The sequence below is a fragment of the Lytechinus variegatus genome, chromosome 7, assembly GCF_018143015.1.
Source record: "Lytechinus variegatus isolate NC3 chromosome 7, Lvar_3.0, whole genome shotgun sequence".
Classification (NCBI taxonomy): Eukaryota; Metazoa; Echinodermata; class Echinoidea; order Temnopleuroida; family Toxopneustidae; genus Lytechinus; species Lytechinus variegatus.
The window spans coordinates 21,087,271-21,375,628 of NC_054746.1; the positions used below are offsets into that span (position 1 = coordinate 21,087,271).

The 288,358-nt window shown below is 35.8% G+C and overlaps 10 protein-coding genes, 1 long non-coding RNA gene, 1 other non-coding gene and 1 pseudogene across 18 annotated transcripts in view; 4 read left to right on the forward strand and 9 right to left on the reverse strand.

Annotated features, from left to right (window-relative positions):
- Nucleotides 1-9,015: 9,015 nt before the first annotated feature.
- Nucleotides 9,016-19,993, reverse strand: LOC121417982 (calpain small subunit 1-like). The gene is made up of 10 exons (XM_041611688.1): nucleotides 19,906-19,993; nucleotides 19,671-19,696; nucleotides 18,994-19,068; nucleotides 17,541-17,598; nucleotides 16,737-16,795; nucleotides 15,825-15,893; nucleotides 15,032-15,110; nucleotides 12,792-12,908; nucleotides 11,549-11,601; nucleotides 9,016-9,249 (listed from the first exon to the last, which is right to left on the reverse strand). The coding sequence occupies exons 2-10, from the start codon at nucleotides 19,683-19,685 to the stop codon at nucleotides 9,223-9,225; spliced, it is 552 nt and encodes a 183-aa protein (XP_041467622.1). The 5' UTR covers nucleotides 19,686-19,696; nucleotides 19,906-19,993; the 3' UTR covers nucleotides 9,016-9,222.
- Nucleotides 19,994-24,013: 4,020 nt separating this feature from the next.
- On the reverse strand, nucleotides 24,014-30,396 carry LOC121418718. The gene is made up of 2 exons (XR_005970507.1): nucleotides 29,019-30,396; nucleotides 24,014-25,291 (listed from the first exon to the last, which is right to left on the reverse strand). It is a non-coding gene; the product is annotated as an uncharacterized LOC121418718 (long non-coding RNA).
- An 84-nt stretch (nucleotides 30,397-30,480) lies between these two features.
- Nucleotides 30,481-44,415, reverse strand: LOC121418719 (mdm2-binding protein-like). 2 transcript variants are annotated; one of them, XM_041612788.1, is made up of 17 exons: nucleotides 44,252-44,415; nucleotides 42,407-42,764; nucleotides 41,964-42,025; nucleotides 41,262-41,569; nucleotides 40,485-40,661; nucleotides 39,773-39,867; nucleotides 38,779-38,990; nucleotides 37,896-38,066; nucleotides 37,602-37,721; nucleotides 36,951-37,247; nucleotides 36,414-36,551; nucleotides 35,487-35,700; nucleotides 33,845-34,010; nucleotides 33,459-33,655; nucleotides 32,561-32,828; nucleotides 32,041-32,154; nucleotides 30,481-31,273 (listed from the first exon to the last, which is right to left on the reverse strand). In XM_041612788.1, exons 1-17 carry the CDS (start codon nucleotides 44,322-44,324, stop codon nucleotides 31,166-31,168), a joined length of 3,078 nt encoding a protein of 1,025 aa, XP_041468722.1. In that variant the 5' UTR covers nucleotides 44,325-44,415; the 3' UTR covers nucleotides 30,481-31,165. The 2 variants fall into 2 exon arrangements, with proteins under 2 accessions (XP_041468722.1, XP_041468723.1); XM_041612789.1 differs by having other exon boundaries at nucleotides 30,482-31,273; nucleotides 37,602-37,718.
- A 9,009-nt stretch (nucleotides 44,416-53,424) lies between these two features.
- LOC121418721 (phosphofurin acidic cluster sorting protein 2-like) lies at nucleotides 53,425-149,054 on the reverse strand. Of its 3 annotated transcripts, none has more exons than XM_041612792.1 (20): nucleotides 148,769-149,054; nucleotides 146,657-146,744; nucleotides 142,245-142,334; nucleotides 141,677-141,802; nucleotides 132,403-132,529; nucleotides 101,790-101,929; nucleotides 80,017-80,088; nucleotides 76,980-77,200; nucleotides 74,772-74,886; nucleotides 74,016-74,354; nucleotides 73,280-73,384; nucleotides 66,700-66,806; nucleotides 64,693-64,847; nucleotides 63,915-64,025; nucleotides 59,099-59,247; nucleotides 58,522-58,573; nucleotides 56,946-57,072; nucleotides 56,293-56,525; nucleotides 55,922-56,032; nucleotides 53,425-55,076 (listed from the first exon to the last, which is right to left on the reverse strand). In XM_041612792.1, the coding sequence occupies exons 1-20, from the start codon at nucleotides 148,873-148,875 to the stop codon at nucleotides 54,958-54,960; spliced, it is 2,694 nt and encodes an 897-aa protein (XP_041468726.1). In that variant the 5' UTR covers nucleotides 148,876-149,054; the 3' UTR covers nucleotides 53,425-54,957. The 3 variants fall into 3 exon arrangements, with proteins under 3 accessions (XP_041468726.1, XP_041468725.1, XP_041468724.1); XM_041612791.1 differs by having other exon boundaries at nucleotides 55,922-56,029; nucleotides 56,293-56,528; XM_041612790.1 differs by having other exon boundaries at nucleotides 56,293-56,528.
- An 8,866-nt stretch (nucleotides 149,055-157,920) lies between these two features.
- Nucleotides 157,921-175,108, forward strand: LOC121418723 (lactase-phlorizin hydrolase-like). Its single transcript, XM_041612795.1, has 10 exons — nucleotides 157,921-158,619; nucleotides 159,785-160,074; nucleotides 160,502-160,730; nucleotides 162,784-163,006; nucleotides 163,705-163,894; nucleotides 169,573-170,068; nucleotides 171,431-171,717; nucleotides 172,500-172,731; nucleotides 173,069-173,297; nucleotides 174,132-175,108. The coding sequence occupies exons 1-10, from the start codon at nucleotides 158,026-158,028 to the stop codon at nucleotides 174,392-174,394; spliced, it is 3,033 nt and encodes a 1,010-aa protein (XP_041468729.1). The 5' UTR covers nucleotides 157,921-158,025; the 3' UTR covers nucleotides 174,395-175,108.
- A 1,883-nt stretch (nucleotides 175,109-176,991) lies between these two features.
- LOC121418722 (exosome complex component RRP46-like) lies at nucleotides 176,992-191,257 on the reverse strand. Its single transcript, XM_041612794.1, has 6 exons — nucleotides 191,118-191,257; nucleotides 181,714-181,827; nucleotides 180,906-181,027; nucleotides 179,251-179,391; nucleotides 178,166-178,255; nucleotides 176,992-177,337 (listed from the first exon to the last, which is right to left on the reverse strand). Exons 1-6 carry the CDS (start codon nucleotides 191,218-191,220, stop codon nucleotides 177,245-177,247), a joined length of 663 nt encoding a protein of 220 aa, XP_041468728.1. The 5' UTR covers nucleotides 191,221-191,257; the 3' UTR covers nucleotides 176,992-177,244.
- Nucleotides 191,258-202,245: 10,988 nt separating this feature from the next.
- LOC121418724 (tip elongation aberrant protein 1-like) lies at nucleotides 202,246-216,980 on the reverse strand. 3 transcript variants are annotated; one of them, XM_041612798.1, is made up of 14 exons: nucleotides 216,820-216,980; nucleotides 213,080-213,193; nucleotides 211,639-211,763; nucleotides 210,863-211,021; nucleotides 210,245-210,551; nucleotides 209,551-209,794; nucleotides 209,006-209,125; nucleotides 207,876-208,063; nucleotides 207,128-207,266; nucleotides 206,483-206,540; nucleotides 205,724-205,815; nucleotides 204,882-204,936; nucleotides 204,230-204,327; nucleotides 202,246-203,739 (listed from the first exon to the last, which is right to left on the reverse strand). In XM_041612798.1, the coding sequence occupies exons 3-14, from the start codon at nucleotides 211,725-211,727 to the stop codon at nucleotides 203,507-203,509; spliced, it is 1,782 nt and encodes a 593-aa protein (XP_041468732.1). In that variant the 5' UTR covers nucleotides 211,728-211,763; nucleotides 213,080-213,193; nucleotides 216,820-216,980; the 3' UTR covers nucleotides 202,246-203,506. The 3 variants fall into 3 exon arrangements, with proteins under 3 accessions (XP_041468732.1, XP_041468730.1, XP_041468731.1); XM_041612796.1 differs by lacking the exon at nucleotides 213,080-213,193; XM_041612797.1 differs by lacking the exon at nucleotides 213,080-213,193 and having other exon boundaries at nucleotides 211,639-211,766; nucleotides 216,863-216,978.
- Nucleotides 216,981-217,354: 374 nt separating this feature from the next.
- On the forward strand, nucleotides 217,355-246,434 carry LOC121418725 (putative ATP-dependent RNA helicase DHX57). Of its 2 annotated transcripts, none has more exons than XM_041612800.1 (26): nucleotides 217,355-217,565; nucleotides 219,543-219,986; nucleotides 220,442-220,633; nucleotides 221,799-221,987; nucleotides 222,231-222,352; nucleotides 222,683-223,539; nucleotides 224,089-224,210; nucleotides 224,672-224,867; nucleotides 225,239-225,363; nucleotides 225,922-226,055; nucleotides 226,367-226,421; nucleotides 227,163-227,377; nucleotides 228,289-228,395; nucleotides 229,922-230,028; nucleotides 230,532-230,705; nucleotides 231,277-231,440; nucleotides 231,661-231,737; nucleotides 232,281-232,376; nucleotides 234,313-234,453; nucleotides 234,923-235,018; nucleotides 240,949-241,032; nucleotides 241,507-241,644; nucleotides 242,210-242,386; nucleotides 242,883-242,972; nucleotides 243,531-243,674; nucleotides 243,941-246,434. In XM_041612800.1, exons 2-26 carry the CDS (start codon nucleotides 219,613-219,615, stop codon nucleotides 244,082-244,084), a joined length of 4,320 nt encoding a protein of 1,439 aa, XP_041468734.1. In that variant the 5' UTR covers nucleotides 217,355-217,565; nucleotides 219,543-219,612; the 3' UTR covers nucleotides 244,085-246,434. The 2 variants fall into 2 exon arrangements, with proteins under 2 accessions (XP_041468734.1, XP_041468733.1); XM_041612799.1 differs by lacking the exon at nucleotides 217,355-217,565 and adding an exon at nucleotides 217,572-217,740.
- On the reverse strand, nucleotides 220,825-220,978 carry LOC121419465. Its single transcript, XR_005970604.1, has one exon. It is a non-coding gene; the product is annotated as a U12 minor spliceosomal RNA (small nuclear RNA).
- A 3,327-nt stretch (nucleotides 246,435-249,761) lies between the features above and the next one.
- LOC121418077 lies at nucleotides 249,762-255,597 on the forward strand (annotated as a pseudogene).
- Nucleotides 255,598-255,660: 63 nt separating this feature from the next.
- On the forward strand, nucleotides 255,661-258,595 carry LOC121417983 (UDP-glucuronosyltransferase 1A7-like). The gene has a single exon (XM_041611689.1). The coding sequence runs from the start codon at nucleotides 256,249-256,251 to the stop codon at nucleotides 257,854-257,856; it is 1,608 nt and encodes a 535-aa protein (XP_041467623.1). The 5' UTR covers nucleotides 255,661-256,248; the 3' UTR covers nucleotides 257,857-258,595.
- Nucleotides 258,596-260,528: 1,933 nt separating this feature from the next.
- On the reverse strand, nucleotides 260,529-267,608 carry LOC121418726 (gem-associated protein 6-like). The gene is made up of 2 exons (XM_041612802.1): nucleotides 267,433-267,608; nucleotides 260,529-263,219 (listed from the first exon to the last, which is right to left on the reverse strand). Exons 1-2 carry the CDS (start codon nucleotides 267,597-267,599, stop codon nucleotides 262,835-262,837), a joined length of 552 nt encoding a protein of 183 aa, XP_041468736.1. The 5' UTR covers nucleotides 267,600-267,608; the 3' UTR covers nucleotides 260,529-262,834.
- Nucleotides 267,609-271,807: 4,199 nt separating this feature from the next.
- LOC121418727 overlaps nucleotides 271,808-288,358 on the reverse strand; it is a 19,269-nt gene continuing 2,718 nt past the window's right edge. The window contains exons 4-17 of the mRNA XM_041612803.1: nucleotides 283,929-284,171; nucleotides 283,143-283,358; nucleotides 282,419-282,628; nucleotides 281,512-281,748; nucleotides 281,145-281,320; nucleotides 279,459-279,648; nucleotides 278,909-279,118; nucleotides 277,858-278,067; nucleotides 277,370-277,583; nucleotides 276,289-276,437; nucleotides 275,622-275,758; nucleotides 273,759-273,939; nucleotides 273,232-273,443; nucleotides 271,808-272,643 (exon numbers count right to left, since the gene is read on the reverse strand). Of these exons, the coding sequence (XP_041468737.1) occupies nucleotides 272,557-272,643; nucleotides 273,232-273,443; nucleotides 273,759-273,939; nucleotides 275,622-275,758; nucleotides 276,289-276,437; nucleotides 277,370-277,583; nucleotides 277,858-278,067; nucleotides 278,909-279,118; nucleotides 279,459-279,648; nucleotides 281,145-281,320; nucleotides 281,512-281,748; nucleotides 282,419-282,628; nucleotides 283,143-283,358; nucleotides 283,929-284,171 (2,672 nt within the window). The 3' untranslated portion in view covers nucleotides 271,808-272,556. The remainder of the gene's footprint in view (nucleotides 272,644-273,231; nucleotides 273,444-273,758; nucleotides 273,940-275,621; nucleotides 275,759-276,288; nucleotides 276,438-277,369; nucleotides 277,584-277,857; nucleotides 278,068-278,908; nucleotides 279,119-279,458; nucleotides 279,649-281,144; nucleotides 281,321-281,511; nucleotides 281,749-282,418; nucleotides 282,629-283,142; nucleotides 283,359-283,928; nucleotides 284,172-288,358) is intronic.

Genomic DNA, 288,358 nt, shown 5'->3' on the forward strand with positions numbered 1-288,358 from the left:
CTTCCAATTTTAAGAGAAAATAAGTCATACAAAATCTGAATTATTAGGGGTGGGGGATAAATGCATTGATGACATTTTATAAATGCATATGACTGGTATATTTCAGGGCAATGAGAGGCAAGCGTCCATATCGTGGGTGAAGAACTATAGAAAACAAGATGGCGGCGTAAACATCGGGCAAGTCTCTTCCTTCTTTTCATGATATTTTTCTCATTTTTTTAATGAATTCTTGTCTGAAAATAAAATCCATAGCATAGAAATGTCAGAAATGAAGTTGTATCCCATGTACATGATTTAGGGCTAGATCTTTTAGAAAGTAGAAATCTCGGGGGCGAAAGTTTCACGTTTTTTGGTGGTACACACACATGTATAAAAAAGAAGCCCTGGCTTCGTATGAGAGTAACCTTACGTTAGTAAACGATTTTTACCCTCTAGAAGCCTCCTGGCTACACACGCAGGCAACCCGTTCCATTCCAAATCCAAGCCCCCGCTTTTACAAACATTTAAGTGATTTGTAGTTCCAAGGACCCTCCTTTTTACAATAAACCCGCTCCAAAGCCCGTTTTTTGTCTCGCCCGCAGGCTGCAGCACATACTTACTACTTTTGTGGTCGACTACCCCTATTCATGTGCCTGTATTAACAGTGTAAGCTCAGTAGGATGGGGGGTCGGGTGTCCGGACAGTTTATCTCTTTTAATTGAACTTAGCCTTCTTTTTTGTCTGGATACACTAAAAATATGAATTCAATACTTCTAATCATCTTCTATTTTGTTCTTTATAATCGCGCAATTTGCGTGCTGTCACCAAGCAGAAGACAAAGAAATCAAGATGGCGACGTAAACACGGCTGTAAGCTCTTCCCATCTTTTCATAACAAATTTCTCGTTTTTTTTCATGAATTCTTCTTTAAAAATAAGATTAATATCGCAGAAATGTTGGAAATGAAGTTGGACCCCATGTACATGTTTTAGGGCTAGATCTTTTAGAGGGAAAGTAGAATTCTCGGGGGCGAAAGTTTCTGGTTTTGTACCCGTATGTGGGGAAATATAGGTAGGGATCCCAGGCGTCAGGGGGGAGTTACCATACGTATAGTATAGTCACGTATTGTATTACTGGACACCATCATATTTCCGGACGCGCATATTACTGCGTACAAAATCAATTTCGTACCGTTAGACTTTCCCAGTTCAATTTCACAGATCCATTCAAGGAACAAGATTGCAAAAACAAGGCGAAAAAATCCAACTTTTACCTTACTTTTCTCTAAAATGACAGAAAATGCTTAAAATATCATATAACACAGTTTTGCATTAATTAACAATTGATCCCAATTGATCTATTTTCTGATGGAAATACGGATGTGATTTCTGGGCCTGATTTGCCGAATTTCAATCTTGTCCGCTCCATCGATCAAATCGTCGACGGCCGGCTAGTTCTCAAGGTACCCGGCGCGGCACCCCGGCCATGCACGAGGATTACCGTGAGAGAGCTGTCGACGATCGACAGCGCATCGATAGAACTTGATGACTGAGGGTTACGATATGAACGAGCATTGATACTTGAAAGTGCCATATCGAACACGCAATTAAAACAAAAAATGAAATTAGTTAGCAAAAACACATTTACAAAGATCTGCTCAGAATCGATATACGAAAGCAAACAAAAACTTAGAACTTACTCATGATATGATATTTCATGAAAAAATTACACCAATTCTTTTTTTACATCACTAAAATCAAGAATATTTTTACCAGTCCGACACGCGTCCCGAATTATGCAGAGCTACCAAGTCTCACGCATTATGCGTGAGACTCAAGCATTTGGACTCTTGTTCATCCCCTCAAATCTCTGTCTCACGCAACTATCACAGCCTATCCCCATTGTACACAATGTCTGTGATCTCACTCAGATTCACAGAAAATCTCACACATAGCTGGTCTTTGAACTTGGCATCTCTGAATTATGATGTAATTTGTCACGCACGAAATTGTTTTTCGCGGAGGGGAATGCAGCAAGTGCGGTGCAAATAAAACGATTGGAAAATATCTAGTGAAAATAGTTTCATCATATTCATAATTTTCAGAATATTTGGAATAGGGCCAAATCGTGTTCTTGGGAACCACTCGTAGATTAGTGTACGCGCTCTAGTGTACGAAGTGAATGGAGGTGGAAATGGGGAACCGTGCATGTGACTGAATAAAGCACTGCTGTATCTGTATGAAGTGAACGGTGGTTCCCAATATCACAATAATGCCTGGAATAGCATGTGATAATTTTTCGGCCAAATCTTGGTTTTGGGAACCACTCGTAGATTTGTGTACGCGCACTTGTGTATGGCAGTGAGTCCAAACTTTGCGCGTGTCCATACTTCGCGGATGGTCATTATCTCAAAAACTAGCCAATGTCCTTAAAATCTGATATCATTAACGTGAAAAGCGACCTAAAATTACCCTTTGGTGAAAGTTTCTTTAGGATGAGTTCAGTATTCATGAAAATATTGGCAAAAGATCGGCAAATTTGTCACTACTGGCGCCCGTTTTGAAGAAATCAACAAGCATCACGATATCACCATTTTGCAAGCAGAAATCATCAAAAATGTAAGTTAAATGTGGCACTAACCGATTCCATAGCATTTTTCATCATTCTGATATAAATATTTCACTTTTTGAACTTGAGTTTTTGTTTAAATCTCCATAAAAGCTTTGGTGCGCGAAGTTAGGTCACACTTTTTCTGAACGGTTTTCCAGCACAGCCTTTACATTTTCGTCCATGATTTTATAGTTGATGATCTTGCCGCCAATGTGGTAACTGTTTCTTGAATTGGTTTTGTATAAATTATGAACATTTTGTGAACAAAATTAAGCCTGATGAATATTTTTGAAAAGTGCACGAAGTTTGGACACCCCATCATACCAAGAAAGTGAATGGAGGTGGAAATACGGAACCGTGCGTGTGACTGAATAAAGCGCTGCTGTATGAAGTGAACGGTGGTTCCCAATATCACGATAATGCCAATTTTTCTTGATTGTATTTCCTCTAGTTGTCATTAAAGCACTGAAATAAAGGTGTCCGGCAATAGGATACACTGCCATATATGACTTTCACTGCCCAGACGCCTCCAGGCTAGTGTCACCCGACCCGAGTGCGCTAGGCGGCTTGGCCTGGCCCTGGGGCATCGGCCGGCGATGGGCGTGGGAAAACTGCGACTCACCTTCTTCTGCGCGGAAGGGATGACCCAGACTTCTACTTTTCAGGCGAATAAAGGAGACAGGGTAGGAGATATTTGAACTCATCAGAGAAGAGAAAGATAGAAAACTTGAAGATATCTCAGATTACATAACACAGCTCTAACATATGATAGACTCTAACGTTAGTTTCAATCTCCTTTCAGATTTTGAGACTGCCGCCGTCGACCATTATCGAGCTTATCTTTCCCAATTTGAAAGGGCTCCCTCAGAAAAATCCATTAAACACAGGAAAATTCCATCAAAATCGGATGTAAACTATATAAAGAGCATTGATATCTTAATATCATTAGACAGTTATGCACATCCTGGTCTGTGTGCAATGCACTTTTAAATAAAAAAATATTACCGAAAGTGAAATGAAAATAAGATATAAAAAGGGTCACCGTATTGAATATACATATAAATATAAATATCAAATTCAAACATGATTGGAGATAGGCCTGTATATACATGTATAACATGATTACATCGAATTCTTACAAAATTAATAAAAGTTAATCTTAAATTGAAATAAATCAAATATTGGCTGCAGTCCGGGTGGGGGCAGAAGGGAGGAAGAATTACAGGTTACATGCAAGAGATCAGTAAACGGCAAACAAAATTTTCCTGCATAAAAACCTAAACCTTGATAAGGTTGATCTATTCTTTTTGTCATTTGGATTTGGATTAGATCAGATTAGATCTTGGAATTTTACTACAGATTCGATTAAGATGTTATTTCCAAGAAAACAATTACTTCGTATTATCTAAATAGAAGGGGGAAATGCTAATTGTTGTAAACAAAGCAATTGCTCCAATTTACTCAATTCGTTGTTTGCTTATATAGGACAAATATAATTTAAACAATAAGAAAATTAGTGAGCTACATATCATTGACTGTTTAATTTGCATTTCGCTGAGTTGTGCACATAAAATTTCTGTGAAAAAAAGGAAAGTTTAAAAAGGGAAACTTTAAAACGTCGTAGTGACTCATTCTGAATATTGTATACATGTATTTGACAGTAACTTTGATGCTATATTTTTGCTTTTTGTGTTACTTTGTAGCATGATAGTTATTGTCAAGTTCGTCTATTGTTTATTTTCTGATATGGTAACATTTACGTTTTTACAATATATTATACAATTCCACCTCCTCAGGCTTTACTATATATCTGATAATTGTTTGTTTAAATAAATACACGAACATTCCATATTGACTGGATATTATAATTACACATGAAAACAAACACTCCTTATTGTTAGGTTTTTGTTTTAATAAGTAATGTTTCTAAACATACATGTATATTGTCATTTTATACCGATTTTATTTTTGTATATTTAATTTTGTAAACCCCGATTAGTGAGGAGAGCTTCATAACAGAAACTAGTTTTTCTTTTAGTCATCCTCAGGCACTAGTCGGTGGTTTCTCCTTCTTGTACTTATTCTTGATGTCTTTTGCCTGGAAATAAAATAAATAAAAAAAAAATTCTACATCCGATTTGATGAATTTTCAGCGTTATGCTTGTTTGATTTTCTATTTTATTGATTCAAATCAACATTTTTCTGGGATGGAATTGACCTTGAATAAATATGTTTTAAACGATATTTATAAATCAATTTCTATATCTCATGAAATCATATCCAAGTTTTAATCAGCAAATATGCTAAGGTCTATCATGCTTCACCATGATAATCGAGGGGTAATTTCTAATAAAAATGTGGCCACTTTTAACCACGCAATATAGCCAGCTTTAGAGTAGACATTTAAAATTAAAATCAATTCAAGAGAAAAACCCCTTGGGCTTTTGGCAGAAAAGTGGTTATTTACAAACGTTCATAAAGTGCGTCCAAATGGCTTATGTCGAAAGGGTGGGTGCTGTCGCGTTAGGGTGCGTCAACGCGAACGCGAAGATTCGTCCAAAGCCCCCCCCCCCCCCGTTTGGCCGAAAGGGTGCGTTGGGAGCGCCACGTCGCGTCGCGTTCACTGAAACGCGCCCATTCGTCCAAGGCCCCCCCCCCCCCCGGTTTGGACGGAAGGGTGTGTTTAATAATAATGAATAAATAAATACAAATATTTATAAGAAAGCTGAATATAAGGTATTTTGTCAAACATTGCCAATTTGCACGTAAAATAGTGGATTTTCAATCATTTAAAGCATTGACAATTTGAGGAAAAGAAAGAAAAGTTCAACTAAGAATAATAATGATAATAATAATAATGATAATAATAATAATAATGATAATAAAATCAGATACCCACCCTTGCAATAAGCCACTTGGCGCCAATTTTTCACTCCAAATTCATTTCCATAAATTCACTCTTTGGGGTGAAAATTATTATAAGTATTATTATTATTGTTATTATTTTTATTATTATAAGTATTATTATTATTATTATTATACAAACAACACGCACATATTATTATCATTATTATTATACACACAACATGCACACATACACAACAGATACATCTCACAAAATATACTGAGGCAGGGTCTCAAGTGTAAAATATAGTAAGGTAGGGTCTGAAGAGTTAAACGTTGTGAATGCTGACCCGACATCAATTTTGGCCTTGCCCTTCCAGGACACATCTGCCGTAAGTTTTATAATTTGGGGGACACCAAATATCTCCAGGTATACGAATGTTTTCCTTTGTAATAAATACACACCTGCAAAGTACAAAATTGAAGGTAAGTTACTTTTATTTATTTGAAAGAACCTTGAAATCAGTCATAATTTTTACATTTTTACAATATTATACCATAAAACATTTCCACCGAAAAATCCTCATGCAGCATGCCGTCATTGTTTTTTTTTACCTTAAAAAGAATGTTTGTGCCATATGATGATTTATGTTCCTATGCAAATTTCACATATCACTCGTCTTTTTTGTTTGTTCAGCTTTCTTATAAATATTTGTATTTATTTATTCATTATTATTAAACACACCCTTTCGTCCAAACCGGGGGGGGGGGGCTTTGGACGAAAGGGCGCGTTCCAGTGAACGTGACGCGACGTGGCGCTCCCAACGCACCCTTTCGGCCAAACCGGGGGGGGGGGCTTTGGACGAATCTTCTCGTTGACGCACCCTAACGCGACAGCACCCACCCTTTCGAAATAAGCCCGTCCAAATGGCCTTCAAATCTATATATAGGATTGATAATGGATCCTTATATAAACAGGGCATTTAACCCAGGGATTTAACCATAAAAACCTGAGACTTATTCTACTTCCAAATTTCTTTCTTTCTTTTTTTCTCACTCTCTTCTCTTCCTCTGCAATATTCCCTCACATCCATATATATTTTTGTACATTTTTCTTTAGTACGCCAAGTGAAAAACAGCAACAAAGGAATATGACGATATACGATCTTGTTTTAGATGTTAAATATTAGAAAACACTTTAATTCAAAACTATTATTTCAGCAGGTCTGGAGAGAATATACTTTAACATCATTTTTGTTTGAAAAGGCAAAGCGTAAATGAAGTAAAGATTATTCAACATTTCATTTCCTATTTCTCATAATTCTAATAGTGACTCAATGTGTCAAACACACTCGTGCTATAACATGCACAAATGACATTTTCAGTGCATTTATCAAGAAACTGACACAGTATATAGGCCTACCTTGTTTTCACCGGATGACAATATTGACAATTTGAGAAACATAATGATTCCTGATCATGATTGATATGAAGATTAAACATGACTATTTGGTGCACAAACAAGGGTAAATTTGGTTTAAAAATGTTCTCAAATCAAGAAATCTTTAAGCATTTTTTTGAGAGAGAGCTCGATTAATAAGCTAGGGGACCAGTTTATGAAACAATAATAAGTCCATGATTTCACCGACTATACAGTGCGTATTAAAAAAAAAGTTTACACTTAGAAAAAATCCTGTAAAATTATACATTTGTAATATCCTGAATATTTTTCCACATTTTAACGTTGGTACAGATCCATTTAAGCAAATGACCAAAAAACTGTCGAAAATATTTCCGCTTCAGTGAGCACCACTTACTTTTGAAAAGTTAGTGAAAAATGATTTGCGCAGAACTTTGAAATAGTTATGCGAATAAAAGTAGACCTTAATCATGAAGAACACATTGAATTTAGCTAGTAAAATTGGTGTGAAGATATCTTTAACCTTTTTAACTCGTTTCCTTGCCCAAAACACTTTGAAGAGTGCATTTCGCCCCACCCAACTACCCCAGCACACACCGAGGCCATCGTGACGACATTTGCTTCTTTACATTGAGCTGTGATTTACATGAAATTGCTTAGGCTTGATTTTCAATTTGTTAATCATTGGCAAGCTTGGAAAAGGTGTGGAGAAACAAGTATTAAATAAAAAATGAAATGTAAACCCACTTTAAATGATGAAAACTTAGTGAAAAAGTGCTAAAGAAGTCTGATAAAAACTTTTGTTCAGATTTAGTTATGTCCTCAGATTCAGCTGGCACAAAAGGTAAAGGTTGTGCTTACTAAATGTTGAAATTTCAACAAAATTGTTACAAAATGCTGTTTTATTTAAATTGACTAAAATTGCAGGGGAAATGTATGAGAAATGTTTCGCAGGGTATATTTGATTTCGCCCTTTCCCCTTGACACAGCGTGAAAACTAGCATTTCTGCGCAAATAGATTTCTGCAAGCTTTGCAAATATGGACAATGCTCACTCAAGTGTAATATTCTCTCAAAACTTTTACATTCATTGGATAGATGAGACCCAAACCTAAGATTTTATGTGGAAAAATTACCCACGTGTTGTATATTTTTTAATTCCCAGGGCTTTTTCAAAGTGTAAACTTTTTTTTGATACGCACTGTATATTGTTGTCACCTGTACTGATACCATTGAATCTAATTGAATAGGTATAAATGAATAAGTGAAAATCACTGACAAAACGTTTCATGAAACGCCAGTCAGGATACAAAACCACAATTCGCGTTTTTGTGAAATATGGATAATCTCATCTTTTCGATTGAGACTTTTGGGGAAACTCAAAACCTCTAAGGTTGATGGGTTTATCGCAACATTACATAACAAAGTTTAAGAGCACTGTTTTTTTTTTACAGGTATTTAAATATTCTAGAAAAATCAACATGTATACTAGGTTGGAAAAAAGGCCCGTAGCAAAATGCTTAGCAATCCAGTAGAACATTTTTAACGACTGACTGCATTTACTAAAATGTAATATTGATATCCGATTAATCGCGCTAACCTTTTGTGTTAGGGGACCCATAGGTTACCCTACTTAATCAATATTAATTAGGTCATTAGATTACATGAATAGTACTCACATTGCTCACGTGATCTTTTATGACATAAAAACTGTTTAAAAAAGAACGTCCATTCACTACCATGTTCATATCTACTTCTGATATAATAAGGGATTAGATTGATCGTATTCAGAGGCGGTGCCAAGGGCGAAGTGACCATTTTTTACTCACATTACATTATGGCCCTTTTTTTGGAATGCCAAATTATACTTTTCTTTATATATATCTTGGGGTGTTCCAAAATGAATTTATGAAATTTTGAATTCAACCTGGATCAAAACAACCACTTTTGAATAATAGGTCGCATTGTATAAAACAGTACTATTATGGTAATCGCGACGATGAAAATGCTCAGTAGCCAATCAGAATTAGGGTTTCTATGGAAGTTAGCATGAATACCATTTTTTTTGCATCGAGAAGGAGATTATGAAGAATTATAAAAAGATGAAGACAGACAATAAAACAGATCAAACTAACGCTTACTGCATTTTGAAACTCTCCTCTTCCTTTATAAGCAGTTAAGAAAATACTTAATATACTTAATAAATATATATACGCATTTTATCATGAAAAGATGCAAGTCAGTTTTCATGGAACTATTTGCCCTGTTTAATACCAATATTTACAATGATATATATACCATTCTACAGTAATGTCTATTTTAGTATGAAATCACCGAGCAACGTCTAACAATCCACTGACATCGGGGGAATTTAAGAGTAGATCTCCGCAACGAGGAACTGAAATAAAGAATATTACAAACATATAAACCCTGTGTCAGCAAATCTAAACTAAAACGTTAATTTGATTAATCAGATCTAATTAAACATACTAAAGTAAATGTTTCAATGCCTTGCACTTTCCACAGTGGCGTACCGTGGGTCACGGCATTGGGGGCACCAGCAAAAATTTTGAGTCACTTCGTGAGCGCGCGAAGCGCGCCCAGTTGCCAGGTATACTGACCTAACAGAGACATTTTAAGGACAGTGCCATTAAACGGATATTCAGACCTAAATAGGGACATTATAATCAGTCTTTTGTAACCATAATACGTACCTGTCTCGCTAAATGATGCGAGCGCGAAGCGCGAGCTGAAATTTTTTTAAATATTGACTCTCTAAACAGGAAGATTTTAAGGACTATATTTTAGGAATCCATTAAGAGTATACACATCTCACCATAGTCATCTAATGCGATTGCCCATAAGCGCTTGCTTATTTTGTTAGAATTACATCTAAACATGCACATAAAGCACTTGTAATCATGATTAACATACCCATCTCACTAATCAAATCTTGCGAGCGCGAAGCGCGAGCTGAAAATTTAGGAAATTCAGACCTGAAGGGGGGCATTTTAAGGCTTATTTGTAGGAATTCACGAAGACCATACGTAGTTCACTAACCAAATGATGCGAGTGCGAAGCGCGAGCTGAAAGTTTTTGATATTCAGGTCAGAAAAAGGGACATTTTAAGGACTGATTCTACGAATTCATGGAGAGCAGACATATTACACAAAGCCACTACTGCGAACGTAAGCACGGACAGGAAATGATTTATATTAAGACCTTAAATGGGGCCATCACTTTTAAGTAGTCATGAAAAAGAAGCACACTATTGTACATAAAACAATAATAACTCGAAGTGCGAGGAAATACATTTGGCAGTTTGTTGTATATTGACTTGAAAACGGGAGGTTTTATAGTATAACAGGATTATATATCTCGGTAAACAGACAATGCGAGCACCAGGAACAATGAAGACATAGGCCCTATGCAAATTATGTTTCATAAAGTTATGAAAAGAAATGTTTCTTATGTAATATAACATAATTATGATATAATATAACATTATAATGAACAATAATGTCTTCTTTTCCACTACGTTTCCCTCCCTTTCTTCCTCTTTTTCTCCTTTTCCCCGTTTTTTTTTTGGTCAGCCGATTGGGGGGGCACGTGCCCCCCCATGCCCCCCCCGTAGTTACGCCACTGACTTTCCATGTAAAAATGAATTATGACAATTATCTTCAAAAATAAATTAATATAAATTGCTCGAAAACGAAACCTTGAAATAAATCTTGGTTGTTTCGAGTCTCGACTGTAACAGGGGCCGCAGAACGGATTAAAGAAGTAGGAGGGGTTGACCGTGCAAAAATACCAATCGAATGTTCATATACGTTTTAAACACGTTTATGGGGAAAAAAGGGTTGGGGTGCATGGAAGCTCCCCCAACCCCCCGTATTCACGTTCCCAGTGTGCTACCTAAGTTTTCCACATGAACTAACATTTGCTAACGGTAGTAAAGGTAAGCGTATTGAAATTTAAGGGGATTGCACTGTCATGTTATACAAAAACAACTTCAGACATTCGTATCAAAGTCAGTTCTATCTGACCAATTTGACATTCAGTAAGCAGAATGGGTAAATTGTCACAAATGGTGAAATGAAATAGGTGATTAAGAAAAGAAATAACAAAGTTGATAAAGGAGTGCGGTGGGGGAGGCTTCTTCCAGGGGGAAGAAAATAATCGTTGCAACAAGCCAAATCGTTAGATTTAAATTTTGTCTACATATTTAGGCTATTACAAAAAAGCCCAAACATATATGCTTATGATAAACAAATAAAAAATTGATTTAAGTGTAATATAATTTTTATTTTAAACCAAATTCAATTCCATTTTCTTAGACATACTATAGGCAACATTTTCCTTTATTTTTGTCACGTTATTTCCCCACAGTATTATTTTTGTCAGGCAGAGTACACTCTGAATTACAGGGATTTAAAATAAGTCCACATGGACTGTAGTTAGAGACCAATTGAATTACGGATTTAGTTTGAATCCTCAAGATTCATTTTTAAGTCTCGAAAGATTTAAATTTAAATCGTTTGAGATTTAGATTTAAGTCTTTAGGATTAAAACTAAATCCAGAAATTGATTGCTCCCTATAACTACAGTCCATCTGGACTTATTTTAAATCCCTGTAATTTAGAGTGTACCCAAGACTCCCTAGATAAAGAACAATGTTGTTGAACGTATACACCTACTTCTTCTGGGCTGAATCTAGCCTTATCACCGCGACACTTAGATTCGAAGGCATCTAGAAACAAACAAAAGAAGAAACAAACCATTTTTAATTGAAATTGAAAGCTCATTCCGTAGATTTTGAGAAATTAAACAATTAGGCCTACCTAATAACTTACCCTCATAATAATAATAATAATAATGATGATGATAATAACAATAATAACAATAATAATAATAATAGCAATAATGATAATAATAACTATAATAATAATAATAATAATAATAACAGTAATGATGTGACTTGGCGCCAAATCCACTATGTATAGTGTTCATTGCGCATAAAGAGCTAAGAGTTAAATAAAAGAGTTTTCAGAAGATTTTTAAAAGTCTCGATAGTGGTGCACTTTTTAATGTCTTCAGGATGGCTATTCTACAAAGTGGGGCACGCATTAGCAAATGATCTTTTCCTCAAGTTTTTGAAACCTTTGAAATAACAAGGTAGCCAGAAGTGGGTGAGCGCAAAGACCTGCTTGGTCTGTAGTAGGAAAGACTGTACTGTGGTGCTGATCCGTGAATGGTATGAAAACCAAACAACAAAATCTTATAGATAATCCGACTTTTGATCGGGAGCCAATGCAGCGAATTCAAGATGTGAGTGACATGAGAGCGTTTATTTGACAAATTGACGATGTGAGCAGGCTGCATTCTGAAACTTAATAACAGAACCTGGGTTAGATTGAATAAAATGATTTTACAGAAATCAGGGCGGGAAGAAATCAAGGCATGGACTATCTTTTCGGTGGCAGATCACGGAGATTTGTGTCTTTGTTATAATATGTGTCTTACATTTTGTTACACCTTGTAGTAATCTTCATGGGAAGATGGGGGTAATGAAGCACCCAAAGATTTCCTTGGGGTGCTTCTTGTATCATTCTCCATATTCTGGAAGATGTGGAAAAATGACCTTAATTTTAGTAAAACCCTTTTTTTTTTGCTTTTGAAATTTCTCTGGATCACTCAGACCTCCATTTTTGTAGTAAAACCCCCTTTTTTTTCAATTTTACATCAGCACCCCCTGTAAAAAGTTGTTCTCAGGACTCTGGTAATTATTTACATTTTGTTAATAAAATAGGATCTGCACATTAAAAATTGTCACTACTGTTTGCGGACTCAGACTTAAATTAAAAGAAGAGTTTAAAAGAAATGTAAAAACATGAGCAATTCATGGTGATAAACGAAGGAATTGTTAAATGGTCAACTTACTGTGAATATATTTGACTCTAATGACCACGTGGATAAAATTAGCCAATGAGAGGTTACCATCCTTATCTCCATATGTCAAACCTAATCCTTTGATGACGTTACTTTTTAGCTTGAAGCCTGAGGGGGGGGGGAATATAAATACAAGAACATAATCAATGATTGTTCTAAACAAAGAATCACCAGTACAAAGAAAAATTAACGTGCAGTTATCATTGACATTTTTCAAAATGATATATTTTCATTGTAAAAACACGAGACAAATACAAAACATTTGCACTTTACTTGGAAATTCTTTAGGTTTTTGCAATTGAAATTGGTACATCAATGAAGACTTGTGCGATGAGTTTTCAATTAAATATATTCCCTCACAAAATAAAATCATGAAATTTACATTATTTACTTGTTGTGAAAAAAAAAATGGGCCAGAAACGTAATTATCACATGACGTTTGAATGGATATTTGATTTTCTCACGGAAATAACTTAAAAACATCACAAATTGAATCTTATACAATTATTCATCGCAGCAAAATACATGTCATCATTAAATATTTTCCCTTAACTTTGTTCAATTCATAAATTTGATTTTTTATATAATAGTTTTTAGATCGCATAACAAAAAAATATAACTTTGTATTATAGACATTTTTGACAACTCGTTGAACATTGGTTAAAACCTGCATATTCTGTTTTACTTTGAAAGATATATAGCGAAATAAAATTCTATGAGAATAACGATACAATAGAGTTATTTCGTCTGACCAGGCTTCATGGTCGGGACGGATGCCTCACCCCCTCCCTCTGCTACTCGTACGTACGCCACTTTAATCCCAAATACGTGCTTCTGATTGGTTCTAAATCAAGTCGCATTTGATTTTAACAGTTGGGTGTGATTGCAACCAGCAGCGTAACAGGGGTCTGTTGAGAGAGAGAGAGAGAGAGAGAGGGGGGGGGGGGGGAAGAGCCAAAATTTTCTCGCTCATATCATAGTATGAACAGGCGTAGTGGCATAATAAATCGACGATTTTGAGAGGGCCAGATACTGCGTATCGGGCGGAATTTATCTTTTAAAAAAAAGTTGCGAGCAAGCGAAGCGAGCGAGCAAAAATTTTGACATTTCTAAAACAAAAATCCAATTTAGTGATAGAGTTTGACAGGATATCCATAGAATAATATATTTCACTCTTCTCTCTTTCCATTCATTTTTTGTGGGTTGTACGCCACTGTGAACATGATTATTTGCGGCAGTAGCGTGATAGAGTTAAAAAATGGGGGCGCAGTATGGTGCATGTGTTAAAAAGCTGCTTAATATAAGTCTCGAGCGAGCGAGAATTTCATGAGAATCTAACTTTGAGAAATTTTTGACGTTATATTCAGTACAAAAAAATAATATCCTACACTTTTCATTTGCTTTTCTTTCCTTTTTTTTCTTGGTTGTAGAACTTTTGGGGACCATGTCCCAACCTTCCATATTCATATACGGCAGTGCTATGCGGCTGGGATCCTGGGCGGAGCCCCTGGAACTTCTTGATATTACAGCCATTTAAACCTCGCAGATTGCCACTATTTTCAATCAAATCGCGGGTATATACAGAATATAGCTATTATACAACACATTTATTCAACCCAGTTGAACCAGATATTTTGAGGGGGCAAAACATAGCAATGTGGAAAAATTGGTAAAAAGTCGCCAACGAGCAAAGCGAGCTGGAAAAAAATTGCCTAATGAAATTAAATTCTGTGATAGATTTTTCCATTATATTAAGCAAATAACACATTTCATGGTTTCCATTCATTTCATTATACTTTGTCTCCTATAATTTCTTTTAGTTTTTCTTGGATGTGGAACCAAGTCCCCCCTTAAGCTTAATGTATGAAGGGTCACTATGGGGGCGTTATAGAGCCATTGAAAGTTATAGATGAAGAACCCCTACTGCGTGGGGTCTGAGGCAAAGCCCCGGTAGCTTATTATCTTTTAATTTATGTTCTTCTTTCGTTGCTTTACCCCGCTTTCCTTCCTTTTCCATTAAAGACAAATATTTTTTTCGCTTTGTTTTTTTTTTCACTTTTCCCTTCCTTTCCCCCTTTCCTTCCACTTTCCCTTTCTTTCTCCCTCCCTTTTCTTTTTTCCCCGTTTTTTAATTTTCCCGGTGAAATCCGCCAGGGGGGGGGCAGCTTGCCCCCCTGCATGTTACGCCACTGATTGCAACTCTTTATGTATCAACGGGTCTATGATCTTACCAAGGGATGCTAAAGCCACTCTCATCTCGTTCGTGTTAATCATCCCAGAATTATCCGAATCTGCCTTCTGGAATAAGTCCTGCATCCAACAATAAACAAATTAAAAACAATGAATACACGAAGGTAGAAAACGAATCAAATTTTCAAATCAGTTATATTTTTTACAATTAAAATCAATCTTGAATGTCATCAAGAGGACGGATCATTTATAGATTAAAAAAAGTTTTAGTAATCTACATTAGAACGATACAGTATATTAGATGAGATTCATTATTTCGATCTAATTTCTATTTGAATCCCAACCACAATTCAATGAATTTAGAGTGCTCCTTGATGATAACAGGGGTATTGCAACATTGCAAAACAAATGTTCGCATTTCATCGAAAGAAAATTCAAAGAGGGAAAAAATTGAATAAATCAATTTTAGTTTGACAAAAAAGGTATTTTGTGAGTTTGAAGAATAAATGCTAAAATAACGATTAACAATTGTCACGACAATTTATGGAATTTTTTATCGCATACACGTTTTGACACCTAAAATTAGAGATATAAAAGTATATATTTAGATTATATTCTCAAATAACTGAACAGAGTAAACTTAGTTTTGATGCCAATTATATTAGAATCATTTTGCATTGAAGACTCTACATTAATTTTTAGTGAAGATTTGTCATCAGTTCAAAATGACAGCTCTTAAATATGACTGCATATAAAAAATGATGGTGGCGCTATACAGGGGGAAAAATCCTTAAACATTGCTAAGCATCAATTTTGTCATTAGGTTGTCAGTACCTTGAATTCGCATATTTTGTCCCAAAGCTCTCTGAACTCATCAAAGCTAAGTTTACCAGTGCGATCATCCTGGATGAATAAGTTCAGGAAATTATTAATGAAAAAAAGAGACTTCTTCATTCGGCAAAAACAGGGGGATGCATGGTGGTGGTGGTGGTGGTAATGATGATGATGATGATGATGGTGATGATGATAATGATGATGATGGTGATGATGATGATAATGATGATGATGATAATGATGATGGTGATGATGATGATGAGGATGATGATGATGGTGATGATGATGATGACAATGATGATGATGATGGTGATGATGATGATAATGATGATGATGGTGATGATGATGATGATGATGAAGATGATAATGGTGATGACGATAATGGTGATGGTAATGATGACGACGATGATGATAATGATGATGAAGATGGAACATAGGTGTAATTATTGAGCTGATGTTTTTGAAGCAGGAAGAAAAACATTCATGAAAATAATTATGATAATAACGCATATACGCTATGGGTGAGGAGTTACTGAATCGTTTGATTTTTATTTCTGAAATTAATAGGGAGTACCGGGGCCGTTTAAAGGGGATGTCAGGTAATTACGGTTTCCTCCTCCCGATACATTCAAGATGCACAACAAAATAGGAAATAACATCAAATCCAAAACTACACCAATCTAACGTCTACTCCATTCTTTTTCTCATTCCCAATCCATTTTCAGTCTAATAGTCAACTTGTGATGGGCAATACAATCGAACCAGGACATTCCTTTTAAATACGTTTTATTGAAAAAAATATTTATTGAATACGAAGTTATTCCACCCACACACCACTTTTATTCCACCGCTATCATAAACACTTGCTATGTTTATTTATCATTTTCTTTTTACAAAATAAAAAAAGGATACATCGCTGAGAGCCACCATACTCTTGCAGGATTCAAGGCTAAAACGTTCACGACGTAGATCTGAAAATTAAAAAAAAAGAAAAGAAAGAAGATTTTTTGACAATGTTTTCTGTGATTCTAAGATTTGGGAAAGAATGCATTTATAGCATTCATAAGTATTATCAACAAAATACAAGAAAATCATATATATAATACATAGTACAAAGTTATAAACAATAATTTTTTAATATAAATATTTCCACATGAATGATTTGAACAATAATTCCAACTATAAGATGTAAAAAATAGTCTTATAAGCAAGCTGAGCGGTCGAGGAAAATTAAGGAGTTTTGTCTTTTTATACATTATAAATGATATAAAGCATCAAACGGAAATGATTTTTTTGGATACAGAACTAAATCAAAGTTTATAACCAAGGGCCTGTTGCATAATTTTTTTTTTACCTGTGAAAACTCTGGTATAAACTGAAAACTAAGGTTAGTCTGATTTCTGCCACTGACTTTATAACACAGGGCAAAAACTCCGGTAAAAACAACCTGAGTTTTCTCAGATAAAAAGTTTTATGCAACGGGCCCCAGTATTGCAAATATCAGGTCGAAAATGAAATTTTGTTAATGATGCAACGAAAAATAAATACATATATTTTGACACCATATCACGCAGACCATTCAGTCTAATTTATCAGATTGCTGTTTCATAAAACTTGTTCCTAAAGAGACAGTATTTAAAAATGTAGCATATAACAATAAACTCGTATGTGCTTGATTGACAGATTTGACGAAAGATTCCAAAACACACTTTTTACCTTGCCGTAGTGCTGAATTTAGAATGTCCCGAAGTTCCCAGGCATCAACCTCCATATCCTATATATAAAAGATATTACTAGTAAATCAACTACCATACATTTTTCAAAAAAGAAAAGAAAAACGTGCTTGTATGAGTCGTTTGGAAAGTGAGATGAAAAAAAAAAACGCTTTCGCAATAATGCTATTGTAGTTCATGTGAAAAATTATAATATCATTTACTTATAATGTTCATAAAAAATGATCTACTTTGGGAAATATACCCAATCATCTTTAAAAAAGAAGGAATGTTTGCATTGCATGGTTTAACCCTCGAACATAATATAAATCGTTGCAATTCAACCAATAGTTATATACGTGTACTGGAAATTTGTTAAATTTCTAAGCCCTACCTTAGAGCATGGAGGAGCAGAGCAGTGTGGGAATTGTTTTCATTTTCCTTTGTTACAACCCTTATCAAAAGTAACTGGCCAATCTTTTGAAGTTGGGCACAAAAGTGTGAACCCTCTCTGGCTTGTGTGAATATAATGTATTCTGTAGATTTCTGATTGTTTTCATAACGCTTCGCATAAAATTGTTTTGTCTGAAAGGCCTTCGAAAGGTCCACGCATCTTGCCTGTAGTGTCACATAATTGTCAGAACAGTCTTTTTTTATTTAAAAAGTCATTGTATATACTATCAAAATAATATATTGTATATATAGAACGAACTTGAAAATATATTTTATTTTACTTTCAATAGAATATCCAATATACCTGATCGTTACTGTATACAATATTATAGTTTATTAACAAAGGCTCCAAAATATAGATTTTTATGTGAAATGTTAATATAATAATAATAATGACTTTTTTTACCCAAGGTAGCCACTTCAGTTAGGAATCTGCTTTACCAGCTGGCCCTGCATAACATCATATGTTATTATCATATTTAATCAGAAATCAGTATAATTGCTATATCTAATTTGTTTGGGCTATACGTGGGCAGAGACGATGGCGGTGGATTGGCCACACCCTACGGAAACCAATGCCTAATATTACTAGACAGGCATTGACATGGAATCCTCAAGGAAAAAGGAAGAGGGGAAGGCCTCGTAACTCATGGCGCAGAGACATGGAGGCAGATGTTAAGAGGATGGGCCGCACATGGAAAGAACTGGAGACGCTGGCTCAGGACCGCTCTGCCTGGAGGAACTTTGTTGACGGCCTATGTCCCAGGAGGGGCGATAGGCGTAAGTAAGTAAGTAATACGTGGGCAAAAACTCTCTTTCAGAACTTAATTTCAAGTTACAATTTGGCGTGTTTTCACCCCCCTCTAACTCTCATTTTCCTCTTCCCTTCTCCTTTTTCATATTCCCCTCTAATATACAATCGTCATCTTACATTCTCTTTGCATTCTCACATACAATATCTTCCCTACTCTGTCTTTTATAATAAGCAATTAATATTTTCTTACCGGACCCGAAACTTCCTTGAAAATTTTTCTGAACCGGATTGTCTCCCGATCCTCCTCTCCTTCATTCTCTCTTTGCTATCAAATAAACCAAATTAAAATCATATCGTAAATACATAAAATATGATAATTCTATGTATGTGATCTTTACTTCAATAAAAATATAGGTTAAGCCATTAAAAATCTACTCAACAAATGTTCCATTTTTAACAAACACAGTTTTTATTTATAGTACAACTTAGTCATAACTTTCGAAATATTATTAATGTTCCAAACCAAGCAAGTTTTAAACTATACTACTACTACTACTACTACTACTACTACTACTACTACTACTACTACTACTACTACTACTACTACTACTACTACTACTACTACTACTACTACTACTACTACTACTACTACTACTACTTCTACTTCTACTTCTACTAGTACTACTACTACTACTACTACTACTACTACTACTACTACTACTACTACTACTACTACTACTACTACTACTACTACTACTACTACTACTACTACTACTACTACTACTACTACTACTACTACTTCTACTACTACTACTACTACTACTACTACTACTACTACTATTACTACTGCTGCTGCTGCTGCTGCTGCTGCTACTACTACTACTACTATTACTACTACTACTACTACAAAATTTGGACATCCCTTACCTGTCTGTAAGACATGCTTGATTTTCCTTTTATGAATATAAATAAAGATGTGAGAAATTTTGTTTAAACAATAATTTTGTGACATTCGAAATTATTGCAGAAAATTAAGAAAGTGAAAACAGTAAGAGGGATGTCGGAGCAAATTTTATCACAGAAATTTGTCATTAGAACTGATGATTAATACTGTATACGAATTATTAGTGAAAGCACCAGAAAAAATAATATTTTTACTTACTTTTCTACAATAGATGAATAAGTTGCTCGTTTGCCGACTTAGAAGAAACGCCACAAGAATATTACGCCGCAGTATAAACCCGTGGTATGCTGAAAGCCCGTCGCCTGTACATCGGTAAATGATAAAAAATGGGCGTGGCATCCTGGAAATACTTGACAGGCACTTAAATTACAGAGCCAAGCTTCTTTGTCCAAAGTTCAAGTGGTTTTTCCAGACATATATGTAAATTAAAAGTGGGAAGTTATTAATTTGTTCAGGCCAAATGTATTGAAAAAATGGGGGAAAGGGAATATATCCGACTCGAAATGTATGGATTGTAAATCACGGCGATGCTTATCAAATGGTTCATAATAATTTTCTGGTTATTTTTTTCTGATATCCTTGCAATAATACTTGCAAAGTGATGACCCGTGACGTCTTTGCCATCTCTCTCGCGCAATGTTTTTGGTTTATAAATTAGATTCATTGGAAATTGCAAATTATGAATTATAATTAAGGCGTAATAATTCGATTAGCATATATTTGTGATATGTTACAAAAATTATCTTGGCAATAGGGCGGTGGGGGAATGATATTTGGAAGATGATTTTGATGGTTTTAAGCAGAACGCATTCTGTTATTTAGTTCCATGTATCACTTCTTTATTATAACATTGTTCACATTCCGATTCTTAGATCGAACAGTTTGTATTTTCTATCACTTGGAATCAACATTTGGAGATGTATTGCATTGGACGCATATTCAATCATCAAACCCTGGGTTTTTGGTAGGCCGCTGCCGTACATCGGGCAAGCTTCTCCTGTTGCCATTAACTCACCAATTGTTAATTCACTGGATGCAAATTAACACTATCCTATTAACATGATCGACAAACACAAAGTAAAAAATTGGCCTATTGTAATTCTCCTAGAAATTAAAGCAAAAGCTCTCTTAACCGTAACCCCTCCCCACAAAAACCCACTCAGCACAATAAACAACTCAACAAATATATACAAATGCTTAAACGCTGAAAAAATAATTTTTCTCCATATCACTTTGATTACTATTTTCCTACGCCATCATCATAATTTGTATGTTTATTTTATCTTTTGGGCAAATTTTATTTTTTGCAAAAATAATATAGAAATAAAGAAAATATTGAGAATACTAAATAACAATTACATGTATAATAATAACCATTTCATCATCATCTTTTTTGTCTTCTGTTTGCCTATTCCCCTCCTCCTCCCCCTCTCTCTAGCTCTTGTCAATTTCTCTCCTTTCTCTCTGTCTTTTGCTCTCTGCAATCTATCTCTCATATTGGATTCTTCTACAAATACTTTTCAAATGAATTATTTTTCTCAGTAGACGCTTGCAAGTTTCATTAATTAAATGTAAATATAACAACCATTGTCCATATTTATCAAGATTCTTAACACTCCCATGATCAGAAATTGATGCTCTGTTGGTCTTCGAGGATCCAACTGTTTTCCTCTAGTCTTCCCACCCTGCCCCACTCAGGCCTAGCCCCTCGAGCCAATCGGAGTTCAACAAATAAAACAAATTATATCTTAAATACACTTAAATTGCTTGATAAAGTATAAAACTGAATAATAGTAGAAACAAGTGGAATGCCTCTGGCCGTCTCACCTGCATCACGTGGTTCAATATAGCAGCAGTGCTGACTTTGAATACTACTCTAACTCACACAAGATGTTCAGTGATACATGGTTACTCTTATGTCCACTTTTTATGAACTAGACCAATAAACTTACAGAGATATGATGGTTATTCAACAAAAAACCCCAACATGGCCAAGTTCATTGACCTTTACATGACCTTTGACCTTGATCATGTGACCTGAAACTCGAACAGGATGTTCAGTGATACTTGATTACTCTTATGTACAAGTTTCATGAATCAGATCCATAAACTTTCAAAGTTATGATGGTAATTCAACAGATACACCCAATTCGGCCAAAGTTCACTGACCTTTGACCTTGGTCATGTGACCTGAAACGCGCACAGGATGTTCAGTGATACTTGATTACTCTAATGTCCAAGTTTAATGAACTAGACCAATAAACTTTCAAAGTTATGATGGTAATTCAACAGATACCCCCGATTCGGCCAAAGTTCATTGACCCTAAATGACCTTTGACCTTAATCATGAGACCTGAAACTTGCAAAAAAATTTCAGTGATGCTTGATTACTATTATGTCCAAGTTTCATGAATCAGATCCATAAACTTTCAAAGTTATGATGGGAATTCAACAGATATCCCCAATTCGGCCAAAGTTCATTGACCCTAAATGACCTTTGACCTTGGTCATGTGACATGAAACTCATGCAGGATGTTCAGTGATACTAGATTAAACTTATGTCCAAGTTTCATGAACTAGGTCCATACATTTTCTAAGTTATGATGACATTTCAAAAACTTAACCTCAGGTTAAGATTTCGATGTTGATTCCTCCAACATGGTCTAAGTTCATTGACCCTAAATGACCTTTGACCTTGGTCATGTGACATGAAACTCATGCAGGATGTTCAGTAATACTAGATTAAACTTATGTCCAAGTTTCATGAACTAGGTCCATATATTTTCTAAGTTATGATGACATTTCAAAAACTTAACCTCAGGTTAAGATTTCGATGTTGATTCCTCCAACATGGTCTAAGTTCATTGACCCTAAATGACCTTTGACCTTGGTCATGTGACATGAAACTCTGATAGGATGTTCAGTAATACTTGATTAAACTTATGGCCAAGTTTTATTAACTAGGTCCATATACTTTCAAAGTTATGACGTCATTTCAAAAACTTAACCTCAGGTTAAGATTTGATGTTGACGCCGCCGCCGCCGCCGTCGGAAAAGCGGCGCCTATAGTCTCACTTTGCTTCGCAGGTGAGACAAAAACCTTTCATCATTGTAACTTAAAATTTCTTCAATGAAGGATTTGGAATGATAACAATTTTAATCAATTGAATTAATCTTCATTTCCTGTATATTTTCACCCCAGAATAAGTCTTAGAGATCCAGTAATATAATAATGACAATTATTGGATTTATATGGGGCTTTTTTCAGAGGATTCTTATACAAGAGGGCGTTCTGAATAACTATTGCAAATACAAAACCTCTCTGACCAAATCAAAATGGGCGAGTATCATAACTAACAAATCATTTTGAGCTTGATATATTCAATATGATGGTCTCATCAGAAAACTTGAAAATGAGTGTTACATAAATAAAATATAAGCTTCAATAGATACAATGTCAAACAATTTGAATGTCTGAATCGATAAGATAGAACATGAGTGATGGAAAGAGATGAATATTTGAATTATTAGATACCAATATTTTTCAATATCTATAGACAGCATAGCGTTTCTCATTTGTTATATAATTTCATATTGAATTCTAATATCGTGACAGAGCCTGACATAAAAGCATGGAGTTGAATTTGGAGCTGGTAGTTAACTCTTTGAGCTTCTGGACGAGATCATTAATGAAGCCTAACAGCAAAGAAGAGGGCTCGCGCCATCAATCAAAGGAACATTGACTCGGACATGAACATCCAAGTCCTGGAGGATACTGCTATCCAACAACTCCTCGTAAAAATTATGGTTTGTGTCAATTTAACGTCAACTTCATTGGGTACTTGAATCGTGATACGATTTCTCAACAGAAAAGACAGTTATTTCTATTAATTCCTTTCAGAAAGAACATCACACACACACACATATGTATATAAAGTGGTACCACTCATTAGCTTGCTGGACAACATCTGGGCTCCATCTTACAAAGATTTACGATTGATCCAATCAATCTAAACTGTATGGAAATCCATCTATACCATAGTTTTTTTCTACAAGAAATTTGCAAAATCTTAGTAAACAGTGAGAATCACACTGATTCTTCAAGAGAATGATGAATGTATGAATATACATCATACCCAGAGAATATTTTCAACAAATTTGCATTTTAGATGTTGACATTGCTAGCCATCCATACTTGTGATTGATTGGATCAATCGCAACTCTTTGTAAAACGGGGCCCTGATTTGGAGTCTATCATTCAATCATGAAAGATAAAACCACATAAATAAAAACACAAGCATTTGCATCTTTTCATAAAATTCATGCTTTTTAATAATATTTTTCTCAAAACAAATTCTAATCTAATGACCTCTTTGTAGTTCATTATTTACAGCTTTATAACAGAAGTAATTAACTTTGAAAGGTTTCTTTCTTTTTCTTCCAAAATATTTCTTATAACAGACACAGTAGAATTTTGTACCTTTAATCTTCAGAGGCACCCACATGATTTTTAGAAAGTCTTCTTGGGCCTGTTGCAGGAAGAGCTGCAATCAGACTTCATTCCTAAAATCAAACACAACTTGATTTTCAACCAATAAGAAACATGCAATAGGGACTTGATTCTTTGAGCTGTGTTTAAATGAATCTCTTCCTAACACAGGTGGGTATTTCATATAGCTGTCCGTAAGTTACGAGAAACTTAACAAATGGCTGGTGATCCTTTCCCAGGAACTACATGAACACCAATGAAAATCTGGTTTGTATCATTCACCACAAGAAAGATTCACCAATCGTTTGTAACGTAGCTCAAAACTTAAGAACAGCTTTATGAAACACCCAGCTGGTCCATTATCTGAATGGATGAATCTAACAACTGTTTACACATCCCATAAATGATTAACTATGGATACAAACATTTGTGTTTCAGGCTCCTTAACTTTGCAAAAGGTGAATTGTCTGGTAACATTAACAATCATAATCTGGTTAATATATCTAGGGTGCTCAGTGAAATAATATCCAAATACTTGGTTTGGCTTACAGACTTTTATTACCCCGGCATGGACTTAGTCAGTCTTAGTTGCTTACAGTGGGTGATTTCAAGTAGTGCATTGGTGCTGGTGTTGAGAGAACGTAAAAAGGCTGCTGAATCGTGTTGCAACATGGGACTGATTATGTTAAATACATCATTGATAGCTCTATACTGAGTGATGATATCACAGCTCTGTGCAATCATCTCAACTTCACACAAAAAGTCTTGACAACGAAAGCAACAATGAGGAGAAATTGCACTTAAATCTCATCATATGGAATGCAAAAACCCATTAAGAAATCAAAAGAGTTATATTCTTACAATAAAACTATGATAATTTGCACTCATCTTTGCTGTAAAAGCTAATTTCAGTGTTGTTTTCATTCTGTTAATGAGCTTGAAATTGCCAACACCAACATCAAACCCTGAACCAATCCTTAGGGTCAAGTATTAGTCAATTGTAAAATGCATGTAGATCTTCAACGCCAACTATGACACTTGGTTCAAAAGATCACATCAAACAGTGTTATTGCTAGTGATGGTGCTGAGCAACACCTACTATAACTCACACAAGATGTTCAGTGATACATGGTTACTCTTATGTCCACTTTTTATGAACTAGACCAATAAACTTACAGAGATATGATGGTTATTCAACAAAAAACCCCAACATGGCCAAGTTCATTGACCTTACATGACCTTTGACCTTGATCATGTGACCTGAAACTCGAACAGGATGTTCAGTGATACTTGATTACTCTTATGTACAAGTTTCATGAATCAGATCCATAAACTTTCAAAGTTATGATGGTAATTCAACAGATACACCCAATTCGGCCAAAGTTCATTGACCTTTGACCTTGGTCATGTGACCTGAAACGCGCACAGGATGTTCAGTGATACTTGATTACTCTAATGTCCAAGTTTAATGAACTAGACCAATAAACTTTCAAAGTTATGATGGTAATTCAACAGATACCCCCGATTCGGCCAAAGTTCATTGACCCTAAATGACCTTTGACCTTAATCATGAGACCTGAAACTTGCAAAAAAAATTCAGTGATGCTTGATTACTATTATGTCCAAGTTTCATGAATCAGATCCATAAACTTTCAAAGTTATGATGGGAATTCAACAGATATCCCCAATTCGGCCAAAGTTCATTGACCCTAAATGACCTTTGACCTTGTGACATGAAACTCATGCAAGATGTTCAGTGATACTAGATTAACCTTATGTCCAAGTTTCATGAACTAGGTCCATATATTTTCTAAGTTATGATGACATTTCAAAAACTTAACCTCAGGTTAAGATTTCGATGTTGATTCCTCCAACATGGTCTAAGTTCATTGACCCTAAATGACCTTTGACCTTGGTCATGTGACATGAAACTCATGCAGGATGTTCAGTAATACTAGATTAACCTTATGTCCAAGTTTCATGAACTAGGTCCATATATTTTCTAAGTTATGATGACATTTCAAAAACTTAACCTCAGGTTAAGATTTCGATGTTGATTCCTCCAACATGGTCTAAGTTCATTGACCCTAAATGACCTTTGACCTTGGTCATGTGACATGAAACTCTGATAGGATGTTCAGTAATACTTGATTAACCTTATGGCCAAGTTTTATTAACTAGGTCCATATACTTTCAAAGTTATGACGTCATTTCAAAAACTTAACCTCAGGTTAAGATTTGATGTTGACGCCGCCGCCGTCGGAAAAGCGGCGCCTATAGTCTCACTTTGCTTCGCAGGTGAGACAAAAACCTTTCATCCTTGTAACAAAATTTCTTCAATGAAGGCTTTGGAATGATAACAATTTTAATCAATTGAATTAATCTTCATTTCCTGTATATTTTCACCCCAGAATAAGTCTTAGAGATCCAGTAATATAATAATGACAATTATTGGATTTATATGGGGCTTTTTTTCAGAGGATTCTTATACAAGAGGGCGTTCTGAATAAACATTGCAAATACAAAACCTCTCGGACCAAATCAAAATGGGCGAGTATCATAACTAACAAATCATTTTGAGCTTGATATATTCAATATGATGGTCTCATCAGAAAACTTGAAAATGAGTGTTACATAAATAAAATATAAGCTTCAATAGATACAATGTCAAACAATTTGAATGTCTGAATCGATAAGATAGAACATGAGTGATGGAAAGAGATGAATGAATATTTGAATTATTAGATACCAATATTTTTCAATATCTATAGACAGCATAGCTTTTCTCATTTGTTATATAATTTCATATTGAATTCTAATATCGTGACAGAGCCTGACATAAAAGCATGGAGTTGAATTTGGAGCTGGTAGTTAACTCTTTGAGCTTCTGGACGAGATCATTAATGAAGTCTAACAGCAAAGAAGAGGGCTCGCGCCATCAATCAAAGGAACATTGACTCGGACATGAACATCCAAGTCCTGGAGGGAGAGCTGGCTAAAGCCAGAGGGATACTGCTATCCAACAACTCCTCGTAAAAATTATGGTTTGTGTCAATTTAACGTCAACTTCATTGGGTACTTGAATCGTGATACGATTTCTCAACAGAAAAGACAGTTATTTCTATTAATTCCTTTCAGAAAGAACATCACACACACACACACATATGTATATAAAGTGGTACCACTCATTAGCTTGCTGGACAACATCTGGGCTCCATCTTACAAAGATTTACGATTGATCCAATCAATCTAAACTGTATGGAAATCCATCTATACCATAGTTTTTTTCTACAAGAAATTTGCAAAATCTTAGTAAACAGTGAGAATCACACTGATTCTTCAAGAGAATGATGAATGTATGAATATACATCATACCCAGAGAATATTTTCAACAAATTTGCATTTTAGATGTTGACATTGCTAGCCATCCATACTTGTGATTGATTGGATCAATCGCAACTCTTTGTAAAACGGGGCCCTGATTTGGAGTCTATTATTCAATCATGAAAGATAAAACCACATAAATAAAAACACAAGCATTTGCATCTTTTCATAAAATTCATGCTTTTTAATAATATTTTTCTCAAAACAAATTCTAATCTAATGACCTCTTTGTAGTTCATTATTTACAGCTTTATAACAGAAATAATTAACTTTGAAAGGTTTCTTTCTTTTTCTTCCAAAATATTTCTTATAACAGACACAGTAGAATTTTGTACCTTTAATCTTCAGAGGCACCCACATGATTTTTAGAAAGTCTTCTTGGGCCTGTTGCAGGAAGAGCTGCAATCAGACTTCATTCCTAAAATCAAACACAACTTGATTTTCAACCAATAAGAAACATGCAATAGGGACTTGATTCTTTGAGCTGTGTTTAAATGAATCTCTTCCTAACACAGGTGGGTATTTCATATAGCTGTCCGTAAGTTACGAGAAACTTAACAAATGGCTGGTGATCCTTTCCCAGGAACTACATGAACACCAATGAAAATCTGGTTTGTATCATTCACCACAAGAAAGATTCACCAATCGTTTGTAACGTAGCTCAAAACTTAAGAACAGCTTTATGAAACACCCAGCTGGTCCATTATCTGAATGGATGAATCTAAAGCTGTGTACACATCCCACAAATGATTAACTATGGATACAAACATTTGTGTTTCAGGCTCCTTAACTTTGCAAAAGGTGAATTGTCTGGTAACATTAACAATCATAATCTGGTTAATATATCTAGGGTGCTCAGTGAAATAATATCCAAATACTTGGTTTGGCTTACAGACTTTTATTACCCCGGCATGGACTTAGTCAGTCTTAGTTGCTTACAGTGGGTGATTTCAAGTAGTGCATTGGTGCTGGTGTTGAGAGAACGTAAAAAGGCTGCTGAATCGTGTTGCAACATGGGACTGATTATGTTAAATACATCATTGATAGCTCTATACTGAGTGATGATATCACAGCTCTGTGCAATCATCTCAACTTCACACAAAAAGTCTTGACAATGAAAGCAACAATGGGGAGAAATTGCACTTAAATCTCATCATATGGAATGCAAAAACCCATTAAGAAATCAAAAGAGTTATATTCTTACAATAAAACTATGATAATTTGCACTCATCTTTGCTGTAAAAGCTAATTTCAGTGTTGTTTTCATTCTGTTAATGAGCTTGAAATTGCCAACACCAACATCAAACCCTGAACCAATCCTTAGGGTCAAGTATTAGTCAATTGTAAAATGCATGTAGATCTTCAACGCCAACTATGACACTTGGTTCAAAAGATCACATCAAACAGTGTTATTGCTAGTGATGGTGCTGAGCAACACCAACACCTGCTTTCAACACTATACTTAACACCACCCAATGTAGGGGTGAATCAAGTTGTGTAGAAATCGAAAAACAGTAAAGGATGTTTCTAGTACCCTGAAAACAAACACAAAAATATGTTCCCAAACATATTTTCAGCAACTGTCAAAAACTAATCTTGCAAGGAGTGAAACATTAGATAGAGATTCAACACTTTTTTTGGACTAAAATGGGAATATAATGTTAACAATGAATATTTTCTTACACATTTGAGACAGGATTTGCTGCCTATGGTACAGTTATAAATAAAACATGGATTATGGTCTTTGAAATTATTCTTTATGAATCATCCAAATGTTTTTATAAAAGGTATGTCATTTGTAATCAATAGTCTTTAACTAGCACATACCAGTTAAGGCTACTGATACACTATGACTGGTCTGCAACCCCACTTTTAGGATAAACATGTATTATGCTGACCATGGAACATTCTACTATCCAAAGATAGATATTTTGATAATATTGTAAATCAATTCATGACAACTGCATTCCTTTTTATAAGTATAAAAGCAAATTCAATGTGTAACTGTAATTAAGTCATAGCAATCATACAATCTGCTCTTCATGTACAGGTAACCATAATTCTGAGTAAATTCATATCTGAGTCAACTGTACAGAGATATACATGTATCAAGGAAGGGGAAGTGGGAAAAATCTTCCAAATGAAAATGAAAGATAAAAAGGAATGCATCATTGCATAGAGGTAATATGTTTTATATTGGTATTAATTATCCTGTGTACATTGTCTAGAAAACAAGTTTTCATCCTCCTTTAAGCAGCAGGTATTCAAGATTAGGGCTGCAAGATTGCCACCTATAAAATCCATGATATGGAGATATATAATCCCAAATGAATTAATTGTTAAAGTGTAACCACCCTTTTCCAGCAAAGGTTTAGAGTATAATATATATGAGTAGGGAATAAACATTGCTTTAATAGGGATGATATTTTTATGGCTCTTTTTCCCAGGGACCCTAGTGAGTTTAATTGGGTAATGTCTGGGTAAATTTTTTTTGTACGAAACAAATTGAAACCTCAATTGTTTACAATATGTAAGGTGATACATCATGGTCCCAATCTGATCTATACATTGAATTTTCAATTACACAATACAATCGTCATATCGTATTGTGCAACACTACCTCAGATTATCTGCATGTCCAGAGTGACATACAAGGCGATGTTCTAGACTCAATGAATAGGACATTCAGGGTAGCTGTCAACAAAGTATTTTGTCAGGGACTTACATTAAGTGTTAGAAGCTATTGAAACCCTCACTTCTGATTGATTGAGAATGGTGAAACCACTGACAGATGTGTCATTACATGCTCTTCAGGTACACAGTGAAATATGTCTTGACCAATGTAGAGAAAAAAAAAGCATTGTCACTGTAATGAGAGGTGGGGTAGGGGGGAGGGGATCTTAAAAGATTAACAAAGCATCCAATAATTGATTAGGGTATACAGGTAGTTTGCTAAAATCTAAATTTCAACAAAAATATGGACACTGGTTGAAGTGGCTCTCTTTCACCAAAAGACTGTCCATTTTAATAATGATAGTTGATAGGAATGTGATTAGCACTGTCAGTATCACTATTTTCTTCACAGAAATACTGTCTGCCAGTCAGATATCAGAGTTTCGGTAGCTTAAACCATGCAGGAATAAAGATTTTCCAAATTTAGAAGGTTAATATATAAGAATATTATTGAAGAATATTATTGGTCCATGGTCAAATACAATACTCGGCTGAAGCAAGCCTCAGTGAAAGTTTTATTGTAGTCTTACTTGTCAAAACTTGGAATAAAATGGAGCTTGTACAATTTGTCTTCAACGCCTAATTGGAGGAGTCATGCATTATGATAGAGGTGCAGGAAATATGACAGTGAAGAGTTAATGAGATGTTCTATCAATCTTTGATTGACTTTAATTCAAATCTGGATTACAACCTTCTCTATATACACCCTCTGAAATATCTACCGAATACCATCGTGAAATGCTCACCTAAAAGATTTTGAACACACAAAGGAACCTATTTCTTGTTGCATCTTTCTCTCTCAAAGAAAAAAACTATAACAATGTACTACTTGATCTGTGTAAAGGACAATGATCATGATTTTGTGGCTACTCTATTCTGTTCAAAGGTGATTACAAAGTCAGCATTGGCTTCAGCAACCTTCCTCATCTCATCATACAGACCCTTTGATGACTTCAGATCCTGGATAAAACAATAAAATGGAGATCCAATTAACACATCAATTACTGAATAACTTTTATACAATGCAGAGGAAGTCATCATGAACATTAGTAACTCCATATGAAGCAAATCATTTAGAAAAAAAATCTTTGGGTCTCTTTCTTAGTTGTGCACTGGTTGCCTGCCCCTCCTTGAAATTAGCAAAATCCTAGCGTTTATATTGTCATGTTTATTTCTGTTACTTTTCTTTTCTAACGCTTCTATCACTTCATATTCACCCCTTCAGTTATTATCAATTTCATATTTATGTGTCAATTATCCTAATATTGTTCCTTATAAAACTGAATAAAATACAGATTTCTTACTCCTTTTGAAAATATCAATCAGACAACACATATTGATTTTTTCTGGTGTTATAAATTTGTATCTATTTTTAAATGATGAACATTGAAAAATAATCTTAAAAGCATAACTGTTCTCTCATCTTTTAATAAATGAATATCAGAAGCACCCAATCCCTTTGAAAATTTAAGGTTTGGTGTAGGTATTGGTGTTGAGAATGAAAAACAAGGCTTATGATTCTGACTCCAGCATTGAACATAGGAAAAATGAAGTTATACCAATCACTTTACTGACAGCTCAACACCATGTGACATTGATTTTAGAATTAGATGAATTTCAGGTTTGGTGTAGAGGCTGGTGCAAAATTGCCGTAACACCAACACTGCTTCCAATGCCAAGATTAGCTTTTAACACTGAACATGTAATTATTCAATGTCCTATCTTACCTTTACAAACATCTTAGTTTGTGTATATAGTCTTGTAACACAAGGTTTATAGCACACATGACTAGAATCAATCCCCTTGGCTGCTAGAGTCTGCTCAACAATGGAACGTAATTTCTGTAATAATGGTTTAAAGAAATGAAAGACAAAAATTACAATGAATGCAATGAACATATAAAGCAATTGAGTGTGTGTGTGATAAATGTTTAATAATGATATGCCACTCTTTAATGGTCAATAATGGTTAAGTCCACTCAACCAACTAGTTGAATTGAACCAATATTCAAAATTTAGATAAGAATAGCACTGAAACTTTAATTCAAATCTGATGTTAAATAAAAAAGTTATGGCTTATTCTAACCCCAAAACCCCAGTTATTTGCACATCCCAGTCAATACACAAGTGATAGAGCCAATGACGGCACACACTCATCATTTCTTTTGTATTTAGATTTGGACGATAAACATCCAAACATTTTTACATTGCGAAAGACAGGGAAAAGATTCCGTGCAGAATTTCTTACCATTTTATGCTTCTCTGATCTCGACACAGAAGACGTCCTTGCTTTCTTGGACTCCGCGCTCTTGACAGTATCTTTGGCATGCTTCTGAGTTCTCTTAGATGGTGTTGATGATGATGATGAGGGTTGATGGGTGGTGGAGGTAGATGGAGAGGTGAAGGAGGTGGTGATGGTGGCAGGATGGTGATCCTTCGCAAGCTTCCTGGCTGACCGCCGAGGAGAGGTCATCTCCTCAGGTTTGGTCGATTTGACAGGGGTGGACCGCCTAAGTCTGGGAAAAATTACATCAAATGAAATACACAGCAAGTGACAATCCCCTATAAGGCCTCTAAGCTCTTAAAGTATGATATAAGCATGTATAGCAAGAATTCAGAAGTGCATTGAATGCGCAATATTGTATCATTATCATGGAAATAGAATATTTCTTACTTGTCCTTTCGTATTTTCATTTTTCCTTTTACATTTCTACTTTTCTACTCTACATATTTACATTGATAGAATGGAATAACATTATTTCAAAATGAAATCTCTTTAAGCAAAAAAAAAAATCAAAACAAAAGGGAACTTTAAAAAATACAGTTTACAAATCTCATTATTAACAACATATTTCTTATGATGATTAATGACTTACCTCTGATTCCTTATTCTCCATGAAAAAAGTAAACCATTTAGATCTAATATCTGAATAAATCAGCATTGCACATTTCCCAAACCAGGGAAGACAGAGACACAAAGAAAGCTGAAAGGGCAACAAATTTGGAAACTGTTACTGTTGGTTCATCATGAAACTAATGCATGAACCTGACGAAAGAGCTCAATATTCATCACCCACACCTCTCAATCATTCTGACAGTTCTGATTGATATACCATGGATGTCAATACATTACAATATTTACTTACCTCTTTGGAGTAAGCCCCCCTGAGGTTGATATCCTAGCCCTTTTCTTTCTTGACCTGGGTGTGGATGCGCCCTTCTTAGGTGTTGAACCCACAACCTTCTGAGGTGTTTTAGCTGTCCTACCAGGCATGATTCTTTTCTTAGGAGTGCTTTGGGAGGACTTCTTTTTGGCAGATGGAGAGAGCTTTCTTGTCTTTGACTGTTTAGCATGACAATATGGATAAGTAGTTATCAAGATTTATATATAATTGCAATTCTTTAAAGTGGTAGAAATTATGATGTTAAGCTCTCTGTTGCACTAAACTTCAAATAAGCCCATTAATTTCATGTACTACCCGTTTCACTTGTCAGCGACTCAACCTTATAAATCTGCAGAAGTCAGACCTACCTGTTGTGTGCTTGGTGAGTCTGAGTGTTTCCTCTTGGTCTTGATAGCCAGAGTAGAATGATGATGAGAGGTGAACGTACAAGACATCTCTTGACGGATACATCGCTGCTGAAGACGCATCATCTTCTGGTCTATGCTCTGAGAATCAGGTTTCTCTTTGCAGTAACTATGAAATAAAGGGATAGACATGATTATTTGTCAGTGTGAATATTTGATTTGATTTATTTTTCTTCTGAATTCATATATATAACATTCGTATACAATACAATTTTCATTACGTAACAAACATAATACGTCGGTAATTGATTTAGGTATGAATCATAAAGAAAACAAAAATACAAAATAGAACAGTCATTTAAATGATCTACAACCAACAAAGAAAATTATAACATTTGCAGTTTGCAGGAGAAAGATTGTCATTATAAGCAGATTGCTTGAAAATAATGACAACCTTGGAAAAAATTATTACATACATTTATAAAGCAGAATGGAAATGTTATTTTGTTTATAATTTTATAATGATGGAGATGGAGATGATGGTCATGAGAGAGTATTTGGTGATGATTAAATTAAGTCATTTAATGATTAATTGAAATACTGACACAGAAAATTTATTTTAAATATTCTGATAATAACATGGATTTAACATTTGCCTTGAATGAGTAAAGAGGTGAACATTTTTTTTATAGACTCTGGTAGAGAGTTCCATAAATCGAGACCTTGGTGTCTTATGGATCTCTGTGCAATGAGCAATTTGAGGTTGATTAAGTGAAAATTTGAAGAGTTCCGTGTAGGGTATGAATGAATAGATGTGTTCATTGTATAAAAATTGTGGAATGAAGATGGAAGCATGTTATTTATGTACTTGAACATCAGCAGTAAACTTTGAAGTGAATTTATGTCAAATATTGTTAGAGTCTTTAGTTTATGGAATAATGGGTTTGTGTGTGCTAAATACTGAGAATCAGTACAAATTCGAATAGCTTTTTTTCTGTAATAAATATATTTTATTAATTTTAGTTTTTGCACAGGTTGCCCAAAATATTGCACTGAAAACATGTCATTGTAAATACAACATAGTGTGAATAAATCTAAGTTTGACAGTTTGTAGCTGGAGATGTATCATCTTCTGATCTATGCTTTGAGAACCAGGTTTCTCTTTGCAGTAACTATCAGATACATGAGTACACCATTATGTTAGTGTGAATATATTCAAATCACTGACTAAATATCATTCAAAGCACATCTTAATGTGAATAAATCTAAGTTGGACTGAGTGCTTTTATGTGTTGGATGCACACAGCTATAATAAATTTTGAATGATACTCAAATCTTTCAATAATCAATTTTAGTAAGTTGGTATGGGCATGTGCTAGGGAGGGATGAAAGGCATGCCCTAATAAGGGCTTTTTAGTTTGATGCAAGTGGTTCAAGGAGGGTACAGCCAAGAAGACATAGGTGAAGCAAGAGGAGGCGAGTAGCAAGGATACACTGCATTGTGCAAAGGAGATGGAGGGGGTAAGGGTGACTTCAGCAAATATGAGGTGAATCTTGTGCCCCAAGTTTGACTGGGGCACATCCAGATTTAAAACTTTGTACTACTGAATGACTAATTACAAATAACCCCAATTTTTACACTCACTTGATACCATGGTACTTGAGTTTAAGTGAATCTGAGAACTCTGTCTGCATCAGTTCCTGGACTGTTGGTCCGTTGTTATGATGACCAGCTACCGATGACCTCGTCCTTGGACTATGCCTGACACCAGAGGGTGGGACAATGACCAGGTCATCCCGCTTGGGCTGACCGTTGGGTTTGAAATGACTACGGAACTCTTTGGCACTCAAGGTGATTGCTGGTGAGAGGTAGAAAAAGAATAAAATTGACATATGATGTTTCAATGTGTGAATGCTTTCAATATCTCTTATGCTAAAAGACCCTAAAACATAAATTGGCACATTTCTTCTGATTTACCTTGGTTCCACAACTATCGAGATAAATATCACATCAAACTGATACTGATACAATTTGGATTCATCCAAGGATAGAGTCAACTACAATGTAATAATTCAATCTTGTCAACTGTACTTATGATTTATGGATGAGAAACCATTCTCGGTTAAATCGGAAGTCAAGTTGAAAAGATTTGATTTCTGCTTTTTAAAAAGGCTACCAGGCAATTAGACAAAATATTTATCAGACAAACAAACTGTAAATTTAAATGGGTTACAACCATAACAGATGAGACCAAATAGACAATATATGATATTAAGATCAGAGAGAAATTTAATCATTCTTGAGAGGTGAATCAACATCAATAAATATTTTGGGATCTACCATTTACTCCAAGATAGTTTCACCAGTCATGTGTAAAGTCATACTGCATAACTTACAAACAATTTCATGAAACAACCCTGGGTTGAGTGCAACACAATATGGATAAATCTCTTGCTACAAGAAATAAACGCCTGGTGGAGGATTTGAATCCAAAACCCTTGAATTAAGAGATGGGAGCCTGAACCAATACGCCATGATATGACGTATCCATACTACCAATAAGATACTTACTGTTGCTGTCTGTGGATGGTACAGCAAATCCTGCTAAGGTTAGATCCTCTGATCGGATTCTTCTTAAGCGATTGGCAATCGATTCCCGGTTCTGCAAGGCCTGTCTCTCAACCCATTGGGAGGGGCTCTGTGTTAATTCTACAGAAGGATTTGAAGGAAGGAAGAAAGAAAATAAATGAAGAATGTACAATCCTGTTAAAGACAAGGGTATATAAGAAAATGAGTGAGTTGTTTCAGATGCATCGCGCAAAAAGTCATTTGAATAGGAATTGCTTCATAATAGTCAGTACCACTGGAATCCTCTCATGAAGTAGAGAGAGTGTATACACTGAAGGGGCATGCCAGGATCTGATGACCAGGGTAATAATATACATGAACCTGTAAATTGTTTTGAGGTGTACTGACCAATGTATAAAGTGATATACATGTATATATATATATATATATATATGCATATCATTATCATCATTCTTATATGGCTTCGTTATCTTTTATGGCTGATGTTTGATACCTCCAATCTGATATAATCAAACCTACCTGTTGGTAAGGTCCTCAGGTCTATCCTAGCTGGTCTAGGCTCACTTGCATTCTCAGCTTCTGCCACACCACTCTCATCTCTCCTCTCAACATCCATTGCTTCCTGTTCATTTCTACTTTCTGCCTCAGGGGGCGGTCTTTGTTCTGGAGTGTCCGTTGATGGTCTTTGACTTGCTGGGCTGGATCTGTTCTCATCAATACTGTAACCTTCATAGAACACCTTCCTCATGTAGTTGAAGAGGAAGATGAGGAGAGATGGTGTCACGTTGATCTCAAGACCTTCAGAGCGGATTTTCTCTGCATACAAAAAATGTAGATAAGCAATCTTACATCATTGACACTGATTATAAAGACACTTGAAGCTTTATGCAAGCCAAGTGAGTATCTCTTTCACCATTAATCACTCTAGCTTAAATTATCATACACTCATGCTTATTATAATATATAATATTCCAGTGTAAGTTCAAAAATTAATATCACATCTTCAAAAGATCATTAGAAAACTTGCCGACCTTATTAAACAGTGAAATGAAACCATGGTCTTAAATTCAAGCACTTCATATTCCAGTCGTTTGTCAAGTAAATATTAACTTTATGAAAAGCATGATGAAACAACCCAACAGTCAGATAGTATCGATACACACTCCTTACCAATAACCATTGCCAGGGCTTTGATTTGCATCTTGGCCAGTTCTTCCTCCTCCTCACGAAGCCGACGACCACTGACGGTTGGAAGGGAATCAAGTACCTCCCTGGCTGATTGATCTTCTTCTATAAAAGATAAAGATTTAACAGAGAAATAAGACAGAGAGCTAACTCATGCCTACCTGATATAGGAAAACACCCGTAACTTAACAAATTTATTATTCAGGACAAATAATACCCAAGTTACAAGAGACTTACCCTCAATATCCAAAAGACAAATGTGTAATTCAATTGACATACCTTCAGCGTCACTGGAACGTTCCTCTTCTTCATGACAAGCTAATAAAGCATGGGCTGCTCCATTCAACATAAATGGGGAGACAAGAGGCAAAGCAATACACCTTCCCCTCCTATCCCCGTGGACCAGAAAGAAGAATGTATGCCGAGTACCTTTCAATTGCACATTGGGAACTGTGAAAAGAGAGATAGACAACAAGCACATATTAAAAAAGGTAAATACTAATTTATTAGATGGGAAAGGTCAAGATCACAGGAGGATGAATACGAACAAGATGATATAACATTGTAAAGGTTGAAATATGCTGAAATGTTTAAGCTAAGGGAAGTCGCAGCGAATAATACTTTCAGGTGGAAAACTTTTTTTTACATCAGGATGAAGTGTTCTCATATCATTACAGATCTAGATATAATAAGGTCTGACATAATGCAAGCAAATCAGAGCTGAATAAGAGGGATGTTGAAAATGTCCAACACAAATATTGTGCTTGTGCATTTTAGAGCTGTCTACTGACAAGATCCCATGCTTATGTTGCCAAATACTGGACAATCTTTCACTTTCTAACTGCATTCGTTTGGCACTAATACTCCTTTATAATACATTCAGATACTTGGCTGGTCATTTTGTTGGATTTTGTTCATCACTTTGCAATCATCATCACAACTGCAATTCAGTGGACGGTTTCGTGAAAGTTGTCTTTACTGATATGTTGTCTTTCTCTGTTTTACCATTGATAGGAACAGTATTTCTCAGCTGATCAATACCAAGAATTTCCCTGCTAATTTAGTCAGCGCTGAAAACTTCATGAATTATACCCCCCCAAGCTTGAACACTTTGCTATGACACAAAACATGGCCAAGAATGATTGTAAGTTGAATGCATTACCAGTAGGATTTAGAGGGTTGTTTGTGATGCCATTGGTCCAAATCTGGGTACTTAGTCCAGCATTCTGAGCCTCTGGAACAGGACCTTCTACTTCAAGACAGCTTAACTGACATATAGCACCTTGACCATCACCAGGCAATCGATGGGTCAGGTACTGCATCCAGAACTTAGACCGGGAGAAGCGCTGCCGTTTTTCTTTATCTTTCAGGCGTCTGGGTGAGTGACAGTCAAAGATCTTTGTTGCATGTGTAGTATGGAGTGATCAGTTTCACATAAGTTATGAAAGAGAGTTTAAACTGCTGAACATTAATTGCATAAATAACATTAGACATAAATCAAGTTAGTTTTCATATGGAATTTTTTTTGGGTCATCTACTCTCTGAGGAGGCGTGACAGCTCAGTCAGTAGAGCGGGGTTTTGGATTCTGGTGACCTAGGTTCAATCCCCACTTGGTGCTCTAGCGCCCTTTGGTAAGGCATTTAAATCACAATCACAAATCCCTCAGACAGGACCGTAAGCCATTGGTCCTCTGGTTGCTTGCTTACAAGAATTCATGCTTTCTCAGCAATCAGGTAAAAAAAATCACCACCCTACCTTACCTTAAAATTCAAACCTAATTGACATGATCAAGAATGTGGAAAAATGTAATTAATGTTGCAACAGCTGTTCTCACTTAACTGAATAAGTTCTCAATGACCACGGATTTATAGCTAACATTTCTACAGAAATTAACAAAATAAAAACAGAGAAATAAAAACTTAGGATCCATTCAAGTTTGTCATCAAAATATTAAGTTAAGTAATTATGTAATGCCTTTTAAAGGGAACTTCACCCTGATAAATCAATTATAAAAGCAGAAAAAATATAGAAAAGTATATTGAAGTTTTGATGAAAACCAATCAAATCCATTAAGGTATCTTCCAGTCTTAAAAGGGATAAAAAAGATGCTGAAGTTGGACTGTATTCTAATGAATACTCAGCATAAAAAGGATACAGTTCAAACTTTCCAGGTAGGATAAACCAGGATGGGATCTCATGTAGATTGGCAAGATGGATGAACTCAAGTGTTTCATTCACAACATACTTAGACTGTTAAAAAGAAAATAGAAAGGGCAAAGTTTGGAATTACAAAATGGCAGCATTTCAATCATAAAATAAAAATTGAGTCATGGTCATTTGATATAGATATTCAAGCTTTACTGGTAATACTAATAGCAATATAGTAAAGAGGAGTAATCAGACAAGAGGTCAAAGATGATGAAAGATCAATGAAATAGAAGGGAGAAAGAATGTTGGTAATTAACCAATTTGTGACAGACTGATCATGTTTTGATGCACAGCCTGTTAAATCATACAAATAAACATTATGCCCATGTTTATGGCATCACTTATTCAATGATCAGCACAAAATTAAGATGCAAAAATCTACTACTTTCCACAAAATGTGACAAGTTTCTATATTCTATTGACATTCTTTATCAATAATTGCTCATTTATTTCTGATACATAGACTCTAAAATGGAAAATGCAACCAGGAAAGAAAAATACTTTGAAATATATAACACAAAATATACATGTTCATCAAATGTAATCTAAACGCATTTTAGGATCAGGCAGCAATGCAGCCACAGAATTCCTGTGATACATATATAGCTGAACTAATCATAAAATGCAAAGTACAAGTAATCATAATATATCAAGCTCACCTTTAACTCATGATTTGATAATGAGACAAAAGAATCATCCATCGATGGCTGGCTTCCAGTGACGTCTTGCTGAGGATTAGCACTAGGATTAAGAATCTCAATGAAAGGCTCTGATCTATGGCTGTCATCAGCAAGACGATGTAGACTGAACCCTGGCCATGGAGGAAAGGCTGTACCCTAAAAACAAATACATTAAAATATTCATAAAACGAAATTCAACAGACTCATTGAAGTACATACTTGTATACATGTACGTCATGAGTAGAATAATTTTCATTTCATTTATTCATTCATTTATTTATTTACTATTATTATTATTTTTCTGTGGGGGGTATATCTTTGTGTGTGATATGCAATATATTACAGCACAATAAACATTTTGTAAGTGGGATGTTGAGGGACCACATACAGTAAGTCTATTATTCAACTTGTTAAAGTTGTAGAGGTGAATATTTTATTGGATAAAATAGTCTTTATAATTGCTTCATAACATGGATGAGTTGACTTATACAAGATTCATTATGTAAGTGGGACGTTCTTTGTAACTATCTGAAGGCCCTCTAATCAGGGGTGTGAGTGGTCACAAATAAAAAGATCTGAAGAAAAGCTGAAGAGTGTTGAAAAAGTCTTAAATAGAAGGAGCTCCAATACTTTTTGTACAGAGGAAAAACAAAAATAAGCTGAAATTAAGCTGAAAAAAATCTGAAATCAGCCAAAAATCTGAACTCTCACACACCTGTCTAATACAATTTTGCTCTCGGAATCAACACAACTTACTCGACTTGATATGTATTTGACCTGGCCTTGCCAAGCCAGAGAGCCCGATTCTGACAAGATGTCATCCACGTTGGCATCCTTGCCATCTGACGACCTCAACTCCACCACCTTGCTCTCTATGAATGTCTTCCAATGGGTCAGGGAAGGGTGCTCTTGCCCCTCCATACCCTTCCCTAGCATGATGTTGATGCGGGCGTGGTGCCACACCTCAAGGCGTCGCAGCACAGAGAAGAGAAAGGCGTCTGGACGTTCCAGGATGGGAAAGTCAGTACTGGTGGGCATGAGCCAAACAACATCAAGGAGATAACCTAGAATAAATAAAAATTATTGTGGTAATTGTAGATATCAATTACAGCCTTTTCTGCTCGTATCCTAAATATGTGGGAACTCAGGTCTACTGGTAAACTCAGACCCTCTACAAGAATAAGCGACTGCATAACATGTTATCTTTTCCTATAAGACAGGACAGCACGCCAGCACCAAACAGATATGTGATGAGTTACATTTATACAGATGGCTTAATTTTCTTATAGATTTGATGCTACTTCTACCATTATTACAGCAATTACAAATGTGGTAGAAGCAACAATGATATTGTGATGACATTGGTACTTTAAACAATAACAATAATAAAATTAGTGACAATCATACTCAACTGACTGGTACAAAGTAATAAAAGTGCTTGCAAACATAGATACATACCTCCAACAGGGAGTTCATCTGCAATCTTGTCCAGTTTAGATGCCACAATTCCTGTGTACTCTCTTTTGCAAAGAAGACAATGAGAGAAAAAAATATGACAAAGTGGTTTTCATACTACAAATGTTATTGAATGAGTGAGATTCTCTTGATCATTAAAAAAGATAAAAGAAATTTGCTTTAGTCTCAACACTGTATGAAAAATAATATTGAAAAAATATGAATGCATATTTAAATATTTACATTGATGAATTCATATAAACTAGATAAAAGAACTTATGAAGACAAACGGTTTAAATGAATAGTGGTTTATAAAAACAACTACTTAAGAAGGAAAACCAGTTAACAGAAAATAGCTTTATATCTATTTTTCTTACTTGTAATTCCTTGAGAGTTCTGTAATATTCTTTCCATTTAAATTCAATTCAAACATGATGTAGCCTCACCTCATTTTAGTCACTGAAAGACTTTCCATGTCACTTCTCGCCTTCCCAAACTTCTCTCTCATGTCAGCAAAAACAACCTGCTGGCCGTCATCATCGACCTCAACATCCTGTTCATGCACCCTACTCCATCCTGAATGAAAGACGGTGTCTGTAGCGCCTGGTTCTGATGACTCCCCGTATTCAGGAACGACAATGTTAATCCACACGTTATCGATTGGTGTCTGTTTGACTGATTCAGGTCCAGAGGAAGATTCATTGGTATTCCTCCCAGAATGCTCAGGTGTAGGTGAGTGATTGCTTCTTTCCTCATTGGTATATAAGGACTTGGCCAGGTGCTGGAATAATTGTACATCTTCAGCTAGAAATTTGAGGGAAAAAAAATCAATCTTATTCAGCTGTTCCAGCATTAGTGAATCACACCATGCAGTGATGACGAAAGCAGAAGTGAAGAGAGACATTTTTTTTGCCAGAAAAGCAAGGGAAAAAAGTTATATTTTTATCACAACCAAAAATTCAGACAGTTTTTATTGAAGAAATCATATTTTCTTAAATAAATGAAATGAAGTAAAGTTCTGTGAATTAATCTTTAATTGCCAATGCATATATTTTAAATGGCCAAATTTACATTCTAAATATGAACATTTTTTTCTCTGCTCCCTCACTTTTTTTTCCTTTCCTTAAATTAATTATTTCGTTCTCAGTTTGTGTCTTTGTGAACATTCTAGCAAATTTAGAAAAAATTAGAATCATATCTTCAAAATGACCAATGAAAAAAAGAAAAAAGCTGAAAAACTCTACCGCATTGAATTTGCTAGAAAATCAAGTTGATGGCATGCTAGCGGTAAGCCTCCATTTGACAAGGGGTCCGATTGAATGTAGGAAAGAATGGCCACTGCAAATTCAGCAGCTCTTGTACGCATCGCCTTTTACCCATTGATTATGCGCAATCCTGTTGAATGGCTGCGTAAAACATGGCGATACTTTTCAAGATTTTTGAGATAGGAGGAAATAAACATTGCAATAAAAAATATATATTCAATATAGGTATATTTTAATTTTAAAAAAATGGATCTAGGCCTAGTTCGACTTTAGATTAAAAGCTTCGGTCTCTGTTATGTTGGTTGTTCAGCTGAACTCCGTTGGCTTCACTCACCAAATACAGAGACCGAAGTTCTGGCGCGATCTGTACAGGGGACTCAAGATCAATGGCCATATGTTTATGTACTTTAAGATCGGATAAAACGGAAAAGTGAATTTGCGCGACAGCCGAGGTAAGTCACCTTTTTTGTTCCTTTTAACTTGATTTTTCTCCGTTTTGTGGCAATTAATGCCAAGAGGGAATATTAATTTGCATTTTGGTCGGTAGAGTTTTATTCATTAAAGACAAAAATTGAAGAGCCCCGACGGGGGATTTTGGGTGCCGATTTTGCACTGCAAGTCCCCTCATGGTAGCTGCATGATAGTGAGCCGTCTGTGTACGAGGAGAAATCAGAAAAAAAATGTTAAAAAACTCCTCGAAACAGACGGCTGCCAGCTGTCTAGTTCGACTTCTGCCAGCCAGTGCGCGCGCTTGGGCAGCGTCTCTAGTCAGATCAAGTCTAAATTATTTTGTCATACCTATCATGGAACAGCTCAGCTTTACAAAGCAAGACTGTATCAATGACTACCATTCAGATTTTACCTGCTTACTTTAATTAGTGACTGGAATTTTTAGTGATAAATTTTTTGTTCGCATCAAACTGGAAAGTGAGCGTGTGGGACTGAGGCTGAAAAACTGCATTTGTTTTGTGGATCGCTTTTTATTTTGGAAAATAATATCTAACATTTAAAAAAGGAAAGACTTACCAGCTAGCCATTCAGAGCTTAAAGCGATAATGTATCTTGGGATCTCCAAGCTAAATTTGTAGTAGGAATCCATCGAAGAAATGAAAGTTTTACTATCTTTGAAGAAAACACAATTTTCTTTAGTCTCAATCCGCCGCCTACCGTACGGTACCGATATCTCATCTCGATCGCGACAATTCGCAAAACATGAACACGGAAAAAGTTGTTAAAGTAAGAGAATAAGAAGGCAAAGTAGAAGAAGAAATTAAAGTAGGACAATAGAAGAAAGAGTAAAAAGTAGAAGAAGAAGAGAAAAAGAAAGGAAAATAAATGTTTAATTTTGATTTTGATTGTTTTTCTGAAGAGGAGAAGGGGAAGGAGAAGGAAGAAGAAGAAAGAAAAATAAATCATCATCATCGTTGTACGGAAGAAGTAGGTGGTTCTGTAGTGCGTCCAATCATTCTTTCAAGATTACAGTGTTTGTCCAGTCAAGGATGAGAAGACAAAGAAGAAGAAAGGAAAAAAGTGTTTAATTTGGATTTTGTCCAACGAGAAGGAGAAGAAATGAAAATAGAATGAAAAATAAATGTTTTATTTTTCTTTCAAGAAGGGAAAGAAGGAGGAAAATGAGCTGAAGAAGAAATAAAAATAAATGTTTATTTGGATTTTTAAATATTTTTTTTTGTCAAGGAGGAGAAGATTTTGAACCAATTTAGTTTCATCTCCCCTGCTTTCTTACTCTGTCCCTCTGTCACAAATACACTCTCTCCAGAGCTACCAAGTCTCATGCATTATGCGCGAGACTCATACATTTTGGACTCTTGTTCATCCCCTCAAATCTCTGTCTCATGCAACTATCACAGCCTATCCCCATATACATTGTACACAATGTCTGTGATCTCACTCAGATTCACAGAAAATCTCACGCATAGCTGGTCTTTGAACTTGGCATCTCTGTCTCTCCCTTCCTCCCCACTCTCTTTCTCTTCTTCCTTTACCCTCCCCCTCTCTCTTTTTGAAATCAAATAAAAGGAACTGCTATTTGCCTGATTAAGACACTCATCTATCATTCAAGTATTAAAAAAAAAAACGATTATACTCTGAAATAAAAATGATGATTAAGCAAGCAACACAGGAGTCGGGCACAGGAGCAGGTTGCAATTTCATATTGATTTATTTATTTTTTCACTTTGTTATAAATGCAATTTTGATGAATAAATCAAACCATATGCACTGTATGTTATTCGCTGGATAACAGTATGATATGCCTCTTAAAAACAAACTTTTGGCCATTTAATATCACATACTATCAGCCTCAAGATTCACAATAACATATTTCGTACTCCATAAGATAAAGTGACTCCTATCTTAGAACAACTTACAATATAATTTACCCTGAATATTAATTTTTACTAAGATTTACTGTCTGTGTAGAAAGTTCATCTTTTATACTGCCACCAGAGTCATATGATAGGAGATAAACTATGAAACATAACGTTGGAAATTAAATATTGATTGTGATGTATTAAAATGTCTTTTCATAGATATTAAAACAGTAGCCCTCTGCTAGATGACAAAGGGGAGTCCATCCTATATCATGAAAAATAAGAAAAATATCCAAAATATTCAATCTATTTTGAAAGTATATCTGTGATTGAATTCAATATTATTGAAGACATGAAAGTTTATTTTCTAATCATATGTTATAAGGAAAGGGAATGTGATATTTGTTTGACTGATAACAGCATAACACTTCACATTTTTCACATTTTGATTAGATTTTTATTCTATTCTTACTGATCTGTGCCCAATAATATGAAGAGAGGCAATCAAATTGTCTTCTTATTGAAATCTTTTTATAGTACATAGTTTGCCACTAATCTAAGCTTGATAATAATTGAAAGATTGGGTGTGTTTTCATACTGCAGGGCAAGTAAATGGTCTCTTGTAATCTAGGATGGACTTCCCTTTAACCCCAAACATTCAAAAGTTGGCAACTGGCACCACATGATGCACAAAGAGCTATCATTTCTCAAGTATGTTAGGAGAAAAATCATTTTCTGATTCCTCGTGGCTGCAATTACATTCAATTTTATCAAAAGTGAAATACCAATACAATCAAATATTTTACTCATGACAAATAGAGGTACTAACTGAGCTACTGTTCTTATCTTAATAGACTTGGGCCATGTAGCACAATACTTAGTGATTGATTGTAGGTTTGATCTTTACTGTTAATTACATTGATTACATTGATCATTATGTGTAATCAATCATACATTTTATCCATATGATAAAGTGCTAATCTCTGTGTTACAGGGCCCTGCTCCAATCAATCTCAACTACGGAAAGCCAACCGCATCATCATCTAGAAGGCATGCATCCATTTAATATGTTCTCTAAAATGAAAATTGCTAGTGCATGTGTCATCGTTTAGACCAATCGGTGCACTCATTTACACATACAAAGTTGAAGTGCTAATGCCTCTTTCATTAATTATCATTATTATATCAATGGCTTTCTGTGGTTGAGAATGATTGGATCAATTGCAATTATTTGTAAGACAGGGCCAAGTATGAGTAATGTTTATTAAAAAAAAACACCCATCCCAATAAGTTTGATCTAGCACCATCCATAACACTGGCAATCTGTAAAAGTTTAACAACATTGCAATTAAACAGTTCAAATTGTGATTAAATCCATTAAATCCTCACATTAATTCATAAATCTATTTGAAAGATTATCATAAGAGAACAAGGAAAGTTTATCAATTACTGTTAAACAATAATTGGAATATTATGACAATCTTAATAGAAAAAAAATGAGATTAAGTCAGTAAACCAACTGACTTTAAAAAAAAAGAAAAAGAAAAATATCCGCAAGCCATTTCCCACGCCATATCCATTGTTTAATAAGACTTTCAAATGATATGATTGGTACAGGTAATAGACTATAGGTTCTCCATACTTTATTTCATTTTTGAGATCATGGAATATTTTTTTCTTCTCTAAAGCTAGGTCCTATTTCATAAAACTTGTGACAATAACATTTTTGCAATAAAAGTTTCAAGCTATGAAAATCAGTCAGATTGATTGGCTGATCATAAACTTGTTATAGAAACTATGCATTTGTTATCATTACAAGTCTTCATGGAATGGATCTCTGGCCTGGGATGATAAAGGACATTTGTACAAAAAAAAATCAATTAGTTATTTTTACAAAAGGAAACTTAAGTTCTATTACTGATACTTTATATGTACTCAAAGTCTCCAGAAATAAGAAAATTTTCAAGCTTACAAAGGGGCATTTTTGATTGGCTCTCACTGTCATACCCATTAAATCCTATGAGTTTCTTCCAAAATGTGAATAAATATACAAAACTTTCCTTGTGAGAAACATATATTTTCTTCCCATTATAGGCATGTGGCAGTATGATGATGATATAATGGGTAATGAAACTTTACAATGGGGGATCACATACTAAAATCAGAAATAGCTGGATAATTGCAAGATAATCTGAAAACTTGACAGGTGGGAGTGTAGGCAAGTGCTTCCTCCCGATGCCTTTTAAACTTTCAATAATTTTTATCAAAACTGATGAACTCTAAACCAGCTGATTGTAATAAAACATTATCTTCCTGGATTAAGAATGGCATGGGAAATAGCTTGCAAGTTTTGCATAATGGGGCCATGCTTTTTGGAGCCTTCAAATAATGTAGGTGGGGAACACAAATATGGTATAAATTTGATGGCCAGCATCGTCATTTCATAAATCAGTTCCCCTTCCTCAAGCATAAAAACACAGAAAAAATATCCTTAGATACATTCACAAACAAGCTCCAAGTATTGTTCAGTATCGAGAAAAAAGAGCTTAATACAATAAATTCAATTTCAAAATAACATTACCACTTCCATATAGAAATTTAGACACACGGTAGAATACATGATACAAAAAAATACATAGATACAGCAAAATTTTCATATTTGAAATCAATCAAGATTGAAAATGACATGGCATGACATGAAATAGTTTTCTGATGATTTAATAGAGCAGAGTATCTAGATGTTTGAGTTGTTTTGCATGTAGAACTTTGACACAGTTCATTTCACATAAATGAAAACTCATTGTACAAGACAAATTGTGATATTTCTTCTTTACAGACTTTTCATATGTAATTTAATTCAAACAGTATCTGTAAAGCATAGCCATATGAACAACCTAGAGAGTAGAAAAGCGTCCATTTCAAATTGTTTGCCAATTACTCTACAACTAAAAATTTGTAACAAAGATCAAAGATAGAAATTTGTCATGTTTTTGTCTTAATGGGTTCCAAATCATTTGGATATCAAATTCCACATTGATTTACGATCTGAGTTGGTCCTCTCGAAAATTGAAACACAAAGAGAAAGAATGACATCCATCAGATATATATACATGGCAAGCTATAGAACAATGTGGGAAGACAAATAAATCTCTTGGTCACTTTCGACAAGGAGAGCTTACTGCTAAAAACCTGTGCATACCTATATCGAGCTTGTGGAGTGTAGTTGCTTTGTAAGTGAAAACCATTGCCTCTATAATGGTTCCATTGCTACTTATGAGTGCCTTATGCTTACTACCATTGTTTGTATGGGGAAATTATGTTTACCTTTTTTGGTTCCATTGTTATTGGGTCCTAAACCTACTACCATTGCCTGTATAAGGATTTCTGTCTACTTTAATATTGAGTCTCTTGTGCTTGCTACGACTTTAAATCGTATAAGGGTTTTGGGTTACTTTTACCTGGTTACAATGCTACTGTGGGTCTTTTGCCTGCTACCATTACTTGTATGGGGATTTTTTATTTACTAATATAATAGTTCTATTGTTACTATGAGGAGATTTGTTAACTGCTTTCATGGAGACTGTATGCTTAATTATCTACCATGGGAGCCTTATGCATGCCATGGTTGCTTTTATGGGGATTGCATATACATTAGTCCCACTGTCAGTACTTATGAATGAAATGAGTACATATGTGATTGTTGCTACTGTGAAGGTCTTATTAAATGTATATTTGTCCAATGTTACTATGAACACCTTACATCCCTGTATGGACTGAGACTGGAGGAATTCAGTTTCTTGAATGCTTCGGTGGAACAATTATCACTTCTGGTATAATTCAAAACATATTTTCCTCCATTGCTATATTAGGTCCTCATGCAATCATCCATTACTGTCAATGGCATTTTATACTACTACTTCTATTTTTTTTTCACTGCGATATTATAGGGAATCATATATTTGCCTTTTGCTATTACAGGAATTGTTTTCATTTATTGCTATTGCTGCTTTGAGAATCTAAACCTTTTCCCCTTGCTGTAACAGGGCCTAGATTGCTTCTCAGTGCCATATGATTCTGTTTTCTCGTAATATATAAACAAACTTTCTTGTAAAAGAATAGATAATTCCACAAGCTCTGATACAATGTATGCACTACCATTCCGTGATAATAATTCTCAGAACCGATCCAACAACCACCAACTCCATTCTATTGCCATAAACCTATAGATAAGAATTCATCTTTATATTTTCCCATTGGAAGTCATTCTCCAGCTTAGCTAAATCTTTCAAATTGGAATTAATATTAAACCAATCAATACAAATCTGAAAATATTATTAAAGGAGGACAAAAAAAATGTGGATGGCAAAAATACAAAACATCAGCCACTTTCAACATAGTTATCAAAATGATGATAAATAACAATAACGAAAAAAATATATATGTTTGCTATTTACACTTTGATCATTATATATACTATCACTTAGACTTGCATGATGCACAGAATATATACAGTGACAACTCCAATAAACACGCTGCATTGATAATATATGGCAAATACTCTATTCAATCTTACAAGCACATCATATTCTAAAATGCATTTGATCAAAATGTAAAGACAATAGAATATACATACACAGATTAGACTCTTCAGCAGAATTGATTATTTACACACATTTCTATCATTTGCCTCAAAGATAATGATCATACGATCCAGTGTATCATAAAGCAATTGGCTGAAAATACAGACTGGTGCATCTCTCACAAACATTTACATTGTAATTAAAAAAAGAGCATGTAAACATTACCAAAGAAATGAATAAATATAAGCATTGTATGCATTAAAAATGGGTACAAATCAAATTGCATAGCATTCAAAATAATAGACACGATTTAAATCAGTTCAACACAATATAGAACGGTGCAACAGACACTCCATTCATTATTTTAAGTAGGAAGAGCTAAATCATCTATGAAGATATCATTACAGACCAAACTGAACAGAAATATAAGAGACCTCTTTTCATGAGTTGTGAAGTTGAACTAGATAACAGTATAGATGCATGTCTCTACGAATTATAAATGAGATGTATGGGACACAACATCTGTTAGATAATATCAACAAGCATTACAGAAATCATAGCACCAATGAATTTCATTCTTCTCTCTGCTTTTTTATTTTAAATATAGAATTTCCATGCCATTGAAAGGTTGATATTAAAATCACAAGGCATTTCTGTTTACTGTCATTTATTGAGATTTTGAGCCATCTTTTCTGGCCGAATCGTTTAGAGTGTGTTCACATATCACACAATATCAATGGAGCACACCACTATGGGGACTGTTCAGTCTTCATGTGATCTGTACTCATATATTAACGAAACTAGGGGCCCTGTTGCATAAACCTTGTGATGAATGGAAAAAAGTGTTAAAGGAAGTGAACAAGAGCCATTTGATTGGCCGAGGGCAACCATTCTCCTTACGAACTTCATAATTACTTGAAGGAACCTGCAGACATTACAAGCTCTGCTTTTCATGCAGGTTCCTTCATATTTCACTTTATTTACTGCCATTATCTTTGTATTTTCTATGTAATCAAATGTATTTCTTGTATTATGTTATCATTTTGTTATCTTGTGAAGTATGAAAATAAATTCAATTCAATTCAATTCATACATTTCAAATATTTACCATTGATACCTAGTCTTCTGAAAAAATGATGGCACCCATTGCAACGTTATAGGTATGTCATATGTGAACACAATACACACTGGCACAGTTGATAACACAAAATCATTAAAGCACACATTGCTCTACTGTTCATTCTTGTCAAATCTTACGAAAACTAAAATAAAAATCATGACCCCCATTACTCAAAGCTTAGCAACTGGTCGTAATGACAGATTTTTTATGATTGATTCCATTAATCACCATGTGCGAACTATCATATAAATCAAAGCGTACGATCAATAGCTAAGTTTGTATAGTGGGGCTAATGGGATGATTGTCATACTTCTAGCATCAGCCTCATGAAGCCCGCATTTCCAGAAATGGGGTAAAGACGGAAATCACTGCAAAACAGCATGGACAATGTCTGCTACATCTATATGAATACTATCGCTGTCTACTAAACATATTGAAAAAAAAAAGTTTATGAACACCTATTCACCTGGAAAAATGGTTACGTGAATGTATGTGCAGAGAAATTTTAAAGGAATATGAAGAATTTATGTGTTACTCTGTAGTGGTGGCAATGGATACACACATATTGATCTGATAAATTGTGATCAATGTTTCATAGTAAACTGAAAAGATTTGAAATGTTTGGTATTTCATCCTTATATTATGAGAGCATAGTATGCAGCCAGGCATGCCTGCCAGAAGAATTTTGTAACAATATAGAGTACTTTTAGCAAAATGTTGAACTTTTGATTACAACACACACAGAAACCTCAAAGAGTTACCTCAAAATATTCTCTCAACAAGGATAGACGGTGATATCAATCACTGTGTCACTATTAAAGGTCAAAATGGGTCACATCACTAAGGATGCAGTCAGTAGCTAAACATTTGAGGTACATGTAACTCTTTGAGATTTCTTTGCATGTTGTGATCAAAAGTGTAACATATTGTTTCTTTCAAACCAACACGGGAGTTTCTATGATCGTAGAGTACTCTAAACCCTCATCGTAACATCATGGACAGCTTGATGAAAAAACTGACCACTCAGCTTAAAAAGCTCTGGTCAGTCCTGTCTGACCTGAAGGATCACAATTATGATTGGAAATGCTGTTGAATCAATGAATCTTATTTGGAATCCTGAACAATGTTACTAATCACCTTTACAAAGGTTACATTATGTGTTTTGAATTGCAAAGGGGGGTTGGAAGAACACCAAATTATTTCCATGAAATTAAAGAATAATGAAATAAAATCAATATTCACATTCTTCTTTTGGCATTCAAATTTGCAGCCCATTTTACATATCAATTACTACAATATAAAATCATGATAATGTCACAAAGACATAATTAGAGACAATTGTATATCAATAAATGTATATTTCTACTGTTTTTATTACTGTGGACATCAACAATAAACTTTACAGCCATTTTCTGCTTTGGCAAGGAGAGAAAAGATATTTACTGTAATCTTGTATAATTTACTTACACATCCCATTGATAATGTAAACTGATATTACACATGGAATATTACTATCAATCATTACTGTTTAGAATGAAGCATAAACTTTTGGCTCTTTAGGAAAACAAATTATATGGACTCTGAAATATACAAAATCAACCAATCAGAAATGGGGACAAAATGGGACAGATTATTTCTTCAATGTTTGGCGTTAGTCAAGTTCATCTTCATCATTATATATTGCACAAATGAATGCCTTTGGCAGTCACAGAAATCAATGCTCCTCGAATTGATAAAGCTTCATACCAGATGATAGATTTCACAAAAAGGATGAGGAGATTGACATGACGATGAAAAGGAACAAGACATCCAAGGTATGGATTTGTATGAAACAGAAATTTGACAGCTTTAATTTGTTGCTAAAATCTTAATTTCAATTAGGCAAAGAGATAGAATAATTTTAAATTTAGAAAAGTTCCTCAGTAAATTGATGATTTATGTCACAATTTTTTGTGATCATTATTTGATTGTCATTTTTACATTCTTGCAAAATATTTAAGTTCTTTTTTTTACAACATTGAATGTGTCCTCAAAAAATCACAATGAGAAAAGAAAAACATGCAGTAAAGAAATAGGCACAGTTCCTCTATGGACCATCTCTGATTCGAAACAAATTCAAATTTACCAGACAATTAACCATTACTGATGGCGATATTAAGGTAATGAAAATTGAAATTAAAAACTTTTCATTGTCTTCCCATTTGTTTTTTTGGTGGGGGGATGAACGCATGTAACAAATCATATAAAACTGGCTTGAAAGGGGCAATCATTTTTTTACAAATTAAAAAAAGAAAAAGAATTGAAAAAAATGTTTAAGGGTGAAAATCTGCTTAAGCAGAAGCATTCCTTTTATTTTCCAAATGATTTTCTTTAAATTTAAATGAAGTGAATGTGTGTATCACATTTTTTTTTACCATTTCATATGCTTATTAAACCAATGGATCCTCTCATAATCTTTTGGCCAGACAAATCCCTTGGAAAGACTATTAAAATGTTTGCCAGCCCCTTAAAAAATACTTGAAAAAAAAAGACAGATACACTCTTCATAGGAAGCCATCATTAGACCTAATTTTCATATATTATCAAATGACTCTTTCACCTTATGTCCATCCAGCCTCTTTATATTCATCTGCATATATCAACTTTGGATTTAGTGGGGAAAAGACCAAATCAATACAGACTGAAAAATGCATCTTGAGCAACTTTACTGAGCATATAAACAATGAAGTAAAAGTCTTCAAAGCATTCCTGGACATCAATAAAGAAAAACTTTTCAGTACTTCAAAATGTCCCAGGAAATGTTTTGAATATCATTTATCATCAAGGACTGGTTCAATGACAAATAAAGCCAAACTTAGCACCAAATTTCAAACAAATCATTGATATATGCACCACTTATAAAAGAACAAAGTTTAATGTAACAAACATTTTTTTTGCTAATAAGAAAATGAGCAGAAGAGATCATGATTTGAGGGGACTGACTGCATGGATTGATGGAAAATAATACTGATGGTGTCGGACAGAAACCTGCAAAGGTTGTGAGTGGCAGAAGCAGCAACTTTACGAGGGTAAGAAACTAAAAATAACATGGAGAACTGGTTGCTTAACATGAAATATACCATCTCTCTTGGGAACAAGTTGCTTTCATAGTCTTTGCCCCATTGCAGCATCAAATGCATAAGATATGATGGAAATTTCCTATCTATGCTACAAGGTTGAGAGAAGATTCTGAACTACTAACCACCCTTTCTGCAGACTGTCCTAAGTTGACTGTAAGTCATGATTAGTGAACAAAACATACAAATAAAACAAAAATGTTAATGACTACTCTCTTCAGAGGGAAAGATCATATTCGTAGAGTAAACTCTTTCAAAGATCATATAAAAAGTGATCTGCTGGAATTCAGGGACACATTGTTCAGTAACTATAGAGACATGAGATTGGCAAAGCATGAAACATTAATAGCTTTAACAAAAAATTCAGCGGCAACATTTTGTCTGTCTCAGACCTTGCGTAGCCTTATACACAAACTTCACCGACATCCTGATGAGATGATTGATCATCAAAAAGGTTGAATGATCATCACAATAAATAGCTATCCTGATTGTGCGCAGGGTCCATCTTACGTGTGACCTATAAAGCAGCATACATTGATTGTCTCAGTCGAGCCATCCTGTGGCTGTCTTTCTGGTGCCAATCTACCTAGCAGGGCGCTTCCACGTGGCCGAAGAGTGCGACAGGGAAGAGCTTCACGTGCGTCTGCCACTGTGCAGACAGCTGGAAAAACTTCACCCGCGATAACTCGTTGCCGTCAATAGTTACTGTTGGGAAGATAGAATCACATTGAGAGAAATATCCAATTACACGCTCATACACAATGAAATTATAGTAAGTATTCATACGGTGATCATTCAATAAATTGGCAAGTGGTTGAATCGCAATCCTAATTAACACAGATACTATTTGGAAAAATATAAATGATTTTCTTAAGTGTGTAATGTGGAACAATACAGAATATCATTTCAAAGAAATTTAATTTTGGATGAACTCTTTTTTAGATTTACCCTTTTTTCTGCATATTGATTAGGGATGTCTCTACATTATACCATAGACAAGAAGCAAAAATTAAAGATAAGCCTATCATTATTGATCATTTCTCATATCAATACTCCCGTGCAATCAGATATTTAAGCAAATATTCAAAATAAATTTCAAGAAGTACAGATTAAGTCATAAAAAGCATCTCTTGGATAAATGGGAATAGGTAATAGTGCTCATTTACTAGATTACAGACAACTGTCCAGCTGATAATGATTCAGTGTTTGTATGGCACCACGCATATGTTTACTGTTCTGTTCAATATACACCTTATTTTTACCCAAGAAACACTGTTTTTAAAAGACATTCCAGTTCAGACCACAATTGCATTCAATCAAATTTTCAAAGTGCTAAAAATAAACATGTAATAGGGCAAATATGAAATGCTGAAAAGGTGCATCTTTTTAATGTGATTCTGTAAAATCACAGTTAAATGAATGAATCAGAGATCTCAATCATGAGAGGGGAAAAGTGTGATTCACATGGCTTTTAGAAACATTGGAAAATGTTTAACACTGAGAAAGATAGGTGGAATTTGTGAGGGGTAAGGTTAATAACCAACACCAACCTGTAAGGGAGTAGTCCTGTGTTCTTGATGTACAGACTAGCCTGTAGATACCATCAACTGTTTGACTCTTGAGCTCGGGAACTGCAGTTTTCTTCCCTATCCTCATCACTGCTGATAATAGAAAATAAACAAAAGTGAACTTTAGTTACACCTACAATCAACTAAAACACATCCTACTGGTTTACTCTTAAGGAACTGCATTTTTTTCCCCTCTATCCTATTACCGCTGATGATAGAAAAAAAAACAGAAAATGAAACAAGTTTTATCTGTATTCAAGCTAATCCAATCCTCATTAAATTCAACAAGACACAAAGTTTGCCATACTACTCTGATTAATCAACGTACCTATAACCGAAAGGTATAAACTTACTTTTCTTGTTCTTTTCCTTGGTGACGACAACCATGGAGAGGGCAGCGGTCGCGGCTGGAGCCTCACTGGTGGACGGTAAACGGTAGACTGTGAGGGAGCGGAACGCGGTCTTGAGGGATGATTTATCCTTCTTGCTCCCCGACATGGGCCAGTACTCAACCTGGAGGTCCAGGAGTTCACTGTTGCCGCTGGGCGTGGGAGGACTGGTAGGGGTGACAGAGGTACTGCTGCTGCTGCTAGGATGGACAGAGAAGGGAATAATAAAATATTTAAGGATTGCAGTTGTGAATTAGGAAAAAAAGGGAAAAATTAGAGGGAAAAATTAGAAAAAAAGGAATAAGTGTATATAATACTTATATTAATAATATAATTAAAAAAAAAAAGCAGTTGAAATAAAGTGCAGGACAAGGGTCCTCAGTATTCCTTGGACAGAATAATAAAAAAGACAATACATCCTATCCTTAGCACGAAACCGAGCTACTTTAAGGTTGAACTTGAGGGAGAGCATTTAGGGTTCTAATAGTTTATCAATGGTCACTGAAAGTGTTAAAACGGAAAAAGGTAAACTAAAATTTTTGGTTCCCTCGAACAGCTCTAAGAAAGGTAAAATCTAAAAGTGCAAGGTTTGAGGGAGGGGCACTTGCCATACATACCTCTGTGGGACGGTGGTAGTACTGACAGCTGGGCTTGGGGGTGGGGTACTCCCATCCACCTTGTCCTTGGCTGATGAGGGTGGACTTGACGAGAGCAGACTACCTCCCATTGCAGACTCTTCACTCTCTGTAAAAGAATCAATCAAAAACATGAAAGATAATTTGATCAGATTGACCTTCATTTTCATTAATTTCCGATACAATTGGGTATAGCTAGTATTCAATATCAAATTCATTATAAACAATTTAAATAAGTAATATATTTATACAAATTGACATAATTATAATGGTAGAAATCATATTATATCAAATATTCTTATTAAAATAATAAGATTCAACATGAACATCTAATCTGGGGCCATTGAAGAAAGATTTGTGATCAAATGCAACTCCCCAAAACAAAACAGAAAAAAAAGATTTTCTACTAACAGAGCTAGGAAATATTTTTTTTTGCAAGGCTCTTGGCCCCATAACACAAAGGTTAGTTCTCAATCGTAGGGCGGGTTTTTATTATTGATTACATAACTATTTTGTGCAATTAATCATACCAATCAATTGCACAATCGAATGCTAAGCTTTGTGTTAACAGCCCCCTTATTATAACAGTAGGAAATGAGTGCCAGACCTTTTATTGTTGACTAATCAATAGGATTAAGTTTACAAGTGACAGCTGCTAATTAAACGTAACAGTTCCGGAAGGCCCTGGGACAATGCCAATAGGATAGGAAGAACATCCTGCCTTCTCTCTAAGTCTTTCAAGCTCAGTGTATTCACAACTAACTCCCCCTCAATTTATTTTCTTCTAAGAACTGATATTGCTTTGAAAATGCTTGACTGCAGAAATGATGAATTCTACCAATGAGTAATCTGGTAACGTGAGTTTGCACATAGACAAGCTTTCATATGGTTTGCATTGTTCATTTTTGTACATTGCACCCACTAAAAAGAGTCACAACAATTTTACAGGGTGTAGATGGTCAACTGAACTGATCACAGTGGTGGTTGTATGTGATTTGTCTGTTTTATAGTTCATATATGAAGTTGTAGTGCTCTCAAATTATCAGTGCATAAAAAGTATATGAAGTGCTGTAAGAATTGAGTAAAATGGGGACCGGAGTATAAGAAGGTTGATGATTTTTTTAATTTGCCCCTCTACCCCTTTTTTTGGGAGGGGGGGGGGGTAGAAAAAAACAAGTGTATTTTTTCATTCATCTGAGAAAAGTGAAAGTGTTGGCTGTTTTCCAAACTAGGAAGTGTGATAGCTTAAACACTTTGTATTGGTATGTCATGAAATGTAAGGCACCACATGTGGCTGGGACAACTGTTCATTGTGGTGGGGGACTTCAATAATATTCACCCCTGTGGTTTATAGTGTGATCAGGGACCTACATTCTAGTAACCCTTTTAACTCAATTTGATTACAGTACATTTCCCATACGATAACCCAAGATATCCCTGGATTAGGGCCCAAGTGGTTAAGTATATTGGGTGCAATGTTATAACTAAAAGTGTCCATGGGAGAAAAATGGCAATATTATTTATTTCTTTTTTGTATTGGATGATTTTTAGCTCTTACCTGCAATGGCCACTGCTCCTAATGCTGAACTTGGAGGGCCGATTAATACATTCTGAAAACAGAAATACAAAACAATTAAGTTAAAAGAATGTAGCTGCAGGTACACCAACATTGACCTAACTTTGTATACTCCTGAAATCTTAGCTGAAAAATGGTCACACTGAAGATCCCCCAAACACACAAAGGCACATGCGGGAACAGTGTAATAAAAATGAATATTTAGAGGTGCTAAAAACAAAAAGTACCATAGCGCGTACAACGTATGAATAATAATTTAACATTTGCAATAATTACCAAAATATTCAGGATAAAAAGGGAAGTTAATTATTGAGGAAAGAGGTATGTCTATTATTATTACTTGGAAAAAGACGTGACATCTGACTGAGATGCCATTCTTATTTTGCTCTTTTATCGGCAATTCTATATATCTTATGTATATAATAGGCAATACAGGTCATACATTTATTACAGGTAATACCAGTGCTTTTCAGAGTCTGGCATCATCTACTCCCCATTAAATCGCAAGATAGATTGCCTTTAATGCTTTTCCTGTTCAACAAGAGCATTTTCTACTCACACTAATAAATGGAACAAATTTCTGGCAAGATTCGTCATCAGATCCCCTCTGCTTGCATGTGAGCATCACCTCTCCTATGGGCAGACCAAGACTCGTGGTGGCACCAGACAGATATTTCTCAACACGATTTGCTATTTCTCGCTTATCAGCTGCCATAAAACACAATTAAATAAAGAATTTGTTGGAATAGACATTCTAAAAGTAGGGAATCTAGAAATCAGATTTTTAGTGACCATTTATGTACCTCCATTTCATAAAAAAATTATAATTGTCCTCTGAAAATTTTCTACCTCTTTTATCGCAACTGAATATTCAATAGCTGACTGTTTGCATTTTCAAACAAATATAGATTTGAATAATCAATATAAAAAGAACTTGAAAAAAATAATGGTTATATAATTTAGTAACTTAAGATCTAAATAAGGCTAAATGTAAATTATACTGGAGTATATCTGGGGCCCGCTGCAGAAAGAGTTGCAATCAATCGCAACTGTAAAATCAAGTGCATCTTGATTTTCAACCAATCAACAGCGCGCGTTTGGGACTTGCGATTGATTGTTATTAAATAAAGAATTTGTTGGAATAGACATTCTAAAAGTAGGGAATCTAGAAATCAGATTTTTAGTGACCATTTATGTACCTCCATTTCATAAAAAAATTATAATTGTCCTCTGAAAATTTTCTACCTATTTTATCGCAACTGAATATTCAATAGCTGACTGTTTGCATTTTCAAACAAATATAGATTTGAATAATCAATATAAAAAGAACTTGAAAAAAATAATGGTTATATAATTTAGTAACTTAAGATCTAAATAAGGCTAAATGTAAATTATACTGGAGTATATCTGGGGCCCGCTGCAGAAAGAGTTGCAATCAATTGCAACTGTAAAATCAAGTGCATCTTGATTTTCAACCAATCAACAGCGCGCGTTTGGGACTTGCGATTGATTGTTTGGTTTGCATTTAAACGCAACTCTTTCTGCAACGGGTCCCAGTACTGACATCAAATATTACATAATCAGAATCTGTTGATTCTTTGTGAAAATGTAATCCTCTTATTTCTAGTTTCTAATAGTGAGTTTGGAATAACTTAAAACATCATCTATATGCCTATTTCATCTTTAATTTATTTTCTAAATTGTATGCTAACATTCTTTGAAGTCATATGAGAGAGTACTTTAAAGGCAACAGGTGCTGAGAAAAGAGGCAATGATTACATAATGATTATGTAATCCTCCATGATTCATTGACAGTTACTTCTATACAATGAGTCATTAGCATCTATTCTATGAAATTTTCTTTCTCAGAAGAATGGCAAGATATGATACATGTATAGAAATAGTAATCGGTTGTGAGAAGCAAAAAGAAAGTAGTCAAAAAGAAAAGGTAAGAAAACAAGAAAAAAAACAAGTGGAATGCCTCTGGCCGTCTCACCTGCATCACGCGGTTCAATATAGCAGCAGTGCTGACTTTGAAAACTACTCTAACTCGCACAAGATGTTCAGTGATACATGGTTACTCCTATGTCCACTTTTTATGAACTAGACCAATAAACTTACAGAGATATGATGGTTATTCAACAAAAAACCGCAACATGGCCAAGGTTCATTGACCTTAAATGACCTTTGACCTTGATCATGTGACCTGAAACTTGCACAAGATGTTCAGTGATACTTGAGTACTCTTATGTACAAGTTTCATGAATCAGATCCATAAACTATCAAAGTTATGATGGTAATTCAACAGATACACCCAATCGGCCAAAGTTCATTGACCTTTGACCTTGGTCATGTGACCTGAAATGCGCACAGGATGTTCAGTGATACTTGATTACTCTAATGTCCAAGTTTAACGAACTAGACCAATAAACTTTCAAAGTTATGATGGTAATTCAACAGATACCCCCGATTCAGCCAAAGTTCATTGACCCTAAATGACCTTTGACCTTAATCATGAGACCTGGAACTTGCACAAAATGTTCAGTGATGCTTGAATACTATTATATCCAAGTTTCATGAATCAGATCCATAAACTTTCAAAATTATGATGGGAATTCAACAGATACCCCAAATTCTGCCAAAGTTCATTGACCCTAAATGACCTTTGACCTTGGTCATGTGACATGAAACTCATGCAGGATGTTCAGTGATACTTGACTAACCTTATGTCCAAGTTTCATGAACTAGGTCCATATATTTTCTAAGTTATGATGACATTTCAAAAACTTAACCTCAGGTTAAGATTTTGATGTTGATTCCTCCAACATGGTCTAAGTTCATTGACCCTAAATGACCTTTGACCTTGGTCATGTGACATGAAACTAAGCCTGAGTCATATCGATTATTTTGAAAACCGGTGTTCGACAGCTCTAATTCGATCGAACATCGATGCATCGAATATTGAAGGCGGGGAAAATTTAGTCTTTTGTTCTTGCGTGGATGCGCTTTGCATATGTACTACGCACTGGCGGTATGCGCTGGCATTAGCCGGGTGAGCGTTGCACAAGCAGATGACAGAGCAAAGTTCGTTTGTATTTTCCATGATCACAAAACACACAAAAAAGGCCGGGGACCAAAGCAGAATTCTTCCCAAAATATCTCAACAATGATATTTGCAGATGACAACATATAAGTTTAAAATGAAACAATAATAAAGACATGAATCACGCAGAGTCGATCCGAATGATTTTCGGTCAACTAGCATTCGCAGTCCATTCACCAGCCCGGCCCCGTCCGCAGCTCCGTACACTCACTCTCCCGAAACGACAGGCGTGCTTGACGTCAGCGCCAGCAAACAAGTGCAATCAATGGAGAGCGCTGTAACTTGCCTGAGATTGTGTAGTTGGATCCAAAATGAGCTCCAAATAAATTTATGGGAATAAATACGTAATTTTCTCTGGATGGTCATTTGAATTGCTATTCAATGCTGATATAACGATTGTGAGGAAAGATTGTGGAATATGAGTTATGACGATGTTCGAGAATTAATCCTGATAATGACAATCCCGTTTTTAGACGCGATTGAGCATGTGATCAAAATATATACGAATGTTTCGAATCGAATCGAGCCCTGAATTCATCTCAATTATTACGATTTAACAAGATTTTATGGTCATACTAAGAATATTGACGATGTCAGCAAAGTATGTTATGTTCATATGGAAGAATTAATACTGGCATTATTTCTGTTGTTATTCCATCTCTGGACGTCTCCTCCAAGCTCCGAGAAAATAAGCACAATGCGCATGCGTGTTCGATGACGTATGACATATTTTCCCATTCATGAAATCAGAGCCCAAAGTTGGGCTCAAACTAGCTTCAAATTGATGGGGAAAAAATCAAATCCAATTTTCTCTGTTTTGTCATGTAAAATGTTATTATATGGTGATATTACGAACTTGAACAGAGTTTTTGCATGTAGACAATGTTCGACAATCAATCCTGACGTGATGATTATTTTTTTTAGACAAGTGCACTAGCTCGACTCAAGAAGTCAAGTCGATCGTCATGAGATGTCCGCCATTGAAAATTGAAACGAAATACAAACGTTTCACATCAAGCTCTAAATTCATATTAATGATTATCGTATGCAAATTATTGTTAAATATTACGATTAAATAATGTTCTATGGTCATGATATTAATATTGTTCATGAAAGCAAGATTTATTTTACGTTGATCGCGTCAATTTCCGGCCATTTTCTGGTTTGATTAAAGAACAGTACTGCGCATGCACGATCGATGGCCATGACTTCCATTCATGAATTCATCGTGCATAAATTATCTCCGCACGAGCAGACGAGTAAGACTCGAACTATGATCGAAATAAACTTCAAATTAATGGTGAATAGCATCATAAAAAGGCATCATAATTACTCAATCGGTTTCATTTTGGGGGCAATAGAAATCAAGTAAGTAGTAGTAAAGTTGGACATTACTGATATTTTGATGATTGATTGTGTAAACCAAACGAATCGGCCGGCCGACGTATTTTTTTTTTTTTCGATGCACCGATTTTGCAAAATCTGCACCGGTGTTCGATGACATCGATCGAACACCGATTTTAAAATCGATTCTACTCAGGCTTACATGAAACTCTATTAGGATGTTCAGTAATACTTGATTAACCTTATGGCCAAGTTTCATGAACTAAGTCCATATACTTTTTAAGTTATGATGTCATTTTAAAAACTTAACCTCAGGTTAAGATTTGATGTTGACGGCGCTGCCGTCGGAAAAGCGGCGCCTATAGTCTCACTCTGCTATGCAGGTGAGACAAAAAAGGAGAGAGAGGAGTAAAGGTAGGGAATCATCAAGAAACATTATTTGACAGAGAGAAAATGAAAGAAATCTGAGAAAGAGTGTCTTCTAATTAGGAATTAAGATAAGTACTGGTATAGAAAACTATTATTGAAGAGACACTCAAACATTTGTTTATAACTTAAAAAAAAAACCAGCATTAACTCAATTGCCAGTATTCTGAAGTCTGGTTTAACTAAGGCCATGGTCTAACCCTGTGTTCAAATTATGGAAAGCCAAAAATTCCAAAAATGTCAAAATTGCACACTACTTGGCTCTTTCCCCATGTTGTAATGATGACGAGGACTACTTCAGTATTTATTCCCAGTCACTTACCAATGATTCAAGTGGCAAATGAACTGAGAAAAAATGAACTTGTCATATTAGACACACCTGTCACACTTGGCTATCCATAGTTAAACCACAACTATAGATCAAAGTTTAATTCAAACCCACATTAAGAACACAGACCAATGACCCTTTCCTCATCGGTCTTGAATACTTTGATAGTCTTACCTGCAGCCTCTTTGTCTGATTTTTCCCAGACTTCCTTCCAGAGAGAATCTTGGAATAATGAGCTGTACCTCGTGTCAACAGAACTCAAATATTTGGCCACAGAGTTGTTACCTACAAAGATAACAGTTAGAAATCATACTATTTCAAATTATCCAATATGAAATGGGATATTTAGATAAAGGAAACTGAAATATTAACGTGTGTTATGTTATTTAATTGGGGAAATTGGACTCCAGTTATAATGAATCAGAAGGTGAAACAATGTGACATTTGACATTGTTGTATCTGTCATTATTATACAAGAATGAACTTGCATTAGAAATGTTAACAACTAAACAAAATATACTTCTAGACAAACACACATTTGCACTACTGAACGTGATCAGTGAAGCATTGTTTACTTCTTTGGTGGATAACATTTTTCCATGTTACAACATGGAAACACATTTGCATATACATAATGAAATTCAGCCTTGATCTCTGATTTTTTAACTTGACCTGTGTTTTAGTGTGATGTATCTAAACACAATAAATGAATATCTGCCCAACATTATTCATGTTGTCGTGTGACTTTTGACCAAATGAACATTGATGACAAATCTATCCAATATGTTTCACAATATCAAATGGGATAAACAAACAGAATAATTGATATACGGAAGATCGCATGAATGGAAGGACAGTTAGAAAGGTACAACACTACATGCCTCCTCTAAACCCATTCTACCGTTAGCATACAAGCTGACTATGTTTCGTCTTTTTGATTACAATGACCAACCTGTTGGGACGATGTAGAATTTGACATAGTTGAGCCATTCTGATGATTTGGCTGAGAACGTCTCAACGTAGGGTTTGAGGACAGAGCCGATGAAGCCATCACTTCCACAGACCCCGATCTTGATGGGTGACAAGACTCTGGCATTCTGATTACAACTAAAGATAATAAGGACAAAAGAGGGTCCAATGGTTACTTCCATTGAATCTTCAATTGTGAATGGCGCTGCTAAGCATGGTTACCATGGTAACTGGGATTGCATAACAAAGATTAAATGATTGGGAAAAATTAACATGTATCCCTTTTCATATTTGCTTAAATTTTCAAAGCACAAATGATAAGTACTTTATCAAACTAACATAAAAAATCATGGATTTTGATTTAGAAAAAACATTATTTTCCAAAATAGGGATCAGCGATTCAATTTCATGAAATATTTTTCTTACAAGTGTAAGGATATATCATCATAATTCTCCCTCAACTTGGAATATGTAAGATTTACTGATGAAACAGAGGAAGTATGAGACATGTGAAACAATAGAATTTCAGTATGAGTTCGATCTTAAAAGGACTTCTATGTTCTCCATAAAAGTACATATCATCATAATCACACAACTTTTCTAGATTTTTGTCTAACATATATTCATAAAACAGAAATAGTATGAGACATCTGAAACCATAGAGTTTCAGCTTAACTTTGAAAGAAAATTATATAAATGGGTCAATTCGACTCATTTTTTATATGACTTCTGACATTTATTAAATCTTGCATATGTGAATGAAATCAACCTTGGAATATGAGCAAGAAATTATAAAATCAAGAAATATAATTGGAAAAATTGTCAACAGAGGTCATCCTATATTTTCAAAGTATGAATAATAAATTCATTATAGATTCAATGGCAAGCAAATTAATGTTCAAGTACAAAGTTTGCTTCATAACTCTGGGAATGTTTAATCAATCAATAATGAATATGTGCATAGCGAGCAACATTGAACTGGTTCATCGTTCAATCTATTACTTTTTCATTACAAGTATACAGTGACGCATTCCCTGTAACAAATATTACCATGAATTAATAGACCTAATCATACATGTCACTACTGCATTATTACAATAATATTATCAATATATAGCAGTATACACATCGGTAAGCACTTTCAAAAACCCCCATTAATACATGCTTCAAAATACCACAATATTGCAGTTTTTTTACTTGAGACATAGTAAATCAGTTAGTAAGCCTGCCATGTTCATCAGCAGAACACCATTCAAGTGAGAGGTAATAATTTCATAACAATAAAATGAATGCACTCATAAAGTTAGTGCGCAATTTCATCCTAGCTACACAAATAAGTGCTGAAAAAGAAGCAAAATTCTAGTAATATTACTGACCCCGTTAATATTCCATTGAAAGGTAAAAAAACAACACAGCAACAGCATTTATAGCTAGTGGGGGAGGAGGAGGAGGGCTATTACTTTACGTTCTGCCAATCACCACATTCCATGGTCAGTTCTTCTCTTGATGGGTAATAATAAGGAGCAATAAGTAAAGACCATCAAAGAGATTATGACTAGTCAATGATCCCAAATTGGAACAAACCACATTATTTTGTGAAAATCTAACGTAAACAAATATATCTATTTTGAGGTTGGAATGGTAATATTAAACTTGGGGTGATTGGAAGTCTTTGTTTGCTTTATTGGCTTTGAATCTCAGCCAAACATACAATTGCCATGATGTCATTTTGATCAGATTCAATTGCATTTACTGATAAGGATGATTGCAATAGTCATGAATTTGAATTTGCGTATTTATATGGTGATTCAGACTTATGACAATAGAATATATTTCATGTTCCAATATTTAAATCAAATGTATGAATAATTTATTCAAAATTTGGGTCACAGACCAATCATTATCAAGGTGTGCGATGGCCTTAAAGCGCTTAGAGCTGTCTTGGTGTCTTAACCACTACTTAAAACAAAAGTTTAAATATTTAACTTACAATTTTTGTATTTTGTGTACAATGAATTGGATGGTAGCCTCCACATCAGCTGCACCAGTTGTTTTGACAATGCTTATCCTTGTTCCTTGTAAGCACTGGGCAATAAACTGAAAAATTATACAAATAAAAAAAAGAAACATCTTAGTATGTCACGTTTATAGAATTGCATGAATAAAATGACAGGCCATGATATTAAAAGAGTAATATTCATGGATTTTTTTTCTTTCCAAAATATTGCAATAATGTATGCAATTCACACAGTATTCATATACTTGAAACAATTATATGCTTTTCATACTGCACTTTCTTTCCTTAACCCCGGGAAACTGGTGGAGCTAAGGGGGGGGGGGTCTTAGCCCCACCAATTTCCCGGGGTTAAGCTCAGCCCACTTCGTTTTCACACTACGTTTTTGCAAAGTGGGCTAGCACGGTAAATAGTACGGTACTATCTGGCCCTCCAAAAAAGCAGGGTTAGCCGGCTTATTGCGGTGCTAGCACCACAATTGCGGTGCTACAAGATGCAGTGTGAAAACGAAACAGGGCTAAGGAAAGTGGGGCTAAGCATTAGCCAATCACAGAAATCGAATTGCACGTTAATCACGCTCTGTATGGCAAATTCATCAATATTCATGAGCTGAAGGACAGTCCGGGGTTAAGGCATTAACCCCGGTTGAGCAGATAGCATGGGGTTAAAGAAATGCAGTGTGAAAAGCATATTAAGTATCTATACATGTCAGTTCTATGCCTCTGGCAATGTAGGTTTACCAGAAACAATCCTCTGTTCACAAAGTATGCATATCATTCAAATATGCTGCAAAAGAATCAATTTTGTCCTTTGATACATTGGTCTAATGAACAGAATTGAATTTCAGCAAAAGTCATTAATCAACATTACTGAAAATTACATGATGGCCAAAGATTTGATACTTGCAGTATCATGCTAATGGTACCCACTTATGTCCTGGGTTGAGAATGGTTATGTTTTCTACAGGATAAAATGACTTGTTTCCGCTACATTGTGAATTTCAATGTGAGCTGATATAGCTCATGATACGTGATGTGTATGGCATGTACACTATGCTTTTGCTCATTAAACATATCATTCAACATTGTAATGTCATGTGATCATGAATAATTCCCTGGATGGTTGCATAATCCCTCTCTCTAATCACATCATATCCTCGACCAGCTTCAGTTTACGCACCAACAGCGCTGACAGTCATTCCCATATGCAATTCATGCAATTATAATGAGAGGTAATTTTAGACCATGCATGGAAAAAAAATGCTTCCTGTCCGTTCGGAATACATGAATTTTCAATTATACTTGTTTTTTAAAGGTTTGTCTTCATTTGCTTTCAGAGCAGAACATTTCAATTACTTGACTACTATAGTTTCCGAGATTAATGCATACGTATTGATTTTGCGTTATTAGTACAAGGGCAAGGGAATAATAATCAGTATTTTAACTGTGGCTGCACGTAGGAAGGTGCATTAGTGAGAGTAAAGCAGAGAGTGGGAGGAAGACAGCTTTGAATACAGGATCAGAGAAAAAGACAAGTAATAGATATGAAAAATACAGGAAAAGAGGAAGATATGAAAAGGGAGGAGAAAAGAGGAAAGGCGAGAGGTATTGAGAGAAAGAGAGAGATGTAGATAAAAAGGAGAGAAGAGGGACAGAGAACAAGATAGAAAAATAGATGGGTGAAGAAGAATGAGAGTATAACTTGGCATACCATAAGTAATTCCAGACAGACGAAATCAATAAAGAGAAGAAAATGTAATTAGGCTTAAAAATTACGTACAAATGAGGCAGCAAACAGAAATAATCATGCAAAAAACACAATTTAGCTGAAAATAAGAAATAAATGGACAAGAAACAAATAAAAATAGAGAGATTGTGAATCAATGAGCCAAGAAAAAGGGGAATAAATGCAGCTGGTGAGTGAGAGAAAGAAAGGAAAACAGACGAAGAAAAAGAAAGGGAGAGGAAAAGAAAAATGAACAGGAGAAACAGGGAGAGAGGGTGAAAAGGAAGAGCGAGGAGGGGGGAAATAAGAAAATAAATGAGGGAGAGGGGCTGTTTGAAAGAACTAATGGTTGATCATGATGATTGTCCTTGAATAAAAAAAGATGTTTTCTCTTCTTTCTCTTATCTTGTAATAGATACAGCAGCTTCTGGTCTTCCCATGCAACAGTGAGACAGACAGAATGCATAAGGTGAACTGCTCTATGAAGATCGTGCCCAAGCTTGAAATATTAGATGGAGCAGCATCTTTTTTTACTAAAAAAAATATTGGCTGGAAGATTCCTGTCTCCATTATATTAAAGTTTAAGAAAAACAAAACAAAATGAGACAATAACTGGTGCTTCAAACCATTTGAGACCGTCTAATAGCATCTTCACTTGAAAATGACATATAAGTACTGACAGATAAAATGAAAAATCTGATAATTTCAATCCCTTACTTTGTAATTTCATAACAGAATTATATTCTGAATCTATATAGGCCAGCATTTATCAACATCAATCCAAAATTACGATTTAATGACAACTATGAACATGTACTAGCTGTTGCTTCAAACCATTGAGACTGTCTGATAGCATCTTCACTTGAAAGTGACATAAGTACTAACAAATAAAAGGTAATGAAAACCCTTTAATTTCTATCCTTTTCTTTGCAATTTCATAACAGAATTCTTTTCTAGATCTGTATTGGCAAACATTGATCAACATCAATCCAACAATACAAATTGATGAAAACTATGAACATGTAAACTAAAATCATATATGATTATAAATTATAAAAATGCTGAATATGTAATAAAAATAGAATAAATGAAGATCGAAATTTTTGCCAATTGAATTAAACTAGTAGTAGGGACGCATTCATCCTTGAGATCAAATTTAACAAATGCAATCCAATTCATAATTCATTCATGTCATATAAAATCAATGAATTGTCATTTGTTACACTTGCCAATTCTAATTACGGTTTTAACTGGGAAAATTATGATCTTGGAATCATAACATATGACAAATTAAGCAATGTATACAATAAATGTCACAGAGATTGGCCTTGTCATCTACATTATGCAAAAAAATATTTAAAAGACTATACAGCTGTTTGATGGCCTGCTATTAAATGGCAGAATGTTAACACACCTGTTATTTGTTTATGAGGTAATGAGGCAACATTGCAGGTGTATAGATAATAGTGTTCATACACCAACTCAAGGTAAGTTATATAAACAGCACTTGGAATAAATTTATGTTGACCTAAAAAGTTGCTGGTAAAAAATAATGGTGGAGATGATGATGATTATGATCATTAGCTATTTTTGGTATTCAATTCCAGGTTTCCACACAACCTAAACGTTCAGAGTAAAGCAATCATTTTGCTTTAAGATCAAGATCCTTCTTTCTTGATTAAATGATCTCCAAGTATATTATATAATTATTATCATCAATTCAAATAACTTCTGTCACAAACATTTTTTTAATAATTGAGATTTGTGAAACTGCTGTGTCTGCAACTGGCGATATTCCTATTACAGGGACAGCATATATAATTCCTGAAATGGAACCTCATTGTAAGAACTAAGAAGCAAACAGAAAAACCATCATAAAGGAAATTGTTTTAGACATCTCTGAAGGTCTAGGTACAATCGAGTACATTGTTCTATCCATTCATACTGAATAATACAAAGCTTTACATGATTGACTCAATCTAATGAACCAGCACTCTTGAAATATACATTTAATGTGAGCTGTTGTTTGATCATACCAGCATATCAAAGGCTGCATGCAACTGACATACTTTCATCCTTGAAACATGCTTTTTAAGATCGATGCGTTCATGCAATCTTTTAATGGTAGTAAAAATCTTTCAAAAAGCAGTCACGAAACACTGAATAAGGGGCATTTTGAAATTGATTTCGGCATTACACAGAACCAAGGATTTGAATGAACTCAACATAATTCTCGATCAGGTACTTCCTGGGTCAAACTGTGAGTATGAAGAATGGTGGGTGGGCTTGAAATTGGGGGAGGATTTATCTTTGATTGGAAAAATTAAACTCTACCCTTTGGTAAACATGCATTGTGTTACACAATTTGTGTAATACTAATCTAGCCTATGAAAATTGATTGAACATACTAAAAGTTTTAAATTGAGTTTCTGAAAATAAAACCCCCACAATTTGTATGTAAGCTTTCTCCACAAATTGAAAAAGAACTGATCACAACAAAGGAACAAATGAAAAATCTAGGCTGATAATAACTGCCTAAGTAAAATCATTTTACTCAGGTGTTTTCCATGAAAACTATAACTTGGTACCAATGTACCAAAGAAAACAGACTTTGAATACAGCTTTCATTGAATATTCACTTCTAAACTACAGACATAGCAGTCACTCTCCAATTAATACTATTCAACATGAGGGTATGGTGGGCAAGACTAGGCTTAGTAATACGAGTATCTGTTGGACAAGACTAGGAGGCTTTTGGACATGTGTTTAGTAGAATTGGCTGTAGGTCAAAAAGAAATTAGCTTTCATTCCAGGAAGGACGACTGGCATTGTCTGTCAAAAACACAGGACAATGCTCATCACAGCACATTCAATGCAGAAAAAGGGCAAAATTAAGTCAACACTAATCAGGCTTGTTATGGATGGATGTTCTGCAGTAATGATCAGTTTAAAGGGGGAAGTTCATCCCGATGATAGGTTTTAAAAAAGCAGAATGACAAGAGCGAAAAATTGGTAAAGTCATATTTCAGTTTCTGTTAGCCACATGCGAGCAACTGCTACATATGAATGTAATCAATATTCAATAAATAAAAAAAATGTTCATGACTGAAAAACAGCATTTTTTAAATAGAAAAACAGATATATGCATTTGAGCATGATCATACAGATTACAAAGATAAAACCTTTCTCAATTTTCTGAAAAAATAGGATATTTTTATGGAATTTATGGCACATGACATAAGGAGGTGCTGCTCACAATGTCAATAAAAACCTCAAGATTTACAACTCTGCTGGTCTGCTACCATTTGACAGATTTTCACCAATTGTTCACTAATATGTTTCTCATGTTTTTCTGCTTTTATGAAAAAACCAACTTTACATCATGGTGAACTTCCCCTTCAATATTAGGCATCATGGCTCCTGTACTATGTCACTGTAATGGTGAAGGTTCCTGATAAGTGCTACATAATGAAAATGATCCTACTGGCCTGTATTCTGAAGTCGGGTTTAACTTAAACTCAAGTTTAAAGTTGTGGTTTAAGTATGGATAGCCAATTGTTACATAAATCACTAACAATAGAAATATCATATTTCAGCTCATTTGGCTCTCAAATCATTCGTAATTATCTAGGAAGTATGAATAGATGACTGTCTTCACCATCCATGAATCAGGAAAGAGCACAGTAAACATAAGAAACATACAACTTAATAAAAACTTTGACACTTTTGGCTTCCTATAATTTTAGCACAGAGTTAGACCATGGTCTTAGTTAAACCCTGACTTCAGAATACAGGCTACTATCTTTAGACTTGAACAGTATCCACAACTCTGTGCCATGGACAGCTATCTGTTCCATACAAGCCAGCCTTCTGAGACGGTTGTTGGCAATTAACGCATATTGGAGTTTTGATTGCATATTAGTGAAAAATTACCACACTATAATTTTGAGCTAGTATCCAAACAGTGACAGCCTTCTATTGAGGACGTCATCTTTATTGGAAAACAAATATAAATAGTCAGCCCATCATCCACATTTCTTTGTATGGTCTACTACAATAAAGTGACCTCATTGTATTTAGATTCAATTACACAAGGAAATTAAATACTGTATAAACATATAGGGAGAGTTTCAAGCTTATGAACCAACAGTAACAACAATGTCCTATTTTTTTCCTTCTTATTTTGTCTAGTATTGTTCAATAAGAATGACCCAGTTTTTATCTGAATAGTATATGGTAATATAGATGAACTGATGAACCCAACTCTTAACTCTCACATATGAATATTTTTTTTGTGACAAAACCAGTATATCCTGAAATGCAGTTTTATCGTGTCCTTTTTACTCAATGTTGCAAATATGATGTTGCTCTATTTCAATCACCAACTATTAAAAAAAATCACCCAAGATTATTTGGAAACTAATGATGGTCTTTCATAAAAAGACTTTGTTATCAAACTCATGACATAAAATAAGTCAATAAGTCATAAATAACTTTTAATATTGTACTGAATACAGCAACAAGCAGTAAACCTTTGGATTTTTTGAAAACTTTTTGTAAGCTCTGAAAAAAATTGTTTGCTGGACTGTCCAACATCCAGTTTGAGTAACACCATTTTGTCTTTCAATCTTGGGCCCATTTTCAGTTCAGATAGGGTACAATGTTAATGAGACAACAAAAAAGGTACCATCATCAAACTCCCCTTTAAGCCAAACATGCATGGATTGCCCAGACGGGTAATCACACATTTTACAGAAAATTTAGTTTACAAGAATAAGAAATGATGAACATAAAAGGATTTGCCAGACCTTTGAATAAATGAGAACTTACCTGTCCATGTTTTTCTGAGATGTTAACTAATAAGATCTTCTCTGGAGTTGTTTCATCTGTGAGCCATAACTCTGAGAGCTGTTCCGTGATTGGCAATTTAGGTTTCTGTAAGTTCAAGCAGACAAAGATTACAGAATAAATAGGCAGGGAAAAAAAGTCTAGCATTTGTTAAGTAAAAACATAAACTAGCATATATCAAGCAGATGTATCACAGTTATTGAAGTAAATAAAAACATATAATTACTTTATAAAATATCATAAAAATTCAATCTTTTGTAATCTGAAATGTTGAGAAATTCAATGATTTTCCATAGTTTCTTTTTCCACAATCTTATAATCTTATGAACACTGCAGATGTTTCTCTCCCTAACCATCATATTTTATATCTCACTTTATCCTCAACATTTTAGAAACAGTTTATCCTCAATATCAAGTCTAAATTCCACTTCATGATTAATCTTTGAAATACATAACTACACAAGAGTGATCTATGTAAATTTACAATGTATCATGTGACATGTTTGTATGATTAAAAACACAGTCAGAGTTGCATTTCTCATCTCTGAAATTATCTTTTCATTATGTTCTTTTCCACCACCCTGGTGAGAATATTGTCCAGAGTGACCTATCAAGCCAAGAGTGATTTTGATCACCCACACGTCACTAATAAGCAGCATACAAATCATGCTACTCTCTTTGGAGATTACTCTAAGACTTTGTTGTATCTTACACTTACCCTCTTATCTCCCGTCCCAAGACTGTTGGACCTCTCAGCCGACTTATTCCTCCGGTGCTCCCCATCCTTCCCACCTCCTCCAACTCTCATCTCTCTCCCTGCGCTGCTGCTCCGCTTGTACCCCACCTCCCTAGCCCCAATCGCCCCCGCTTGGGACCCAACCATGGGTATGGTGCGGTCTCCGTTGGCTGCAGGGACAGGGTTCTTGTTGGCGTCGGTGGCGCTGTGCGAGCTGCCGTTGCTACCCTGTCTCCGGTGATCGCCCACGATGTGGGTGTTGTCGGCGTTGCCATCGGGGATGGTCAACTCTTCCATGCTTGCATCCTTGGAGTAGAAATCCTGCAAATAATGGAATGATCACAAGTTCAGAAGATGAAAATTTGAAATTGAAATTTCAGTCCCTATCTTACAAAGGGTTGCCTTAGATTCAAATCAAACTCACATTTAGAAGCACTACATACATGTATATCATTTATAAATTCCTAACTTTACAAGGTTACATATTGATGTCAAGATAGTCATACTCTGCATGTATGATACAAATGAACTAAGAAAGTTGTTTTCCAAAGATACAGATGCATGTACAGATAGATAAAATGCATGATGATAGCTCAGTCTAAGGCTCTGTAGCATAAAAATACTCCAATGGTAACTTTTCCAGCCAATGGAAAATAAAATGGTAACCATGCCCACAGCAAACAAAGGATTTAATGGAATGTTAATATATGCAATGGGGCCCAGCATTCTGATACCTACCTGTGTGTGTTTGACCGTGTCCTGGCTATTGTCCGGTGAGGGCTCAGACTGACCAACATGTTCCATGTCCTCAGCCATAGAGCTTGATGTGGGGATGCCTTGCGAGAAGAATGGTCTGCAAAATCAGGAGAAATGAGATATTATCAATCAAGATATTCTACAAAGGAGGGTTTTCATATCGTCACAGGTCATTGAAACTTACTTGAACCACTAATAAATTTTTTTAAACCTCAAAAGATGTAACAATTATAAAGCCAGACAAATTTTTCATGAACCATTTGAGAGGATATGGACAATTTTGAGACAAAACAAATTTAAAAGCTATTTTGGAGTGATAATTCATGTGACTTAATTTTGAAACCAGCATAGTACAATATCTAACAAATTGAAACAGACTGTTAAAGACTGAAATTGTATGAGACTACAAACATTTCTGAATTTAAGTAGCATTATCTTTTCCTTTTCTCTTTTTTTTCCATCAGATTTCTTGTCTCATGGGAAATGTTGTCACAATGTGATGAAATGAACCCCTCAGCATTTACATTACAGAGTACATCATAATACATTACAGAGTACATCATAATACATATACATTCTACAGCAACATCAAACCATACAACCATACACTGATTTGTGATTAATGAAAGAGAATGATGATAATGGTAATGATAATGATAGTGATAATATTGTATCTCTGCACTAAATAACCTAAGAGTGACCTTTGTCTAAAGGAAGTTGTGTGTCACTTCAAAACTTGAAAGATCAGTTCTTGATCTCAGGTAGAAGACCCATCGTAGTCCAGAGAGGAAGGAAGTCCTTGATCTAGTCAAAATGATCTACTGCACTTCACAGTCAATTGACTGTGCTACTATTTGGGCTTTCGTACTCACTTGATCACAGAAAATATGTGGTATTTTGAAGCCTAAATGCCATAATTTACATAAAAATTGCCTAATGTTTATTGATTGATATTTGTTTAACCAGATCATAAAATATCAATTATTTCTGCAGTGTGAAAGTACTAGAAATATTTAAAAAAAATACCTGCATGCTTATTATATGCACGTGCACAGAACTTTTGAATGAATTTCTCCAAGGGCAAAGGGATTTTGACAGTGTGAAAGAAAATGATGAGAACTTTGTATACGAGGCAAGAAGAATGCATATATCCTTTGTATAGATATGCAGGAGTTTGTTGCAGGCTTATAACTAAAGGAACTTTATCACACTATATAAAAAATTATTAGGCACTTTGAGGCCTGAATGATTTTTCTTAATTTATGGGTATTCTTGTCACGATTAAGTGGGTATGAAATCTCCTAATGATGAATAAATTTAAGAGTACACTCAAATAAAGCTGTAGTGCATTGTTCTGAGGATTACATTGACCTTGAAAATTAAGTTCCTTTAGAAGAAAGAAACAATCATCATTTTGAAAATTCCTTGTCCCTCAAAGAATTTTATAGAATATGACTAATTTCTTTGTTTCTAGTTTTGACCAGCTTTGTTTATTCTCCTTTCAAATTCTAGCTAGAGATGCCCATTGTTCTGTAATCATTAGAATGAATACTGCAGTAAAGAAGCTTAAATTAAAATGAAAATACCACAAATGAATTCCCCCATCCATTTCAATAATTAATGTCTTCCATTTTTTTTAATAATGATGGCACTCGAAGGATATGTAGAGGTTTTGAATAAGTCTGTGGACCTTGAACAACTAGGTCTGGGGTTCAAACCTCATCACTATCATTCTCTGCAATACACTTGTCTACTCTCCACCATTGTGTTAATGGCTACCCAATATGCTTGAGAGCATTGACCGTTACTTTAGTGGTTTGAATCTCGGCTATGAATGGGGTAATGGTGTCTAAATGCTGTGAGGGTCATGAGATGGATACAAGCGCTACAATAGAAATCATTGTTTTTAATCATAATTATATTGAAAATCCTGGCTGTAGTACTCTTCATTGTGGTGACCTGAAGCATTGCATGAATATCAGGTTAACATACAACTATTTTATGCAACCTCTTATTAAACCTCGTAATGACTAATCATTGATGACTGCAACTCGGGCTTAAAATGCAACTTAAAGTAAAAAAATTATCAATTTGTGAATCAGGCCTTGCTCAAAACCAGATATCAAGTACATGTACATGTATATTATGACCTTTACAACTTTCTGTGACTTGACACTACCATGAACTCACCTCAGGACGGGTTTCGGCGTTGATTCTATGCTCATCTCATCAGGATCCATATCCGGTCCGCTGTCACTGTAATTGATGAGACTTAGATCATCGTAGAGGAAGTCCTCATCAATTGGTGTCTGATCCTGGTCCTCAAAGGGGAACGGTTCCGTGTCGCTCTCATCACTTGCGACTTTGAACTTCCGTAGGAGGGCGATGAACTTTTGCTTGAAGTTTCTTTGCTGTAAAATCATGAACATTTAGGAAAATCAATCATTTGGTTCTTAATTCTCTAAATCAGCAGCATTGGTATTTTTCTTTCATTGCTACACTTTTCCTTTAAAGTTTTTGTATCACAAATAAATATGAACACCCCCCCCCAAAAAAAAAGTTTATAGAAGTTAGATATTTGCAAATTGCATTGATAGCAGTGATTCAAAACTTACCAAAGCATTTCCAAGAAGCGATATGGATTTTAATGATCATTTTTCTAAATGTTTAGCATTCAGCAAACGATACTGAAGTACTAAAATTGGTATAATGTCTGGATAATTTTCTCTCTTTCTTCTGATGCATTTTGAATAATTATACAGCACAGCATCAAAATTTACTGGGCAAAACTACAACATAAATTCAGTTTAGTCTTTGTCACAAAAAGGTTTTCATTTACTATTGTCTCTTGTTGATCATTGTCCAGTTTTGCCTGAATATGACATACAGTGGGGCCCTGTATCACGAAGTGTAATTGGTAAAATTCAAATTTGCCAATGGAAACCAGCCTTATCATTTTATGAAAATGGAATCACAATTTTGTATCAAAAAACAGAATAAATTTGCATATGTTGTATAAAGTCTGTCAGATGTAAAAAGCTGAATAAGTCTTGACTTTTGATTTTTACAAACTGTTTTCTGCATTCCCTAAATTCAAAACATGAAACATATTCATAGCAACACATTGTGTCATAGTAACACATAATCAGATAATATATCTCCTTCCTTCCTTCAAAACAATATAAATTACTATTTCATGTCATGTAAAGACATTAATATACACAAATGCTTAAAGAAACATAACTAAGAATAGCAGACAAAATATATACAGGGAATAAGTAATTAAATCGTCCTGATGAGAAGATTCTTGAAAAAATAAGGCGTCAAAATCCCCTGAAATCCCCCCCCCCCTCATATTTTACGACAACTTGGATTATTTTATACTTTCTCCTGAAAGCATTAAGTAAGAATGGCAAATGATGGACTTTTTTCTATAATGGACATTTCATGTAACACTAATGATGATTTAGTAAATCAACAAAAACAAAAATTCAATATAGGTGTGATTGTAATGCGATATGTTTTTCTTACGCACAACGGCTTTTGAAGATGGAAGGAAAACAAAGAATTGAAGTGACGTGGAAAATAAATTGCTTTCTACCAAACAACCTTTTTCATATAAGAAACTGGATTTAAATTTCTGCTTCTTTTGTTTCAACACAATTCCCCTCACTCTATAAGAAGAAAAACAAACAAAAATAACTTGATTGAAAATAAAGGATTTCAGATAACAAAAAAAATAAACTCATATTACAGAGAGAGGGATGGAGTGAAATTATTCCTCCCAGTGATAATTATTCCTCCCAGCTACATCATCCAAGGATGCCCTACATGTTCAGACAGATTTATATGCAAAGAAAGTAGAAACACGAACCATTTTTCATAATTATGTTTCTTCAACAAGCTTTCTGGAATAAACTGGTTATGAACATTAGCTGTCAACACTGACCTTTGCCAAATTCTACATTTCTATTCTACCCTGTACAGTGCAATGTTACCTCATGACAATTAAAGTCAACTTTGACTGCATGCCCTTAAATAGCAGAAATGCAAGACATCATCAATTATTAAGATTTCCATTGTGCTCTAGCAACTCTTGAAAAGATTATTCTGGCAGAATCAATCATATCCTCTCTGAATTTGGAGGATGTTTTTTTCTGATCATGATTTACAAAACTTTGCATGAGTGAAACCATTTCTCCATCTTTACACATTCCAAAAACATGATTTGTGGGGAGAGAAATGTTGCTTAAACGCAACCTACATCGCTTTCAGCATTTTCTTTTAAATTGGAGTGGGAGTTAAGAGCAGACAGAAGATTATATGATAAAATAAGCCTTAATTCCTGCATAAATGGGGGTGATATGCAATGCATGGGGGAGAGACATGCAGCTGCTACAAGTCTATAATCTAATCCTTTTTTTTTCAATTCTAGAACTTTTGTCTTTTGTCATGTAATTACCGAACCACAATTTCAAGAAGAAATTTGAGGTTTTGGTAATTTTGTGGTTAATGATAGCTTTCAGGGATCTTCAATTTAGTTTGGATGTTGAGCAACAACAAGTTACCATGAATGCAAGTATTATGATCCCAGGGGACTATTTCTTAAATGCAGAACCCACAGACAATTGCAACATGGCAAGTCAAATGTATGTCTCAATCGCATCAAACAAAATAGATATTTTTTTTGCAGTCATTATTTAGAATATTTTATAAAATACTTTGGGATCTCATTTCAGCATTTCCTATTTCAGATAGTCTTTAAATTCACATATAACTTTACAAACAGCTTTATGAAACACCCACAAAATCAATATTTTCATGTTAACAACAGCTTTGATAAGACAGACGATGCCATGACAGACCCCAAATTTTTATATTTTTAGGGCAAGGCAACTTTTTCCTGAAGGCACATTTCCATATTTACAAACAGGGAAAAATATAAAGGGCACCTAAATCTCCAAGACCAATGAGAGGGGTATCACAGCCATTCAACAGAGCATCCAGGCCATGGGGCCCATTTCATAAAGGACTTGCAACTGTTGTAACTTTGCCATAATGGCGACTAACATGGAAACTTTGATTCTGATTGGATGCTGAGCCCTGTTACCATGGTAGTTGCTATTATGGCAAAGTTACAACAGTTGAAAGTCCTTTATGAAATGTGCCCCTGGTCTTTTATGGTCTTGGATTCATTTAAGCCCTGTAATGTATTCTGCATCCTTACCCTAGTAACATTGTGAATCTTGTTCCCTTTCCTCCCTGGCTCATGCTCCTCTTCACCTTCACCAAGAAGATCCTACAGAAAAGAAAAAAATATTGAAATGCATTCTCAGTCAAAATAATTTAATTTTAGGTTAAGAGTAAAATGCATGTACAATTGGGTAAAACTTCATATTTTCTGCATAAAAATGATTATTATAATCATAGTCATACTTGCTTACACTGCACTTAACATTTACTCTATCACAAGTCCTTGAACACTATAAAATGCAGCACAATTACTTTTGCTGTAAAAGAGCAGCTTGTAAGGAATAAATAAATTCCTGCCAGGTACCCATTAACCTCAACTGGGTATAGAGTGCAGCACAATATGGATGAATAAGTTGCAGAAGGAAATGAATGCCTGGAGTAGGATGTGAGCCAAGGACCTTCTGAATGAACAGCAGGACCATGACACCATGATGCATCCACACGGATTATATTGGTGGTATATATACTGTATATTACAAATGTTGGTCCTCGACCTTTCAATAATTCATATCAAGACAAAAGTTTGCCTATAATCCAGAGTCATGAACAGGACATGGCAGAAATTCATAGCCCTTCCACACTCCAAGACTGCTTTTAAGGGTAAGTACACCCAAGTACATCCCAGCAAAAATCTAAAGAAAAATCAAACAAGCATAATGCTGAAAATTACATCAAAATTAGATGTAAAATAAGAAAATAAGTTTCACTTATTCTCACAAAACATATCTAAATTACAGTGATATGAGAGAGTTAATGATGTTACATACTATTTTTTAAATAATTTTATTACATGAAATATAGAATATATTATTTTTGGAGATATTACAAAAAGCATCATTCAAACAGAATAGGTTATGAAAACAATGGCAATACCACATACATGTTTTAAATGAGGAATCAAACCTTGCTTCACATTATAACAAGAAAAACGAAAGACATTTCATATTTCACAAAGGAAATAGTGAGTCAATGACATCATCTATTCCCTCATTTGAATACCGACCATGATAATCATATAACTGTGATGTGAAATTAAGTGAAATTTTGATATTGTCAATAAACTTTCTTACTTCACATCTGATTTTGATGAAATTTTCAGTGGACTTGTTCTTTAAACATAGATCTATAGTTACATGATGAACAATGCGAAGCATTGTACTGCAAAATAGCAATCAACAAGAAAATATCTAAGCATTATATATCAAACATGAGATCGATCATGAACGAAGGTTAACATTCCTTGATGTCACTGCATTATAACCATGATCATGAGAGAGTACTGCCTCAGAGTGTATTGTATGCTCAATTTATTTTTAAACCAACCTTTGTCTATTAGCTACGTATGCATTCATAATTCATCTCAACTATGATGATTGTTAACTGTGAAATGGTCCTTTGTGTTGAAATAAATGAAAACTCTCGGATGACATTTTGGAGTGTTTTTAATCAAGTAGAAGAGGCAATTTATGTTTTCAACTGTTCTTAATTGGTATTATTGAATCCAAATGCATTATATTACTTCCTCGATATTGGACATTTATTTGGAGCTGTAGCCTTGATGACTACTTAGTTGAATCAAGCGAAAGAATAAATTCCTAATTTGGTTAGACTTTGAAATAAAACTGAACTACTAAAGGTGGAGAGATGTTTATTTTCTCATCACAAATTGCAATGTGATGAAAATTTTACAAATTTCTTTAATAATCAAGTTTCAGTATATGTCTCTGAAATTTAGTATTTTTTATGAGGAATAAATGAAAAAAAAAGGAAATGGGCAACATATTATTCAATCTTTTCATTGTCAATTCAACTTAAAGCCCTTTTAAATAATATATAAGTACACCCTCTCAATATTTGTTTATTCAGACAGGGACACCGAAATTTATAAAATAGGCCAAAGCAATCTTCTGACTCTCTTTATCTCTTGGCCCGCTGCTCTCCAAATTACAATATTATTCTGCTCATTGACTGTCCAAGTAAATAGAAGATGACATGGGTTTGACAGTCCGTATTCATTACATTAACTTGAGATGATGAAGGGTTTGGATAGGAGGTGATGAAAGACGATGATGGCCATGACACAATTCTTGACATAAAACCCTCATCTGATGAGATCAAGAAACCAGTTTACAAAATACACACTTCACCTTAGTCTCTTTCAGACCAACTTGAAAAAAAAACTGAGAATATTTGGTATTTTGATTTAGGGGTACATTTCCCAATCAGAGAAAACCAGGGATTTTTGCCATTGTGAAAGGAACTTACTCATAATAGCCTGGAAAAAATCCTACTAATTATAGTAGGTACTTTTCAAAATTAGGAGGCTTAATCAACAGGCTTTAATACATACATCACACAAAACTAAATAACATTCAAGAATATTTGACCCCCTCTTTCATTAAAAGCCATTTTTAAAGCCAATAGAACATTTATTTGACAAATTTACTGACTTTATGAGAAAGCTATATGCCTAAACAAAAATTTTATCCTCCAATTTTTAACCCATTTTGTAGTTTATAAAAATTTCAAACCAAAACTAAATAAAAAATGCAGTTATTTTTATTACAGTTGGGATCCAAACCAAAATAGATTCTAATGTGAAATTGCAAAATACATCTACTAAAATACACTAGGCCTATACCATATCACTGACACCATAACTGAAATAGTGACCCACATATTTGGGGATTTACTAAAATATACACACTTGTGCACCATGTTTTAGATGCAAGTTTTTATCTCAGTATTAAGCATCACGTAATTTACTTCTGACATTCAAATTCATCGATCATAAACTAAAAATTAAGTCATTCAATGCTTAATAAAAATTATTGCATTATTAATTTAAGTGTAATATATCTTGCACATATTGTGCTAATGAGCTATCGTGTTATAAATTATTCTAGTTCTCTCTGGCATAGCATCTTTGAAATTTGGATGGGATTATTTATAAATGCCTGAAAAGTCTGCAGATCCAACTCTACAACATGAATGTCTCCTCTTGTAAAACACAATCAGGGGGGGTGTTTCATGAAAGTTGTCAGCACTGACTAAATTGTCAGTGCTGACAATTTCAGTGAAATCCTTGGTTTTGATTGGCTGTGAGCATGGACTGTTACTATGGTAACTGTCTGTCGCAGAAAGCCAACTTGTCAGTGCTGACAACTTTCATGAAACGCTCCCCTGGGTCTAGCAATGTTGTTGACCAAGAAAAAAAATACATTAAACATTGAGATACAATATTGTAAAGTTACAAGTACAATTTAAAAAAAAGATAAAATACATGTAGCATTTCAGAATACCTATCAGTCACTTTCAAGATAATATCTTAGTTTAGTGCATAGGCTATATTAATTATGCACTATGATGCAACTTACATGTACGTAGCTCTGACATCGTGCACACTCAGTGTGCGAAAGATTCAAGAAATGATAAAGAGAAAAGTTTACATAATCTTCAGAATAGAGATTTATGCAGAAGATTACTATCATATTCAGAATACAGCCTCGGGGAAAATACATGCTAAAATCTTCTCCCAACAGACTATTCTATTCTGAGATGCTTTCAAGATGGTGACTTATGCAATTAGTGGAATGGTCAGAGGGAAGTCATGTAGAAAGCACTAATTGACAGAATATCCCGCATGGATTTCAAACCATCCTGACCTCGGGATGGTTTAGGGGTTCGGTCAAGAAAGTGATTTTCAAACATCAATCTGGCTTATAAAGCTGCATTAGTGGTGCTCTGCAAGGGGTTTGTTGTATTGCACTAGTACATGCATAATGTAGTTGCCTACATGGTATGGTGGCTTTGGCCTTAAGAAGAATTTCTGTTCTGCTTTTGTTTTGTCTATAATATAGAGCAATTAGTTTTATGATATTCACACTATAGATATCACAACTTAAGCTTCTATTCTTTCCAAAATCTCCATATTAATTATTATGGAGATTTTGGAAAGATTAGAATAGTGTGACATATCATAAAACTAAGTGCTCATTGTACATTACAAAAGAAGGGAAGCAGGACCACATCATGTACACTTAATTTTTCCAGACAACTGTGCATTGGCCTATCATGAATGAATTAAGCACAGCCCAAAATTTTCACCTTTGAGTTGATTAGTTGGAGGATTTCCCAATTAGGGCATCACTTCACATAAGATTTCTAATATTGATGCAAAAACTGAACAAATCACCAACTACATGCAAATTATATTGAACTTGTTCTGGTTTGGATAGTTTGTCCTATCTGACATGGAAGGTCAATTTGAGACCTTGGGCTTACGAAGCAATAGTTTTTATGGTGGTTTTGAGAAACGAGATCCAGGGTACCTTCACAATTCAAAACAGTAATGCGGTCAAGTGCATGTATCCCTGAAATACAAAATTTATGGGGCATGTCCATCTCATATAAAAATTCCCAAAATAGAAGATATCCATTAGAATCCCTTCACCTAGCTTCGTATACATACAGGACATTACTAAACTCATCATCATACTCAAATACAAGTAGATTCTGTAAAGAAAAAGTTCAATATATCTATTGTTATATTGCTTGTAGGTTTTTGTTTCACATTAAGTTGTCATTTGTCATGGTCATCTACTTACTAGCAAGCTCATTTGGTTAATTGAATTGATATTGCACTTCAAAGCACAGACCATTTATTTGTCATTTTTTTATTGATCAAATACATTAATTTGTAACTGTTAAAATGCATCTTTAATATTCCATGTTTATACATGTACAACCAGAAATTATTTAATCAATCATTAGATTTATGATATCTCTCATTTCCGTGTAAGCCAGGTGAAATACACTTATCTCATTGACAGAATCCCTTTAAGCAGTTTTACCAACCTTATCGACATCTTTTTCATTTTCCCCCTTATTCCGGCAGTTATATTTCATCTTCAATTCTTTAAAGAAATACCATTTGTTTATAATTTCTGTTTCTTATTTTCATTCATGCAAGCTTAAGAATTACTAGGGCCGTCTGCACCATCCCGACTTTTCAAATTAGCGCGCTATTTCTGATCCGGCAAATTATCCCGATCTGAAAAATTTTGACATTGCAATCCCAAGTCAACTCGGGTTTATTTGCAAAATAGCATGCTATTTTACGAATTATCCCGCTAATTCGTAGGTGCAGACGCACTCGAGATTGGATTCAGGGTAATTTATTCATGACGTCAGTCCATAATGCAATTCGTGTTCCATTTCCGCCTTGGTCAAAACATAAACACATCGCGATCATGCCGAACGCATGCGAAAGTCAACTTTATAAACGCGAATATACATTATTGCAAATAGCGTTCATCAATTCCCCAATCAGCAACGATGGTGTCCCACCAGTGAATGGATTTTGGGAGAGACCAGACCGATGGGGGAGGCGCTCATTATCGACAATGGTCATAGTCAATAACACTGACAGCAGTGTCGTCTTATTCCTTCGCAAAATGTGAGCAAATAGCATTTTTTTCCCTCCTCTCTCTCTGTCGTTGCCTCCTTCTCCGCCATCATATTTAACAAAGAATACATCACTTTTTCACTCGCTCAGCGCGGCTGAGCTGAGAGGATTGTTGCATAACACCGGTCCAATTCAGTGAAGTTATTCAAAAGCGCGGGCCGTTGAAACTCCAAGATCGAAAGTGCGCATGCTCAGATAACGGGCTTGTTGCCTCACTCGAGCAGGAATCGCTCTTCTTGCGATGGTGGAGACAGGGTTTCTTGAATCTCGAGATTAATCGCGAAGAGGGCCTATCGGGCTAAAATCTCGAGATTGAGCAAACTCGGGATGGTGCAGCACCGCCTACTGACTTTATCCCCACAGAATCATACTGTGGTTACAACTATCCAAGATTACTGTTATCCCATGTATAAAATTATTGTACTCTTCTCCTTTCTTAAATTTCAGCATATAACATTTTTTTATTACTTTTACATGTCATTTTGTTATAGCAATTTTTATTGTATATATTTTGTATTTTACCTTGTACAGAATTTCGCAATTCAGCCGAACGATGAAGTTTTCTTAATAAACCATTTAAATTTCAATCTTTAAAAGTGTCTATATAAAAAATGAACGATTTGAAACTAGAGGTTGAAATTTATAACAAGAAAAGCTGAATACAGTAGGTCCTGGGGCCAAGAGATACTATTCATATATTTTTTGTTGTAGCAGTTATGAGTAATTGTTCATTTGTCTGTAACTGTTTGCCCCCTTCAAATATTTCCTTGAATTCAGATCAAAGATCACACATCATCGCCTATCCGTCATTTCTACTTCAATGAATATTGAAAATAACCATTTCTCCCCCTCAACTTTTAGATAAAGTGCTTGTTTCATTATAGGTACAGACAATAAGACTGTGACTCCTTCATAACATAATGCTGAAAATGAATTTAAAATTACTTAAAGGCCAAGTCTACCTCATGAAACAGTTTATTTGGATATAAGAAAAATAATACTGAAAATTTTGTCTTGGGATTCATATTTCAAATAGGAAAATTGTTACATTTTAATAAATTTCCCTTTATGAATAAAAAAAAAACAATTATATGCGCACAGCCCAAAGGCCAAAGGCATGCCCAAAGGCAAGGGAACCAATGTTGCCACAGGCTCACCATTTTGTTTTTGCATTTCATTAGTTATACCTTACAAGTGTCACTCTTACCACTGTAAACAAAAGTTTGACTCCATCTTGAACATGTGGAGTCACAATTATTGTTAACGTAATATAAATCCATCAAGTGTTCCCAAATCTAAAAAAAAATATGAAATTTAATTTCATAGTTCAATAGAATACTAAATAAAGGTGTTTGTGTGACATCATCAGCTCTGTCATTTACATTAATTTTTCATCTTTGCTGTAGTTACAACTGTTTTTAAATCTGTTTGTGACTTTAATTGAAAATTCAAAATGTCTGAATTTTCCTATTTTACATCAAATATTTATGAAATTTTCAGTGATACACATGTTTGTATATTTATATTATCAACTTTACTGTTATGGTTGTCTTGACCTTTAAAGTATAAGGTCAACTGCCAACAGCTAAAACGGTTTCCAATCAACCATACTTCAATGTTTATCTCATTTCTAGAGCAATATCACAACTGGCAAAGGAATTGGTAATATCATACCTTCATGCCTGAAATGTCATGCCTTGTGAGAATATTCTGCATTTCTAATTTCCCTTTTGTTTTCAAAGCATAACTCCATTTTTATTTGATTTTTTTTTAACATACAATTTCAACAATGTGATAGCATAAGTTGACCAATATATAATTCAAGAGTTTCAATAAACAATTATCTCAAGAAGAATCTCCATTTGTCCCTCAGCACTTGTTCATGATTTATATTCTTATTTAAAAAAATTGTGTCGTGTTGTACGTGTGTCTCCATCTATTCAACACCTCAAGCCGTCCTGGCCTCCTTACTTTTTCATGAGGAGCATGGCTGCGATGCTGACTCACAATCACATTCCTACATGTACATTTCTCCCTTTTATTATTGACTCAATTGTGAATCATCGGTCAATCCCAGTCACATATAACACGGGCTCCTACACCTTTGCAATCAATCTCATTTTCTAGCAGGTAGAGAGTAGCTCCATGGTTTAATGCATCTAAATGGGATTTAGCGTTCCAGTGTTTTTTCAGTGATGTGACCATGAGGTCCATTAATTCTCATTTGTGTGTAATGGGAAGGGGGGGGGGTGAGAGTGCGAAGAGTGATGGTGCCGATGTTGGAAAGTGATATAAGGGGAGGGGGTAGGCCTATATGCAATGTGAAGCTGTACATATTTTCACTGATTTGCCAATAGGGTCCGTTAATAATGGATCAAATTAATATAGGGGTGGGTGGGGTGAAGAGAGATTATGGTGTTAGGGATCGATACAATCTTTAGGCCTATTATTATTTTTGTGTGTGAGATGTGCAGTTGTGTTTATTATTCCTTTTCTCTATATTTACTTCTTTCAGTGAACTGGAAAATGAATGGATCAATTTTTAAATTTTTGTATATGTTTACAAATTACTTATTTTACTGGTACCTTGATGTATTATTTATGAAGTCATTATGATGCATCATTTAGGAAGTTATGAAAAATATGAAGCTACTTTATGTTTGTATCAATTGGAAGAAGCAATAAAAAATACTTGAAAAAAGGGTGAGCAAACATTGTAACAAAATCAGGGTTCACTTGTTGTCACCTTGATGGGGCAGTAAGGGTAAATATCAGTACTGTTGGTGTGTTGGAGGGGTAGAGGTATGAACTAAATCCCTTCAATACTAATACTATTAAGGGTTATTTTCAGTAATGAACTGTAATTCAATAAATTTTCATATGCAATGGGGGGGGGGGGGTGGGGAGTGAGAAGCAGTAGTATATTCAACTAAATATTTTAACAGTGCCAGTCCCCCCCCACCCTCCGCGTACCATGATTTAAACATAGGTCCATTAATTCTCATTTGTGAGTAATAGGGGGAGGGGTACAGAGAAGATGGTAAATCACCAGCTGAATATATCATAAGCACAACATAGCCCTACTTTCAAATGAAAAGGGTAGGTTGTTTGTGGTGGAGGGAGTCTTTTTTTATCCTTTTGTGTCCTCTCCATTTTTACGCATGGGGAGAACTAATAACAGATTTTGCATTAAAATAATCAATAAAAGCCATCCCTGCACTGCATATTAAAGAAATTTTGTTAATAAAAAAAATGTATTCAATGTTCAAATATTTATATATAACCATGAACTTTACATTACCCTGGCTTGAAATTCCCAATTCATTAGTTACCTTTCTTTCTAATAATAAAATACAGTAGCATTAAGCAATCATGAGCAGTTCACCAAACATTAATCATTCATACATGAATGCATACTACTGTATAATGTGAATGCTATTTCAAATATTTAGTCAATAAACATTCGTTGTTGTACAAAGATTTCCTAAATTTTACCTTTTTTTTTTGGGGGGTGTAGTTTATCAGATGATAGGAAAATAAAGACATTTTCTGTACGGGGGGGGGGGAATTTGCTATTTTACTGATTCTGTCTATTCCCATGCATTTTTATTAAATCCAATAGCAATCTACTCAAATTTTTTTTTTTTTTTTTGCAAATTGCAGGTGCCATTTTGTACATTTCAGGGTCTATATGACCCTTAATTAGCCCCACATATACATTTCACTGTCACATCTGTCACAGACTTTCATGCAAATTATTGCGTAGAAAGAGAATGTAAAATCCTATCTGTATGATATTGCTTCTGTTGGGGTTATGAAGGTAGGGATTTGAAATGAAGATATCACACACTGCTTGAAGGTTCATAGGTTCATTTCAAACTGGTTCATCATGTGACATATTGGGGCTTGTTTACATGAGCTGTTTTAAACCGATGCGAAAAAAAAACCCCAAACCCATCCAGCCCCCAAAGTCCAAAGACTTTGTGAATGAGATCATATAAACTTCTGATCATATTTACTTTATCACAAATGATTAGGAGATTTATTAATATAAATCCCAATGGGTATGTTGAAATAAGTAAATGATAGTCTACAACCTGCAGTATTAATATAAATAAAACATATCAATATGACGGGTAATTCCCTTAGTCACCTTTAACTCTTGTTGGGATTTTTAGCTTGTTTTTTTTATCATATTCAATAATCTTGTCAAAACGTTATTCTTATGACTTGATTTCAGACTAGATTTCACACATAAGAAAAAAAATGCCTAGTAGAGTACACACATGTAAATTTCTACTGTTTTTTCCAACAAAAATATACATACATTTTTTAAAAATTGTATTTCAATGTTATTTGTTGTTCACTCTTTATGTATGTATTATATTAATTTGTATTTAATTGTACCATGGTGGTGCCCCACCCACAAGTTTTTTTAAATGATAATATCCAGGGGCTCCCAATCCCATGTTTTTATCTAATTTGTATATACCTGTATTTTTATGATTGACTGATTGATTGAAAAATACATTTTGAAACAAACCTAATAATATTAAAATTTCATTGATACATAAATATTGACTGAATACTATAAAGCTATTTAGGAAAGTTATATTTTTAATATTAGATACCTGTTGAGTTTTTTTTTGTCTTATAAATTTCAACAGTTGCAGATTTAGGTTGGAAGACACTTTAGCCTGAATTTTCCGAGATTTAAGTATCCCCTTGATTAAAAAAAATCATGAATCTTCCAGCATAACTTTCCTATCAAAAGAAAACAAAATCAATGTTAGACAAAATAATGTCTTCAAATGTTGCATCCAGCCTGTGTTGATATATTGGAGAATCAGCAATATATCAGATATCCAATATCAGTTATAAACATCAATTAATATGCTAAGCCACGTGCCACTGGATGTCAAATGACAATGAAAGGGGTGATAATTGCACGGAATGAATCTCAACAGAATCAGAAAATGAGTTGGGATGTACATGTAGACGTGACTGAAAGCAAAAAAGCCATACGATTGTGACCATAAAATATTGAATATGTTGCAGTGTAGTGGCAAGGGGATACAAATCATATTTTTCATTTTGCCTTTCAGCTGAATGTATTAGCTTGAACACAGAAATCACTTTGCTGGCCTAATTTTCAGCATGACTGGGAATTTTGTCATCTAATTTCATAAATGGAATCAGAAAGAAAAATGGATTTTTTAGAGTAATGTTTGACTAGATGAGAAAATATTAAAAGCCCTATTATTTTTTACTATAAAAAAAATGTAAATGGCTGTCAACAACAAAAACCATATTCTTATCACCCAAACAATGACAGAAGTACATCAGAGACTAGCATTAATTTAAATCAACCACACATACCATCAAAATGTGCTACCAAAAGCACTTTTGATCTGAAAATGAAAAAGAACTTAAAAACAAATACAAGGAATAGCAACATACACTTAAAATAAAATGCTAGTAGCTGAAATTGATTGAAAATAGTCTACTTGATACTAATTGTAAATAAAATCCATGAACTGATCCGGTGTAGGATAGGATTGTGACAAATGGAATTTAAAGAAAAATCACATGAAATAAAACTGTTTCTCTTCACTTAATAACAATTACCTACTTCATTAAAAAAATTACATAATTTCTGGGAGAATGAAGTGAGAGAAATATAAAGGGATGTAGCATGGGGACACCAGAATATCAAAAGGTGTCAAAATATTACAAGGATACAAATGTGTTAATGCCTTGACCTGGACAGCCTCATGTCCACTATCACTGACCACCATCCATTACTGATCAATGTCCAGCCTGTCAAAACAGGAAGGAACGGGTCAGTTAAAAGTCACGTAACGGTGCACAGCAAAACAACGAATATACAATACAGAGAGGGTGGCGAGGCTCTGTAATGCGATTACTTTCAGAATAATTTGCACGACCCTCGGGGAAAAATATTGGCAATATTCACTTTGGCTCACAATGCACCAGTTTCTTATGACATGCTTTTTAGGAATAAATTCCCAAATACACGTCAGAGGAAAGACGTTTATTCAATTTAAATCTGGATGGATTTATGGAGCAAGAGAAAGAGCGTATCAGGATAAACATGCATAGAAAAGTGGTTTTGTAATACATGTTGTTTACATGAAAATATTGAAAGCACTCAATTCCTGTCTGATTTATTTTCTCAAAGGCATTGGTATGGGCAGAAAGGATATAAAAGTTGAATAAAGAGAATAAAGCAAACATGCCATTATTTTTGTCAAAGAAACCTTCATCTGCAGATCCACATTTTCATGTCAAAATGCCACCAAAATGGAAATTTCATTAAAAAGGGAAAAAATAGAGTGAGTGGTAGATTCGCTCCAGATAAATTTACTCAGGTGCCCTCTAATCTAATTTGAAATTTCCTGGTAGTGATCAATAAACTAGATTACATTATTACATGTCTGAATTCAGTATAAGTGCAGAAGCGTACATGTTACTCAATATGCATGTTATGACAAAATGATGCCAAGCCATAAATAGCCTCTACCATTTAAAGGGTAAGCTGGTTATGATTTTAAAATAAATATAATAATAATCAACCCATAATATATATAAACAAGTGGAATGCCTCTGGCCGTCTCACCTGCATCACGCGATTCAACATAGCAGCAGTGCTGACTTTGAAAACTACTATAACTTGCACAAGATGTTCAGTGATACTTGGTTACTCTTATTTCCACGTTTTATGAACTAGACCAATACACTTTACAGAGATAGGATGGTAATTCAACAAATATCCCCAATGTGGCCAAAGTTCATTGACCTCACATGACCTTTGACCTTGATCATGTGACCTGAAACTTGCACAGGATATTCAGTGATACTTGATTACTCTTATGTCCAAGTTTCAAAAGTCAGATCAATAAACTTGCGAAGTTATGATGGTAATTCAACAGATACCCCCATTGTGGCCAAAGTTCATTGACCTTTGACCTTGGTCATGTGACCTAAAATGCGCACAGGATGTTCAGTGATACTTGATTACTCTTATGTCCAAGTTTTATGAACTAGACCAACATACTTTTAAAGTTATGATGGTAATTCAACAAATACCCCCAATTTGGCCAAAGTTCATTGACCCTAAATGACCTTTGACCTTGATCATGTGACCTGAAACTTGCACAGGATGTTCAGTGATACTTGATTACTATTATGTCCAAGTTTCATGAATCAGATCCAAAAACTTTTAAAGTTTTGATTGTAATTCAACAAATACCCCCCAATTCGGCCAAAGTTCATTGACCCTAAATGACCTTTGACCTTGATCATGTGACCTGAAACTTGCACAGGATGTTCAGTGATACTTGATTACTATTATGTCCAAGTTTCATGAATCAGATCCAAAAACTTTTAAAGTTTTGATTGTAATTCAACAGATACCCCCAATCGGCCAAAGTTCATTGACCCTAAATGACCTTTGACCTTGGTCATGTGACATGAAACTCTTGCAGGATGTTTGGTGATACTTGATTAATCTTATGTCCAAGTTTAATGAACTAGGTCCATATATTTTCTAAGTTATGATGACATTTCAAAAACTTAACCTCAGGTTAAGATTTCGATGTTGATTCCTCCAACATGGTCTAAGTTCATTGACCCTAAATGACCTTTGACCTTGGTCATGTGACATGAAACTCTATAAAAAGGATGTTTAGTAATACTTGATTAACCGTATGGCCAATTTCATGAACTAGGTCCATAAACTTTCTAAGTTATGATGTCATTTCAAAAACTTAACCTCAGGTTAAGATTTGATGTTGACGCCGCCGCCGTCGGAAAAGCGGCGCCTATGGTCTCACTCTGCTATGCAGGTGAGACAAAAAAAAATAGTTTTGTAATTAAGGTTATTGTCTGTAGGAGAAAAAATTAATATGCCCAATATTCAAACTAAAGAAAGTCATGTGAATGTTTGAATTTGGAAACAAAATATCTCTGTTTGATTATTTCAATCTTATCACAATTCCAATGAATTTTTTTGTTAGTTATATTGTCTATTTCCAAGCAATGAAATGTGCCTATAAAAGCTGTCTTTGTTGCTTTTTTCAACCTAGTTTTAATACTTTCACAACTTTTTTTGTTTAATACTTAAAGCAAACCCTGTTAAATCTTACTAGATTTAGATAAAATGTATTTGACGACAATACTTGATTTTCAAGTCCTTCTGACTAAACTATTATTCACTCTGAATATAAAGAGTTTAGTTTAAAAATAAGAAAAATATCTGACATAGAATCAAAGTCCGAAGAGAAGGAAGGATAGAAAGGCAACTAACTCAGAGATATATCAAGATTGGTTTCAACCACAGAGCACTCCAATCATAAAATTAGTATTCATGAGCATGGTATGAGGTGTACTAAAATGGAAAAGACACTAGAACATTCGAGATCCAACTGAATTCAGTATTTATAGAATGATGTAAAGATAAGAAACGTATGTGGTAGATTTGCCATTTCTTTTTCTTTTTTTTCTTTTGGTTGTTGCTTTTTTTTTAAACAAGAGATCAAGCAGATGACAGCAGGTAGAATTCAAACTGGGGTCCGAAACTATGACAATCTTCACACCAACTTTTCAGGAACGAACACTGGAAACAAGTGGAATGCCTCTGGCCGTCTCACCTGCATCACGCGGTTCAATATAGCAGCAGTGCTGACTTTGCATACTACTCTGACTCGCACAAGATGTTCAGTGATACATGGTTACTCTTATGTCCTCTTTTTATGAACTAGACCAATAAACTTACAGAGATATGATGGTTATTCAACAAAAAACCCCAACATGGCCAAAGTTCATTGACCTTACATGACCTTTGACCTTGATCATGTGACCTGAAACTGGAACAGGATGTTCAGTGATACTTGATTACTCTTATGTACAAGTTTCATGAATCAGATCCATAAACTTTCAAAGTTATGATGGTAATTCAACAGATACACCCAATTCGGCTAAAGTTCATTGACCTTTGACCTTGGACATGTGACCTGAAACACGCACAGGATGTTCAGTGATACTTGATTACTCTAATGTCCAAGTTTAACGAACTAGACCAATAAACTTTCAAAGTTATGATGGTAATTCAACAGATATCCCCGATTCGGCCAAAGTTCATTGACCCTAAATGACCTTTGACCTTAATCATGAGACCTGAAACTTGCACAAAATGTTCAGTGATGCTTGATTACTATTATGTCCAAGTTTCATGAATCAGATCCATAAACTTTCAAAGTTATGATGGGAATTCAACAGATATCCCCAATTCGGCCAAAGTTCATTGACCCTAAATGACCTTTGACCTTGATCATGTGACCTGAAACTTGCACAAAATGTTCAGTGATGCTTGATTACTATTATGTCCAAGTTTCATGAATCAGATCCATAAACTTTCAAAGTTATGATGGGAATTCAACAGATATCCCCAATTCGTCCAAAGTTCATTGACCCTAAATGACCTTTGACCTTGGTCATGTGACGTGAAACTCATGCAGGATGTTCAGTGATACTTGATTAACCTTATGTCCAAGTTTCATGAACTAGGTCCATATATTTTCTAAGTTATGATGACATTTCAAAAACTTAACCTCAGGTTAAGATTGCGATGTTGATTCCTCCAACATGGTCTAAGTTCATTGACCCTAAATGACCTTTGACCTTGGTCATGTGACATGAAACTCTAATAGGATGTTTAGTAATACTTGATTAACCTTATGGCCAAGTTTTATTAACTAGGTCCATATACTTTCTAAGTTATGATGTCATTTCAAAAACTTAACCTCAGGTTAAGATTTGATGTTGACGCCGCCGCCGCCGCCGTCGCCGTTGGAAAAGTGGCGCCTATAGTCTCACTTGCTTCGCAGGTGAGACAAAAACCCAGTGGGGACTCATCCCACATCAATGTGAATATTGGAAATGAACCAAAGCATTAAAGTCTTAACTTCAGGGTCAACATTGCATGAAGGCGCAAGCAGCGCACAGGTAGTGTCCTGTAATATGACTGAGATGCTTAGAAAATGAAAAACGTATGGCAAAAGTGGAAGAATGAACCGCAAACGGTCTAAATTTCACAAAGAAATATGCGGCAAATGTCTCTCCCACCTCCTGGACCCCGGTAAACAGGATAATTTTATGCAAGCAAGCTAAACCGTGTCAGCCAGTGCAGCATATTGCATGCATACACAGCGCGCTCAACAAACAGATGTCAACTAATTTCGGTCTGTCCGCTGCAACCGATACATGGCGCACCCTGTATTGTGAATCCACCAAATTCTCTGTAATGAATGATCCATGAGGATAAATTGAAATATATTCTTCTTGATAAATTTCCATGTTAGACCACTCTGTGATCATAGACAGAAACCATTCAAGGATGCCATCTTCACATAGATGTACTCAAACATATCGTCGACAGTCATCCGAACCATCGTATCAGTCAATTTTCGTCCCCCCCCCAAAAAAAAAAAAGATTTTGAGATTTTTGCAGAAAATGAAAGTACAAGTCCTACTCTATTCATAACTAAATTTATAGCCAGAAATATGAGAGGATTTCCACGACGATGCAATACAAATTTTTAATCAAATACGCAAATCCCGGCCATTGGAAACGTGTACTGTAACAGAGCGTTACAACGTTTTGACTAACCGCGATTTCAATGCGCGCAGTCAACAACCAAACAGTCGTATTGGCACTGGGCACTGCATTGACTTTGCACGTGAAAAGTGACACATTTTGACTGATCGCGGGAATTGAAACCACGGTCAGTCAAAACGTTGTATCGCTTTTTCCCTATGGTGTTTTTGTACAGGGAAAATCTAAGTCGCTCAAACCAAAATTACAAGCATTTAGCTCTTTTGCCATATTTTCTTGGATCCTTAATTTTGTGTAAAAATAAAGATACCAATGTCAAGCAATTTTCTTGGTCTTTCTAACCATGTATTTCAGGCTGATGAACTAAGTGTGAAAATTATAGTAAACTTTGAAGTCGATTTTCTATGAAATGGGTTTGCACCGATATATATACGTATGTGATACGAAGGTTCGGATGACCGACGATACATAGGCCTACATATTTAAAGGACAAGTCCACCCCAACAAAAACTTTATTTGAATAAAAAGAGGAAAATTCAACAAGCATAACACTGAAAATTTCATCAAAATCGGATGTAAAATAAGAAAGTTATGGCATTTTAAAGTTTCGCTTCATTTCACAAAACAGTTATATGCACATCTCGGTCGGTATGCAAATGAGGAACTGATGACATCACTCACTCACTATTTCTTTTGTATTTGTTTAAATGAAATATTTTTATTTTCTCGTCATTGTCGTGTAAAATGAAGATTCATTCCTCCCTGAACACGTGGAATTCCATTATTTCCACATTTTGTGCTTCAGGCAAGGAGGTCCTAATCGTCAAATTCGTAAAAATTGAAATATTGTATAATTCAAACAATAAAAAACAAAAGAAATAGTGAGTGAGTGACATCATCGACTCTCTCATTTGGATGTAACTGGCTCGTTCATATAACTATTTTGTTAAAAATAAGTGAAACTTTGAAATGTCATAACTTTCTTATTTTACATCCGATTTTGATGAAATTTTCAGCATAGTGCTTGTCAGATTTTTCTCTATTGATTCAAATCAACATTTTTCTGAGGTGGACTTGACCTTTAATATTTTGTATTTTGGTTTTGAACAGAATATTGGCAAATGCCAATGTTCCAATAAATTCTATTTAATTCATATTCGAATACACAGAAAACTTTGAAACCAGTACAAATTTTTTTTTGCATATGAGCAAAAGTGATTAAGCTTGCTGCCAGTGTACCCAAGTGTTCAGTTGACATTCCTAATAGTAACATGATTTTTAAAGATGCTTAGTTCAGAATCATGGTTGCATTTATTTTTTATTTGTAGTCAGTCATGTCTTTCAAAATGCAACTATGAAATGGTGATTAAGGAAAGTTTAGAAAGGTGATAATGCAGAACAAAGGTTTCAAAGATGGATTTGATTTGAAGAAAGATCTCAATCAGGATTCTTCTGCATGTACATGTATGTATGGGCTGTCTTCCACTGATGAGACATGCAGTGGGTGGGCTTGAAAGAGAAAAAGTGTTGATTATGAACTGATTCAAATTCATGACAAGAAAAAAATGTTTTTCCTCATCAAAGATGACCTGCATGACAACGTACAGAAATATTAGATTAGGGAGAGTACAAGCATAAACCAACGATTGTATACCAATGCAGTATTTTTTCAATTTGTTGGATGCGGGTTGCTATGTTACTCTCAAGTTGATAAGGCTGTCTGATATAATAACAACATCAATTTCAAATGTCACGATGCAACATGGGACAGCCCTCGATCCTGAAAGGTTCACTAGTTGCACGAACACAGATGGAAAACAAAATTGGGGATTGGTTCTTTTTTCTTTCCAGGGGTGGCACAAAATTCAGAATGCAAATACATCAAAAGCTCCACACAATCAGTTTGACACAGAAGACTCAGGAATATTACACCGGTCATATCAAATCACAGATTGGGGAGATATACTAAGCACCGATTGTCACATTTAGGGAGTTAATATTTGACTACCCGATAACAAGCTGCCATGATATAAATCTTGGTTGAAATCAATGGAATACTGACATGAATTTCTAAAGACTTATTTGTAACAGAAATAAAACACAAGGGGAATACTTGATGTTAAACACCAATATAAAGATGTAACAATGCCACAACAATCCATTAATAAACAATACAAGGCAAATAAAATTATATAAATCAAACCCATAAATGCCCATAATGAAGCCATATGAAGAAATTTATATTGTAATAAATAATGAGAATAATAACTAAAAAATATATAGTTTTTTAAATTTGTTCACTAGATACATTAAATAATCATTCACAAATGGAAAAAATCAAATCACTACTTGAAGTATTTTTTGATAGATTAGAATGATTTCAAGAAGGAAATGCCAATAACATTAATTACATGTAACAGTAAGTGCTTGAATGAAAACAACTTAAACTGCATGTCTTGTTTCTTCTTTTTAACATTTTGTCAGTGAATTAATTATGCTGCAGTCACATTTCCCCTATGGCGGCCGCACGGCAAGTCGAAAACAGCCGTTTCATTCATTTTTTTTTTGCAAACTACCTATATGTAGCTGGTATAAAAATGTTAACTTTCGACTGGCAGTACGACCACCATAAGGGAAATGGGACTGCGCCATTAGGAATTTTGCTCCAATGTCTTTGGGTAAATCACATTTTTAACTTTTCTCAGTCTATTCATCCTTATTCTTCTATCACAGAAATTTTCATGCATCAAAACACCTTTGTTTCAAGGGTTTATATCAAACACTCTGAAAACAAACAGAAATATATATACTGTAGAAGAGAGTATACAGCCACACATTTTTACCTCTTGACAAGCACATCAAACACAATAACAGCAAAACAAGGGATTACATACACTATACATACTTGCTTTTGATTTGGGAGTTTAAAAGGAATGAATTTCTATTTCTACTTCTTTCCCCCTTTCTTTAACAATAGTATTCATTGAGCACACGTGTTCAAGCTTCATAATGGGCTCTTACGGGTTATGTAGTTAAGGTTCTTGCAGTTGCTGAAAAAGGGGAAAAAAAATCACTAAAATTTTCAAAATGCATGCATTGATGCAATGGTATCAGAATGTCATGTTTAATATAGAGATCTGTACATCTTACGAGACAGTCTCAATGTTAATAGTTTACACAAGCTTTTAGTTTTTAGCAATGTTTATACTTTACCAAGTACATAGTCATGTTATCATAAACATGCAGAAAAATGAACAGGGTAAAGACAAATTTTAATGTTGAAGAAAAAAACAAAGTTGTAAAACAGTTTATCCTTTACTTTGTCTGAAAAGGTACCTGTTATCATCCATGCTCCTCCTTTTATTTATGTTTTTTTTTTGGGGGGGGTAGGGGGTGAATTTGAGAGGTAAATTTTGTCTTTTTCTTTTACTGCAAGAACCTTTAAGCAGGGATGGGCACCAAAAAATAATGGCTCAGTGCAAAACCGTGTTTCTGCCACTCACAAAAGTGGTTACAGAGCCTGTCGCAAATTAAGATACAAATGAATTTAATTAAAAAATCAAAACAAAACTTGATTGAAAAAAAAAAGAATTGGAACTTGAGTTGCAATTATATTGCCACCCTTTTTGCAATGGGGTCCCTGTTGCCAAAAATATAATTATAATGATAATTTACAATTGATACTTCCATGGAAACTTTGCTTAGATTGGCTGTAAGAAATGTTGGTAGTTACCATTCAGGAGTTACCTTTGATAGTAAATTTCTTGTAATGGGTCCATGTGGTTTATTGCACATTAAACTGTATTTGAATTATTACTCTGTAATAACAAGTCATTTTTACACTGAGCCAAATAAAACTATAAGGGAATAAGATGAAGCTCTTGCGACAATTGCTCTATTATCCTGTATTCTACATTATGACGCTTTTGAACTTATTATGAGGAAAGTAATTTGAAATTCAGGGAAGTTAATCAGATGTGATACAAGGGATTGATAATAAACTATAATGAGCTATTCTGCACAATAGATGCCTAGAAAATAACGCACAACAGCTTGAATTCATATTTTTTTTCCCGGAAGATTTCCATTTGCATGTGAAATTGAACCTAACGCTATTAAACCAGGGAACTGTAAACTGCATCTCAAATTGAGAAACAAAGGCAACTGTCAACCTGAACCCTACCTACTTTTACGGAGCGGAGGGGGCACCAAGAGGTGTTTCATTAAATTGATTTAAAATAATTTGATGACTTATCAAAGATGAATTGGTGTGTATATTTGTCTTACAACTTAAAGGGGATCCAACCCAAATAAAAACTTGCATTTAAAAGGAAAAGAAAAATCAGACAAGTTGATAGGTGAAAGTTTGAACAATATTGGACAAACAACAAGAAAGTTATGAATTTTTAAAAGTTGTAAATATTGGTAATCACTATACCCATGGAGACTTCAAATTTGCCACATATGGGATGTCACAGTGATGTAAGGCAAGGACTACTCTTCCATGTACTCCAATACATATCATAGCTAAAATGTCATTTTTTCCAAAAGTATTATTTCAAATGATATTTTTCTTTTATGAGGACATCAAACAATATATTATCAGGGTTATATTTAGATTACTGCCCCAGGGGAATGGGTACTTAGGAGAAAACCACAAATCCCTGATAATAAAGTACATGGCCTATGGGAAAGTAGTCCTTGCCCCTAGTCATAATTTACTTACCCAGTTGCCAATTTGAAATCTACATGGTATTAGTGATCTCAATTTTAAAGCAGCTATAACTTTCTTATTGCTTGTCTGATTTATTTCAAACTTTCACCATTCTGTTTAATTTTTTTTCTCCTTCCCAACACAACATTTTTTGGCCAAGGCTGGATTCCCCTTTAAATGAGCTAATTTGAAATAAAATCATACAGGGATTAATTAATCCAATGCCATAAGATCATGGATGTCCTGTTGACTGGCCTTGATGCCCAATCCAAGGGCCTCGTAGATTAATTGTGCCCTTGTTTGATTTTTTTTCATTTGTGTTGTAATATAGAACAGTGCCCAATGGAAATGGAGACTTGCCCCAAAAATAATGAAATGTAAGGCCTAATCAGACTCAATGAAGCATCAGACAAAACTTCATAATTAAGGAATTATTAGATTCGCTTTAAAGATTCCAGGTCTCAATGAAAGGTAACAAGGCATCATGAAATCTGCATAGAAGACGACAAGCCTTGGTCTGCCACGAATACATAGTCTTATGGGGTACTAAACTTGATAGGTTATATGTGTTTGGAACCACTGTCCAACTACATGTTGATTTGTTCGCAAACTTAACTGACCCCACACCAGCTTCTTACAGCGTGGTGAACCACCCTTGGTTCCAATTGGCACTTGATAACCAAGTCATGTGTTAAATCATGCAAAAAATTCAGAAACTGCTCCCCGCACCCGTTGCAGCACTTCATACATAACTAATCATGTTACTCCTTAGAAGTAATTCATATCTTTCCAAACCTGTTCAGGACTACCCAACCCCACCCCTCTTCTACCTGAGCAATTGTCGCTAAAGCTTCAATGCCAACAAAGGAATAGAGTTAAAGCAATCACACTGCAGTGAGGGCAGGGTGTTTTTTTTTTTACAAGACTCACGTTCCAGGGGAGCTGGTGGGCATGCAGCTGAGATCTCACCTGGCCTCCCACCATGTTCTCACCGCTGTCGCTATTCTCCTGGTCCGAGGAATATGAATCGTCATCGTCGTCGCTCTCATTGTCCATGTCCACTGACCGATCTGTGGGGGAAAAACAATAGAATGGTGTTTACTATATTAAGATGTTTCATGATCAGAAAAATATACAACTGTTCATCATATCTGCCTCAAAAACACATGTGAATTAAACGAAAATCATGAATAAATTGCCATGCAAATAACCATACATACGTAAACTCATAAGATATCACAAGGTACTTGATATTATGGAATTATATTGTGGAAGAGCCGTGGTGTAGTGGTTCTGACTCTCGCCTTGTAAACAGAGGGTCGTGTGTTCGAATCCCACCGCGGTCTAGCGTCCTTTGGCAAGGCGTTAATCCACACTTTGCCACTCTCGACCCAGGTGCTAAATGGGTACCCGGTAGGATGCGAAAGATATTGTATGTTTGATTTTGCCAGCGCCATAATGTGGCTGCTACGAATGCAGGGAATGGAAATTGTGTACTTTTCGTGCTTGATTGAAATGAATCCAATGACCGGGGTAATAATATGCTGCAACGCACTTTGGGCCATTCTGGGAAAAGCGCTTTATAAAAATTAGCTATTATTATTATTATTATACATTTCCTTTGGGGCTGCAAAGCACTATCCTCACTGCTCCAGTTAAAAGCGACATGAAATAAAACTTTCTCTTACATGATTGATCTATGAAAGATATGAAGTTTTACTCTCTAGTAATAATCTATAATCGTTTTTTTTTTACAGGAAAAAAAAAACATGAATGGTAGAAAACATGGTTGATTGTTGTATTCACAGGATTCTTGCGTCCTCTACTCGAATACGCTTGCCCGGTTTGGCACGGTTTTGCTGACCTCAGCCCAAAGCCAGAACATTGAAGCTGTGCAGAAGAGAGCCCTCAGGATCATCCTTGGCTCTCAATATCATTCATATGAGAATGCTCTCGAATCAGCTCAGCTGCCTACCTTGAGAAGTAGATGTGATCAACTTTGCCTACAGTTTGCTTGGAAAGCTTTTGAATCTGGGTGCCCATGGTTTGAGAGGAACACAAATACAAGGACAATGAGAACAAGAAGAATATGTATCGAACCTAGAAGTAGAACTGATCGCTACAGGAACAGCCCATTCCCCTTCTTTACGAGACTTTTAAACTCAGATGGACTGCGAAGAACTATGTTTTTATACCTTTGTTGATTTATTTGTATCTTTAAACTGTAACTGACTTTTGAAATATATTTGTAATTGTTAATTTCTGCAGTAATCATTGAACTTTCTTATTGGCTCATAATGTTATAACCCACTTTACATTTATATTTTTTGTACAGATCATATTACTTCAACGTCCTCTTTTATTTTATATTTTGATTCCTTTTGAGATAATTCTTTATTATTATCATTCATGACTCCGATTCCTACAACTATTACTATTACCATCAACATGTTTCTTTATAATCATTATCAAGCATATCGAGAACAATCCCAACCCAGATTACTGTTTCATTTATAAATCCTTTTTATGGAACACATGTTTTCCTCATTCAATTTTACCCTAATTAATAGCTTTCGTTTGTTTCTTTCCTAATAAAAGCAAGTATTATTTCATACAATTCGCTCATTAATCTACATGTATTGTTATTCATTCAACATTTTTTTGGTTAAATATATATTTATGTTAAAATGATCATTACGTTAAAGGTATATACATCTAGTCTACTCCTAACCTTTCCCCATTCCTGCTTTTGACATTACTTCTCCCTCTGTATACTTTTCTTTTTGTATCCCCTTTCCAATATTATACATTAGTATACTTTATTTTTTTTTTACTGTTTTGCTTGTTTGTTTACTGAAATCTTAATCTGCACAAGTTCATGTAATTCAGCCTTTGGCTGCTAATTGAAATTTTATCACAATAAATACCATTTATCTATCTTTAAAAAAATATGGGTGAAAGCAAACCAGTTTTATACAATGTTGCATTTTATCATGTTCATTCTTTTAAAATGTCAAGGGAAAGTAAAGGGAAAATCCCTCATTCATATTGAAAAGCATCTCCCATTCACAAAGAAATATATACTTCAGGAAAAAAGATAGGTTGATGGCATCGCAGACAATCAATTGCATCCAAATTAGAACTAGCAGGTGTGGAATAGTCAAATTCTCTTCGCAAACCTCAGAAAATTCATTCAAACTGTTCTCCCCGCTCACATGCGGCCCATCAGCATGTAAGGTGTCCTTGAAGGGAAAATCGTATTTTCTAGCTGGTTGCATTCATGAATTCCTGAGTGTCTTGGCAAATATAGAGAAACCGCTTGGGCCTCTTGTAGTGTAATGTGTCTTGTTTGTTTCTTCAGAGTCTAGGAGCACATGACATGCACAAGTCAGATCTTGTCTGTAAACCAACATGTTGGTATAAATACTTCAAGACAAAATAAAAAGAACACAAAATCAGAGGGGCCTACTTTTCTTTCTCCATACTATAGCCAAACAAGCTAGTATTACAAGAAAATGTATATCTTCTTTAGCGGGAGTTTAGTCTACAGCTAATAAACAATGCTGATCTAGAATAAATAAATGTGTAAACCCACACTAGAGGGAAAATTTAAGAAAAGCAGCATTGAAACAGCATTGTTTTTTTGTGGTTATTAGATCTAGTTTTATAGATTTACATGTAAGATTGATCATTAAAATTCAAAATACATAAAAACAAGAAAGCTCATTCTACTTTAGTTTAGACTAAAAGAAGACTAATTGTATATATTTGCATATTGAAATTAATGTTTCAATATCCAAATTTAAACAAAAAATAGATACACATACATTTTCCCCAAAACTAACCCCATCAATGCAGTTTGTTTTCATCCTACCATGTGTAATAATTCATTACACACACTCACTTGAGACTAAAAGGATACTTTGTACTAATTTGTCATGGGGTTATCAAATATCCAACTTACATGTATTCCAGAATTAACCTCTCTCTGACACAGACTCATTGATTATGTTTCACATGTTTCAAAGTTATCTTTTAAAAGTCACCTTATTTGGTAAATCATTTTTGAGATCATTATTACCTGAAAATTTGATAGTAAGCTGTATATTTCCTTGAATTTTTGCCAATGAATAAAGGTGATAACTTTGTTATTTTTCATCTGATCATGATGAATTATTTAGCTTTCTACTTATTTGATTTTATCCCATTTCTGCCATTCATATTAATTTCATGGTGGAGTATCGCTTTATCATTGTTATCTCTATAGGCAAATGATACAAAATGGTGAGATTGCTACACACATAAATCATTTTTGGTCATAAACACAACTGTGTGGATGGATGAGAGTTCATATCCTAATAGCATGAAACCCCTAATGTCTTTTATCAGCACATAATAAGATCAGACGAAACAGTTAGGATCAATGTCTAATTGATGTTAATAACCCCGGACATGGACTATCTACTTACACCAAGGCTTCAATTGATCAGTTCCTCTTCAACCCACAATCGTTACATGACATGAATTATTATGATTTAGCAAATATTGCAATATATCCTTTCCCCGATATGGATGATAAGTGTCTGCTACTTCTGGTTCACATGCACTGTACATTAATGAGTCAGTGTCATGGTTTTGTTCTTCAAAAGGCTTGCTCTTTGTTGTCATATTTCCAGTCATATTTTGAAAATAAATAAAAATGGTACAGGAATATCCTTTTCTTCATATAATCCACAAAAAATAAAGTTCTTAAATCAAAGCAATATTGATAATACGCTCCTGTTTGTTTGTATCTCTCTCTTCAAATTTTGTTCTTTTTCTAAATCCAAAGAATTAACCCTTATTCCTACCCCCTGAAAAGAAACCCAGCAAAAACCTTCATATTACGACAAAACAGAATGCTGGGGGGGGGCAGATTTTTTTGCAGTAAAAGTCTATGAAGCAGCAGAATTTGAAAAAAAAAACTATAAAAAAAACTATAATCTCATTACATTGATAATTAAAGATGTAAATGAATGAATAAATGAATAAATACAATGAAATAAATACAATCTATAGATAAAGAAACAAACAAAAAATAAATACCAAAATCATTAATAACTAACTAAATAAAAAGGCCTAAACAAATAAATGAATTAAACTAAAAGAATCATGCTGTAATAATATCCTCTGCCTCAATCCCTGTATACATGTAGATCTACTTGCCAAAGTCTATGCAAGTAGACTACAATGACAATCATTACTAACCAACATTGACCTTGATGGGGAAAAAAATCCCTACAACATAGCCATGACTCACAGTGGCCATGCATGGGGAAATTCAACTTCTCATATTTCACAAACAATTAAAATGGTAGTGATAATTCATATGAAAAAAAATTGCTTTACCTCAAAATACGGTACGTGAGTGTATGAATAGTCTGATCACACATGCACTGGATGATTCATCTCATCCATCCATGATGTATTAACATAATATTTTGTGACTAATTTGCAGAGGTGTCTCATTTAAATTCATGATACCAGTGTGATATATCTGATAAAAATGCAAATGATATTGAGCATATCAGATAGTCACCATCATCTGTATGGCTCTTTAGGCTACTGCACGTCCATTTCTCTGTAATTATGCATTTTCAGTTTTAACTTCGTTTTCATGCACACAATGGCCATACAAACATTTTCAGTTGAAAACTGACAATGATTTGAGGAGATGTAATTAAAATTTGTTTATTTCCACTATATTTTCTTTCAGTGAAAAGGGTGATAAAATATCTTAGAATTTTAGTAAGATACCTGTATTACATGTACACGTATGAAAAATATTGTAATGTCACATGTTGATAGTTACCCCTTTCAGTATGGGGGTGTATCAGTGGTATGAATATTAGAATTTTTATCATGTAAATTACAGAATTCAGTCCATGCATCAAAGTATCACATTTTTACCATGGCGAGGATCTAAAATTTTACAAACAAAAAAATATCCATTATCTTCAAAGGTAAGAAAATGCATTCTCTATTGCTCAAAGTCTCACAGTCTCATTTTGATAACAACTTGACTGAAAAGGGTCACTGTGTGCTCTGATATCTCTAACCAAGAGAATTGGCAGGGAATATATTGCACCCCTTTGGCTGCTTTATGCCGCTTTTCTTATCTCACTTCAATCGATATGACTCCATGTGACAGCGCATTAACACCACGTCCACTTTCCTGACACCCATCAAAATATTCATTGCCCAGTCATAAATGAGATAGAAAGAGAGCATCCACTTAGCAAGACCCATTAACTTTCTTCTTCTGTAATGATAAAAGATCGGTCGCAGCATAAATATAGCAAAACTGTCAAGGCATGTTGACATAAATAAAGAATGGTTGCAAAAGGAAACAGGCTGGCCATGATTGTATAAATAAATCATATTCCAAAGAGCATGTTGTCTTAATCAATAAATGTGTCAGAAACTCCAGATCTCATATCATCAATCAAATCTTTCTTATAAAGCTCTATAATAAACAATGATCTTTTTGACACCTAAATTATTTCAACTTTGATACAATATCATATTGAATTTATGTCATGCACATTAAATGCAATTTCACTGATTCCAAACTGGTTGGCAAAGCTTGGCATGTATCCAAAATTAAAGGAAAATGAGATGAGACGAGGGAGGAAAGGCATGGGGAGAGGGAACACTGGGGGAGGCACAGGTGTACGCATATATAGTATAGTAGTATATTATTCATATTCCGTATAAAAACAGAAAAATACAAAACGGATGGATAGCCCATATCCAGTTTTGTCAACACGACAATACCGTTCTTCCATGGTGTCCATATGTGGCACCATGTTATTTAGGGGGGGGGGGGGTTGACACAATATATAGACCTCCTCCCCCTCCCAACAATGGGTCAACTTCTTGACTTAAACCCAGTGAGGAAAAAGCAATGCTGTGGTGTATAAGGGGCAAGGGCATATGGACAGTATCAGTAATTTGTGATTAGGGGAAAAATACAGAGGCTTGGGGTAATTAACCTACTAATGTGCCCAGAAAATTCCCATTGATTGCAATGTTAAAGCGCCCAGAAAATTCCCATTAACTGCAGTGTTAAAGCTTATCCAATGTTGCACATTTAGGCAGTAAGTTGTGAAAAGTAGCCCCCAAAAGTAAAAAAAAATTATTTTCTGCTTATTTGTGATCAACCAAAGTATTTATTGCGGTGAGATACAATAATATATAGGGTATCAAATGACATCTTGAATGCATCTTCATACAAAGTGAATACAATCAAAGCTGCTATTAATAAATGAATCTTATCATCTAACGAATAGCCTATCTCTCTATTCATTCGATATTGAAGGTTATAGAAGGCTGTGGCCATTATCTATAATGCAGCTGTTATCATACAGACTCTAATAATAACTTCTATTGGATGCCATCCCTTTCTCCTCTTTCATTTTAGAACAACAGACTTCCACACTTCGTTATCAACTTGTGTCGCTGGGCCCACACTTCAAGTGTTCGTGAGAAAGACGGCACTTTGGGGATGGCGAAGTGCCGCAGATTTGGAGGAGAGAGAAGAAGAAACTGAAGCCTTGACATTAAAGGAAGAAGGAAACAGAAAGCTTTGCCAACAGGCGGAGGGGACAGCTGGTGCCCTCAATTCTATGCAACCGGTATCGTTTCATACCCAAGAGGGCTTTTAATAAGAAGACGGAGCACAATGCACATTCATGTGCCACATTAGTGTTGTGATTTGAAGATGACAGAGCATATCATATGAAACCATCATTCTCATACATTCCAGAACAGTCTTACGCTGTGTTCAACCAAGGATCCATGGTTCATCACAAAAAATTAATCTTACAAGTGCGGATGTCAAGCGATTTTTGTTGGTTGTAAAGCTAAATGTATATTAAAATGCAAACATAAAATACTGACAACGAAGCATTTCAAGTATCGCTGCAAAACCATGGGCGTTAGAATAGATTCAGTGCAATCAATACCATGATTCTGCTAGACATTTTTAATTGTATATAAATCACACACACTCTAAATGAACCTTTACTTCTTGAGTCAAAATGCGTAGTACGATCCCCAGTGGATAGTGTTGAATGTTCAATTGAATACCATCTCACTGTAACTGCATTTTGTGTTTGCATTCTGAACTGTGAATCATGTTTGTGATCCTAGCTCAGGAAAGTCAATTGAATGTATGCATTCAAAGTGAGTTTTGTGATTCTAGGATGACAGCACGCATCATAAGAAACCATCATTCTCTCGTGAACCAAACGGTCGAGGAGATTGACTTTGACATTTTAGAAGCTATTCCATTATTCAGCGTTATCAGTAATACCTATGTATTGTTCGCATATTATCTTGCTGGCGTGATGGAATTAAGTTCATAAATTGTGTATACTTCACCGCATGGAGGGTGCTTCAATGTTGTTTATATTATGATGACAGGTTCATGATGATGAATGACTCCATCTAATTTGCTTCCATTTTCTCTCACTCTTCTTTTTCAAATAACTTTTCCCTCTTCATCTTCTTCTTTATTGTTTTTTCTTTTACTATTTTACTATTATTTATAATTTTAAATTTACCATTGCTTTAATTTAATGTTTGATGCTTATCATTCTAATGCTTGTAGGTACATAATGTGATTGGGGGAGGTATTGTGGGGGTTGGCTTGAAGTGACCAAGTCACATGTATGACCATTGTATTTTGCCGATTCTAAATATCTTCATTTTATTTTTATTTTCACCATTAGTGTTATGACCTGGATGGGGTTGGGAGGTTTGGGGAGGAAGAACTGTGGGTTTTCCATACCCAGGCAGCCTCTCCAACTCTCAGCCAGGTCTTACTTTCTCTATCATGTACAAGTTTGATTGTTCTTGTCTCTGATCTGTTTGTATTCTTTGTTTTTTGAATGCCAAATAAAATAATAATAATCTTTCCTTTAATAATCTTAACATCTCTCTCCGTCTCTCTCTTCCATCCACTCTCTCTCTTCACCCCCCCTCCCTTTCTCTCCCCTCTTACCACCTCTCCCCCTCTGTTTTCCTCCCTTCTCTCCCATACAATGCTCTCTCTCTCATCCATCTGGCATCCATGTCTCTGATGGGGGTAAGATGATAGTTTGTTTCTCTTTCCTACATTCTGAGATGAAAGCAAAGTCCACCAACTGTTTCTTGTTTGGTCATGGTGTACATCACTAGCATAGCTCACATTGCTTTACCCTAAAAGCAACAGAGAGGCACTAAACAAAGATTTAACCCTCTTACTACCAACAAACTATTCAAAACGTGTTAAAAGCAGGGGAAAAGCTAAGGACTGGGTGATATTTTGTTGCTGTAATTTCTGAAATAGACCCCCTTATACTATAACTTTGGATTAATGTCATTTGGCATTAATAGAAATGTGAAATAGCTCTTAAAGAAAATATCATCCCCCCGTTATTTTTTTTTTGTGTGTGTTCTGCCTAAGCTGAGAATGATTTAAGATGATTGAACCTCAATGTAATACTTTATCATGAAAGTAGTATATGGGGGATGTTGGGCAAGAATGCTTTATCCAAAAATATTTATAAAAAATAACCCTTATAAGTTTCAAAAAGGGCTCCATTAACAGTATTATTTTTCAATGCAAAATATAGTTTGGAATGATATGATGCAGGTAATATGTAGCTCTCAATTGTTACCCCATGCTGCAGACAATACAAGAGAGAATGTGGCGGGAAGAATCGGAAACTAAGACTACGCAGTGAAAAAAGGGGAAGGATGTGCAGATGCAAAGATTCATAGAGTGAATGATTCAACATCTTCAGTAGATGAATACCAGTCTAACCCAACTGGTATGGAAGAAGATAATATCCCCTAGTGGATGAATACAAAAATATGTAGAGATGGAGTGGAAGGGAGGTTGGGAGTGAGGGTGGGAGGAGGTGGGAAGTGTAAGGTGATGGAGGGAGGAAGAGACAGAAAGAAACAGGGGCAAGGATGTGGGTGAAGATGGTGGAGTGGAAATAGGAGAGATCAAGAGACAAGGATTGAAAATGAATGAGAGAATGTAAATGAAAAGAATGGAGAGAAGAGGGTGAGAGATGGCGAGGGTGGATATGTGAAGAAATGGGGATGGGGAGTGATCATAGGCGGTGGAAGCGGGGGGGACGTGTCCCCCCTAAATTTGAGGAGGGGGGACGGTCCCCCCCTAAATTTGTTGTCGATGACCTTCTTTTTTTTTTTTTTTTTTTTTGCTTGTCAATATATTTTCCCACGTCCCCCCTAAAATTTTTGGTTGATAACTTTTTTTTTTTGCTTGTCAACAAAATTTTGGTTGTCCCCTCCTGAAATTTTGGGCTTCCGCCGCCAATGGGAGTGATTGAGATACACTAAGAAGTGAAAGATAGGGGAGTGCCTTTTTAAAGCTTTTGAGGTGAGAAAAAGCTGAAGAGACAAGTTGGATTATATACAAGAGCGTGACAAGTAAGCCATTGTTAAAGAGAGTGAACAAGATGAACATAGGCTGACAGATCAATAGATAATGATAGGACAAAACAGCAACAGCAGGGAGGAATGGAAAGATTGAAATAATGTTTCTTAAATCGAAAGATAAGAGAGACGAAAGAATGAGATAATGTAATTAGTGAGTTAAGTCACTAATTTTGTGGGATACAAATGCAACTGGTGAGAGATATATACAACGCGCAATCTTATTGATCAATACGCAGAAGTGCGCCTTTTGTACCCCATGCAAATAGACATTTTTGTGCGACTCTATAAAGTCATACTCAAATCTTTGTGAAACACCCCCCATGACATAATGTAAAGTAGGTAAAATGAATTTTAAAAGAGAATCAGGATGAATTGAGGATGGGTGGAAGACCAGAAGGGTGAGTGAATAGGGTACATGAAAGGAGAGAAAGAAAGATGAATGATAAAGGAGAGAAGATGATCTTGTGTCATGAGAACAACATCATATCCCAGACGAGATAGAATGAATGGTTCTACATCTCAAGTAGACGATCGTCGGTCTCACTTGGACGGCATCGGATGGAGGAATCATTATCCTCTAGAGGATCAACATAGTCATGCATAATGTAGAGTGTTTCACCGTATCCAAGCTCAATTAGCTTACAAAAACAGACCCAGCAATATTTCATGATCAAAAGATAATTCAATAACATATTTCAAAGTAGTCATTGCTACTTTAGATGAAAATATCTGGTTGTGTAGTAGTTGGCAACATCTCCAAAATACGCTGCTGTTTGTTGTGATCTCTGGGATAACAAAAATTCCTCAATGAATTTTTATCAACAACCCGACCTACTTTCAGCAAAATTGCAGTGCATCCAACTAAAATATTCACTTGCACCAGAAGCAAGAGCGTCCATTTTACATGCATAATCTATGTACACTAAAGCACTTACAAACTCGGGTGCCTGTTTATTTTGGACTGCAGTCAGCCACCATTATAAAGCTACAGTTTTTTTTTAGTTGAGTGTTATGCTCTTTTAAGTTGACTATGATGATAAAAACATGTGTGCCTTGTTTCATCGTAGCATGTCTCATCAATTGCTATCAATTCATCACTGTGCAATGTTTCTCTCCACCATTAAATATCCAGTTTAAAATGAGAACAAGCACAAGTGACCGATATTTAACCGTGAGGTTGATGGGTGTGTGTGTGTGTGAGGGTATGGGTGTCTGCTTGTAATGTATGTACGCATGGGTGGGTATTTGGGTGTAATTAGATGTGGGACATTCTTTGGTTCAAATAAAATAGAGTCGTAAATGAAATTATTCACATTGCAGTTTTATGTAGTGAATTATTTTGCATAAATCTCTTACAAAATATGTGAAAAATACATGTGTGTGGGTATTTCGGAAGTAAAAAGTAATACCGGTACATCTAAATATCCTGAAAATACTGCAACTGCATTGTAAATGTAAAAAAGTAACAATTTAAATGATAGCAAGACAAGAGCAATCATTACATTCTTAAAAATATTCCTTATGAAAATAAAAACTCCCCACGATATTCCCGATGTATAAAAAATTCATGAAACCTCTCAATGTACGTTATTTAAATTCCTCATGAATGAGCAAATAATGTTGGGCTTTGGCCGAGAAACATTGACTGTCCAGTGACCAACATTCCAAACACACCAATACTTTTTAATAATTACTTGAAGACATACGGCATGAAGTGTTGGCCAAGCATTGTCGCTGACCTCCTCTTCACCGCAACGCTTACATTGGTCCATAGAACTAGAGGCTGATGACGATCCCATGAGGATGGATGTTTATATTGCTTTTCACATCCTGTCAATCCATTATCAATCTGGAGATATTGGACGAGGTGTTATTGTCACTAGATATCTCATGGATTGATCTGGATTATTATTAGAAATCCAAAGGACACAAGGGGTGTAAAATAATGATGGAAACTCGTTCACGCTCAAAATATAGTTGACAAGACATGCATTAAGAATGAAAATACAAGATCTGCATACTTGTGCCCTGTTATATCAATGATACCATTCAATTAAGTGTAACTGTAATTCAATGGCAAATTGTGCATAAAAAGTTTCCCGATATTGTAGATACTAAGAGTCAGGGGCAGATCCAGGATTTTCCAAAGGGGGGGGGGGAAATATTTCAGAGGAAAATTCTGACAAGCCCCCCCCCCAAAAAAAAAAAAAGGTTTTCAACCACACATTAAGGATATTTCGTACCAATAAAAATTGACAACGAAAAAAAAGAGGTCTTCAATGTCAACAGTGGGGGAACACCTCTGTTTTAATGCCATTGTTACAATACAAATTTTAATTTTGCTTCTCAAGGGGGGGGGGGCATGTGCTCCCCCCCTGGATCCGCGCCTGCTAAGAGTATCTCTTTTTATTACAGCCCCTGGTGGGTGTTCCATAAAGCTGTTCGTAAGATAAGAATGACTTAATGCACAACTGGTGACCCTTCTTAGTGCCAAGTAATACATCCCTACACACTAAGAAATCCCGGTGCAATGGGGTGTGCGATTCATGGGTACACCTCGTAATACCATTGAGGTGCTCGCAGCCTCTTGCTAGCATGCCCGATTTGCTCGTTTGCGAGAGTCCATATCTGTTGAACACCAATATACTCATTGCGTACACCCACTAGTCTTGCTGAGAGCCGTATGGTATAGATAAAGTTGATTTGTGATCGAAGATTACCCGAAATAACAATGCAGTAACGCCAAACTTTAATGAAGTGAAATAATATTCTAAATATTTAATATTTATGTGATAATTGTTTCGCAAACACATTTGATTACGTATACTGTTTGAGAGACATTTAATAGAGCTACTTGAATCACAACTTTCAGCAAAATTCAACAACTGTATCAGCACAAATCACTAGAAAACCAGTTTGGTCACAACGCTTCCCGCTGGCATGGCGGGAAGAATCTTGACTACAGTTCCAATGAGGTGAGTGCGTAAAATTGAAACTGAATTTCTTAGTGTGTATGTAACTGATTTAGGACCTAAGAACATGTTCCACTCGTGCATAACTTTACAGTAAACTTTATTAAACACCCATCCGGTCAAACAGGTATATAGTGTACATATTTCATCAAAAGCAGCAGTCACCTTCTATTAAAAATCTGAATTGTATGACTCTTCATGACATGTACACATTTTCCATTTACCTACAAATTCCCTCAGTTAAGAAATTGAATAAGGTATGCTTGAAGCATTGTGATTCACATTTTAGATTAAAATAATGGAAAAGCGATATCTGACGGTGATTAAAAGGGATTTACCTTGAGGGAAGCTATGAAGTTTCTTGATAACTCAATGAAATCGTCAATATTAATAGCACTGCAGAATGTGAGGTTTCTGAAAGGTCAACTGTAATGACACTACAAAATTTAAGATGAATGGGTTTCCTTTTCATACTTTGACCTTTTCAACACTCCCCTATGGAAATCATGGATTCACTTTGAATTATGATATTGATATGGAAAGAAAAAAGAAATTTAGATTTACGCAGTAATTTCTCAAATCCAGCAAATATGCATGGTCCCATTGCTGCAAAAATCAATTTCAGATCAAAAGGGTGGTAGCATAGTAGTTCCCCCATGGACACTGCACATTGAGGATGGAGCTTACAAACTTTAGTTCCCAATCGAGGGTTTCCCCATCTAGGTCAGCTATAGAAATAAGATCAGCCACGAGGAGTGTTTGTTTTACAGTTCACGCTTCTCATTTCACTCCTGTTTACTTCCTCAGGCCCCGCAGAGCTCTCATGTCTCTTGGAGCACTTAGACTTGGGTCCCAGTAGCCAGCCGTCAAACTCCACGTTTCTTATCTACTAATAACTTTTCTACACCAATAATAACAGGTACTGTCTGAAAGTGTTTTATTGTAACAATGTAACCTCCAAAAGTACTTGGATAACAAAAATATTTGTTATTTTGGCAGATCTTAAATGATTTTTGTGTTATTCAGGTACATGCACTTTTAATTGAAAGCAAAGTTATGAATTGTATTACAAAAATCAATTAATAAGAGGCTTATATAAGAAAATAGCAGTAAATGAACATTCATTTTTTTCTCATTTTAGATACTGACAACTACTATATTTGTTAAATCTTTCAATAGTTAAAATTCATTGACCTATTTCTTTTATAGATGATAACGGTTGTGTTTTTTTAATAATTAAATGTATTTTTACGTATAGATTTATGCTCAGAAATGAAGGAAGCTCTGAAGTAGATAAATAAAAAAAATAACAATGACGACTAAAACAAAAACAGATTTGAGATTAATACAGAAATTGGGACAATGTAATTCCTTATCAAATTATTCAACTGATCCAGGACTGTTTAAATATCTAATTAAATCAATTGTGTGTTCCAATTTACTTGCTGTTCCTATTTTCTTTCTTTGGTAAATCGAAAAAAAAAAACTCCTGGATGAACTAAAATCCACAGAGAATATATTAACAAGTGGAATGCCTCTGGCCGTCTCACCTGCATCACGCGGTTCAATATAGCAGCAGTGCTGACTTTGAATACTACTCTAACTCGCACAAGATGTTCAGTGATACATAGTTACTCTTATGTCCACTTTTTATGAACTAGACCAATAAACTTACAGAGATATGATGGTTATTCAACAAAAAACCCAACATGGCCAAAGTTCATTGACCTTACATGACCTTTGACCTTGATCATGTGACCTGAAACTCGCACAGGATGTTCAGTGATACTTGATTACTCTTATGTACAAGTTTCATGAATCAGATCCATAAACTTTTAAAGTTATGATGGTAATTCAACAGATACACCCAATTCGGCCAAAGTTCATTGACCTTTGACCTTGGTCATGTGACCTGAAACGCACACAGGATGTTCAGTGATACTTAATTACTCTAATGTCCAAGTTTAATGAACTAGACCAATAAACTTTCAAAGTTATGATGGTAATTCAACAGATACCCCCGATTCGGCCAAAGTTCATTGACCCTAAATGACCTTTGACCTTAATCATGAGACCTGAAACTTGCACAAAATGTTCAGCGATGCTTGATTACTATTATGTCCAAGTTTCATGAATCAGATCCATAAACTTTCAAAGTTATGATGGGAATTCAACAGATATCCCCAATTCGGCCAAAGTTCATTGACCCTAAATGACCTTTGACCTTGGTCATGTGACGTGAAACTCATGCAGGATGTTCAGTGATACTTTATTAACCTTATGTCCAAGTTTCATGAACTAGGTCCATATATTTTCTAAGTTATGATGACATTTCAAAAACTTAACCTCAGGTTAAGATTTCGATGTTGATTCCTCCAACATGGTCTAAGTTCATTGACCCTAAATGACCTTTGACCTTGGTCATGTGACATGAAACTCTAATAGGATGTTCAGTAATACTTGATTAACCTTATGGCCAAGTTTTATTAACTAGGTCCATATACTTTCTAAGTTATGACGTCATTTCAAAAACTTAACCTCAGGTTAAGATTTGATGTTGACGCCGCCGCCGTCGCCGCCGCCGCCGCCGTCGGAAAAGCGGCGCCTATAGTCTCACTTTGCTTCGCAGGTGAGACAAATGCCATGACACAGACCCTCAAATTTGGGCTGACATTTTGTTTATTAATCTAACTTTGTATTCATTGCATAGTTTTTGCTTGATCAAACTCTTGCCCACATTATTTGATTACTTCTGCGTGGTTGACTACCGTGCATGTATACTAATTTGATAACATGAGCAATAGAGTTTCAAAAATATCTCTATTGCATGTAATCTAAAATTTGAGGTATATTTCATGAAAACATTTAAAGTGCAGATCTTATTTAATAACAGAGTAGAATTGGATGCAGCATACACTGTTTTTTATCCAATAATGGTGGAATTTCTTCAAATAGTGTATACAGCACTGAAAAACCTGCAAAGAATGTTTAATAGCATTTAGAACAACATAAAGTGTCTTAAAGAATAAATGCTTTTATAAGGAAAATTTGTAGAGCTTTATAGAAAGGAGCACTCTGCCACCCCATGTAACTGTATGTTATTGAAAATTTGCTTTTGAATGTACTTTTCATTGACAAATGTTTCAAAAGAAATTGCCCCCATAAATAAAATCATTTGAACTACTGCATAAAAAAATCTTATATCTATTTACTTGTTAAGTCATTAACTAAAAATATAATTCCTCTATTGCTCATCATGCTTAAAACAGCTAGTAAAGTAACTAAAGTTTAAACTGATCAATAAAAAATTCTTCTTTGTTATTGCAAGAACAGAGGTAGAACTGATGGAGAACATGATTTATAATGCAGACATAATGCCTTCGTCAAGAAACTTTGGTGGACGAAGCTAAAAGCTCACTACCTGCCATGAAATGACATGACGACAAGAAACTACTGACGTCATAGTAATCGGTATCATGAACACCCAAAATTTATTTGCAACCACTGGCATGTTTTAGTTATGAGAAAACCTACTACTGCATCAATCAGTTTTATGGCACTAACTAAAAATTTAAGGAGCAGCCATATATTATTAATTCTGATTGAAGAGTATAAATCCAAGTTTGAGTTATGACTGAAAAAGTTTTCAAATAAGTGTGACAGACATGATTCTTGTGGTGGTATTAGAAAGCAAATTTGAATTTCAAGCGAATCCCTTGAACAGTGTGATATGAATCACATGTAGGTATTTTCCACAAAGAATTTCCAGAAATTGAAGAAAAACAACGTTGAAATGAAAAGGTTTTTAATGTATCTTGTAACACATATTCTCCTTCTATAATATCATTTCACAACAGACATTAACCCATTGACCCTTACAAACTTATGTAATTGCTAAAGATTTGTTCAGAGACCAACCAGTTAAAAAAACATGTCAATAAGGTACAACAATGATAATAATAGGCATTTATATAGGTACAATTAGATGAGACCTTTCGAAGGTCAAGTCTATAACATGCATTTTAGCTTAAATTAATGTAGCTTTTCTCATTCATAATTCCATTAATTAAATCAGTGCGTATCATATTATGATGTCTCTACAAATTTTAATGTGGTAAAACACCCCTTCAAGGGGCTGAGGAGTAATAGCAGTTTTTAAAAGGATGGAAAATGATTTCACTCCTTAACCCTTTTCCAGCCTGTTCCACTCTCTCCACCCTTTGAGTTTTGAGAGTGTGCGCTATTCAAAAAGTCTTACAAATAAACACCCAACAATAATGCCTATGGGTGGGGATAGAGTAACTTAGTCTAGAGTTCTACAGCAACAGATTATTTGTATTCTGAAGGAAACGTGTTAAGTACTTCCTGATTAAGACAGACGGTAGCAAAGCATTCTGATATGCCTTACCCTAACAAGCCAGAGAAAGCTTGATAGTTTTGTTTATTCACCTAAATCTAATACAATGTAACAAGTCTTTTGAAACCCCTTGAATGTTGAATTTTTACCACATTCCGGCTCTGATAAGCAGAACTTGAAAGCAAACATTGCCGCAATATGTTTCAATTATAATAAATGCTTGTTATTTGTGTTAAGGCCGGGAGGATATTGGGAACATTAAATATGAGCTTTGCTGCAGCAGAAAAGAGAGAAGTGTATTGAAGTGTGGTATAAAATCCATTTGTATTGGACATTCAAGAAAAGTGAAGAGGAAAAAGTAGCATAATCAGGTATGTTGGATGAAAGGATTTTTTTTTGGGGGGGGGTATGATTGGAGAAAGAAAAAAAATATTCCTATATGAATCAAAACATCAATGAAAGTTGTTCATAATGTCATTACATTTCATAAGAGTAAAAGGGCATTAAACACAAGACAATAAGTAAAATAACAGCCTGTTTTTGGTGTTGTTATCAAGGGGCACCCAGGATGGATTCAATGTTTGTATATGATATTGTTTAGATGCTTATATCATTTAGAAGAGAGGCCAAGTTCCGAGTAACATTACAACGGAAATGAGGCAAGCTTAATTGCAAAACAGTATTAGAAAAATGGTGCATTAAACCGAGATCTTAACATAGATAGAACTTCCTCTTCCTGCAGCCCAATTGATGTTTATATTTTGTCTAACGGATATGAGTTATTGTCAATCAGTGCATCCCAAACTTTTCAAAGGGGGGTGAATTCCCCCTAAAAGAGATACTAAATTATAGGTAACTATCAGGGGCCCCCAGCGTAGGGGTTAGCAATTAATCCCTAAATGAAATGGCCTATCAAGATCATCAACTTTACATGCGCATTTGCTCTGTAGACGGACTGGGAACGAATCAAAATTGTTCTTTCAAATTAGCGATTATTCACTAATCTTTGTGCTACGGAGCCCAGAACAAGTTTAAACATTTCAAAAAGCTATGTCAGGCAAGGGGTAGGGTTGACAGAAGAGTTCACACAAGTTCCCAACAGGCTGGGATGCAGATTCTTTGGTATTATTTGGGTAAAGGTTTCCCACCTTGTATACTAACATGACATGACATCCCCCTGCCTCATCTCTATCACTAGCAGGGCCCTATCTTACAAAGAATTGCAATAGAATTCAAATCAAGCTTCAATTGCAATGTTAAGAGATAGAATTTCTCAATATTGCAATTTGAGGTTGATTTGAATCTAGCAACTCTTTGTAAGATGGGGCCTAGGAGAATAAGGGGGAGAAGATGAAGATGGTAATTATAGTTTTCTGTAATCAATGTTATAAAGTGGTCAACATGACACACTGTAACACAAAGTTTAGAAATTAATCAAACACGGACAGTTGATTTCTAAGATTGCACATAATGGTCCATACAATCACTTGTAATTATCAGCCCAACGATCAATCGCTAAGTTTGTGCTTCAAGGGCCTTGTTGAAGCAAGTGAAGCTGGAGGCCATTTCCCTGCTTCTCTGTTGACGCTTTATCAACTCCAATCAACATCGTGAAAGGTGATTACTAACATGATGGCATTAAGTACACATGTACCGGCATGGTAATATTATTTCTACCCATCTCTTCTAATGCGTAGGAGGAGTATACATGTCCTCACAAATGTGAATAATTGGGGAGTATCACTGAATTATACATGCAGGACTTGATGGAATATAAATACTGAGTCCGGTAGGTGAAATTGTATCAAATTTAAGCTTTGAAGAATTTTTTTTATCCTTTTCAGGAATTATTGTAGCAGATGGTGGGAATTAAACTTGTTCAGACTATTTGGAATTTTAAATAACATATAATTGCTATTTGCTACGAATTGTATAAAAAAAAAACTCTTCAGGATAAGTTAGAAATAATAAATTTGGTGTATATGTATCCCATCAATAAACAACATGTCAAGGTGTTTCATCTATTATTTACATTTAGGATTTATTTCATTTTGTGCTATTGTCATTAAGTTTAAACTTGGTGTTTTAAAGATTTAAAATTTAACATTTTTTCCAGTTTCACGTAATATCTCTGTCCCCACCCCTTCCCTCTCCCTTTCCAACAGACTGTTTTCAATGGCAAGTTGAATTATTATTTTTCATACACTTGTGTTTGATCAGAAAACCAAGTTATCTCTACTTAACAGGCTTTCACAACTTCTAGGGTACATGTCAGCTCAAAGATTGATGTAAATGTAATTCTGCAATGCAGCGCATGATTACACGAAGAAGGGCGTGAAATGTGCACCGATGTGGAATCGTAGCATTCCCCCAACCCTACTCCCCAGTCCAGTACCATGGTACATGTAAACAGCTTCGACCCCTGCAGGTCAGTCAGGATCGCAGCTTTATTTATTATGAAGCTCCCAATTGGATAGCTTGGACTGCGGGCTATGTGAGAGAAAATCAATGTGATACCTTCATATTCATGCCGAGCCATGGAGAGGGAAGGGGGACATGGACGATATTGACCCATAGGTAAATTACACAGCTTCAGGGAGTGAGGCCTCCCCTTGCGTCTGGCCAGGAGCTCCCGTAAGTCAATACCAGAGACTAATGAGAATGTCAAGCTATTTACAACAAAGGTGTTCATTGCCCCGTGGAGATTGGGAAGTCTTAGAAATCTTTATGACTGAATTAAACTGGATTTTACAGCTGCTGATGATTATGAAATAATTGTGAGATGGGGAAATTATTTTCTGAGAAGGAATATGTCAGATTTAGACTCTATTTTGAACCTAATTTCAATATATGAGGGTCCTTGTGCAGCTTACGCAAACTATTTTGGAAAATTGCCATTCCTGCCCCCTTAGTCCCTTTTATTTGATATTTATATTCATATTCCACTCATAATTTCGAGAGTAATCTCTTGTGTATCTTTTAATCAGCACAACAGGAATTGGTCACTTTTGACCTACAGTGGCGATTGACCCCCCCCCCCCCCCCCGCAGAGCCATAAGTACAAGTGTGCAAGCTGAGATAGACCCAAATATGACACTTTAACAAATGAATTATATCCAAGGTATTAAAGGGATCAGGCTTCCATTTAGTGTATACTTTGTACTATTTTTAGATGTATGCATTATCAGCATAAGATATGAACCTGTTATTGATGAAGTTTTTTTTCTTATATCTATACTAACAGTTTTAATAAGCAACCACTAATATTTCAATGCATCCTTTAGAATCTATAGAATTACAAATCCTTTCCAACTTCCATTTTGATAAGCAGATCAAATGAGCCAAGAGGATGTATTTTTGTTCTCAATTACCAGATTATCATAATTATAATTATCAGAGATTAATTTAAGTAAAATAGCTTGAACGTGGAGCATCATGGCCCAGTGGATTAGCTTCCGGACTTTAAAACAGAGGATCGTGGGTTCAAATCCCAGCCATGGCGTAGTTTCCTTCAGTAAGGAATTCATCCATAGTGTGCTGCACTCGACCCAGTTGAGGTAAATGAGTACTGGCAGGAAGTTATTCCTAAAAAAAAAACAGTTTTCAGAACTGAAGTGGCTACCCTATACCGCTATTATTATTATCATTATTATAAACAGAAAATATAGCGACTCTCCTCCCCAGTATTGTACAGCTTTATTAATGGTATGAAATCTTGAATTACTGATCAAACAACTGTTCACGAGAAGAAATTATCGGTCTATTAGGGACAAAAACAGACATACGGGTGAGTGGGGTTACATGTAAGTTGGAAAGATAGCTTCCAGGTAAATAAATCCATAAAACTCATGAGTTTTATGACTTTCCTTAACCAGATGAGAAAATCTGTAATGGGATTTCGAAAAGTTCATTTTTGTATAGACGATGAAGTGTGACATTCACTTCAACCTTACAATGCAGACATTCAGGATTTCTTGCAGATCAGATGGAAGAGTAAAAACTGACATTTCAAACTTAATTATCTGCCTACGCAGAGTCACTTTCATGAAAACGTGCCCACTGATATCAAATTTAAATGCCAGTTCCAGTTTTGATCATACCTCACAAACAATTTTCTTACATTTTTCTGTTTTAGCTCATCAGCCCCAAGACAGAGAAAATTGAAGATTCTGAGACTTTTTTCATTATCAAAATGAAAAACAAATAAATGAAAGGCAAAATTAGCTTTGTAATACTAGTCCTTTGGCCAAGACCTAAATCCCACTTGTGAATTTGCATATGTAACTAATCAAACATCCCTTTGCCCAACAAGATAGTATAAAAGCAGAGCACTCTCTCAAATGTTTGGGGCTGAGTTTGGTTTCAACAAAGTACCATGAACATGAAGGTAACCATTCTGATCATTTAATGAATAATTTAATAATTTACTTGCTGGATATGATGAGTGGAATGATCTCAGACATGTACACTGTAAAAGCTATAGAATTGAAAGAAACAAAGTCAGTGTTGTGAGTAGATGGCAGTGTCAGGAGTTACAACACACCATGGTGTTTGAATGCAACACCAAAACAGTATTGATATATCAAACAGAAAGTGTTAAGAATAACACAAATGGATGTAACGAACTAATGTCATCCATTTACATGATTTAACACTGACCAGTTCAGTGTAAACTGCTTGGTGCAGTCCTCTCACAGTACCAACCGATGAAGTTTAACACCATCGTTATTCAAGGATGTATACCTTTACAAGATGGATGATTTGACATCATTCAATCAAGTTTTAAAAAGCTATCGCCTTTTTAGAATTGTACTATAGGTATATTATCTGCCTTCACAATATGGCAAAGGATCGGAGGGTTTCAGGGGCTGAAATGGAATCTCTGCCTTTAAAGGTTAATCAACAAGAAAAACAAAATGGCCAAGAAAAAAAAATGTTCACAATTTGTCCTTGTTATTTTGGAGTCTCGGCAAACCAGGATGTACATTATGAGGGGATACTGGGTGACGTACTCATCTCTCAAATAGCTTGATTACTCTAACCTCCCCCTAGAAATTCCCTCTCTACATTGGAGTAAACAGGAGCTTCCTCAGATCTAATTTGGTGGCAGTAATATAATAACATTGTCACTTCCACTAACTAATTTACCTCATTATGCATAATTATGGAACTTTGGAGCTTCATTTTAAAATGTTGTTTTCCAAAGGTATGTGCGTCAGACAGACAAGAGTGGATGTTGTAGTGAAAATGGTAGGTAAGATGCTAGACCTTTTTTTAAATGTAATTCTGAGATTTACCTACATAATTTTAAAATATTCTGTGAGAAGTCATGTAACTGTGATGCAGTTTAAATGGCTAATTTTTTTCAAGAGAGGTAGCTTGTGGCTTTGTAAATAAATGAACAAATTCTGGATGCCTGAATTCAATTTTAATAAGAAAAATATCAATAAGTAAAATAGTGTATCCTATTTGAATGGCCTCCCCCCCCCCCCCCCCCCCCCCCGTAAATCCGAAATCATGTTCTCATTGCAACATGGCTAGGGTTTTAAACATACAAACTGGAGCAGCACATTGTGGAATGTTCATTACATTATGCAAGGGAATTGGATTCATGAATCTTTGCTCCTGAATTAATGCCCCCATGCCGCATTCATGAATGCGCAACTACTTCTTCGTCTGCCTCGCTCACAAACACCATTTGGAATTCACCAGGGGCCCCGTTTCATATAGAATTGCAATTGTTGTAACTTAGTCATCATGGCAACTACCATGGTAACCTTGATTTTGATTGGCTGCTGAGCTCTGTTGCCATGGTATTTGCCTTACAGGACATTGCACGCCCTGCAGAACTACAGTGAAACTTATATATGATGGCTCATTCAGACTCTTTTGTAAAACGGAATTACATGTTTATTGTAAAAAAAGGCTGCATATTGAATCATTTTCTTGTCAAGTGCAAGGAAGGGAATATAAGTAATGAGCAATGCACAATAAGACAGAATGGAAGGCATTATAATGAGTTAATACCTCACTAATATGTATTTTCATAACAAGTTGATTTGGTTGCCAGATAACATGACCCTTGCTCTTCCGATTCCACCTCCTTTTATGATCAATGATATTTGGTCCTGGTGTGTTCTGTAGGTGACATGACGTTTGTTCCTGCGACAACTCCTTCAGGCTTTATTCCGTCTAAGATGTAGGGTTAGGGGTTCAAATAGGGTTTTACGTCAGGTTAGGGTTTGGGTAGGGAATAGTGTTAAACCCAGGGTTGAAGTTGGTCATTTGATGAGTGTGTGAAATTTAGAGCGGAGTAATTGTGGCCGGAGCTAATGTCATGGAACCGCTCTTAAGTTGTAAACAATTTCTTTTTCATAAATATTGATGGCAAATGAATCTTTGCTCCTATGCACCATTACATCTAAAATTAAACCAGACAATCGAAAAAGGGGGCTACATATTGTTAAAATGCAGAGGTTATTCTAGTAGTGAGAATGCAGACTGACTTTCCATCACCCATACTTCTTCTTTAAGATAGAGAATAGAGGAATGCTATTCAAGGGATCTCTTAGAGGGCTTTGCAAACAAATCTGCATGCAAGTTATAAAACCTTATAACTATGCCGAGAAACAAATACTTCCATATTTGCTCACAGATCTACATGGAATCCTTATCCATCTGATTGCGGTGAAAACAATTGACGTCAATTAGCACAGAGAGGTCTCTGTCAATGGAGATCTAATGGCCACGGTCGATTCTCCCAGCAATCAATCCTACCGTCTATAGTAATTAGGATCTCGAGCTGACTGCATCCCCGTGCATGGCTATGGATGCATTGTAGCATGCTCTAACATTAATTTGAGGAAATTGGTCGGACTAATTCACTTGGAGGACCTGTGTAATTTGATGGATCAGGAAGCAAGGAGAATGGACAGGGATGACCTCCGATGGTTATTAGAATAAGAAGGTGGCATAGATCTGGATCAATATTTATTAAGTAGTTTTTGCTAATGAATATGATCTAGGCAAGCTTGTTGTCCAGTGTTTACCCACATATTCAGTGTAATGTGAAGTTGATTTAGAGGGCTGAATGACAGAACACTATTGAAGAGTTGAATGATTATGATTTTATTTGTTTACATGAACATGAACGTTCATGGAGCTAAAGATTGCTCGAGATTTATTAAAATTCTGTTGAACATAGTGTTCACACAAATTGCTGTAATGTAAGTAATGAGTTTTGGAGAGTGTCCACACTTTTTTCTTAAAAAATCAATTTATTATCCCTTTGCTAATATATTTTTTTCTTTCCAGATTCCTGATGAAGAAACAGTTTACCCTTGCAACACTTGATCAGTACAGGTATATATTCACAAATAGAACGTTTGTGAAACTTTTCAAGAAGGCATAACAATGAGGTCTGTGCATATTAAGATATTCTTGAAAGGTAGTGTAGAAATGTGGGACAATGATAAAATACAAACCCTTGAGGCATATTCACACCTGCCAAGTTTAGAAACGTACCATGATCGGAAAACCAAGGCCCTGTTTCATAAAAACTTCAGTAACTTGGTCATTATTGAATCTACCATGGAAATCTTGATTGTGACAGGCTGCTGAGTCCTGTAACCAAGGTAGTTTCCATAACGGCAAAGTTACTATAAATAGTTGTAACTGAAATGGACCCCAATTACTTTCCAAGAGTGAAAGTGAAGACTTATAATATCTCCATGAGAAATACATGTTAGTACTTGGTAAACAGGTACCTTTTCAAGTAGAACTTTCTCAGGGAATTCACCAAGGATGCGGAGACATTTGCAACGTGACAGCAAATTACGAAATCTGTTAAATACCGAATGGGAGGTAGGGCAAAGATATTGTGCATCCTTGATATGTTTTAGATTGGTATGTATGTCTGAAAATATCAGGGCCTGAATGAATTCTTGTTATTGATGGTTATTTTTCCTTACTGCACAGATGTGTATATACTCCCCCCCCCCCTCTCCCAGGAAGAGAATGTCTGCATGATACATGGCACACTGAAGAAATGTCAGCTGGATATGTAAACAGTGATCATTTGGAGAAACCTTTAGCTAAACAGGAACAGGTCATAACGGCCGCTCAGGGTCATATATCATCTTCAGAATAAGCTGTACGATGTATTGCTAGAATGCTAGAACAGGACATCAATTCAGGTTTCAACTCTGCCATTTAGAGAGACTAAGAAGAGTTCATTATAAGTGTCTGTGAGGTGGCTTGCAGGACTGTCCTGTAGTTAAGAATGAAGATGGGCTGACATTTGTTTTATAGTAATTCTCACAATTTTTTTTTAAATATCAAAATAAGAGAGGGACAAGAATGTAGAAAGAAAAAGACAGAACCTCTTCTTTTTCTTTGAGTATCGGTACATAAATAGGGAACTGTTTAAACACTTTAAAAAACTAGTTAAGGAAATGCATTCTTTCTCTCAAACAAATGTATCGAATTTAGATATGGTATTGCATTGCATCACATGTATGTCTGAAGTCACAATATGAAATCAACTAAATTTTTTCAAAATACTAGATAAGTAGGAACAGGAAATACAATAAAAATAAGCACTAATAAGGAATGCAAATTTTGTTAGAGCAGGTTCCTTGTTCTTCTGCTCAACTAATTTGCAAAATGCAATGAGTTTAAATCGCTAAATTACAAGAACCTTTTAATAAGGTAGAGGATGGGATATGCATTACTGCAATTACAGTATATTTAATGAAGATAATTGAATTCAAAACCCAGCTCAAATTTACTCAAAATGATTTCCTTGCTGATAAAGCAATAGTCCTTAGATACCATTTTGTATTGTGTTTGTCCAAATAATTCCCGACTACTCTTGCTCTCTTGAGCAAACGTTTGTAAATAAGTAACTCATCCATCAGTGTTTAATAAGGCAGTGAATAAATATCTCTGCATGCAAAAAAATAATCCAGAATTAATCACCCCTCTATATCTACACAGATTTGATTAAGTATGCTCTCATCTCAAATGAAAAGAAACATTAATAACTGCACCAGATCCATTTTCAACTTTGCAAAGAGCCCTCAGAAGGTAATATAAATCTCTCGGCAAACGCTTCCGCATATGTTGAGCCCTATGGCAGAAGTAATCAGCGCAGAAAAGGAGCGTGTGAATTCTTTTTTGGGACACATCTTGTTAGGTTGCAGCACTGTCTCAAAATAAAAAAACTGGTGAGCTGGATAACAGCTCCTGGCTCTGAGTTTGGTCTCATTTTACTGTAATTTAATTTTGGGAGACCATACACATGTATATTCACTGTTGAAGGTATATACATGTATGTTCAGGGCTCCATTACAAAAAGATTAGCGATCAATTGCTAAATGAACTGACCTATCAAGATCGATTTTACATGCAAATTTGTCGCAAAATACTGACCAAGAACCAATCAGAAGTGTTCCTTCATATTTGCTACTCATTGCTAAGCTTTGTGTTATGGGAGGCCCTGATTATGGAAATTGAATTGTAGAAGACATTGTTTCAAAGTGATTGGAAAATGTTTATTATACAATGGAGTCAATGTACTGAATAATCAATGAACACTGTGTTAATGATTATTGTCACCAAATACATCAGAAATGAACTACATGTATGTTTGTTATTTTGTGAGTCAGCGTTAAAATTAGACGGGAGCGAAAAGCGATTCTGCTCTCGTGTGCTTCTGGATCGCTCTCGCAACTGTCTAAAACTGCCAAGTACCGAGCAACCAGTGCAACTGCAGTTTTTACTTACAGTATTTTTTTGATAGTTTCATTTGCGAGAAGTGAAAATTAATGTTTCAAATATTTATGACGGACATTCTACAGCAAACATAGCACTTACTGTATGTGAAGAGTTTATGTCTTGTTGCTGTTTAAAGGGGAAGTTTCCTTTGAGAAATAAGATCAATAAATGCAAGCAGAAGGAGCAGATGAAATTGAAAGGGATGAGCATAGCCAATACATGTACATTGATCTATACAGCTTGTTTCAAAATTAGGATTTGCACTATGGAGGTTTATTTTCCTGATATGCTAGAATACCATGTTAATGCCTATTATATTTTACATGTAGCTTCAATTCAGGCAGGAGTTCCTCTTACAAATAATCTAACTCCAATGCTATTCATGTGTAACTGTAATAACAATTTTCTATTTTAGTTTTCCCCCAAATACTAGTTCGTACCAGCTAGCTATTGTCATTTTTATAATCCAGTTCCTAGAATAAAAGGAAATAAAAAGTTTATGTGGGCCACTACACTATACCATGGTATCCTGGAAAAGAATTGATGTGTAACTAAATTAGATCCAATTGTCTATATTTAGGCTCCTTCTGACATCAAATACATGTATTGATCCACTTTTAAATATATCATACTTGCTTATAAACAAATAGAGTATTTTACTAATTTCTAGGTGTTTTTCAAAAAACTAGACCAGACTTACGCATTACACAATATAATACCCCTTTCATAAACCCAATTACTATGAATTAGGCGGCTAATAGCAGCATAATTTGGTCGTAAAATTGGAGGAGGACAAGAGTTATCCGCATTACTCTGATGCTGCTATTATCCGCATAATAGCGGCATCGGGATAAGATTTTGAGTTTATGAACGCATTTCCAAATAATGCGGATAATTGCCATGATGCGGTCACAAGGTCACCCTTTTCCAACACAACCGCATCAGAGGGGGCGTGTCCAGTTGTCATGGCGATTATCCGCCTTTTTCAGGACGGGCGCTCGTAAAAATAATGCGGCTTATTTTCGGAGTTTATGAACGCAATTTTTATTGAATTATCCGCATTACTCTTAGGCGGCTAATTGGAGGATAGGTTTATGAAAAGGGTATTAGATTGATATGCAGAAGTTGGTGAAAGAGCCATACAGAAATGGGAAATAGCAACAGAAGTGTTGGACAAAAATTAAAATCTTTGATGAGATGGCTGAGAAGATTTTGGTTATATACAGTTGTGTATGAACTCATCCAAAGATTCTTAATGCAGAGGGAAATCAACCCATTACTAATTTTAGTCTAAACTTGACCTTTCATGGAATTTATATCACATACAGTCACAAAACGGGAGCTGCTCACATATGACATCACAAAATTAAACTTTCAAAAATGAATGTGTTCTCTGCTATTCTACAATAGATTTTCGCCAAATCCGTCACTTATGTTTCTAGTATTTTTGAAAATAAATGTTCATAGTAAAATGAACTTGATGTCATGGTGAACTATCCCATTAAATTATTTACTGACTATTTCACTAGGTGTAATCTGATCACCCATCCATGCATGTTATATGCTGGTACGTAGTCTTCACTGATATCAAGTGATGATAATGTACTATAAATGGAAAATAATATTCATACCCCAAGGATAGGTTTGCACTCATAAATTATAAGTATCATTAAAAATAAATGCATGCATACAAAATCAGAAGCAACAGCCCTGCATGTAAATGTAAACCTCGGCTCAAGTGAGTACATGAAAGTACAGATTTTCCATTTTAAAGGCTAATACAATTAAACACTCTCGTTCAAGTTCATGAGAGTGACTTCATCTTGAATACAATAATAAGTGAATCTTGTTTGTCAGGAAAAAGTGACATTTGGAAGTGCGAAGAGCTTATATCAAAATGTGATGTGATCTTACATCATCATGTGATGTGATCTTATTATATCATAATGTGATGTGATCTCATATCATAATATGACCACTGTGTTATTTTATCTTTGTATGTTTACTTGTACTGTAAGGGGCCATTTCAAATGAGCTATCATTTGTGCTTTTTATGATCCCTAACTATACTAATATTGAGATGCATTGAACCGAGGAGGCGCGACAGAGCGGGGGATTCGTATTCCGGTGACCCAGGTTCGATTCCCACTTGGTGCGCTAGTGCCCTTTGGTATTAAAAAAGGCATTAATCCTTAGTACCAGGTCCTTCGAAGAGGACCTCAAGCCGTCGGTCCTCTGGTTGCTTGCTTACAAGCATTCATGCTTTCTTAGCAATCAGGTAAAAAAAAATCACCACCACCATTGTATTGATCTGTATATATTGTTGCTTTTTAAATTGGAAATAAATTGAATTATTTGAGATTGTTCAAATTTTCTTTATTTTAAGAATCTCTTCCATATGCTAGAGTTTACGAGATGTTAAATGAATACTTATCTGCTCCACTCATCTTATTTAAAAGAAATACAAAGGCATTTCCTTCTTTTTTACAAAGTGATCCACATCTACACATATCTACTTCCATTATGAAATATTTCACAGGGGCTTTGAGCAAATTGCCCCCCCCCAAAAAAAAAAAAAAAAAAAACACAGTATAATTGCAAGACTTTTAACAAAACACTTTTAAAGGGAAGTACTCTCCATTTTTTTTCAGCAAGACACCGCAACCATATCTTTTAACCTTGAATAGCGCAGGTGTCCATTACCTGAGCCATCCATACCAACTAAATCTGTGAAATGAAACCGAGATGGCATTTCAAGTAGCTTGTACTTTGGTATCAAGTTCACTGCATCATCAAGCACACCTGCAACTACAAATTTCATCTTAATTGATCCAGGGGGAAACCTCCTTTTCCAATTACTAGTACTATCTCCAGCACAAGAAAGAGCACTTATGAGAGTCCTTTTGGGACAAAATTTTGCAGCTTTGCCCCCCCCAAAAAAAAGTAATAAATAAAAATACACGAGGAACAAACATTCAAAACATCTTTATATATTGTGGCCATCTTTATTGCATCAATTTATTTTTTTCAATGGTAAAAATATGTTTAGACTAAAACATTCATTTAAAATTCCTAGAATGATAAAAAAAAATTATTGAAAACTAAAAACAAACCTTATAAAAGACATTTTTTTTACATCAAGTTTAAAATTTAGGGGAAAATGTAGCGATGGAAAAAAACCAAAACTGCCAAAAAAAAATCAATGACTATGTTTTTATTTTCCCCAATTTTTTTAGAAATAAAAAGGAAATAAGTGGGACTAATTCAAAGGAAAATACCGAAAAGCATAAACTGGATTTTAATTTGATGGCCATTGTCTGCCAGAAGGACAATATTCACATCGAGAAAGTGTACTCATAGTCATACCAAGTGTCAGCACCCATAGGTTTAATTGGTCAGTTTTTAACCAGTAAAAATTTTAAAAATAAAATGTCACTTAATGTGGTTTGGAAATTGCATTCAATCACAGCATGGTTCGTTCAATCAGTGATGACCCATATCTTGGATGGACAGGAATATATATTGCCTGCTTAGGATTGCCCTAACAGAGGCAGTTGCACAGAATCTCTTGGCCAAGGATAACAAGTAGCCATAAATAATAAGGAATGCAGACCTATATTGAGATCGCATGCCTGCACTGCATCTTGACAGTCCCATGCCGAATTTGAAATTGCACGGGATTGTTATGCTTTGGTCATACATGTATATATGAATGCAAATGTTGTACAATAACTTGATCAATGATTTCTTGGGTGCTGTAGACAGCTATGGTCTATTACATACGTCTTCACATGTCTAGGTGCATGATCGTGTGATTTCTTTTATGTCCATAAGACATTTTAGAGAATTCATGAGAGAACCATGAAGTTAAGAATTATCATGGTTTTGTGAAACAGACCCCGATGGTACTGTGTGGAAGAATGGTTCAATTTTATCCTACCTCTCTTGACCTGGTCCACTGGTTGACTGGACAGTCCCAGGACAGTGACCTGGGCCACCTTATCCCTGGCCATTCCATGTTCCTTCCCATACAGACTCAGCTCATTGTCCTTTGATTGTTGTAGCACCTAGAAATGAAAAGAAAGAAACAGGTCATGTGGTTATTGGTAGTTTTAAAATCAGAACTTTGTTGCATGCTACATGTACATCAAGGATAATCCTAGGCTCCGTCAATAACAAAAAAGGGTTTGGAATCAAATCAAATCAATCAAACAATCAATTATTTATGGTCATTATCTATCAAGATCATTGCTGCATGCTTTATACCATGGTCACATTTGCTCTACGGCGGCCGTACGGCGAGTCGAAAACAGCCGTTTTATTCATTTTTATTCAAACCACCTATATTTAGCTGGTACAAAAATGTTAAAACGGCTGTTTTTGACTCGCCGTACGGCCGCCGGAGAACAAATGTGACCATGGTAATTACTGTTGAAAAGACAGACCAGAAACCACTCAAACATTTTCTGTGATATTTGCAAGCCTTTCCAAACCCTTGTTTTATGGGCACTGGCCCTGTATTAACAGTTCAATAAAAAAATTCAGTTATCACTATTATTTTCAGGGGAAATCCTTGGTTTTGATTGGTTAGAATCTAAGAAGTCTCAGACCATTTTGAAAATATCTGCCACCACATGACCTGTCAGGGATGACTACTTTCATAAAATGAAGCCTTGTATTGGCCCAAACTCAGCTAAAAGTGCCCCATTTTTTAATAGCACCACAAAATTTATTACATTCTACCCTTTTAAAACCCTTTTAATATGTAATTCCCCCCAAATGAGGTCTTTTTGTTGGTGCAATTGCTTCACCAAATCTGGTTTCCTTTCCTATAAATTTGCCGGTTAGCATACAAATAGGCCCTAATTGAAATCTATCTCAAGTATTTACTCTTCAGGCATGATAAATGTGCTTATTTATAACAAGCACTGGTGTCAATTACTGCAGGATTACAATTATTTCATTTATGAGAGTTCATTAATGGGGCAGCACTAGCCTAAGGCTTGAGTAAATGTGACTTATTTACCGTGTTTACACAGTGACACGGCTCGGGGGTTCTACACGCGAGCCGTGCTCAACACGGCAATTTTATGCTGTGTAAACACGATCAGAGTGATCCGCGAGCCGTGTCGAACACGTCTTTTTTGATCCGCCAAAATCGTAGGTTTCAACCCGCGAGCCGAGTCAGACTCGGCAATTTTTTCGTGTGTAAACAGAAAGCCGTGTCGAACTCTCTTGACCAGGTCACTGCGCGCGCTTTCACTTTTGGCATTGTTGTTGTTCGCACGGACAAGATTCGATTCCGGCGGTGAATTTCCCGCGTTTAATTTGCGACGTCATAATTCTTCTTCCGTTCGAGATCCGCGAGCCGTGTTGAACTCGCCTTTTTATATGTACGTATAAACGCAATCTCTGATCCCTTCTTCGCAGTGTTCAACCCGGCTCGCAGATTCAACACCCGAGCCGAGTCAATGTGTAAACACGGTAATTGTGTATTTCAAGTCACAATGCAGAATAAAATGCATGTAGATTTTATGAAATTTACTTCTCAAAATGCCATTGGGTTTCTCTGTTTTTTTTTCTCTCTCTCTTTCAAGAAATCTCGACCTCTCATGAAAACCTTTTTCATTTGAGCTACACAAATAATGTAACTTGTATTAAAAAGCATGCTCCCTTAATATACAAGCAGGAAATAAATTGGTCCAGCTCGTGAGAGTTGAAAAGTTCAATCTAACATAATGTTGTGAACAATCTACAGGGGATGGATAAACATTCCTTTTTTGTAAATGTCAAACTCGGGTTGACTGCTTAGTATAGTGAACTCAGCGGAAGTTCAATTTAAATGTGTTTTGTCTAAAAATTAAATAATATTGCAATTCTACCGTTTCAAATAAACCAGTAAACCTGTGGACAATGCATTCTTAAGAAAATCAGACAGTGAAAATATTCACTGAACTGTGGTGATGAATAACAATGTCTGAAAACAAAAGTAATTTATTTTCATGAGTGTCTCTTCTGTTGGCATAATAGCTCGCTGATATGCACAAAGCCCAAGTCAAATTAATGCAAGAATATTAATGAGTGGATTTCCAATCGTGATCGACTGACTGGTTTCGGGTTAATCAATAATGACATTAGCAAAAAAATATAAATGGGGTGGGGGGCTATTTTGCCCTCAAAATGCTCAAAAAAGCCCTAACAAACAAAAAAAAGGGAGCCCTGGAAAATCCCTATTCATTGCAATGTTAAAGCTTATTCAATGTTGCCAATTTAGGCAGTAGGTTGTGAACAGAAGCCCTCGAAAAAACACAAATCTTTCTAATAACTGGCTAAATAGCAGGAGACACACATATTATGCATGTGAGATTAATAGCAGGAATGTCTGGTAGTGTGAACCATGCATTATGAAACAAAAAGTGTGAACATGCCAATATGGCATTATGGGAAAATAGGAAAAAAGCGTTTCCTGTGAAGTTGTTTGTCAGAAGCTTGTAGTAAGCAAACTGTCAAAATCACAACCAGAACTAAACTCTATCTTTAGTTCAACAGAATACAATTGCACAAACATGAACAGCCAGAGAATGAAACAAAGCGAAATAAAATGGATACTTGTATAGTAGGTCAATTTACAATGTACGGGGGGGTATCTATGGTCCATATGACTGCATTTCATAACAATTTTGATTTACAGTGCTCATCATATAATTATCATTTATTTCTTACATTCTGGCAGGATTACTCATGCAAAATACATTTATCAAAATAATACCCTGATAATACAATGTACATACAATGTATAAGAACATTGCATGGTCAACAAAATAAGTAAAATAAACAAGGTGATTTTATACATGAAGTATGTTCACATACTTCATACATTGTTAACTGTTGTTTTTCACAGAAATGTTGGAAATCAAATACAAACATGTGGGTTGGCTTGTGAGAGGAAAAAAAATATGTGGTTACTCAGTGTTTGCAGAAGTCTATACATTATTATGTCGTCTTCATTGTCTGTGTTTACAAGGCAAATTGGCAACGGAACATTCTTCTGATTTCCTCACAGTAGGTGTTACCATGCAGTCCTGCTTGCCCAGCATGCATCAACACACGAAGTCTTGCTCCACAGTACAAGAAACACAATGGTTTCTATTTGCTAATAACATTTCAAATTTGTAAACATTACTGTACATGTACATGTACATACAAGTATGATAAGGATGTAGGCCTACAAGCAATATGTGACATACATGAGCCTACAGTTTCCGGTTTCATCAGCTTCATCATTGGTATCAATCAGCTGATATGCTTTTGCCATTTTACTTTTAAGCTGTTAAGCATGTGTTTTGCATTTTTTTAAATATCATTTCAATGCTGATTATCAGTAGCAAAATATCACTCACTCATAACACAATTTAATAGCAAGTCTGAAAATTCTTTTTAGATTTACATGTAGGCCAACTGTACGTCCATAATGAGCTGTGAATCCTGCAATTCCGTAAAAGCAGAGAGTGTGAAAGTAAGGCTTTCATCAGTGCACATCCATGAAAAGGGGCATTTTGGTATTACTTACAAAGTTCTCAGTTAGTTTAAAGCAATACAGAGCAGCACTTCTAAAGTCAATAAATAGTAATTAACTTTTCATAATGAACAATATTTGGTTGTATTGTGCTACCCAATAAATCATAAAACAATATTTTTTCATTTAATGCATGATTTTGATAATATTGAAATATTGCTCATCACTACCAGACATGACATATGGGGCAAAATTTCTGAAATGCTGCAAGTGAGCAAACCAAATGAAAATCAGACCTTTTTACAGTAATAAAAGAATCAAACTTTGTGACAGATTTGGAAACAATATTTAGAAAAAAATTATATTTTAACCCTTTTCCTTTCTTTCTTTCTCTCTCTTTTTCTTGGTTGTGAAAAGTTTGAGGGGTTCATGCCCCCCTATCCCCCTTAATCTTGGTACACCAGTGAATGTACAATTTTTTTTAATGGAAAAAATAATTTAAAAAAGGCCTTGATATCAATCACTTTACACATAAGCTACAATTACTGAATTATACTGACATGAAAGACAATGGTACAGGAAGGAAAGTACATCACTTGTGACAGTTTAAACAAGATTATTAGACGATGTCTAGATTTTCTTCAAATAGTAACCAAATTGTAGCTCACAGGTGGCAGTTCTCATTCTATTTATTTGTAAAGTATTGCATTTTAACTTTAAAAAGTCTATATGAAATATCCCCTCTTAACATGTACAATGTAAATTGAGTACTTAGCGAATTTTGATCATACAAAAGGATATACATGTAATTAGTGACTTGGTGTACATGTACATGCACGATGTATTAAATAAAATACCTTGGAAAGATTAAGTTCAATACAGATTCTTATTGAGAGTGCAAAAGAAAATGAATAAATTAAAGGGGGAGTATCTGTTCCCAATTATTCATTCAACCTTTGATTGAATATTGGGTGCCCAGGTGACAATAATTCAAAGTTAGAATTTAATTGACTGTAGCTATTTTTTTTTTCAAAAGCCTTGAGCCCATCCATTTTCTTTCATGGTCTTCATCTGTTAATCTTCTTTCAAACCCTTTATTATATTGCATCCACTCAAGTTTTGTCAATATATAGTACTTGTCTACCTCTTCCCCTTTCTTTCATATATTTTACCAGGGTTTCCACTTTCTTTCAGAGGAAACAAAAGCAGGTCTGGAGCTCTCCAAAACCAAGCCTTTGTCTGCATGAATGGACAAAGCATGTCAGAGATTATGTACCTCCCCACCTCCCTGCTATTACCATATAACTGTTTTCCATCTATGTAGGCCAAGAGCCAAGACCATACATGTACTGATGTAGCATGAGCCTTGGAATATAATTTACATCTGTAAAATATCTGCTTGTATATAAAGAGAAAGGAGGATACAGGTATATATAGGCCTACAATGTAATGTACATGTATGTTTGTTAGCAGCTTTATTACACTAAGAGTGCAAACTTACATGTATCAATTAATTTGTTGATGGCTCTGCAGCTTGGAATACACAATGGATTTGTTCATGTTATTCATGTGTACAAATATACACTGTATGCTTTTCACACTGCTCATATTTTCCTTAACCCCAGGAAATTGGTGGGGGTAAGGGGGGGTCTTAGTCCCATAAATTTTCCGGAGTTAAGCTACATGTAAGCCCACTTCGTATTCACACTTCGTTTTAGCAACATGGGCTAGCAAGGTAAATCGTACGGTACTATCTGGCCCTGCAAAAAAGCAGGGTTAGCCGGCTTGCGGTGCTAAGAGATGCAGTGTGAAATTAATCTGGGATATTAAAGGAAAAGTGGGGCTAAGCATGAGCCAATCACAGAAGTCGAAAATGCACGTTAATCACGCTCTGTGTGGCAAAACCATCAATATTCATGAACTGTGCGATAGTCAGGGGTTAATGGGTATAACCACGGCTAAGCAAATAGTATGGAATTAAGACAGACAGTGTGAAACCCAAAAAGATAGTATGGGGTTAATGATAGTCAACGGGTAAGGATAGTATGGGGTGAGGAAATGCAGTGTGAAAAGCATATAATAAATAGCCTATAAATAAAACTACATGTAGGAGTTAGAGGCCTTTCAAGAAAAAGAGAATATTATTGATCTACTTGGTCAAAATAGATCAATGCCCAAGGCCCCTAAATATGAATACCCCACTGAGTAGGGGCATTCATTTTAGAGATGGCCAGCCTACTTGTTTACCTGTAGGCTAATGTCGTGGATTCTCTATTGTGGATTCCAAGCAACACATTATGGAGTAGTACATGTACATGTAGCTCCATGAGCATTGTACATAGATGTACATGTAGGCCTATCTACTAAAGAATAAAGCAATGGTCATTATGTACATGCCCTATATGCAGAATACAGGTGTTATAACATAAACCTTACATGTACAGATGCATTGTGTTTACTAGTACAAACAAGGTAACTCCTTGGTACAAAACATGGTGCAGTACAATTTGTACCATGAAACCCAAAGCCAAAGGGGTTTTTTTAGGCTTCAGGCAGAGAGACTTGTAAAGGTCACATACCAGACAGGGGTCATGTCTTCACCTACAGTTCACCTGAGGTCAGTATGGTGTAAACCATCAGTGTTTGTAAATATATTATGACCCCTTGCTCTACATACCATACAGCTTAAGATTGTGTATAAAGAAGTCTCATATCCCTGCATGTGAAATACCCAAGAGGCTTTTATTGGCTAAACTTTCACTGCTGTTTTAGTGCCATTTACAGTTTGAGTGTAAACTGACCCAATGACCCAAATACATGTACATACCTTCTAATTGTTCATAGACCTAAAAATTACAAATCTTTGCAAATCAAACGGATAAATTATTGGAAAAGTCAAGTGAATTCTAATAAATCATGTAACATAATAAGGCACGATAACCACATGTCATGACTCATGAGTAAATATTTCTACCGGTATTCACTTTTAGAAATCACTTTTGAAAACAACAAGCTACAAATGAACAATCTATGAAAGAACAAAAATATTAATTGGAAACTACATGTACATGTACACGAACATACACAGTACAGATACATGCATAAATGTAGGCCTACATGTATGTATGCAAGATCATCTAATATTTCACTCAGAGCTTATGATTACACTACAGTACTTCTGATACATACATGTACAGTATTAGTCTACATGTACATGAATTTCTGAAACATTGATGTAGGGGCCTACACAGAGAGTCAATCATTTATTAAACACACAGGTTGCATAAAGCATATTGCCAACTTTTTATGCCAAGCCATTCAAATCTGTGGCAAACTATTAATCACTGAAATATTTGAGTGGGTTGCCACCATGGCATTGTTCAATCATGCCTTATTTTTGGTAATTGTTCATAAAGTTTTAAGTACATGTAGTTCAATAACTCAAAAAATAACACATAGAATAGATACATGTAATGTGTACACTTGTACTTTACATATTTTTGCGTTTGTTGTGCACTTAATGCGCAAACCTTTCTATTATGTGAAACAATTAAACAGATTCTCATCGTGTTTAACTTTACATACAGCATGCTCAGTGAATTTACATAGGCCTATATATATATATTTTTTTTTGGGGGGGGGGTTATAGTAGATATAAAAGACGAATTCTGGAATTGGACAAAGAGTTGAACACCACCAGCCTGCCAAGTAAACAAACAACAGTGTTACAGGAGGTGACCAAACTTTACTGAGAAAACAGATCACCTCAGATCAAATCAGCCAATGTAAATATTTGATTTAATCTTCAAAAGACTGCGGTTGTATTGTTCTTCTGGAAGTTCAGAGGAGGATTAATCACCAAGAGCTTCTACTTGAAGTATGAAGATGTACAGCCTAAGTGCTTGTTTACATACTGATGGCAAAAATAAGTTTGTAAGGTACATGTAAAGACTGTTTCTTTACCTATTACGCAGACAATCAGAAAACTTTGGAATAGGATACATTTGGACAGTTTACTCATTTTCCCCCACTATTCTACAGACAATTCTTATGGTCACAATGATGATCATGTATTACAGTTATCTTTTCTAAAATATAAAGTTGAGTGCATCTACTCTCGTGCTTTTGCTAGAAGTAACTGTTTTCTGTACGTATTTTTTTGCTTGGAAACGTAAAAATTACACTTTATAATCTAAAGATGTTCATTTTTTACACTATATTTTTGTCACCTTTGATTCTTGTTCAACACTGTCCTCGTGAATTAACTTTGGAATATATGTTCAATGAAAGTCTTATGCAATTTGGCACTAAATAAAAAATGATTGAGATCTATATAAAGTTGTGCTGAAGCAACTTCTGCAACAATGAATCTGGGAGAATCACAATGCATTTTCATGTATTATGCGTGTTTTTCAGGACTTATCAAAGTTGCATGAATATAGAGAAAAGACAACTACATGTATGTGTTAAACCAAACATTTAAATCAATTATTCTGGGTAAAAAACTATTGCTTGAAGTCACAATACTACATAAAACAAACTTTCCATTTAAAAATGTCCAAATCCTTCATGGACATTCCTGACATGATACCAACAGGTAAATACAAATATACAAATACATGTATCAAAAACCAAATCCCTGTGAAATATTAAGTGAACATAACTGAAATAAGTTTCCATTAAAGTTTTAATGAACATTATCAATCTTCAGTGACATCTGTTACAACTTACAAAGTGGTCTATTTTGTTTATTTGTTGTTGTTTTTTAAACTGTCAACTTGTTCCCTCCTTTCATTTACCTTGCACTTCTCAAAAGACATGTAGCTGCTTTTCATCATACATGTATGCTTTTATGATTTATGATTAGTTTTATAGAGCAAAGTAGGCCTACAATCAGTACAATCTACATGAACCATGTATTACATTCAATTTGAAGCTGTTAGAACAGTCATTAAAAGTACTTGGAAATTTCTGTAGGCCTACATATTAAACATGAGGTACCAGCTTCTTGCATTCTGTACACACTCCAATGAAATGTGGATAAATTAAGTATTCAAACAACTCAGTGTACAATGTACATTTATATAACTGCAATAATCATTGTGGCACATGATTTATATTACATACACATGTAAACATCTGTGCCAATAAAACACTTTCAAGGTTCCCTGAATACCTCTAGTCAATGTCAACAGGTGAGGTTAGACAAAAAAAATGTCTCTCAAAATATTGACCATATGCTCTATTTCTTTACCTGCAACCACAACCTACATACATGTATACATACTGACATACATGCATCTTCACATCTAGGTTTCATGTTTAACTATTCATACAAATATGTACATTAGGTTACGCTTTACATATATGAATTGTGATCTATTTTTTTTACTTGATCCAAAGAGACATCCCAAATTTGGTTTTACAATTTTCAGTCAAAGTAAATTTTTACAAGTATCATGGCAAAATTATCACAAATGATAAACATGTTTGTAAACAACGATCTAATGGGGATTGTTTTCATCACTATAATATTTGATATGTCACTATGCTATTAAACTCAACCAAATTTATGATAACACTGCTCTTCTACAAGTATATACATTACACTTTGTTTTTAAGACTTCACTTTTACAAAAACATGTACATGTCATGTCCATTATCTTTATTGACACTTTTTTTATGTGAAAAATCTTACCTCTGACATATTGATGAGTCCAACTGCTAGCGTCTTGTAGCCTAGTATCGTCCTGTTCTTGTAACGCTTCCGCCTCTGAAGCATGATTCTTAGCTTGTTTCCATCACGCTTCAGAAAATGTGGATACTGCAAAAGAAGAAGAGAAAAAACAATTGGAGATGAGGATGACCATACAAATGTACACAAAAGTGTTTACAGGACAGGGAGCACAGAATTATAAGATATTTAAAAAAATTCTGAGCCATTTTAAAGTGGTTGCTTAATACGGGCCCCTCTTCCTGTCTTTAAACCAGAAAGCACAATTTACATTCCTTTCCTACACATAAGACATAGCTCCAAAAACTTATGAGTTTTCAAAAAATTATCCAAGTCATACCTGTAGGTAACATGTACTATTGATAGTCCAAAACCTAATAAGAATCATTCCAGAACCAGCTTGATTTAAAATGGATATGACTTTTGTTAAAGGTATCTCTAAATATGCAAACTTCAATTATGTGAATCTGTTGGTAATCAAAATAAAAATGAAGTCAATTGCAAAACATGCTTTAAAAAAAATTAAAGTTACCTGTAATGAAAATGACAAGTCAAGGACCGTGTCCAGAATTTTGCCTTGCTGCAAGAAAATTTCATTTGACCGCAATGTTCTCTTGGAACTCTGATGGAGAAAAGAGAAAAGAACAGATTTACATATATACATATATGGAAAACTGGTGGTGCATCAGTGGGTCAGAAAGAGAACTCACTAACCTCCAGGAGAGAATATCATTCATATAGGCCTTGAGTTTTGATATTTTTTAGAGGAAGACTACTTTAACTGGTTAGCCTTGCTGTGACTATGTCAAGCAGTGAATGACTAAATATATGATTCATGACCAAAATACATTATGCACAACATGATGGTACTTTTAATGCCTGTGGTAACTGAAACTTTTTATGCAGGATACGTGTACAGTGTATTTGTGTTTGGCTGATGTTATTGTGTACTATACACATACACACTAATAATATAGTACCTCTAAATCTTCAAATGAACATTTGAACTTATTAGTCATCAACCTTTTTTCATCAGGCTCTTGTTGTCCTAATAAGAAATAAAGAAGATTTTTTTTTAAACATACAAACTACATGTTCTGTTAAAGCCCATACATGCACATGTAGGTGCTACATGAAACATATATGTATAATGCAAATGTTCTCAAAGTAACTCCTCCAGGAATCCACAATGATAATAATGCATAATATTTATATAACGCAAGGCTCGACATTAGCGGTGGCCCGGTGGCCCACCAAAAATTCATCTCGGGCAACCATTATTGAAAAAATGTTAAGTTTTGGTGGCCCGAATCGGGCAACCAATAATTTTCAAAGTAGCGCAATTTTTCTCCCGATTTTGCATGCATTTATCAACTTTCTACAGTTCAAATTGCAAGTCAATTCGTCATGCGCCTTTTTTGTTAATCTACACACAAATACACACACACAAAGATTGCACAGTCATGACAGTATGTAGGCCTACCGCTAGCATACAGTAACTATTATGGCCGTGCCGGCTGTCTGGCTGAGCTTTGCATGCATGAAACCACTGCAGCTGGCTGTGCGCTAGCAGACTATTCAGACTCAGGGAGCTGCGATGCGAAATGTTACTGCTAAGAAATCTTCCCCAGAACTTTGAAAATCTACGTCAAAGTCACATTTTACACCAATGAAATGCCCTTCTACAGTCCATATTACTGAAACCTGATAATTTGCAAGCATTAAAAGGAGGAATTATGACCTCTCTTTTGACTCAAAAAGACCGATTTCCAAATGCATTAATACACATAAAACACATAGGTGAGTACATCACAGTCCCACATGTGCATTTGTATGTATGTTGATATTTGGTTTATTTTCGAAGCTGTCTTGAATAGACAGCTTCTTTCTTTCTTGTTTATAAATGACTTCTTAAACCACTCTTAAGGAAGTAAATACTTTGGGAAGGCATTTTATTGATATGAAATGTGAATTTTTTCCATCATTTTGTCAAATATAGGGAAGGAATTTTCTCACTGTTTTTTCCAGATAACTTGCCGTTTTATTTTTTTCTGTCATTTTTTTTTTACAGTGATAAAACCATTTATACCCCTTCCCATTGAATATGCCTGATTAAAGAACATGTTTCTACTGAATAATAATAATAATTAATTTCCCCCATTTTTTCTGATAATTTTGTCTTATTCATTTTTCTTACATTTTCTTTTGTTTTTTTCTCAATTTTTTTTCCTGTTCTTTGTTTTTTCTTACTTCATTTTTTATTTGTATATTTCACTTATTCATTTTTACAATTTTTTTTTCAATATACTATTCTAAAAATTATTTTTGTTTATTTCCCCCTTTTATACATTGTTCTAATTCTGCAGCATATTTTCTGTGATTTTCTCCTGCTATAATATGCTGGAAAAGAGAAAATAAACTGGATTTGGGGCCTGCATAATCTAGGTTTTACGATCAAAAAGGAAGGAAAAATCATTGTTTTGTAAATCAATCTGAGTTTGCTTTATGCACTATTTATTTACTTTACCATTATGAGTGTGTGTCTATACGGAGATTAAAAGTCCACACAACCTGGGAGCAATACAATTCTTTTATTCTCTTTCAATCATTTCATATTCACAATGATAGAACAATTTATATATTACCACAAAATAAGCAAAGTAAAATAACAGCAAGCACGATTTACATACAAGATGTACAAATAATAGTGGTACGTGGTAGTGACTGCAGAATATTTCAGTTTGTTTTATTCATCTTTAATTAATGTTTTTCTTTATATTTTTCGGGCCACCAAACTTTACTAATGGGCCACCAAAAAAATTATTTGAATGTGGAGCCTTGTATAACGTCTTTTCTATTTTGATTAAATGCTCAAGATGCTATGAAAGAAGAGAGCAAAACATAGAAGTAAAGAGAACTTACAGAAGTACAAGAAAATGTAGGCCTACACTATAAATGAGATATCTGCAGTACATTACAAGTAGCAATGTAAGCCAAATTTATAGCTGCATCTTTCACAAAGGAATTCCGAAGGCATCTAGTCACTCCTACCCTACCATGGATCCTACTAGTTCTAGTACATGTTGGATTCAGCTATTTCTTACATTCATAAAAAAACAAAATAAAAGAGAATCCAAAATGTCAATTTATACACATAGGATTCCCTGCAACTTGCAAATTGACATTTGTGCACACATGTGTAAATGAGGCTAGAGAGATGGGTGACCTGATGGTGACCCTCTTTGCCTATCACTCATCCTTCACAATAACAATGAATCCATATCAGTGATTCACTCCACACAAAGCCCTTGCTACTTGAGCATTGTACTTTAGACAGAGCAAGAAGCTGTCTAGAGCATGTCTACATTTATACAGGGTAATTGAAGGGAAGTCGGGGCAATGATAGAATACAGCCCTTGATCTTGGACGACACAGCAATGGAATTGCTTTTTTTCTCTCTGAAGACTTGTAAAGTGAGTGTGTCGAGTACTCACAATATTTTGATGCTTAACACATACATTAATACCCAATTGCCAGTTAATATTACCTTCAACAGAGAATGAAGAAGGTATATCATCAAAAGTCTGAGAAGCTTATTCTAGACTGATCTGTGGTAGAAAATCCATTATTTATATGTTCCTCATGAGCATAATAAAGTACAGACACAAATCTGTTGTGAGTAGTGCATTTGGAAGACCAAAAATATAAAAAGCCTGAAAATTATGTCAGGTAAATACTGACACTACTCTCTAGCATCACAATATAAATGCTCAAAATACCAACACAATTGTGCAGAAGGTAACCTTGAAACCAATCAATAAAAAGTATCCTCGAAGTGCCCTTCATCAATCAAATCAAATCTGAAGGCTCTATAACTAATAGGCACAAAAGAGATACCTGAAACAATAGCCAAGTGCCTCATTCTACTGGCATTATATACATGTATGTACATGTAGGCCCTATGTACTTTTTTGTTATCAATACATAATACTGTGCAGGCCTACATGTACTTTTAATGGACGGACTACAACATACAATTCTGCTACATGTAGTTAGCTAGTACCCTATTACTACTACATGTACATGTAGTACTACAGTGTATGTAATGCTCGTTTGACACTTGCATGCATCGTGGTTCCCGCATAGTTTGCTCATGGGCACACGCTTCTGCAGGCCAATGCGCGACTATGAGTGCAGAGAGGTGCGTAGCAGTGTGTGCCAAAATTTTCAACATGTTGGAATTTTAGCAAGCATTACAAATTTGTGAACTATGAGCAACCTACATGTATGTGCAACCTAGTCGTGCCACTGCAGGGCATCGAAATATAAATCTTGCGTGCAAAAAAAAGTAGGCACACCCCGGTGTAGTGGCACGTAGTTCATGACAGGGTCGCGCATATTTCACGCACAGGCTAAGCATATTTCATGCGTAGTTAGCGAATGATGCGCGCAAAATTGTTAGTGCAGACCACATGATCAGTTTAAGTTGTCCTAATCAACGAAAGTAGAGGGTGTCAACACCAGAACATTGGAATATTTGAATTTATGCTAGATACTTTACAGAATAGGGTGTCGAGAATAAGTTTGCTGTAAGCACATCGGGACAGTGTGTGAACACTACATGAACTATGCGCGAAAACTGTGTGAACTATGAGTAAGCAATGCAGAAACATGTCATGAACGTGTTGGGACAATGCGTGAACTGATACAGCAAAGTCGTGCCATAGTGTCCCGCACTGGCACACATCAATGCGGGGCAATGCGGGTACCACAATGCATGCAAGTGTGAAATGGGCATAAATCTTCTGCTGCTGCTACTATACTAGTTTACTTCTTCTACTAGCAGACTGATCCAGATGCACAGCCCCCCCCCCTCCTGTATTAATGTACAAGAATATGAACTTTTACAGTTATACTAAAAAAAGATCAGTCCATAATACTTACTTGCATTCTGACAGCTATTATTATTGAATTGAGATCACTCTCTAAAGCTTTGTGAACCACTAGTCGTGTCAGCCGCAAGCTACACAATCTGAAACAAATAACGAACAAATAAATATGTGAAAAAGAAGTTGTCTGGCAAAAATGAGTAATTTTAAGTAATACTATGTATTCAGAAGTTGACTGTAAGCATATTCAACGGCCAGTGTGTGTGAGATTGATTGACTTTTTGCAGATACATAAATATGATACATAAATCACCAAAGCATTTTTGTCTGAGTCTCTAAAACTGACCTTTTAACACCATCCAAGACGTGACAACAGCTCGTACATTAACCTCTAATCTCTGCATCAGTTTGTAATTTCCCCAATGATGCTTGGTTACAGGACTAGAGCATGCCATAATTCCCAGTTTAATTTATACCAAAATTAGCAGAAGTTTATGAATTACTAGGTAGGTTCAACTGGCCATGAATTTGATTTCATATTCAATTCTTTTCAATCATTAGTAACATTTTTTCTTCATTTTTATAGAAGTAACATTGGCATAATTTAAATAATTGACTTAATTTCAAACTGTTGGCCTCAAAGTACAGTGTACTCTCCTTATTTTTGAACAATTATTTATCTACTGATGATTCCTCAATTTTTTTTTTCAAAATTAAAGATCTATAATCACATCTAAGAAAATGACCCAACATATTAAAAAGATTCATCAATTAATTGCACCTCAAGTGTCAATTCTATTAAAACCCCATAATAAGTTCATTAGCCGATCTCAACACATTGCAGAAGACTGTATAGAAAAGTTAAATGATAATATTTATCATAGTTGATCTATCAAACACAGCAACAGAAACAAAAACTCATTGCTAGACATCAAGAAAAATTAATAATTATGGTACTAAGCAGATAACATTGATTGGTTACATAATTGGGGACCATTGTTTTACAAAAAGTCTGATGTTATTGTTGGGAATTATTTCTTGTATAACAAGTATACATTTCGCAAAAGGGCATATTTCATTTATGAGGTCTAATACTACAGTAAACAATTTAGAAAGTGAGTATTAAATTTACATATTCTCACTCAGTCTCAGCTCACTCAGACAGTCTCAATCTATCTAGTCAATTATCCCCCCCCCCTCCGGGGGGAGGGGGGGGCACTCAATATATACATGTAATGTGTGGTGGGTACTAGTCTGCTGGGCAAACCCTTCGTGACTCAGAGTTAAGGGTCTGAATAGCCTATTCATGCCTTGTGTATGGAAGGCCCTCGTGTAATGGAACAGCAAGCTTTGTATGTGCACAAGTCTTTGAGTGGAGGCACACTTGTTGATCAAAGTTCCAATCAGGGTCTGTGCCTCCAGATTAGGTGGGTACAGTATGTGCTGCTGAGAGGATCCCCATTTTTACACTAAAATTTCTATTCCAAGGCATACATGTACATATCATTTTTATCTTATTGAAAAAAATAACAAAGAAAGCTGCTCCAAAGCATAGTGTTTTCTTCTTATCAAGAAAAAAAAAGAAAGAAATCCGTTCCAAAGCTTCGCATTATTTTCGTTACGCCGTTCCAGCCGCAATGATCCACTACAATCACAATGAGCTGCATTTTTGGTGAAAAGCGGCCGCAGAGCGCTTTCCGACCATCGCCTCCACGTAAGGACCCCCCATTTTCACAAACATTTGTAGTTCCTAAGCCTGTTCCGAGGACCCTCCTTTTACAATAAGCTGGTTCCAAAGCCCCTGTTTTTGGTCTCGCCCATGGCACATGCCTACCACGTTTTTGGTCAAGTAGTACCCCCCCCTGTTTACTGTACTTAAACATAAACAAGCATCGATTATGATTCTACAATATATTCACAACAGCAAAATCTGTGTTAAAGTTAAAGAAAATTCATTCCCTCACAACACCAAAAGATCTAGAGAGATCTACTTCATCATGTATCCTGCTACTGTGTCTGCCCACTCTGCCCTCGTAGTCGTACTATAGTATTACTAATACTATTTAATACTAAGAAGACAGTAGGCCTACGGTATACATGGACATGTGTATAGCATAGTCATAGAGTCGTTAACTTCACACAGGTCAGCGTAATTCGGTTAGCCTACCTCGGGATACAGTTGGGCGAGGTCCTTTCGACTTCCCATGTCGCGAACAGCTTCATGGGCACAGGTTTGCCCGCAGCATTCCCAACTTTAATCACTTTCTCCGCCATTTTAAATCCAACTCGTCAATTGTAAAATATTCCAGCTAACTTCTCAGGGCTTCATGGTAGTATAAAGTCCTCAGGAAAATAATAAAGTCGCAAAAACGGGTGAAACGTCCCAAAATCAGGAACGTCCCGCTTCGGAGAACTATGCGAGGCTGTAGTTCATCAGGGCATGCAGCGCGGACGCGTACGTACCGTAAAACGATTATGCGTAGAGAAATGAACGTGAGGAGTCACTTGGAAAAAACAGCTGGGTCGACGAGCGCGTACGCGTACGTTTAGCTTTCCCAGAGCTAGAGCAGACTTCTTCTTTTTTTCCTAAGGGGGGGGGGGGGGGGGGGGGTCTCTAGCTCCAAATTTCAATTTTGGTTTACTTTCAATTTTACATCAGTCATACTTGTGATTTTCATGATTTATCCATACTTCCTTCCAACTGAACTGGAAACTCCAACATTTACACTCAATTATCAGTTATTAGGTTAATTCCCGGGGTTAATTCTTTCCGCACACCGTAGGCCCTATACCTTCATTATCTGACAACGGACTCAAACTTTGATGATAAATATTCTGAGAATAGGTAAAACCATATAGATATACACTTATCTCCTTGGGTAAACCTATATAGATACAGCTTTTTTTTTATTTTTTTAGTTTGTATTCCCAAAAAGCGTTCATCAATATTGAAAAATAGTTCCTTTACAGTGCATGCGGAGTGCATGGGGAAACTCTGGTATCCCACTGCTCTGATTCATGCATCTCCACCAGTGGCATACAGATATGGGGGGGGGGGCTAGGGTGCTCTCTTGCACCCCCCAAAAAAATCACGACCAAATAAACAAAAAGAAAAATGAAAGAAAAAAGGATGAAATTAGTATCTTCTGAATATCGTGTTAAAAATCTATCACAAAATTTGATTCTTGTATGTGAATGTAAAAAATTTTGCTCGCTCGCTTCACTCGCTCCAAACGTTTTATAAGTTTTATGCAATATACACCAAATCTAGCCAGTAAAATTTTGCTCATTACACTACTGATCTCCATAATCATATTTTATCCAGACAGATTCAGGGGCCAGCGCCAAGCGGCTGCCCCCTTCTTTCGCGGCACAAATGAAATGAGAAAGATGAGAGAGATGAAGATGAAGGAGGGCGAAAGTGCAGGGCGGGGGAAGCATGGTCAAATACAATAATTTCTGAGTTACCATATCAGGATTAAAAAAAAAAAACACTCGTGCTTTATTGCACTCTCATTGCCTGTTTAGATCCTACTGAGGAACATTCCGAGATTTAAACAGATTTAAAAGTGCTTAAAATATCTCATTTTCAAGTCAATATAGTTCTGCTAGTGCCTCTCCCCCACAAAAATTATTTTTTGCTTTCCCCAAATTTTTTTTTTATTCAGTTCATGTAATTCCACTATTTGTTATTTCTAATATATAATAAATATCACTATTTTGTTATTTACCGCAATTCAGTTAAATTTCGTTCCTTATTTCATGTCCATTAAAACAAAATACATAGTAATTTAAAACAATTAATGAAATCAACTTCATAGCAGGGCGACAAAACTCAGAATCACACAAGTTTTCTGAATGAAAATTTTAAAGTCCACAAAACATATTATTATGAGAATATCTGAACATTTTTGTTTGTTTGGAATAATATTTTATTTTCTTCTTCTTTTCAAATCAATAACAATTCATATAAATAAAGTTTCTTTACATGTATACAACAAATACACAAATAAATATAGGCCTATATATATCAATGTCAATGAGATTAACATAATATGGATCTAAATGCAATGTCGCCATCTCACGTTACAAACAGGCAAATAGGCCGGCGTTCCGATTGATAATCTCCGTCACCACATTTTGGAAATTTGGGGATTTTTTTATAGAAAATATAAGATGGCATCCAGTAACACATATAGCGAAGGAATGGTAATATTAAGACATAGGTGGATTCAGTGGGGCGAAGCGCCCCTGTCAAAATGGGGGAAAAAGAGAGAGATAAGGAGGAAAGAAGAAAAAGGAAAGTGCGAAATACAGGAGAAGAGGAAGAAAACTGAACAAAATGAGAAAAGAGGATTGGCAATATTTTAAACAAAAGTCTGATAATACATGTACCGTCCGAAGTTCTGCTCCCAAACATTAAAAATCCATGTCATTTTCATCATAATCTCCAAATTTGTAGAATATATTTTAAGACGTTAAAATATAAAACAAATGGGGTCCAGCATATGGTCATTTTTAAATTATTAGTGTCCAAATATTGCGAGTTGGCTTGAAACAGTCTAAAATGCGCAAAAAACGGGCAAAAGTCTCATTCTGTCCAAAATGTCTAAAATACAAATGGTTCCGTAGTCTTGCTCCCAAACATTGAAAATCCATGTCATTTTCATTCTACTTTGCATATAAATAATTTCACACCTGAATATTCTCAATATGCAAAAATTCGCATGGGTCCATGTGCTCGATTTTGTTTTGCTATAGAGCTTCAAACTTCACCTAAATGGATTTTGTTAACAGAATTGCGCATTCAAAAGAAATTGGCATTTTAGACCTTACGAGATCACAACAATAATAGTTTAAAGCTCTGGTATACTCAGTCAAAATCCATGAAAATTCATCAAATTCCGCAATGTAATTAATAATTGTATCTTTAAGATGAATAATCTATTTATGTTGCTATTAATTGTTTGCTTTTCAAATCTAACAGCACTCTCAGTTCTTAGAAATTGGGCGAAAGATAACAAAAACATAACCTCAACATTGTGAAATTTCAATAGCAAACTTATAAGTACAAGAAATGCTGCACTTTATTCAAAACCCATGTAATTTTCACCAAACTTCGCAAAGTTGTAGAGGAAAACCACTCTACCATTTATTTAAACTCGGGGCCACGTTCGTCATACTTTGCAGCACTACAGAGCAGTATTTTGATATTGTAGAGGTAATAAAAAAATTGTCCAAGGAATAATTCCAATTTATTAGCTTCATAAGATGACACGTCGGATCTGCAGTAAGATAATAAAATCAAATCATACCTACAGCTGATTCTGTTCACCCATTGTGACGTCAACTGACAAACATAACTATTTTAAAGGTGGATTTGAAAGACACTGACCGATTGTTTTGCTCAAACTGTTAAAATCTTTGATATCAATATTATTTAACTAGCTTTAATGTTCAAATATTTTAATAATCAACTTCCTCCGTCCTGTATATGTTATGTTTAGGAGGTCTGTTCATTCTATACCCAACCCGCACATCCGGAAACCTCCGTCTCACCATGGACCTACATGGTCTCACGGTCTCACCATGGACCTACTAAAATGTCTCACCAACCCCATAAATCAATTCAACGTAATGGTCCTGACATTTGGAACAGTTTTCCAGACAGTATATTCTCACTGAAAGCTACTATTAAAAGAAATATCATAGCATCGTGCATCCCCCTTTTCAAGGTTCACTGCACTTTATACTGCACCTGCACCTGCAAATCTGCAATGCACCCACTTGATCAATGGAGAAAAAACATTTATGTACTATTTTCACGAGGCAACCATCATCCGATCTCCTGCATTCTTTTAAACTATATTTTCTGTCAAGTGTCAAGTGAATAATGCATCTTGTTAATTTTATGTTTCATTTGCTTATATTATGACAATTATATATATTATTGTTTTGAAAAATACGTATCACCTGTATGTGTTATGCTGCATATTCATCATGAATGCAGAAATCAAATAGAAATAGTATAACTGATTTTCATTGTTTCACTCGATTTTCTATAATGCCATAATTATTTCCTTGCTAACATTTCAGTGTTTTTTAATCAGTGAATAAACTATACAATTAGTAGTTAGTTACTGTTCCCTTTTGATAACTTTTATATTTCAGTTTGATTCATATTATCATTTGAATAAAAATCTTTGTTTATTTATGTTACTAAGCATTGTTATCTTTGACTTGGATTTTGACTTTTGATTTTGATTTTCATGTAAGATGTTGTTCTTTATGTTTGCATCAGGTCATTGATGAAAAAACAGTTTTATGGTGATCTTAAATATGTTCTAATAAATAAATGAATAAATAAATAAAATAAAATTCTGACTATATTGAACAGATAATCATTCCACCCAGCCGCGACTGATGAGTGTAACCATGGTGGTGACTTTTTTTTACCTGATTGCTAATAAAGCATGGAATATTGCGGGAAAAACCTGTGCCCATGAAGCTTTTTGCGACATGGAAAGTCGAAAGGACCTCGCCCAACCACATAATTTTGTTTTTAGAGTATTACCCTCACCAAAAAAAGGCACATCATCCTGTAATAATAGATTTTCGATAAAAAAGGTAAACACTCCACTCTCTAAAAAGTTCAATATTGGAAGAGAGAAGGTCTCGATTATTTTGTTTCATCAGTGCGCAAGTGGACTTTGGCATTAATGGCATTTACCCTAGCTCAACTTGTTCTATTGGAGAAGGCATTGGCGGCGGAAGCCCAAAAAATTTTAGGAGGGGACACCCCCCCCCCCGCTTTCGCCGCCTATGGGAGAAGGCATTAAGTCATCGGACCTCTTACATGAATGTTCACGAAAATGCGTTCATTCTGTCTTAGCCATCAGGAAAAACAAGTACTACTTATCACAATTTGACGGGTTAAAGTCTACCGATTTCCATGATATAATTCGAGCAATGAACGTTGCGGGGCAACAAAATCACAAGGAACAACGTTTCCCGAAAACTGACATACACAATCGGTGGGGGAGGGGTCTTGGGGGTAGTTGCCCCTAAAATAATCTACGACCGATAAACGACAGGAAAGGGGGGATATGAATTATGTGGACCTCGATCGTAATTTTCCATTTTTATGTAAATTTTACTTTTTAAACGAAATATTTCCGTAAACCATGGAGGGAAAGAAAGATTGTTACATAATAAAGTCTTACTAATTTAACAAATTAAGTGTATTTGATATTGTTTGATAATTGAAGTATAATATTCATTTTATGACTTGCTTCAATTCAGTTATTTTGATTAAGTTAAGATATTATACTAGAGTAAGTAATTATCCTAATTGTTGAATGGAGTTGGAATATTCTTCAAATAAAGTCGAAGGTACATTACATCGTGAATATTTCTTAAGAACAAATAAAAACGTTAAAATAAAATGAAAAGTATGTCATATCTTTCAATTCGATTTTTTTTATCATCAGGGTGTATAAAAATATATATATTTTATAAACAAATAGAGAGAAAAATTGAACAGTAACTAAACGGAAAAATATTTTTAAAAACCGATCAAGTACTTTTACATTGTGAATTATGTAAGTGTCAAAGTGAAGTATATTGGTTTAAACATTAAAATTATGTAAATAAAAGTCCGACGAGCAGTGTCAGGACTCTCGTGATTATACAAGCCCACTCCCCTAATCTTATAGTTTACAAAACATTACATATTTAAATTCACTAAATTTAATTACGTGAAAGTTAACAGAGTAAAGGGGCCGTAAAAAATAATGAATGCACCCATTCGTCATACTCTGACCCGTCAATATTTTACTCATAACGCCAATGCTCTTCTGTGTACATATCAATGTTTCCAATATCAGTTTCCATTCTCCTTATAGACCAGTTCTTTCCAGTTCTTGGTTTGTTTGGTACCGGCTGTATACGTTATGGCGGAGTGTGTGTTTGTTGGGGGGGGGGGGGGTGTCACAAATTGGACGCCCACTGGCTTTCAAAATCGTGCAGCCTCTGTTTTACACCATCTTCTGAGATTAGGGCCCCGAATTGCATTTAGGACGGTCACAGAACCGCAAACATTCGTAATTCCGAAGCTTCGTAATTCCGAAGGTTCGGTTATTCCGACGGTTCGTATTTCCGAAAACAAAATAAGGTTCGTAATTCCGAAGGTTCGTTAATTCGAAAACGAAATAAGGTTCGTAATTCCGAAGGTTCGTTAATCCGAAAACGAAATAAGGTTCGTAATTCCAAAGGTTCGTTAATCCGAAAACGAAATAAGGTTCGTAATTCCGAAGGTTCGTTAATCCGAAAACGAAATGAGGTTCGTAATTCCGAAGGTTCGTCAATCCGAAAACGAAATAATGTTCGTTAATCCGAAAAATAAATAAGGCTCGTATTTCCGAAAATGAAAATAATTCATTTTGGTAACAAAAACGATGTTGTCATTACAAGATTACACGATATTATGCAATGATATAGTAATAACGATCGATGATACATGCGTGTGTTGTGGCCAAAAGCATGTATTTCATTAAGAATATGGGCGCCCTGATCAAGCCTATAGGCTGATTTCGATTTTATCTGAGCAATTGCTGCCTAAGCAAATGGTTTAAAGATGCAGGGGATCAAGTGTGTTGGTCGCGTGCGAGTAACCTCTAGATAATAGGATTTGTATTGGAGGGGATGTCATTTTAATAATAGCTTCTGCTGGTTATAAAAAATGAAAATAATACTAATAATGATCCTTGTGAGATGTTGAAAGCGCGAATCGCAAGCTCAAACTAGTAGACATTTCAATTACTACAAAACACACAACCTCTTTACACAGATAATCTCATGGTGAAAATATCCGTTTGCACCAAATTGCCCCTATTGGCCCCCCCCCGAAAAAAAGAAAATACGTTCCGCCGCCATTGGTTGAAACACGCATCGTCTTCATGGCTAACTACAAAAAGTTCTTAAAATGTCCCCTTTAGATCAGGTCAGAGCTTATATATTTAAAATTTCTGTTCGCGCTTCTTGCTCGCAGTTATTATCTAAATCTAGTTACATAGGCATCTCGTTTTGAAGATCACAAACATATTGCCCTTAACATTAAAAAAATATATAACGCTCGCATTATTTAAGAAGGGTTTATCATGTTATTACATATTTACTTTATTTTATAAGTATAAAGCTAATTATTGACTGTTAGGACTATCCTTTCAAAGAAACAAACAAAAATCAACTTAAAGCTGCCGATCGAGGAAAATATGACTGAAAAAAAATTGCCCCCCCCCCCATTTGACGAAAGTTGGATTCGCCGGGAGGGAGGCAGGGGGCATTTGCACCCCCAAAATGAAATTAAAAAAAAAACAGGGAAATTAATATTTTCCAAAATGGGAAGTTCCTTTTTCAAAAATAAATATGCCGTTTTTCATGTTTTTTTCGAAATCAAATTCTTTTTTTAAAATATACAAGTTAAATTAAATTTTCAGGCTGGAATATTGCAAATTTTCAGCTTGCGCTTCGCACTCTCATTCGATTGGTGAAATATGCATCCTAAAGAGATCACTAAATGCTTTCTTTAACAGGTTCCTTTTCTGGTCAGTATGTTTAAACTCGCGTTTTGCGTTCGTGATAATTCTTTAGTTAGATGCACATCTTTTTAATGACAGCAGAAATCTGCTCGGATTTTTAAAAACTTATTTTCATTTTTTATTGAAATATCCTAAAGTTTTAGCTTGTGATTCACGCTCGCAACACCTCGCAATAATGCCATTTTAAGAAAAATTGACCACCAAAAATGTTTTACAACTTCACCTTTAAATTTGTTTTACCAAGCCGCTCGCTCATTATACTCTCTCTAGAAAAATAAAACCTAAATATACATTTTGCCATAATAAGAAGTCACTTAAAAAAGTGTTTCTCTACTTAATCACTATCAAACACACAATGACTTCAAGCAGATGATAATCTTAAGGTGAAAATATCACCAAAGTGCCCATTTTGACGTATGAGTTTCATTTTTGGCTTTACACCCAACGAAAATTCGTTCGGCCGCCCTTGCCTTCCCATCCTCATAATAATTGAACGGCAACAGTGTCCCCCGCCCCCCTCCCCTTGCCTCTGCTTTCCCGGTTTTCATTTTTCGGATTAACGAACCTTATTTTGTTTTCGGATTAACGAACCTTCGGAAAAACGAACCTTATTTCGTTTTCGGATCAACGAACCTTATTTCGTTTTCGGATCAACGAACCTTATTTCGTATTAACGAACCTTCGGAACAACGAACCTTATTTCGTTTTCGGATTATCGAACCTTCGGAATAACGAACCGTCGGAATTACGCCACAAATGTTCGGATTAACGAACCCTTTTTCGTTTTCGGATTAACGAACATCGAGGTATAGGCAATTTACGTGTTTCGGAATTACGAAGCTTCGGAATTACGAAGTGTAACCCACAGAACCATCTTTACGCCATCAGGGATTGACTCTGACCAATAACAAACCAACCATAATATAAACTCCTCATAGGTTTTACGAAAGACTGAAAGACAAACTTTATTAATATTGAATTTAGGGCATTACATAGATGTTGTGAACCTTAGCGCTTACATCAAATAGCTATTATTCATCATCTATATGTATTTTTCAAAGAAAAAACATACTATTTGGATTTAATAGTGATGACTGAAATGGGAGTGATCCCCAAAGAGTCAGGATTTCAATATTATTGTACTTATTTCAACTTTATTTTTCTTTAGGATAACCCTTGATTATCTTGCCGACCAGACAACTTTTTCACTTTGCTAGTTTTAGGTTTCTGTTCTATGATATTAAATCACCATATGAAATATAGTTCATTCTCTTTCCTAGATGACACATTTGAGAGGACTTAGAACAGACAGATGGGTCTAATAGGATTCTTTAAGTTTAATAAGTTTACTTTGTCCCTTCATAACGAGAAATCTACCCCTTTTACTCCTTCGTTACAAGAAAAACACCTCAGAGTGCAGGATAGAAAATAAAGAGTAGATGCATTTCTCTATCATTCGTTATTTGCTTTTCATACAGCGGTCCATTTATTTCATCTTGAGTTCATTTGTTTAACAGGATATTTTCAAAGACGTATTCACTCCCCCTTCAAGTTCAGAAATACCGAGTCTATACAAAGTAGATACTCACTTAGAATAGATTTTGTTTGATAAGCATACAACGAGTTGATGGATTATGTTTATTCGGGATACTCCCCCTCCTCAAAGTCAATACTATTTTATCTCATGATTTGCAACCCCAAGAGTTACGAAAGTCCAAAGATCTCAGAAAGACATCCATATCCAATACTAAGTCTACTCGGGACATATTTCACCAAATGGCAATATGCTTTAACACATTTGTGATTAATTTCGTTGTAATTAATCATGGCTACCCACAACAAAGAAATCAATAGCGTTTTCATCATATTGACAGTATACCTGCATCTAACCAGCGGGGAGTTCTCGTACCCTGATGTCTTCGACGATCCTGAACGCGACACTTTAATCTCCGGGCAGTTTCCAGATGGCTTTGCCTGGGGCTCGGCCACCTCCGCCTACCAGGTCGAAGGAGGGTGGAACGAGGACGGCAAGGGCGAGAGCATCTGGGATACCTTTTCTCACGAAGGCCGGATCTATAATAACCAAACCGGCGACGTCGCCTGCGACAGTTACCACAAGTACACCGAAGACGTCCAGCTAGTTAAAGCCATAGGACTGACCCATTACCGCTTCTCCATCTCGTGGCCAAGGATCTTGCCCCAGGGCACAATTGCTGGCGGCATTAATCAGGCTGGCTTAGATTACTATACCAATCTGATCGACGAGCTCATTGCCAACGGCATCGAACCCGTGGTCACCCTCTACCACTGGGACCTTCCTCAGGTACTCCAGGATGATTACGGTGGATGGGAGAATGACACTCTGGCCGACTTGTTCAACGACTACGCTGATGTGTGCTTCACAGAATATGCTTCTAAGGTAAGAATATCATGACTTCATTATTATATATTATATAAAATACCAAGAAGCTTCAGTAGATTCATAATTGATTATAACGTATCATGTTCTTTCAAATTTGCTTTAATATCTGTTTTTTTATATGACAGATATAAATTCTTAATAATGTCGCACTATAAAGAGAGCTCTACCTCCAAACGCAAGTACGCCACAAAAGAAAACAATGTCCCCAGAGATAAAATAGTGATTTCCCAAAGTAAAATACCAAAACCTAACAAAACATTTATAAGAAACAGGGCAGCACTCCAGCCATTACATCAGAAATGGAACATTGTGGGCATCCGGCCCATGGATTTGTACAAGTGATAAAAAATAAAAAAGTAAAAGTTACTAAGTGGAAGGAATAGGGAGTGTAATTAAATTATATAATGAGGAGAGAAATGCTAGCCAAAGTATATCCTTGAAAAAAAAACTCTTGGCTTGATAAGGAGAAATGGGGTCTTTCTCTGAAAATGCATTTGTGCCAATGCGCCACATATTTTAGGCCTATAAAGTTCATGTCGAGATTTGTCAGGCTCTGAATTTATAGGCCTCATAAAATTGGTAAAACACTGACTGAAGATATAAGCTATATCCCGACTATAACAGTCGGTTCAACTTAACTATATTGCTAGCCACATTTCTCCTCAGTGAAAAATATAATAATGATAATAATAATAACGTTTTATATACCCAGGGTAGCCACTTCAGTTAGGAAACTGCTCTACCAGCGGGCCCTGCATAACATTATATGTTATTATTACCCTTCTCCAATCTAAATGCTGAGCGCCTAGCAAGAAGGCAGAAGGTCCCATTTTTATAAGTCTTTGGTATGACTCGGCCGAGGATCGAACCCACGACCTCCCGTTCATGAGGCGAACGCTCTACCACTGAGCCACCATGTTAAAACCCTTCTCTACTATTTTTCACTTACCCCTAGCTCGATACTCTTCATCTGTCATTTATTATTGCAATCAAACAAAAAATCCTTCTCCAGATAGCCCTCTCCATGTTTGCCGATATCAAAGGGTTCTCCTCTTTCCAACACCTTCCTCGGTTCATTATATTCCTCCCTTCGGAGGGAATTGTACGTTTTAGCTCACCATACTCTTAATAATTAATCCAACTAATTGTCTCTTTTTATAAGGTTAAAATCTGGATTACGTTCAACGAACCCTATGTGGTGACATGGCTCGGTTATGGGATAGGCATCTTCGCCCCTGGTATAGTCAGCCCTGGATACGCTCCCTACCGTGCTGCCCATACTATCATCAAAGCCCATGCAAAAGCATACCACACCTACAGAAATAACTACTATTCTCAATATGGTGGCAAGGTATCCATCACCCTCAGTACCGACTTTGGACAACCAAAAGACCCTGAGAATGAAGAGGACATCGCAGCTGCTGTAAGATACATGCAGTTCACAGCAGGATGGTATGTATTCCAGTCACACTCAACAATTTTGCCTGTTTGAACTATCAGGTGGAGTTTATCCTCACACCCGTATACACATTCCTTTATTTGGATCACATGGCGCTATAGCCTTCATGAATTAGTATTCACGGTGGTAATTATGAGATTCAATATCTTGAGGCGTAAATTGCCCGATGAAACACATCCAATCAGTGTTTGTTAGAATGTGGAAACGGTTGTTTCATTAATCTTACGATTTTTTTTATTTTCTCCATCTTCCGCTTTCCTCTCCTAATTAAAGCTTACCTTACAGTTTTAGCATTAGCTTATGTTACATCGATATTATTCATAAGAGTTAAGTAAATCATTCATAAACCATTCTAAATATTCCATTTCAAAATTTTGTCTGCTTGAAACTTAATGACACCACTTTATTGTCATTTTGAAGGTTCGCACACCCAATATTGAAGAATGGTGACTATCCAGATGTCATGAAGTGGCAGGTCGGTAACAAGAGTCTGGAGCAGGGTCTTTCCGAGTCACGTCTTCCAGAGTTCACTGAGGAGGAGAAGCAGTACATCAAGGGTACAGGAGACTTCTTTGGGCTGAACAGCTACACTACGACCGTGTGCGAACATAAAATTATATCAGGAGATCCCAATTATGAGGGTGACCAGGTGAGATTCGGATGTCAAGTCTTTGCAGATTCTATCCTCTATCTACAGATCCATGTCAGAAGGGACCTTTACCACATAATTCAGAAAAACTAGCCTAAAAATGAAATTCACTAATTCATTAATTCCTTCATGACTGACTTTGTGTTTGATTTCAGAGGCCTAAGTATAAGGTATTACCGTGGAGGTTGTGAAGTTATGCTTTAGTCTTTAGATTTATTCAACCTATTTAAATTTTCTCTTTTTTCACACCGTAAGATATGATTTGTCATCATTGTAAAGTACAGTCTATGAATCATGAATAGACAAAAAAAAATATGTTCATTTCAAAAGTTTAGGTAGTGGTGACGTAACATCAAGCAACAATAATTCTGTAACATATCTGTATGAATTAAAATTTAAGATGTTCAAGGTCATATTTTTACAGTTCCGAGACTTTCCAACAGTATAGATGTGTTTCCTCCCTCAATCTTTCGCTTTAAAACACGGTCAATTTTGATGTTTCGTGAAATTTGAACACAAAGCTCAAGCACATTCGAAATACAGTTTAAGAACTAACTGCATTCACAGAGGTCTAGTAAATGGCGACAATTAAATGCAAAAAAAAAATGCATGCACATGAGGCCTGAGAGGTTCACATCAAAGTTAGATCGAAACCATCACCTGTATGTATATGGAAACATGCATTGCATGATCAAACCGTGCCCCTGCTTTGTTTGACACACAAAGACCCATCAGACATAACATTTTCGGACATGAAATAGTACATTAGGCGGTTTCAAACCGCCTCGATCACAAGAATCCCCGTTAAATTACGAGAACTTTTTAAGGCTAAAAAATACCCGTTAATTATTCCTGCATTCACACCGCCCCGAAACACATCCTTCGGGATAAGTTCCCGAAGTTACGAGCATGCGCAGTATGGTCTGATAAGCAGGCAAGGCGCGAGATTCAAAATCACTAGCCCAGCAGCCACCCACGCCGCCGCGCCCAACGACACGCTGGGCTAAATGTTCCCGTAATTTGCTTTCACATCGCCAAAATACCTACGACCTTGGAAAAATCCCCACGAAAGTTCTCGTAATTTCGCCAAGTACCCACTATTTAGCGGGTATTTTCTATCGGGGAAATTACGCGTAGTTTGCTTTCACATTACCAAAATACCTGGTATTTTCTGATCGGGGTAAATTTCCCGATCAGAGAATACCTGGAACTGGCGAACTTCGAGGCGGTCTGAAACCACCTAGAGTGAAACAATTTTTTTGCCCTATTTTTTTATTATAGACAATTATAGGGGGATCACATTTATTTAGTTGCATTGGGAAGCTATTCACAGCGGTGTTAAATGATTGAATAACCCTTTTAATTGATTCTCAAAGCTTGCTCGGTGAAGAACAAACTGGTTTTAAGAGTAGTTATTCCACCATGGATAACATTTTTTCATTACACACCATTATTGACTGGTATATTTGAAGAGAAGGAAAAGAGTGTACACAGCTTTTGTTGATTATAAAAAAATTGATTTGATGATAGATCATCATTATGGTTGAAATTAATAAATGGAAATTGCTGCGTCTAATTAAAGATATTATGGAAGGTCGGAATCCTACGTTTCATGTGACAATCTAAATCAGATTTTTTTTTTCAAAACCAACATAAGTGTAAAATAGGGTGAAAATTTGTCGCCTATATTGTTTTCGTTGTTTTTAAATGGCTTTTCTTCTTCTTTTTTTTCATCTAAGAGATACCCAGGCCTTGATTCTCTTTCTTCAGCTGAAACTTGTTTTACTGAGGAAGAGAATATGTTTAGACTTATTTTCACTTATTTTCACTTATTTATGCAGCTGATACGATTGTATTATACAGGAATTAAGCATAAACCATGGGTTCAACCGATGGTTTTTAAAAACCACCTTTGTTGTTAATTCGGGCCAAAGTGTGACGCAAGGAGCATTTAAACATAAATTATAGGCCTATACTACGTTCTGAATTTAGCTCAAAATCCAGCGCATATCACTTCGTCGTGAAAGTCAGTTCATTCATATTACCTCTGCAGGATGTGGAGCGAGGCCAACCGGATAATTGGCCAACGTCTGCTTCTGAATGGCTCCGACCAGTTCCTTGGGGTTTGAGAGGTCTCCTAAACTGGGTCAAGGATGAGTATGATGGTATCGACATCTACATCACTGAGAATGGTGTTTCTACCCCCGATGAGTTCAACCTTGATGATGATGCCAGGGTCACATTCTACCAAGCTTACCTCAACGAAGCCCTTAAAGGTAGGCATATTGATATAGTCTTCAACACCTGTATCTTGTGATTCATCAGTGGCCATTCGATGATATCGATTTCATAATGAGATCACATAGATAGATTTATGAACATCAAATGTAGAGCTTAAGAAAGTAAAATGACTCATTTCAATTATGTTCTCAGTGGTCCTGTCTTGTGGTGATTGCGACAGATTGCAGTTTCAACTATAATTGATAGAAGTTGGCGAAATCAACCATCTATATCCAGACCCATGTATGAGTAAATAGCTCCCGATGAGATGTTCCAAATTTGTGCGCTTACCAATCAATAGGTCTATGCATGCTGGCATTCCCCTACTCTCAAAATTCCCAAGTGTAAATAAGGGACCAAACTGAAAGTAATCCAATCGGATTAGAAATCAAGCGTTTCTCCAATCTCATTTTTTAGATTGACCCTCAATCATAATTGACACTCAATCATAATTCAAATCCATTGTCTAGAGAAAGGAAGTACTACATCAATATGGGGCATCGGGATTGTTGCCATTTATTTTAGGATCTGATATGATCTACAGGTATGTTGATTTGGAGAAGTAGATCGTGTCAACTGATCTTTTCTTTAGCATAAAAACGATATCTGTAGTATCATAAATATTCTTTTTTTTATAGTCACCACACTCATTTTCTTGATCATTTTGCTATATATCATTTTCTGCCTTTTAAAGCTCAAATGTATGACGGTGTGAACCTCGTTGGCTATTTTGCTTGGTCACTCATGGACAACTTTGAATGGACTTCCGGTTACAGTCAGCGCTTCGGACTTCATTACGTTGATTTTGAAGATACTGATCGACCCCGAACGCAGAAAAAATCTGCAGAGTGGCTGACAGAAATCGTAGCGTACAATGGATTTTCATCAGCGCAACACCTGAAAGCTACACCTCTCGTCATCTGTCTTTCTGCCTTGATTTATAAATTGTTTTTGTGATGTTTTTAATAGAGATTCTCTGTATCATTTCCACTATTTCCACTTTTATTCATAAAAGGAGGGAAAGGAACCAACGAACTAAGACAATAGGTAGATAACTATAGGTATATGGGTATAAATAGAACTGGCATGGTGGATTAAGTCTATATGTAATTTGTAGTGTGACGACATTTTCTTGCTGTCCGATAGGAATCGATCGTTTAGTCTATTTGTGGTCATGAAATCATGATATTCATCATTTAGAAGATAGATCACACTTTATTCCACTTATTGTCAGGCAGTAGCAAATGATATCATATACGAAACAGGGCAACAACGGTCCGGTGTTCCTGTCACCGGGGAGCTTTCAAGAAACAAATAGTCGCTGATTTTCATGACAACTCTTGTAATCTACTGAAATCTACATCTGATTGGCGCAGATTATGTATAGTCAGTGAAAATAACTGAGTTTTTGCTTCATCACATGAAACTCTACTCGGGTCTTTGAAAATGGAATTCATGAATTCATTCGTGCCACATCACCCACTATACGTGATTCCATGACATTTGCTCCGGCGACCATTGCTCTGCTGTAAATTCCTCCCACTAATCAAACGACCAACTTCAACCCTGGGTTTAACAATATACCCTATTCTAAACCTAACATAAAACCATATTGCAACCCTAACCCTGCATCTCAGACAAAATTTGTAACAGGAGCAAATGACGTCGTGTCACACCACTGGGTAACTGCATAGGCCAGATACATTTAGATTAAATCGCCAACTTCTGTTCATAACATTTATGAAATATCAAGAATCTAAGAGTTTCTTCCTCGTCGGCATAATGCACATCATAATAATGCACAATGGATTTATTGTCATGCAGCTATATCATTAGATCTCTGTGTAGATTTAAAGTACATTCAAAGCGGGATTCAAATGTAAACTCGAGGACGGACATTTTGTTGTTGAAAATGCTGATTAAAACCGAGTTATGATTAGTACTCGATATAATTGGTTGAAACGGGTTTGAAAGATTTTCGGATTCACAACTAGTATAGTACAGTTCCCCAGTTTAGGGGATTGTATAATGTTAACATATGGTCTCACCGATTTAATTGATTTTCTTTTTTAGGATAGGGTGAGCCCTCAAATACCAAGTACACCAGTCATGCTGTTTGTCAATGAGAATGCCTCTTAAACTGGACTTGTTGTTTACGAAGCTATGAGGTGTGCGTTTACGTTTAATTTGTCAATTATTCTTTCGATTGATAACATTAATCTGAAAATGGGGAGGGGTTTTTCATATCACACTGACAATAAGCATGGTAAATGATATAATACGCTACAAGTATATTTGGTAAGTCTGGAAATGATGCAAGTAAAGTACAATTTGCCATAGCAAGATAAGTATCATGACAAAATACAATGATCACTTGGTATCTATCATCAATTTCATAAGAAAATACATGAAAATGTCAATACAAATATATACTATACGTTTGTCTGGTCATGTTCCATACCGTTCCGTTGGTCAAATAAAAGAGAATTTTTGATTTTTTTGAGGCGAAACTAACCCAATATTGTAGGAGATGGAGACAGAGCGAGAGAGGGGGAGGGTGGATAAAGAAATAGATGAAGATTGAGCGCAACATGTAAAGAATGCAAATCGTGGATATAGTGTCATTTGAATCAACAGAGTTGACAATATAGCGGGCTCACTCACATGAATTTATTGTTTGAAGAATACAAGTGCTAATTGAGCTATTCGAAGCGCCCGTCTTAAACGAATATAGGTATTATAAACCATCATTTACGGAAGCGTATCAGTGTCAATCAGATGAGGAGGTAAGAATAAAAGCTAGGCGAATTGTTGGAATTCGGCACGTCGACTTGTCACTAGTTTGGGACAAGGAGGCAAGATGGCGACACTTTGGAACTGGGCGAGTGATTTTGTTTGTGAGATGAAGACAAATCGACTCAATGCCATATCATGTCAGCGCTTTTGTTCGAAACAACTTTGTCAGTTTCAACAAATCTTCATCTTGTCCCAAACAAGTCGATCTGCCGAGTACCAACAACTAGACTTTTTTGTCTTTTAACCAATCTTCTTGTCTAATAACCCGTCTTTTATTCTCATATCAACATCTGTTTGTACGGAAGATTATAACTGCCAGCCAGATGACGAGATAAGAAAACTGGAAAACGAGTTCAATGACGATACGACGAGCTGTTGGAAATCGCCAAGTCAACTTGTTTTTGGAAAAGAAGACAAAATGACGAGTTATTGAAACTTGAAAAGTCGATTGTTTGGAAAAGAAGACTAGGTGACGAGCTAAACCTAGGCAAGTCGACTTCATCAACTTGTATATTTGTCATCTTTCCTCAAACAAGTCGAGTGCTAAGTTTCAACAACTCATGCCTAGCTTGTCTTCTAGCCCAAACAAGTCGACCTGTCGAGTTCCAACAATCCGTCTTCTCGTCCGGGGGGGGGGGGCACTTCCATTCACGAGTGGATACCATGCGCGACCATGGGGTCTCGAAAAGCACCCTAAACACGTAATTTCCATATTCTGAAAATGCACCCCTTAACAAGTATTGGCGTGTGAAACCCTACCCTTAACAAGTATTGGAAACAAAACGATACTCTTGGCAAATATTCCCTGAAATGAACCCCTAAACAAGTACAGGAATGTTTTATTGTTACGGTCCTTCGGTCGTCGGCTTCACCTTATTTGGTTTAGTACGACCCTACCTTCTAAGTTCTACACCTCGCGCAAATCGGACTCTAAACACGAAGTTTGTGGGCAGAAAGGAGATCCTTTATAAAACATTTTAATTTTGTTTTATCATCCCCGCAAATTCGACCCTAAACACGTAATTTTCCTAGCGAAATAGATACCCTTTTTTCATTATTTTTGTGTTTTTGACACCCTTATCACGTTACGTACGTAACGTGCCCTATCGTGAAATCGCGCATGGTGTCCACTCGCCAATGTAAGTCTCGTGATGTGGTTGGCACTTAAAGGCTTCTGTAGTTTCGCACTTCAAGCTTCCATAAGGATAAAAAAAAAAGTTCAACGCTGTTAATCCGCAAGAATTGGTACCAAGAATATTTGAACATCACTTCAATATTGATAACCCTTCACTATCTTTCAATCAAAATAATCACCACAGATAAACTTTTACTTATTTTAAAATGATCCCGTTAAAGACATTTATATATTTTGTATAAGAAAAATTGTCGTTATTTGCGCGATGAAAGATTGCCACTTAGAATAAGCGGAATTTGAACACACCTCTCTGTAACGAAAAATACAGAGATGAATATTCATGAATAATCACCAAATGAAAATGCTGTGTGTACAAACGTGGAGGGGAAAATGGGGTGCCCGAAAAGAGGGGTCAGGGTGTGTCAGAATATAAGGAAAGGTGGCGTCATGTTTAGGATAAAAAATAGGGCCCTTAATTTTAAAGCAATAATGTATACCTATTCTCACTCGTTAGTTTGAATGTCCCAAATTCAAGGTGCATATTGCGCCACTAATAAAAGTGCGGGTTGGTCATGTGCCCCCGGTAATTTAAGGCAATTTTGGCGCCCCCTCCGAGTTTAAGGACGAATTGGCGTCCCTATATCTTAAGGTAAATTTGGCAACCCAGATTTGAGGTTATTTGGTGCCCCTTACTTTAGTTTAATTTGGCGCACACGACTTAATTTCAATTTCCCCCTAATTTCAAGATCATTTTGACACCCTGAGCTTAATTTTGGATTGGCGTCCCCTAACTTAAGTTCAATTTGACGCCCCTCATTTGGGCTCCCCTTTAATATATTAAAACAATTTGGTGCCTCCTTACTTTGGGATCAGTTTGGCCCCATCTAGCTAAAAATCAACATGGCGATGGTTTGATACAAATTTGGCGCCCAGTAATTTTAAGACCATGGTGCCACCGAGTTTAAAAACAAATTTGTTCCTCTATTAAGTTTATTTGGCGCCACTAATTTCAAAACCATGAAATCCATCGTTCCTTTATTTTCGAATGAGTATGGCGCCCCTAATGAAAAAACCGCATTTTGTGTCCCTCCCGATTTCTGCCTTTTCTTCTCACCCCACTCTCCTTTCTTCATTTTTATCTTTCTCATATTCTTTCTTTCCCAATTTTCCCTCCCTTTCTTCTTCCTTTTCTCCATTCCTTTTAATTTGTTTCTATACCCCCTCCCTTCCCCATATTCCCTCCCCTTTTTGGCACCCCTTTCCCCTACCCAGGAGCCATGGCTCGGAAAAGCACCTGAAGAATACGTATATGGGCGTTTTTTTACAAAAAATTCGGACAGTTCATGAATGTATAGGTATAACCTCAACATACTGTAGTAAATTGATCGATTTCCACGTTATTGCAATACATTGGTGTAAATAACAAAGCATTGATCAACTCTATGGGTTTTTACTCTGGTCAGCAAACAAACAAGCGCGTTGAATCCTCACGGCTTGTTGAGAAAAGAAAGACAAACTTTATTATCATTGGATTTATGTAATGTAGGAAGATCTCACGTGTTTTCACATGCTGTGATTACTTCTGAATTATTTTACTGTATAAAATCATATACCAATCTATTATCCCCGTCCCTGTGAGAAAATCGAACTATGGCATTTGTGAAACTATCACGCACCCAGGAGCAGGTCTCTTGTGGTTTTTTTTTTTTTTTTTTTTTTGGGGGGTATATATGACAAGTTTAGGTTAAGTCCTCATAAACTTACGAGAACGAGGGGGGGGGGGGGGTCGATAGACCTAAATAAATCATGGTAGATTTTATTATATTTTTGAGGAAAATCTATTTTGCCGGTTGTTTACATGGATTTCTTCTTGGGGAGGCGAATTAATGAAATGTTACAGGTCTATAAGAGAGTGAGCGAGGCAATAGAGCTGATCGCGAGAGTAGTTTCTTATTAAATCTTATGAAATTAAAGGATATGATGGTCACTTTAGTTTGAAGTTTGCATTTGGATTAAGCTTATTCCAGTCCAGTTTTGTTTTGGTATTTTTAATTTTTGGTCTATACTATGGAAAAAATGTCGAACACAAACGTATGTCGATAAGCGCATGGAAGAATGAAAGCTCGATAGAGAGGATATAGAAGCCCCCAATCATCCATGATGTCTATAACATGAAAGCGCATCAACTTTTTTGTGTGACAAGACTTACGTTCAACTAAATTTCAACAACAAAAACAATTGTCGTTTTCAAGATTATGTCACAAATACTGCTTGCATATTATACAAGTTGTTGCTATATGACGGCATTCTAGAATGGCTGTTTGTTTTTGAAGATGTCGGCTAGGTATGATCAAGGTAGTTGAGATGTTTGCTCGGGATACTCCCCTCCACAATGTCAACACTGTTTATCATTATGTAACCTAATGAGCTATAAAAGGCTGACGATCCCTGAAACATATGCCATAATATCAAGTCCATTCTATGCCTATTCCCGGATTTATATTTGATTTATTAAATGTGGTGATGATTTAACATGGCTGCTCATAACAAAGAAATAAAGAGCATTTTCATCATACTGACAGTGTGTCTGCATCTAACCAGCGGGAAGTTCTCATATCCCGATTACTTCACAGATCCTGAACGCGACACTTTAATCACAGGGAAATTTCCCGATGGCTTTGCATGGGGATCGGCCACCTCCGCCTACCAGGTCGAAGGCGGGTGGGACGAGGACGGCAAGGGCGAGAGCATCTGGGATAAATTTGCCCACGACGGCCGGATCTATGCCTATCAGAACGGCGATGTCGCCTGTGACAGTTACCATAAATACGCCGAAGACGTTCAGATGGTCAAGGCCATTGGCTTGACCCATTACCGCTTCTCCATCTCGTGGCCAAGGGTTTTGCCCCAAGGCACGCTTGCAGGCGGCATTAACCAGGCTGGCTTGGATTACTATACCAATCTCATTGACGAACTTGTTGCCAACGACATCGTACCGGTGGTGACACTCTACCACTGGGACCTTCCCCAAGCACTCCAGGATGTTTATGGTGGATGGGAAAACGAAACTCTGGCTGATTTGTTCAACGACTACGCCAATCTGTGCTTCTCCAATTATGCTTCTAAGGTAAGTAGACACAGAAAGACATTCCATTGTTGTTTGAAAGGACCGGTGGTCGGTTCGGAATTTGGGCTCCGCAGGGAGTACGAATTGAAATGTCAAAGTTAATTGTAATCCCAAATCAGGAGAACGATGGGTGGGCTTCTGTTTCATCATGCCATTGTGGGTGCAGAGGAAAGGGGAACAAAATTAAAGCAGAGGAAAAGGGAGAGGAAGACTGGGAGAGGGAAAGAGGTATAAATCACGAATGGACATAAACTTAAAAGGAGGAACGAAAGCTACAGTATGAATGCAATTTGTAACAATACAAGTTTGGAAGTAAAACATTAACCTTATAATTATAGAGACTTTACTATACTTAAATGTCTACTTCCTGATTAGCAAATTATCTCTTATCTTACCATTAAAGGGGTACTTAGGCCAAAATAACATTTGAATAAAAATTGATAATTAAAAAACATGTGAGGCGGAAAGTCAAGACTAAGTGATATTCCCAAGGTCAAAATGGATATTTTGATTGTGATTCTAATCCTCGTAGTACTGTCAGAGTATATATTCTGCTTATAGCAATAACCCATGTGCTCACCATGACAGCCTTGCTCTGTATAACAAGTACACATCTACTGTAGATTACTTTAACTGTACCTAGATATATCAAAACGATATAAATTTACTTAAAGGTTATTATGCTGTTCAGCAAATCAAATACGATTTCTCTATGTACAGCGCCTTGGTATTTCATACCCTCTTCCAATTTCCACACACTGTTATTTTACTCATCTTCACCTATTCTATTAATTCCAGCTCTTTTTTGAACTTTTATTACTCCCGGGGTATTTTCCTCATCCCCAAAACATTCCTCTGTGTTTTGTAACCATTTTGGATGCTTCCTTGAATAAGATAATACAGTTCACATGTTTGGACTTTCGTACAATTTCTGGCTTCTCTACAATCTCCAGTGATTACTTCTCTGGAGTTTTCAAATTATCTTGTATGGATCTTGAATGATCGTTTAGTGTTCTTTTCAAAGAATTGTGCAGTTTGTCTAGTAAGACCTTAACAAGACAATACTGGCACAAGACTGATTAACAAGAAAAAAATACCATGATCACCATGAAGATTGCTGAGGGATCATTTTTGGATCATGCAGGGAATTGTGAAAGTCCCCAGAGATCACTGGAAGATCAAGAGAATATAAGACGTAGTTCAGAGTTTTTAAGAAATCTTTTTAGCAGTCTTGCCCTCTTTGGAATGAGGGTTTCATTAAAAACTAGCAAGAAAACTTGTAAATCGACTGATCAAATTCTTCTCACTCAAGCAGTTTAACGCCCCTCTCAGATCATCTAATTTCTCATGATCTCTTTCTAGGTTAAGATCTGGATTACATTCAACGAACCATACGTGGTGTCATGGCTCGGTTATGGAATAGGCGTCTTTGCTCCCGGTCTTTACAATCCTGGCTACGGTGCTTACCGAGCCACCCACACTATCATCAAAGCCCATGCCAAAGCTTACCACACCTACAAAGATAGCTATTCCCAGTACGGTGGCCAGATCTCCATCACCCTCAGTACCGACTATGGATACCCCGAGTTTCCAGATAAAGCAGTGGATGTAGCAGCAGCTGACAGATACATGCAATTCACTGCAGGATGGTATGTATACAGAGATAAAACCCCACCTTGGATACTTTTTGCTACCAGTCTTTATAATCCTGGATAAGGCACTTATACTCCCATTTCAAAATTTAAGAACAGTGACCAATCATATGATCCCCTCAGTACCGACTATGGATACCCCGAGTGACCAACAGTGACCAATCTTATGATCCTGATAGATTTTACTTTAACAACAAGACCAATGTTTGGTAGAATGAAGAAATCATCTCACCATTACTTGTCCAGATTTCTACCTCTTCCCTAAACCTAAAAAGAATGGGGATTGATTCATCACCCCCTACATATTTTGTGAAAAATTTGTAACCCTAAGTATTACTGTGATGTTTCATCATTTTCTCTCTTTTGAGACAAAATATTTGCAATGCCAGAGTACTTAGTTCTGAAATCAAGCATGACCATGTACCTATACGAAAGCTCTCTTCATCCCCAAAGTGTTCCATTATGAACACCATTCATATACAACACTGCACTTTTTAAAAAGAATGTATCTTATTCTTGGAAAATATAGGTCTAGGAAATTTTTCATCAACATTAGACATTTGACAAATTGTTAGGTCTTACAACTTTTCTTGATTTTATTGGCTGAGAAGCACACTATGGTAACTGTCAGCTGAAATCAAACATTGTCATTTGTCGGATAAAACCTCCAACAAGTTCTTTCATAAAACAGTCCTCTGTGGTTCATTTTTGGAAGATCTTGACTGCATAATTGAATCATTGAAATCATATTCAACTCCTTATCATTATTTTTTTTAAAGGTTCGCGCACCCGATTTTGATAAATGGTGACTATCCAGATGTGATGAAGTGGCAGGTCGGTAACAAGAGTATGGAGCAGGGTCTCTCCAAGTCTCGTCTTCCAGAGTTCACCGAGGAGGAGAAACAGTACATCAAGGGTACAGGAGACTTCTTTGGGCTGAACAGCTACACCACACAAATATGCAGAAATCGACCTGAACCTGCAGGAGATCCCAATTATGAGGGAGACCAGGTGAGATTCTGAAGTCAGGTCTTTGTAGGTTTTTGGCATAGAAAGTGTCATTTGCCTTGATAAGAGGAATAGGGCAGAAAGAGTTGGAAACTAATTAATAAGTTCAAGAATTTGGGACATGGCTTGATTATTCTTTAGTTGCATTAAAACACTTTCTGAAACAGGCCCAAAATTACCAAAAGCCCTAGTCATCATACCAGAATTATATGTGTAGAATTTCGATATGTTAAAGTGATCATCATATTCGAGGACCAACTAAATTTACCAAAAAGTCCCAACATAATTTAGTCAGTAACAATTTAATAAAAGGTATCTTCCTATTCTCTTGCCCCTGCAGGATGTATATCGCTACCAACTGGACAATTGGCCAACGTCTGGTTCTGACTGGCTCAAACCGGTTCCATGGGGTTTGAGAGGTCTTCTAAACTGGATCAAGAATGAGTACAACAACGTCCCCATCTACATAACTGAAAATGGTGTCAGTGACGACAACCCGGATGAATTCAACCTTGACGATGACACAAGGATAAAGTTCTACAATGCTTATATCAATGAAGCTTTAAAAGGTATACCCTATGAGAAGATTCTATCCCAAAATTGAAATGTATCTATATCAAATCAGTCTTTATGGAAAAACAAGGAAACAATTCATCATTTAAAATTTGTAAATGCATGTCAGAGCAAAGAGCTCTGAAGAGGGCAGTGCAGACTTATAGATGACAATTTATGTTCTAGCTGGCTTTCCATAGTGGTATAACTTTGAATCTGTACCATCTCTCTGGAAGATATCATTTGGAACTTCAGCTTTTCAACATATCCGTTAATGTAGATGTAGATTAATCTGATGAGACATTTGAGGTTTTCTCAGGAACATTCAATAGTTTAACATGATGATAATAATAAAGTTCTTTTATAGTGCATGATTTAATGTCTTTATGTACTTCTAAAGGACTTGGATGTTGTAAACTAAATCAAAATTTCAAGAGAATCTGAAATCGTCACATCAAGCACTATTAATATTTAACTGAGAGCACAGATTCTGTCTCATTTTGTGTGTGTGGGGATAAAAAAAAAATTAGCCATTAATTGAATCCATTAATGTGGCATCCGACCTTGGTAGTATTGATTGCATCATTTTCCCAACTTCTCTATCAATTGTTGCAAACCTTTAAAATGAAAATATTTTTAAGAATATTCAAATTGTACTGATAATACTCTGAACAAAATCATGTTCCATTATGCTTCAGTCTTGCTGTCTAATAGAAGATTTCATAGATATATACAAGAAGAATGTGCCGACAGCCATGCTTCTTTGCATTTGAATTATTTAGTTGCCTGCCCTCTACAATTCAAAAAGTCTTTGTCATTACACTATCCTCATTGTTATTTGTGTATAATAGCTCAAAAGTTGGATGGCGTTAATCTTGCTGGGTATTTCGCTTGGTCACTCATGGACAACTTTGAATGGACTTCAGGTTACAGCCAGCGCTTTGGACTTCATCATGTAGATTTTGACGATCCAGAAAGGACCAGAACGCAGAAAAAGTCTGCCGAGTGGCTGACAGGAATCGTAGCGTACAATGGATTTTCATCAGCGCCACATCTTCAAGCCACAACATTTGTCCTATGTCTTTCTGCCTTAATTTATAAATTGTTTGTATGATATAAATTTCATTTTAATGTATTTATGTAGTTTTCTGCTTCAATTTATATTCAAATTCAATGATTTCAAACAACCATAAACACAACACAAATGTGTTGCTTTATCATTACCCAAGCAAGAAACTATTGTATATGTAGATGCAAGACAGAGCAACAGTGAGAATGTGCTAATTCAGTTGATGCACTGGAAGAAGACTGTGGACTTTTCATATATATGCCAATATATATATGGCAGGCGATTGCAATGGTGTACAATAGTGAGTGGTGAGGATAGGGCTGAGGATGACTAAAACTAAAGTTTTGAGATCATATTGGGTAGCTAGCCATTAAGTGCTAGCAAAAGATGACTTGAAAGAAGTAGAGAGTAAAGAGGGTGGGTTTAGGTTGAAGAATTCCCTAGAATGGGCAAAGGTGATATGGGGTGTGATTCAGTTTAACTTTCACATGTGCTTTGCTCATCAGTGAATTAAATGACAAGACTTGCCCATGGTCCTCCATGAGCCCTTTGACACAAAGGATTGCTTTGGATTTCATATGTGAAAGAATAATACTGATTGGTTCCTAGTCAGTGTTTAGAACAAAGTACATATGAGTCTTTCCATGAAGTTGAGGCACAAATTGTGACATTTCAGCATAACTCAATACTAAATATAGTATATGTTTGTAGGCTTTACATTTGTATTAAGACCATACATTTTACTGGAAATTTGGGGCCATTTAGACTAATTTTCCATGAAGTTATTAAGCAAAAGAGTGTATAATTCTGTGTAATGGACACAGAGTCCATGTAGCATCAGGATATTTACATTTGGTCCTAAAAGTTAAATTAATGCAATTATACTAACTAAAACTTGAAACAATACGTACCTTTACTTGTTAAGTCAGTTAGCTAAATACCTCTGATTTCCTATGCGTACAGTGTAGTTTCAAAAGGACATTTTAAAATTGTCATGGTGTCCATGTAGCATTAGGAAATGTCACACCGAGTAGCATAATGACAATTTTGAAATTTTCTTTCGAAAATAGAATTATATGCAAAGGAAAATCGGTAGTATTTAGCTCCCTGACTTACTGTAACAAGTAAATGTGCATATTATATCAAGTGTTGGTCAACCTAATTGCCAAAATTTGACTTTCAGGACCAAAAGCAAATATCCCGATGCTACATGGACACAGTGTGCCTGTTAATAGCATCATTCTATGTTTTGTTTTGGAAAATTGGTCTAAATGGCACCAAATTTACAGTAACTGTATGCCTTTAATACAAATGTAAAGCCTACAAACTAAACATATAGTACAATCAGTCTTGAGTTATGATGAAATGACAAAATTCATGGCCCAACTGCAACAATGACCTTGATTGGCCATGTTGCCATGAACAGTGGTGCCTTATAAAGCTATTTGTAATGTTACACAGAATGAATGGTGACCCTTTCTTAAGTGCTAAATCAGATCCTCAATCATTTTGATTTCTCTGAAGTTGCAATCATTCTTTGGTTGATTGAAATTGCCAATTCTAACAAACATCTAAATGGAAAATTCTACATTTTTCAAAATTTAATATGGATTTGGAAACTCCAATCAGGAAACTTTTGGTATACCAAGGGATTATCTCATTTAGCAAAAGGAATGGTCACCAAAAGGGGACATATCATTGGTAAAACTACTGATTTAATTATATGAAAATGTTGTTTCCTCCAAAGGCAGAATTCCACAACTAAAACAGGTACATCTTGTCATTTAGGATTCCCAATTAAAGCATGGAGAAATAAACATAGTTTTCACTCTCATGGTAGCATTCTATCATGCAGCTACATATTGCGATGTGGTGTAGAGAAACAATACAAATGGCAATATTGATTTAGATTTATGAATGTATTTATCACTGATTCCTTGAGAAATTCATTGGAACTGATGTTCATCGGATAATAAATGTAAATACTTCAACATACACATTGGTCTCAAACTAATCTGTTTTCATTCTTGTTTGGACAGCTACAAGACCCTTCCAAACTGTATGAAGAAGTCAGGAGAGAGAGAGACGGGGGGGGGGGGGGGAGTATGAGATTAAAAAAAATAAGAGAAAAAATGTAGATGGCTGTGAGTGTGATGTACAATTAGAGGGACTATAAAATGTACAATATACAATCCAATTTAACCATGAGAAATTGTATTAAAAGAACAAAAATGTGTAGGAATCGGCAGAGCAGAAAACATTTTGAAATTATTATTGTTTTCATATGTAAGGATGTAACTATTAAAATAGTAATTGACTTCATACATGAAGACCAAGGTACAATACCATTTCATAACCACCAAATCTTGCTTTATTAAAAAAGAAACATATACATTACAAAGATACTTGCCTAGATGACTTATTGTGGACTTAAGCTTAACCTGAGGAACTGCTCAGATTTAGATTTTGATTTAAAAACACACTTTTGCATAAAAATGATTCCCAAAACTATTTTGAGAAATGATATGATAAAGACTGACAAGACTGTGAGAAGATTGTGACCTCAAGAACAGCCTTGATGAATCTCTGATACTCTCCAATGAATCCGTCTTGATCAATCCAATAGAAAATGATAATCTGGATATTACCAATCTTTAACCTGTACACAGGAGACAAATACTGTACAATAGGAAGAACTCACATTGTCTTGGAACAATCATGCTCTTTAGCAAAGTCAAGATACACGATACAAGCTAGGTTAGAAGTTTTCCGGATGCAGAAACTGGTCACATAAAAGCTTTCTTATCCAAATCTTGTAGATCCACAAATCCTTGACTCTTGTCAGAAAATGTCTTTGGAATGGCAATGAACTATTTCAGTTATCCTGTGCATTCATCAAGGTTTGGATAATGTCCTTGTCATCGCTTCTCGGTAGAAATCAAATACCTTGTCACATGCTTTCTTGCTCACTGACATCAGCTTGTGATACTACCACAGATGGGAAGTGACAAAGAATAAAAGAAAAAATATTGAACCAATTTTAAATTCTAAATCAGGTCATTTTCTTTAAGACATTAAAAAACACAAAAGAAAACTGAATTGCCTTCAAATTTGGATCATTGAATGTGAAAATAAGTATCATTCATAAAATATGGTGCAAAAATTTTGCACAATGTTTTTTTTATGGAATGAAGGTCTTGATTGCTGTGCTTGCATCACATAAAATGGAAATTTCACAAAGTAATAGAATCTATCAATGAAAATTTGAAAGAAAAATATGTGAATGTTCAGAAAACAAATAGCATGCTTCTTATGTCAAATTGATGATGCATCCACAAGCAATCATCCTCTATTAAGAGCACTAGGTTCCAACATACATGATGAAAAGATGTAAGTAAAATAAACTGTTTAAATTTATATCTAAATCAATTGTAATTTTTAGTACATCCTTTGCAGATGCAAGGACTTAGAAGTATAATCAATTGTACAGTAGTATTATTTTCATTTGGTTTACTGGGCATAAATGTTTATAAAGCTGTTTATAAAAAAATGCAAGAATTTACAAATATCTGGAGTTTGTGAAGTTCCATAGTGTAAGCTTTTAAGTTATTCAGTGTATACATGTATCAAAATACATGTACTATAAAAGTTATTAAAAAATAAACTTCATTTTAAAAAATTCAAGTGAAAAACATCTGCAAATTTCAACTTTAGCTGTGCATATGGAGACACACTTGGCTTACCATACTCCTATCTTTTGTAAGGTTATGCATAATTTTATAAACAGCTTTACAAATCAACCTTCAGAACACTCACTTGTTCCACAGTGCAGCTGCCTTGCATACTAGATGTGATGAGGTTATGTGATGAACTGTCAATGGCCGCTGTTAATATGCAATCAGCATCCTACAGGAATAAGAAGAAAATACTAACAAAATTAGAAAGAATCTAGAAATAATAAAAAATAAACCCCAGAGCCCTTTCCCTAAGTTAAGTTGGAGTAGACACAGTCAGCAAACAATTTCAAGGGGATGAAACGTCTTTGAAAATAAACAAGGTGAATTATTTTATCATCATAACATAGCTCTTAATCTACTAAAAGTAAGTTTTGGTATAGTTTGAGGAAGCAATATTTTGCGAAATAATTTTAACTAGCTGAACACCTAGCATGTTGAAAATAAGGTACACGTACACTGAATTGTCATTTTCCTTGCTTCTACCTTGGAATCTACCTTTAAAATGCAAATAAGATATTTTCACACAATGAAAACATCACATTGTTTATTCCCTGATTTATTTACAAATAGGATTAATGGGGCAAAGTTTATTTCTTTTTTACATCTCAATGTTACCGATAATGCCAAACTTGCATAACACAGAATTCTACTACAAATAATGAAACAGTTTTTTGAAACTGCATAATCAAGAAACAAATATGAGCAGACATCTCGTGATACAATCTTTTGTAATGTTCCATCTTTTGTAAAATTGACTTGTGAAAGGTTGTTTGAAGATATGTTTAGATATGGCACAAGGCTCAGAAACAAGATTCGGCAAACATTTGGGTCAGAGGTCAACAGGTTTGGACGAATCGAATAGATGATGAAGATATAGAGGAAAATTTATATTATTGTCACAAGTTACGAATAGAATTAAATTATATTGTATGGATTTAGTATAATAATAACTTGATTCATGATAAAATTATGCTGTTACAAGTTAATCTTAGCAACGTTGGACTTTCTGTGCTATTTGAACTAATTAATGTGCATCACGAAAGTGAATAAAAAATACTATTGGTACATTCCATTGAGCCTCACAACTAAAATAATTCATGCTAGAATCTACTGAAAATGTGTATTTTAATATCAAATCAAATCAAATGAAATAATTGGACATACCTTTGCCTGTTCCTTGGTTGGATCAACCACAAGGTCTTCATCTTTACCCATCATGCAACAGGAAGCTGCGACAGTACATTTCATGGGGATGCCTGCGTTGATCATGGCCAAGCAAGCTGCGTTGATACAACATGCTAACAGCTAAATATTATTCAAAGTCAAGAAAACACAATATTCAAATTTTGGTTGATAAATTGTCAAAATCTCCTGTCTTTCCAGAATAGAAAAGTGTTACTTTCCATGGCTAATCAATTTGAGTAATTCAAATATCCAAACCCTTCATTCCCAAACCAAAATTTAGTGAACAATTTGATGATTTTATAATTGTAAATTAAATCAAAGTAGATATCTTGCTTGTGAAGGTGAAATCAACAGTACACCCCCCCCAAAAAAAAAAGTTGTAAAAACAGGAAATTTGAGGGGGGGGAATACCTATGCTACCAATTTGAAGAAAAGAAAAAAACACCAATAAATAAGGTTTACAATAATCCATTATCCCATAAGTGTTGATCATAGTATCTGGTGGTCTCTGTGAACCTGCAGAATAAATGGAAAGCAGTTAACCAAACTTTCATGTTAGCAATATTAGCAACAACACAAGTAGCCATGCCCACAGCATTTCAAAATGATGCACTATCTTTGAAATACAATGGGGAATATGTTGAGGTCCAGTTCAACTTAGACCATAGTCAAACACTGTGCTAAAATTATTGGAAGCTGAAAATTCCATAATTTTGATTACTTTGAACATTTCTTTTGTTTATTGTGCTATTTTCACATTCTTTGATGGTAAATGAAATTATTTTAGTTGTTATTCCAAGACAATAATCAATTACTCAAGTGAGAAATCAGCTGGTGAATTTAACCAGGTGGGTGTTTCATAAAGCTGTTCTTAAGTTAAGAGCGACTTTAAGAACGACTGGTAATCCTTTCTTGTGGTAAATGGTATATTCATTGGTGATGGTTCAGCGCATAAGAAAGGTTTACCAGTCGTTCTTAAAGTCGCTCTTAAAGTCGCCCTTACGAACAGCTTAATGAAACGGTCCCCTGTAGTGTTAGAGATTTGTGTCAAAACTGGCTATCCATATTTAAAGGGGAAGTTCACCCTGACAAAAAGTTTATTGTAAAAATAGCAGAAAAAATAATAAAAAATATTGCAGAAGGTTTGAGAAAAATTCATCAAATAATTAAAAAGTTATTAGAATTTCAATTATTTGATTTGTGACATCATATGCGAGCAGCATCCCTACATAGCGAATGGTAAAAAATCAATGAAATGTCATTTTCTCAGAAAATTGAAAATGGTTTTCACTGTAACTTTTGTATATCAATAGACAAATCGTTTCACACCCGATCATGAAAAGAAAACAAAATTAAGTCGTCAGAAACCATACCAAATTTGAAATTCATACATTTTATATTACATAACACATGGGGCAGCTGCTCGTTTATGACGTCACAAATCCAAAATTTTGAACTCTAATAACTTTCTTACTCTTTAACGGATTTTCCTCAAACCTTCACCAATATTTTTTACTATTTTTTCTGCTATTTTTACGACAAAGTTTTCTTCAGGGTGAGCTTCCCCGTTAAACCACAACTTTAGAACAGGGTTTGAATAAAACCGGAGTTTTAGAATTTCAGATTAAGGATACAGCCCCTGCATCTTGGATCTCCTGGACAATGATATCAACAGAAGAGCGTGGGAAGAGTGTGGTCAAAAGGACTGTCTCACAGGTATTCCTGATCATCCTTTCCAAGGCTTTCTCTCTTACACCTGATGATGAAGAAAACACATCATATGAGCATTGAGCAATAATATATTGGAGATTATAAATAAGATGGCTGCGGTCTGTTGAATGTATATATTGAGCACCTTGTCAAAAGGTTATACTGCATCTTTTAGCCAGAATCTAGCTATAATCCAGCTATACATCTTTTCATACATTGTAGCTCTCTGGTATTCCTCAGTTTTGTTTTTGATGAAATGTGATGATTGGCAATGAAAATCCACTTGTGGGTTTCTTGCAAGTAAGGCCTCTTTCACAGGTTACTCCTTCCTACTGCATATGCACCATAAGGTAAGTAAAATCCATAGGGACAGGTCGTAGGACTACTGCATGATCTCCATATAGCCTTAAATTTCCCCAAAAATGTTATGATCTCTTAACAATAATGTATGATTGAAGTGTAGATGATGAGGAAACCACTGATCAGTAAATAGCACAATTATCTACTACATTCCTCCTAGGATGTGTAAAATAAATACATGTATAGTAAACAAAGATACAGTGTAAATGAAGACATGTCCTGAACACTGTATTAATTTACAATGCAAGCAAAATTGAATGAAATATTGTAAAAAATATTGCAAAAAATATTATACAGCATTGACAATCAAATATGACCGAAACATTAGTTGGAAAAAAAAGAAAGAAGAAAATGATTGAGAATTTTCTTTACCTGCCATTCCTACTTTCGGTTTGTATATAACTGTTACTGTTGCCTTGTCCATGAGAGCCTTATTTGGTTTGATATCCCCAGGCCCATAAACTGCAGCCATTACTGATGTATCACCTGCAGCACAAAGACATCAAAGGAAAAGAATATCTTGCTCAATGACACTTAAAATGACAACTAATCACACAAGAGAGACACATTAACCATTGGTAATTATATGTGGATTATGGCTAGAAAACAAACAATGTTCTTGATAATGTTGTAAGTTAGAGCAATTACGGGATCGGAGTTCGGTTCGGAAGTTTTGCTCCTAAAATCGGAATCGGTTCGGATATCGGATCGGAAGATATTCAAAAACAAAAAAATACATTTAAAATTTGTATGTGGCCGGCGCGTGGACAAATGCGGCACGCTACACTGATGGCAGAATTTGTTTTGATCTCCGACAAAAGCGGAGGAAGAAGATGATGAGTTGTTTTGATCTCCGACATAATCGGAGGAAGGAAAATAAGATAATGACGTTCCAGCGCGCGACACTACCGCCGATCAACGATAGGCCTCTTCTCTACAACATCGTGGTGATGGCGGAGGTAATCGTAAACTCTTAAAGGTCGCATGACCTCCTGAAAAAGACGCATTATTATCCAGAGTTGTTTACCATGATATTCACCTTCTCTACAACATCATAGTGATGGCGGAGGTAATCGTAATCTCATAAAGGTCGCAGCCTCGCAGGACCTCCCGAAAAAGACGCATTATTATCAAGATTTGTTTACCGTGATATTCACCTTCTCTACAACATCGTAGTGATGGCGGAGGTAATCGTAAACTCTTAAAGGTCGCATGACCTCCCGAAAAAGACGCATTATTATCCAGAGTTGTTTACCATGATATTCACCTTCTCTATATCACTTCGATGTTGTAGAGAAGGTGAATATCACGGTAAACAACTCTTTGATAATAATGCGTCTTTTTCGGGAGGTCATGCGACCTTTTTGAGATTACGATTACCTCCGCCATCACTACGATGTTGTAGAGAAGGTGAATATCATGGTAAACAACTCTGGATAATAATGCGTCTTTTTGGGAGGTCATGCGACCTTTAAGAGTTTACGATTACCTCCGCCATCACTACGATGTTGTAGAGAAGGTGAATATCATGGTAAACAACTCTGGATAATAATGCGTCTTTTTCGGGAGGTCATGCGACCTTTAAGAGTTTACGATCGTAATCTCTTAAAGGTCGCATGACCTCCCAAAAAAGACGCATTATTATCTAGAGTTGTTTACCGTGATATTCACCTTCTCTACAACATCGTAGTGATGGCGGAGGTAATCGTAATCTCATAAAGGTCGCATGACCTCCCGAAAAAGACGCATTATTATCAAAAGTTGTTTACCGTGATATTCACCTTCTCTACAACATCGTAGTGATGGCGGAGGTAATCGTAATCTCATAAAGGTCGCATGACCTCCCAAAAAAGACGCATTATTATCTAGAGTTGTTTACCGTGATATTCACCTTCTCTACAACATCGTAGTGATGGCGGAGGTAATCGTAAACTCTTAAAGGTCGCATGACCTCCCGAAAAAGACGCATTATTATCCAGAGTTGTTTACCATGATATTCACCTTCTCTATATCACTTCGATGTTGTAGAGAAGGTGAATATCACGGTAAACAACTCTTTGATAATAATGCGTCTTTTTCGGGAGGTCATGCGATCTTTTTGAGATTATGATTACCTCCGCCATCACTACGATGTTGTAGAGAAGGTGAATATCATGGTAAACAACTCTGGATAATAATGCGTCTTTTTGGGAGGTCATGCGACCTTTAAGAGTTTACGATTACCTCCGCCATCACTACGATGTTGTAGAGAAGGTGAATATCATGGTAAACAACTCTGGATAATAATGCGTCTTTTTCGGGAGGTCATGCGACCTTTAAGAGTTTACGATCGTAATCTCTTAAAGGTCGCATGACCTCCCAAAAAAGACGCATTATTATCTAGAGTTGTTTACCGTGATATTCACCTTCTCTACAACATCGTAGTGATGGCGGAGGTAATCGTAATCTCATAAAGGTCGCATGACCTCCCGAAAAAGACGCATTATTATCAAAAGTTGTTTACCGTGATATTCACCTTCTCTACAACATCGTAGTGATGGCGGAGGTAATCGTAATCTCATAAAGGTCGCATGACCTCCCAAAAAAGACGCATTATTATCTAGAGTTGTTTACCGTGATATTCACCTTCTCTACAACATCGTAGTGATGGCGGAGGTAATCGTAATCTCATAAAGGTCGCATGACCTCCCGAAAAAGACGCATTATTATCCAGAGTTGTTCACCATGATATTTACCTTCTCTACAACATCGTAGTGATAGCGGAGGTAATCGTAAACTCTTAGAGGACGTATAGTCAGATAGTCGTAAATATTACCGCGCATGTCAGCGTGTTCAACTAAATCTTATTTGCCTCCGCTTAAGATCAAAACATATCGTCTTTTCGTTGTTTTTCTTCCTCCTTTTTTGTCGGAGATCAAAACAAATCATAATCTTCTTCTCCACCTGCCTTTCCGCTAATATCACAGATAAAAACAAATCATAATTTTCTTCCCCTTTATCTTCTTTTCCTTCCACCGCTTTTGTCTGAGATCTAAACAAATCACCAGCGCATTTTGACGGCAAACATGTCGCCACGTGTTTTTTTTTTGTCTTGTTATGTTTTGGTTTTTCCGATCCGATTTTTCCCCCACTGGTCAAAAATCGGAGTTCGGAAAAATGTAGAAAAAAGGGGAAAATCGGATCGGATCGGGAATTGGAATAAAAATCGGTTACAGCATTAGTTCTTGATACCATTAAAATCAAGTGGCCATTGTAACTCTGGCAGCTCTGCTACTGGAAGCAGATCTCTGAATTTCTTGACTCAAGAGCTTTGCTGTATCAACCCAAACGATCAACCGAAAGTGCACTTAGTGTTTTTCCCAGTCTCTATGTGTGACTGATCATTATCAAACCAGCTTATAAATAAGCTTTTGCAAACCTCAGTCAGTAAAAGATCTGCTGCTCAACCTCCCCAAATACTTGAATTATAAACAAAGATGACATTCCAGAATTAAAATATGTTTCCGATGAGATCATGTGTGCTGTATTTGAGTCAAAGTGTTCAACCTTTACCGCAGACATTGCCAGAACACCTAAGATCAAGGATCTCAAACCTATTGTAGATCCTTCAAAATAGCATTTCAAGTCCAGCATAATAAGATCCATAACCGGGACACACATTTAAAAGTATTCTATTATTGTACATTGTATGTTGTAATCGTTTTTTGTTGTAATCAGTGTATTATGTGTCGTATGTTCTGTGTAACCAATTTGTTTTATGTTGTTTCGTTTTTTGTTTAAAAGGCAGCACCTTGCTTGACATGTGCAAGCTTCTTAATGCACTACCCATTTTATCTTTGTATATTAATATTGGAATATCTACCGTAAATATAGATGAATAGAAGTACAAGGAGCCAGCATCTAGCCCTGAGTTGATCAACCAAAGATTAACCTCAACAACAGCAGCCAAGGAGAAGATTCAGAAAAAAGCTCATCAATCCCAAACATGGACCACCAAATAGTCCAAAAGAACAAATCGATAGTGCAAAACACAAAGATCAGGCCTTTCCACCTGCTGTCAATATATAAGAATTTCTGATGGTCTCTCTCACTATAAAGGCATTTTGAGTATCCTCCTACTTATTGTTCCCGAGAAGTTGGATTATACCATCAGCATGTAATGTTTAAATTGAAAATATGAAGTGATCTAATTTTTTTTCAGGACTTGACCACTTGGAAGATTCCTCTGTGGATGCCATCATGGACAGCTATCTTCATCAGCATTTTCACCATCCTACAAAAAGTAGGATAGGTCAGGATCCTAATATACTGGCTCTAGTATCTACTTGTCATGATTAAGTTATGGTGACTGATATCAAATATGAAGGTAACCTTGGCAAAAGGGACTTTTGTGCTCTGATTTATAATCTTTGTTGTTATTCTCAACCTGCTGTGTCACACAATGAGGAAAAGCTCGCACCTGCTGTAGGTTGATATAAAACAATGATGAAATTTGATGTTAATCTTAATTCTGAATTTTATTCATTTTCAGGATGATGTATGTAAACAGTGGAACAAACTTGCAAGTGTTTTAAAATGTTTCCATGTAAGTTCTTGGCATTGTTTTTTTTAGGAATAGAATTCCTCATGAGCACCTCAATTCTTTCTAAAGAAGAAACACAAAAGATCTAGGTGCTGGTAAAGATTTTTAAAATCAAGGTTTGTTGATGACTGTGATGCTACATGTAAATAGCACACATAATTGTAAAATAACAATGTGTCACTGACTAGGAATATCAAAATATTAGAAAGACAAAAGTATGAGGCTAGGATTAAAAAAAAAGTTCTAGAACTAAGTTGGATCTAAGATGAAATGAAGCCTGTGATTCCCAAGCATCTCACCAACCCTGAGTTGGGGCAGACTGTCACAATGAATGAAGGCTGAGTGTTTTGACACATGAACCTGTAGGGAGGTTCCCACATCCGGTAATAAGACTCATCTCTTACAGAGATAGTCAAATACTTGTACTAGGACTCTGCACAGTGGCCCTGTTCATGAGCCATCAAACAGATCACCACCAGACCACCATTCAAAGATTCTTACTTGCAGATCAAGGACACTGATGAATCCAAATATGATACAGAGGTGCCTGAACAGAGGTAATTAAAGTTAGGGTCATCTGAGTACAATCAGCCAATAATTAATACCGGCAGACCATGGCAAATTGACAATTCAAGAACAGATAAGGCAGCTGTCAAGAGTCTATGTGATTACAACAGAAGCACTTCTAAAGTTAGGCTCGTTAAAGTATGACCAGCCAATGACTCTTACTGGCAGATCAAGGACACTGATGAATCCCAGTATGATAAAGAGGTGCCTGAGAGCAAATGCAATATTAAGCAGACTCTTACTTATAGATCAAGTCGATTGGCGATTCAAGATCAGCTACAAACTTGCTGAGAGTCTAAGTGAGTGAGGCTCATTAACGTACGACCAGCTAATGACTTTTTCTTGCAGATCAAGAACACTGATGAATGCCAATTGATACAGCCTGAGAGCAAATGCCAGGACAACAGAGGTACATAAGTTTGGGTCATCCAAGTTACAAAAAAAAAAGTTTTTTTAGGACATGGACCTCCCACTTGTCCAAATGAAAAGGTCAATGGAGCAAAATCAAGACTGGCCCTTTTTACCTGCTGCTAATGGATCTGCTGCTCAACTCCCCTAGATACCTGGAGTAACAAGTTATGTTTTGCTGGTTTGGGTTTTTCTTCTGCAGTGTAAATAGAAGTGAAAAAGAGCCAGAGACAGCATTAGTCTGCTAATGAATGAAATATGAAACTATGAATAGGCACAGTTTGAAATCAACAGTTTGAAAAATGTCTGGTTTTCTCTTTTAAACCATGTTAGTCATTGATACAGACATGGAATGAACCATCAAAGAGAAGATTTCCAAAGTCCACCAACCTTGGAATGAATCTGGATGCAACTAGGGTCCTCAACTTCATTAGAAGAAATAAAGCTTGTGTACTCTGTTCATTAAAGAACTGTATTTGTCTATTGTAAGTCACCATGGAACCCTTATACTCAAAATAAGGTTGACACTAGACTGCTTTTTGTCTTCATCTTTTTAGCATAAAAAAAATCTTATTATTACTGCTATTAATTCTATGTCTGAGACAATTTTGTGAATATTTGCATTTATAGTGAAATTGAAATAAACAAACTTGACGGCGCAGAAAGTTTACAAAAGACAGATTCGCATCCTTTTGACCTTGAACATTTCGATAATCATTTTGTCAAAATGAAAACGTGGTATTTATCAATCATATTTTCACATGTTACTTGTTAGATCTAACATCGGCAGGAAATGGTGTTCGAAACTTCAACCAACTTAGTTTGCATGCAGTCATTCCTAGGACCTTGCTCTGTGCGATTGATACAAACTGTTGTGAATTGGTCTCATCTCTTTGATATCCATCCTCTTTGGGCTGACAGGTTTCACTTACGTGTGCGTATGCACACGTTTGCACACGCATGTATTGCGTGCGACCCCTGCAGCCCGTATACGGTGTATCAGCAAAAATCTGCCATTCTCGGATCTAGGCAGCAACAAATTGGGATCACCGTCCCTACGCTGCTCCGGATTCTGGGATTTTCCTTACCGCATCCAACACAATACCTGTTCAAGTACTCAACCGAACATCACTGCTTAATTCGACACTGTAAATTGACTGTACTTTCTCTTGGATGTCAACCAGCGCCTATGGCTCGAGTGTCATCAGCCTTCTTGTGAGTATAGCTAGTTTTCCTTCTTTTCCTGTCTTGTTTCTCACTCTGTCTCTGATTCCGTTTCTCGTTTCTGCTTTTTGTGCGTTTAAGTTTCTTCGATAGACTTCAAAGCAACCGTTTTGCACTCTCTCATTTCATGAAGAGCTCACAAACTCTTCTGTTGTGAATTTGTGTTGTCTCTTCGGTATCCATCCTCTTTGGGCTGACAGGTCTCACTTACGTGTGCGTGTGCACACGCGCGTATTACGTGCGTCCCCTGCAGCCGTAAGGTGTATCGGCCAAGATCCGCCATTCTCGGATCTGGGCAGTATCAGTGGAGACCACCATCAACACTCGCTGCTCCGGATTTGGGGATTTTCCAACCACGCTTCATCCGCGTTCACCTAACTCAACCTGCAACTCCTCTGCGACTTATTGACTGTATATACCGACTGTTTTCTGTGATGTTCGCCGGCAATGTCCCGTGTGTCATCGACATATTCGTAAGTGTACCTAAGTTTCCTCCTTTTCCTGTCCTGACTCTTGCTTTCACTTTCTCATAGTATCTCTAGACTCTTGTGTGTGTAACTTTCTTGAGACTCGAATTCTTCTTCAGAAAGTCTACATTTTGCACTCTTCCCCTTTCATGAAGAGCCCCCAAACTCTTCATTATTTTTTGTGGATATAAAATATTGATAGTAAAATTAAAATTGACTTTGCAAAAAGCTGTTTTTTCATCACAAAGATGACAATAACTCGACTTCTAGATATCGGAATTTGAAAATTCAAACAGTTTTGTGAATCGTAGATATTGGGCCTCATTTAACCCAGGGAGCGCTGCGGGCCGGCGCCCAGCTCACCGTGTATTTACCCATACTCACGGGACAAGGGTAGATTATGGTCAAAATATCTAGCAAGATAAATTATGAAAACAGAAATTATGCACTTACCACAATTATATGGATGATGGTCTAACGAGTGGTAGTATCCTGACATCAAGGCACAGACTGGAACCTCAAAAAAATGAAAAGTTCTCTCCTCTACCCCAGTCTCGATCGGCCATTTTTGTTATGAATCATATGCTATGCGGGCGGGAGCCCAGGACCTTACGTGTAATTGGCATACTCACCTGACTAGCGTGAAGTATGGTCAAAATAATTCTCTGAATAAATAGTTAAAACAGGATTCAAGCACTTACCACGATTATATGGATGAAGGTCTAACGAGTGGCAGTTTCCTGACATCTGGGCGCAAACTGGAACCTCAAAACACAAAGTTCTCTCCTTCTACCCCCGTCTCGATCGGCCATTTTTGTTATGAATCGTAACAAAATGGCCGATCGAGACTGGGGTAGGAGAGAACTTTTCGTTTTTTTGAGGTTCCAGTTTGTGCCCAGATGTCAGGAAACTGCCACTCGTTAGACCTTCATCCATATAATCGTGGTAAGTGCATAATTTCTGTTTTCATAATTTATCTTGCTAGATATTTTGACCATAATCTACCCTTGTCCCGTGTGTATGGGTAAATACACGGTGAGCTCCTGGGTGCCGGCCCGATATGCAGGCCGGCGCTCCCTTGGTTAGGCCTCATTCATTGTGAGCCTATCAAATATGCTGGAACAGCCTTTCCTAATTTTCACCTGAAGTGCCTAATAACTGAGAACAAGGTTATATCGGCATTATCGTGATATTGGGAACCACCGTTCACTTCATACAGCAGCGCTTTATTCAGTCACACACGGTTCCTAGGGACAGTGATTTTCCGCGATCGCGGAAAACGGACGGAATTCACGGAAAGGGCCTTTTGAAACGGAAAGTGGCATTTCAAACGGAAAATCACAGAAAACGTATTTTCCCTCAAAATACACAGAATAGCAACACAAATTACTCCAAAATCACAACAAAATGAGAATATTAAATGGCCACAAAACCCCAGAAAACACGATCTCACTTCGCTACAATCATGACAATTCACACATCGTGACTGCACTCGACATCAGCACACTCGATTGTAACCCGGCGCCCGAACCCGGCCGGCCGGGTTGGGCGCCACTGCACTGTATACACATATCATATCGTTCAACTACACGGTCGTGTGTTGCCGCCCTCTACGTTTGAAGATGTAACAGTACGATATCGTGGTCTTAAAATCCAAGATGGCGGATTGGCAAACGCCGTTGACTGATGATAACGATGTCAAAAATCCCCCAAAACTATCGATGAAATATCATTTCACCGTGAAATAATGCTAATAATGTGAAAGGTGAGGATGTATGCATGCTAAATTTCGTTGTAAAAATATCATATATACCCGCATAGATCCGATTAGAACGGATTCTATTGTGTTGTTGGTACAGTAGCAGATACAATTTTGACCAGTGCGAGTGTACGGTACGTGTAATTTTGCTATTCAATGTGGAAACGGAATTGTCACTTTTCCATGTGTACAAAGTCTATGGGGAAACGGAATTTCCGTTTTCTGACATGCTGAAACGGAATTTGAGATTTTCTGAAACGGAAAAGCCTTTTCCAAAAGGCAATTTTTTGAAATGGAAAATCACTGTCCCTAGGGCTAGGTTCCCCATTTCCACCTCCATTCACTTTTTGTGCACAAGTGCACGTACACAAATCTACGAGTGGTTCCCAAAACCACGATTTGGCCATTATATCATAATCTTGTTCATTGAATGAGTGCATCTGCATCAAATAAACCTCGCATTCATATTTTTTTTCATACTCTCACTCATGAGTCAGTCTCGTGTCTCAGTCAGAACGGTCCGTGGCTGTGCGTCTCTATGACCATGATCGTCTATGACTGAGTATATGCTGCCAATGGCATGCAATGTGACTGTGAGGGACATTCTGCAAGCGAGTAGCGGAGCGCTTCGTCATCTTACCCGAAGCGCAGGCGAAGAAGAAAGGTGTGCTCCGGCAATAGATCTACCATGTCTACGGATAGACTTCACGCAGCCGGTTTAATTAAACTCGATTTAAACACATTAGTCTATTTCGCACATAATTCTTACCCTGAGTAAATACTGCTGATCCATCTGGTTTAGATATACAACTCTGTGACGATCCAATCGGTCGAGTTTCGATCAAAGATTTATTTTCTTGATTTGAAGTCATTTTCGTGGATTTCCCCCTCCGTCGTTCACGTGCGTACGCGTACGGCCCACTGATCAGTGGTACGGCCCAGGCCCCCGAAGCTACCGCCATTTTGTTTAATCCATTAGAAGCTAAAATAAGCCCATTAATATTAATTTCGTACGATGCTCCCTCGTCAACTGTGGTTTTGTACGTGTATTAGACAATACGCACACCAGCGCAATGACAAAGGTCAACTTGGCAAATTTATTAATGTATTCATTTTGTTACGCGCTCGTGACGCGAAGGATTCAGCGAATCAAGCAAGCGCAAATCTGAGACGATACGTTGCGCTTTATAAAGTATCGATATCACAAGCGATATCACTTAAAAACAAAACAATGTTTGTATTGCGTCTTATAGGCCTATGCTAATTATAAAAGGGAAGATGAAAAGAGTAGATCAAGATCAAGTCGCGATTAGGTAAAAAGGTGGAGGTGGGGTGGGGGCAAATCATGGTTATTACAATGATGGTATTCATTTTCACTGGTTGAGTATGAATACTGAAAAAAATAACTTTCACCACTAAAAGAGTCATTTCTTGTTACAAATCTAATTTGGAGAAGTAAAAAAAAAAAATCTTCATGGATCCCCGTGCCTGCTTTCTTCTGGCGTCCGTTTCATAATGAATTACACTGAGCTATTTAAACATCGCTATTTAATATTGTGATAACCGTGGGAACCTTGATTATGATTGGTATTCGTAGTTACCATACTTGTAACTCATGATGAAACGGGCCCCAGTTTATCATGCTCCATATGTTTCCTGTCCCCTTTATTCTCCAGCATTTCTTACTCTGTTTTTTTTCCATTTAATCATTTTCTCACTCATGTTCTTTTGTGCCGCCCTTCTCCTACATATGAAGAGCTCACTTTTAAAAGGGGTTAGGTCCATTTTTAATCAAATTTGATTTTTATGTCTTAATTGATTTTTAGTAGCTCTATAAGATGATACCATAGAAAAGTTGAAATTCCCATAAAAAAGTGAACTAAAAAAGAAAATTCACTTTTTTCAAAAGGGGTTAGGTCCATTCATAATTTTTCTGGAAAATAATATCTTTAAAAAATATGAAGATAAGTAGATTTCTTTTATACCCAATTTTGATGGTAGGGTATCATGAAAATTCATTTTCGCATAAGAATATTGCAATATGGGAGAATAAAAAAAAAATGATTTTCTTGGAGTGGCCCTAGCCCCTTTTGCAACTTAACTTTTCATATATTTCCTTCTTATTTTCCCACTTGTTATCTGTCTCCTGGTTTCCAAAAATCTCGTCTTATTTCTCTTCCACCCCTTTTGTTCCTACTTCCAACACCAGCTCTCTCACCACCCCCTCTAAATTATCTCTTCATAATTATATGCCCCTCCATTTCTTTCTCATCTCTTTTCAACCCACTTCTCATCACTCTTTCCCTCTCTCGATCTCCGTCTCACTTTGAATTTTGCCAATTCCAAATCCCTTTCATTTTAGCTTGGTACAAATACTATATGAACACAAATGAAAGACATGAAGGAATTTTCTGGTTAGTGGTGAATTTTATTAATTATCCAGAAAAAAATCACATTATCAGAGGATTAAGCTTTACTTTTTTCTTAAGCGTATGTTAATACTTTGAACCAAAATAAATATGTTTTTGTATGCTGGGGGGGGGGCACAATTCCCCCTACTTTTTGAAGCACTGAAAAGTGCCTTTTTATGCAAGAAAATGCCCCCTCACGAACGTGTACTGTGTCCCTTTCACCTGATGAGAACCTGTTTTAGGTAATACCAATTAGTGCTCTTCCTTTTATGCAATTTTTCACCCCAAAATGCCCCCCACGTGTTCTGTGCCCTTCCATCTGAGAGCCCGTTTCATGTAATACAAAGTGCCCCCTCGCCTTCTTGAAAGTACCCTTTCTTGAATCACTGCCCCCTTTTACCCAAGAGCGCTTCTAAAGAATTTGTTCTGTGCCCCTTTCACTTGAGAAGGATCTGTTTTATGGTCACCATGACGAGTGCCCTTTGAAACAAGAAAACAATATTTTCATTTCTATAATATACTTCTGAAGGAAATCCTGTGAGCATTAAGTTTAATAATTCATGTGAGTGGGGTATATAAGCAGGTTCGTACAGATGGAGGGGGGGGGGGGGGCTTGAAGGACTCTTGCCCATAGGCGGTGGAAGCGGTGGGATAGGGGGACCTGTCCCCCCTCCTAAATTTTTTGTTGAGAATCTTTTTTTTTGCTCGTCAATTTTTTTTCCTGCGCCCCCCCCCCTAAATTCAGGTAGAACCCCCCTTAAAATTGTTGTGCCCCCCTAAAATTGTGGTTGACAACCTTTTTTTGCTGGAAATTTTTGTGGTCCCTTCTAAGATTTAGGTGGATAAATTCAGGTGGACCCCCCCTAAATTTTTTGCCTTCCGCCGCCAATGCTCTTGCCCCCCAAAAAAAAAAAAATCACGACCAAGGGGAAAAAAGAAAAAGGAAAGCAAAGGGTGAAATATATCATTTTGAATATTTTGTCGAAAATTTATCACAAAATGGGATATTTGTTTTTAAAATGTCAAAATTTTGCTTGCTCGCAACTTTTTAAAAATTTCACATAAAACAGCATTTTCCCTGTGCCCCCCCCCCACTTTCAAGCAACTTCAATCCGCTGCTCCTATTTGTATGTTTATAGCTTCTCTTTTTGCAACCAATTTTAATGAAAATCAATAAGAAATTTCATACGTCATGAATTTGGGTTGTGATAATAATTTTTTTTTTAATTGGACTTGGAAAAAAAAAACTTTTCCATGTTCATCACGTGGTTCCTAAGTCTTCAATGTTGAATAGTTGGATTTCTTGAATGAAAACATCTGTTACACCAGTCCTGCAGATTTTAAAAAAATAGAGAAAGAAAACCAATTAAATTGTCATGATTTATAAAACAAATGTTTTAAGAAAAGTGAGACTATGCATAGGTATATATGTTTCTTCAAAACATACCATAGGAAATCTTACTTCTAATTATAAAGTTGTACTTCTAAAAAGCATATCACTTAAAAATGTTCTCTACAGTTTACATACCACTCTCCATTCTAACTACATGTACTCTTCGAAAAAATGACAGAGATTTCTTGTAAATATGAATATATAAATTAACATATGTAAATTATATGAATAGTCAGAATTAAAGTTGATATGTTTTGTTGCACAGAATATTTTGATATGTAATTAAAAACGACACTAACTATAATCTAGAAACAAAATTGAAATGGGTTTTTCAAAGTCAGGTCTATTTGTTGCCAAAAAAATGTGAACAACCTCCATTATAAAAAATAATCACTAACTAACTCACTCACTCACTCATATAACTGCTGTAGTTTGTATTTCTCTGTGGTCCAGGCACTGTTCTATTAGGCCTACTTCACCAATTATTTATCATCATCAATCACCTCCATGGAAATTGTCAAATTGCATCATCCTATTAGACAAAATGTAAAACCAAAAAAAAATCGTAAATCTACAAATATGAAATATGAATATCACACTAAAGAATGAATAAAATGAATTTTATGAAATATAACTCGTGAAAAATAAATATTGCTTTGTTTATAAACAAATAGGAAATAAAAAGGCAATTTAATTACTAGAAGATCAAGGACATGTCCTAATTTTATAAATTTGCCCAAAGTACATAACTTTTGACATTGGTTCTACTTTAGACTCGAGAGCCTGTATATTTAAGAAGTGTATGTTCCGTACAGATCCTACCTCTTTGTGGCTCAGGTTATTTTTATTTAATGTAAACATGGTTAACATTCAATGCATGTAATGTATCTGTAATTTTGAATGGGTTAGTTTAACTTTTATACCTGGATGAGAATCTGCAAAATGATGCATGCACTTATGATCATCATCTTGAACCATATAGGTAGACCTCTATACTGTTTTTCTTGTCCTTCAAACTCAACCCGTTTTTCTTTTTCTTCAAACTCAACCTGTTTTTCTTTTTCTTCAAACTCAACCTGTTTGTGAAAGAAAAGAGAGTACAATAATAAGAAGTGATATTTCTCATGGCCGTATGTATAGGGGAGGGATTTGGGTAAGAGATGAAATGTGAAAACCTTCATCAAAAAAAGAATTGCATGACATCCTTCAATTTTATTTTAGAAAATGCACAAAACGGCCATAGGTAATATTGGTTACTTCTGGCCCTCGCTTTCTGAATTTTAGGTTTCTCTAAATTTTTTCAAATGTCTGCCCTCCCCCCAAAAAAGAAACATCTGCATCTTTTTATTTCCGAATCTTATTTCATTTGACTTTAACATAATTTCATCTCATGCACTAGGTCTAGATCTATTTGTAAGAAGTATAGATCTAGTCCAAGACTCAGAGCTGTGCAACAGCATTCGCGTATCTAAATTACTCGTAGTTCTAGATCTAGATAGTAACGATGGACTCTCGATCTATCTAGACCTAGAAAGTAAAGCTTTGGTTCTAAACTGAGATCTAGGCCTATATGGATTTGATGTCTTTTATTCCTGGCTAAAAGTTTAAACTTCATTGCCATTATTGACCAAGATTAGATCTAGTCCTTGGTCCACTGACACTGACAGGTAAATGGAGTCGTTTAGGCCCAGACCTAGATCTAGGCCTAAATTACAGACCTAGATCATAAGCCCTGGGCCTGGGGTAAGTGTCGTGGGTTGGGAAAGTATAATTTAGATGACTCGATTTGAATTAGGTTGGCCTAGAATTAGAAAGCATCGATGAATAAAAGTGAAGTACCGTAGGCCTAGATCTAAGTCTAAAATAATATTAATAAGAACCAACAGTAAAACTAGGCCTAGTCTCCTCTGTTAACCAAGTTAGAAATTAGATCTAACGTTAGGCCTATCTAGATCTAGGTCCTAGATCTAGCCTATTGATAATAAGACAAACATGCAGAGCAGCATATTATTTCGTATACAGGAATAACCGTCGTTTCTGGGGATTTATTCAACAATTTCTGCCATTTTTTTTACTATTCGTGAGTGAGCCAACACAGTTCAGCGGAACAACCAAAATAGAGAGACTGAAGCTTTTGGTCTATAGGAGTCTAACTATAGACCCTATTTATAAATAACAATAAGTTAAAATGGGTGGGGGCTAAATGAAGAAGCCTGAAGTTATGCAAAATAAATTTGATATCTGAAACTGAAAGTGAGGATTGACACAATGACAGGCAATATATCTTCATCCACACTCCACTTCACAGTTTATTCCTGACTGGGTTTCGATCTACTGAAGATAGATGCAGATCTCCCTCTAGATCTAACGTTACAGTGTACAAAAAGAAGCTTCATTCTTCTTGCTTTAATCAATCGTGGGTTGGTCCTTGTTAATTGGAGGTGAACCAAACCGGCCCGAAATTCTCTCGATGCCCAATCGGCTAGGAGCCCGTACAAAATACTAGTACATGTGGTTAACACAGCGGCATAACCGCAACACTGCAAGCAACATACAGGCTGCACTGGGCGACGATGACAATCTAACTTCAATTTCAAAGACCAAATCCTGCTTTCCTTTAACAGAAGAATGATAGTAAACTCTCTAATTTGGTAGAGAAATAACCTAAGATCACAAAATACAGTGTGAAATTTGTAAATAGTCCACTGAATTCATGTGGTTATATCAATTTATACGTACTCACCGGAGTGTTCGTAGGTCCATTTTTGTGTGGAAAGAAAAGTTTCAGAATGAATAAATTAGATGACGTAATGAGGTCAAATGAATAATTACTTCTGTAACACGATACCACTAGTATCGATGACAAAGAATCGGGGAAATCGCGTATTAATGACGCTCTTAGCCAATGACAAGGCCGGAATATGAATATATTTACGCTCATGAATGTCAATGGGGCTTATTTTTGTCTTCAAATGATCGCGGTAGGCGGAGTCTAATCTCATTTGTTTTGTGCTGAACGCGCGCGCAGCTTTCGGTCTAGTAATATATTATAAGGTCTTTGGTACGGCCAGTACATCGCTGATAATTATGGAATGCCAGATGTGAATATTACCAGCTCACTGGATCTACATGTAGATCCCTCTAAATAGATATTTATACTCTCTATGATCTAGATCTATACAACGACGACGACAACAATCTTGACTCCATTGCAAAAAGAAAACATGCACTAACAATTTACTTTCCGATTTTTTCTACAATGTAAAATTGAAAAGTTATACCTAAATAACTTGATTCATTCAATTTAAGTTCACTCAAATTTTTATCCTTACACTGTCACTGATATGTAAATCTATATATGTACATATATATGAAAGTCACTCAAACTTGTCACAATTCACAAATCTTCCCTGAAGGAGGTAGAGGTCTACCGAAAATTTGGATAAATAAAAAAACTTAATTGTTGGCATTGCAAAAACTGCATTACTCGATCGTGAATTATATATGGATTTATCATAAAATGGATTGGTAAATGCCGTAGAAATAAAATTGTAGATTTCAAAACGATCATAGCTCTCAAAATTGAAAGGTAAAGTCACACTCTTTATCAATGCCCATGTGACGAAAAAAAAAGAGAATTCAAAATCCGTTTCTGAAACAGTAAACAGAAAACATGTCTGTTCATATATTTGTATAGATAGCCAAGACAGATAGCCAAGCGCGATTGGTCCATAACGCGTCACGTGATATGTTCAAAATCAATGTATTTTCCCAGCCGGTCCACCTTCGATGAATATATTGACCAACCGGTCCATGAATATATTTTTCTACGTGTATGGCGCCCTCTTGTGGATTAGATGTTACCATGCATTATCGGCCTGCCTTGGTCCTGGACCTGGTCTGGGCTCGAACTTGGATTTAGATCTAGGGCTATAGGCGTAAACAAATTTGATTTGAATAAAAAAAGGACCATTCACTGCGCTAGACTAACGTACAAATACTTAGATAGATCAAGATCTAACGTTAGATCTATACCAGTTAAATCAATCACTGTGAATATCATAAACATGCTGCACGCATCGTTAGGCCTAACTTTATCTTCATCATTAGAGGCTATCTAATATAACAGATATTGACTGATGGGATGTGTAAAAAAAAAAATTCTTTGGACCACCTAAAGGATTAATATTTTCCCTCGTGATCATATTTCCCTCAGCACTGCGCGCTTCGGGAAAATATTACCCCTCGGGAAAATACAAATCCGGCGGTCCAAAGAATGTTTATATTACACACCCCATCAGTCAATATCTGTATAATACATGTATATATATATATATATATATATATACAGGGTGTATCGAAAAAAGGAAACCCAAATTTGATCAATAATAATTTCAAAAATATAACTGTGGCAATAGCGGGGTTTATATCAACAGATAGATCAACTCATTACCTTTTCTTATGATAGAACTCTTAGCTCGTCACGCTCATGCATCACTGCACCATTGTTCTGAAAACTTGTATTACAAAATTTCAAGTGGTTCACTCTCGCGCATCTTTCATTTTCAAAATTAAACTTTTTTAGGATGAAGACAAAATGATGAAACATATCAACAATTATTCATTTTCAAACTTTGTTTATTTTTCTTCACTTCTTGATCATTTCTTTTTTTAAATGTCTGTAACAAATAAGAATAAGTCTCTTAACTCTTCAAGCTAATGCTGATGAAATGAAAAAGAAAAGATGAGTGTGATGAAACCAGATTTTTTGCTTATGCTCCAAGTCCCTCGATGTGTCCCCCTCCTCTCTCCAAACATAGCTGACACCTGCGCTGGATCCCATTCATGACTTGTCTCACTTGTTCAGGGTTTGCCTTCAATCTGTCCACCTCATACTTGCACACATCAAGCCAAATTGTCTTCTTGGTAGGGGGTCCCTATCCGGAAACATTAAATGAAATGCTTCTTGAGTTTGGAGATAACTCCTTGTCTCACGATACTTTTTTACCAAGAAAGATCTCTGTGCAGTTGTGAGTTGCACCATGTTAGAAATCATGGAGTAGAAGCCTTGTTTAGTTAAATGAATAGACATTTCTAATTCATTCACCAAATTCATTTAATTAAAAGTCATTGGAATGCTTAACTGAAATCATTTGAGTTGCTAATCATTTTGGGGTACATTCAAAGAAGCCACTCAATAGGCAATGAAAGTGAACCACCGTGTCTTTTGTATAATTTTTTCAAAAGGATGGTATTCAGTGAAGCGTGGACTCTGTAAGCTATGTTAGGTGTCATTGGAAAGGGAAAGAGTTGTAGTTTTTAGTGATATGACTATTATAATAAAAAAATCCATATTTTTCAAATTATACTCGGTCAAACTTCGGTTTCCTTTTATTTGATACACCCTGTATATATATATATATATATATATAAATATAAATGTATATATATATATATATATATATATATATATATATGAATGAATGTTTAATATATTCCATAATCTCAGATGAATGAATGATGATGAATTTTATTTTAATGAGATTATAGAATACATATCCTCTTGTATTTTTCAGACCGTTTAATCTGACGAAGTCTTAATAATGATGATTAAGACTTCGTAAAGTTTGTTTAATGCTCTAACTTCGTAAAGTTTGTTTAATGCTCTAACATACATACTTATGTCTTTTGCACACTATCAGTTGTTCCCCATTCTTTCCCTTTTCCCCTCACTCTTATGCACCAGTTTTTTATGCCTTTCTTTGTTACCTGTTTGACCCACCTCTCACTAATTCTCTTGTTATTCATCTCTTCCTCATACCCTCTATCACTGTTTTGTTCCAGATCCTGTTTGATGTTGCCTGCCTCATATCTTAATCCCTCTCAGCTTGAGGTCTTTGTTTGGCCTTACTTACACTCACTTCCCTTTGTGTCTGCCTACTCCTTTTCTTTCATCCCCTTCATTAACCTGATTGGTCATCTCTTATTCTCACTAATGCCCCTTTTGTCTCCTTGTTTCTAGTGTTGATGTCTGTGGTCTATATTATGGTTGTTCTAGTTTATATGTTTGTCATTTTGCCTCCGAAGAAGATTCTGCTAGGATCGAAAGCTTAGGCCCCTCTTGACTCTCTGAAGTCTTAATAAAGATGAAAGCTAAAGCTAAAAATGGTTTCCTGCGTCATCTTTAAGTTGTCATCATCTCATTATGTTTCATACTTGTACAAATGTTAAATGTATACATATGTATATATATAGGTTCACGCAACCTACATGAGGTCAGGCAACTGATAAATCTTTTCATCGATACCATCGAACAATGCATTGAATTGGTGTGCGAAGCACGTAACACCATAGCAGCATATAAATATTTTTAAATAAAAAAATAAAAAAACCACCCATCGCAGAGTATCGATTATTTGAAGAGCATTCAAAATGAAAAAAAAAACCATAGCGCGCACTGGTCACCTGCGCCCACTATGAGCATGCTATGGTGTTACGCGCCTGCGCTTAACACCATAAAAATAAAACACCTGCGCTTAACACCATAAAAATAAAAGCTTTATCAGTTGCCTGATGATTGCATTTCATGTAGGTTTCAAAGATCTCCCTGTGAACGACATCCAGCACTTTGTGTATATACACAGTGCTCTATGTCCTTTTTAGGCAAAAGCTTTGAATATATATATATATATATATTTATAAATTTAGATCTATACATTTACAAATGAGACGGAGGGCAAAACATTATGCTGGATTGTTATCCAAATCCTACGTCCACTTTTCTGACAAATCTACTGGTGATTCTATATCCCAAGAGGTGCTTTTAAATTTTATTCTGATTCAATGCATTAGATATTTGCAACTTATTTTTCGTCATATTAGGGAGACATATCATCTACATATATATGGAAATATGAAATGATTTAATGCAATAACAAAAGATAAAGGAAAGTGGGGAAAAGATATCATAAGACAATCTAATGAATATTCATGATGTGCATATATTTTTTTGAAAAACAAAACTTTGAATTCAATAACTTTGTTAGTTGTTACCAGATTTTGATAAAATTTCCTAAATTTTGCTTGGTGAAGTTTACTCCATTTACTTAGATATAATTATTTTAACCCCTTTAAACTGGAACACAAAGTGATTGAGGAAAATGAAACCGTTTAAGAACATTCATAAAATGTTTATAGGTTTTCTGCATATCTTCAGACTGAAAAGTATATTGCGCATAAAAAGTTTCAGTGATTTGACTATTAGGTGGGATATCGCTCTTTTCTTTGTCTCGACTCACTCAAGCCAGAAAATATTATCCTGGCAACACGTGACATATCTGGCAACTCAATATCATTGACTCGATAATACAATGAGCACATGAAATATATCACACATTTATTCATTAGTCATTTTATTATTTGCCAAAACCCAATCACAGTGATACAATAAATATACAAAACTATGTCTAAGACATTTTCTTCTGAAAATTTTACAGAGAAAATTGTAACAAACAATTACAAGGATAGTGTGACCAACCACTAATTATATACAATTATTTACAATTTGTGGCATATATTTACCTCAACAAATAAATAATACCAATGTGGCACTCTATAGTAAATGTAATTTCATTAAAATTATTATTTCATGTGATTCATAATGCTAATAATTAGTTATTACAAACACTTGACATGGAAACTAATGGAATGGTACATTGCAATAAAATATGTTACCATCTACGGGGGGTGGAGGGTGGCTGGATTAGATCTTATGTTATTTTGTGACCTTTTCTTGGTGCCAAATCTAAATCACTTTGAATATGATATTTCTGTATTGGACTTCCTTTATTTAAAGGCCTGGACCCACTGGCCGACGGACACGAAACGTATACATAAATGACACAACAGACAAGCAAAATTTTGGGCTGGCTCAATCCGTTTTTATCCGCTCCAGAAATGGAAAACATTTGGCGAATAATGAAATCACAGTGGACGGATGCTCGATGGATATAGAACATATGTAACACATATGCAATGAGTACACAACGGATGCATAGCATTTTCCAACGGATGGCAAGATTTTTAATTTTTGCTTTGCTTTGCATCCGTAAGTGAAGTGGGACCAAGCGTTTAGGGTACATCATTTAGCATAAGAAAAGATCACTATATGAGTAACTTACTAACAGCTTTATGAAACCCTGCGTATGCAACGGGTGCAAGCATGAATTTCTGATGACAAAGTTTGGGGAGTTTATAAAAAATATACCAAGGTTTACATTTGATTTGTAAAGTATCATGTAATAATCACTATCATGGAACAATTGGTTGAATAGATATATTAATCTAATCACAAAACATATGTACATATTACATAATGACAACACACATAATGAGTTAAAAACACACACCACCATAAAACAATTAGTCAATGCCTGAGTATATACTGATCAAAGTATTGAATATTCATGAATCTGTTTCAATATGATGATCATTGATCATTTTCAAAAGTAGCTACCATTTCACACTTTATAGGCAGGTTATTTTACTCATATGGAACATCACAACTGTGATGCCTCCTTGCGTCTCTCAATGAAGTCATAGATGTATACAGCACTTTTTTTTCAGGTCAATATTAACCACATCGAGGTTGTGTCATCCATTCAATGATGCATTGTGGGACATGGTAATTGACACATCAGCATAAAGTGAACAGTATAGGGCAGTATACCTAAATCCAACTGATGGTAATCCACTATTCAGAGCCTGTTCCATATCGCTTAGCACTTGATAGTAGAGTTACCTTTTATGCTTGATAACATTTGTCATTGTGTGCAATCAAACCTACAAATCATCTGAGTTTTTTTGTTTTCCAGCCCAAAGATAAGCATTCAATTTTTCTAGACCCAAATCCATGAAAGAAAGGCTTCTTAAGGCACAAATAGTAGAATAGTGCCAATGACTAAACAGCCAATAAAAAATCAAGGTTTTCCCAGGAAAATACTTTACTAATAACGAACAGTAACTAGTGAAGCTACCTTGATTAAAGTTTTATACATATAGGGCCCAGATGACAGGACTAACTGAAAAATCAAGAGATATCTAATAGAAACACCAGCAAATAATATACAAATGCACAAATGTGCAAATAATACACAAATGCACAATGAATAAGGAAACCACCCATGACTCAAAAGAATAACAAAACACTTAATGGAATGTGACAGACAAGGAAAAATCAATACACATAACAATGGTAACCAAAGAGAGTGACATTTCAGATGATCAAAAAATAAAAAGAAAGAAAGAACAAGCAGTTAACAGTGAAATAAACCTGAAAGGTAGACAACAAAGATTTTAGAAATCTAAGAAATTTGAATATGTCCAGCTGAATGGGACCAGATCACCAAAGAAATTATCCTCATTATCACCCCCACCAAAGATAGCAAGAGACTCCACCATGGGCACATGGTTTTCCTTTTCATCTTTTGATGCAGTCCTGTTACCATGGTAACATGTAATGGCATGGCCTGCTCTGATCCCTACTGGCATGCCAGAATGCAGCTTCACCTCGCTCCAAGTACAGGTATCTTAAAATTGAAAAATAAAAGGGGTATTTCATTAAAAATTGATCTTCAAAAGACAATCAAATCCTGAGGTTAAGTCCATGAAAATGATTATAAGGATTACTAGAATCCCTAAAATTACTTGAAATTTCAGGTGATGCCTGGGTACCCAATACTTAAAATTATGCAACATTATTTAAGTGCAATTAAGACCCAAAACAATTTGATTTCATATACAAATCCGATGCAAATTCTGGTCCTAGCTCAAATTCATAACTGTTTCATTATTATTCTTTTACAGATTATAATGAATTAATGTCATGTCATTTATGATATAAACCTTTTAAGTGTTACTGACAATTCCTAAGGAAAATTTTGATACCAATTAATTCTTTATGTGCATTTTGATTGAAATTACACAAAGACTCTCTATACAAAGGATAAGCAGTTCAAGAACTTTATTCATGCAAACTGAATTTATATTAATAAGGATAAGGGGTTGGTATGTACTCACCGAGGTGAAAGATGAATGAATCAGATAAGGCTTCATTTCCATTGTATCCTCCATGAATAAGAACCTTATTACCAGGTAAAGCAATGGAGGCATGCCAACTTGAATTGAAAAAGAAATAAAAACAATAGTTTTCATAACTTACACGTTGATTCATGACACAGAACATAATAACAAACAAAATTGTCTCATGTGTAAATCACATCAATCGTACCATAATGATGTACTCCCTTGATGCTTAACAAAAAATGAAACAAATATAAAGAGCCATCTTTCTATTATCTATTTATAGGAAATGTGTTGTGCTTGAATATGGTCATATCTCAATAATAAGTCTTGTTGCTAGTACGGAAACAGATAGAAATAAAAGAAAAGAATAGAAAAATGTGAGGCACTCCACAATGTTTTCAAATATTAATTAATATACTATCATTTCCATCAGAAATAATACAAAGTCATACTTCAGTAAAAATTTCCTTAAATCCTTTAACAGTGTGGAACAAAAGGATATCATGATCATCATCTGACTTTATCAAAGTGCTTTATATACCTACGTACCCCAGTCATTGAATTCAATCAGGCTTGTCTGTACATAGGGAATGCACATTCTCCACTCCCTGTGGAATCATATATAATTCTATTTCTATATACTTACCTCCTTGGGGAAGGTGGTGTGCCAATCATCTTTGGAGATGTAAATTCCATTAGACCTGCAAAAGAGAGAAAGATGCCAACAATGAAGAACTATGCAATCAATGATTGTACAACGCATATTTAGCTTGTTGTACTCAAGCAAATGGGAGGCTGAATGTCAAACAATCGTACCGTTGAACGCAAGACGTACCATCCAAAATGTACTGTTGCACGGCTTTAGGAGGGGACGTCACAATACTATTTAATCCATTGAGCTCAGTAAAAATGAAGGTTGTTATATTTTGCTTTTCGCTTTTCAATTTTTTTTGCTCCCTTTCCATAGATTACTGCAGATAAAAAACTCTTGTTTTTTCAAATTTTCGCTAAATTCTGAGGTGTTGTACAACTCAAATAGCGAATATAGTCATTTGTGCAATGGTGGAGATTTTCGCATTCGGTGAAAGAAACAGATGGTCTATTCAACTCGGCTAATGCCTCTTGAATTTCTTTCACCTCATGCGAAATCTTGCATCATTGCACCCATGCCTATTCGCTATTTGTATACTGTTGCAATACAATGCACAATGAATTGCCTGACTGTGTCAAATGTGGATCCATTTCTTGCTAAAGAACACCAGTGATTGATAAGGATTGTAACCAGGTCAAATGAGATGCCTATTATGCCAAATCAAACCTTTAAAGTGTCCATTCATGCCAACAATTAGGGTAACTGGTGCTAATAAAAATCAATAAGGTTTATTTTCAAAGAGTATATATTCATTAATGTTCAGTAAATCATATATCTCAAAGTTCCAAAATAATATACCATCTCATGTTTTAAAATAATCAGATAAGGGTACTCACAGAGGTCCAATATATGAAGATCATTGTAGCATATAGGAGCATCCCAGCCTCCAAAGATAACCAACTGATCTCCAAGAAGTGTGGCAGAATGGCTGAAAATAAATTCAAATACAAATATAGCTCAAATAAAAAAAAGGCACAATATTTTCTAGAAGGGAAACTCTCAGGAGTTCAGTATAGGCTGCTGTTAGCATTATTTTGATAAAAATTAAAAATACCTTGTGAGCTTTAAAGGTTTGCATGGTGGTAAGACTGGATGGTGAGTTTGCGGTAACACCATGTAGGTTAGTCTTGAATAGGACTGTTCACTGTTGGTTTATCCTAGAAGATGAAAACCAAAGCTTATGTGCTTGAAACATAGAGAATATATTTTTTTATTAAAGAGCTATTATCAGAAAGATGACCCAATAGATCTTTTTTTGGACTAACCAACACAGTGTTACCGCAAACTTCACCATCCAAATAATACCTTCATTAGAAAATAAAGTGTGACTTTGTGCGTAATCACAATCTTTGGGAAAACAATACAATACTTTTGTTCTGTTGCATATCATCAGTTGTAAATAGTAGAACAAATTATCATTTGAGAGGGCATGAGACTACATGATACAAAATGTTACATTCCGGAAAAGGCTCTAGACCAGTATGAGTAGTCTTGGAGTGCAAAAAGCTGATGGTATTCAAGATGATCATGCCATCTTAAAAAAATTAAAGATGGCATCTGCTTCTGTATGAAATGACAATATGAGCTAAACTCACCCTGATCTCGGTTTAGGTTTGGTTCCCATGGTTACCGGTTTATACCAACTCTTTGATTCTACAAAGAAAAAAGACAAACATAAAATGGTTAACCTACATCCAACTACAACTTATATAACAGGATGTATAATATACAGTGTGCTTGAGAATATTGAAGGGATACCAGAATTACCGGTTCTTGTTGTGTGTGTGTCTCTCTCTTTTCTTTCACATTGACACTACTTCTCTCTTTATACCTCTCTCCACTTCTTATTCTCATTTTATTCTCCAAAACAAAAATCCTTTTCAGGCCTAAACCCACAATCAAGTCCATAAACTTCCTTGGCCCTTTGACTACTGGTGGGTGTTTCATAAAGCTGTTCGTAAGATAAGAGTGACTTTAAGAACGACTGGTAATCATTCTTTTGGTAAATGGTACACCATTGGCAATGGTTTAGCGCGTAAGAAAGGTTCACCAGACGTTCTTAAAGTCGCTCTTAACTTACGAACAGCTTTATGAAACGGCCCCCTGTACCTTCAAATCCCAGTAGGCTTTGAACAGGGATCACTTGGCTCCTGTAGGCAGCAAGTTTACATCTTCTGCTTTAAACTTGACAATAACGACAAAAACATTTGTATTCTTATAAGTAGTTTGTGTTACATTACCTGGATTGAAGATGACAACATCATTGCTGCATCCATCAGGCTGTGGGTCAGGATTAGGATACACACCACCAAAGACATAGAGCTCCTTGCGGAAGAACGTTGCAGAGTGATATGCTCTGGTAGGGGCTTCACCAGCAGCCTGAATGAGGTAGAGGATGAAAAGAAGGTATAATAATTATCAGTTATGGTTCATAACTAAATTATTTTATTCTCTTTCCATTTAATAATAATCCGCTTTTATATAGTGTTTTATACATCGGAACGACATGACTAGGCTCTTTATAGATATATTATTATATTTGTGTAATTTTCAAATTAAAAAAAGAACTTGTTTGTCCTGACATATCTTTTTTCAACAAAAAGGATGTTATTAGCATATGTGAAACTCTGGGTGATATATCTATGCAAAGTAACATTACTCAATTATCGACTCTATGAGCACTGGAATAGGGAAAAGAGCTGTTTCACATATTTATAATCTTTCCAATGCACTCTGACAAGGGGTGTCTTGGTTTTCAAGTCTGATGTCACTAATTCATCATAATTTGAGCTTACCTTGACATCAGAAACATAAATAAGAGTAAGATAAGAGTAATGCCCTTACTTTTCTCATAATAATGTGTTCACATTTCTATCATGCAACACCAAAACAGTCAATAAAAGGAACTTTTATGTTGAGCTCTCTGAAAAAGAGAATGGATCATTGAAAATATACATAGTATCAATTAGGCCTTGATTCAAAATGTACCTCAACAAGTGACCACTTCATCGTTGCAAGGTCCAAGATGTGCATGTCACTGAACCATCGAAGGTTCTTGGATCCCCCGAAAACAAAAACACTGTTAAGGTCACGGTCAAAGGTCGCAGTGTGACCCATGCGGGAGGGAAACTTGTCAGAGGATGATTCTATCTCTGGCACAGTCCAGCCACCAGTTTCTGTTGGGAAGTAGGAATGAAAATTAAGGATTTCAGGATCATGCAACACTCATACTATTACATTAATATCAATGATTTAATGGGCAAATGAAAATAAAACACAATATAACAAAGAGGAATCAATCAATCAAGTATTTTTAAAATACATAAGTATACATTTCAGAGCAATAGTAGGTAAATTTCTTTCGAAGCTGCAAGGTATGAAAAAAATCAACTTTGTGGTCTACAGACTTTTTCTCTCACTTGATCAGATTCACTTTGTGATGATAACATAAAGATTTATGCAAAGACAATGGAATAGAATAAAACAAAAATATTGATAAAAATACATATATTCAAATAAAAAATCTGAAATTTATATTAGTTACCATGTCAATTAATATTGTATTTCTATTGTTATAACCACTTGGAACATTGCACACACATATCATTTTACAATTATCTTACTAATATCATTACTATCATCATCACCATTGTCATAATAATCAGATGATTCTGAACTTAAGTTTAGAATACTCAGATATCATTCTTTGTCAAATTCTGAACTCAATTTGTGGTAATGACATAGAGTGCATTTTTTTTACTTAATAGTGTAAAAAGGTTACCACAGTTATTATATTTAAAGTGTGGTTGACAAAAGGCATCACTACAAGATTATGGGATCAATTAACTTGAAAACGAGCTACACACAGCTGCAAAAAATAGGCTGAAATCTTACTATATCTTGTTTACTGCATGGCTATAGAAAAACTGTTTTGGAAATTTAGACTAAAAGTTTTCTGCAACGTAACTATGCTCTCTAAATCAAGGAAGACCGTTTTAACTTTTGGAACCACATTTACTCACTGGTTATAATTCTGGTAAATTTCCAATGGACTCTGATACAAGGATCTCTTTAAGAATTCACAATTTAATCTCGAAAGATATTTCTGTAATAATTACCTGTATTGAGCATCCATATGGCATCCCTGCTGATGGTCTGTCTGTGCCCTTGACCACCAATCAACAAGCACTTGTGGTTGCCTATGTTACACAGGGTATGACCCCATCGGGAACTAGGCTCTGAATAAGGGAAATAATAAATGTGATGGACCTGTCAATTACTGAATTGTGCAATTACCCTAGACTTTGTATTGGGAACATCCACTTCCAGTAAATGTAGGCGACGCATTTTAGTCCATCCTAACACAGTAAGCTTGGTCATCTACACAGCAGTTCCTGAATGACAATTTTTTTTCAATTTACTTCAATTTGCATTTATTTAATTTCCCATTTGAAAAGTAAACATAACAAAATATAAGAAATTATTTATAAGCAAAAGTAGAATGAAATGGAGTTACTGCACTTTAAAATAATTCCAGGTAAATAAATATTGTAGATGGTAGAAATAATGGTGTATTACTTCTTGATCTAAAATAAATTTACCAATTTGGTTCATTATTCAACTTTATAAATAACTTGCGTCATGTGAAAAGATTTAGAAATACCTGTATCACTTTCTTTCTTCACTCCTGGATGCTGAGGACGTTTTGGGTTTGCTGAATTTTGTTTGTCGACTTTAGACGATAGTGGTGATGACATGGGTGGTAATGGCCTCTGCCTTGACGACTGTCGCTTCCTGGTGCTAGGTGGGGTGCCCACATCGCTGTCCTCTCCATGTTTTGTTTTCCTTTTTTTGCTAGCCGAGTGGGAGAGGTGAGGAGGGCGGTGTGGAGTTCCTTGAACTTGGAGCTGTTTGGAGTGGTATCAATAAGAGCTCATTAACCCATTGATCACTGATTTCTGTAATTTCCATAGGCTTTTTAAACAAACATGCTGGTTCCAAGAAGCAACGGGTCAGCAAATGAATGAGAAATTCAGATAAAAAAGAAATTGCAGCCTATCCTAAAATAGACTCCAACATGTTTCTCTATATAGGTTGTGGTGTAAGAAAATATGACTGCAAAGAGAAAATGAAGCATAAGAAATGTAGTGCGAGAAGAATACAATATGATATTGACAGACTGCTTGGACTTACAATATGCCGCAGGCTTTTCCATAGGAATTTTTTTCACATAATACACATTTATTGAAATATGTATAAAGCAAGAATACAACTACAGACAAGAGATGAAAGTAATAAAGTAAAGAAATGAAGTACACTTTCAAGGACATATATTTTCAAACAGATTATGCAGTTACCTGGGGAGTCTCCTCATTTTGTTTGGGGTCTTTTAATGATCTTTCAACGAAAGGACTCGAAGATGTTGCCATCATAGAACACAATCTCTCTGCTTCTGGTTGTGAGTCTGTGACTTCCTCCGATTCTGGAATGTCCTGAGATTCTGTAATGTCTTGAGAATCCGTCTGTGAAGACTCCATCTCGGTTTCCTCCTGATTGATTCTCTGACCGGCTTCCTGTTTGGCTGTATCAAGGTGAAGGTGGTAGCTGTGTTCTTCCAGTGGAATGGTGAAGTCTTTGGCTTGGTGTGGTTGCCAGCAGAATGCTCTGAATTGGGTAAACATATGAGGAAATAAAACCCAAATGAGACCAAAATATTCGCACCAATGACTTCAAACTAAAGTTAAAATAATTGTAAGATGGTGGATATGTGTTTAATATCTTAGCCATCAGAAATAAAAAACAAAAAAAAAAAAACAACAAAAAGTCTTTTTTTTTAATGGGCAGATTGGTGAAACCATCGCTGAAAGTACAAAAAATAAGAAACATTCTCTTTCAGTGTGGCAGCAGCTATATAAGCACTCTCAAAAGAAAGAAAGGGAAAAAACTCAGGGACTCTACCCTTCTTTTATATTTACCTGCTATCCTGTGTGATTGATCCCAGATCAAAACTCTCTGCCGTATTGGCATGATTTACAATTGTTGCCTTTAGGGATAGACCTTCATGCGTTGATTTTGAAGAGATAACAAACACTGCCACCATTTCAGGAAATGGAGAAGGGAGGAGAAGTGCTGAGCTGTATGGAAAATGGGACATTGGTTAAAATCAATCATAAGCCTAAAAATATTCTTCACGAACAACAAAAATAATATGACATTTATGGTATAAATTGCTCAAAGCACACAGTGAGTTATGAGGAAAATTGAAGTCTTTATAAAATTCTAAAGGAATCGAAAGATATACAACTTTTTATGTCCTTCTTCAGGAAAAAATTGCACAAAATGGGGCATGAATTAGCAACAAATTATTATCTTTTCCCCAAAGATTAAAATATACATACATAGTTGCGAGTCAACAGGTACTTGTGTATGTACAGGTGTTGCCAATAGTGAAAAGAATGCATAAATTGCATATTTGGGACCAGTTTATCAACAGATGTACCGAGGCGATATGTTGTTCTAATGATTAACTATAACCACATTTTATTCAGCTAAGGCAAACATGTATGGAATGGATGGAAGAAAAATAATTTCGTCAGAATTAAAACTTCTATGACTACTTCAATGGACCCAGGTGAATTTTATCCAATTTCAACAGTCATTTTCATTCAAGCATGGAATTCACCGAAAGAACAAATTATTTTTGGGAAGTTAGCTTTGAGATATATGCCACTACTACAGTACAGTAGATTACCTTAGAGTCACAGGAACTGGCAGGCTCGTAGGTGAATACACTGCATAACACTCCATCTTTTCGCTTTCAGACTCCATCATCAAGTGCATCGCACTGACTTACAATCACTTGAGCACCAAGAAAATCTGGCAGAAAATAACAATACATACATTAACATGACTATATTAGAAATAACAATAATAGTGTTACTAAATCAACAAAATAATAAGATAATAACAACTAACTCATCATCATCTTCTCATATGGGATGAACATGAAGGCATGAGCGTGTAACTCTGAGCTTCTTGTGGGATTTTTAAAATTACAACTTCATGAGCCTGCATTAGGAGTCAAGGAATGGAAGTTCTGTACAACTGTATCAATCTCTATAGCTTTTGAATTTGTCTATTGACATAAGTTGTATTACGGTAAGTTTTCAGATACATGTAGCTCCTATTCCAGTAATTAATTACTCTCCTACTGAAGGTTCTATTTCTAACATCCAATTAGCTAAAGGATTTCAGTATTTTCATGGAGTGACCTCTCGATGAGCTACATGTACCTTCCACTACCACCTTTAAGTCAGTCAAGTTGCTGGTTCGAAAATTGGGACTGTCCCAGAAAACAAGGATATCCCAATAAACGGAGACAAATCATGTCTTAAAAAATTGATATTATCCTTGTTCATGAGGACAATTTTTTATCACTGCTCGGTTGACCTACCGGTACTTCTCCCGGTGGGTCATTTACAGTGATTGAAAGTGCTAAAAATAAATGAAGTGACCTTAATTCCCAATCCCTCCCTCCCCTCATTTCACATTCTAATTTTTACTTGCCACCTTCCAATAATCTTGTGATGTTTACATATCAGGTTTAATTTCTACTACCTCAGTACTGTTCTGCTGAATGGATGCATAAGTTCCCCATTCAATATTCTTCATGTAGTGAAACAAGGAACCGTCCCATCTCCAACTCTTTACACAGTTTTCATCAACGGCCTGATCAAAAAGTTGCGAGAAGCTAGCCTTGGATGCTCATTAAGGGGACTTTATATGGGAGCCATATAAAGTTTTAACATATGATGTGGTATTGGTCAGCACGTGCCCTAAAGAACTTCAAGCTGTGCTTAATCTCACTTTACTTGTACACCTGGCATTACAAGATCAATCCAGACAAAAGTGCTATTGTAGAGAAGGAAGAAGCTGAGATTACAGTGTGGAAGTTAAGGGACACTCAAATCAAGGAATGCTCAAAATATCCCTAGCTTGGAATCATGACTTGTATCTCTCTCATTGACGGTTGACTCCACCAATGACATAATACCTAAAGGCTACAGTGCCTTCTTATCACTGACGGGAACCAAACAGGACTCTCACCTTCTTTTTCCACATATCTGCTCCCATGTGTGGAAAACATTTTGTATTCATAGAATGCTATATGGAGTGCAAGTTTATTGCCTCACCGATTATATGTTAAATCATCTATATCATGCACAGAATCTCTTTAAGCGGGCCCTAGGCTTGCCCAAAACTTCAAAAGCTGCTCAAATGAAGCAGTGTACTCCTGGACTTAATTCCTGTATCAGCAGACAAATAGATCTTACACTTACACTTGGGCAATACCCATGTTTATCATCGGATAGAATGGAAAGAAGGACTGAAGGGCACATTGTCAATGCTCTAACTAGTAGCACTCCCCTTTAATACTGGAAGTTTAATCATGAACTGGACAGTGGGAGAAAACTCTGCAAAACATAATCTTCTAAACCTGTGCATGTGAACCAGTGCCATACCCAAGTTGGAAGAAACAACTTGGATCTTGGCCTAGATCAAGTACTACTTGATCTCGGCCAAGTTGTTTCTTCAACCTGGGTATGGCACTATGGGATATCAGCACTTAGGAGGGTGCAAATGCACAGGTTTGGAATCTACAAACAACATCACATCTCTCTTGAAAATGCTGATTGCTGTGGCAAATAAATCTACTCTGAATCACTAGAGTGGAAGGATTCTGCAAAACAAAACAGATATTGTCCTAAGCAGATTAGGAGCCTACTACTAAAAGAGAAGCTGTCTATGACTAACGTTAGATTCTAAGTCCTGTCAAACTTTATACCCAACTAAAGCAGGACTACTTACCAAACCTTTGAAATAAGAAGGCTTGCTTTGAAACAAAAAAAATCAAAGAATGAGAACAAAGAAAGTTTGAGAAAAATCGGACAAATTAATGAGAAAGTTATGAGCATTTGAATATTGCAATCACTAATGCTATGGAGATCCTGCCATTGGCAATGCGACAAGGATGTTTGATGTCACATGTGAACAACTTTTTCTTTGATGGACTATGAAATACCCTCAAAATGTCTCTTTCTGCTTTTTCTTGTGGTGATACAAACTCTTTATCCATGATGTATTCTTTAAAAATCTGTATTACATGCCCTCCTATAGAAAGAACACATGATCTACTGATAGATGTGATAAAAGAGGCAATTTAAGTGATATATACTAAAGTAATGGGGAGAGTTGGTCACAAGTGACATCACACATCTGTCGCATTGCCAATTAGCAGATCTCCATAGCATTATTAGTGATCGCAATATTCAAATGCTCATAACTTTCTCATTATTTGTCTGATTTTTCTCAAACTTTCGTTAATCTGTTTCTTTGATTTTTCTGTTTTCACACAAGCTATCTTGGTCCAAAGGTTTCATTCTCCTTTAATAGTCATCCCAACCAAGGCCAAGGTACTGTCTGAGTATTGTATATCCAGTTGTTGTGTGTTTGGACGATCAATTTTCGAAAGTCATTTGGAAAAATTTACAAGCGAAGTTTCATAAATTTTTGTACAAAATTTAATTTAGGAAATATATAGTCTAGAACAAAATAGAAGATGATTACAACCACTCATTGCTCATTCTACAAATGAGGCTGTAAACTTTATAAAGCTAATTACAAATAATACAAGTATTGAATTCATATTTTTAGTGTGATCCAAAGTTTGGTCCAAAGACAAAAAAAGAAGGCTACAGTCTGGGCTCAGCCTTCAGTTAAAAAATAAAGTGTCTGAACACGTGACCATTGATGCTGACCCCCCCCCCCCATCCTACATAGATCTAGAGTCTAGACAGCTGGCAGCCGTCTGTTTTGAGGAGTCTTTAATTTTTTGTTTTTTTATTTCTCCTCATACACAGACGGCTTGCTATCGTGCAGCCATCATTAGGGGACTTACAATGCAAAATCCCCAGTTGGGGCTCTTCAGTTTTTGTCTTTAATGAATCAAACTTTTGAAAATTAACGTAACTGAAAAGTGAAATGCAAATTAATAATTAATATTCCCTCTTGGCATTAATTGCCAAAAAACAGAGAAAAATCAAGTTAAAAGGAACAAAAACAGTGACTTACCTCGGCTGTCGCGCAACATAACTTCCCTGTTTTATCCGAACTTAGTACATATGGCCATTAAATCCCCTGTACAGATCGCGCTAGAACTTCGGTCTCTGTATTTGGTGAGTGAAGCCAACGGAGTTCAGCTGAACAACTAACAAGTAACATAACAGAGACCAAAGCTTTTGGTCTAACCCAAATACAGAGACCGAAGTTCTAGCGCGATCTGTACAGGGGACTCAATGGCCATATGTTTATGTACTTAAGATCGGATAAAACGGGGAAGTGAATTGGTGCGACAGCCGAGGTAAGTCACTGTTTTTGTTCCTTTTAACTTGATTTTCTCAGTTTTTTGGCAATTAATGCCAAGAGTGAATACTGATTTGCATTTTGGTCGCATTAATTTTCAAAATTTGTATTCATTAAAGACAACTATTGTAGAGCCCCGACGGGGGGATTTTGCATTGCAAGTCCCCTAATGGTGGCTGCACGATAGCGAGCCGTCTGTGTACGAGGAGAAAGAAAAAAAAATGTTAAAAAACTCCTCGAAACAGACGGCTGCCAGCTGTCTAACATAGATCTAGCTACTAAAAGAAATAACAATATATCAAAGTTCAAACAGTTGAGTTAGTTCTAAATTGATTTGTGAGTTTTCTTACATTCCAGACGGTATAAACCAGAGGTTAGAGGTTCTGCGCTCTCATGGATATCTTCTTATTTAAGTTTAAGATCACAGAAGGTTAAGATACAAAATTCTTTGTCTTCTGAATGTGAAGTGAAATATGGTGTGCCCCAGGGATGTCTTGGGGCCATCATTTTTTGGTGTATATTCTGCCCCACTTGCTGATATTGCCATAATGTTAGTGTGCATCTTTATGCAGATGACACACAGTTGTATTCCTCATTTAATCCTTCCTATCCACTTGAAGAGGCAAATGAAAGAACCCGTATGGAAGCCTGTATGAAAACTTAGATGATTTGTAACAAATTACAGATGAATGATGACAAGAGTGACTTTTTGATCATCATGTCACGTAATCAAATGTTCAAGATTCAATGTCGATCTTTGTATGTTGGTAATTCTCTTATTGATGCAAAGCCTAGTGTACGGAACCTTGGTGTTCAATTTGATTCTGAAATGTCAATGGCTTCCCATGTGAATTTGACATGTAGAAATTTGCATTTCCAAATTCATATTAATAGTATTAGAAAATCCAAGTCCACAAATGTAACTTCATCTGTTATACATTCATACATTATTTCTCGATTAGACTATGGCAATGCGCTGTTGTTCAATGCTAACAATGATCAGATCCACAAGCTTCAAAGAGTGCAAAATGTCGCTGCCCGAATTTTTAGTAAAACTTCGAAATATACGCATATAACGCCTGAACTAAAAGAACTTCACTGGTTGCCTGTGGTGGAGAGAATAAAATTCAAGATTTTGTTGCTTACATGAAAAATTGTCAATGGTTGTGCTCCTCATTATCTTAGCGATCTTATCTCTGAATACGGTACCGGTATGTACCCTCTAGAAATCTAAGATCTTCAGGGACCGGGTTGTTGACAACTCGTAGAATCAAATACTCATTTCATTTGGTGAAAAAGCTTTTGCTCGTAGTGCTCCAACTTTGTGGAACACGCTCTCATCAACATATGGGCTCCAACATATGCAATGCCAAATCTATACTCAAAGGCAAAGCCAACCTTAAATCATCATATTTCAAATAACAGTGTTACACCCCCCTCTCGCTGTGTAATAATTTCCTCTGCGCCTCTGAATAGGAAAGGAAACTAGATATAATTATATTATACTAACCTCGTACAATGTGTGAGTGGATAGAAGGCGCACTCTAATTATAAACCACAGACTGACCACAGCTGAGTGAGTTGTCTGTAGATGCAGCTCGCAGCAGTCAGCTGTGCCTGTGTGTGACCGAGTCTGACTCTGCGGAGCTAGGAGTGCTGAGACACTTCTGTTCCAACTTCTCGCCTCTCGGACTCACCCTCAGGCTTGAAGCTTGACTTTCATCAGCAAATTCATCAGCTTCTGTAGAGCTGACCAGGGGATCGGAGGCATTGACTAGTAGTACGGTAGATCTCCCTCTATAACGTTAGAGTTTGACTGAGAGCCGGCGAGATGAGTAAGGTCCACGTAAGGAGAGAAACAATGAAAAATGGATCATCACATTCACCGGTACACTTTTAACGTTTTTTGGATAGCGCGCGCTAGCGCTATGTTAAACTAAATTAAACTGTTTTATTAATAAGTGACTTGAAATTTAGGTTAATTTTTTGCGGATAAATTTCTATTTAAAATTATTTTTATTTTCTTGTTCTATATTAATTTAAATTTTTAAAAGACGTTATTGTGAAGTATTGGTTATTTTAGTTGATAAATAGTTAGTCGCATAAGATCGGCAATGCATGATATTACAGTCCCATACGTATGAGTTTCTGTGGGTCAACGCTAAATTTGATTGGCCGATCGATCAAGCAAGCTCCGCTACGGATAGCGAGCGTCTGCCTCGCCGAAACTCCCGGGGCAGCAAATGTGGTGGAGAGGTAAATGGGTATTGCGCAATGGCGGTTGTGCGCGTGTGAAGTCGGGCGCTGGTGCGAGTTGAGTTAACGTCATCAGCTATCAGGGGAGACAGAAATTTTCGAAAACAATAGAAAGGCACCAAGTTAGATCGTAACGTTAGACTCTAGATCCAAGTCCAAGTACAGATACGATACCGTAAGTATAGATCTAGAATCTAGGCCTAGGCTTTGTCATTGATTATCATTAGAGTTTTAGACAGCTGGCAGCCGTCTCTGTTTCGAGAAGTTTTTTTTATTGTTATTTTTTTTTTATTTCTGTCTGGTCTTTTTTTTTATTTCTGTCAATCTCCTGGGTAGGCCTAGGGTTGCAAAATTCCTGGGAATTTTCGCAGTGGAAACTTTCCATGGGAATAAAAAAGGATTCATTGGGAATTTGGGGAATTTTCGGCAACTTTCAAGAAATGTTGGGAATTTTCAAAAAGTAGCAATTTTATGATATTCACATACCATATACTGGTATAGGAATTGAAAGGAGTACGGTGCCCTTTTACCTCGAGCGAAGTTTGTGCATTATTTAAAATAATAATTTTTTAATTAAAAAAAACATCATCATAGAGTCTTCAACTTAAAAATGATAAAGAAGAGAGAGAGCCTTCAGTACACAAGGCATGACTCATGAGTAGGCTGCACATTCATTCAGATTTCAGACCCTTAACTTGAGTGAAAGCTTTGCACAGCAGACTAGTGCAAACCCTTCACTCAAGAAAAGTCATCTAAATATGCAGCCTAAGGTTTCTGCCAATGACTTGTGTACAGAAGGTCCTTTTGTTCAACAGAAAGTTGTATTAGTGCTAGTCTTGTGTAGAGGCCCACTTGTGGATCAAAGTTTCAATAAGGGTCTGTGCATGCAGACTACATGTAGGGGGCACTGTTCTATTACCATGGAAGGCAGGTTCTTACATAAATAAAAACAACCTTGACATTTAAAGAAAAATAAAACAGTGTAATGCAAAGTTTTATTTTTGTTCATGTTGAATTAAAAGCTTCATTTTGTTTCTAAATATATTATGCTCCATCAAGTAACAGGTTCTTACATAAATAAAAAAAAAACCTTGACATTTAAAGAAAAATAAAACAGTGTAATGCAAAGTTTTATTTTTGTTCATGTTGAATTAAAAGCTTCATTTTGTTTATATATTATGCTCCATCAAGTTACAGGTTCTTACATAAATAAAAAAAAAACCTTGACATTTAAAGAAAAATAAAACAGTGTAATGCAAAGTTTTATAGTGTTCATGTTGAATTAAAAGCTTCATTTTGTATATTATGCTCCATCAAGTTACAGGATACATACTTGTATACATGTACTATAATGTACATGTATTTAATATTTATGTACAGTTTGATGAATATTTTATACAAGAATAGTTAAAATACAAATGAAAATAGAATATCTGAGGATATCAATTTATAATTTTGTATTAAAAACACAGTATATCACTTTTTGTGAAAAATGAAAATTCTCGAAAATTCCCCAAATTCCCTGCAGCTGAAAATTGCTGAAACTTTCCATATACCGGTACACTCTCCTATACACAGGACCAACATTTGCGTCCTTTCCGATGGACGGAGTGTTTTCCTACTGCATTCAGACCTGCACTGAACACAGCGGTGAGGCACGCTAATACACAATGCTCGCATCAGTTTTTTTTTGTTAGACCTCTTCCGGCATGCTGCGAGACTCAAACTCACGCACGCTGAGATCTACGATCTTATCCAGAACAGGCGATCTAACCGACTGAGCTACGCTGCCTCCCTGCTCGCTCACTATATTCTCTTGTAAACTTTAAAGAATTTTTCCCAATACCCCACATCTTGCCCCCTCAAAAGTTTTGGCTCATTATACCACTGGTTAAATTCATAAAGGAATTTACATTTTTTCTGAATTCTGATAAATTGTCAATTTATCTTTATATTACATTGATTTGCCTCGTCAAGGAAAAAGATGATCATGCATCCCAAAGTCTCTACAGTGCTTTGACTTCAGGAAGCCTAACAAAGTTACACCATGAGCCAGCCATCAGGAGCAGTGAGAAGGGGTGGCAAGCCGAACAGGGGAGGAGGCAGGGCCAACCGTGGAGGAAGGGGAGGAAGAGGTGGAGGAGAGGGAAGTGGGAGAGGAGGTGGGAGAGGAGGAAGAGGTCGAGGAGGAGGAGGTAGAGGTGGAGAAGGGAGAGGACGAGGAGGAAGAGGTGGTGGCCGTGGTGGAAGAGGAGGAGGAGCTAGAGGTGGTGGAGGCCAGCAGCAAGGGGCAAACATAAAGCCCTATGGACCGGTGGCAGACACAGGAGCCAGGAAGTGCAAGAGTGTATCCATGTCCTATGACTATGATGATGATGACTTTGTACTCATGCCCAAACAAGACAAACAGAAGACATCAAGGTAGTACTGGAAAAGATCATATCCATTAGTTGTTTTGCAATACATGTGTTAACTTGATGGACAATTGCTATTTAATTGAGTAATCTATCTTATATTTTAAATAAATTCAATCTAATTTGGAGGTTTATTAGAATAATATAAGGATTCTTATTGATTATTTGAAATTTTGTGAAACAACTTTGATTTGACAACCATTCAATATTATAACCGTTATACAAAAATGAGATTGGATAGAATACAAATGGGATTGGATATAATTTTTGATAGAATAAGTCAAGCTATTTGTTGCTTATGTTTGATTTATTTCTTATGCAGATCTACAATTTCAATTTCAAATCATTCAGTCACTTTCTATTTCAGTCAATGAAGCGATTCATAAGAATTCACACATTACAATAGCTAATTTGGGTAATATGATTTACACAACCATTGTTTCTCTCTTTTGTCATGTGCAGCTACCAGGCCCCTCAAACTCACCAACCAAAGGCCTCCCAATCTTATCAGTCCAATGCTCCTAGTCGCAGGAAAGGCAACTATCAACCCTCCAAGGTCAAGATGCAGTCCCTCCATATGAGTGATGAAAACCAAGAACTAGTCAAGGATGTCTTGAGGGAACTGCATGGAGTAGATCTGGACCTAAACATGGGGTAGGATTGCAGGATAGGTGTGCAATTTACCAGGTCCCGATTGGAGCTATGCTGTGCCCCACTACACTCATTGGAGTGTACACCATGTATTATTTTGTGGGCATATGTCGGTCTACTACACCCTTCTTTTTCACCATGAAATTCTTAAGAAGTTACAACCTATCCTGACTTTTGATTATATTTTGGGGACGAGGGAAGATCGCCAATCATGGGCATCCCACCGAAGTATGGTGGGCCACACCAAGGGCAACCTGTCCCCTTAGAGAAATTCCTCACAGACTAACAAGCTGTGGAACCTAGGGCTACCTAGGCTCGTTATTTTCCTTACTCATTAGTTTAAGGCATGGTACCTGAATGGATGCCTCACATCTATGAAATTTCAACATATTTTTTGTGTGGTGGTTAGTGAAATATAAATTACTAATATTTTGCTTGATTTAATATGAATCAAAACAAAATCATCTTTATGTCCATTTTAAATACCTTCTTAAGATAATGAGGTTAGTTTTGTAATGGGATGTGTTTCTAAAGTGTCCATATCATGTAAACAATTCAAGTTTGCATGCATAATGAGATATGCAAATGAGGTGATGCATATTCATGATGTGTAGTTTAAGCACACAGTCCACACAGAAAACTTGTTGTTTTTGAGGAGGGTGGGGAATCTTCAAATTTCTGTCTAGGTGAAAATAGATATGAGATGTGCCAATTTATTGTTCTGTAAATTTGAGGATAATAACAATAGAACTAAGACAAAAAACATAAACATCCAATAAATTGGAAGTTTCTAGCATCACTCCAATATTTTTTATTCCCATTCTTTTTCTTATTTTCTATTTTGTCAATTCTTATTTTGTTTACAAATCCTATTGAGATGGGGAGAGGAAGAGGAAGAAAGGGGAAGAAAGAGGGAGGAGGAGGAGGCACAACCAATGGTAATACATTTTAGTGATATCACAGGGTATTTAGGATTAGTTATACTCAGTGACAACCTGGCATTGTTAGCAACTCCAATGTTTCTTGATGGAGAACACTCTACGATGGAGAATGTATGAAAATCAAGGATGCAATATCCATGATCTGACCAAGTACCCCTGTTTACACACGGTGAGTAGAATATCCTGTACTTGAAACAGTCACTGTCCTTTAATCTCATGCTTTGCAGACTGGAAGACTACGAAGAGCTTGATTATGATACTCATCGTCACTTCTGGACTGATGACAACTCCCTGAAGGTAGAGGCATCTGGTTCAAGCTTTACCCCTCTAGGTGTCTGGCGTGAGGAAGAGGATGATAGAGACAACAAAGATGACACCCAAAAGATCAGTAAATATGCCGTGGAGAAACTTATCAGGTTAGTTTATCATAGCAACATGACTCTTCTAACACCACTACATTTAACTTTATCTTCTGTATACCAATCAGAGGTCAGAGTTTTCATGCTGTTTGTTAACTTCCTTTTAGCTTCTGTTTACTTGTATTTGATTTTGTTCATTCTGGTCTTTGCTTCTTAATTCATGTAGATGCAAGTAACAAAAAATCAAGCATGTCTTTACTTGGTGACATTTGATATCTTGTTGTTGTTGGTGGTCTTTAGGTGTGGATACCCTAAGAAAGACAGTCTGCAGGCATTGGAGGATAATGATGCAGATGCAGGTTTAGCATTGGAACAACTCTACAAAGATTTCTTGAAAAATCACTCGATATCGTCAGAACAAGGTGAGTCTGAAGAAATTCACATGTGAGATTGTGGAAATGAAATCTCTTGTATTTATATGCCTCTTATCCTTTCAATATTTTTAATGATATATACATGTTTTTCAATGTAAGATTGTTATCCTGTGTGTGAAATATGATTGAAAGTTTGATTTTTATTTCAAGTTGAAACAAATTCTGATTTATCAATTTGAGAAAACAATTTAAATGTGCAGTGTAAGAAAAAAAAAACAGTTGTTCGATAATTTCATCCCGTTCTTCACATTAAAAATAGCCTGTATACTTTAGTCAATTTATTTGCTTTTGGTTGGATTTATATTTCTTTCACCCCAGATGCTGCTGAGGACAGTGTCACTAAAGAGTCTCTCATAGACCAGAGACAGGAAGAAGCTTTTGCTTTGAGCTCAATATATGAATCAGACTTCTCTGAGCGGATACCTAACCAAGTCTGGACGTTGAGATTAAAGCTCTCTCACATTGACAAATCCCTCAAGGAAGCGCAAAAGAATGAAAAGAAGAAGTCAGCTGAGAAGGAGAGGGAAAATCGTAGGAGAAAACAGAATCTTTGCCATTTCTATCAGGAAGGTAGCTGTAGGTTTGGATCTCGATGCAAGTTCGTTCACGAGGCCCCTTGGGACACTGAGGATACAGAGTTTGACGAGTTTATGGATGAGGACAACACTAAGTGGTACCAGTTGGAGGTGCGGTTTCCTAGTGATAACTCGTACCCATGGCAACCACCGATTATTGCATTTTCATCCACCCATCCCGACTTCCAGTCAGCGAAGTGCCTGAACGTAACCAAGCGGCTGGCTGAGGAGTCCTTGGAGCATGCATCGAGTGGGAGCCCAGCTGTGTTTAGCCTTGTCGGTGTCCTGGAGGATGAACAGGAGATGAGGATATTACTAGATGGCAAGCCTCTACCGTTTCAAGCTAGGAAACTACCAGCAAGGACTAAACTTGTTGTAGAGGATATAGAAGAAGAATCTCCTGATGGAGAAACACCGCTCAATGAACAGTCTGACTCGGCTTTAGGAGCTACAGCGGGTGATGCAAAGGAAGCAGAGGTGCTGACTGGAAGGGAAGGAGCAAAGAATCTTGGAAAAACTTTGTATGTTCCACCAAAGAGGAGTAAACGAGATGAAGAAAGAGACAATAGAAGGCTGAAGGAGCAATTCAAGAAGGCCCAGGTAATATATAATTTATGTAATATATATAGAGTGTTTTACACCAAAGTTTCAAAGTGCTGTGTACAAAAAGTATTATTAAAATAGAATTGTATGATACATAGATAAATAATCTACAGAATGACAGAGAAAACAAACTTAAAAACATAACTTTGTGTGCTGAGTCTTGAAAAGATGCATCTTGAGACTCTTCTTAAAAGTGTCAGTGTTAGGTGCATCATGAATATGTGCAGGGGGAGCGTTCCAAAGTAGAGGTGCACAGACAAAAAAAAGCCCTAGTGCCATAGCAGTTGTGGGTGCGAGGTCCATTTTGTATTAGATAGGGTTTGGGAGCTTTATTTGGTGGAAGTGTTTATAGTTTTTCCTACGAACCAGTAATGAAATTCTTGGTTCTGTATCACAATAACTTCTGATCAGTTACAAATACTCATCAATTGATTGTGGGTATGTCTTCCGTCAGATCGTGCAACAGTATTCTTTATTCTCTGGATTAAGTATCCTTAGGCCTCCCATGTATTTTTTGAATGTGTGTTTACTTGTATTCATGTACAGACAAGCAATGCTTACAAGTCAATGCTTGAGAGGAGAGAGGCTCTACCTGCCTGGAAAGAACAGGACAACATTTTGGACACTTTGAGCAAGTACCAGGTTCTTGTAGTGAGTGGAGCTACAGGGTAAGATATAACATGGTGATGTAACAAAAGATATGTTAATGTTTACTATATTTACAATTGTTTTCATAAATTTACAGTTATTAATTATAATATTATTCTGAAAATTTATACCATCTGACCTCTGAACTGTGCTTTAACCAAACCCAACTACTCTGGTAATTTTGTGATATCATATGGCTGCCTCCCCCCCCCCCCCCCGCTTGAGATCCTCTCATTAATTTGATTTTTCTGTGAGACCCCCCCTCCCTCATAATATGATCTCACAAAATACTTTGGCCTAGCGAAGGTTAAGTTAAAGAGATCTCAAAATTTTGTAATATAGATGTTTGAAGTATATGGTTGATATTCAATACATTTATAATTTAGAACTTTCATTGTACCGGCGAGACCTGAGGCAGGGCTATATTTTATTGATGCCTCTTTCAATAGCCTCTATCATTGTTTATATATTTTCTCTTTAGGTGCGGAAAGACAACCCAAGTGCCTCAGTTCATCCTTGATGCCTCCCTTCAAGGTAAAGGTTTGGATGTAAGTAACATCATCTGTACCCAACCCAGGAGGATCTCGGCCACGGCAGTAGCAGACAGGGTGGCCAAGGAGAGGACCACCAGGCTAGGAGATGTTGTGGGTTACCAGATCAGGCTAGAAAATAAACAGGTATGTCTGCGTGGATCTACTCATTTTTCAGTAACACATTGTTTATAGAGAATTAGATTTACATATAAGGCTAAGAATTGCTTTGTTCTCTTTGTTTGCATAACTCTGATAAATATTGAAGAATATTTAAAAGACAAGTCTCTTGCAGATGCCATCATATTTAAAGTATAACCCCAAACCAGCTAAAATTTATGGGCAGAGTTTTTGTGTGTATTCCCATATAAACATTTCTATGTACAGTGCATAGTTACTTTCTGATTGTATTTTTTATTTCAAAGTGTTTCAAAGCATGCACTAATTCTTTGTTGCGATCACTGTGAGACTGATCCTTCCTCAGTCTAATGACCAGAACTTGTCTTTATTTTGAGTAGTCTGCTTCGACTCGACTGATGTTCTGTACGACGGGAATCTTACTCAGGAGGTTGGAGAGTGACCCTGTCCTCAACGGAGTCTCCCATGTCATAGTGGATGAAGTCCATGAGAGAAGTGAAGAAAGGTAATATATTGAGACTGTCAATGAGGAAAAGCCAAGGGGTGTTAAGTCAATTAAAATCAATATTGCGTAAGAATCTACCTTTAACAGGCAATGCTGAAACAACCCCCAGGGCCCATTTCATAAAGACTTGCATTATTGTAACTTTGTCACTATTGGTACCATCATGGAAACCTTGATTCTGATAAGCTACTGAGCCCTGTTACCATTGTAGTTGCCATAATGGCAAAGTTAGAATAATTGTAAAACTTTAAGAAACAGGCTGCCAATGTTTTTCGGACCCAAGAAGGTAAGAGGAGTAGAGAGGTGGAGGGGAGAAGTATTCAAATAAAGAAATGTCAGAGCATTTGTAAGAAGCTCAAACATGTACCATTATCCATTTACCATTTAATGCTCTTGTTACTGTATATTTAATACAATGGACATCTGGTTCTTGTAGTGAATGGGCAAACCTATTTCTAACTGTTCATATTTGAAGCCTTATTCCATCATAATTTGTTCTTGACTTTGCTAGTTAGATGAGAGCATTTCAATTCTTAACCTTGTCTTTTGGTTATCCAGTGATTTCTTAATGATGGTTCTAAGAGACATGTTGCCACAGCGACCTGACCTTCGCATCATTCTCATGAGTGCTACCCTCAATGCTGATCTATTCTCTAGTTATTTCTTTGATTGTCCTGTCATCAACATCCCTGGTAAGTAAACATACATCATAATTTTAATTACATTGTAATCTACAGAGATAAGCCAAATCTGTGCTTCCAAGAGATTCAAATTCAGCAGAGCCTCTTGTATATTGGTCATTGTTTTAACCAAACTTTTGTTCCTTGATTGATGGTACTATGAGTTTTCAGTGAGTGAGACATGACCCACCCATGATGCACCATTGCCGGGGTATAAAAGGAGCATCACAAAATGGATAGCTGCATTATTCACAAGTGTAATATATGATCTGAAAGGAATATTTCTTAAATAATTTAATAACTGTGAATTTTGTTTTTTCTAGGTAAAACCTTTCCAGTAGATCAGTACTTCTTGGAAGATGCAATTGAATATACTGGGTAAGAAGGGTGTTTGTGAATTTTGGTCATCCATCGCACCATGATTTATTCATACAACTCTACAGTATCAACCAAAACATATCAGTGAATCAAACAGTATCTTTCGAAATATGTAGTAGCAGCAATCATTGTATTTTTGAGAATGCGTATTAACTTTTAAAGGTCATTTTCAAACATTAATTTGAATTCAGTTGTTAAAAAGCATTATGATTCTTATTGCTAAATCTTCTCTTTTGCCAAATTCAAAGACTTTTTCTTTTTAGTCAAAATGAGGTAATTTCCAAATAATTTAGTTAGTTTAAAATGTGATAATTGAGTTGAGGCCAAGTACAAGCTGTTAACACTACCCATATGTTCAAATTAAGACCTAGGTCCAATTCAGTACATAGATCATTCCTGCAGAAAAGATCAGGGCTCCGTAACACAAAGATTAGCGATCAATCGCTAAATGAACTGACCAATCAACATCAATGTTACACGCGCATTTGGTTTAAAATACTGACCAGGGACCAATCAGAGCAATCTATCATAAACTTTTGTGTTATGGAGCCCTGGCTGGCACAACACAAAGGTTAGTGACTAATCATACAATTGATTTTCATGATTGATTTTAGATTGTGGTCAATGCAACCAACGAAAGAAATTGTTTTATAATCATTTGCTAAGTATTGTTTCACAGGGCCTGCATTACTAAAAATCATTTCTTATTATCAACCATCTTCAATGTTTCTACCACTAAAGGTATGTCCTAGATGAGAACTCACCCTTAGCCCGGCCTATCAAGAGAAGCAATGCGGTACCTTCTGAGGCTTCGGCCAGAGCTATGAGCAAGGTCAGGTATGACAACCTGGATGAGGAGATAGCTGAAGCCTTCGCTTCCACTACTTTTAACCCTGCCAAAGATAACGTGAAAGATGCTAATTTGACACTGCAGCAGATGGCACTCAGATATGAAGGTTAGACCCCTCCTCACTTATAAAAGTAATGATAGAGTTATAATTTGTTTTCTTTGCCTTCAATCAAAATCAAATATATCTGTGAGTAGGACATCAAGACCTGAAAGGTATTGTTTTAGTTAAAGACTAAGACCCAATTCTCATTACCGTCCTAAAACTAATTTAGTGGAAACTAGTTTAACATGTAATGAGAACGGTCGAAGCGGTCTTGGAAGCAATCTTCCAAACCGGTTCAGAAAACCACCCTGCGATGTATTTTTCAAGATCGCTTTGCCTCTTTAAACTGGTTTTAGCAAGTGAGGACACGACTGTTCTTTGAGAAGCGATCTTTGCGCCGTAGCTTGTGGAGAATGCCCGGCTGCGGTTTCAAGTTTTGCGCGAAGCTGTGAGCTTACCCATAGCACCAAGATCATTTTCTGTGTAGTGGTTTTGAAAACCACTTTCAGGTGATCAAATGGGAACGCTAGCAAACTGGTTTCCAGTAAACTGGTTTTTAGGTTTGTAATTAAAACGGTGTCTAATTCTGAAAGGTACAGATTTTTAGCTTCAGATTGATATCCATCCTTATACCAATGGGGGAGTCCAAACCAAAGGTACAAAGAGTACCAATTTAATGTCCAATCCATCAGCATGTTACTTTTATTTTGGAGTTATCCAGGCATTAACCAAAGTGGATTTTATCTTAAAGTGAATCTGTATGATGGGGAAGTGTTAAAGTGGGAGGGGGGGAGGGGAAGATGACTCAAATTTGTCTCAATGAAAGTGTATTGATCATTTCTAATTATATGATTCAGTATTCTCAATCTCCTGGGGATACTTCCTTCTCACCCACCATGGTTGCATCCATGTTTTATGAAATGGTCCCAGGGTTTGATGATAACTCCAAGTTTACATTTTGTAATTTTGTTTAGATTATGAGATGTCCACCATCAAGACATTAGCTACTATTGACCCTGAGAAGATTAACAATGACCTGATTGAAGATCTCATCAAATGGGTAGTTGAAGGAGATCACGATGTAAGTACACTTATTGGGGCTTTCTTTTGGCTTTCAACAAAGTATTTCAGGGATGGTTTATCTTTCAAAATGTTTACATTTTCAATTAAAATCCTGACTTTTTTATATCTTTAACTCATTGCTTCCTGAATCAGGTTTTCGTTTACAATTTCTTTTGGACTAACCTATTTGAAGATGGGTTTTTAAAAAGCAAACGGCGATTGAATTCACATTTGATAATCTGCCTTGAGCGCTCGAGAGTGTGCATTTGGCCTATTATTATAATCGTACTTTGAGTATACAAAGTTTTGAACATTGTTTAAGAAGTGATTCTGTAGTCCATACTGCTGTCCTTGCAAGATGAAGTTGAAGTTTGCATTTTACAGTATAATGTAGCAGAGCTGCCAAGTAGTACGATTTTTCCGTATTTCATATGGAAATCAATTTGAAATACGGCAGTACGCTTTTTCATGATAAAATACAGGAAAAAACAAATTAGAGAAGAAAAGCATCTGGGAGCTTTTGGGCGGAGATGAAAAAATGGCAGCAGTGTGTTGCTGCCCTCTACGTTCAATGAGTTGTGCTTTTATCAAGGCTTTCCGATTAGAATTTTCGATATCCTGGCGAATCAATTTTACAGTATAATGTAGCAGAGCTGCCAAGTAGTACGATTTTTCCGTATTTCATATGGAAATCAATTTAAAATACGGCAGTACGCTTTTTCATGATAAAATACAGGAAAAAACAAATTAGAGAAGAAAAGCATCTGGGAGCTTTTGGGCGGAGATTAAAAAATGGCAGCAGTGTATTGCTGCCCTCTACGTTCAATGAGTTGTGCTTTTATCAAGGCTTTCCGATTAGAATTTTCGATATCCTGGCGAATCAATGTGGGTGACAAGTTCCGAGCGCACGCACGTAGTTTACAAGCGCAAAGCAGCGGCTTAAATTGCAATATTTTGCGACTAGTAAATACGTCTGTAAGGATGATGACGTCATCCAAGATGGCAACTTACGTTGACCGACGGAAGGATCGAAGATGACGATGTTTCCATCATCATTTGAAAGGAATTAGCGCTAACTTCGGTCTAAGGTACGATATTTCTGAATTTCATACATTTTTCCGTAAATATGGATGCAATTTCTTTTTCATAATGTGACATTTTATGATTTTATGTGCAAAAAACGATCGGAAAAAAATCAGGTTTCCGATCTAACGTTACTGCTAATACGTTGTCTGTACGTACGGGCCTCCAAATTCTTCAGTCTATGTATTGGTGAGTGAGCCAACGCAGTTTAGCGGAACAACCAAAATACACAAAATGCGACGGTGTGGGGCGCAAAATAATGTAAGAAGTGATCGAACTTTGCCATTATGCATGCATAATTTTATCTCACGGTAAAAATACAGATTTTTTGGTCAAAATACTGATTTTGGGGGATAAGAATACTGAAAAGGCAAAATACAACTTGGCAGCTCTGATGTAGGGTTTACACAAGTACGTTCTTTGCTTATAGTGAATTTCTTTTGTTTAAATTCTTATTTTCAGTACCCCAAGGATGGTGCCATCTTGATATTTCTACCAGGACTGGGTGAAATCACTGATCTCTATGAGCAGCTTCAAAGCTCACTCTGTGGACCAAGAAAAACTAAAAAGTAAGAACTCTATTCTATCCTTATTTGGGAGGTGTTTGGCAAGGGGGCCTACCAGAGGTCAGAGAGAATGCCTAATATGTGCTCATTTTATATAAACAATGAAATACTCTACGTATCACTGCAAACCCTGATTTGAATATAGTTGTATATGGATTTTGAATGGTGATGAGACTTCCTATCTCATATTTGGGTAAGTTCAATTTTAGTCACTACTAGATTATAATCCTTCAAGTGATCTCTGGAGTAAATACAAGCTCTCTACCTCAAATAATGAAGCCATTCTGCCAACATGTTATGGTAACCATGTGTTTTACACTGTAGAACTTAAAAAAAAATCAGGTTTGTCCTCCCAACATTATTGATTTAGGCAGGCAATTCAAAACTATGAAAAAAACCCAGCTAAAATATTTCATAAAGACTATGGCATAAACCCACTCTTCATTTGTTAACATAACTAGAACTGAATATATTCACTTGGCTGTATTTTAATTGCTCCCTCTCAGGTACAAGCTGATACCCCTCCACTCGTCCCTCTCGAGCGAAGACCAGAATGCAGCCTTTGATAAACCCAAGGAAGGCATCACTAAGATCGTCATAGCAACCAACATAGCCGAGACATCTATCACCATTGATGACATTGTCTTTGTTATTGATGCTGGTAGAATGAAAGAGAAGCGGTGAGTAAATCATCAAGAGAAATTTGTTTATTTGACCTTTTATATATCAAAATGCTGATAAGTCAATAAAGGTTTACAATTTTTAACCATTATATATGATGACTTCATCATCATGAGAAAACCTTAAATCTGCATAAGTGGCTACACATCTGTTACTATGAAAAATGAAATGACATATTCAGGTCTCCTTCTATTTAGGACAAACAAACTGATTACATTTTGAGGTTTGGCCAAATATCTTCTGATGCCGAGCCCCAAATAATACAAAATACATGAGAATGAAATCAAGTCTTTTCTTTTTGTTTCAAGTAAATAATCACTGAAATCCCTATATTGGTAATGTGATTGAATGTTAACTATTTCTCGATGCAGTTTGATAAATTTCTAATTTTGAAGCTTACCCTTTATCAGTATCAATTCATTTCAAATGCATCAATTAAAAAAAAGAAAAGAAAATGCAGCAATAAAAGTAGAATGATGCTTGTGCCAATATGAAAAACCAAAACTGGTTGGATATAGTTTCAAATAATTAATCATGTATACATTTATATACCTTACTTTATAAAATCAGATATGACTCTGGAAAGAGAATGGAGTCCTTAGAAACCGTCTGGGTATCTAGAGCCAATGCCATGCAGCGTAGAGGTCGAGCAGGGCGTGTGACGGCCGGAGTCTGTTTCCACCTCTTCTCCAAAAACACCTTTGAGCATGTACTCAGGGAACAACAGTTACCAGGTATGGATGGCTTTTAGGAAAGCATTAAATTTGGAGAAAAAGGTGTTTATGGTGCATTCATTCTTGCTATCTCTTTTGGATCAGAACATATTCTTATGATCATGACTGATACATGGGTTACTTATGCTATATTTTCTATTTGATTTTGGAGTTTGATGTACACATTTAAAATTAATTGAATGGATTCAAATATATCTTCCTTCTTTTTTTTCATGTGCAGAGATCCAGCGTATTCCATTGGAGCAGCTTGTACTAAGGATCAAAATCCTAGATGTCTTTCAAGGATACCATGTCAAGGTCAGAATATAGTCTAGCACTAGGGGGTGTTGCAAGAAACTATTTTTGTAATAAATATCAATTCTAAATCTAAGGGGGTGAGGCAATAAAATATTTGCAATCAATTGCAAATATTCTGTTCCAATTTTACATTTGATAGGTCAAGTTTTAACTGTAGCAAATCAGATTACATGCCTTGTTTCAAGAAGCAGATTAGCAATCAAATGCAAATTTGTAATTGAATTAAAACCTTGTGATTGATTGAGGGAGAGAAAATAGACTTGGAATTGATCATAAGTTTCTTGCAACACTCCATAAATCACAGATGTCTTTCAAGAATGCTATGACATGTTCTTAAGGGTTATTGTTATAAGGGAATGTGCAGGTAACTTTTTGAAACAAGTATCAATTATAAATATGTCTGATTAATTTATCCTTTCATTGCAATGAGATACTGGAAGGCATGATTGATTTTAGGAATACAGACTAACAGTTGATTCTGGGACTCTGATTAACTTGCAATTTTCACTTTTTTTTATTCATAATGTTTGTTATATTTTATAGGAAGTGTTGAACAAGTTACTAGAGCCTCCCAAGACAGAGAATATTGATGATGCTGTTCAGAGGCTGCAAGACTTGGGAGCTCTTACAATAGATCAGGTTTGTCGATCATTTCACAATAAACTTCAATTTCACATTTTTCATCACTGTTGCATAGGAGATTCAAATCTAATTATCTTGTTTGATCAACTGAAATTGTCTTATTGTGGTGAAGATGGACTAGATGAAAACTATATTTTATATATGTGTACATGTGTAATCAAGTTGCATTATGTTTCAAGATTTAAAGCTTTGTTTTCATTTCCATTCAAACATTATACAAATGATATAAATCAAATACAAATGAACAGATGAACATAATTACAGTAACAAGCAGTGATTGCAAGACAGATTTAAGAATGTAAATAGAAAAGCATTCTAAAATACAGCATATGAACATGGAATTAGGGGGTCTACTATAGAAAGCAATGCTTGTGTGATTCTCCAACATGATATGGTCCATCTTTACCTTTATATAGCATTGCTGTTTTTTGTCTCCATGGTTCTAGGCACTGCAGTGAATTATAATAGCCAATGTTTTGGGGAACGGTATCTCTCAGAAATTGGTGTTGTGCTTATTTTCACACCTTTGATCAGGTTTTTTAATAGCTGAATCCTAAAGCACCTTTTGTGTGTCAAAATCATAGTCCTTCTCCTTAGTCATTGGGAAAGATGAGCTTATTAGATTTTTATAGATGGGAGGTTTTGACTTGCACCGAATGTTGTGAGTCTCTGTCTAACTACCAATGTCCTTCATTTCCAAGATGCATTGTCTGAAGGTGCTGGTCCATATTGCCTTCTTATGAAGACGAGCATCAAAATTGGTAGAATGGAATTCCTATTCTGTCCAAGGCATCCATAAGAAAAAAGTCCTCTCTTTTGATGGCATTTTTTTTTCAGCCCACATGGGCATTGTGTTAATTTGATTTGATTTGATTCAAATTTGTCTGATTGATTTGAATCTATATGATTCTAGGATTGATCAAAAACAAAATATGCAAATACACATGGTATAATAGCAGCTATCAAGATGCTTTGTTGAGAGGAACTAACAACATGACATTGCCAATCAGTACTAGTCCACTGCTCAAATCTGTTTGATATGCAAGGGTGAAGCAATACCACAGATGCCATGAGTGGCCTCCCTGTGATAGGTAGCAAGTTCTTTCCATTTGTTGTCTGCCATTATTACATAGTATTGATGGATGATTTATTCTGTTGGCCTATGAAGATTGCTCTGTTCCAAGAAGAAAGAACTCTTTCTCCCCTATCATGAGATGCATAGGAAAGCTACCGAGATCCCATCTAGTGTAGGGCATTACATGAGGATGTTTTCAACCATGCAGGAATTGACCGTCTGATGGATGCTTCAACAGCTTTTGGTTAAGTTTTCATATGTACAATTTTTCAAATTGTACTCAACCACATAGCAACAAGTAAGATTGATTAAATCGTACAATGTAAACTTAATACAAAGTGGGATTTTGGACATGAATGGAGTGAATGCTTTATATAAAGCATGGCCCATTAAAATTTGTGCTCTTGATCTCCTATTGGATCTTGACAGTTTGCAAATAGGAAGCTATTTTATACCATTGCTTTATTGATTAGCTCTCTTGTTTGGTAAAAAGGATTCTTCCTTGAAGTTAGTGGAGTATTGTTGCCTCTGCCTTTTGGGAGACTGAGGTACATGTAAAGATCCTCTTGATCATGGATTGTCTTAGGATATTTCTTCTTTGATGTGTTTATCAAAGTAAAGAGCTTTGAATTGTGAGACATCACATGAAAAGCAAGACATGAGTTGCATCTGGGTAAAGACTGCATTTCCTGGAATATCTTAAAGGTCCTTGGTGTTTCTCATCATGTTATTCTGACTGTACTTTGTTAGTCTATGGCAAACCATTTGCAAAAATTGAACATGTCAACTGTATGATATTATGCACTTGTATCCTTACCCAAGCCATCAGAATGTTGCCGTGTTTCTGATTTCTTATAGGATCTGACATCTCTGGGCTACCATCTTGCATCTCTTCCAGTAGATGTTAGGATCGGTAAGCTGATGCTCTTTGGAGCCATCTTCCAGTGCCTTGACCCAGTTCTAACCATCGCAGCAAGTCTCAGCTTCAGATCACCATTTGTAAGTTTATTCAACAGTTATTTTTCACATGATCTCTCCACCTCTCTATTTCCTTTTGTATATTTGATTTCAATACGTGGAGCTCTCTGTTGGGTCCCCAATATTTTTAATTTTCTCCTGAAGATGGCAAAACATACTTGAATTGCTAAGTTCGGTTCATATTCACGACCAACAAATCCCTGTGAAAGAAGCATGATGTACTGAGAAGCCTGTATGTTGACTCTTTTTTGTTCATAATTATTTTTTGTGCATACCAGTGGTTTCATTTTTATTATGAGAATAGGAAATAAATGAAATAAAAAACACAATACTCACACTCCTACAGCATGAAGAGAAGGTAGCATAATTTCCGTTATCATTATTGATTATTGAAATATGTGTTGGAATTAAGGGCCTAATTGTATAGATTGTAATATCTGCATTTCCTCATCACTTCACATTATAATCTTTGTCTTTCATTTCCATGTAGATGGCACCATTTGACAAGCGAGACCAGGCAGATAAAAAGCGACAAGAGTTTGCTATTGGTAATAGTGATCACCTGACTCTGTTAAGGGCTTACAAGGTAAGAGAAACTCCTAGAGTTTCATTGCATCATCTGACAATGCTATGGTAATTTGAACTTTAGGGTCTGATGCATAATGGTTACCTTGGGTTTAATTTACTACCAATGATTATTTCATGTTATCCTAGAAGTTACCATAAGTATGATTTTTGCAACAGGTTTTGGGGGGCTGTTTCCCAAACAGCCAAGTGTGTCCTTATGCACTGGTTGTCCCCGACCATTTGCCATACAGCAAAAGGTAGGGGACGGGACTAGAGCCATGTGAGGCGTAGTAATAGACAAAGTTTTGTATAAAAAATGTAAAAGTAAGAGAGTTTGACTTACCAGTCTTTCCCCTCCAACCAAACGTTGATCTTCCTTCCGTCGTTCTTGTATTTTTTCCTGGAAATAACGATATATTGTCATTTACTGCAAGACTCCTTCACATATCGTCGGAATGTGTCAGGAAATTTTCCTTGATTGTCAGTAGCGCATAGACTTCTACGTAAGATCGTATCTCTGTGACGTAGGATGTAACACGCCCTCTTGTGCTCAATGAAAGAAAGCTAACAGAAGCGACCACACCACTGACATAGCTACAGAGCTGTATAAAAATGTTTCTCTCCACAAATATCTGTTTCCGGTGATGATTCTATTTCGAGTCTCCATATCCAGCGATAGTAGTCTCTTTCTCCCCTGACACACAATATTTTTTTAATTATTTTATACACGAGAATAATAGTTGTAGCGCCATCACCTTAGTTTATTCTATAATTATTCTATAATGAACTGCATCTTGTCGTATGGTGAAAGGAAATATGATGCCTTTTTTTTGGGGGGGGTTATTGCTTCTTCTCTCGATCCCTCTCTATTTGTTAATTACTATCATTGTAAAGGATAATTATTAATGTTATTATTTTGGTTATCTTTTTTTTCAAATTGTTTTTAAATATTCATTTTCATTATATTGAATATGTATTGTTACTTTGATTATATTGAAAAAATAAATTGTTGAACGGAAGGAAATAAATAAATGTAAATCTAAGAGTGAAATATGAAAAGAATGAAAGGGGCAAGGAACTCAATACAAAGTTATGAAACAGAACATAATTACAAAGTTATGAAACAGAACATAATAATAATAATCATTGTGGCCCAGTGGATTAGTCTTCGGACTTTGAAACAGAGGGTCGTGGGTTCGAATCCCAGCCATGGCGTAATTTCCTTCAGCAAGAAATTTCTCCACACTGTGCTGCACTCAACCCAGGTGAGATGAATGGGTACCCGGTAGGAAGAAATTCCTTGAATGCTTTGAGCGCCTAGGCAATCCAGCTAAAGCCGGGGTAATAATAATAGCAGGGCCCGCTGGGAGAACAGTTTTCGGAACTGAAGCGGCTTCCCTGGGTAAATATACCTATATTATTATTATTATTATTACATAATGATAATTACGTTCCAATTAGTTTTAATGAGTTTATTTCATTTATCCAAGATGGGGAGCACATCAGTCTCGTGCCCACCCCTCGAAAGCCATAGAACAGATTTTGCATCCATTTTTTGTGATAATTTGTCTACCTTTTTTTCATTTGATTTTAATCCTTTGGTTTGATTTGAAATCAATTAAATTAACTTAAAACTTCCCTCCCCTTGAAAATTTGGAGTCTACCACTAAATAGCCTTCTTGGTAAGAGATTTTTAACCTTATTTATTTATTAAGGAAAATCCTTTTGGTTTGGATTTTAAATCAATGAAAACAAACTTGAAACTTCATACTGTATAGCGAGGAGCTCTTATGAAAATTATGAAATTATTCGTTGCATAAATCTTCTTCATGTAGGAGAGGGGGGGGGGGGCGGGGCTTGTTATTTTTTTCTGTAAAAGAAACTGCCCCTTCCCCCTTTCAAAAACCCTGGACTCACCCCAGATTAGACCCACAGTAAAGTTCGTTATTCCGAAGTTCTGTCACATTTATAATTCGGAAATTAATGCCTAACGGTGTTAAAAGTATTTTTCTATCCTCAAGTTCAAAATCAGAAAAGAAAAAGAGGCTTCTTCATCAAGAGACCCATAACAGAAAATGAACTAAATCGAAACAACTGAATTTCTCCTTTATTTTTTTATTTCATACAAGGGGAATTTTCGAAGTTTTTAAGCAAAAGATCTTAACTGGTATATAGCTCACAAAACTGCATGCCACCTCTCACTTCTCTACTAATAATCTTTGAATAATTCAAAATTTATATGTTAGACTTCACCTCTTCGCTCACCTCTCCAGCCCCCTTACCCCCTCTCCGTACCTTTCTCTCTCCCCCTCTCCTTTTCTCGCTTCATACAATTTATCTCACTTCAGCGACAAATCCTTTCTCTCGTTGCGTCATCTTCACTTCCTTGTTTCAGTTTTCAATATTATAACAAGAGACTTTTTGAATGATTACAAGTATAATCTAGAACACTAATACAAACTGTCATTATCATAATGATGAACTTTATTTTAAAGTCATAAATCGTAATTATGATTACTTTTATAGACACAGAGATATGTATTGCTATATCATTCTTGTAAAAAATGTTCTAAGGTAGAATTAAATCACAAAATAAACTTAATATCAGTTTTGTCATGTTTATGTCTTAGTTCGCCGTCTGCATTAATAACATGATATTTATTTACTTAAAGTCTTTGGAGCAGACATCAGCAGAAAGTAAATTTTGTGATTCCAATTTAAAACAGCGATATAAAATGACCGCCATGTTATATCACACATAAGTTTTGTTTAGCTGAATATTTGAAAATAATATAATGCACCGATACAAAACAAATGAAATAGGTCTCATTTATTTATTCATTTCTTCCTTTATATCTACTGCAATTAATAAAAAAAAAGTTAAAAACCGCTGTAAAAAAGTCCATTGGAAAACTTTTTGTTTTTTTAGGTGACACATGATGAGCATAAAGAGAAAATTAATCAATCGTTATCCAATATTCTTCAACAGTCATAATATACCGTAAAATTGTATTTTATTGATGGTATGTTTTGCTGAAAATACGAAATAATAAACAAGCAAATGTTAGAAACGACCAAACTGTTTAAAGGTCGATTTGGGATTTGAAAACAATTATGAAACGTTTGTTTCACGTGATATAGAAACAATTTCTTTGAAAATCGACTCACAACGGATTCACTGAGCCTTAACTTCACTGGCGTAAATCACGAGGGATATAATATTTACACGTACTGCCAAGGAACATAACATGTTGTTATCATATGAATGGTGTTTTGTCATATCGTCGCATGGTGGTTTGGACAACTCACTGCTTCAATTCTAATAGTAAGGGGCGTCAATTTGCGCCATCTTGGCTTCTTTATCAAACTGCTTACTTAATTTCACCAATGTCTTTTTCATGGCGCACGCTTCATCCGATGAGAGCTGCTTCCCAACTGCTTTTATCTTAACAGAGGTCATTTTTCTTCCCTTTTTTTCTTTGAAGAGGTAGCCGTACCTCGACTGGAATTCAATTACATCCTCTTTATACCTCGAAAATCTTGGGCTCGGTTTTCGGGATTTTGTTTTTTCTCCAAGACAAACATCTTCGGCAAACTCTTCCTCCATCCGGGCTCCTAGGCATCCGGCGAGTTTGCCTGCCCTTTTCAGACTTTTATGGGTCTGATTCCCTTTCAACTGTCGCACGGAATCTGTAAAGTGGAATAAAATTTCATTTTAGACAATTAGGATGAAAGGCCGTTGTTAGAAATGTGGTCACTTGAAGCTCTCTTACAGGTCTATGTCCCGATTTGACAGGTCTCATGTTGCACATGTATGTAAACGCCATCGGAAAGCTCTTCCAGATTTTTGTTAAATTGGCATTCACGAAAAACATTTGGGGGGTCTTGCTTCTTTTCTTTTTGTGCCAGCATATTACCCCCTTATCCATCAAAACACAGATGAAACCCAAAATAATTGTTCTGCCTGTCCTTAAAAGAAAAATTCATCCCAACAAAGAGTTGATTTGAATAAAAAGAGACACATTCAACAGACATAACAATGAAAATAACATCAACAGCGGATGTAAAATAACAAAGCTATGACAGATAATAAGGTATGGCATTTTTAAGTTTCGTTTCATTTCACAAAATAGTACTATGCACATCCCGGTCGGTACGCAAATGAGGGAACTGATGGCATCGCTCACTCACTATTTTTTTTGTATCTTATTACATAAAACTATATTTCTCCCTGAACTTGTGGAATTACCATTGTCTAACATTAATTTATTATGGTTAAGTCAAATTGGTCCGTATAGTCAAATCTGTAAAAATAGAAATATTGCACGATTCAAACAAGAAAAAAAAGTGAATGAGGGACATCATCGATTCTCTCATTTGCATGTGACTAAATTGTGCATGCAACTATTTGTAAAAATGATACAAAAATCTTATTTTATATCCGATTTGGATGACATTTTCCAATCTTTCTCTATGGATCTAAGTAAACATTTTCCTTCAGTGGACTTGACCTTTAAGAAGTTTCCGAGGTCATATACTGGGCTATCGACGCTGATAAAATAAAACTATTGGTATGGTAGTAAGGCTGATATATTTTCTGAACATTTCTAAATAAATGTTATCACGTCGAAATCTCTATTGAATACTTTTATCATTCATGTTTTCTGGATAAACTAATCGCTGAATTTCTTGCTAATTGCAGATTAAAAATATGCTATCAATAAAATAAGTTAATGTCTGACTGAAAACTTATTCTTCGTGGCATATAATACTTTTTCGTCATCGGAACCTTTATCTGCTTTTTATTTGTGAAGAAATTGGGCAATGTATAATTGTACAACAGCACTGTATGCTACCGAGAACGAGGTTATATTATAACCTCATTCGTAGGATGAGTGTCCTTATGCTTTGCATTGCCTTCAATGTGCAGGTGATAGAAAAATACAAATAAACTCACCTGCCATTGAGTACTTGATACAGAAATGAGTCCTCCAAATGACAAAGGATTTCGGTGATATAGAATCATATGATATTCAAATTCCATCCAGAGCCTGATGGCATGGTGTCCATTATGAAGAGAAGTGCAAAATATATTTTAAGATACAGAATATGGAGGTGGTGCTGCAGTGATGACTGCACCTGCAAGAACTTGACAAAATTTGTTGTGGTGAAGGTGAGTGAAGTGTTCTCCAAACACAATATTGAACTCCCACTTGGAAAACACAACTGATGCATATTTATAGATAGAAATCTACAGGATGCAACTAAATGATGGTTCACCTGATGATAGTATGACTGTCGAAAATAAAATGTGTAGTAATCCATTAATCATTCAAACCTTGCTGAGTTAAGAGCAAATGAGGATGGCTCTTAGAAATCGTACATGTCCTCACTAGGTATAAACTTTCTACTGAGTGCAGTGAAGTATGGTTATTAATAATGAGGTTTCTCTCATACTTCATCCTAACTGGCTGGCTGTTGCTTAGTGACGAAAACATCCAGGAGCACAAGCAGAAGAAATAGAAGTTGAGCATTCTTTTGGTATATAAATGTGCATGAATGAAAGGAATTCTTGGCAGCTACTTAACAGTGAAGTCTAGACCAGTGATGGCACAAAAGAATCAAGTTGAATAGAACAAAAGCATTAGATTGGGATCACCTGTCATGGCATGATAAGAAATTGAAAAAAAGTGGTGAATAAGCTCTGATCAAAGGTTTAATGGTTAAAAAAATACAGCTATCTGCTACAATTTATTTTGAAATAATCCAAGTATAATACTTTTCATTGAAGTTTTTAATTGTCAATAATTTTTACATTGAAATATGTTACAAATATGCTTGTGAAGGGGGGTAATTGACTCTAATATTATTTTTTTCATGCCTACTTTGATTATTAGTGAAAGATTTTATTTCAATGGACCTTACTTTCAAATATCATTCTTGTTTCAGGGCTGGACCACAGCAGTTGAAAGAAGCAACTACTTCAGCTACAGATTCTGTCACGAGAACTTTCTTTCAGTCAAAACTCTGCAGGTAATTTCAGAACAAATCTTTAATCAATTTGTTTATGCCACAACAACCATCTCTCTTGAGTCTGATAGCAATAAATTTAAATTTATATTCCTTGGGGTCACCTACCCTGAACAAGGGATTTCATATGAGCTTCACCAAATCTCCCAATTGTTTTGTTGGGATATGACCTATATTAATGTGTAATAGACATAATAAATGATCCACACTCATCCTATTCATTTGATGGAAACATAAAATAAGACTCTTCAAAATACCATTGGATTTGTAGAATTTATGATTTAAGGGCCTGGAAAAGATAGACTATTGAATATTTCGTTTGTTCAAGTCACAAATTCTTATGACAACTTTAAACTTCAAATTAATGACAGATTGCAAAAGCAGAGAGAGAGTGAGGAATCCTGCCAAAATCTTGCAACATTAGGTAACAAACTAACAGACGAAATCACAATTGTCAATTTGGCTCATTTTGTGCAGATGATTGCCAGCATGAAGCATCAGTTTGCAGAGCTCCTTGGAAGCATTGGTTTCGTTGGCCTTGATATGACTGGACGTCAGATGGACAGGAAGTCGAATGGTTACGGAGATATGATCATCAAGGCATGTGACCCTCAGGTAAACAAAGACACAACCTGTCGCATTAGAGTACTATCGCTTTTATCAGCAAATTTTCATGCATGGTATTAGTGCACAAAGAACCTTAGCAGCACTTCATTCTGCAGCTCAGTGCTGACACTTCGGTTGAAGCCAATGGCATTGATGTGGTGATGAGATGACAAAATATTAAGTGTAGTTGGAATGATAGTGACTGATTCAGTTGATGTTTAAGGTTTTGAAATAGGGTTGTATGATATTGTGATAATCGGGCGTGGGCCGACTATTCTACACAAATGATGTTGGCCTTGAAATGGTATGGTATCATATGGGCAGGATCCGCCACTGGGGATAATGATAATAGGCATTTCTATAACACCTTGTAAATTAAGAAATATACTTTTCTGAGGTACAAAGTAGTTTTATTGCCCCAGCATGTCCAAAGACTGTCATTATTTCTTAGAGAAGAAAGGATACATACAAGTGAGGGAGTTGAATTTAAGGATTTTTTTTTTTGACTTAAAACTATAGAATCTGATGCACCCTTTAATAGATATACATTTTACTAATGCTTTATTTCTGACAGATCAATGTGAATGCCAGCAATGACCGGCTGGTCGTAGCAGTTCTTTGTGCTGCCCTCTATCCTAATGTAGTCCAGGTCCTGACCCCAGAGGCCAAATACACCCAGTCCAGTGCAGGAGCTGTTCCTATGAATCCAAAGGCCCAGGAACTCAAATTCAAGACCAAAGATGATGGATATGTAAGATATGCCTGTAATCAGTTTCCCTCAAGACCATTAGATCATAGATCTTACATAGATCTTACCCGATCTTACACAGGCTGTGTGGTCCAGTGGTTAGAGCGTTGGACTCATAATCGCAAGTTTGTGAGTTCGAATCCCAACTCTGCCATTGTCTCCACTTTGAAAAAAAGGCCCGAGAGTGATATCTGTCGTTTATAACATCAGCCACTATGACTGATAAACCTAGACGTAAAATTTTCATAGGATATAGGTTATAAACCAGCTTGGCGTTTACCAGCAAAATGCTGTCCTGCCAAGTTCCTACGGGAGTTACCAGAAACATAGCCTTTAGATCTCATCAGTTATTAGTTGTCAGAGAGCTCATGAGGCTTCAAGCTGTGTTTTTGCTTTGAACCTGGGCTATTGCTCAAGTTCAGAACTGAATTAAACTGAAAATAAAATAAAATGAACTTGAATATACAAATAAAGGGACACTGTTGATTTGTTTTTACAGGTGAGTGTCCATCCAAAGTCTGTCAACTTTCAAGTGAGATACTTTGAGAGCCCATATCTTGTCTTCTTGGAGAAAATCAAAACATCAAAGGTATGAATTTCATAATAATTTGAAATATGCTTCATTAGTTGAGTAAAATGTGCAAGGCTGTTATTAGGCTGAAATGTACATTACTTTGAATATATTCAGTTGTATTGTTGAAAATTCCTATAAGTCTTGATTTTTAGGGGAGAGGGGCTGCATGATTTTGTATTGGATTGCCAAAGGATATATTTTTACACATGATTTACAGATGATTGTCACCTATTCAATCTATTCATGGCAAATTTTGGAAGATATATTAATATTAAATATTTATAGATCCTTAATTCCTGCAGTCATCCTGATTTGCATTTTAGAAAAACTTTATTCATGGGGGCATTTTCGGACTATCAGCTATTTTTCCCTCTTGAATAAGATGTCTTATTCACTTTTCTGTACTCTAGAGCATGTCAAAAGATAAATGATAATTACCTATGATGATCGCAAGCATAGATCCAGTGTTTGCGTCTGGAAACTGGATGGTTATCATTGGCAAAAATTCATTTCATATATTGTATTGCACAGATAATGGCTACCAACTGGCTTGGCTCTATTTTTCTTATCTAGGTATACATACGAGATTGCAGCATGGTGTCTGTCTACCCGTTGCTCCTGTTTGGGGGATGCGAACTCAACATTGACCTCAAGGGAGGAGAGTTCATCATATCACTTGACAATGGATGGATTCAGTTCCGGGTCAAGTCTATTGAGGTGAGCTTGAAATGTAATTCGTAAATCTATCTTTATCCAGCACTCACCAACAGTATAACTGTGGCCTGTTGCATAAAGAGTTCAGTGACAAAATTATAAATCTAATGTGATTTGATTATTAATCAATCATAAGTGTGCATATGGAAATGCTGCATTTTGAACAATAAAGCATTATGCCAGATTTATTAAGTGTCCCCCCATTCTGCATTTGAGACTGCCATATCTACTTGTCTCATTTCAGTCTTACTCATTTTTCTTCAACATAGGTTGGTGAGCTGATGAGAGAGCTTCGGAGAGAACTTGATCAGCTCCTGGCCGATAAGATTCAACAACCTGATATGGATCTAGGAACTTGCCCAAGAGGAAGCCGAATAATTGCAGCTATCGTTCAACTCATCAGCACACAATGAGGATATGTCCCTATCAAAACAAAATTCAATAAGCTGATATGGATACAGGGATTGCCCTAGAAGAAGCCAGATAATTGCAGGTATTTTTCATCTCGTCAACACACAGTGAGTCCCCATATAGCATAAGATCAAACAACCTTTTATTGATCTAGGAAACTGCTCTTGAGAAATTGGATCATAGCAGCACTTGTTCAACTCGTCAAAACACAGTGAGGATATGTCCCTATTGCATAAAATCAGACATCCTGATATATATCTAAGAACTTTCCCTCGAGGAAGCCGGATCAGAGCAGCTATAGTTCAACTCATCAGCACACAGTGAAGGATATGTCCTCATCGCATAAGATCAAACAACCTTATATGGATATAGGTAATTGCCCTAGAAGAAGCAGAATAATTGCAGCTGTTGTTCAACTCATCAGCACACAAGAAGGATATGTCCTCATGGCATAAGAACAAACAACCTGACATGGATCTAAGAACTTGCCCCAGAAGAAGCTACATCATAGAAGCTATTGTTCAACAATTTCAACTCCTCAGCACAAAGAAGAGATATGTCCTCATTGCATTAGAACAAACAACCTGATATGGATCTAGGAACTTGCCTTAGAAGAACAACTTCAACTCATTAGTGCACAGTAGGGATACGTCCAAATCACGCCAACAGTACATACTTATATCATCAATTCCATGGATTTATGGATTGTAAACTTTCAAACTGTATTGCATGTATTAGTAAATCATGTTAAATGGATAACTTTTATAGGCAAAAGATATTGTAGTATGCCTAGCAATTTGAGTGTGGGAACCCTTGTTATATGCTCCCCAGGGAGTGGAAAAGTGTGTAGATATTGTGCGGCAAGCCAAAATCTGATGTTCACCTTTAAGAGGACTTTGTGGAGGAAAGAGATCATGAAAGTTATTTAGAAACTATTTTAATTTTTGCTCCCTCCCAAATAATAATGAAGGAATAAAAAGACATTAATAATAGAATTTAAAAAATTGCAGCTTACAATGAATTCAATTTATAATATTTCAGATTTATATCTGCATGGGTCATGATGTTTGTGACCTGAATATTTCTATGAATGAAAATGATCACAAATCTGTTATTTATGCTGAGTAAACTGCTTGGAGAGTATTATGCCAAAGAATTAAGTATCATCTTGCACAAGTTGTGTCCGTTGTACCTTTATTTTGTTCAAAAGTTGTACTTAAATATATTGATGTTGAATATAATCATATATTTATTGTGGAAGGCTGGTGATTTTCAATCTCAGAGAAAATAGGTAAAGAGGTTTATGGTTTCATGATGTTGGTGAAGTCGTCCTGAAAAGTGAATGCTCTGAAGAGAATTGTCAGGGGCATGATGTTTCAAGCGGTACTGTAGGGATGTATTTGATAACTTTGTTCTCTGTTACAACAGATAAGTCAGGGGAACATCCATATTCAGATCTCCCATGTATGATAGCTTAACAAATGTTACATCTATGGCTTCACAGCATGTAGGATTTCAAAGCAGCTTTCTGATACCCCCCATGTTGTATTTTGATTTTTAAGTTTATTTTATCGATTCCTTATCCAAAATATAAAATATTACAAAGAAAATTAACATTTTTTTAAATGGCCAAACAAAGAGTTACATTGATAAAAGAACATTTGTTTTTTTAACATGAACAGAATGGCAAATTAAACAAAACAAAACATAGGAAAAAAAAACATTACTACTTGCTGTCGAAAACCTATTACTCTTGATCAAGTGTCATTTTGCAACGCATACATGTAAGTCATAAAATCAGGTACATATATATAGTTTATTGCAAACTAGATCACACCATTATGTAGTATACGCATAGAGTGAGGGATTGGTAATTGTATTGTGATTTGATTTGAGGCCATGCTTCTAATGTACAACTTGGATTTCAATTAATTTTATTTATTCCAGGAATACATATTTTACTGATATAGATTTTTTGGGGCACCAACAGGAACTTAAAGTTTTCTTCATCAGTGTATTTAAGGTAATCTGGTATTATGTCTGTAATCTTGTATATGCAGGGATTGAAAGACATTGGAAACAAAGATGCTGACAGTATTACAGCTTGAAGATGTGGCTAATGTGACTTTTGTTAGGGTACTTGGGCCCTGTAATATAAAAACATAATTATATTAGGTGTAACTCTTCCATGCCAAACTATGTGAAACAAGGTACATTTCATTTATCATATCTCTTTATGCTACAAGATTTTAATGTGCTTTTCAAGGCAAAAATTTCAGAATCAAGTGCCTTTGGGCCTACCATCTATGCATGCAGCCAATGTCAATATGTGTAGTCAGTATTGTTGAGGAACTGAAAGATGAAAAGGTTTATTGTGGCAAATTCAGTGTTTCGCATTATTGTTATTCTCAACGATTCTCACCTAGTACTTGGAAATACTTAAATACTCCATTTGATTATGAGCAGTATAAATATACAGTACAGGTATACTAGAAAAGCCAGTATTGCCATACTATTGCTGTTGGTTTGTGTAACAGTATATATATGCAGTACATGCTTGGCTGTGCAGTAGTTGTGGGTAGTATGTTTGTCAGTGCAATATTCATACATGCCAATTGTAATATGCTCAGCTTTCATATTAAGCACCTATTCAAAAAAATTTAGCTATTTTCAATTTTGCATATATAAGGATGTAATGCTTCTTTGAAATACAGACTTTGCAAAGTGCTCATTAATCATAATAATAAAAGCTGGATTTATTGAGCACTTTTTGCCTGATGATACAAAGTGCTGCTATTATTTTCCCTGCTTTAGCTTTGCTGCCATATAGGCTCTGAAGCATTAAAGGAATTTCCTCCTGGGTACCCATTCATCTCACCTGAATTGAGTTCAGCACAATGTGGGTAAATTTTGTGTTGAAGGAAAACATGTCATGGCTGGGAATCGAATCCACATCCCTCAGATTAACAGACGAGAATCATAACCACTAGACCACGATGCCCCACAAACCCTAAATCCTTGCAAAACATAAAAATAAAAACAGTAATCAGTTACAACAGTAATTAATCTTTCTTACATGACATTGATTTATGTACATGGAGTCAAAGACTTTAACTCTATGTACATAAATCAATGATGTCATGTAAGAAGGATTTTGTTATGTGGAAGTAGACTCTGGTATTGGGTCACAGGGCTACCTTCTAACTATGCTTCATGAATTTATTTGAAAAAGAATAGTGCTCAATATCATTTGAGTTACAAATATTTATAAAAAAAAAATTAAGGTGGGCTCACAATACCCCATGAAATTAATTTGATATTATTCAGGTCATGAAGCATTTACGTAATAGTTATCTTTTAAAGATCAAAATGCTTTGTGTCTTCCAAGATGAACGAGAAGATGTATATGCCAATGTGCCTTTTTCGTTAACATGCTTCATGAATTAAGGATAGATTATTGTGGTGCAATCTTCGCTAAATTGAAATTGATAAAATTTAGATAATTAATGAAACATAAACTTGTGGAATGTATAAGTCATGAAATAAAGGCATTAATTTATGCAAATAATTAAGGCGTGTGTATTCTTCAGTTTTGTTATGAGTGAGTACAGGCAAACACATTTTACATTGCTTGTTACCATCTACCAGAGATTTTCATATAATTTATAGGAAAATCTCTGATAGATGGTAATATAGCAATGTATAATGTATGGTATCCCAAAATACACCAATGAAATTCAAAGACCAGTTTAACAAAGACACATACTACACTTCCATCCCAACACTCAAAATTGATGTTACAGTTACTACTCAGTACCAAGACATCAGAGTATCCTTGTCACAACTACATCAATCTCCTGCTTCATAAAGATTCTTGACCATGGTAATTTGTCATTTTGGAAACTACAATGGGATCCTTGCTTTTAATTGGCTGTTCAACCCTTTTACCATGGTACATTAGAGACTGTAACTGCAAAGTTATTTTGAAGCAGGACTTATATATTATTCTTAACCGTGAGTTTGAAATCATAAATTTTTATTGACTACTGAATTCTTTCAGGTTTCATTCCCCACTCCTGTTCTGTTCTCAGGTATGGAAGAAAGAGGCCGTACCGAAACGGCCCTGCACGGCTAAACCCCCTCCCCTATGAAAAGGAAAGGGGGGAATTTAAAAAGGAAAGCCTCGGGGACCAAAACGGTTTTATGCTGCTGGCTCACCCTCTCAGGAATAAAGAGATTAACAAAGAATATAACTAAAGGAAAGTAGAATTAAACAAAGGAAGGATAAAGGGGAAGGGGAGGGAATTAAAGACTCAAAAGAAAGAGGTGGGTCTAGGCTTCCCTGAACAAAAAACAAGAAAAGAAAGAGAGAGAGGGAATCAAACTCCGACCCCTCTTCTGAGCTCAACGTCATTGGGTCAAACCAACTAGTCAAACCCACTCTTAGAAAAAATCTAGATCCGCCCCTCGATTAGATGCCGCTCAAAATATCCCGTTTTCACTCAGTATATGCGTTGCTCCACTATCTCTTTCAAGTTCATAGACATTTAGCTCAAACCACCAAATAACGCGCTAGAGCTCATGCTGTGATTCCAGCCAAATTGGCACGCTATTTGAGAGAAAAGCCCGTTCGGGCTAATTCATCGGATCGCTAATAGCGAGCCAATGCAGACTGTGCACCACCGCGTATGACCACGTCGCACTTTGTAAACAAAAGATAAATGCAGGCATGACATCACAGAGGTTTCACACAACTTTTAACCAATCAGGATGCTTGTAACACAAAAGGTCACGTTGGAATCGTTGAGCTGTTCATTTTTTTCAAAGATCAGGTGTCAAATATGTTTGGTTCATGTCGCGGGACACATCTGAATTGAGAATTATTAGTATACTCAACGCTTCTTATGTTAAAAGTATGTACGCGTCTCACGGGGGCCGGGGGGGGGGGGGTACAGTCCAGTATGTAGAAAGACGACGACGACGAAATTAATCATTTTGCGTTTGTTTTTCCAAAGATATTTTCTTCGTCTATCTTTCGCACAATGTGTGTGGCTCTGGTAAGCAATTAAACTACTACTCAAAAAGTATTGAGAGATGTGATACCGTTTGGGGGCTGCCAACCAGCGTACACGGACCATATTTTGTTCAATCATGTTCCCCTTCTCACCCCCATCATTCCAAAGCAGTGGCGTAATTAGCCAAAGAAAAAAACTGAGAGGATCAGATATGGCGAATTCGGCAAAAATGTAGACTTTTTAATACAAAAAAAATCAAAGTTTTAGATATTATATTCACAAAATAATATTACATTTCACGCTTCCCCGTCCGTTTCTCTTTTTTCATATTGGTCGTGAAACTTTTGGGGTGGGGGGGGGGGCATGACAGTGTTCCGAAGTTACGCAACATCAATCAAGCAGTGAATTCAATGCTCCATTTATAATCTCCCGCGCAATTTGAGTAAAATTTTTTTGAAGAGTTTAATTAAAAAATAAATGAACAAAATACTTTCTTGTAAAATTCCAAGTACAGTAAAGGGCGTCAGAATGAAAGTAAGCCAACTGGAGACGCATTATTTTAAAATTTTTGGAAAGAATTGATGTTTTGGAATCTAGAACGGGAAGAGATTAAGCACATGATATGTCTAATGAGAATATATGCTATTTTTAAATTAATGTTATACAGTGCGCCATGATGCTAAGATTCACCATTTGAAGTTAGAAATAATTTTGTTCGCAAACAATGTCTCAAATTTGCAGGGCAATACGGCACAGATCCCCGAAGTAAGAAAATGCCAAGTTTCACAGTATATACAGTGCGGTAAATTATCTTGCTCGGTCGCTACGCTCACTCGCATAAAACTAAATTTCATTTATTTCACAGAGCACGACTTTAAATCCACTTCAATGCTACTGCATAGATGTTTAAAATCTCATCACCCCCCAAAAAAAATAATATAGGCCTGCAGCTCATCAACACGGAGACTTGATATTAGTCAGATCTAGTAACTTCATTAAAATTGTACCCACGCGCAAAAAGCAGGTTGATTGGCATAAAACACATGCACTTGTTGCTTGCTTGTCTCCCCCTGTAACACTGATGATGTATGTCATGTGCCACTTTAAAAAAATAATGTGTGTTTTGTGCCTTCATTTATGCTACAATCACATCAACGAAATACCGATGGTATATCATTTAGAAGGAAGTTTGTTTGGTCGGTCTTGAGTCAGTTTACCAGTGTGACATGACATTACATTATTTACCAATTTCAAAATTCGAAACAGAGCTTGGAGGTACACATGTTTATGTTGGTTCCCGCCCTAGCTCCCCTACCTATCCATCATTCATTGACCCTGTTCCAACGCCTACATTACCATAAGCAGCCATCCTAATGTGTGTGTGTGTGGGGGGGGGGTGAATAATAAATATGTGCACCAAACATCGGAGCTTCCTACATGATTTTTCCCCTATCATAATTCATAAGTAGCCGAGGTGAACGCTCTATACCAGATGGTCAATTGATAGGAATAAAGCAATTCCTGTCTGACCTGCTTCAAGTCTTGTTAACAACTAAACCGGATGCGTTTTCTTTATAAACAAGTTATTATAAAACTTCATATAGTTTCAGACATCGCGCTTCTTACATTTTATCGTGGAAATAAAAGGGATGTAAAAATAACGTTGTTGATTATGTCTCTGAGCGGTTTATAAATACAGACCTCTGGATGATATGTGTGCAGATCGAAAAAGGAAAAATCAGATTAATTTCTTGTCGAACCAGGACTATTTTACAATATCACAAACCTGTTGCTCAATGTACAGAAAAGCAACATCGATCGAGATTGCAGTTCCATTTACGAAACAAAGCCTATGATATTCTACGCACAATGGCTCTGAAAGACTACTTCGTGTTTCTTGTATGTCTATTGGTTGGAAGTTTCACATTCTGTGACAGTGCCAAAGTTTTGTTCATCGGGTTTTATGGAGCGCCTAGTCACATGACGGCCCTGATTCCAATAGGAAGAAGCCTTGTTGATCGTGGTCATGAGGTGACGTTTCTAATCAACTACGATCAGCCGGAATACACGGAATATTTCTAGTTTGAACGCTACAATAATCCAAATCTGGATCGGGAATTAGTTCACTTGAACAAACAAGTAAATGATTTAGTTTTCGCCAATGGCCACCTTAGTCAAATGATTGTTTTGGTATCGTTGTTTGCGAATCTTAATCGTCAGATTTGCGAGGCAATATTTAGCGACAAGAAGCTCATGAAACGATTGGAAAAGATGGACGTCGTTGTTGGTGATGTGTTTTGGCCATGCGGGATTTATGTTAAGTCGTTCCTCTCGAAACAAATGAACAAAAAAGTTCACGGAGTCCTTGTTTCACCGACTGCGACGAACGTATACGTACAGCAGCTTGCAGGATCACCAGTTCACCTTTCCTATCAACCTATGTCTAACACGAGACTGTCCTGTAACATGACGTTCTTGGAACGCGTCATCAATACTATGGCCTACCTGGTAGGTAACTTTAGTCACATCTTGGTTGAGATGCCCTATTACGGAATAGCGGACACATACAGCCTGGATCAGAGTATAAAAAGCTCTATCAAGGATGAGGTTGATCTTTATCTCATCAACACCGAATTCGCAGTTGAGTTTTCGTATTCCTTAACGCCAAACATCATCCCTATTGGTGGTTTAACGACAAGAGCAGCTCGACCTTTGAATGATGAGTTGGAAAGATTTATGCAAAGTTCTGGGGAGCGAGGAGTCGTTGTCCTCTCTCTTGGTTCGAGTTTCACACAGCTAACTAAGTCTAAACCTGAGCTCACTCAAGTTTTCCTGGAGGCATTTGGTCGTTTGCCTCACAAGGTGTTGGTTCATCTAGAAGAAGATTCTCTAAAGGAAAAACCTGAAAACATCAAAGTGCTGCCATGGCTTCCCCTCCAGGATATTCTTGGTCGGCTCGGTGTAAAAATGGCAGAGGTAAAAATGGCAGAGGTAAAAATAGCAAAGGTAAAAATGGCAGAGGCAAAAAATGGCAGAGGTAAAAATGGCAGAGGTAAAAATGGCAAAGGTAAAAATGACAGAGGTAAAAATGGCAGAGGTAAAAATGGCAAAGGTAAAAATGGCAGAGGTAAAAATGACAGAGGTATAACAATCCAAAAGCCCTTTCGTGTAAAGTAGATTAAATAACAAAGGTTCTGAGAAAATAAGAAAATATAATGTTGAACTAATGGAAAGGGTAACTTTTTGAAGTCATATTCTAATTCTTCTGCACCAAATTTATAACACTTGAATTGGTATTTCTTTTTTTTTCATGTCAAATCGCTCTTCAAATATTCAAATTTGAAGCACATTTTGGATCCCAAGTATTGTACTCAATTCATTAAAGGGGAAATTAACCCTGACATAAAAATAGCAGAAAATATAATGATATTGGTGCCGAGGGTATTTGGGAATCCATCAAAGATTTAAAAAGCTATTAGAATTTTAATTTAATGTTGACGTCCTTTGCGAGCAGTTTTCCCCATATATGGTGTAATAAAACATATCAATGAAATGTCATTAATGTACCTTAAGTATATCACATACAAATAATTTCACATCCGCTCCTAAACGATTTTTTTACCAATCATGAACCACTGATTAAAAAAATGAAAAGTATACATGTTGGTGCATAAAATATGGGGCAGCTGCTTGTATATGACGTCACAGATCAAAAACTCAAACTTCTAATAACTTTCTTAATCTTTGATCGATTTTCCTCAAATAGTAGACCGGCCAAAACGATTTTTTATACTTTGGACGGCAAAATTTGTTAATGCTTGCTAATGCTTGGCATCCCAGCTAAAAGTTTGCAAAAATACCCAAGGAATAGCGTACGGCCGGATGCCAAGCGCAATTTTGCGTGAAAGTGTCATTTTTAGCGTAAAATCTGAAAGACTGTCGAAAATCACGCATTTTGATATTTTGACGGATTATCATCATATTTCTGATTATCTTTGATATGAAACTATTTTTATTCACAATTTCAAATTATAAGTCTACTAAATATGCATTTCAAATTTGAATATTACACACACACATATGGCACAGGGTAACATAAAACCGCGATTTCCTCGAAATAAAAGTTTGAAAAAACTATCAATAGTTTGAAGTTTTTTTACGCAACATAAATTCTTCTATTTAAATGCGTTTTTCCATCGAATATATAGTAAATGTCCTACTGCGACAAATATTAAAAGAATTTTCTAGTAAGATGGAAGATATCTCATTTTATTTTATCCGAAAGGAGACAATGTGCATTTTACCAGGTGCGCATTTTGAAAGAAAAATTGAAAATACCGTACATTATGTACATAATTACATGTATAAGTACATTCCAAAGCGAGTTTTTATTTACATGTATAAGTCCATAATAGAGCGAGTTTTTAATTGGATAGCACAATTTGTCAATTCCTTGCATCCCAACTAAAAGTCTTGCGGAAATACTGAGGAATAGCGTACGGGCGGATGCCAAGTGCACTTTTGCGTGAAAGTATCATTTTTCGCGTAAAATCTGAAAGACTGTCGAAAATCACGCATTTTGATATTTTGACGGATTATCATCATATTTTTTATTATCTTTGATATGGAATTGTTTTTATTCAGAGTTTCAAATTATAAGTCTACTAGATATGCATTTCAAATTTGAATATTACACACACATATATAGCAATATGACACAAAAAAATCCTGATTTACTCGAAATAAAAGTTTGTGAATACTATAAATAGCTCTTAGTTTTTTTTACAACTCAAATTCTTCGATTTAAATTGGTTCATCTATTGAATATCGATCGTTTTTAATGTCACAAATATCAAAATATTTGTTTAAGTAAGGTGGAAGAGATATTTTCCGAAACTGGACAATTTATCGGGGGGGGGGGGGAATTTTGAGTGTAAAATTAAAGATACTGTAAATTATAAACATAATTACATGAATAAGTACTTAAAAACGAATTGAAATCCCTGATTCGCTACACATTTCCAATTCATGCTATAACCGTTACCATATAGAAACTAGTTTAGGAACCTGACATCCACTTGGACTAGCTGCAATGAGATACTGCTCTGAAAAACTGAACACTTACTATTATTATATCATTTACATTAAACTAACTAACGTTTCATCTCAATATCTATTCGTATCCATTATGATGTTGAAATATGAAAAATTACTTTTATTACAGGACGTTTTGTTATGTTTCTTTTATCCAAGTTATGCAAGAGGTTCGAATAAATCCCGAACTTGTCTATTTCAATGCGTTAATGGTAGCGCACATTGGTGTTTACATTAAAATTTGTTTGGTATGTATATGTGATGAATTGCTGTTCTACTATACGAACTGTCAAAGATAAATCCTTTCATTACTCACTAATTGAAATCATTTTGGCATGAAACTGTTTGAGTTCAATCATATCAACGATAAAAAGATGAAGAAAAAATCAAAATAATAGCTTAATAATATCAGTTCATATAGCTGCACTCAACCCACGTGAGGTGAATGGGTACCTGGCAGGAATTTATTCCCTGAAATGCCGAGCGCGAGAAAGCTGCTTGAGCTACAGCCGGGGTGATAATATCCAAATCCTTAGGAAGCGCATAGAGACGTTATTATGTGTTATGCGCTATACAAGAACTGATTATTATTGTTTTACTCATTCTGTCGATATAGGAGTCAATTCATGGTCAATAATATTGACTAATTCTAACTGGAAACGCTCTGTCTTTTTCTTGATGCTGTAGCATGTCATGATCTTTACCTGTGTTATTTTTGCCTTTGCCATTTTTACCTTTGCCATTTTTACCTCTGCCATTATTACCTCTGCCATTTTTACCTCTGCCATTATTACCTCTGCCATTTTTACCTGGCACCTCTTGGTCACCCTAGGACTCGTCTCTTGGTCTATCACGGTGGCAACAATGGTTTCCTAGAAGCAGTCTACCATGGTGTTCCTCTGGTCATCATGCCCCTAGTCGGCGACCAGATCGACATCTCCATAAAGGTCAAGGCGATAGGACTAGGCACCACCCTTGACAAGACGCAGTTGAGCGCTGACTACATCTACCAAACCCTGTCAGAAGCTCTGCAGAATCCAGAGTACAGTAAGAACGTGAAGCGTGCCTCGGCTATTTTCAAAAACCGGCCAATGACAGCCCCTGATCGAGCAGCTTTCTGGATTGAACACGTCATCAAACATGGTGGAAGCTACATGCGATCCCCTGCCCACGACTTATCGTTTATTCAGTATTATTTGTTAGATGTGATTTTGGTGATAACTTTTGTATTTTTGACAATAATATATCTCATATATAAAATGCTTAGATTGTGCTTGCAGACTTGCCTCCATGTTACCACTAAAGGAAAAATTAAGAATGCCTAGATTTTAAACTCTGCAAACTATGCTTGTTCATGATCTCGAATATTTTGAGTTCATGTCTCTAGTCATATTTGATTTGTTTCATTATTCTAATGATTAATCAAATAATTCATATGTATTTCTTATTCAAAATCGAAAAAAACTCATATGGTAAGTATTCCACACGATTACCAAGAAATATCACTATCGGAAGAGCTTACATGATTCCCGTGACCGCCAAATTACACGTACTCATCAGGGGCGCTGGAACAGTTTTAAAGTGGGGGAGCTGAGCCAAAAGTGAGGGTGCTGACCATGAAAAAAAATCGCAATCAGATGGCCATTTTTACGTTTTTTTTACACCGTTTTGGAAAAAAAGTGGGGGGGGGGGGCTGAAGTCCACCCTGCCCCCTCCCCGGTTACGCAGCCCCTGCACAGAGATTAAGAACAGCAAGATTCAATTTGAAGAAGTATAAGGAATTACACTACGCAAGTTCAAATGTGTATGCACTATTGATAATTATGAGTTCAAAGTCTATTTCCTTTCAGACTCAAATATGCAGTGGAGGCCTACAATATTTTTGTACAAGGACAAAATGCAAACAAATCCGTTTGATATTGCCGGCATAATTATGGATAATTTGAAAAGGCACATGTGGTGCTCTCTGTGATACTTTCAAATTGTTCAATATCATAAGATCGGTAAAGACGGTAATACTGTACACTGCAGAATCCCGAGCAGAATTAGCCACAGAGATGGCTTTAAAATGCCTCTTTAAGCTTTTTACAGTGTGTCTAGTGGCTGGAAATGTCGCATTCTGTGACAGTGCCAAAGTTTTATTCGTAGGACTTTTTGGAGGAGGGAGTCATATGATGGCCCTGATTCCTATAGGAAGAAGTCTTGTTGATCGGGGCCATGAGGTGACATTTCTAGTCAATCACTTGGATACTGAGAAATATGCTCAATCAAAGTACACGGATTACTTCAAGTTTGAACACCACACTTATAAAACACTAGACCAGGAATTCACCCATATCGACAACCAGATAGTAAATTTGGCTTTCTCAGGTAACATAGTTGGCCAATTGAGGTTTCTAACATCTCTGTTCGCGGATCTAAACACTAAGGTTTGCGAATCAATATTCAGAGACAAGGATCTGATGACACGATTAGAAGGGATCGACGCTGTTGTGGTTGATGTTTATTGGCCTTGTGGGATCTATATGAAATCGTTCATCGCCAAGAAAACGAAGACAACAATTCACGGAATCGTCGTTTCTCCGACTGCGTCAAACTCATACATACAGCAGCTAGCAGGGTCACCAGTCAACCCTTCCTATCAACCTATGTCAATCACCGGACTATCTTCCAACATGATGTTCTTGCAACGCGTCATCAATACCATATCGTACCTGGTAGGTAACATATTTAATTACATCATGATTGAGAAACCATATCACGGAATAGTGGACGAATATCGTCTGGATCCTGCTTTGAAAAAATCAATCCAAGACGATGTCGATCTGTATCTGATCAACACTGAATTTTGTGTCGAATTCCCGTTCTCCCTGATGCCGAACGTTGTCCCAGTGGGTGGTCTTACGACAGAGGCAGCTAAACCTCTAGATGACGAGTTGGAAAGCTTTATGGGCAATTCTGGAGAGCCAGGAGTTATTGTCTTCTCATTTGGTTCAACATTCACGATAATTACAAAGTCAAAGCCTGAACTCACTCAAGTTTTCATGGATGCATTCGGTCGTTTGCCCCACAAGGTGCTGTTTCACCTACAAACAGATCTGCCAGATGATGTACCTGAAAACATCAAAGTGCTAACATGGCTTCCCCTCCAGGATGTCCTTGGTCACCCTAAGACACGTCTCTTGGTCTACCACGGTGGCAACAATGGTTTCCTAGAAGCAGTCTACCATGGTGTGCCCCTTGTCGTCATGCCCCTGATAGGGGACCAGATCGACGTTGCTGCCAGGGTCAAGACGATGGGACTAGGTACCACCCTTGACAAGATGCAGTTGAGCGCTGACTACATCTACCAAACCCTATCAGAAGCTCTGCAGAATCCAGAGTACGGTAAGAACGTGAAGCGTGCCTCGGCTATTTTCAAAGACCGGCCAATGACAGCCCCTGATCGAGCAGCTTTCTGGATTGAGCACGTCATCAAACATGGTGGAAGCTACATGCGATCCCCTGCCCACGACTTATCTTTTATTCAGTATTATTTGTTAGATGTGATTTTGGTGATAACTTTTGTATTTTTGACAATAATGTATCTCGTTTACAAACTGCTTAGATTGTGTTTAAAAACTTGCCTCCATATTACTGTAAAAGGAAAATTTAAGAATGACTAGATTTTAATATCTGCAATACATGCTTGTTCATAAATGTTTTCATTCCTTTTTTTTGAGAATGGACTCAACATGTTGAAGATGAGCAACTTTCATATAGTCTATATACAATCTGCTTTGCAAGTCTAGCATCATATGCTGCTCCTTTTCGGATCATTTGGACCCATACCTCTCAATCATTATGCCATTTCCTCAGTCTCATCTCATTGTCTTTCTTCTGTGCTTTATGTACTCTTATTGTGCAAATAAATCGAGTTTTATTATGATTCTATTCAGGATATAACTGTCCAAATGTTAGGCTCGTTATGACTCAAGGGAAGATTAATGTAGGGCCTACCTCAGAAATGCAACTGTGCTACATATTTCAATATATATATAAAAGAGCAGGAATCTGCATCTTTTCAAAGGATAACAAATTTGTAAATCAGACACTGATGTACATGTATATAGCATAACACAAATGGCAAACGCAATTGATTTATTCAAACGCGCCAGAGTAGAAGACAATCGTGGATCAGAATAGCGGCTCGTTTCTACTTCATGCAAATAAACTTGCAAGGAATTACTCTGTCTGGAGGATAGGCAATCACAGAAATAGGCATTTTATTATGTATCGATTAAATGCAGGCAAACAAAACGTATCTTTGTCTAATGAGCAAAATGGTTCCAGTAGTCACAATAAAATTACTGTTTATGTTTTGATTGTGTCGTGTTTTCTCACATTCATGGGAATAACGGGCATAAATACAACTTCAAAGTAAGCATACAAACAATGTGAAATAAAATGAGTCAGCTGGACGCTCAAGTCAAGTTATCATACCTATCCAATCACTTTTTTTATAGTTCGAATAAGATTAGCTGATTAATACTTAGTAAAACAAGAGAACCATCCAACATGATTATTTTACGGTTTGGCTTTAAAAAAATTCTCAAACTAACAAAGCGGTGCGATAAGGACACATGGTATGTATTAAGTCTCAATTGTTGATAGAGACAAATTTATGGCAGAGTATATTTTATCAGAGGAATTACCATTGGAAAGGATATGCAACAAAAGTACTATTGACATGAAATGTTTCATTTTGAAAACTGCAATCGACTGACGACTAATCAAAGAAAGTAATTCTGCGACATGAAAATAGAAGGATTAGGTTGAGGATGATGAAAGGTGCAGTGGATCGGGCAAGAGGTTTAGGCGTTTGCTAGAGTTAACCTGAATCAGCATTGGACAAACCCCAAGTCAATGTCTTCAGACATTTCTAATAAGATTGTTGAAAGATCTTTTTGGATACACATCAATATTCACAAAGACATTTACAAGAAGAGGGGGCCTGAAAGTCTCTACACCCCCCCACACAGCTCACAACAAGATGAACCAAGTAAAAACAGAGGCACAGAAATAGACCGTATTTTATCTAAAGTAGCCCCCCCCCACCTAAATAAAACATGCCTAAAGGATACCAAAGATTTCGTGAGGAGTCCTGATGTATCTCAATGCCATATAGTATCATGGTTTGCATTGTTTTGTTATGCCTTGCTCTTCCGGCCTTGGTCAAATACTCTTACCCCATCATAGTCTCAGATGGAAATGACAAATACAAAACAAAGGTAAAATCTGTATCACTGGACTTTAGTCCTTCTGTCTATGAGCAGTGCCCGGGGAGCAGTGGTTATAAGTATCACTAAAATACTGCTAGATTCAAACCAATTGCAATCATCATCTTGCCTTCAACACCTTTTCAAGGTCTATGTCATTGTGTCTCTGACAAAAACGTATAAGATCCCACCGCTGCCACCATTATAATGGAGCCTTCATTGAAAATTAGGTCAGGTTGACTTAATCACCCATACCTCAACAACTCTACCAAAACATATCTCCTCTTTCATCCGAGTGGAGGAGGCTTTTGTAATTTTTCAGTCTGAGCAAGCTTTTACCACTTTAATAAACTAGTCTACAAAAATGATCCTTGTCTGTTTCTGATTCTGTGGCACTCAGCAGAGCAGCGTTCCACCGCATCAATGCTAAGCTGGTATATAACTAATTACATAGGAAACATATTACCCGTAAGTTAATAAGTCAAAGCGGCTGACCTTATAGACGACAGAAAAAAGGCCCCCTCAAAACATACAGACTTCCACCACAACTTGATCCTGCCACCTACCTTTACTGTGGACTTTTTGGAGTCAGGTTGACTCTTCATAATCTTCTCTCACCATCTTTGCCAAGCCACCCTCCATAACACATCCCACTGCTGCCACAATTATATGACACACACACGCATTTCTTATGATCTAATAAAGTTGTCCCTTTATTACACTAATCACCACTTAACTAATGCCTCCACCACATAGATGTTACATTTCATTGGCCTCCATCACATCCCAACACTGCCTCCATATATACAGAGGAGGCATTGATAAATGCATGACATACCAAACAAATAACAAAGCAGATGATATGAACAGATATTATCACATGTTAAAGGTGTTCTCCTCACTCATCTACTTCTTTCTCTGTAATCAAATAAAAATAAATGTCTCACTTTCCCTCTTGATATTCTGAATACTCACACTCCAGGAAAAAAAAAATCATTTAGAATGATTAAATGGATAATCAATATACAGTACTTTGAATCAATAGATATATATCAAAAGTTTTTATGCTATTCATGAAATACTGTTTATTGAGACAGCAATATCAATTAAGAGAAGGAATGTAATCCATTCAAGATATGGATTAAATTCTACTGGTTTACACTTTGGATAATCGGTTATTCAAATATACAAGTACAAATGAGGAAAAAAATATAGCAAAATGGGTTTCATTGTAAACATGTGGGGGTAAGAACTTGTGCATATCAAGTTGTCAACTATCTTGAGATTTGGTCATTTTGTGATTGACACTGGCTCTTTACAGTTGCTGTGTACAACTATACAATTAAAAACATTTTTTTAACAAGAGGAGATCAAGAGAAAAAAAACAATAGGGAAACACAGAGAGGGGAAGAATGGGAGAAATTTAAATGAGGGCGGGGTGGGAGAGAAAAGATAAAATAGAGAGTAATGTAGTGACAATATGGGTAACTCCGTCAAACAGGAACATGATATGAATAAATGAATCAAATTTTGATGTAAAATTAGAGCAAAAACATTTTTATATTTTGCTTCATTTTATAAAAAACATGCACATCATGGTTGGTATGTAAGGGAACAGATGACATCACCCACCCACTATTTTCTTTTTGTTTATTATTATGAGACATGGATTATTTTAATTTTCTCCTCATAGTAATGTGCAGCGAATTGGCTCTGTAAGCATGTGGCATTTCCACTCTTAACTTATTCTGATTCAATGAAAATATTCCTCATTGTCAAATCTGCAAATATTCACTTAACAAAATACAAAAGAAATATCAAGTGTGTCATCATCATATTTCTCAAAGTATACATTACTTTGTTGTGCACACATTTTTTGTGAAAAATATGCATAATTTTCAAATGCCACTACTTCCTAACTTAATATCTGAGTTTTATAAAGCTTTCATGCATGTTTGATATAAATTTCTTCTTATCTTGACAAACTTTTAGTTGGGGTGGACTTCCTCTTTAAATAAAATAATAAATTACTTCATGAATGGAGATTTGTAATTGATACTTGCTGACAATATTGTCAATATACTGTGAAGTTACACTGTAATGTGACGGTTCTACTTTACTTCTACAAACAATTCCTAAATCCTAAACTCTTTTTAAATTAAAGAAAAAATATTGTTTTGCCATTTTTAAGATGTTTAAAATTGTTCATATTCCTTCACATTGATGAAAAATATATTTCCTTTATTTACAAGATGAAATCTTAGCTTATAAAAATTGCATCCACAAGAAGAGCTAAAAGCTTTATAGCAATTAGCATTTAATTTAGCTATAACTATGAAGGTATGGTAGCAATTTTAGATTTTTAATTCATTATATTTTCATTTTCTGTCAAATTTTCCCTAAAATGTTAAAAACACAATCCTGTTTCTGATAAAGTGTACAGAAGTGTATATTTCCATTTTCCTGTAAGAATATATTGCATACATGTATCTGTAATGTTTCATTTTGTCCCTTTTTAAAATAAAATATCAAATAACAGAAACTCTTCAAGCCAATAAAATGTTAAAAAGGTCTTGAAAACAAACATACATGGAGATAACAAAGTTATCCATCGACAGCTCAGATATGGAAGCATCGGTTACCAAATACCCGTCTACAGTTTTAATGGAGACTTCTAGTTTTTTGTCAAGTTACAAGTACATTTTTTCCTAAATTTTTTTTATCAAGATGCTTCATAAAATCTGGAAACTTTGGAAATACAGGAACAGTATTGAGAAAAATAATAAAACAAATAATCATTTTCAGTGAGAGTGATGGGACAAACTTATGGGACAAACTTTCAATTCTGTGGAAATTGGATATCCCTATCTTTCCAGAGTGAAGCTGAGAAAAGATTGTGTAAAGAATCACATTGCATACAAGTGATAGTTTGTCTCATTCACTGAAATGAAAAAGATTATTATTGTCTTTATTATATTCAACAGCGAAAACACAGATTAGAAACGATCAAATTATAGAAAGAAAAGGGAGTATATATCTCTCAATTTACCCATCACCTTGCCAATAAACACAGACATCTGGTGGTTTGTATGGGTGGCTAGTTCTTATAGTCAATGTCCTGTTGCAGACTTGCCAGTCTCTTGAACCCAGTTCTGCAATTATAAAACTTCTGGTACATAAAGTTCAATTACAGTCCATGTCTTTTACAGGTGACACACTAATATAATAACTTTCATGTGCCAGTCCTTCAAATACAGCTCTGCAAACATTGCTAAATTTCTTTCAGGAAATGTCCTGGCCAAGGTGTCACATTCATGTAAAAGAACAATACAATTGCAAGTCCTGCAAACAAAATTGAAGACCTGAGGAATCCAATTATCCAATGTCATGATGCATCATCCATGTTCCTAATGAGAGCCTGCACACGAGCCAAGATGATCTCATTCTTGCACAGGCAGTTGTCAGGTTCGTACGGAGGCTCAATCACCAGTACATCTGAAATACTCAAGGAGTTATTGTCCTCTCCGCATTCTTTCACTGGTACTCTATGAAGTTTCAACCAATCCTTTAGTTTTTCTTTCTGGTTTGCAAGTTCGCCCGCAGACAGGTACTGTGTCTGGGTGTTGTCTTTGAAGAGTTTATCAAGCAAAGCTTTGTGCTTGGTTGTGTCATTGTCCAGAATAGTGATGTCTGTGATGCTATGTCCCATGACGACAGATAGAGGGAGCTTTCCATCAGGCGAGCAGTTTTCACATTGGGCCAAGATGATGCTGTAATGGAAAAAAATCCACAAAGGAATAGAAAAAAAAATCTTCAAAGTACAAACATATGATAGACTGCATATACATGGTGCATCTTTATTCAGTGGAAGATCCAGGTGGGTGTTTTGGAAGAGCTGTCCTTGCCACTTGTCACATTACTTGAGTTTACTTAATAATTTACTTTGATTCATTGTCCTATTCCTTGTCCTATTTCTTCTAAACTTTCACCAATCTGTCCCATTTTCTCCTACCATAAATCTATTTCAATACCAACATTGGATTCCCCTTTACTCCATTGACAACAACATTATAACAACAGAAGTATGGACTAGTATGGAGTAATTATGCAGAAAAATCCAGCTTTGACTAACTCACACTAATGCATGGTTAGAATACTTTGACTTACAAAATGAACAGTAAATTTATCATATGAAACAAGACAAAAATTGTCAATCCTAGATACATTATCTCACATTAGTAATACTAACCTCTCAAATCGCATTTGCTCTAGGTTACAATAGGCAGTAGCTGGTGATATTGCTCATGTGCTAAAGTTATGTTATTATAATTCATGCCATGATAATTCATTTGGCCAAAAATTCAGGTGAAATAAGTTGGTACATATTTTGCTATATAAGCTTATCGGCAATATTAGCTAACTTGCCCAGTAATCCTCAAATAGGCAAGGCTATTGAAAAATTTCAGAGCAACGTGCAGAGGGATAGACTTTTATAGAGCAGAAGTATGAAGCCTTTGAGCGTTGTGGCTATCGCCTATATCCAAGCTGCATTGAAGATGATAAAAGTTTGAGATTTGGGCTGGGCCTGGTCACATCTTTTGTATGGTGAGAAGAAGGTCAGTCCCGGACGTAAAAAATCTGATTGACTATGATAATGATAAATGTGAAATACACACACAATTTGACCAAAAGCTTCAGTCTCTGTTACATTGGCTGTTCCACTGAACTCTGCTGGCTCCACTCACCAAATACAGAGACTGAAGTACTAAGTTGATCAGTACAGGGACTCAATGGCCATATGTTTATGTATTAAGTTTGGATAAACAAGGGAAGTGGCAGTTGCGCGACAGCTGAAGTATGTCGCTGTTTTTCTTTTTTTAAGTTTATTTTTTCCTGTTTTGGTGCATTTCAGACCAAAACAGAAAAAAAATCTTTAGGTCCAGTTTTTTTGATATACTTTAATGAAATAAAGACAAAAATCGATGAGCCCCATCAGGGGGATTTTACATTGTTAACCCCCTAATCATGCGCACATATTGCGAGGTTAGTATTAATATACTAATGGGGGCTGCACGATCACGAGCCATCTTGGTACGAGGAGAAATTTTTTTAAAAATCCTTGAAACAGTCGGCTGCCAGCTGTCTAACAATTTTGCTGGCAATTACTTGTGGTTAGAATCAAGTCAGAGCTCTAAGCCTGTAAAAACTTGCTTTGATGTCTAATCTGTCTGACTCTTCAAGTCTGGACTGATGCCACCCATGGGTTCAATTCATCTCGCGTGCGAAGGATTCATATGCACCTGGTGCATGCGAATCTTTCACACCCTATTTGCTCAAATAAATATGACATTATATTATAGCTAAGATTTCTAATTGTGCTATGACACTTCCCGAACCATATGGATCGTTTGTTGACTTCTCTTTGCTGTTTTTTTTTATTAAAAAAAAGCATTTTCGCTTGATCTTCATGTAGATGCCTCCTGATCAGCATGGATATCAATTTTTTGCCTAAAGATGGCGCACCATATTATTCATATGCTGGTTTGTACCGTTTGTCTGCAGCTTGTACTGCTTGCTGCATTCTAGACGCTCAGCATTATTTTTTTGCTTGTTCAATCCACTTTCCTTAACATCTGTCAAAAGATGGCATACTTTGCCTATAAGTATATACATGAAATGCAACCTGTTGATTTTTTGGTACAATTTCTTATATGCCCCTACGACTTATTTCGAGACTATTCGATAGGAAATTCATGTTTCAATTGTTGTTTGCGTGATTTCCACCGCAGTACATGAACGGACAGAGAGGGTATCTTGGCCGAAATTTGGAGGTAAGCATTAAACAATCATTTTTACAAATAATTTTGAATAAATTTATTAAATTAAGTAAGGTGATTTACGTAAATGACATATATGATAAACATGTTGTACTTTTTGGCGTGTTTCAATCTTTCATTCCCTCAGGCCTCAGTCGTGTGATGAATGAAAACGTCAAAATCCACTATGAAATCACATGCATTGTGCAAGGTTAGTACCGTAAGGGCACTAGTATTTAACCCGGCATAATTCAAAGATTTTGACATATTTCCAAAAATATTTAGAAATATGGAAACTATCTTAATTTCATACCTTTGTTATTTCCAGGGTAATCTGTTGTCGGTATTTTCTTTATCAATCTGTCGACTGTATGCGCGTAGGATCGAATTATGCGCCGATGGCCTTTTGCACTGAATTGCACTAGTATTCAACCTAGTGAGGATAGATAGCAAATCTCAAAAGGGTTTATATTGCTAAATTAGATTTAGATCTATGTAAGTGTCAGGAAAGAAATTTAATTATACATTTGAAGAGTTCAAACATGTGTTTAAAATATTTACTGTTTTGAATGTTTTAAAAGCAAGCATTGGAAACGCTTGATGCCCCCCCCCCCTTATACCAGGTTGATGTCATATTTTATGCTATGTAAGAATTTTCATACAGGTGTCATACATAGCAAAAAGTGCTCTAGCATTGAATGTATAGAATGCACAGGAAGTCTTTTTAAGAATGTGTTGCTTTATGCACTCATCTGCTATTGAAATTCCTTGGATTACTCTTTAGAAATTGTACAGTTATTCCTAGTAACGGTAGTGTATATTAGGAGGTCAATTTTAGTAATTCAGGGAGAACCACCTAAGCCAGAATAGACTACAGATGTTCGTATAGGCAGTCTAAGTTATAACTGAGGGACTACGTCGGTGACGAGATAACGACCCCAGCTGCCGCCGGTTCTCCACCGACATGACTGGTCAAAATTCATGTCATCATTGGGGGCTCGATCTCGTCCACTAATTCGTTGAAGCCACATCTATCTTATCTGGGGGCTATACTCATCGAGGGGTAACACAGTCTGCGGAGGCCGAGTGGAGAAGAGACATCGCAACCTGCGGAGGCCAGGAACTGGACCGACCACCAGGGCCAAGTGGGGCGTGTCAGACCAGATATGATGATGGGGGCTCACATCAACGATATTACCGTTTAAGTTAAGTTATATTTTGTTATCCATAATCCATATCCATGTATATTTTCATGTAACTCATTGTAAAAGAAATCAAAGGAAACCACAGAATGATTTAAGAGCTTTGATTAAATCTTTCATAACTGTAAACCTCAGTTTTTACGTGTTCATTATTTTGGTGTCGAGCAGCAGTAGTTAAATAATAAAAAAAAAGTCACTTCCCACGTGACAGTAAGTATCTGGCTTTGATTACTTCCCTGTTTGGTCTCATCTCAAATGGTCTAGTCCATAGTCGGATGGGACAAGGGCAGATTGAGAGACAGGACCATCTTTCCTCGCTAGGTTGAATACTAGTGCAGACGGGTTGAATACTAGTGCAAAAAACCGTCGCCGTATAATTCGATCGCCCGCGCACCAAGTCAACTGGTTGAAGAAAAAAATAACGGAAAAAGAAAAACCAGCATTTGCTCTTAGAAATAAGACAGGTCTGAAATTCAGGTAAATTCTATGTTTCTATATATTTGATTTTGAGGAAACTCTCCAAACGGGTTGAATACTAGTGCCCTTACGGTAATTAGCCTATAGGACTCAGTGATCATATTTCTTATGATTTTGATATTGTCAATGACAATATCAAATTCATAAAAAATATGATCACTGAGTCCTCTAAGCTAGTTAGTAATAGTATCCTAAGTTAACCTCGCATGTTGTGCGAGTGGACTGATGCCAACGCCAGATCATTTTTTTTTGTGGGCGGACGGACGGACAATATAAAAACAAACATATTTGAGAATGAGATCACCACCAGTGCCAGTGGGTTAGTTTTTTGTTAAAATCGGACAATGCTGATACAGAATTGAACTATTCATGAAATTATTGTACTTCTACTACGTTCTAAAAAAGTTACAAGAATCTGAAAAGAAATTGTAAATTCCAACTCGTTTTTCGGTATATGGGACTGTGATAACAATGGCATTTCGACTTACCTAAGTGAAACTGGATCTATCGTGTAAATCCATCCCTCATGCTCATACTCATTGGCCGCACAAATTTTAACACGTTTATAAACCATATTTTTTAAACCAATGGGGTCCATTTGCCTGAATTCATCTCCCGTCACCACGCTCACGTTTTCCTCACTGGGCGCTGCCATTTTCAGGCAGCAAACAAAGTTGTTGCGCCAGCTACGATGAAGAAACGCGAATCTGTGGATTTAATTTCTTTTTTTTTCTGTTTTAAAACTAATACAGTGAGAGTTCCTTGTGAAATGCAGGGGCCGCGGAAGCGGGGGGGGGGGGGGGGGGGGGCTTCAGCCCCCTTTTTTCCCAAAACTGTGTACTTAAACGTAAAAATGACAATCGGAATGTGATTTTTTGCAGGTCAGCCCCCCCCTCGATCAGTCTGAAAACCGTTCTGCGGCCCCTGAAATTGATGCCAAAATTTATTACCTATACAAAATCTATGACTTTATATAATCCTGTTCAATATTATCTCCATCATCGTCATCATCACCATCATGACCATCATCATCATCATCACAACTAGCATATCCCACATCAATCATATCACCATCCTCCAGTAGATAAGGAATAGTCCATGCTATTGAATAGCTGGTAGAAGGAAAAAATCAATATCATGGTCATCATCATCATGGTCATCATCATCATGATCATCATCATCATTATCATCATCATTATCTTCATCATCATCATCACAACATTTACATAGCCTAACCCACATCACTCATATCACCATCCTCCAGTAGCATCTCGTTAATGAAGCAAAGATTTTGAGGGGGGGGGGGGGCTAAATTTATAAAAAGATGTGAGCGAGCAAACAAATTGACCCTTAATGCTTACAATTTTTTTTCTTTAATAGAATTGGAGGTAATATTCAGAAATTGGTCAAATATTTTAAACTTGTTCTATCCTTTTTCTCCTTTTCTTCTTTGTCGAGAACATTTGGAAGGTTTATAGGGCCCCCAAGCCCCTACCCCTGTATTTGTACACCAGTACCATCATAATTATCATCCACATTATTACATCAAATACTTGCCACAAAATAATTGACAAATAAACAATATAATCATTAATAGACCATAATCTATTAAGTCTATGGCTTGGGATGAATTTACAATCAAAGCAGAACAATTTATGGAGTGGAGTGTATATTACAAAGTTTGCATTTGAACATACAATATCTAAAAAATATCTTCTATTAGCATTCAATATTGCATTAACTTCATATCATGAAACATGTAATATCTCAGTAACATGATTTTCAAGCATGAGTAGCATGAACATAATCATAGACTTTCATTACATCTTTTCAAAATTAAATAATTCAACATTATATAATACTATCAAATTTGAGAAATAATAAATTATAAACAAGGATTGTTTTGTCACAAAGGATATAAATAAACAATGTAAAATCAAAGTAAGTCAATTCATGTTATAATCAAGGCAAGTTCTTTTTATTAGTAACTTTTAAAGTCAAACTCTCAATAATCTTTCAAATAAAAAGTACTCTAAAACAGAAATAAATACTTTTTATTTTAAGAACGCACCCCCCCCCAAAAAAAAGTGGAAACATATTATGTTCTGTTCGGATAGTGGGTTTTGTGATATTGAAGGAATATCAAAATACATTTTTGAAAAGTACATACAAATTGGGGCTTAAGAAAAAGGTTATAGGTTTAAATAATTTGGTCTTGCGGCCAGAACAATGTGACTATGTTTTTTAATTGATAAACAATGTATGTTTCTTTAAGGATTGAGGGATGAATTACTAAAACAAATATTATTCAACATTCATGCATAATGAAATGTACCAAACAATAATCATTGAAATTCTTTGCAAATTACTATTATCTTATTTCTCATTACATATTTTTCAATCAATTTCATCTGCAAGAATACATTAATTTGTAAATAAGGAGTGAATCGACAGCTGTGAGCAGTGAGAAGTAGTTACGCTAGAGTTCTATTTTAAAAGCAATACAGATGATTAAAGTATCTTCTTCATGATGAAAGATTTCCAATCATCCATGTACTATATATTAATGTTCCCTTATTAACCTTTTCTCTATAACATTTCTTTTCTTTCTCTTATTATCTGCCTTTAATAATAGATAAGGAATATAGTCCATGCTATTGAATAGCTGGTAGAAGGAAAAAAATCCCTATCAAATTTTCAAAACATTAAATAGTTAAAAACAGCCATAGGCAAAGGCAAGGCCAGTGCAGTCTAATGCAAGTATATTTCGATTTGAAGACATAATTTGTCATGTAAACAATAATACAAGTGGAATGCCTCTGGCCGTCTCACCTGCATCACGCGGTTCAATATAGCAGCAGTGCTGACTTTGAATACTACTCTAACTCGCACAAGATGTTCAGTGATACATGGTTACTCTTATGTCCACTTTTTATGAACTAGACCAATAAACTTACAGAGATATGATGGTTATTCACCAAAAAACCCCAACATGGCCAAAGTTCATTGACCTTACATGACCTTTGACCATGATCATGTGACCTGAAACTCAAACAGGATATTCAGTGATACTTGATTACTCTTATGTACAAGTTTCATGAATCAGATCCATAAACTTTCAAAGTTATGATGGTAATTCAACAGATACACCCAATTCGGCCAAAGTTCATTGACCTTTGACCTTGGTCATGTGACCTGAAATGTGCACAGGATGTTCAGTGATACTTGATTACTCTAATGTCCAAGTTTAATGAACTAGCCCAATAAACTTCCAAAGTTATGATGGTAATTCAACAGATACCCCCGTTTCGGCCAAAGTTCATTGACCCTAATGACCTTTGACCTTAATCATGAGACCTGAAACTTGCACAAAATTTTCAGTGATGCTTGATTACTATTATGTCCAAGTTTCATGAATCAGATCCATAAATTTTCAAAGTTATGATGGGAATTCAACAGATATCTCCAATTCGGCCAAAGTTCATTGACCCTAAATTACCTTTGACCTTGGTCATGTGACGTGAAACTCATGCAGGATGTTCAGTGATACTTGATTAACCTTATGTCCAAGTTTCATGAACTAGGTCCATATATTTTCTAAGTTATGATGACATTTCAAAAACTTAACCACAGGTTAAGATTTCGATGTTGATTCCTCCAACATGGTCTAAGTTCATTGACCCTAAATGACCTTTGACCTTGGTCATGTGACATGAAACTCTAATAGGATGTTCAGTAATACTTGATTAACCTTATGGCCAAGTTTCATGAACTAGGTCCATATACTTTCTAAGTTATGATGTCATTTCAAAAACTTAACCTCAGGTTAAGATTTGATGTTGACGCCGCCGCCGCCGCCGTCGGAAAAGCGGCGCCTATAGTCTCACTTTGCTTCGCAGGTGAGACAAAAAACAAACAAACAAAATCTAAACAGGTTTTTATCTTATTGACATCACCATCATTACTTGGAAATTCTCTGAGGTGCATATCACAAAATGTTAATTATAATTTAGACCGGCTAAATATATTCTTAGAGATGTTCTCAATATAAAATCTTCAAGAAATAAAGACTAAGAACTGATAAAATAGTTCTAAGATTTATCCCTCCTGGATGTTGAAAATAATATAATCTAATAAAGTGGCTTGAGAAATTCTATTAAATAGGGGCAAGAAAATAACTTTGAATATTTTTAAAGTATAGAATACACAAAGTGTGTTTCAACTTAATTTTTTAGAGGTTGAAATATTCATACAAGAGATGGTATTTCTTTCATTAAAGTTTTCATAAGTCAATTCAGTCAGAACTTAGTTAGTACTGATACAGACTGAAAATTTTTACATGGCTCCAGGACAAAAGTCAATGATTATTTCGATTCATATTGGCGAGACATCTAGGAAAAACATAAGACGAGCAAGGACAGATGGGCACTCCTTTCAGACAGCACACCCCTGGAATAATAATGTAGAAAGTATTTCAATCACATCCCATCCCAAGTTTCTTTGCCAGTAGTTTCTACTTTGGAGGGTCTTTTTAAGGGTTTTCTTTTAAACAAATATTTTTGCACTCCACCTGACAGTAGCCAGGGGCATCCTTTGCTAAAATGATCACCCAAGGTATGCCAAAATCCAAGCCTTTAATATGAATAAAACGTTGCACATATACATTTCATGTTGGTCATCACTATCAATGAATTTTCTTTGCTTTTTTTCATTAATCAATTACACTTGTTTCGCTTTAGAAATTGCCTTTAAAAAATGAATCAATCTGCTGCAGTTAAGCAGAGTTGGAAATAAATAAATAAACAATGATAATATTTATAATATGTGAATTCTATTATGTCCTTCTGAATTGTTATTTGGCAATCATATCATCTCAAGCAGACATTTATTTTCAAGGGTGGTATTTCATAAAGCTGTTCATAAGAGACCCATGACTGGTGACATTTTCCCCACTTCCTAATCAGGGCCCCGTCTTACAAAGAGTTACGATTGATCTAATCAACCACAACTATGGAAAGCCAGCAACGTCAACATCTGAAATCCATGTCTGCTCGGCGGGTATATTTTCGATACATAATGTATCTTAATACATTTTCACCGTTTTCTCGACAATTAAGTAATCTTCTCTGTTTTCAAAGGACATTGTGCAAATTTCCTAAAGAAAAAATTATGTCAAGAATGGATTTCCATATACTTGAGGTTGATGGGATCAATCGTAACTCTTTGTAAGATGGGGCCCAGATCTTCAATCAATTTGATTCCCATGAAGTTATATGAAATTCGACCTTCATCTATTCAAATTCTTGTTTAGCACAGTTTCAATGCAAAGTTTATCATCTGTCAATATAAGATTAATGTCATAGGAAAATCACTCATATTTCATTAGACAGGACATTCATGTAGCATAAGAAGAGGGCCACATTACATACAAGTTACTGTAATGGTTACTTCCAATGCATCTTTAATTTTGATTGGCTACTATATATAAAATGAGCATCATCACCCTCATAATTACCATAATATCAATTGTTATGCGAAGGCAAACAGGTCAACATAGTCATTTTAAACTTAAGAACAGCTTTATGAAACGCCCCCCTTTGGTAAAGATTCATTCAAATGTCCAATAGTTCAGCTTCACTGTCTCTTCTACCACTTTCTAACAGACCTGCATCGCTGAACCGTCTTTCACTGTGCTGTTCCTGAATAACAAACAAACATAAAGTGAGAAATGTGAGAAATCAAACTAATGACTTTATATGGCCCAGAAACAACATATGGAATATGTGATCAATAAACAGAAATATCCAAGCTTGATACCTCAATTTATGATAAGAAAAGAAAGACAACTCTTATCTAACATGACTTTTCTAGACTAAAAGTATGCATTTTTCATTAGAATTCTTCTAAACCTTACCATCAAGTTTTGATAAAGTACAATGCTTCAGCATTGAGATTAATTTGAAACAGAATATTGCAGCCCATCTAAAAAAATATTATTAATTGCAGTAAACAAATGTAGTTGGTGGGGAGAATGAATGCAAAATAACGACTCAACTGAACTAAGAATTTGGACCTATTCATGTTCTTTTTTCACCAAATAATAAGCAGCTGACCTCAAAATACTAGAACTCTAATTCTGATCCATTGATAAATCAGTAATTCTTTTGATGGATTTTGCCAAATATTTATTAATATGTTTATGTTTATCTCCTTTCATAAATATCAACTTAATGTTGGGGCGAATTCCCCCTTTAAAGAGAAATATTAAAACTAACATAGAGACTTACATCATTTTCGTGTGTCCCTTCATAGACGTGTTCATAGTTGGATGGTCTGAAGTTAATTGTTGCATTTCTGCCATACACATCATACCTCTCTGAATGTCTCTTCTTAATTCTCATATAGATGAAAGCAATAACGACCACCAGGAAGACACAGAGGGCGATGATCGTACCGATAATCGCTGACATGGGCGATGATAGTCCTCGTTTATGCTGAGCTGCAGAAAAATGTTAATAATGGTGGAGGAAAAATTATCATGTATGAACCAGATATTGATTCCCACATGTTGGTTCTGTTTGTAAACATTTAAAAAAATCCCTATTCTTACTTGAGTATGAAAATAATTCTTATCTTTTGGAAAACTTCAAATGTCTTTGCATCATCAAAGATAAACAAACATTTATAAAAGTGAGGAAACAAACTTAGATAGTTTCACAAGTCATAGGCAAAGAAAAAAGAAAGAACAAACAACTTGCAATTCAGTTACTGCTCATAAGGGAATGCCACAAATGAATGATATCAAATAACTTACTATTAAACAGTTTGTGGGTGGTAATTGCTACAGTCTTGGATCGTACTTCTCGAGTGACAGTGTCATTGTCCCATAGACCAAGGAGCTGTATGTGATATGTTTCGCCCTCTGTCAGGTTGCGTATCATGTATGATAGAGCTGAACGTTCTACTATCTCAGATTCCAATACTCGACTTTCGTCCTAGTTTGGGAAAGAAGTTTGTGGTTTCAGGTTATACTTCCAATATATCACAAGATAAAATAAATTTTTCCTTTGGTAACCAAGATAGGATGACATACTGGTGAAACAGGATCGATATCATAGTAACTTACTTACTCACACACCCACACCCACACATGCACCCCACTGACATTCATGCACTTCTGCATGCTCTCACTCAATTTATTCACACCCATAAACACCACCCTATCGACTATAAAGCACATTCTTACACCTGTTACTACCATTAACAATGTCAAACAGTTTCAGATGATGCAATGTATTATAAAAGAGTATTGTAGATGAAAAGCCTTGTTCAAGGGCCTTAGTGTTGGGGACTGAACCCTGAACTTTCATGTGATGGATCAGGTATCTTAGACCACCTGACTATGGCAGTTCCACTACTCTTTGAGAGATTGATGACAGACGATTTACAAAAAAACCCACACCCTCACCCACTCACACATTTTTAAAAGAGAACTTTGTACTAATCAGTATAAAGAAATACATTTTAAATTGGTGGATAAATAATATTAACTATCGTGTAGTACAGAATATAAATACAATAAATATAATGAATTACTTTAAATGTGAGAGATCCTTAAACCACCAAAAGATAAAACATACAGGATTCCAAACTTTACAATGTGTCTTCCTCTTTTATACTAATGTGATACTAAAATTCTAAGATGTTTAATAAGGGGAGGAAAGAGACAGAAATTAAAAAAGCAAATATCTTTTTAAAGAAATTGGTGGATAAATAATATTAAACTATAGTGTCGTACAGAATATAAATACAATAAATATAATACATTACTTAATGTGAGAGATCCTTAAACCACCAAAAGATAAAACATACAGGATCCAAAACTTTACAATGTGTCTTCCTCTTTTATACTAATGTGATACTAAAATTCTAAGATGTTTAATAAGGGGAGGAAAGAGACAGAAATTCAAAAAAGAAAATATTTTTTAAAGAAATTGGTGGATAAATAATATTAAACTATCGTGTCGTACAGAATATAAATACAATAAATATAATACATTACTTAATGTGAGAGATCCTTAAACCACCAAAAGATAAAACATACAGGATCCCAAACTTTACAATGTGTCTTCCTCTTTTATACTAATGTGATACTAAAATTCTAAGATGTTTAATAAGGGGAGGAAAGAGACAGAAATTAAAAAAGCAAATATCTTTTTAAAGAAATTGGTGGATAAATAATATTAAACTATAGTGTCGTACAGAATATAAATACAATAAATATAATACATTACTTAATGTGAGAGATCCTTAAACCACCAAAAGATAAAACATACAGGATCCCAAACTTTACAATGTGTCTTCCTCTTTTATACTAATGTGATACTAAAATTCTAAGATGTTTAATAAGGGGAGGAAAGAGACAGAAATTCAAAAAAGAAAATATCTTTTTAAAGAAATAACGAAATGATCATGCTACAGCTATCTTAATTTCAAGTCACAAAAATATATGAAAAGTGAGATATATCAGACGAATGAAACAAATATTAAAGAGATGCATGCATTCATGACACTGCTGAAGTAAAAATGGTATCAAATTTAAAATCTCAACAAAATCGCACACCAACTGAAATCAATGTATCCATAATACTGTTATAAACTAAAATATTCTAATTACCTTTGATACAACCATGAGTCGCCAGCCAACTATGTGAGAAATGATTTCCCTTGGTAATGCCGACCACCTAATGGATGCTGTGGTCGTTGTGACTTCATAGATCTCAATGTCAAATGCATCTCCAGGGTATGGGATGGCTAAGGAAAGGAAAATAATGAATACAGAACTAAAATAACATGAATCGGGCGAAAAAATGGTGGAAACAAAGGAAATTTGTCCCATCATATGAAAATTATCTTGGATTAAAACTGTGTATTACTGTTTGAATCCATAAAATAGTGAATATATTGGATTAAATATTATTATAGTAGGTTTTTAATCTGAAAATTTTTATGATAATCCATGTAGTATACAATAATAATCTGAATCTTGAATATTTTGTTACATATATTTTTGAATTAATAAACATTATTATCCTTCAATTAAAAATATCTAACATTGAGTGGTTGTGTATAAAGTATTGTGAAAACAGTTACAATACCTATTTACAATAACAACTTTATAAAATTAGTATAGAATCATCAAGGTTCATCCCCTTGTTCACAAATAGGGCATAAATACATTAGTAAAATGAGTAGAACAATGTTAGGAGAGTTGACTACTTTTATAAAATATTGACAAAATACAGTTTTCCCCTTTTAATGCTAAAGGAGTAGTGATCACTTACATGGTAGCCAGAGTGTATCGACTTCAATTTTACTCGTCTGTAGATGGATGCCGACCTGAGCACTTGATGAGCCAACCAAAACAACAAGCTGTACAACGTAGCTCCTAGCTGGACGTAAGTCTAAGATGGTATATTTTCGCAGCTCAGGCCTAAACAAAATTGAGGCAATAATTTTTTTTAATTATTGGATTTCATTGAAATTTCTTTTTTTGTCATTAATACACCATATTTCACTTATCATTACTTTAAGACAGAATGCAACTTTTATTCCACCTGAAAAACCTAACACTCACCCATCCTCCATTTCCCCATAACAGTATTCTTGGTATTCCTCAATCCTCATAATAATTAGTATCTGAGATTATGCAATCAGTGGCCAAAGTAAAGGGTGTCCAAAACTTGTGGTCGAATCTACTGTTACTAAAGCAATAGCTTTCAAGATCATAATGTCAAGGTAACTTTGGTCATAGCAGCTAGTGCCTGAATGACACAATAGTAGTCAGACCATTAGTTGTTGTGGCTTTAGTAACTGTGGTAAGAGCACTTGGTGCTCAACCTATTGTGGTAGCAGCAACAATAATTTATATGTTGGTGCTCATTGTCTGATATTATGTAGTCAGATAATACAAGATCAAAGCAGTGGGTGTCAAAGAATGTGAGTTCACAGTAAATAAAATAATAAATGTTATTGTAGCAAATAAAGTTCATGGCATTTGCTTTAAGAGCAGCTAGGATCAGAGAAATTGACAGCAAAATGTTGTGGCTGTAGACACTAGTTTTGATCCATTTTTTTACTGTTAAACTGTCACTGTATGGAACAATTTGTGGAGGGCATCATGAGATAAAACATGTATTAATTTACCATCCAAGACGATCCAGTCGAATCAACATTACTTGGATTAATCCATGATTGAGATTTCGAGGTTGTAAAGAATGTGAAAAAAATTAATCACGTCTGAGATATGTGGTTGATGTAATATCTTTGTTCAACAGCATTTTGGCTCAAGGTTCTCTTTGAATTCTTTTGTGTTTCGATGTGCAAACTATCCTAGAGTGTAAGAATGCAAAACACATACTTTACCTGAAAGACACTGTACTGTTCCATGGTTTGCCACCATACGTTAGCTCTCTGTACTTGAGTCGGAACTGTCCGATATACTGTCTCTGCAGATCTGTCAGTCCAGGCCACCTAATAGTCGCACTTCTTGCTGATGTGTTGGTTACAGAAATGTTGATTAGGAAAAACGAAAGTGGCAATGGGAGAGGCTTGCTGGCCATGTTGTTGCTTGGAGGAACTGTAAGACAATTGGACGGTACAATTATATAGAATGATAGAACTGGAAAATGTACAGGTGGGCGAGAGTGTATTTCACAATCAGCTTCTTGATTTTATTTAAACATAAGAAAGTGTGTGACTGGTATTAGTAGCCACAAATGATTTATGATTATTTCTGCCATTTATTATAATCACCATCATTAAGCATTCTGAATGTCTGTGATTCTGCATTCTATATAATAAAGTATCCCTAAAACTGCAATGTAAAATGAATACTTCTTTTAATTACTCACAATCATAGCACACCCATTCCAGGCAACAGGTATCTGCTACACGGACCTGTACAGGGTAGGGACACTCAAGCTGTTTGGGCATGGTTGTTGTGCTATTACATACGTTGCGACATGAAACTGTCCCATCATGACAGCGACATCTGAGGTCACATCCTTCCCGCCATTCCATTCCATTCTGATAGATCTTGTTGCTATGGCTGCAATCACCATCTAAAAAAATACAGAAGAAATACAGAAGAATTATGATTAAGATATACTTTTGGGTAATTGTATATTTGGTAATATAAGTCAGTTACAAACTTTTTTAGTATTTGTATGCTGTTTGAACCCAGCTTTTCTCCCTTACTATTTTATGCTCGAAAATATATCCACTTGATAAATATTTCATTAAAAACAACCTACATGCAGGATATTGCATTATTTCATTTCGGTCATGGAATTACAAGGGAAATAACCAGAATTACCAGAGTTATTTCAACAAAACAAAAATGTCTTAAAAAGTAAGACTTGCTTTGTACCAATACCGACTTTTATGTTGTAATTCCTACTCATATTAACTATGTATATTCCAATGATATTGGTATACTAAGAATATTATTGTTTTCACTATCAATATGATGTTAGATTATAATCTTTCTCATATGGAATTTCCATCTTAAATCCAAGGTGCTAACTACACATTGATAGAACAAAGCTAACCTTATAGTCAACATCATCTCTTATCTTTAAACTCTTATACTAGCAGTCACTTGCCAGGATAATTTATAACCCACACATTTGATTGTATTACATCTTTATTAACCCAAATTTTAACCAAGAAAATTAATTAATGGGTGCCGAGATGAGAGGAAATTTATCACACACCTAAATTTGACATTTCCCCCCTTTTGCTTTCAATCTGAAATAATTCGTTTTTGGGGTTTATGTTTTGAAAAGTTTTAATAAGCCTTATAGCAAAACTTTCTTTCACTTGGCACATGATTATTCTGATTTGAATAAGTGTCAATTTCAATTTTTAATGAAACAGTACCAGACGGTATAAACTACCTACCATTTGGAAAACACTGCCACTCTGGACAGCATTCACCCTTGATGATAACCTGTCTAGGGTTTGGGCATAGTTCAGATGCAATTACTTCTGTCTTGGGGCATAGTTCACGGCAGATAGTTCTTCCAGCTCGGCACTCACAGGCAGACTCACAGCCATCATTAAAATGCTCACCATGTTCGTAAACAATGCCCTTATAAGTACATGGTTGCGCTGTAATAAGAATAGGAAAGCAAAGTATGTTCCTAAAATTAAACAAAGTGATTCTATATGCAGGAATGAATGGCATTTGATGGTCCACTGACTGTATGTTAATGTTGATGTAAATACAATGCAATATTTTAAACATAGGAGGAAGAGGAAAACAGATCATCACATCAAATACCATCTTGAATATGACAGTTTTTCATAGGTATTCTGATTTTAATGACAACTTTTATGTAAATTATTCTCAAACAGAAGCTATTACCACTCTGTGATTTGCAATGCCAAACTGGTTTGTAACCATATCTCCTCATTGCCAGATGTGAGTGGGCCAGTGTGGTATACTTACGTGCATTTTCAGATGTAGTGACAAGAAAGATATCAGTACTTGGTAGAGTGTTGGGCCATCGTGGGGCCAGCTGGGAGTCCATATTATCTGGTATACTGACTCTGATCTTTAGGTAATATGTTGTCTCTTGCAACAGGTTATTTATCTCCATCATGATGTGGCCACGAATCTCAACACCAAGGGGAAAATCCTGAGAAGAAAAGGAACAAATAAAATATTTATCACAGTACCTTCACAACAGGTATCCTACTTGATATGTTGAATGCATTTTGAAATTGAAAATGTATGCTAAGGCACTGTCACACCGTTCCATGCAATCCTTGTGGGTTAGTTGTGGGTAATTGCATGCAACTCACCCTAAACAAAGTTTTGAGCATGTTCAAACCTTTCCTGCACAGATCAGACTTCCGTGCGCTTCTGTGGGAAACTGCATTTGAGATGCGTGCGAGATGCTGACAATGCAGCCGACCTGCTGGTGACTTGCGGGTACCAGCAAATATAGTCACCCGCAAATCACACGCAAAGCTTGCATGGAATGATGTGACAAGGCCTTTAAAACCACATTTCAAAGCAGTGGGATACTAACACAAACCATCTAAATGATTAAAGATCCTTTCATTACTAATAAGGTGGCAGCAGTGGGATACAACCCAAACCATCTAAATGACTAGAAATGCTTTCATTACTAATATGGTGGCAGCGGTGGGATACATCCGATTCATCTAAATGACTTAAGATCCTTTCATTACTAATATGGTGGTAGCAGTGGGATACAACCAAAACCATCTAAATGACTAGAAATGCTTTCATTACTAATATGGTGGCAGCAGTGGGATACATCCCAAACCATCTACACAACAGAGATCCTTTCATTACTAATATGGTGGCAGTGGTGGGATACTAATATAAACCATCTGAGTGACTAAAGATCCTTTCATTTCTGATATGGTGGCAGCAGTCGGATACATCCCAAACCATGTAAATGACTAAAGATCCTTTCATTTTTAATATGGTGGCTGCAGTGAGATACTAAAACAAACCATCTAAATGACTAGAGATGATTTCATTACTAAATATGGTGGCAGCGATGGGTTACAATCCGATTCATCTAAATGACTAAAGATCTTTTCATTACTGATATGGTGGCAGCAGTGGGATACAACCAAAACCATCTAAATGACTAGAAATGCTTTCATTACTAATATGGTGGCAGCACTGGGATACAATCCAATTCATCTAAATGACTTCAGATCCTTTCATTTTTAATATGGTGGCTGCAGTGTGATACTAAAACAAACCATCTAAATGACTATAGAGATCCTTTCATTACTGATATGGTGGCAGTGGTGGGATACAATCTGATTCATCTAAATGACTAAAGATCCTTTCATTTTTAATATGATGGCTGCAGTGGGATACTAATACAAACCTTATAAATGACTGGAGATCCTTTCCTTATATGGTGGCAGTGGTGGGATACTTACACAAATCATTTGAATGACTAGACTCTAAGATCCTTTCATTACTAATATGGTGGCAGCAGTGGGAAACAACCCAAACATCTAAATGACTAGAGATCCGTTCACTACTAATATGGTTGCTATTATCTCTAATGCCCCTGATAATCATAGACGTTAAAGTAATAAGGAGATTGTCCATTTAACAGACAATTTCATCTTAGCGTACCTTTCTCAGTGCCGTCCAATCATCAAGCGTGACATTTTCTGATCTATTGGTATAGTAGATGATGTATCCATCAGTCATTGCTCTCAGGTCAGTGTTGGCTGGTGGTGTGAACCCAACTGTAATGGCCGTCATGTTGAAGGCCAGAACTGAGACATCCTGGACCACATTTGGACTCTCTGCAGGGAGAAGAATAATTTATACATTAAAAAACAAAACCAAACAACAATAAGTTGATTCAAAACAATTTGCTGCATTGGAAATGCTTGAGTTGATAACTACAAATTCACAATGGACCTAGAGATTGTTTGCAAAACAACACCTTATATTTTTGGCACAGCTTGCCAAAGATGTGGGGCCTGAAACATACCTCCTTTTGGGTCATGACAAGCAATCACCCGACAGCAGTCTGTTTCTCTCAGCTTGGTAACTACAGGATGTGGACAAAGTGGAGTTGGTGATGGTGGTGATGGTTCAGCACACATTGGCATACACATCAGGGTACCTCTGTCACAGAGGCATCGGCTATCACAGTCTTCATTTATCCAGTCACCATCCACCATGCTGATGTTCCCTGAGGCACCATGGTACAGGCATCCGGGAGCCGCTGATTTCCGAAAGAGGACATTCAAAAGCCACAGAAAAGAAAATCATATTCAAATATAGAAAGGAAATCAATTGAGCAATTATTCTATTCAAACCCTGAAATTCAACTCATAAAACCATCAATACAATATGACTAACATTTTACAAAGAACATCCATCACAAATTGTTTAATCTTTGTTTAATACTGATCCATAAATAAACCCTTACAATGAAAATTTTCAAGATTTAGTTGTGTCTGCACCTACAGCTGCTACTTTAGAGAAACTTATGAGAGCTTTTCCCTCTGTAGTTGAGGGCTAATCTATCAAGTAGGCCTATGAAGAGTAAGTGAAATACAGATATTGACGTTGAATTCCTAAGAGATTCATAGACTATCAATGTAATAAATGGCTGTGATACTTTAGAATGACAATGAATCTAAAGGGAAATTTAATCGAATTTTCAAGAGCATAACATTATGAAGTAATCACACATTTAATCATGCCTGCCGTATATAAATATACATTAATCCCACCGCTGCCACCATGAAATACGAAAGGGTATTAAGAATACCATAACTATGATGTAGTTATTACATGTTGTTACTCAAGTATACACACCATGCCATGGTAGATTATATTTGATTGGTTAAATAAAAAATTGATAAATCTTTTAAGTAATCTATTTCTACCTGGCTGTTCACACTCCCACTGCAGACAGCACTCGCCTGGTAGCTGAACCATCTTTGGGTTCGGACAGTTCACTGTGGAAACAGCAAAGCTGACCGGACATCTAGGGACACATCGAACACTACCGCCAAGACATTGACATCGCATGCTACAATCAACGTCAAAAAACTCGCCATCTTCATAGGTGTTGCCGTTCAGTTCACATGAGTTTGCTGAATTTTTAAAAGGAAATCATATTACTTTTTCTCAATTATAGCTACTAAAATATTTCATCAAATGCATCAATTGAGCATTAGATAAGTAATGTCATATTGCTACATAATCAAGCATGGAAATTTACCACAATCTTTCATTCAAAAAGCTTCTAGTGCAGTACAAGTTTTCAAAGGCATCCCTGGATTTATATGCAGTGGTTTCGAAATGTAAAAAAAATAGTATACTTATTAATAATTATTTCAAATGATGCTAATATCTTAAAACTATATCATGTGATGATATACACTTTGGAAAAACTTTATGAGATATCAGTAAAATCAGTAAATTCATCAATTAAAGGATTAATTTATGAATTTACTGATTTGGACAAAATTAAATCAGTCCTTAAAGAATTTCAGATTTGACTTATTTTTTATATAAGAAGATTATCACATCTGTTTGTAATCTAACTTAAAGCTTTATTTTCCCTTGGAGCTTTCAGTCAAGTAATGTACTTTCTGTTCTACTTACGTGGAGGTGGACATGACCAATGGGGGCAGCATTCTCCCTCCGGTGGTTCCAGGAGTGTAGGGTGTGGGCATGTCTGGAGGTCTGGAATCATCTGGCCTGGGTCAGGGCACCTACGGGTGCAGTCTGATACCCCATTGTCACAGAAGCACACTTCTTCACATCCACGGTAGTAGGTCTCCCCATGGACTCGGAGCACACCACCATCAATGCAGTCAGCTAGTGGGTTGAAATAATTGGGAAACATTGAAATAAAAATGTACATGAGTGATGCCATACATAAGATTAGGAATGTTTAGAAACATAAGGAATCACCAGAGATGAAAGTTAGATGGATTATCAAGTGTGCAAAGTTAATATCAATGCCTCCATCCTATCTGGATAGATGTTCACCCACAAGTGAATCCGACAAGACCAAAGTTTCATTTTTTTCTCCAAATAATAAAGCTATCTAGAGAAGAAGCATTTTTACGTATTCCATGACCTAAGTGGTATAGAAACAGGTAATGAATTTTCTACTTGAAAAATAAGATATATTAATGTAATGGGTGATTTATTGTAAAATAAAGTATTCTTATGTTCATAAGTATCGCTTCTCTGACAGTTTTCTTAAAGAGCATTGAACTTAGTAAATTTGTTCAGTCCGTATCAAACACAATCATTTCATGTGCAATATCTTTGTAGTTCCATTTATGAAACTTTAAACCAACTTTCAGGGAAAGAGACAATCCTCCTTATTTATCAAATGATTGTTTAAATGTTTGCAGCAAGAACTTTCTAATTTCCTACCTGGTTGTATGGAGTCGTTTGAACCCTCATCACACTTGATCATGGTGCAACACTCTGGGTCATCTGGGTGGGGTTCCTCTCTGCAGTTAACAGGGCTGATACGTACATCGGGTGCAGGAGGACAACCCCTTGGTCTGCAGATCCATGAACCCAGAAGACAATCACAGACCGAGTCACAGGATTGATGGATGGTCATACCTTCATCATAGTGTCTGTTGTCATGTTCACAGCCACCAAGAGGAGCTGGATGTGTATTGAGAAAATGGAAGAGCAGAGGGGGAAACAAATGCAGTTTTTCTTATTTTATGAAACTAAGTTGGCTCAATATAAAACATTGTTTAAATAACTGGATGACCAAGAAGTCCAAGATACGGAATAAAGTATTTGGAAGCACTCTGTATTTTATTAAAATGCATTACCATTGGTCCATACATCATTTTGATGAAGATAACTGTTAAGCGAGTTAACAATCACCAAACTTTCGAGGCCAAATCCTTTGGAATGTACCGTGGTTATAACAATAGATAAAAAAGGATGTGAAGTAACCTGAATCACCTAGTTGTTTTGTTAATATCTTATTACATGCTTCGGAATACGTTCTATCCATTGGAGACATCCACCAATTGAAAGTTTTCAGCTTAAAACATTGTCTTGACTTTTTTTTATTTTTATCTATCGTTATAATTCATTTAAAGGTAAATGAATAAGCAATGCCTATGTTTGCTATATGTTTTCTGATCATCGTTACTTTTTTGTTTTTGTTTATCAATTTCTTAACTTCATGGTACATTATTGTGATATATGACATGAAGTGCAGACATAAAATAAATGAAATAAATGTTAAAAAAGAAACCTAAATTGTTGGTATTTTTAATTGCATACATTTCTAGAATATGTATCAAAATAATATTCAAATTCAAAAGCTAATTGTAGTTTCCAGAGACTGCCGATGACTTTCAGCACACTTTCAACAAAATCTGAATAATCATTGCAAAATGTAGAAACAAGGTCAAAAAGTTTTTTTTAAGATGGCACAGAAGTAAAAGTATTCCCATATTTGGCAGAAGCTTTTTGCTGGTAATTGTTGATGAAACCGAAAAAATAAATTGCATGAAAAATAAGTGGGTTAAGAGTGGAGAAGAAGTAACAGCATACTCATACTTGGCATCAGCTATTTGCTTGAGGTGTTGATGAATCCATGCCCTACTATTATAGGTTCATGATAAAACCGAATAAATAGAAGTAAAGAACTCAGTTGTCTGAAGGAACATCTGAGTAAGGTAACAACGAACAACAAAATGCTATCATCATCATTAAAAAACACATCAATTCCTAAGTGGACCAAGGAGATGGCACGAGACATCGCACCATGGGCCTATATATTCATTCAAATAATTTTATATATCGCTCTGATATCACAAGGCATAAATATTAAGAAAAAAAACTAGGGTGCCTCAATCAGTATCGCACCAATGACCAGTAGTCACTATTCGCACCACATTTGCTGATCGGTAAGCGGACCCACATGCCAGGCTAGCCCCACTGACAGACCACCAGAGGCATTCACAGCAGGAATAACTGACCCAAACGTTTCAGATTCTAGCCCTGGACTTGAGGTCAGAACTTCCAATCATTGACCATGATCCTGCAGCCTCGAGACAGACACGCAAGAACACAAGGTGATTGGTTTCTATATGGCAAGCAGTCGATGAAATAAAGTTTAAGATATTTATATGTGTGTGTCAAATTCACGAATTGGAACAGGTCGAAATTATTCACAAAAGAAAAATAATTCCTTAGCCCTCTAACATTTGAGAAAAAAAAACGTTTTATATCAAGCTGATAATGATATTCCCTATTCCAGTGTACCCCTTCTCTCCCTTTTCATCTCCTCTCTTCCTCTTCTTCCCATTTTCTTTTTGTTTGTCCATTTTGTTCCTCTTTTCTTTCTTTTTTCTTTCCTCCCTTCTTTCTTATCTCTCCTACTCTTCCTCTTTTTCTTCTTCCTCTTCCTTTTGTTCCTTATATACTTGTTGTTAGTCCTCACCTTATCATTATTCATCGCATCGCATTTCTCTTTTTCTTTTCTGTCCTTTTCTCCTTCTTTTTGTTTTCCTTCTCCTTCCTCATCTTCTACCTCACCTTCCTACTTTCCTTTCAACTTTAACTATAGACCTTCTTTCTTCTTCTGAATCCCCTTTAATTCTTTCTTTTATGAAAGAGAATGGAAATCAACAAATCACCAAAACAAAATAAATAATATATTACTTGTCTTTTTCGAACTTTTCCCAATTTTTTTCCCGATTCTTCAAAATGAGGTAGTTTCTTCACGTTAGTTTGGCATGTATCGCTCGCCATAGCGGCCATGGGTACGCATTACGTATCAAGAGGTTTTTGATCTTGAACGCAAGTCCCAAGACTCTCAGAGGGTATAACTTGACCGATGTAGGTCACGACTTTTCCTGTCATAACTTTTTAATGAACCTGTCTCGACCACTGACAGCATTTTGGTCACAAAAGTGGCGTAACCTGGGTCAATTTTGTAGGGTATATTTCTCTTTTGAAGTATTGGTATTCTCGCCAATCCCACACCTGGGCCCAGTTTCACACTTACTTTTATTGTGCCTATTTTGGAAATCTTGATTTTGATTGCTGCAAAGACCTGTTATCTACATCCCTTAGGGATATCGATAGCAAGTTCTTTCTGGGAACCGAAATATTTTAACTTTTACCTTATGGTAATTATGACGGAAATCTCGATTTTGAATTGGCTTCAAAGCTCCAATCTATCATGGTTACAGTTTTTACATTATTTTATAGTAAAGGCAAAATTAAGAGACGTGATGAATCGTATAGGTACATTTTTTTCCTGCGATATTATATGCCCTGTCCAATATTTGTAATCATCCTCAGTCATACAATTCTTCCATACCAAAATTGAACATGGACAAGCTCATGCCCTTTACAAAATAGTAAATGAAATGGTGCTATGCCTGTCAAAGAACCAATCTTACACCAAAAATGGCCCGTTGAGAAGAGAGTCTATTTAAAAACTGAAAAAATTACAAATAAAATGACAACTTGATTTTCAACTAATGAAACACGCGTATTAAGAATTATTTGCCTTGTGGCCTTGTTTTTCCCAATTAATTACAATTACTAACAAATAATAATTAACTATTCAAATCTCAATTGGTTGGGGGCATGTCATGGTCAGTGTAACAAAAAGAAAGAACAACCTTTATCACAAACCCCTGTTGCCTCATCTGGCCTATGACATCTGCCCCCATCATAATTCAGGATTGACATATTGTAAAGAAAACAAAAATAATCGAGACTTTTTTTTCAGGAATGAAATGCACCTGCCCGTTCGTATCTTGTGTTGGCCCTGCTCTCCATCGAAAAGATTAAGTTTAGCACCCATCAAGCAATAAATGTCTTAAGGGTATTATTAGGATTTGGGGATGGAAAAACGTAAAGGCCACGCATTCTGGGTCAAAAAATTACAGGATTCGAAAGTTGACCCGCTTGAGGTATACCTTGCCTTACCCAGATGACATTTACAACAAATACCAAAGTGCTTGAAATGTTTCGTAATCCACAATCACTGCTATCAATGATTGGCAAGATATTCATCTACATTTGCCTCTTTCTAGACTGGCAGTGATCATATTGATACCAGTTATCATCGTATACTGTATTTTTTCAGCAGGGGTATAGAAGTATGAATAAAATTGATTGTCCACCTTGGTTATTTCGAGCGCACACACGTGCCATACACCTAAAGACGTTATTATAAACCCACACACCCCACACCCTCTTCACGCGCCGCCCCCCCCCCGCCCGACACACACACACACACACACACACACCCACACGCACCCACCCATACACAAACAAGTGAAACAACCATGCCAATACGCAAAAAAATACTTGACAGCTCATCCCAAAAAGTTTTTTACAGCCTTGTTTCTCAAACTCGTCGTGATTATTCCGATGACCTTGACGATCGATGGCTAAACTAAGTTTCAAAATAAGCGGTCAAACTATTACTACAACAATCAAAATCATCGTGTGATTGTTGAGAATGATTTAATGGTGAATAACTTAAGCAGTGAATGATCATGTTAGAATGTATACATTATACTAAGATGGAGATTAAGAAGGCCTATAAAATGAACAGAAACCAATACGTTTTAAGAGCAAAACGATGTAAACGATTGCTTATCGTGTTACATCGGTGCAATATATACGCGCCAAATCGCCGGACATTATACGAAATACATTCACAAATACACAATAAGAATAAAGAATCTAAAAATGCACTTACCTTTACCAATAATCCAGACTACTATAATGAGGATTAAAATACATCCAAACAAAACTTTCAATTATCTCACTAGATGGTCACAATAATTGTAATTACGTTA

Excerpts from the sequence above, each read along its gene's own strand:
- LOC121417982 (XM_041611688.1), bottom strand. Across the intron at positions 17,599-18,993 it reads TCAAGGAAGTTTCGGGTCCG|GATATGGAGGTTGATGCCTG; the intron begins GTAAGAAAATAT and ends TTTTATATATAG. Across the intron at positions 9,250-11,548 it reads CTAGATTCAGCCCAGAAGAA|TTCCTCGTTGCGGAGATCTA; the intron begins GTAGGTGTATAC and ends TCTTTATTTCAG.
- LOC121418719 (XM_041612788.1), bottom strand. The coding sequence starts at position 44,324 with ATGGATTCCTACTACAAATTTAGCTTGGAGATCCCAAGATACATTATC. Across the intron at positions 35,701-36,413 it reads ACCATCCACAGACAGCAACA|CAATCACCTTGAGTGCCAAA; the intron begins GTAAGTATCTTA and ends ACCTCTCACCAG. Across the intron at positions 32,829-33,458 it reads GGGGGGCTTACTCCAAAGAG|ACTTAGGCGGTCCACCCCTG; the intron begins GTAAGTAAATAT and ends AATTTTTCCCAG.
- LOC121418721 (XM_041612790.1), bottom strand. The coding sequence starts at position 148,875 with ATGGCGGAGAAAGTGATTAAAGTTGGGAATGCTGCGGGCAAACCTGTG. Across the intron at positions 77,201-80,016 it reads AGATTCACAATGTTACTAGG|CAAAGAAACTTCAAGCAAAA; the intron begins GTAAGGATGCAG and ends ATGATTTTACAG. Across the intron at positions 64,026-64,692 it reads ATTCTACATCGTCCCAACAG|GTAACAACTCTGTGGCCAAA; the intron begins GTTGGTCATTGT and ends TTATCTTTGTAG.
- LOC121418723 (XM_041612795.1), top strand. The coding sequence starts at position 158,026 with ATGGCTACCCACAACAAAGAAATCAATAGCGTTTTCATCATATTGACA. Across the intron at positions 160,075-160,501 it reads ATGCAGTTCACAGCAGGATG|GTTCGCACACCCAATATTGA; the intron begins GTATGTATTCCA and ends GTCATTTTGAAG. Across the intron at positions 163,895-169,572 it reads GTAGCGTACAATGGATTTTC|AGATCCTGAACGCGACACTT; the intron begins ATCAGCGCAACA and ends CGATTACTTCAC.
- LOC121418722 (XM_041612794.1), bottom strand. The coding sequence starts at position 191,220 with ATGACTTCAAATCAAGAAAATAAATCTTTGATCGAAACTCGACCGATT. Across the intron at positions 181,828-191,117 it reads ATCAGCAGTATTTACTCAGG|GTGATACATCAGTAATGGCT; the intron begins GTAAGAATTATG and ends TTTGTGCTGCAG. Across the intron at positions 179,392-180,905 it reads AGATCCAAGATGCAGGGGCT|CTGTTAGCATGTTGTATCAA; the intron begins GTATCCTTAATC and ends AATAATATTTAG.
- LOC121418724 (XM_041612796.1), bottom strand. The coding sequence starts at position 211,727 with ATGCACTTGATGATGGAGTCTGAAAGCGAAAAGATGGAGTGTTATGCA. Across the intron at positions 209,126-209,550 it reads GAAGAAAGAAAGTGATACAG|AGCCTAGTTCCCGATGGGGT; the intron begins GTATTTCTAAAT and ends TCCCTTATTCAG. Across the intron at positions 204,937-205,723 it reads TCTTCATATATTGGACCTCT|GTCTAATGGAATTTACATCT; the intron begins GTGAGTACCCTT and ends TCTCTTTTGCAG.
- LOC121418725 (XM_041612800.1), top strand. The coding sequence starts at position 219,613 with ATGAGCCAGCCATCAGGAGCAGTGAGAAGGGGTGGCAAGCCGAACAGG. Across the intron at positions 219,987-220,441 it reads GACAAACAGAAGACATCAAG|CTACCAGGCCCCTCAAACTC; the intron begins GTAGTACTGGAA and ends TGTCATGTGCAG. Across the intron at positions 221,988-222,230 it reads GCCGTGGAGAAACTTATCAG|GTGTGGATACCCTAAGAAAG; the intron begins GTTAGTTTATCA and ends GGTGGTCTTTAG.
- LOC121417983 (XM_041611689.1), top strand. The coding sequence starts at position 256,249 with ATGGCTTTAAAATGCCTCTTTAAGCTTTTTACAGTGTGTCTAGTGGCT.
- LOC121418726 (XM_041612802.1), bottom strand. The coding sequence starts at position 267,599 with ATGGCAGCGCCCAGTGAGGAAAACGTGAGCGTGGTGACGGGAGATGAA. Across the intron at positions 263,220-267,432 it reads ATAGATCCAGTTTCACTTAG|CATCATCTTGGCCCAATGTG; the intron begins GTAAGTCGAAAT and ends TTTCCATTACAG.